At 51.2% G+C, this 276,683-nt stretch overlaps 12 protein-coding genes, 1 long non-coding RNA gene and 2 other non-coding genes across 63 annotated transcripts in view; 8 read left to right on the top strand and 7 right to left on the bottom strand.

Moving 5' to 3' along the window:
• Positions 1-4,331, bottom strand: part of YIF1B (Yip1 interacting factor homolog B, membrane trafficking protein) — a 9,531-nt gene extending 5,200 nt beyond the window's left edge. The window contains exon 1 of one of the 3 annotated variants that reach the window (XM_043437228.1): positions 4,178-4,331. In XM_043437228.1, coding sequence (XP_043293163.1) covers positions 4,178-4,220 — 43 coding nt within the window. In that variant the 5' untranslated portion in view covers positions 4,221-4,331. Of the gene's footprint in view, positions 1-4,039; positions 4,092-4,168 lie in introns of those variants that run through there. The other 2 variants (XM_043437227.1, XM_043437229.1) reach the window with 2 other exon arrangements.
• A 2,123-nt stretch (positions 4,332-6,454) lies between these two features.
• Positions 6,455-18,987, top strand: KCNK6 (potassium two pore domain channel subfamily K member 6). Its single transcript, XM_043436476.1, has 3 exons — positions 6,455-6,881; positions 14,326-14,721; positions 14,892-18,987. The coding sequence occupies exons 1-3, from the start codon at positions 6,560-6,562 to the stop codon at positions 15,110-15,112; spliced, it is 939 nt and encodes a 312-aa protein (XP_043292411.1). The 5' UTR covers positions 6,455-6,559; the 3' UTR covers positions 15,113-18,987.
• A 978-nt stretch (positions 18,988-19,965) lies between these two features.
• CATSPERG (cation channel sperm associated auxiliary subunit gamma) lies at positions 19,966-51,733 on the top strand. Of its 20 annotated transcripts, none has more exons than XM_043436830.1 (28): positions 19,966-21,295; positions 22,710-23,137; positions 27,943-28,087; positions 28,433-28,562; positions 28,742-28,814; positions 29,839-29,994; positions 36,005-36,176; positions 37,206-37,343; positions 38,332-38,391; positions 38,622-38,741; positions 39,564-39,614; positions 39,719-39,848; positions 40,718-40,829; positions 42,000-42,158; positions 42,250-42,362; positions 43,093-43,306; positions 43,628-43,690; positions 43,795-43,981; positions 44,070-44,188; positions 44,331-44,411; positions 44,502-44,558; positions 48,579-48,735; positions 48,893-48,956; positions 49,093-49,188; positions 49,436-49,525; positions 50,848-50,940; positions 51,034-51,133; positions 51,233-51,733. In XM_043436830.1, exons 2-28 carry the CDS (start codon positions 22,739-22,741, stop codon positions 51,515-51,517), a joined length of 3,564 nt encoding a protein of 1,187 aa, XP_043292765.1. In that variant the 5' UTR covers positions 19,966-21,295; positions 22,710-22,738; the 3' UTR covers positions 51,518-51,733. The 20 variants fall into 20 exon arrangements, 19 of the variants coding, with proteins under 19 accessions (XP_043292765.1, XP_043292766.1, XP_043292762.1 ...); XM_043436831.1 differs by lacking the exon at positions 19,966-21,295 and adding an exon at positions 21,558-21,604; XM_043436827.1 differs by lacking the exon at positions 19,966-21,295 and adding an exon at positions 21,611-21,740.
• Positions 51,734-62,140: 10,407 nt separating this feature from the next.
• On the top strand, positions 62,141-71,495 carry LOC122420753 (calmodulin-1-like). The gene is made up of 3 exons (XM_043436194.1): positions 62,141-62,742; positions 64,526-64,527; positions 71,484-71,495. The coding sequence occupies exon 1, from the start codon at positions 62,275-62,277 to the stop codon at positions 62,722-62,724; it is 450 nt and encodes a 149-aa protein (XP_043292129.1). The 5' UTR covers positions 62,141-62,274; the 3' UTR covers positions 62,725-62,742; positions 64,526-64,527; positions 71,484-71,495.
• PSMD8 (proteasome 26S subunit, non-ATPase 8) lies at positions 63,662-69,998 on the top strand. Its single transcript, XM_043436193.1, has 7 exons — positions 63,662-64,060; positions 65,079-65,151; positions 65,270-65,372; positions 66,781-66,946; positions 67,405-67,505; positions 68,628-68,739; positions 69,436-69,998. Exons 1-7 carry the CDS (start codon positions 63,890-63,892, stop codon positions 69,571-69,573), a joined length of 864 nt encoding a protein of 287 aa, XP_043292128.1. The 5' UTR covers positions 63,662-63,889; the 3' UTR covers positions 69,574-69,998.
• GGN (gametogenetin) lies at positions 70,472-74,534 on the bottom strand. 4 transcript variants are annotated; one of them, XM_043436179.1, is made up of 3 exons: positions 74,444-74,534; positions 71,527-73,457; positions 70,472-70,648 (listed from the first exon to the last, which is right to left on the bottom strand). In XM_043436179.1, the coding sequence occupies exons 2-3, from the start codon at positions 73,437-73,439 to the stop codon at positions 70,531-70,533; spliced, it is 2,031 nt and encodes a 676-aa protein (XP_043292114.1). In that variant the 5' UTR covers positions 73,440-73,457; positions 74,444-74,534; the 3' UTR covers positions 70,472-70,530. The 4 variants fall into 4 exon arrangements, with proteins under 4 accessions (XP_043292114.1, XP_043292113.1, XP_043292115.1 ...); XM_043436178.1 differs by having other exon boundaries at positions 74,231-74,512; XM_043436180.1 differs by having other exon boundaries at positions 71,527-73,441; positions 74,231-74,512.
• On the top strand, positions 74,518-85,291 carry SPRED3 (sprouty related EVH1 domain containing 3). Of its 10 annotated transcripts, none has more exons than XM_043436187.1 (6): positions 74,518-75,305; positions 76,864-76,951; positions 78,162-78,330; positions 78,436-78,512; positions 80,916-81,059; positions 81,755-85,291. In XM_043436187.1, the coding sequence occupies exons 2-6, from the start codon at positions 76,868-76,870 to the stop codon at positions 82,418-82,420; spliced, it is 1,140 nt and encodes a 379-aa protein (XP_043292122.1). In that variant the 5' UTR covers positions 74,518-75,305; positions 76,864-76,867; the 3' UTR covers positions 82,421-85,291. The 10 variants fall into 10 exon arrangements, with proteins under 10 accessions (XP_043292122.1, XP_043292118.1, XP_043292123.1 ...); XM_043436183.1 differs by having other exon boundaries at positions 76,864-77,044; XM_043436188.1 differs by having other exon boundaries at positions 74,518-75,309.
• A 3,080-nt stretch (positions 85,292-88,371) lies between these two features.
• FAM98C (family with sequence similarity 98 member C) lies at positions 88,372-92,473 on the top strand. 3 transcript variants are annotated; one of them, XM_043436935.1, is made up of 8 exons: positions 88,372-88,498; positions 88,605-88,753; positions 88,832-88,966; positions 89,424-89,629; positions 89,867-89,944; positions 90,037-90,153; positions 90,695-90,862; positions 92,138-92,473. In XM_043436935.1, exons 1-8 carry the CDS (start codon positions 88,434-88,436, stop codon positions 92,279-92,281), a joined length of 1,062 nt encoding a protein of 353 aa, XP_043292870.1. In that variant the 5' UTR covers positions 88,372-88,433; the 3' UTR covers positions 92,282-92,473. The 3 variants fall into 3 exon arrangements, with proteins under 3 accessions (XP_043292870.1, XP_043292869.1, XP_043292871.1); XM_043436934.1 differs by having other exon boundaries at positions 88,829-88,966; XM_043436936.1 differs by lacking the exon at positions 90,037-90,153 and having other exon boundaries at positions 88,829-88,966.
• Positions 92,474-93,720: 1,247 nt separating this feature from the next.
• Positions 93,721-107,513, bottom strand: RASGRP4 (RAS guanyl releasing protein 4). Of its 2 annotated transcripts, none has more exons than XM_043436932.1 (17): positions 107,366-107,513; positions 104,166-104,350; positions 103,659-103,764; positions 103,474-103,536; positions 102,724-102,855; positions 102,483-102,636; positions 100,914-101,087; positions 99,607-99,723; positions 98,519-98,794; positions 96,699-96,779; positions 96,515-96,619; positions 96,161-96,279; positions 95,906-96,050; positions 94,772-94,808; positions 94,536-94,670; positions 94,300-94,412; positions 93,721-93,923 (listed from the first exon to the last, which is right to left on the bottom strand). In XM_043436932.1, exons 1-17 carry the CDS (start codon positions 107,386-107,388, stop codon positions 93,867-93,869), a joined length of 2,022 nt encoding a protein of 673 aa, XP_043292867.1. In that variant the 5' UTR covers positions 107,389-107,513; the 3' UTR covers positions 93,721-93,866. The 2 variants fall into 2 exon arrangements, with proteins under 2 accessions (XP_043292867.1, XP_043292868.1); XM_043436933.1 differs by lacking the exon at positions 107,366-107,513 and adding an exon at positions 103,871-103,940 and having other exon boundaries at positions 104,166-104,342.
• A 3,628-nt stretch (positions 107,514-111,141) lies between these two features.
• Positions 111,142-111,214, bottom strand: TRNAE-UUC. Its single transcript has one exon. It is a non-coding gene; the product is annotated as a tRNA-Glu (tRNA).
• Positions 111,215-114,657: 3,443 nt separating this feature from the next.
• Positions 114,658-240,034, top strand: RYR1 (ryanodine receptor 1). Of its 5 annotated transcripts, none has more exons than XM_043435391.1 (106): positions 114,658-114,851; positions 120,391-120,510; positions 121,376-121,480; positions 122,543-122,617; positions 122,710-122,788; positions 123,179-123,291; positions 123,616-123,709; positions 124,876-124,969; positions 125,070-125,144; positions 125,625-125,781; positions 125,929-126,093; positions 128,511-128,632; positions 129,431-129,626; positions 133,454-133,589; positions 133,672-133,767; positions 133,852-133,970; positions 134,845-134,978; positions 135,468-135,709; positions 136,236-136,428; positions 137,381-137,597; positions 140,110-140,214; positions 140,423-140,526; positions 141,418-141,501; positions 142,471-142,778; positions 143,544-143,746; positions 144,650-144,824; positions 144,998-145,206; positions 150,350-150,744; positions 151,960-152,092; positions 152,903-153,063; positions 153,662-153,827; positions 154,464-154,550; positions 154,715-154,941; positions 156,445-157,057; positions 158,587-158,862; positions 159,204-159,404; positions 159,955-160,066; positions 163,511-163,657; positions 166,244-166,517; positions 167,520-167,634; positions 167,720-167,852; positions 168,455-168,549; positions 170,127-170,262; positions 170,513-170,699; positions 170,792-170,900; positions 171,274-171,394; positions 171,488-171,657; positions 171,951-172,171; positions 172,254-172,344; positions 173,284-173,424; positions 173,832-173,995; positions 174,092-174,170; positions 174,424-174,513; positions 175,199-175,339; positions 175,691-175,765; positions 175,866-175,941; positions 176,999-177,122; positions 177,420-177,535; positions 179,271-179,338; positions 179,434-179,555; positions 180,018-180,067; positions 180,475-180,535; positions 180,663-180,901; positions 182,111-182,192; positions 182,700-182,830; positions 183,072-183,404; positions 184,327-184,567; positions 186,006-186,093; positions 186,199-186,291; positions 186,854-186,868; positions 188,044-188,214; positions 189,756-189,815; positions 190,067-190,204; positions 190,757-190,869; positions 191,049-191,145; positions 191,377-191,483; positions 193,553-193,604; positions 193,743-193,811; positions 195,380-195,479; positions 195,826-195,905; positions 195,991-196,067; positions 197,010-197,083; positions 197,715-197,732; positions 198,834-198,914; positions 202,986-203,074; positions 203,169-203,297; positions 203,383-203,487; positions 206,310-206,391; positions 208,750-208,937; positions 222,785-223,126; positions 226,320-227,126; positions 227,848-227,918; positions 228,513-228,666; positions 229,692-229,778; positions 231,358-231,609; positions 232,483-232,613; positions 233,692-233,734; positions 235,195-235,325; positions 235,433-235,493; positions 236,091-236,237; positions 236,501-236,635; positions 238,577-238,733; positions 239,164-239,228; positions 239,318-239,418; positions 239,597-239,648; positions 239,796-240,034. In XM_043435391.1, the coding sequence occupies exons 1-106, from the start codon at positions 114,804-114,806 to the stop codon at positions 239,889-239,891; spliced, it is 15,129 nt and encodes a 5,042-aa protein (XP_043291326.1). In that variant the 5' UTR covers positions 114,658-114,803; the 3' UTR covers positions 239,892-240,034. The 5 variants fall into 5 exon arrangements, with proteins under 5 accessions (XP_043291326.1, XP_043291327.1, XP_043291325.1 ...); XM_043435390.1 differs by having other exon boundaries at positions 114,683-114,851; positions 186,851-186,868; XM_043435392.1 differs by lacking the exon at positions 186,854-186,868.
• On the bottom strand, positions 131,629-131,701 carry TRNAR-CCU. The gene has a single exon. It is a non-coding gene; the product is annotated as a tRNA-Arg (tRNA).
• LOC122420336 lies at positions 204,991-206,295 on the bottom strand. Its single transcript, XR_006263262.1, has 2 exons — positions 205,323-206,295; positions 204,991-205,290 (listed from the first exon to the last, which is right to left on the bottom strand). It is a non-coding gene; the product is annotated as an uncharacterized LOC122420336 (long non-coding RNA).
• A 91-nt stretch (positions 240,035-240,125) lies between the features above and the next one.
• On the bottom strand, positions 240,126-257,574 carry MAP4K1 (mitogen-activated protein kinase kinase kinase kinase 1). Of its 9 annotated transcripts, none has more exons than XM_043435398.1 (32): positions 257,423-257,574; positions 256,456-256,522; positions 256,228-256,285; positions 256,026-256,116; positions 255,244-255,308; positions 253,692-253,747; positions 253,554-253,601; positions 253,364-253,406; positions 253,186-253,258; positions 252,456-252,587; positions 252,003-252,065; positions 251,811-251,892; positions 250,993-251,109; positions 250,699-250,777; positions 249,923-249,981; positions 249,806-249,849; positions 249,684-249,728; positions 248,892-248,934; positions 248,312-248,474; positions 248,135-248,217; positions 247,515-247,599; positions 246,254-246,330; positions 246,093-246,153; positions 245,051-245,159; positions 244,904-244,962; positions 244,620-244,723; positions 244,060-244,234; positions 243,732-243,797; positions 243,466-243,555; positions 243,305-243,375; positions 242,608-242,663; positions 240,126-240,304 (listed from the first exon to the last, which is right to left on the bottom strand). In XM_043435398.1, the coding sequence occupies exons 1-32, from the start codon at positions 257,557-257,559 to the stop codon at positions 240,235-240,237; spliced, it is 2,571 nt and encodes an 856-aa protein (XP_043291333.1). In that variant the 5' UTR covers positions 257,560-257,574; the 3' UTR covers positions 240,126-240,234. The 9 variants fall into 9 exon arrangements, with proteins under 9 accessions (XP_043291333.1, XP_043291334.1, XP_043291330.1 ...); XM_043435399.1 differs by having other exon boundaries at positions 243,732-243,794; XM_043435395.1 differs by lacking the exon at positions 257,423-257,574 and adding an exon at positions 257,017-257,144.
• A 154-nt stretch (positions 257,575-257,728) lies between these two features.
• EIF3K (eukaryotic translation initiation factor 3 subunit K) lies at positions 257,729-270,707 on the top strand. The gene is made up of 8 exons (XM_043436726.1): positions 257,729-257,971; positions 258,871-258,969; positions 262,682-262,802; positions 263,891-263,965; positions 266,863-266,929; positions 267,022-267,099; positions 268,780-268,905; positions 270,639-270,707. Exons 1-8 carry the CDS (start codon positions 257,913-257,915, stop codon positions 270,668-270,670), a joined length of 657 nt encoding a protein of 218 aa, XP_043292661.1. The 5' UTR covers positions 257,729-257,912; the 3' UTR covers positions 270,671-270,707.
• The last annotated feature ends 5,976 nt before the right edge of the window (positions 270,708-276,683 follow it).

Here is a 276,683-nt window from a genome sequence, read left to right as displayed (position 1 = left end):
CGCAGGGGCCTTGTTGCTCACTGAACACGCCAGGCACCTTCCATCTCAGGGCCTCTTCACTGGCAGTTCCTCTGCCTGAATGCTCTTGATTCAGACACCCTCAGGACTCCCTCTTCTCCTCGAAGTCCTGGCTCCATGGGACCTTCCCCAACCATCCTGTCTGTAACTGCATCTGCCTTGGTAACACCCCCCATTCCCTTTCTGCGCTTAATTTATATCTATAGAACTCAGCACCAGCTGACATACTAGCTGTTTAATTTCTCTTGTTCACTGTCTCCTCCACTCCAGTGTGAGCTCCCCAAGGTAAGGAGCTCTGTCTTGTTTGTGGCTGAAGCCCTAGCCTCTAGAACAAGGTTTGGAATAGATGCTTGATTAAAAAAAAACAAAACAAAACCTGATGAATAAATGGCCATTCCCAGTTTACAGATGTGGAAACTCAGGCTTAGAGAGGCTAAATGGGGACTTCCCTGGTGGTCCAATGGCTGAGATTCTGTGCTCCCAGCACAGGGGGCCTGGGTTTGATCCCTGGTCGGGGAACTAGATCTCACATGCAGCAACTAAGACCTGACGCAGCCAAGTAAGTAGATAGATAAATAAATAGAGACACTAAATGACTTGTGCAAAGGGAGAGACAGAGCAGGATTCCATCCCAGGTCGGCCTGTAAAATATTATAATAATTAAGCCCCAACTGACCACTGAAATCACATCAGGCCATGTTCTAAACACTGTGGATGAACTCATTTAATCCTCGCAACAACCCATTCTGTGCTGGTAATACTATCATCCCATTTTACAGATGCTGCTGCTGCTGCTGCTAAGTCGCTTCAGTCGTGTCCGACTCTGCGACCCCACAGACGGCAGCCCACCAGGCTCCCCCGTCCCTGGGATTCTCCAGGCAAGAATACTGGAGTGGGTTGCCATTTCTTTCTCCAATGCATGAAAGTGAAAAGTGAAAGTGAAGTTGCTTAGTCATGTCCACTCTCAGTGACCCCATGGACTGCAGCCCACCAGGCTCCTCCGTCCATGGGATTTTCCAGGCAAGAGTACTGGAGTGGGGTGCCATTGCCTTCTCCTTTACAGATGGGATGCCGCCAAAGAGGTTCAGGTCCTTGCCCAAAATCATACAGATAGCATGAAGCAGAACTGGGTCTCAAGTTTTCGAAAGGTCCCTCTGCTTCATATGGGGAACAGGCTGGGGAGGCCAGGACAGGGAGAGGAGAGGAAGGAGGCTGAGGAGATGGTCCAGGTAGAAGAGATGGTTGAGGTGGGCATGGGAGGGGGGGCAGGGGGGTGCTGCTTCTGGATGAATCTGGAGGTAGGGCAGGATTTCGGGAAGTGTGCTTGGCTGGGGTAGTGTAAGGAAGAGGCAGGAATCCACGTTGTCTTCCCAGATTCTGGTCTGAGTGGGTAGGGTGCTGTCTACAGACATGGGGAATATAAAGAGGGCAGATCTGAACCCAGCACTCTGGCTCCAGCACCCTGACCCAAAGCAATGCCTCCATAGCAAATTTACTGAGAGCCTCCTCTGTGCCAAGCGCCATGGTGGGAAAAGGGCAGTAAGATTACAATGGGATGGGGGAGAGGGGTCAAATAATCCACATCATGGCTTTCTCCACACCTTCATTTTCTTCTCAGTGGAAAGGTCACTTCTCCGGGGCAAAGTGACACTCCGGAGAGTGTCACTTCTCCGGGGCAAAGTGACACTCATAAACTGCTCAGTGGAAAGGTCACTTCTCTGGGGCAAAGTGACACTCATAAACTGCTCAGCCCCTGGCCTGGCCCATAGAAGAGTGATCCATCTCATTACCTGTCATCAGTCATTAGCCCCTCAACTCTTCCTCTTCATCATGTGTAGCCTGAAAACAGACCCAGGGAAGTCCTCGATCTCAAAGCCAATAGCGCCGGCACTGGCCCACTTGTCCCTGAGCACCACTTCTCTTTCCTTCTCCCACTTCTGGCCAAAGGGCTGGTTTCCTGAAAGCTTTGGTATAAGCCCTTCCTTCCTCTTTGTCCTCACCTCTGACCTTGGCAGCTGGGGTTCTGTTCTCACTGGTCCCTTAAATGCCCCTGCACCACCAGGCCGGGGCTGTTATTCCTCTCTGCTCGGACTCAAGGCCCTTGGCAGCACTAAGGCCCTTGCCACAAATGCCAACCTCTGACTCAGTATCTGCTTTCCTGGCTTCCGAGACACCGTACTACCTTTTTCTCTCTCCTGTCGGAGTCCCACAAACATCAACTGAGCCCCTCTATGTGTTACGCTCTGCTGGCAGGCAAAGTGGATACAGCAGGGAGCAAAAGGGAATAGCTCATGCTTTTATGGAACTGATGGTCTGATCAGTCCCTCAGTCACTGGTTTCTCTCCAGCTCCCTGAACTGTGTGACCCAATTTTTCACCCTTATCCTTGTCTTCTGCCTCTCACCTAGGGCAATCTCACCACACTCCTGGCTTTCAAAGCCACCCACCTGATGCCCTAGGCCGTCTCTAGCCACCATATCCTGCCACGGCCCTCTGACTGCCCCTGGGCCTTTACCTCTGACACTGGTGCTCACCCACCATGTCTCAATGTTACCCTCCTTTCTCAGATTCTGTCATCTTGCGCCTGAATTAAATGTCCTTCTACCAAGTACCCCTGTTCATCCTTGGGCAGAGAGTATTTCATGCCCTCTGCCTAAGATCATTGCCCACTGCACTGAGAATAAAACCCAAATGCCTACGAGGCCCTGCATGACCCAGCCCTGCCAACCACCCTGGTTTGTTACCTCTCTTGGGACTCATTCCACCAGGCCACAAGGGCCTCCACCTCTCGGGCCCTGACCCTGCCAAGCTCCTCGCCTCCTCAAGCTTTAGAACAGACAGCGCTATCACCCTGGAACACATTCCCACAATTTGTTCCCACAATTAACACTGGCCAATAGAGCACCTGGCCTCAGCTCAAAAGACTCCTCAAGAGATCTTCCGTATCCTCCATATGAAGCCCTAGCCCTACCTTGCTCTTTCTTATAATATCCAGTGGTTCTTTTTTCTCTTTTAAGGAGTTACCACAATTTCTAAATCTATCTTCATTTGATTACTTGTTTACTCAGCACAAGCCTCCCAGGCTTTTCCCTCTCATCACAAATCCCCTTCTCATTCCTCATCATCAGCTGTATCTCTTCCAGGAAGCTTCACTGACACGGCAGGGCTGGGTCAAGTTTCCTAATCTGGCTAACACATACCTCCATCCCAGTCACAAGCTCTCTGACTGTGCTTCCCCCACCCCAGCCCTGAGCCCTATGCCTGCCCATAGCTCCATCACACTAGACTGTTGCTGTCTTCCGCTCTGTACTGGTAGCTCCATGAAGACAGGAAGCAGGACTGATGGGCACATCTGTGTCCCCAAGATCCCCTACCGCAGGGCCAGCCAGGTTTCTTTCTTTTTTTTTTTTTCTTTCCAGCCAGGTATCTTAAGAAAGGTTGAAGGGAGGAATGCAGGCATCATGTCTTGAGGCCTCCTCAACTGCCCCCCCAATCAATTTCCAATTTACTCCCTTTACAGTTCTAATTACTTCCCAAATTATCTTGCTGACTAGTTTACTCCCGAGTTTAGTGTCTGTCTTCCCACTAAATTCTCCGTTGTAAGTTGTCAAGTTGTAGGTTACCACTGGGTATTCATTTCCACCAGCACAGGGCCTGGCACAAGGGAGGTGAAGCAAGATACGCTGAATGAATAAATAAGATGCACGGTCACTCCTGGGGATGAAGAGGAACTTAGAGATAGAAATTCACAGACACGGGAAAACAGCACAGTAAATCCAGGTTCAAATCTTAAATGAGGAGTAAACACGGTCCTCTGAGATCGCATAGGGCTATAAACGCCGTCCTATGCTACGTGGGCAACCGCGCAAGGCCACGGAAGGGTGGAGAGCGGCCAGAGGGCTAACTACAAATGAATGGAAGTCGCGTTTTTCTGCACATCACACAATATCTTGCCCAAACTTGTTCTAAAGGAATTTCCTAAAGAAAAGAAGAATCGACCCCAACGCGCCCCCTACCCGGACCTGGCATCCCTGCGCGGTGCACACCTCGTAGCTCCTGACCTCGTGACCTCTGACCTGTGGCGACCTCGCCAACCGCCGAGGCGGCCCCGCCACGCCCCGCCCCCCCAATCTCTTCGGTCGGCCACGTACGCCACTTACGCTGCCGGGGCGTCCCCGCCGCCGCCAAGCCTGCCGGGTTCATCTTTCGCCGCCGCAGCCACCGCCGCCGCAGCCGCCGCCCCAGCCACGGTTCGAAATGTGCCCGCCCGGCTCCCGTAGCCACGCCCTACCGGCAACACGGCAGCCAATGGGCGCCTCGATCGCGCAAGGCCACCACGCCCTCTCACGGAGGCCTAGAGAAGTTGGCGGTAAGAGGAGAGTTTGGAGACTGGTGACGTAAGGCAAGAGTCAGGCCTTCAGGGCTAGTAGGGCGGAGCCGGGAAGAATCCGTGGAGCAGGAGGTGTCGTGCATGCTGGGAAATGTAGGTGTCGAGCGAAGAGGCCGATGGGAAATGGAGTTCTCTGTAAAAAGAGCTCAATTTAGCTCCCGGGAGCCCTGGGGAGCCAGAGAAGGGTATGGAGCAGGAGGAGACCCATTTGTATTCCCCAGCGGCTAAGCGGAGTTGTGTGGGCTCTAGGGCTTATACGATTTTGTCAGACTTTCGGTATTAAAGTGATTAATATTTAGAGTGAGAAAAGGACATCCAACAAGTTAGATGGGAAGAACCAGGTGTCTTTTTTTGAGGTGTTATTGTTAAAAAACAAAATTAAACCGAGAAAATATGAAGACCTAATGGGCTTTATTCAGCAACTTATGAATTAGGCAGCGTCACATCTAGTAAATAGGAGGGAGTTTGTAGGAGTTGTACAAAACGGAGCTTTTTATGTGAAAGGAGGCAAGGAAGTTATTAACAAAAGAAAAGAAAGAATTATTTCAGGCCAGGTCACCTTCTTTTGGGGGGAAGGTAAGAATCTATCTTGTAGAATACTTTTACCTTTGTAGGTGGGAGTTGGGGGTGGGAGTGGGGAGTGTAGAAATGGAGAGGTCCCACATGACAGATTACCTCACTGGTGCTGACCAGGAAATTCCAAACGGGCGGATTAAGATTACCTTCCTGCGGAAGGACAAAATTGCAACTAGGTCAGATATTAAAATCTAGGTTTGGTATCATGGGGCTTCCTTGGTGGCTCAGCTGGTAAAGAATCCACCTGCAATGCAGGAGACCTGGGTTCGATCCCTGGGTTGGGAAGATCCCCTGGAGAAGGAAAAGGCTACCCACTCCAGTATTCTGGCTTGAAGAATTCCACCGACTGTATAGTTCATGGGGTTGCAAAGAGTTGGACATGACTGAGCGACTTTCAATGATGTGTTGGTATCATGGGCTTTAGCACAAGTGACACATTTGGGGTCTCTGGTTTTCTCTTTAACAATAGCTTTAGACGTTTCTCCCAAAATTCATAAAAATGCTCCTGTGTTGAAACCTGGTTTCCCTGGTTTGCCAAAAACACTATGACCCTCGGCAACTGAGCGCACACCTGCTAGTGAGAAGCCCTGAAAATTAAGTTACCTTAGTCTCTCCTGTGTCTGCCCTCTGTCTCTCCCTGTCTAACTCTGTCTCCTCCTCTTTCACCCCCTCAGCCTCCCCTTTTCTGTCCCTCAGTTCCTCCAGTTATCTCAGGCAAAGATAATGGTAGAAATGACTTCTGAGGAGTGATAGTATTCCGGAAGGATGTCAGTAAGTGACCCTGTCACTGTGGCTTTCCCTTTCCTCCTGTGAGACATTGTCTTTTCTGGGGAACTTGAACAGTTCTGGTCTCTCAGTTATGAGTCCTGGCTCCACAGTCCTGTAGGCATCGTCCTCCCAGCCCCTGTCACTCTGCTTCCCTCGTCACAGCCCCTGACCCTCTGGTCTGTCAGTCTGTTGAAGTGCTGGGAGCCCCCTGAGGGTAGGACCCAGGACAGCCTTGGTCGCTGCTGTTTCCCTGGCATCAGCCAGCAAAGGGCCGGGCACAAAGTGGGCGCTGAGCAAAGATTTAGTGAATAGCTAAGGATCCCCAGTCTGTGAGGGCACAGGTGACACCTGGCCCTGTGGAGTCCCCTTTTGTGGCGTCCCCTCCAGGTGGATGCATTCCCGCTCCAGAACGCACGACTTGACGAATGGATTGAGGGCTGGATTTCAGTTTGTCCCTCTGGCCCCTCAGCCAAGAGCTCGGGTGCGGCGCAGTCGGGCAGCGACTCCTCGGTCCGCGGGCGTAAAAGAGTTCGGATTCTTTCTGGCAGAGGGAGCCGCCCGCTCGGGGGAGGAAGCACCCTGCCGGTCTCCTAGGTCAAGAGCGCTGGGCTCCTCCCCCTCGGTGCCCACACCTGGCGGTGGGGCGTGCCTCAGTTTCCTCCACCCCCGCCCCTCCCCTTTTTCTCTTCTTCCTCTTTGGGTAGCTGGTGGCCGCGCGTCGAGCACTCCCGGAACTGAAGCTGGGCGCCGGACGATCGGGAGGCGGGGGCCACGTCAACGGGGCGGCGGGGGGCTGGCCGGCTGAGCCATGCGGCGGGGCGCGCTCCTGGCGGGTGCCCTGGCAGCATACATCGCGTACCTGGTGCTGGGCGCGCTGCTGGTGGCCCGGCTGGAGGGGCCGCACGAAGCCCGCCTCCGAGCCGAGCTGCGGATGCTCCGCCAGCAGCTGCTGCGGCGCAGCCCGTGTGTGGCCGCCCCCGCCCTGGACGCCTTCGTGGAGCGGGTGTTGGCGGCCGGACGGCTGGGGCGCGCCGCGCTCGCTAATGCCTCCGGGTCTGCCAACGCCTCGGACCCCGCCTGGGACTTCGCCTCGGCTCTCTTCTTCGCCAGCACGCTGGTCACCACCGTGGGTACGTGAGCGCCGCCCCGAGCCCCCGGCCCACGAGAACCCGGGGCCCCCTGCTCCCCCTCGCCTCCCTAGGGACCCCAGAGCCGCTACGAAATATCCCGATCCCAGCAGATCATTCTCAATTAACTCTGAGCCCAGGATCCCCTCAAAACCCCTCAATGAGAACCTGGGACCCACACTTGTGGGATCCTCCACCTTGAGGAGTCCCTATCCAGACCTTTCCTCCCAGTAGGAAGTCCCGCAGTTCGCTTGGGGTCCAGGGCCATTTTCAAAGTACCTTCTGGCAAGCATCTAGGGCTCCCTTCCTCTGCCTTGGAGACCTGCGTCTAGCCCCGTCTAGGCCTAGAACAATCCTCAGAGACCTCCTTTGAGAACTCAGTGCCCGCTGCCGGAGACCCTCTTCCCATTAGCCACCCAGGACCTGCGCCCTTCTCTCTGGCTCAGACCTCCATCCCCTCCAACACCATCTCCTGACTGCAAATACATCCTTCTGGGATGTGTCCTTCGGAAGCCTTACCCCAATGTCCTCCCGACCCTGGTGCCCTAGTGAGGACCCTGAATCTCCAGACCCTCTCCAGGCACCATCACTAAAGACCTTACTGCCAGCAGAGATCCCTCAGCAAAGACCCAGGGCCCGCATCTCAGACTTCCACCCCTCTGGACCTAGACCACTCCCCAGCAAGGGCCCCTGCCCTCCTCCTGACCATTGTCATACTTCCCTGCAGGTAGCCCTGACTCTAGACACAGGACCCCTCTTCACATATCCCACTCCTTCTTGGCATCTCCTTTGTATTGGGGGAGCCCTCAATGTAGGGCTTTCCTTCCAATAGGGACACCCCCGTTCCCTCTAAACCTGGGACTTCCAATTCTGCAGCCCTCAGCTGTGGAAGTATGGGAGAGAACTTGATCGCCTTCCAGGAAGAACTGCTGACTTTCTAACTGGAAGGTCCCCACCCAGGACTCCCACCCCTCCAGTTCCAAAACAGCTCCAGCAAAACCCCCTAGTGTTTTTCAGACCAGGGACTCTGATGGGGTCCTCTGTTTATTTATTTTGACCTCTCCAACCGGCATGTGGGATTTAACCTGTGCCCTCTGCAGTGAAAGCTCAGAGTCCTAACCACTGGACAACCAAGGAATTCTATAGGGGCCTCTTTGAACATGACAACCCTAGCTGAGACTGTCACCAATCTCTGGCCCCTGATACTCCTTGTAAGAGCCCCAGAATACCTGGGATCCCAACGCTGGTCACACATGCTATCCTTGACACAAGAATCCACCCCCCCCACCCCCCCCAGCCAGGGTACCAGCCCAGGGACTCTACTCTCCGAACCTGCTACCCCTGCTCCTAGACTCCCCCTGTCCACCCTGAATTTCCCAAGAAAGGGAACCTCCTTGGGACCTGAGACCCCTTCAGTCTCTTCTAGACCCACAGCTGGGACCTTTTGCCCCAACTCTGTCCCAGCCTGGTTTGGACTCTCCCTCCATCAAGGATGCTCCAGGCACTTTGTACCCCAGAACCCTCCCCACTATTCACTCAAGACCATTACTGCTTCCACCCTGGACACTCTCAGCCAGGACATGAGACGCACACCCCCTCCCATCATCCCCTTAGCATTGTCTCCCCCCATCATGTTGCCTCAGGCATCCTTGGGCTCAGAAGCCCCCTCTACCTGAGAACCCCCCCTCCTAATCCCATTTGTAATCCCACTGGTGCCTGTCCCCCTTCTTCCTCTGGACCCAGGACCCCAGCCCCAAACCAGGATCTGTTTCAAACCAGGACACTGGTCTCTGATTTCAGATTACTAACTGGACCCCACAGATCCCCTTCTCTGGACCTCTACAGCCTCAAGTAGGACCAACACACACCCCACCCCTCAGCCCTACCTGGGAAACCCCTCACCTCAACGCTCTGCAGACCTGGAAAATCCCTTTGTTTGTCAGGCTCTTCTGGTCCTCCCACAACCCCTCCCCAGCCCCCAAACTTCCTCTTTGCCTCTTTGCTAGGATTTGGCTTCCCAGGAGACTCAAGTGGTAAAGCATCTGCTTACCAATCCAGGAGACTGAGGAGATGCAGGTTCGATCCCAGGGTTGGGAAGATTCCCCTGGAGAAGGAAATAGCAGCCCACTCCAGTATTCTTGCCTAGAAAATTCCATGGACAGAGGTGCCTGGTGGGCAACAACTGTCCATGGGGTCGTAAAGAGTTGGACATGGCTAAGCAATTGAGCATGCTAGGATTTGGATTAGGGGAGTGGTCTGGGGCTTGGCTAGCCCAGACTCCTAACTCCCTATCCCTGCTGACAATAGCCTTTGCCGTTTGTCACTGTGACAGCCTTTGTCACTGTCAAGTGGACCAGCAAACCAGGCCACAGCAGCCGGGCTGGATCTCACAAACGCTGCCCACTTGCTGGCTGGGCCTGCCCAACCTGCTTCGGGGCTTCTCTCTCCCTCTGTCTCCTCCCAGATCCTGCCTTCTGAGAAGTCATCCCAGGCAGGACAGGTGAAGAAGCCAAACTCAAGGCAGGCACAGGTTCAGATTTCTGTTCACACACTGCTGATCTCTAGTCCTCTGTGTCCTCCGTCATCTGTAAAATGGGGATAATCACACTCCCTACTTCACAGTAAGACCTGGTAGAAGACTTAACCACACCACATACAGACTTTAACTCACTCATCACAATAAGGCTTGTGAGCCAGGTGCTGTTTGTGGTCCTATTTCTTAGCAATAGAATCTGAGGCCCAGAGAGGTTGACCAACTTGTCCAAGCCCACACAGCTAGGAAGTGTAGAGTGCAGATTTGAGCCGAGGCTGTCAGGCCTCAGAGTTCCATGCTCTTTTTTTTAATTAAAAAAAAAATATTTTTTTAAAATTTTGGATGCACTGGGTCTTTGTTGTGGCATGTGGTCTTTCTCTAGTTGCAGCATGCAGGCTTCTCTTGTTGTGGCACTGGAGCTTCTCTAGTTGTGAAGCACAGGCTCTAGAGCACACAGGCTCAGTAGTTGGGGCACATGAGGTTTGTTGCCCTGTGGCATGTGGGATCTTAGTTCCCCAACCAGGGATTGAACCCACGTCCCCTGCATTGGAAGATGGAGTCTTAATCAGTGGACCACTAAGGAATTCCCCAGAGCCCTATGCTCCTAACCAATGCACCACACTACTTCTTCAGCTTCCATGAATGATGAAGGGTGATACATGTATATTGTAAAAACATTTCTGACAGTCCTTAAAAAATGGTAAGTTATTGCAATAGGGGAGAGAGATTGACCTCAATTCAGAGTACAGCAAAGATAGCTGGAGATTTAGAGCTGAGAGCAGGAGGGGACTAGTGGATGGAAATGGAGAAGGCAATGGCACCCCACTCCAGTACTCTTGCCTGGAAAATTCCACGGACGGAGGAGCCTGGTAGGCTGCAGTCCATGGGGTCTCGAAGACTCGGACATGACTGAGCAACTTCACTTTCACTTTTCACTTTTATGCATCGGAGAAGGAAATGGCAACCCACTCCAGTATCCTTGCCTGGAGAATCCCAGGGATGGGGTCGCACAGAGTTGGACACGACTGAAGTGACTTAGCAGCAGCTGCAGCAGTGGATGGAAAAGTACTAAGAGGGGACATGGACGGTAGGGGGATTCTTGCTAAACTGGCTTAATAGGATTCTTGTTAAAGACTGCCAAGAGCTTCAGTACAAGTGGTGGATAATGAGAAATTTGATCAGATGTCAAGTGTGGGGGATTCTCCCTAAATAAACTTAGTGCTAGTGGCATTATTGCATCTAACTCTTGGCGATCCCACGGACTGTAGCCCGTCAGGCTCCTCTGTCCATGGAATTCTCCAGGCACAAATACTGCAGTGGGTAGCCATTCCCTTCTCCAGGGGATTTTCCTGACCCAGGAACTGAACCTACATCTCCCGAATTGCAGGCAGATTCTTAACTTAGGATTCCTGCTAAAACCGGGCTTGGTCATGAAGAGAACTCAGAGGGGCCTGACTCAAGCTTGGTCAAGCAGGAAGGCTGTGTCCATGAGACATGCCAGTGATAATAACCGAGATTGACAGAGCCTCATTTATCATTAGTGCTGTTGGTGAAGCCGGGAGCCCTGAATATATCTGGAGAAATGGAAGACCCGACAACATTCAGAGAGGCCTCTCCCACAGCGTTCCTGGGCTTGTTGCAGGCCCTAGTCTGAGGAAGATCTGAGGCCTGGAGCTAGTCCAGGCAGCCTTGCTGCGATTGAGGTCAGGGCTGGAGGAGTCGGCCTGCTTGGAACTGGGAATGCGGAGAGGGAGCGAGCATCACAGTCTTTCTGACTCTCTTCATGCCTGTGCTAGGTGCCCTGTCCCAACCTGTACTCAAGGAAGGGATCATTTATGAGGCCATTTCAAGTACTCTGAGGAAACTGAGGCTCAGAGAGAAGTCACTTGGCCAGTATCACTCAGGGACCAAATACCAAAGCACTGTTTTGGACTCAACTCTTGGAAGTAGCAAGTTGAGGCTCATAGCCCACATTCTATTCCTCTTTCTTTCTTTTTAAAATGTTCACTAGTTTTTCAAAAGTATTTGTTTAAATTTTTGGCTGCCCTGGGTCAAAGCTGGGGCACAAGGGACCTTCGATCTTCTTTGCAGCATGAGAACTCCTAGTTGTGACATGTGGAATCTAGTTCCCTGACGAAGCATCGAACCCCAGCCCTCTGCATTTGGAGTCCAGAGTCTTAGCCCCTGGACCACCAGGGAAGGCCCCCTCCCCACTCTATTCTAACTCTGATTTTTTCTGTTTATAAGAAATTTCATGTCATTTGCAAACCTGTCCTTTCAGCCAGGTTGCTGGAGTTTCTCCATCAAAATCCTTTTATTAATGAAGCTTGGAGCCATAAGTGATAAACCTCAAATAATAGTTGCTTAAATATAATGGGAATTTATTTCTTGCTCATATTCAAGTGAGTCAGTCCAAGACCAGAAGGGTGCTGCATGGTCAGAGACTCTCAGGTTCCAATATAACTCTCAGGCCAGGCGCGGTTTCTATTCCCAAGCTCATCTCATGGTCCCAGATGGCTGCTCAGCTCCAGCCTTCCTATCTGTGATCTAGTCAGCAGGAGGAGGGAGTAAAGAAGGGAGATAGGCATCTCCCTATCTTTAAGGACACTTCCTGAAGTTGCTTGCTTCTTTTGTCTGTATCTCCTTGGCCATAAATTATTCCAGACCACACCTAGCTGCACTGGAAGAGGGAACATCTTTTCCTGTTAGCCACGTGTCCAGCAAGATCTAGAGGATCCTTTATTTTTCCCTAGTTTTTTTTTTTTTTTAAACTGGGGCAAAGTACACATCAGATTTACTATCTTAACCATTTTTGAGTGTACAGTTCAGTGGTATTAGGTATATTCATATTGCTGTGTAACCATTGCCAGCACCCATTTCCAGAACTCTTTTTACTTTTATTTTTTTAATATTTATTTATGTATTTAGGCCGCATCAGGTCTTTGTTGCGGTGTCGGGGCTTCTCTTTAGTTGTGATACACAGACTTAGTTGCCCCGAGGTATGTGGGATCTTAGTTCCTCAGCGGGACCAGGGGTCGAACCCACATCCCCTGCATTGGAAGGTGGATTCTTAACCACTGGACCCCCAGGGAAGTCGCCAGAACTCCTTGGATCTTGCAAAACTGAATCTATACCCTTGTATATACTAACTCCCCACTTACCCCTCTCCTCGACTCCTGGCAACCATTGTTCTACTTTCTGTGTCTGTGATTTTTTTAATGTTTATTGTTTTTAAAAATTAATTCACTTATTTGGCTGTAACCAGATCGTAATTGTGGCACACGTGATCTTCAGTCTTCATTGCTGCCTGCAGAATCTTTAGTTGTGACATGTGGGATCTAGTTCCCTTACCGGGGATCAAATCCAGGTCCCCTGGATTGGGAGCACACTGAGTTTTAGACAGTGGATCGCCAGGGAAGTCCCCTGTCTCGATGATTTTGACTGCACTAAGTGCCACATATAAATGGAATTGCAGAGGCTTTGTCTTTTGGCAACTGGCTTATTTCACTTAGCATAATATCCTCAAGATTCACCCATGTTGTAGCATGTGTCAGAATTTCCTTCCTTCAAAAGGCTGAATAATATTGCATTGTTTGTATTTACATTTTGTTGATTCATTCACCCATCGGTGGACACAAGGGCTGTTTCCACCTTCTGACTATTGTGAAGAATGCTGCTATGAACATGGCTGTGTACGTATCTCTTGAGCTCCTGCTTTCAATTCCTTTGACTATATAAAGGCCAGGGGGAGACTTCCCTGTGGTCCAGTGGCTAAGACTCCACGCTGTCAATGCAGGGGGCCGAGGTTCGATTCCTGGTCAGGGAATTAGATCCCCCATGCTTCAGCTAAGAAGACCTGGCTCAGTCAAATAAATAAATACTTTTTTGTTGTTGTTTTTTAAAAAAGTCAGAACCAGGGGATCCTTTTGCATGGAAGACAGACTCGGGGGAAAGCCTGCTCATATGGGCAATGTTTTCACACTTTCTTATGAACCACAAGGCTGGATCTGTAGTATTCTGGGCAAGACATTTTACTGTCAACATAAATCAGGCCCCTTACCACCCCAGTCATATCTCTGACCCTTTGGTTTGATTCATTTGGGAAATTACACATTGCCAAAGTGAGCCAGTTTCACCAACACCTGAATTCCCCTTAGTCATATTTCTGTTTGCAGAACTCACACCCACACTGACCCTCCAAGAGCACAGTGGGGCTTGTCACACCCATTTAAAAATTTATTTATTTCTGGCTGCCCTGGGTCTTCGTTGCCTCACGTGGGTTTCCTTTAGTTGGGGAGAGTGGGGGCTACTCTCTAGTTGCGAGTGGGCTTCTCATTGGGGAACATGGGCTCTGGGGCATGTGGGCTCCCGTAGGCGTGCACAGGCTTAGTTGCCTTGCAGCATGTGGGATCTTCCCGAGCCCCTGGTAGAACCTGCATCCCCTGCAGGGCGCGTGCTGCCCTGTTGGATTGTGTGGTGTCCCGTGGGCCACCAGACAAAGTGCTTTGACCTGAGATGGAGCCACAGGAGGGCCCTGAGCAGGGGAGGGACATGACCTGACTCCCGTGTTCACAGGGTCCCTCTGGCTGCATGGCGGGGAGAAGGGAGACCAGGGAGGAGGCTGCTGGTAGACAGGACCAGGATGAAGCCTTGTTGTGGAGTGAGGGGGAAAGCTGGTGGGTTTGGGCTCTGTGCAAAGGTTGAGACAACAGAGTGGATGTGAGTTGAGAAGGGAGTCAAGGATGACACCAGGCTCTCAGCCTGAGCCATGGGGAGGGTGGAGGTGCTATCGCCAGAGATAAGACAGTCTGGGAGGGGTGGCTTTCAGGCTGAAATTAGTCCTCAGTTTAGGGCAATCACAGACCCCAGAGTGGATGCTGAGTGGGCCGAAGGATTTCCCCCTGACTCCCGCAGGCTACGGGTACACGACGCCTCTGACCGACGGGGGCAAGGCCTTCTCCATCGCCTTTGCGCTCCTGGGCGTCCCAGCCACCATGCTGCTGCTGACCGCCTCGGCCCAGCGTCTGTCGCTGCTGCTCACCCACGCGCCCCTGTCTTGGGTGAGCCAGCGCTGGGGCTGCGCCCCCCGGAAGGCAGCCCGCTGGCACCTGGCCATCCTGCTGGGGGTCATGGTGACCCTCTGCTTCCTGGTGCCAGCCGCCGTCTTTGCCCACCTTGAGGAGGCCTGGAGCTTCCTGGACGCCTTCTACTTCTGCTTCATCTCTCTGTCCACCATCGGCCTGGGAGATTATGTGCCGGGAGAGGCCCCCGGCCAGCCCTACCGGGCCGTCTACAAGTTGTTAGTCACAGGTGAGTAGGGTGGCTGCCTGGGGACTGAGGGCTGGTGTGAGGGGGCCCTGGCCCCGTCCCGGAGGGATGGGGCATTCAGAGTCGCAGCCCCATCCTGGGGTATCCCGTAGCCCCATGGCCATGACCTGGGTGGTCTGGGTCCACTCATCGCCTCTCTGCCATCTCTGCAGTCTACCTCTTCCTGGGCCTGGTCGCCATGGTGCTCTTGGTGCAGACTTTCCGCCGTGTGTCTGACCTCCACGGCCTCACAGAGCTCATCCTGCTGCCCACCCCGTGCCCCGCCAGCTTCGAGGAGGAAGATGACCGGGCGGACATCCTGAGCCCCGAGCCCGAGCCACACCAGCAGCTCACCGCCGGCTCGCACGTGGACTACGCCTCCATCCCCAGGTAGCTGGGGCAAGTGTCGGGGCAGCTGCAGACCAGGCCTGCGGCTGAGGGGCCCTCGGGACTGGAACCGATGGACTAGCCTGTCTACAAGCACACGCTGGTGTTCCTGAGGCCCTGCCTCCACTGTCTGCCCTTGTCTGACCGGCCTGAGCACTGCCCGGATCCAGGAAGCAGCACTGCCTTCTTTCTTCCACCCCTCCTATCACCTCCCCGCACACTCTGTGCTTCCCTGACTTTCTCACCGTCTCTGTATTTCTCAGGCTTTTCCTCGCGCCATCTGCCTCTCTCACTTGAGTAGCCACTCATCATCTGCCGATTCTCCCAGGCTCTGGGCTCAGACCTCATTTCAGGTGCTAGATTGATCACTTCACCTCGGGCCAGTGACTGGCCCCCTCTGAGCCTTGATTCACCTCTTGGGTCAAGTAGAAAGAATATATTCCATCATTCAAAACTCCCTCCTCTGTGCCAATCCGTGCCAGGCAGCGCTGGGGCCACCACAGTGTTCCAGATGCTCTGGGCCCTGCTCTCATGGGGCTCGCTGTCCTGTCTCCCGTACAGTGACAGTTCATAACAGGCAGGACTTCATTAGTGGGGGCGGGGGAAGGTGGGCAGAGTGGTCAGGGCTGGGGTAGAGGAAGCACAGGGAATGTACCCAATCCAGCCGGGGAGGTCAGGGAGGGCTTCCTGGAGGAAGGGGCAACTGCACTCAGACCTGAAATCTGAAGAGTAGTCAGTCTGGGGAAGAAGGTGTACCTGACTCATTTTCCTCCAGTGTGTCCAGGGAGCTAGACATATTTGGATATGCCTGGGGTCAGCCTGCATAATAGAGTCTTCCAGGAAGCTGAGACGGGATCCTAGCCCAGTATGGAAGGTATTGCTTTTAGTGAGACACTATCATAACAGCTGTTCCTGTTTACCAAGAACTAATTACATTACGTTCCCTGGGCTCTGGAACCAGCCTGTATGTGTGTTAGTCACTCAGTCGTGTCTGACTCTTTGTGACCCCATGGACTGTAGCCTGCCAGGCTCTTCTGTCTGTGGGATTCTCCAGGCAAGGATATTGGAGTGGGTTGCCATGCCCTTCTCCAGCCGGAGCCAGCCTGCCTGGGCTCAAATCCCAACTCAGCAGTGTCCTGCCTGTGTCTTTGGGTGGTCATTTTGCCCCTATTTCCTCGGTTTCCTCATCAGTAAAATGGCAATAATAATAGTTCAAAAGATGGTTTCACAGTGCCTGCCATGTTATTCTGGGATGATTTCTTTGGCTAGGCCCTGTTCTGGGTACTTTACACATGAGGAAGATAATGCAGTATTATCATTGGATGTGGGCATATTGTAAGTGTCCTTAAATGACCATCTTGGGAACTTGGCTTCTTTCTTGAGGGCACTAGAGAGCCATGGAAGGGATTTGAGCAGGAGAGGGCCATGGTTAGGTTTGGGCTTTTGCTGCTGTGTGTTTATGGGGTGGGGGGGAGGAAGCTCCAGTGGCGCAGTCGGTTAGCGCGTGGTACTTATATGGAGTGGGGGGGAGACTGAGGCTGGGTGCCCAGGGGAGGCTGGGGCAGGAATGAAGCAGGAGACAATGGGACTGGGTGAGGCTGAGGGAAGGGGAGGAGGGGGCAAGTCAAGGGATGCTCAGAAGGCCAGGTGGACGGGCCATAAGCCTTACAGACTTGGGAGGGACAAGGCCAGGAAAAGGTCCAACCATGCTCAGCTGCCCCCGAGGTGGGGGACCTGTGAGAAAACAAATTTGTAGGGAGATGTTGAGGCTTGTTTGGAATATGGTGGCTGTGAAGGGCTAAAGGGACACGCAGGAGAAGGCAGCAGGAAGTCACAGGACCCTTGGAGCAACGACTTAGGGGGTGGTTGAGGCTGCAGACAGATGAGGAAACGAAGACTATGAAGGTGGGTATTGACTGCCCTGGGTGGGAATAAAGAGAGAAGACCGACCTTGAGAAATCAGCCATAGGGTGTGTGTATATACACACACACATATATATATACATATATATATGTATATACATATGTATATGTGTGTGTGTGTGTATATATATGTGTGTGTGTGTGTATATATATATATATATATAAAATATCAGTAAGGAAAGATTTGGGTTGCAAGTAACACAATCCTGACTGGCACTGACTGAAACAGTGAGATGATTGTATACTGTATATCACCCGAGTTAGAGAGACCTCTGGGTTTGATACAGTTCACAACTCCAAGAGGGTCTTGTGGCCCCTGGTTCCCTCTCTCTCTGCTCTGTTACCCTCAGCTGAAGGCTTGGCCCCCACATGGGCTGTCCTCATGGCCACAAAGTGGCTGCCACAGGTCCAGGCATGTTAATTTTTAGTGCAAGAAGAGGGAAAGGGGTGTGTCTTCCCATGGTGCCTCTTTGGAAAGAAGGAAACCTTTTCCCAGTGTCTCCCAGCAGACTTCCTCTTCCATATCATTGACCAAAATTGGCTTCTGAATCAGTCATCGGCCAGTGATCATGGCATCGCTATGATTAGCTTGAATTCCTCAGGACTCCCCCTGCCACCAGGGACTGAGGCTGGGGCTGAGGTTTTAGTTTGCAGGCTGGTAAATACTTGAACAAAACTGGGCTTCTATTAGAAAGGCAGAAAGTTGGGAGAATGGGAGCTGTCAATGAACTAGTCAGCCAGGATGATGATGTATATAATTATGCAGGTTGGGACCTGCATAAGGGTTACCTAGCGGGCAGGGTGGTAACAAATTGGGGCTGAAGTTCAAGGCTGAATATACCCAAAGGGGACTTCTTTTTCTTTTTTTTCAGGGGGGACTTCTTTTTCTAATTATCGTAGTCCCATATGATGAGCAAATGACCCCTCAACCAAAGAGAAGAACTTACAAAACAGACAGAAAGGAAGTTTGAGAGAGGAGTAGGAAAACTAGGAGAGTGGGAAATATTGGTGAGAGATGAGAGACTTTTAAAAAGGGAAAAGTCAACATTGTCAAATGAGTCACACAAAATCATTTTAATAACACGAGAGAGAACACTTATATAGGATTTACTACCTGCCAGGCACTCTTCCAAGCTCTTGATACACCAGAATTTATCTTATGCTCTCAGCAACTCTGTGAGTTAGTTACATTCTCCATATTGCAGATGAGGACAGGAGGCCCAGAGAGGTTAAATAACTTATCCAAGATCACACAGGAAGTGCAAGACTGGGATTTAGATGAGGATTTTTGTTTTTTTGGTCACCTTGTCACATGGAGGCTCAGAAATATCCACTGTCTAGTTCTTTCTTAGTCTCTCACCCTTCCTGGCTCCTCAGCACATTTGTTGACCCTGCTGCTAAAGTCAGCAGTTGGGTGAGGGGCAGTTGCTCGAGGGAAGAAGGTGCCTGTGTGATCTGGCTTCTGCTCCCCACCACTTCTCCTTTCAAATTCCTTCCTCCAAAAGAAACCAGGCCCTGCTCATTTCAGATACTTAAAAAAAAAAAAGTGCACACTTAAAAATGGAAAAAGTAGAAGAATGTTCAATAGAAATAAGTCTTTCTCCTGTATGTGGGCTGTGATGACAGATTTTCTCAGGTCTCCTAGGCATGTACCAGCAATATACCTGTGTGTATATGTGTGTCATTAATTTTTCTTCTTTCACTCTGCCGAAGTGGTACTATATGGTGAGGTAATTACAATCACAGACTCTGGAGGCAAAGTCCCTGGGTATAAATCTGAACTCTGTCATTCCCAAGTCTGTGGTTTTGGGCCACTCATTTCACCTTCCTGTGCTGTTTGCCAATCTGTGACATGGTATAACAGCACCTACCTCATGGACTTGTTGGAGAATTAAGCAATATCTGTAAAGATCTTAGAACAGTGTCTGGTGCTCAATAAAATATCGGCTCATTTCTGCACCTTTTTCATATTATATGTCTCATATATACATACATAATTTTTATATGCTTTTCTAATATTCTCTTTCTATACCTTGCTTTTTTTTTTTTTTTTTACCAACCCAGTGTCATTCAGAGATCATTTCAGAGGCACAAGAGCAAGTCTCATATCCTTTTTAATTTATTTTTATTTGGGGTTGCACTAGGTCTTCATTGCTGTGTGTGGGCTTTCTCTAGTTGCAGTGAGCAAGGGCTACCCTTTGTTTCAGTACACGGGCTTCTCATTGCAGAGCACAGGCTTCAGTAGTTGTAGGACAGGGGCTCATTAGTTGTGGCTCACAGGCCCTAAAGCTTGTAGGCTTCAGTAGTTGCAGCACATCAGCTCAGAAGTTGTGGTGCATGGGCTTCGTTGCTCCTCAGCATGTGGAATCTTCCCAGACCAGGGGGATCAAACCCGTGTCCCCTGCATTGCAGGTGGAGTCTTATCCACTGCGCCATCAGGGAGGTCCCTTATATCCTTCTTTATGTCTGCTGTGCCTCCTTTAGGACAGACATCCCACAGAATACTGGAGTGGGTTGCCATCTCCTACTCCAGGGACTCTTCCTGACCCAGGGATCGAACCCATGTCTCCTGCATCTCCTGCGGCTCTCACACTGGCAAGCGAATTCTTTACCACTGAGCCACTGGGGAAGTCCAAGTTATTTCCATGTTTCATTAATGGACATGTGGGTGGCTGCTAGTCTTTTGCTAGCATAAATGAGGCTGTAGGGTGTACCTTGGGCATGTAAGTAACAGGGGGACTTTCTCCTGGTGCGGTTATATTCCAGAGGGACTTTCTCCTGGTGCGGTTATATTCCAGAGTCGGGAATACCATGAGGACACCCCAGTCTCTCTGCTTCTGTGAGTCTACAAGGGCTCAGGTACACAGCTGCTGGGTTTCTTTCCTCAGATGAAGTCACCCTTCCTGGTCTGTGGGGATGGGCTAGGGGATTGGGGGGCACAGACTTTCATCAGCTCTTTATTTACAGGGAACACTTATTCTGCACTGTGTTGCACATAATTGGAAACAACAGTGATAGACAAAGCCCCAGGCCCTGCCCTCACAGAGCCTGCCATGCAGTGGGAAACAGAGACCCACTCCTGGGCAGCCATAGCCTAGCGTGGTGAGGGGAGGGGTGAGGGCTGCTTCTGTATCACAGACAAGACATGAAGGCAGGAAAGCGGTCAGGTGGTGACAAAGTAGGGAGTAGTATTCCAGAAGGGGTTTATAGTGTGTGCACAGTCTGGAGGAGAGCCAGCATACTGGGTCAAGGATATTCAAGACTCTGCTTTGGACCACAGAGAGAGCAACAGATGAGTGGATAGGAGGGACAACAGGCATCAGTTTATGCAGAGCTCTGGAAAACAATTTAGTTTGGATGTTTCCCTGGGGTTCTGGGGAGGTATGGAAGGTTCCCAGGGTGTTGTCCCCAGACCATTAGTATCAGCATCACCTGGAATATAATCACCAGCCCCATCTAAAGACTTAAGGGAATCTAAACCCCTGGGGGTGGAGCCTAACAACCTGTTTTAACAAGTCCTTCTGATTGAGTCTAATGCACTCTGAAGTTTGAAAACCACTGGAGTTTAAAGTCAGCTTTGCAGTCCATCAAAAAGTCATGGTCTGGGGAATTCCCTGGCGGTTCAGTGGCAAGGACTCCAGGCTTCCACTGCAGGGGACCCGGGTTCAGTCACTGGTGGGGTAACTATGATCCCAGCGGCAAAATAAAATAAAGACGGTCTGAGTCCTTAACTGTTGGGCGTCAGAGTACCAATGAAAACTGTTAACTTATTGAATATTTATTTGTGCCAGGTACTCTTCACGTGTTATCTTACTGACTTCTCAAGACAACGCTATGAGATCACTGCCTTTGTCTTTGTTCTGCAGATGAGGGTGTTAAGCCGCAGTCAGATTAATTTCCCACACGGCCCTAATTTTTTTTTTTTTTCTCACTAGAATTGTGATAGTAAAGTCTGATTGGGTAGAAGGATAAGCAGGCCAGAACCACCAATAGGAACTCCTGAAGGCCTTTCTAACACAAACTTCGTCCGCAGTTCCCTCTGCAGTCCAGGGCCCGCGCGAGTGTTGAGTTTCTCCCTCCCTCTGTCCCTTAAGCCGTCGGCGCTAGTCGGGAAGCGCGTTGCCACGGAGACAGGCGGGTGAAGCAGGCGTGCCTCGCGAAAGGCAGAAGTCGGTTGCGGAAGTGTAGGCGGCCATTTTGAGACCGGGCAAGAGGGGCGGGACTGGAGCGGCAGAGTGACGGTTGACCGGTTTTAACTTAGTGACTGGTACCACCGGGCAGGGAGAAGAGGGAGGTCTGGGGCCTCCCTGGGAGGGATGCGGGGGGTGGGGGCGGGGTTAAGAAGGGGCGGAGAGGGGCGGGGGAGGAGAGGCGGGGAAAGGCTGAGGAAAAGGAGGAGAGTCCAGGGACTGGGCACAGGAGGGGCGGGGCGGAGAGAGGGCGGGGCGAGGAGCCTGGAGAGGCCGAGAGAAGGAGCCGGGCCATGCAGAGGGGCGGGGCTAGAAGAGGCGGAGCTTAGAGCTGGGCTGTCCCGGGCATGGAAAGAGGTGGTGAGAAGACGAGGGGAGGAGACAAGGTACCGCGGTTCAGGGGGAAAGTGAGGACCGAGAAAGCGCTGACAGACAAGGCAGCGCCGGCAAGGAACGAGGAGGTGCAGGGCGCAGAGAGGGCGCGGAGCGAGCGGAAGGCCAGCGGCGAGGAGAGTTCCCGAGGCAAAGAAACGGTCTCCACCGAGAAGGGGCGGGGTCATAGGAGGGGGCGGGGCAAGGAACGGGCTTGGGAAGACCACCTCCCCCAGGATGAGGGGGGAGGGCGGGTCGATAAGGGGAGGGACAAGGCGCAGAAGCTGAGCGAGGGGCAAGCTACAGGCGAGAAATCGAAGCGAGGACAGGGGAAGAGGTGGGGCGTGGGGAAGGCGCAGGTTCGGGAGAGGGACGGGTCTAGAGGCAGGATCTGGTACCTGGGCAGGGCCCGAGCACGGAGAAAGGGGCGGTGCGGAGAAATGTGGGGGGGCGGGGCAAGAAGTGGGGGCGGAGCCAGGCTCAGGTATGCGAGGAGAGGAACTGGGGGCAATAGGTGGGGCATAGCTAAACCGAGAAACAGAAATAGAGACCGACTGAAGAGTAGGAGTCGGAGGCAGAGCAGAGGCAGAGCAAAGAAGGATAGGGCAAGGTTAAGGGGTGAGGCTGGTAGGCGGGGCGAAACCAGGGGTAGGGGCATGGCCAGGAGCAACAGTAGGGGAGAGCCCTGGAGTAGCAGCAGAGGTGGGGTCCGGAAGAGCAGTAATTGCCGGCCCGAGGTCTGGAGCAGAGGTGGAGCCAGGAGCAAGAGCACAGGCGGAGCCGGGAGCAAGAGCAGGCGAGAAGCCAGGAGCGAGAGCAGGAGAGGGACGTGGAGCAAGAACAGGCGAGAAGCCAGGAGCGAGAGTAGGAGAGGGACGTGGAGCAAGAACAGGCGAGAAGCCAGGAGCGAGAGCAGGAGAGGAACCTGGAGCAAGAACAGGACCGGAGCCAGGAGCAAAAGTAGGAGTGGAGCGAGGAGCAAGAATAGGGGTGGGGCCAGACGTTTGAGCACAGGTGGGGCCAGGAGCAGGGACTGGGCGGGGCGCAGGAATAAGGCGGGATCTAAGACGGCGCCTACCAAGAACAGTCTAGCCGGCTGGTGACCTCCGCCTTCTCCAGGTTGAAGCCACGTTACCCACTTGCCCGAGATGTTCCCTGCTGGCCCTGCTCCGTGGCCGAGGCTCCGAGTCCAGCGGGCGCTGTGGGCACTGCTGGTGGTGCTGTTGGCACCGTGGAGGTTGTGGGCGATACAGGAAACCCAGGAGTGCACCTGGCAGGTTGTCTTGAACAACTTAGAGTCAGTAGGCAAGAACGACGCGATCGATCATTTCGTCGATCAAGAGCTGTACACAGTGGACAAAGTGTTCGACCTGCTAGTGGATGCACCCATCGACCGGGACGAGGTGAGGAGACTGGGGGCAGCCGAATGGGAGAGGTCCTGGAGCTGCACCCTTCTGGGCTCTGGACGTTTGCTCACCATCTCCTTGCAGACATACCTGGGCTTTCCTTACTACCTGAAGATCAACTACTCCTGCACAGGAGATGTGGTGAGTGGGTGCAGGGGTGGGGGACGCTTATTCTGTTGGGGCCTCAGTTTTCCCCCTTTCTAACATTTAAATAGGCATGGCACCATTGAACCCTAGGGACCTTAAAGATTCAAGAAGATTCCTGGTATCTCACCAGGCACATAGTTGGTGCTTGTTAGCTTTTGATTTCCATAAAAAAAAAAAAAAAAACAACGGAGATATATAAAGACTTCCCTGGTGGTCCTGTGATTAAGACTGAAAGGTTCCACTGCAGGAGGCACAGGTTAGGCTCCTGGTCAGGGAACTAGGATCCCACATGCCAGATATTGGGGTCAAAAGAAAAAGAAACATAGATATTTTTCTCATAAAGTGAAGAAAATATTTTTTAAAATTGAGATAGAATTCACATGTCCTAAAATTCACCATTTTAAAATATACAATTCAAGAGTTCCCTGGCAGTCCAGTGGCTAGGACTCCCGGCTTGGTGTGCAGGGAGTGTAGGTTTGATCCCTGGTTGGGGAACTAAAATTCTACAAGCTGCCCAGCACAGCCGAAAATACAAACAAAAAACAGTTCAATAGTTTTTCATATATTCACAAAGTTGTGCAACCATCACCACTATCTTGTTCCAGCACATTTTCATCACCTCAAAAGGAAACCCTGTACCCCCACCCTCCCGAGCCCCTGGAGACCACTGTTCTCTACTTCTGTGAAATTGCTTATTCTGGACATTTCATATAAAGAATGGAATCAAGTAATATGTGGCCTTTTGTATCTGACTTCTTCCACTTAACATGTTTTCAAGACCCATCCATGTTATAACATGGATCAGTATTTCCTTTTTATGGATGAGTCACCGATGCAATGGACTTGAACTTGGCCAAACTTTGGGAGATGGTGAGGGACAGGAAGGCCTGGCATGCTGCAGTCCATGGAGTCACAAAGAGTCAGACATGATTGGGCAACTGAACAAGGACAATATTCAGTTGTACAGATGTGCTACATTTTGCTTAGCTATTCATTAAGTGCTGGCGATTTGAGTTATTTCCACTTTGGGGGTGGTTATTATGAATGATGCTGCTATGAACATGTGTATACATGTTTGTGTAAGCATCTGTTTTCAGTTCTCTTCAGTATATACCTAGAAAAGGAATTTCTGGGTCACATGATAACTCTGTTTCACTTTTGAGGACCTGCTGGGCTGTTTTCCAAAGCAAATCCATGTCTTTTTTCATTCTCATAAACAGTGTATGAGGGGTCCAGTTTTTCTATATTGTCATTTGTTGTCAATTTTCTATATTGTCCATTTCTTTGATTCTTGCCCTCTAGTATGTGTGAAATGGCATCTCAGTGTGGTTTTGATTTGCATTTGCCTCGTAACTAATGATGTTGAACATCTTTTCATATGCCCATTAGCCATTTATCTATCTTCTTTGGAGAAATGTCTGTTCAGATCCTTTGCCCATTTAAAAACTGGGTTATTTGTCTTTTTATTGTCACATTATAAAATTTCTTTTTATATACTGGAAAGTAGTTCCTTCTCAGATGTATAATTTGTAAATATTTTTCACATTCCATGTCTTTTCACTTTCTTAATGATGTCCTTTAAAGCACTAAAGCTTTACATTTATTGAGATATAATTCACATATCATACAATGGCACCATAGTTTTAATTTTTGATAAAGCCCAATTATCATTTTTTTTCATTTGTTGCTGGTGCTTTTGGTGTTGTCTAAGGCTTTACCTAACCACAAATCATGAAAATTTACTCCCATGTTTTCTTCTAAGAGTTTGTTTGTTTGTTTTAGCTCTTATGTGGGCCTTTGATTCATTTTGAGTTAGTTTTTGTATATGGTGTGAGGTAGGGGTCTAATTTTTGCCTGGGAACATCCAGTTATGCCAGGACTGAAAAGATTATTCTTTCCTCATTGAATTGTCTTCACATCCTTGTCAAAAATCAATTGATTATAAGTATAAGGGTATATTTCTGGATATAATTCTATTCCATTGTTCTATATGTCTGTTCATATGCCAGTACGACACTGTTTTGATCACTGTAGCTTTGTATTAATTTTCAAATTGGGAAGTTTGAGTCCTCCAAGTTTGTTCTTTAAGATTGTTTTGACTGAAATAAGCAGAATGTTGTGGTTGAGAATTGAAGTTCTGAAGGCTACAGACCTGGGTTTGATTCTACCATGGACTCATATTTATCTGGAGGAAGTATAGCATGATAGTGAATCCTTTGAGCTCTGGAGCCAGGCTGCCTGGCTTCCAACCCCAGTCCTGCTCATAACAGCTGAGTGATCTCAGGCAAGTCACTTAACTTCTCTGTACCAAAGTCTCCTCATCCTTAACAAGGCTACAATAATGATCATACCCACTTCATAAAATGATTAAATATGTATGAAGCACTGAGCACAGTGGCTGGTTCATAGAAAGTGAATGCTAGCAACAAGTTTCTAGAGAGTGACCTGGGCCGAGAGTTGACTCCATCAACTTTCTCTCCTTATCTGTGAAAGCCTGATAGTCATTCCTTTATCTGTTCATGCAACACATACTCTGAGTCAGACCCTCTTTTTTTTTTTTTTCCACAATGGGTTGGGGAGGCAGTACAGTGATAAACAGTGTGGCCTGATGTTTCTTCTGGATTCAGCCCACCAGGGAAGCAGACAATCGACAAGTAAATACAGAAAACAACTTATTGGTGTAATCAGTGCAAAGATGAAAATAAAATGAGGTGAAGGTGTTAGCTGGAGTGTTTGGGGAAGGTCTCTGAAGAGCTTGAGAAGAGGCCTGAATGATGAAAAGGGAGAGAACTGGGGAAAACACTGGAGCCGAGGGAACAGCAGGTGCAGCTGTCCTGAAATAGGACCGAGGCCGGAGTATATGAGGAACCGCCCAGAGGCCCGTGTGTGGCTGGAGCAGGCTCAGCAAGGGGGACAGTGGGAGGGGAGAGTGAGACCTGGCTTTCTCTCTAGTGAGATGAAGCCATGAGGTTTTGAACAGAGGAGGGATGTGATGGGATTCAAGTGTTAACAGGCTGAATGGGGGGCAGAGCAGGAGCAAGGAGACAGGGAGGAGGCTGATGCTTGGTCCAGGCAAGAGTTAAGGGTGGACAGCATCAGGGTAGTTGTGGCCACTATAGCCCTGATAGGGAAGAGCTCCCCAACCCACCAGCACCTGCTCCCCTGTGATTGGAAGCCAGAGGCAGGGCTGGGACAGGTGTAGGGGGCAGGATTGAAAGGGCCCTGGCCGAGGCATTCCTCAGGATGAAGGCCTGTGCCAAAGGAATCAGACTCATTAAATCTCCCACCCGTGTCTCATAGCTCCCCCCACACCCCTGCCCACAGCGACTTGAGCACAGCTGTCTCTTGGGGATGCCTCCAAGCCTTTGCTAATGCTCTTCTAGAGACTTCCCTGGTGGTCCAGTGGTTAAGACTCCATACTCCCAGTGCCAGGAGCATGGGTTTGATCACTTATCAGGGATCTGCATACCACATGATCCAGCCAAAAAAAAAATGAAATATTAATGCTGTTCTATACCCAAGAATGGGCTTTCCCTGGTAGCTCAGCTGATAAAGAATCCGCCTGCAATGCAGAAGACCCAAGTTTGATTCCTGGGTCGGGAAGATCCTCTGGAGGAGGGATAGGCTATCCACTCCAGTATGCATGGGCTTCCCTGGTGGCTCAGATGGTAAAGAATCCTTCTGCAGTGTGGGAGACCTGGGTTCCATTCCTGGGTTGGGAAGATCCCCTGGAGGAGGGCATGGCAACCCACTCCAGTATTCTTGTCTGGAGAATCCCTATGGACAGAGGACACTGGCAGGCTACAGTTCATGGGGTAGCAGAGTTGGACACAACTGAATGACTAAGCACAGCACAGCACATACCCTAGAATACATGTCTTCCTCCTTCCATCTCCACTGTAAGTCAGGGGTCCCCAAACTCTGGGATCTAATGCCTGATGTTCCGAGGTGGAGCTGATGTAATAATAATAGAAATAAAGTGCACAATAAATGTAATGCACTTGAATCATACTGAAACCTTCCCCTCACCCCCCAGTCCTGCTCAGTGGAAAAATTGTCCCCATTAAACTGGTCCCTGGTGCCAAAAAAGGTTGGGGACTGCTGCTCTAAGCCCTGCCCTCCCTTCTTAGCCCAGCCAGGATCCTGGCACTTCTGGGAGGTTGTCCCTGGCCACCCAGTCACCCTCGTCCCTAGTTCCTTTCTGTATAACTGCCCCTGCCTGCCTGCTTGCTAAGTCACCTCAGTCATGATTGACTCTTTGTGACCCTATGGACTGTAGCCCCTCCAGGCTCCTCTGTCCGTGGGATTCTCCAGGCAAGAATACTGGAGCAGGTTGCCATGCCTTCTCCAGGGGCTAACTGCCCCATCATACCCCAGATCCCAGTTCCTAAACCAGAAGCCCCAGGAGTGAGAATGGAATCCCTGAAGTGAGGGAAGAGGCTGCTAGTAGTTGTGGGTGCCAGGTGCTCCCACCTTTATATTTTTGTTTGTCCTATGCTTTCTTGCCCTATGCATTCCCTATGTCTAATTTCTGTCTGAGGACCTTGCTCTGGACTCACCTCCTCCGGGAAGACCTCCTGACTCCCTCCCAGCCAGAAGCACCTCCGCCCCCTTTCCTAGACTGGTTCCGTCCCCCTCCCGTGCCCCAAACCTAGACCATGTTCTCTGACCTTCCCACGGTGGAGATTCTGTTCTCCTGACCCAGCCTAGGAAGAAGGCAGGCTAGTAAAGGTGGGGTCAAGGTAGGGGGACCCACAGGCTCTCTTAAGGACACCCCTGTGGGGCCATCTCGCCCTCAGTCCTCCGAGGCCTTGGTCCGCAAGGGCCATCTGACAGGGCTGAAGCCGGTGGTGCTGGTCACCTTCCAGTCCCCAGTCAACTTCCATCGCTGGAAGATAGAGCAGCTGCAGATCCAGATGGAGGCAGCTCCCTTCCGCAGCCCAGGTGGGCCTGGAGGGTCACAGCCTGCCTGGTGGGTGGGGGCGTGGCCGTGTGGGGCATGGCCGTGTGGGGCGTGGCCAGGGAAGCTCAACCGGGTTCCTGGTCTCAAGGGGCCTATGACCTGGTGGGGGTGTGGGGGTGGTTGCGGGCCTCACAGGGATCTTTGACCTGGGAGGGTGGTAGCCAAGGATGCCTCAGCAGGTTCCGGGGCCCAGATGGGGCCACACAGAGGCCCCAGGGGGATCCATGGCTGAGAATGGAGTTGCGGGGGGATCCCAGTGGTTTGTGGCCGGCGTGGGGGGAGGCTACTGGAAGGCCCCAGCAGCTTCAGTACCCACCGCCTGCCAGCAGAGAGATGTGACGCAGAGGAGGTGTGTCTCATGAGCTGGTACACGCCCATGCCCATCAAGAACGGCAGCGTGGTCATGCGCGTGGACGTTAGCAGCAATGGCCTGGGGCCCTTCATTCCCAATAAAAGGTGCCCTTTCCCAATCCCCGGCTGGGTGAGGCGCGGAGACTCTGGGAGGGGCTTCCTAATTTCCAGATTCCGACAGAAGAGAAGAGGGGTCCTCAGGGCAGGAAAGGGGCAGGGAAGTGGCTGTGAGCTCTGGCAGCAGCCAGAGCCCACACCGGTGCTTGCCCCACACCCACCTCCAGGTTTCGTGTGAACATTAACGGCTTCCTGGAGAGACAGCGAGACCACGAACTCCAATTCACTGTGGGAAATGAGGTGAGGGGGCCCTGGTGATGGGAAGGGCCCCTGGTGCCGTAATCTGCTAAGTACACTTTAAGTCTTGACAGTGACCTGTGCGAGAAGGTCCTCTAGCATACCCATTTTAAAGAGGAGCAAACTGACGCCCCAAAACGATGGAGCCATTTGCCCACAGACTTGAAACTGTGTCTTCCTGACTCCTGCACCCATATTCTTAATCATAGTGCATTCATTCATTCAGTAGGCACTTCCTGAGCACAGATTGTTGGAACATAGCAGCGAACCCACAGACCCAAATCCGTGCCCTCTCTTTGAGCTGACAGTCTAGTGGGAGAGACAGACACCAGACCAGCACACATGAGATCAAGTCAATTCCACAGCAGGTTAAAATGTGGTCAGTGCACTGGAGAGAATTCAGAGTGAGGGGAATTAGATCTCTGTAAGAGGGGGTGGCGGGGGCTTCCCGGGTGCTTAAGGCTCAAGAATCCATCTGCCAGTGCAGAAGACGCAGGAGACATGGGTTTGATTCCTGGGTTAGGAAGATTCGCTGGAGTAAGAAATGGCAAAAAAAAAAAAAAGAAATGGCAACCCACTCTGGTATTCTTGCCTGGGAAATCCCATGGACAGAGGAGCCTGGTGGGCTACAGTTCATGGGGTCACAAAGAGTCAGACACAACTGAGCACACACACAGGAGGGGGTGGCAGTGTTTAAATGGATGCTCAAGAAAGGTGTAATTGAGAAGATCGACATTTGAGTACAGTCTTGGTGGAGGAGAGGCAGGAATTACGTGGTTACTAGAAGAGCATTTCGAGCAGAGGGAGCAGTCGGTATAAAGGCTCTGAGAAGCAGTGAGAAAGCCCACATGGCCAGGAGAAAGTGAGCAAGGGGGAGAGTGGTGGAGGATGAGGTCAGAGAGGTGATGGAGGCAAATTGCACATGGCCTTGTGAGTCAGGGTAAGGTCTTTAGGTTTTACCTTAAATGAGACAGAACCGTGGGAAGAGAGGGGGTTGTCGAGCAGCCCTCTGGCCCCTGCCCCGCAGCTCTTCCATCTGATACCCCGGTACTTTGTGAATGTCCCGTCGAGGCCGCTGTGGTACACTGTGGACCAGACACCTGTACTCATCCTGGGTGGCATCCCTGAGGAGAAGACCGTCCTACTGACTGACACAAACTTCAAGGACTTCTTTCTCGTGGAGGTGAGTCACTGCAGGGCAGAAGGTGGGCTGGGTTCCAGCTCCTAAAGTGGAAAGGGGCCCAGGGCCATGGAAGGGGTTCCCAAAGTCACACCAATGCCCAGGAGAGGCAGATAACATCAACAAAAGATAGACCTTGCAGCCAGGCAGCCTGGGTTCAAATCCTCCTTCTGCCGTCTCCTAGCTGTGTGATGTTGGGCAAGTTGCTTCACCTACCCTGGCCTCGGATTCCCCATTTGTAAAATGGGAACGACATTTATATTTACCTTATAGAATCATTCTGAGAATGACACAAATGCATAGTAGTCAGACCCAGAATGAGTAATATGGGAGTTGAAGCTATTATTATTTATAGGTCCACCATTTGTAGTTCTGAAATCCCAAATCTTTGAAATGGCATTTTCACAATTCAAGGCTAAAATGCATTTGTTGAGAAACTCTGACTTGAGCTAACAAAGACTTCTTTTTTTTTAATCTTTATGCATTCCATTTAATAATATTCTGATGCTGCCCTGCAGAAATGTTAAGGAATTTGATTATGGGGTGCTGCCCCAGACGCCACTGGGTGTTTGGGTGGTATATATGCCATGGTGCATACTCAGTCATTCAGTCATATCCAATTCTTTTGTAGCCTGCCAGGCTCCTCTGTCCATGGGATTTTCCAGGCAAGAATAGTAGAATGGGTTGCCATTTCCTAATCCAGGGGATCTTCCCGATCCAGGGGGCTCTAGCATCTCCTGCATTATAGGTGGATTCTGTACTCCTGAGCCACTGAGGAAGCCTCATATATGTGTTATCTTACCTTCTAAACACTGGAAAATTCTGAATTTCAATGTGCACCTGGCCCCTAGGGTTTCAAATTTGGCGTTGTGAGCCTATATTACTTCCAAAACATGGAAACAGTGTCTGAAGCGAGGTCCTTTCAGTGTGAAACACAGACACGTTTGGGTTAATCTCAGTTGTAGGCAGAACTCCAAACCAGTTTGGTTTCAGCAGAGAAATAAGATTGAATAGGTGCACCCAACTGCAAAGCCTGGACCCAGAGCAGCCTGCAGGCCTGGCTTGATTCAGAGTTCGAATGAGGACTCCCAACTTTTGGCTTCACTTCTTCTGGATTAACTCCATCCTCAAAATGATTCATATCATCCCAGCTCATAGGCAGAGAAAGGGAGCACCTCTTTCCCAAATAGATTTAAAAAAAAATTCCTGAAACTTATTTGCTTGATTCTGATGGGCTCAGCTTGGGTCATGTGTCCCAAAAGAATGGAGCGTGCCAGCTAGCTTAGCATGAGTCATGAGATCTGTCCTAATGAGGAGGGTAGCCAAGACAAGAGACAGTGAGAGGATGACTCCCCCGGAGTGAAATCAGGGTAGCTTTGCCACAAGAGGGGAGGACAAGATGCTGGTTGTTAATTGTGTCTAAGATAACAATGTGCACCACAGCAACCCCGAAAGACTGCTTGAACCTCCTCCCATCAAAGTTGAAAGTGCCATCATGATTTTTTTTTTAAATATTTGTTTACTTACGTATTTTTGGCTGCATCAGGTCTTAGTTGCAGCATGTGGGATCTTCATTGCATCACATGGCATCTTTTGTACTGTGGTCCATGGGATTAGTTGCTCCGAGGCATATAGGATCTTAGTTCCTCCATTAGGGATAGAACCCGAGTCCCTTGCGTTGAATGGCAGATTTTTAACCACTGGACCACCAGCGAAGTCCTCCCACACATGGATTTCTGACAACCCCAGGTGGATTAATGTTCTCTCAGTTCCCTCTGGCTCTGAATTCCTGCTTCTGTTGAACTCTTTCTGTTTATAGAACATCTCTGGTCTATAGAGCTGTCCTGTCAGCTCTCTCTCTGGTTCTGACCCAGGTCTTTGCAGACCTTGGTCAGTTTTCATGCTTCTGACCCAAACACACCCACAGGAGAGATGTAGCCAATGAATTCTGCTGAAGAGATTTGGAGGACAAAGGAGGGGGGTTACGTCACGTGAATTAAAAGTGCAATTTGAACTTCAGGCATCCTTTTTTTTTTTAATTTATCAAGATGAAAATCATAAAATTCACTATTTTAAAGTGAACAGTGTAGGGCCATTGAATATATTGGTATTGTGTAATCACCAACTCTATTTCCAAAGAATTTCCATCACTCCAAAATCAAAGTCTATTTATTCTCATTTTTTAACCAGGACTTTTCCCACATTGCAGTCTCTGCTCTATTTTCCTTCCTTCTTCCTGTTTCACACCTCAGCACTCCTATCGACTGCCCCTAGGATCTCATAACAACCCCTGCCCCCTCACCCCCTGCATACACACACACACACACACACACACACACACACTATGCAGCTATCTTCAGCCCTGTGTTGGTCAGGTTTAGTTGCTGTAACAGGAATTCCCCAGCAGCCTAGTGATTAGGATTCCAGGCTTTCACAGCTGTGGCCCAGGTTCAATCCCTGGTCAGAGAATATCCCAGAAGCTGAATGGTGCATCCAAAAAAAAAAGATTCTGTAACAAAGAGACCCTGAGAGAGAACAGCTTAAATGGATGCTATTGCTCATTTGCCAAACAGTCCAGATGTGAGAAAGCCCAATCTCTTTTACTTTCCTGCTTCACCATCCTCTAGGCCCCAGGTGTTGATCTTACCCGTGTGACTTGAGCTGCATCATGCCCATGTCCATACTGCAGCCAGCTTGGAAGGAGAAAGAGCATAAGTGAAGGGCGAGCTATTTTCTCTTACGCAAGTTTCACTTGCAGTCACATTCCATTGCTGAGGAATTAGTCAATTGGCAACATCCACTGCAAGGGAGGCTGGGAAGTCTAATTTCCACCTGGCTGGCACATACCCTGCTAAAACTCCATTACCAAAGAAAATGGGAGAAATGGAGTTGAGCCCAACTTGCCACCTGCCAAAAGTGGAAGAGGGAATTTGTTAGTTCATGTAACCAAAAAAATTTAGGACTTCAGGTCCAGTTTGATCCAGGATTTCAAACAGTGTCACCAAATCTGAGTCTCTCTTTCTCTCTCCAGTTCTCAGACCTGGTTCCTCTGTATTGACTTTCAATTCAGTCCAGTTCAGTTCTGTCACTCAGTCATGTCCAACTCTTTGCAACTGCAGCACTCCAGGCTTCCATGTCCATCACCAACTCCCAGAGCTTGTCCAAATGATTGACTTTATGCTCAAACATCTCTGGACTGCAAAGGTTGCATCTTCTCAGGCCCACATCCAGTGGGAATTATCTTTCCCATTATCTTCTAATCCTCAAATCCCAAGATTCCTTCCACTTGGTGTGGCTCACCATTCGCCCACCTTGACTCAGTCATTGTGATCAGAGAACCCCAACAGGCTGCTTGTTGGGGGAAATGAGTCAGAACTCTCAAACACTGCCCAAATAAGAAATCCAGCTGACTCACAGCTTTTCTTTTTCTCAGGCATGTGGAGGAAGATGGGAGGTGTGATGATCTTCTAGTTTAACGAAGAAAATTTCCAAGTGTTTCTTCCAGAAAACAGAGGCAGCACTTTAAATATTAACAGGGCAATACATTGTGATATCCAGTCAAAATGACAGATTGAGAGGGTGCAGGTTAGTTTGCCCAGGCATAGCAACAAAGTCTGTAGTCTGCAGAAATCTCTTATGTACTGAATAGGTAGGGAAGTGAGAATGTTCATGTTCTTCTTAACTTGGTGAAATTTCCCTTAGCAGCAGAGCCTAGAGTTTTATTTTGATTTATACTTTTTAAAAGTAAAAAATAATTTTTTCTTGTCTTCATTGCACAGCATGTGGGATCTTAGTTCCCCAACCAGGAATCAAACCCATGCCCTGGACATTGAAAGCTCAGAGTCTTAACCACTGGACCACTGGGAAATCTCTGATTTATACTTTTTGTTGGAAAAGTTAGTAGAAAATTACACTTTCTAGTGGAAAATTACAGTCAAACACAAAAGTAGAGAGAATTGTATAATGAACCCAGTTTCAGTAATTAACATTTTGCTTTTTTTTTTGTCCTACTTTTTTTTTTCCTAGAATGTTTGAAAGAAAATTCTAGCCATTATACCATTTCACTTGTAAATTCTGAGAATACTTGAGGAAATATCTCTAACACATTAGGACTTTGAAGAAATAAAATCACAATGCCATTATGATGCCCAGCAAAATTAACAGTAAGCCCCTAATATTGGGTTGGCCAAAAAAAATCATTTGAATTTTTTGTAAGGTGTTACAGAAAAATCCAAATGATTTTTTTGGGCCAATCCAATATCATCTGACCTGGTCATAGTTAAATTTCCCCCATTATCTAAAAATGTGTTTTACAGTTGGTTTGCTTGAATCAAGATGTGCACGTTGCATTTGGTTGTGAACTCTTAATTCTCTTCTCACCTGTAAGTCTGCTCTCCCTTGACCCACAACCATCAATCACCTTTTTTTTTTTTTTCCCAGGTAATTTGAGAAGCCAGGCTTTTTGTCCTATAGAATTCGACAGTTTACTGCTTTTTTTTTTTTTTTGCTGCACTGGGTCTTCATTGCTGCACGTGGGCTTTCTCTAGTTGTGGTGAATAGGAGCTGCTCTTCACTGCAGTGCATGGGCTTCTCATTGCAGTGGCTTCTGTTATTGCAGAGCACAGGCTTGAGGCACATGAGGTTTAGTAGTTGCAGCTCAAGGACTTAGTTGCTCCATAGCATGTGGGATCTTCCTGGACCAGGGATCTAACCCATGTCTCCTGCATTGGCAGGTGGATTCTTTACCCCTGAGCGACCAGGGAAGTCCTGGCTGTTTTATTCTTCATAGAATCAATTAATTTATTCCTCTGACCTTATGTATTGAATATTAGTCTCAGGGTGCCATAATAAAATACCTCTGACTGGGTGGCTTAGGCACAGAAATTTATATTCTTGTAGTTCTGGAGTCTGGAAATCCAAGATCAAGGTGTCATCAGGGTTGGTTTCTAGTGAGGCCTCTTTCCGTGGCTTGCAGATAGCTGCCTTCTCACTATTGCCGTCATGTGGCCTTTTCTCCGTGTGCATGAGTGGAGAGAGAGAGAGATCTCTGGTGTCTTTTCCTCTTCTGATAAGGACACCAGTCCAATAGGATTAGGGCCCCACCCTTATAACCTCACTTATAACCTTGCTTATAACCTTAATTATCTCCTTTAAGGCCCCAACAGACTCATGTTGGGGGATAGAGCTTCAACATGTAAATTCTATCTGCAACACCCTATATTGCCTATAAACTGGTAGTAAGTTCTAGAAGCTTGGTTAAAGTTATACTCAATCTTTTAGGCAAGAGCCCTTCATTGGATGCTTTCCCACTGTTAATGATATTGCCAGTGTTAGTGATTAGTCGGTGAGTTCAGATGTCCAGTTGTTCAAATAGAATAGGATAGGGACTTCCCTGGTGGTCTAGTGGTTAAGAATCCAACTGCCAGTGCAGGGGACATGGGTTTGATCCCTGGTCTGGGAAGATCCCACATGTCGTGGGGCAACCAAACCCATGAGCCGCAACTACTGAAGCCCGTGCTCTAGAGCCCGTGCTCTGCAACAAGAGAAGCCACTGCAGTGAGAAGCCCTCACACCACAACTAGAGAAAGCCCACGGGCAGCAACAAAGACCCAGCGCAGTCAAAAATAAATAAATATAAAAAGTACAGAATAGGATTATTAAAATGTGCCTTAGGCCAAGCATGGAATCTTGTGGATCCACATGAGGACAATCCTGACTATGGCCTGGGGAACCGGGTATGCTGAGCCCCGATGAGTACATGGAGCACTGCCCAACTCCAGGGAGCACAGCAAGCCCCCACTGGCTCTGGCCTGGGTCGCCTCCTTCCAGGGGAAGTTTGTTGGGGGAAGTTTGGCCACCAAGATGCTGCTGCAGGGTGAGCAGGAAGGGGGCCCTGGGGGCAGCCACATGTGTCCATCCCAAGCAGTGGTCAGAGCAGGTGCCTCCCTCCAAGGCGGGACACGGGAGTGGAGATCAAGGCCACCTGCTCACCACTGGCTCCACTCCCCTGCAGTTGAGCATTGACAGTTGCTGGGTAGGCTCCTTCTACTGCCCCCAAGCCAGCTTCACCGCCACCATCTACGATGCCATTGCCACTGAGAGCACCCTCTTCATCCGGCAGAACCAGCTCATCTACTATTTCACAGGCGCCTACACCACACTCTACGAGAGCAATCATGGCAGCGGTGAGGGGTCGCATACCCGGGCGTCCTGGGCATCTTAGGCCATGGGACCTGCCTGTTGGAGCCCCAGGGAGGGCGCTTCAGTGAGTCCATCACTGGAGGCACCTGGGAATGGAATTACCATGGGTGGGGAGAGGGGGATGTAGGAGGGACTTCCCAAGCTCCTGAAGCATCACTTCCCACCCTGCAGGCACCTCCTCCTACCCTCTGTATATTGGGGCAAGGCTTTCATCCAGACCTTCCCAGGAGTCTTGAACCCACTAAGGGCAGAGAGAGACCTGAGAGTGAAGGGAGGGAGCAGAGAGAAAGAGAGACACGTGCATGCTCACTCATATGCAAAGGCGCATAGAGGGTCAAAGACTTACCAGAGAGAGATGCACACCAAGCGAGAAGTGTGGGGCGCTGGGGAGGGGCAGGAAGTCAGGCAAAGAGAGAATCAGGGACGGGCTGTTGGAAAGGCAGAGCCATGAAGGAGATTGATCAGGGAGGAAAAGAGAGACTTAATTTTTAATTTATTTATTTGGCTGCGTCAGGTCCTAGTTTCAGCACATGGGATCTTTAGTTGAGACATGTGAACTCTTAGTTGTGGCATGTGGGGTTTAGTTCCCTGACCGGGGGTCAAACCCAGCCCCTCTGCTTTGGAACTGCAGAACCTTAGCCACTGGACCACCAGGGAAATCCTAAGAGAGACTTTGGATTTGGCCTCATCTTTTAAATGATATCAAAGCCCTAGTTCTTCTTACCCCCCTGCCCCTCCCCATGTAAATGAGCGATGTGAACTTACAGGATCACAGAAACTTACACTATAACCCCTATTTCATTAGTGAGTGTTCCCAAAGGCTTTATTTTTCTCACTTTCTTTCTTAGGGAACTTTGACAGTGGGAAGAACCAGGTTAGAATAGACGTAAGTCAAAGAAAGGGGTGTTTATTGGCTTAGACAGCTAGAAAACTAAGGAGCATGTTGGTTTCAGGCACAGTTGGATCTGGGGACTCAAGGTCCCAGGCTCAAGTGTCTATGCTGGCCCCCACAGAGAGATGGGTTCGAGTCCTGGCTAACGAGTGCATCAAGAGGTTGTGCCCCGTGCATTTCCATAGCAATGGCTCCGAGTACGTGATGGCCCTCACCACTGGCAAGAACGAAGGTTACGTCCACTTTGGGACCATCACAGGTAAGGTTGGGAGTCTCCAGCAGCCCAAGAGACCCCTCAGGACCCTCTCACTCCCTAAGAGTTCTGACCCCAGGCCCTCACCCCTCACCATATTCCTTCAGGAGGGGTCCCAGGCTATGAGTCGAGATGGGTTTATGCCTTTGTAGTGGTGGGGCTTGGTGGGAGGGGGGAGTGGTTAGGTATCTTTCACAATGTGTTTGGTTTCAAAGGGCAGAAGCCCAATTCAAAAATCATTTAAGCGTAGAAAATGTGTAGACTTATATAGATGAAAAGACCCAGATGCAGCATCAGGCATAGCTGGATCCAGGGCTTGCAGGGTGAATCGTCAGGACTATCCCTTGGCAAGGGAGTATAGCCTAGGGATTATAGTGTGGGTTCAGGGGAGAGACTGCTCTAACACACCCAACTCAAGTCACCTGTGGCTTTGGACAGGTAACTCAACCTCTCTTTTCGGGCACTTATCCTCATTTGCAAAATGGGGCTGAGAATACTAATACCCACATCATCGTGTTGATATCAAGGTTAAATAAGTTGACATATGTGAAGGTCTTAAGAGCACTAGGGACATGGTGAGTCCTATTCAAGGGTTTATCATTATTAGCCCTATAATTTGGCCTCATTTTCAGATAGATACTCCCTTCACAGGGGTTAGAGATGGCATCCAGGAACTTGGGGCTCACATCTCCCACTGGTTTGAGTCACCCCTGACAGCACTCTTTCCCCACTGGCCTTAGCACAAATCCCAGGGTTCACTCTGATTGGCCCATTTCTGGGTCATGTGCTCAGATCTGAGCCAAGTACTGTGACCAGCAGGCAGACATATTCTGATAGGCCAGTTGTGAATGGACAGAAAGGCCAGTTGGGGGAGAGCTGCCCCAGGGCTAAGAAGGAGGCACAGGTATTCAACCCTGGATAACTGAAGAGCTGATGTGGTGGGGTGCCAGATGGGCTGGGAAGGGCCTGAGCATTGACCTGCTCTGCTCCTCAGATGGCCTCGTGTCCTTCAAGTTGCTGCCCAGGAATCGGTCCGTGTGCAGTGCAATTCTAGGTATCCCACTCCCACATGGGTCTGCGGGGGTGGGGAATAGGGTGGGCTTGGGAGGGTTGGGGGGCAACTGGGGATGTGGGAGAGCAGGGAAGGGTGGGAGAGGCCACGGGAAAAGATGGGCAGTTTCTGGGGATGGGTGGAGAGTCACCAGGATCAGCCTGGCAGTCACAGAGACCATGGAGGGGGACGGGGCTGGGGGTCTTTTCTGGACTTCTGCCTTCCCTCCCCAGTTGTCAACTGCTCCATCACCTGGGCTGTATTCGTTGCTGGTGACTACAATCTACTGATGCTGGTGGAGATTGTAGGCCCTACCTCCTCGAAGTATTTCCAGGTGGTCAGCTATGACCTGGGTAATTGGGGCACCACTGGGGGCTGCTAAGCGGGAAGGGGCAGGAGATGGGGTTATGAACTGCTGCTCCATCTTGTGGCATCTGTGCTCAACAGATAGCAGAAAGGAAATGTGGCTCCTGCCACTGCTAGGTCGGGGCGGCGGTGAACAGGCCGAGTGGCCTGGGAAAACTGAGAGGAAGTCGATGAGACTGGAGCCGAGGGGGAAGGGGAAGGAGGGAGATTGGAAGCATGAGCAATGCGAGACCTGGGAGGGCCTTGTGGCTCACAATAAGATTTGATGTGAGCTGATGGAGTGAGAATAGGGCTGCCGTGTACAGTTGTTTAGGGCTTCCCAGGTGGTACTGGTGGTAAAGAACCCACCTGCCAATGCAGGAGACAGTAAGAGACATGGGTTTGGAAAGATCCCCCGGAGGAGGGCATGGCAGCCCAGACAGAGAAGCCCCTAGGGCTACAGTCCATAGGTTTGGATACTCCTGAAGCAACTTAGCAGGTGTGCATGTACAGTTGTTTAGGCTGTGTCTGGAGCTCCCCAGCCAAGGAATCAAGTCCTCTGCCCTCACAGGACTGTATCCTCTTAGAGGAAGTGCCTTTTTATAATTCACATGGAGAAATTATAAGGACTAAGGAGCCTGGCGGGCTACAGCCCATGGGGTCGCAGAGCTGGACACGCCTTAGCAACTAAACAACAGCAACAACAGTGGGCCGAAATGGGAAGCTGTTGGGATGGGGTTGGAGGCGTTGGGGAGCTGGGGACCTGCTCAGTTGCAGGTCTTGAAAGCTCAGGGTCTCAGGAGATTTTGCTGTGTCTTCCCCACCTGTAGTCAATGATCACCTGGTTGTCCTCTACACCATCCCAGAATTCATCCCTGACGGTAGGAGGGGAAGGCAGAGGGGGCTGAAAAAGTGGGTGGGTGCCAGGAGAGGCCCAAGCAACCCCACCTCACTGCTCTGTCCACTTTGCCTGTGCCCCTGCCAGCTCGAGGCCTGGAGTTCCTGATGATTCTAGGGACAGAGTCCTATACCAAATTTCCGATGGTCCCCAAGGGCATGTCCTACAACCCGTATAACAACCTGCTGCTCATCTGGGGCAACTTCCTCCTCCAGAGGTATGGAGCTGGCCTCCCCAGCCCCACGTAGGGTGGGGCTCCTTTCTGAAGTCACCAAGTTTTCAGGGTGTGTATGCCCAAGGCCAGAAGTGATCAGAACCATCATGGGGGAAAACATGGGCTGGGGTGGGCAGAGATAGAATAGGGGAAGCTGATATTTTAAAGCTGGGAGTCCTTTTTTTAAAAAAACAAGAACAACAACAACGGTTTATCCTTATTTGTTTTTGGCTCCACTGGGTCTCGCTTGCTGTGCACGGACTTTTCTCTATTTGCAGAGAGCAGGGGCTATTCTTCGTCATGGTGCACGGGCTTCTCATTGCAGTGGCTTCTCTTGTTGCAGAGCTCAGGCTTTAGGCATGAGGGTTTCAATAGCTGAGGCACTGGCCTCATTAGCTGTGGTGCACAGGCTTAGTTGCTCTGCAGCATATGGGACTGAACTCACAGCCTCTGTATTGGCAGGCGGATTCTTAACCACTGGACCACCAGGAAAGTCCCAGTGGTGGGAATCCTTTCTTAAATGAAACCTGCTATGAGGACCCAACCTGTGTGAGCAATAGAGGGACATGGCCCGGGGAGAGGGTAGGATGCTTTTCACCCTTCAGGAAGCTGAAGGACCCAGAGCCAACTCTGTGGGGTGTTGGCAAACTGCCAGTTTGGTCGAAAGCTCCTGTTTACAGATGGGCAGGTCAGCCAGAGGGTTTGGAGGTGGGGGCAGAAACTAGAGTCCCAGGCTTCCTTTGTGTGTTCTCACCAGGCTGGTGGAGAAGTGAGTAGATGGTTCCCGCAGTGGCATGTCAGGACTAGTCAGGGAAGCAGATATTCTCTGGGCCTCACCTGGGTGTGCTGACCTCCCACCTCTGCCCATTCAGTTTTAACAGTGAAAACTTCATTTACCTGGCGGACTTCCCCAAGGAGCTGTCCATCAAGTACCTGGTGAACTCGTTCCAAGGGGACATGGCCATTGTCACCGAGAACGAGGAGGTGGACTGCCCTGCCCCTCTCCCCACTTCCTTTCTGCCCAGCCCCGAAGCCCAGGGGTCTCCCTTCTCCCCCCACCCCCGTCAGGGTAAAAGGGCCCAGGAGAGGGAACATTCTCAGGGACCCTGGGGAATGGAAGGGCAGCAGAAGCTCCATTTATAGCTGAGAACCCTCAAACTCAAAAAGGATGTGTCTTTTCCAAAGTTACTCAGCAGGGTAAAGGGCCTGTGCTCAGAGTCATGAAGGGATGTCCATAGGGGGCCCTCTTTCATTCCGCCATGCAGCTCAGCACACCCGATCCAGTGCTGGAGACACAGTGGCCAATGAGGCAGCTGTGGGCCCTGCCCTCACAGGGTCCCAGCCCAGTTGGGAGGATGGATTCATTCCCAGACAGTGACAGTTCAGGGCAGCCAAGGCTGCAGTGGGGAAAACAGCACCTATGGAAGTTCAGACCCTGTCTGGGGGTATATGCGTCAGGGAGGGCTTCATAGAGAAGGCCACATGGAGGGGGGCTGTGCTGGAGGCTGGAGAGAATCTTCCAAGCTGAGGCTAAGGAGGAGGTTTGGTCTACAGCCAAATGTGTTAGCGGGTGGGAGGGTGGGCATCAGTACAGAGGTGGGAAACTGAGGCCAAGGGGATGCTGAGACCCTGAAGGGTGCAAAGAGCGAGAAGGGAGACTTCCCTGGCGATCCAGTGGTTAGGACTTCACCTTTCATTGCAGCAGGTGTGGGTTCGATCCCTGGTCGGGGAGCTGAGATCCCACATGTCTCAGGGCGAAAAAACCAAAACAGAAAACAAAAGCAGTATTGTAACAAACTCAATAACAAATGGTCCACATTACAAAAGAATCTTAAAAAGAGTGAGAAGGGAAAAAAAGGGCTTAGCCCTCAGATCCCCAGCCTTCAGGCAGTGTGTATATTAGGAATGGTTACATTGCAAGTAATAAAAGCTCAAGCAGACTGAAACATTGAAGAAATTTATCATGTGGAGTGAGGGCTGGAAGCAGAGGTGGTTGGGTCTGAGAAGTAGAAAGATGGCTCACCTGGTCCCAGCTGGAGGTGAGCACCCAAGACTCACCCCTCAGGGAATGGGGTCTTTACCCCTCAGAGGGAGGGGTGGGGGTCACAGTGCCCATGGGCCTCACACACACACACCCGGCTGTCATACCCCCAGATCTGGTACCTCCTGGAGGGCAGCTACCAGGTGTACCAGCTATTCCCGTCCAAGGCCTGGGAGGTGTACATCAACCTCCAGGTTCTTCAGCAGTCCTCTCTCTACGCCACCAATGAGACCATGGTCACCCTCTTCTACGAAGACAAAAAACTGTACCAGGTACCAAGGTGGGGGGATGGCACTGGGAAGACATGGGGGAGCTGCAGGGTGGCTGACACCAGCTCATGTGGCCCATGCCTTCCCACTGCAGCTGGTGTACCTGATAGACAACCAGCAGGGCAGGCTTGTTAAGAGGCTTATGCCCGTGGAGCAGCTACTGATGTACCAGCAGATCAGTGACGGCTATGTCTTGGAGCGGCAAGGGTGAGAAGATACTGAACCATAGAGACAGACAGCCTTAGGCACTGCCATCTGAAGCTCCCATTCTGGGGTGGGGGGGAGGGGAGACCAAGCCATCCCCAGTGACAACCTTTGGGCTCAAAGCAGGAGGGGTCTAACGCAGCCTGGGGGCAAGGTGCATCAGGGAGGGCTTCCACAAGGAGAGGTGCATGAAGGGTGAGGAGAACTGATGAGGTGGTAGATGGAGAAGGGTGTTCCAGACAGGGGGAACCACTTGTGCCCAGTGAAAAGGAGACTGGGTGATCAAGAACTGAGAGGAAGTGTAGTATGGATAGAATGCGTTGCCAATGAAGTGCCCTGGAGACCAGGCGGAAAAGGTGACCCTGGTGGTCAAAGGGAGGAACTTGAACTTCATGGTCAGATTTTACATCCTTCTGCTCACCTGCAGAGGAGCCCAGGGAGGCAGCTGGGAGTGGTGGAGGAGTGAGGTGGAAGAACCCTTAGAAGGTTGACTAAGGGTGGGGGGGCCGGGGAGAGTATAGGATGAGGTCCAGGACTCTGTTCTGAGGGGTCGAGGGACAAGCAGATGAATATGTCCAGGGGCTGAACCTGAGGAGGAAGGTCAGGGATTGCGGCGTAGGTCAGGATCAGCCTTGCGTAGCCAGCAGCGTAGGGGTGGGAAGCAGGCCCGCGGAGGTTCCTGGTGCGCGGATCCCGGGAAAGTCAGCTTCCGTCATCCACTACCGCCGCTCAGGAGCCACCTGACGCTGTCCTTCTCCAACTTCTGCCCCTTCACGGTGATGCGTCTGCGGGAGCTGCCCAGCCCACAGATCTACACGCGCCAGGAGCGCTACCGCGCCCAGCCGCCGCGCGTCTGGGAGCCCTGGGGCTTCCACAGCGAGAACTCGCTGGCTGTCTATCAGGGCCTCGTCTACTACCTGCTCAAGCTGCACTCGAAGTACGACAAGGTGGGCGCCGTCCGGGCCGGGTCCTGCCTGAGGCGGTATCGCAGGGGCTTCTACGCGGGAGGGAGAACCGCGGCGGAGGGCGGAGCAGAGCAGAGCCGCCTCGGTGCTTGCGAGGCTGAAGGGGGGCCGAGGAGGGGATCAAGCTCGGCTCAGAAGAGATGGCTTTGGGCTGAGGGCAGGGGTGGGCGGTCAGGCCGAAAGCCGGGCTTGGGTGTGTCTTTCAGTTTGGGTCAGGGGCTGGGACTGAGGCTGGGGACACTGCCTGCCTGGGCACACCCCTTGACATACCCACCCGTCCCCTCGGTGCCTCGATTCCTGCAGCCATACGCGGACCCAGTTCACGACTCCACCTGGCGCTGGTGGAAGAACAAGAAGCAGGACCAGGTGCGTGAAGAGGGTGGCGAGTCGGGGGAAGGGGCCGAGCCCGGTTCTCCCCCTCACCGTCCCCCTGTCCGGGCACTGACTTTGCGCCGCACCCCGTCGCCTAGGATTACTACTTCTACCTGGCCAGCAACTGGCGGAATGCAGGCAGTGTGCACGTTGACATGACCAGCTACGAAAAAATCTACGACCTCAAGGCCGAGAACGAGCTGCCCGAGCGCATCTTCCTGGACAAGGGTACCAGCTACAACTTCTCAGTCTTCCTGACCGCCCGGAAGCCGGGAATCCAGCACGGTCTGTGGGCGGGGCCTGGGTGGTACCGAGGGGCGGGGATTCGACTGGGTCACGCCCCAGCCTTAACCCCGCCCTCTGCTCCAAGCAGGCCCCTCCTTCCAGGTGCTGAACCCGTTGGATCTGGCTGTGGTGCTGGCGGACCCCGACTGCATTGAGGCGGTGGTGAAGGAGAAGGTCCTTGTTAATCGCAACTCGGTGCTTTTCTGGGTGAGACCAGGTGGAGAAGAGGCATTGAGGTGATGGCGGAGCTACTGGTGCAGTGGACCTGTTAGAAGCCCGCGGTTATTTGAACAGTGCCTGTGTCGTCCCGCTGGCCTACTGACCCCTTCATTTCTGCCTCCACCCCCAGGTCACGCTCAGTGATAAAAGGTCTTGCTTTGACCAGGGCATTAGTGGACATCACCTCATGAAGACCTCCATGCTCGTCAAGGTGTGTGGTCCAAGCCTGGAGGGCAGGGACGCCGATGAGGGGAAGGACTAAGCCATGGGGTCCCATCTCATCTTCTGCTCCTACTCGCAGGTGTTGGGCTCGTCTGGGCACTGCTTCCAGAACACGAACCAGGGGCTTCGTATGCAAGTATTGGACTTGGGGTCCTGGGCCTTGTGCTGGGAGGGAAGGGTTTGGGTCATTCTCAACAGGGTGGAATCTGAGGGCTCTAGCTGGGAATCCCAAGAATGCCTTCCTAATTTTTTCTTTCTCATTCATTTTTATCATTTACCTCACCCAGCCACCCCCTCCCTCCTTTAATCCATTCATGTTTTCAGAAAGTGCTGCATTGCATAGATTGTACACAAATTTGTGTGTTCCTTCTGATGCTTTTCTTCTAGGGGAAGTTAAGTATCTGTGACACAGGGCTTGTTTTTCCAACTGGTCCAAAGGTGACACATGAACAAGCTTGGCTCTCCTTTCATGCCTTGCTCTTCCTTTGCCTGCTCACACGTTCTTTGTTCAAGCCTTTGGGTCCTTGGTTCTTCACCTGCTATGGAGGCAGACAGTGAGGCTCTGAGAGATGCAGACATCTGCTCTGAGTAACCCCCGGAGCTGACAAGTGGTAGAGGAGGCCTTGTTCTCACCCACTTCCCTGCCCACTCTCCAGGAGACAGACCCTGGTGCTTCTCTTTCCTGGGTTAGTATGCATGCATGCTAAGTCGCTCCAGTCATGTCCGACCCTTTGCGACCCCATGGACTGTAGACTGCCAGACTCCTCTGTTCATGATATTCTCCAGGCAAGAATACTGGAGTGGGTTGCCATGCCCTCCTCCAGGGGATCTTCCCAGCCAGCCCAGGGAGAAAACCCTTGTCTCTCATGTCACCTGCATTGGCATGTGGGTTCTTTACTAGTGCCACCTGGGAAGCCCGAGTTGCTATGACCCAGGGCAATTTAAAAAAGGGACTTGTAACAGCTCCCAACTCCTTGGATTACATGGGATATTCAGGGTCAAATGCAGGGAAGAGTGACCACAGCCCAATAACTGTTTCCTGCTAAACTTAGTAGTGCACACTATTTTCCTCTTCATCATAACCCCAGAAAGTCAGTTAATATCTATTTGGGCCCAGGAGATCCCTTCCAGGAATCTGATCTGCAGCACACAGTTACTGCAAAAGACTTGGAGACATTCTAAATGTTCATTACTAGGAAAGTGGTTAAATAAAGGGTGGTACATCCATGCAGTGGAAAACTATGCAGCTATTTAAAAAGAACAGGGTGTGGGTGTGTGTGGGGGGGTGTGAATTCCCTGGTTGTCCAGTGGTTAGGAGTCAGTGCTTTCACTCTTGTGGCCCAGGTTCAATCCCTGGTTGGGGAACTAAAGCCCACAAGCATCATGGTGTGGCCAAAAAAAAGAGAGAGAGAGAGAAAAGAGAAAAACAAGAGCAAGGGGGCAGAGATCTCCACATACTGCAACAGTGTATACGAAATGATAGCATGAAAGAGGTTACTTGATAACATATATTCACGTTTGCTTTTATTTTCATGAAGAAACTATGGGGAAAAGGGCAAGAAAGTATTCATAATGGTTCCCTACTGGTTGAATGAGCCCTTCCCTGGTGGCTTAGATGGTAAAGAGTCTGCCTGCAGTTCAGGAGATCCGGGTTCGATCCCTGGGTCAGGAAGAACCCCTGAAGAAGGAAATGGCAACCCACTCCAGTATTCTTGCCTGGAAAATCCCATGGACTGTAGATCCCATGGACAGAGGAGCCTGGCAGGCTACAGTCCTTGGGGTCGCAAAGAGTCGGACACGACTGAGTAACTTCACTTTCTTTCTTTACTGGTTGATTAGGGAAGAGTCAGGACAGTTGGAGGACAGGAATGGAAGTGAAATTTTCACTGTGTATATGTGTGTGTGTCTGTGTGTGTATCCCAATATATATCCACTTATCTATCTATCTATCTGACCATGATACCTGCCTAAAGATTGTTTTTAAAAAGTCAATGATTTTTTAAAAAGCATCTACTCTTTTTTTATTGTAGCTTTTTGCAAAAATAATTTTTTTTTTTCTCTTTGGTTGCACTGAGTGTTCCTTGCTATGTGCAGGCTTTCTCTAGTTGCAGCGAGTGGGGGCTACTCTTCACTGTGGTGCATGGGCTTCTCATTGCAGTGGCTTCTCTTGTTGCAAGACACATGTTCTAGGCATGTGCGCTTCAGTAGTTGCAGCACTTGGGCTCAGTAGTTGTGACTCCTGGGCTCCAGAGCACAGGTTCAATAGTTGTGGCACTTGGGCTTAGTTGCTCCGAGGCTTGTGGGATCTTCCCGGATCGGGGATCGAACCCATGTATCCTGCATTGGCAGGTGGATTCTTAACCACTGAGCCACCAGGGAAGCCCCAAGATACTGTATGTTAAGAGGTGATGTGCACTAGGAGAAAAAGAAGCAGGCAAGAGGCATAGATAGGGAAGCCTTTTCCATAGGATGGCTCGGGGAAGACCTGGCTGAGGAGGAAACATTTGAGCAAAGACTTGAAGGAGGGGAAGAAGTGAGCATGTGGTTGTTTATCAGAAGGCATGCCAGTGAGAGGGGACAGATAACAGAGGCCTGGAGATGGGAGTATGTTTCCTGTCTTAGACAAAAGGAATAGCAAGGAGCAAGCGTGGCTGGAGCAGGGTGTACAAGGAGGACGGTGGAGAGAGATGAGGTTGCAGAAGTGTTGGGCAGGTCACATAGGAGGCATCTGAGCAGAAGAGTGACTCAAGTTTCAGAGTCCCTCTGGTTGCAAGTGTGGGACAGCCTGGAGGGGAGACACAGGAGCAGGGAGACCATGGGGAAAAGAAGGTTGGGCCAGCCCGAGTAGGGCAGAAGAGTTGGGGGAAGAAAGTGGCTCCATCATGAACTCTAGAGACAACAGGATTTCTGAATGTGGGGTTGAGAGAAAGAGAGGTTTCCAGGATGAAACCAAGGCTTTTTAGCTTGAACATTGAGGGATGGAATGCCATGAACAGAGGTGGATTGTGGATAGATTGAATCTGAGAAATCTTCCCAGTGATTCAGTGGCTGATAGGTGTAAAGTCTTTGGCTTATGCTCTGTGGCCAAAACTCCTCTCCACAGAAGCCAGCAAGCCCAGATTGCAGTCTCTAGATGCCCATGTCCTTCTGACAATGGGGTGAAATCCTTGGGCCCTAACCCCAGAATGGGCCAGGAACCTTTCATTCCCAAGATACTGAACTCCCATCCTGGGCCCTACCTCCCTCACGTATCCCATGCTTCCCCCAAGCCTACTGTTTAGGAAATCAGGCTCCACCTCAGCTCTTCATTGTCTTATTTTTTGGCTATGCAGGCTTGTAGGATCTTAGTTCCCCAACCAGGAATTGAACCCGGATCCTTGGCAGTGAAATCAGAGTCCTAACCACTGGACCACCAGGGAATTCCCTCAGCTTCAGCCAATTAAAGTCCAATTAGGAGCCGGGACTTCCCTGTTGGCTCAGACTATAAAGAATCTGCCTGCAATGCAGAAGACCTAAGTTTGATCCCCAAGTTGGGAAGATCCCCTGGAGGAGGAAATGGCAACCCACTCCAGTATTCTTGCCTGGGAAATCCCATGGACAGAAGAGCCTGGCTGGCTACAGTCCATGCGGTCGCAAAGAGTCTGACACGACTGAATGACTAACACACACAGCAGCTGGCTGCTTCATAGGCGTAGGTGTTAGTGGTTTTGTATGTCTTATTCTTTTTTTTTTTTTCCCCTCCCCCACCTTGTATGTCTTATTCTGAAGGCAGTTGGTAGCCACCTGACTCAGTTTGAATTCCGACTCTACCACATTCCCAGCCGTGTGACTTTGGCTAATTAATAAGTGACTTGACTTCTCTGTGCCTCACTTTTGCCATCTCGTTAAATGGAGCTGTTAATGGTCTATATTACGCAAGGTTGTTTTGAGGAGTAAAGGAACTCGAATATGTAAAACTCTGTGCAGAATCCCTCCGTGCCTCATGCACAGTAAGAGCTATGCAAGCGCTTGCTGTTTCTATTGTTTTAACCGTAATAATAATAACCAGCTTGGCCCTCTAGTGAGGGTGAGCCTGGCAGGTAGTGGTGGTGTGTGGGGGAGGAGGGGTGTCCCTCCTGCCGGACCCCCAGAACCAGGCTTTTCTCCTCTCCCTCAGAGCAACCTGATGGTGCCAGTGCTTATCGGCTGCCCGCCAGGCAAGCGCCTGGCCTTGGACATCACCTACACGCTGCAATACAACCGCGTGCAGAACAAACACTACTTCGACTGCGTCAAAGTGGACCCGGAGATGCCCTGCTTTCTCTTCCGGGACAGTGGGTGTCCAGCGCCCTCTCCTTTGCCCTCCCCGGCCCTTCCTGCCTGCCCGCTCACTGCCCCCACCCATTCTCTGCTCTTCCTTTGGGTCCTTTCATCTCTCCTCCTTCCCCTCTCTCATTTCTCCTCCCGGTCTCCACCCCTCCGACCCCACAGTCTTCTACCCATTCTTCTTGATCCAAGATTTGGTGACGGGCGATTCTGGCAGTTTTCAGGGCAGGTAAAGTGGGGGCCAAGCCAGCGGCTGACGGGAGTGGGCTGGGGGCAAGGGACTGGGGGTGGGGGCGCGGAGAAAAGGGGATGGTAGAGGTGAGGCAGGACTCCAGACAGCCCCTTCGAACCTCTGCTCCCCACAGCTACGTGCTGAAGGTGGTGGGCGGCGGGCCCACCCTTGACACCATCAAGGAATACAGCGAGGAGGAAATCTACCGCTTCAACAGCCCTCTGGACAAGTAATCCCTGTGGGACCAGGCCCATAATTGGCCCTTCTTCCCCTGCAGGCCCCCTCCAGCTGCCCAGCCACAGACCAAACTTGGGCTGCAAGCCCCACCCACCAGGCCCCGCCCACGGCGCAGCTCCCAGGCTTCTGCAAACTCTAGCCCTCCTGTGGCATGAGGCTCCACCCACCCAATCCCCGTCCCCTTCCCCGCCTCCTTTTGGGGCCTCGGTCCACTACTGAGGTTACCCCTGCCTGCGCAGGACTGGCAGCCTCATCTGGACTACGGAGAACACAACGACCACCGAGGACCTGGCCTTCAACATCATGTCCCACAACAGTTTAGGCATCGAGTGAGTGCCTGGGTCGAATGCAGGCCCCCTTTGCCCCCACCTGCCCGCATCTATCCGGCCTTTCCATCCATTCTGCCTCTGGGAGACTCCTTGGTCCTCAAGCTACACTGACTGTTTTTGTGTTCCTCGAATGAGACTGACTTTGACCTTTATGCAAACTGGACCCTCTGTCTGCAGGACTGGTCCCCCTTAATTCTTCTTCAGACCTTAGTTCAGATGCCACTTCCTCCAGGAGGACTTTTCTGACTGTTCTAGGTGGGACAGTTGGCTCTCGCATCCTCCTGTACCTTCTCTGTTCTCACCCTGACCACTCTGAGCTGTCACTGTCTCCTGTGGAGTCTGTCTGTCTTATAAATCCAGGTCCAGAATAGATAGTATTTGTTGAATGAGACAATGAACAAATTCATTCATTCTTTGTAGGCACTTATTGACCTTTGAATGGAGATATCAATGAATGAATAAAACAATGAAGTAATAAGTTAGCATACAGCAGGAATTCCCTGGCGGTCCAGTGGTTAGGACTTTATGCTTCCACTGCTGGGAGCCTGGGCTTGATTCCTGGTTGGGGAACTAAGATCCTGCAAGCTGTGTGGCGCAGCCAGGAGAAGAAAAAAAAATTAGCATATAGGGCCTCAGTAGCTATTTATTTTTTAGTTCTCAAAATTTTTATTACACAGTGAACAGTGACAGAATATAAGCTTATATTTGTTGTTGTTTAGCCTATGGGGTCGCACAGAGTCGGACACAACTGAAGTGACTTAGCAGCAGCAGTCCATAAGTTGTGTCTGACTCTCTGCCACCCCGTGGACTGTAGCCTGCCAGGCTCCTCTGTCCATGGAATTTCCCAAGCATAAATAATTATTTTTGATTCAATGAATGAAAGAAAATGATGCCATAAGCAAATAAAGGAAACGAATGAGTAAACAAAGTAACCGACTGGCACCTAGTCAGTATTCAACTTGCATTTATTGACTATGTGAAAAAAGAAGATGTGACTTTGTGCCATGACGGAATAAAGGCAGCAAAGAATAAATGAGGAATTGGCACATCATAGGTATACAATCCGTAATCTAGATGAATACATAGTAACGGAGGAATTGACAACTCCCCTAAAGAAGGGAGGAAAAGGATGGAGAAACGAACAGCTTGTCTCCCGGTAGGGGGTCAGTCAGCCTTACCAGCTGAATGAGTGAAGGCGTGAATCAGGGAGGGAGGGAGGAGGTTGCACCGAGTTAGTGCTCATCCAGAACTTGTGGGGCAGAGGGGAAGATCAGGGGTTGTCACACGCTAGGCGCCACAAGCGCCTGAACTTGCTCCCCCAGGTGGCTATGTCTGGAGAACTCACCGTGCCATGACACCATTCCCCACAGCATCTTTGCCCCTGAATTCTTCTTCAAGGTGTTGGTGAGCAATAGGTGAGGCACACACACAGCTGAGGTGGGATCGGGGGCTTCCTGGGGGAGGTGCCCACCTCCTCCCCACCCCATCCTGACCCCCTTCCCCACCAGAGGTGTGGATGAGAGCACCTATTGCGACTACCAGCTCACCTTTCTGCTGCACATCCATGGGCTCCCGCTCAGCGCCAGGCGCGCCTTCCTCATCCTCCTGGTAAGTGGCTGCCCTGCCCTGCCCGGTGGAGGGGTACCCCCCCACCCCACCTCCCCCACAGAGACCGCCTACCATTGCCTGTTGACCCATTTGCTGCAGGTGTCAGCCAGCCTGTTTGTCGGCCTGGTGATTCTCTACATCATCTGCTGCCTTCTGTCGCCCTACATGGTGAAGTTTTGCAATTTCCTCCGCTGGAAGATCAACAGCATCATTGGCTTAGAATCTTACTACACCTACAGCACCCCCTCCGACAGCAGGGCCTTCAGCCACTCTGGGACCGTGTCTTGGAGGAGCTCCAGGTTAAACTCCAGGGTTGTCTACAAGGGGGCAGAGGAGAACAAGGCTGAAACTAAGGACGCCTTGAAGAGGAAGTCCACCACCTAAGCCTCTGGCCTGCCCCAGCCACCACCCACCCTTGTCTCTTATGCCCTGGGTTGCCTTGGACATCGCTTGCTCATCCTAGGCCTTTCTCCCTGTTTTGCTTGAATTTTCACTTCACATTTCAGCATCAGCCATGGGACCTTGTAAGGACCTGTGTTCAGTTAGTTTGTACCACCCAGCTGCACTGGTTATTAAAATATCAAAATCCTCCTGTGCCAAGCTGGTACATAGTGGCTTCTCTATGTGCCTCCTGGCTCAACCCCTTCGCAGAGTGCCCCAGACCTCCCTACAGTCCAGCAGGGTCCTCCATGACCCAGGCCCATTGCCATGGCCTGCAGTCTGTTCTGACTGTTCAGTGCCTAGGTCTAAAGCTAATTGTGACAGATTTTGAATGGCAACACAGCTATCTAGTGTCTAGTTTAAGGAGGGGTCTCTGGGAGGTTTAGATTTTTGTTTCAGTTGCAAGTAGCAAAATGTTCTGTGGTCCACATGGAAATGGTAATTTATGGACTTTGTTAAGACGGGCTTCAAGTACAGCTTGATCCAGAAGCTTCAATGTCCATAGAATTCTGGCTCCATTTCTCTAGCTTTCCCTGCCCTGCCCTCATCTGAGGGTGGTCTCTGACCTCAGGCCAGTGCATCTCACAGTCACAGCGCATCCATATGTTTTATTATCCAGAGAAAAAAAGGGGCTGGAGTCCAACATTCCCAGGCAAAAGTCCTGTTGGTCACTCTGATTGGATGGGGTTGAATCATAAACTCAGTACTTTGCCACTCACTCTGCCAGACGGATGAGACCTTGCTGGGCTTAAGCCCTTCAGAACCCACCCCTGGAGCTGAGGGTTGTCAATCCCACCCTAACCTCTTGCTTATGTGTGGGGAAGGGACGTTCTTGTAAGGAACATGTGTCAAGAAGGGAAAAAGGAGGACTTCCCTGGTGGTCCAGTGGTTAAGAATCCATCTGCCAGTGCAGGGGACATGGTTCCATCCCTGGTCCAGGAAGATCCCACATACCTTGGGGCAACTAAGCCCATGCACTCCAGCTATTGAGCCCCCTCACTCTGGAACCCAGGAGCCGCAACTTCTGAGCCCAGGCACCACAACTACCGAAGCCTGCATGCCCTAGAGCCCGTGCCCTGCAGCAAGAGAAGCCACTGCAAAGAAAAGCCTGCATGCCACAAAGAGAGCGTATCCTCCACTTGCCACAACTAGAGAAAACCCACACCCAGCAACGAAAACCCAGCACAGCCAATAAATAACAATTTAAAAAGAAAAAAGAAGGGAAAACGGAGACCAAAAGTCAAAAAGCAAACGTGCCCGTGTCCTCCACTTCCTGTCCACCCAGTAGGCTCCACTGTAGCCCCTCCCCAGAGGTCTTAGGTGGACTGACTATGCAAGTCCTCTGACCAGCACCTCCTGGGGCTTCAGAAGCAGAGCCCCAGGGGACATACCCTGTGAGGGGTCACTAGGGCAGACAGCTGAACCAGCTTGTCCATGTTGAGGCAGCATAGCTCCAGAGCGGGCACGGCCGCTGAGATCACGTTATAGAGTTTGGGAATCATCAGAGGAGCATTCAGAGTGGAGAAATGGAAGGACATGGTCAGATGTAGAATGATGCTCTGGCTGCCCTGTGGAAGACAGCTCAGCTCTCAAGGCAGCAGGCCAGGGACTGGTGCAGGAGGGGATGGTGCTGGACCAAAGCCTGGTGTAGGAAGGAGGAGAAGGGGCAGGCAGGAGGGATGCTCAGGAGGTCTAGTGAACAGGCTGTGATGCTGGCAGGCCATGGAAGGGGAGTGGGTGCTTTTAGGAAAAGGTCCAGGCCTCTACCCTGGGGACTGGGGGACAAAGAGGCTCTTCCTGAGATGAGAACTGAAGAAAAGGAACAGGTTAGGGGGAGACACTAAGACCATCTGGGGGTCACAGTAGGTGTGGGAGGTCCCAGAAACTTCTAGAGGAGTCTATTCAGGAGGCTGCGGGAACCTCAGGTCTGGGGTTCAGCAGGGAGGTCAGCAATGGCCAGACAATACGCACAATAATCAACGGTACAGATTTATCAACAAAATTCATTGCACTAATGCAAATTAAGGAAAATGTGACAAGATTACATCCTTTTTTGACCTAAGTCCATTTGAACTGCTGTAACAGAAGACCATAGACTAGGTGGCTTACAAATAACAGAAATTTATTTCTCATACTGCTGGAGGCTGGGAAGTCCCAGATCAAGGTGCCGGCAGATTTGGCGTCTGGTGAGAACCTGCTTCCTGGTTCATGGATGACCATCTTTTTACTGTGTCCTCACATGGTAGCCACCTCCCCTGAAAAGAACATGCCTACCAATGCAGGAGAGGTGGGTTCAATCTCTGGGTCGAGAAGATCCCCTGGAGAAGGAAATGGCAACCCACTCCAATATGCTTGCTTGCAGAACCCCCATGGACAGAGGAGCCTGGATGGCTACAGTCCATGGGTTGCAAAGAGTCAGACATGATTGAGCAACTAAACAACAGTGACCACACATGGCAGAAAGGATGGGGAAGGTCACTGGGGTCTCTTTTATAAGGGCATTAATCTCAATTACGAGGGTCCTGCCCTCAAAATCTAATCCTCTCCTGATACAGTTACGCTGGGGGTTAGGTTTCAACACAGAAATTTGTGTGGAACTCAAACTTTCAGCCTATAGCAGATCCCTTTTCTTAGATTCTCAAGTAATCTTCACGATGTTCTATTAGGAAAATTCTATCATTATCCCCATTTCATAGATGAAGAAATAAAGGCTCAGGTATGCCACCCGTATGATGACATGAATAGTTATCTGAAAAAGCTTATTCTAAAATTCAACACCCATTTCTTGTATTAATCCTAACTCAAATAGAAATAGAAGGAAGCTGAGCAAGATTATCAAATTACCTGATTACTAAAGACAGATGGCATATGGCAGATGGCAGTTAAATGCCAAAGCCATTTCAATAAAATTTTATAGGTAGAGTCCACATACATGAAAAACAGCTAATAAACATGTTCGGTAAAGTTGAAGTACACAAAATCAACACAAAAATTGGTTGCATTTCTATATACAAGCAATGAATAATCTGAAAAAAATTTTTTAAAAACAATCCTACTTACAACAAAAAGAATAAAATGTTTAAGAATAAATTTATACGAGGAAAAAGACTTGTGTACTGAAAACTACAAAATATTGCTGAAAGGAAATAAAGACTTAAATAAATGGAGAGACATCCCATGTTCTTGAATTAACATTGTTGGCAATACCATCCGTATTAGTTTGCTAGGGCTGCCATAACAACATACCTAACAACACACCTTTTAAGATCAAGGTGCTTCTGATTGGTTTCCAAGGCCTCTCTTCTTGGCTTGCTGATGACTGCCCTCTCGGGGTGTCCTCACAGTCTTTCCTCTGTGTTGTCATGTCACTGGTCTCTCTTCATGTGTCCAAATGTACTCCTCTTATGAAGACACCTTTCAGATTGGATTGGGGTCCACTGGGCCTTGTTTTACAATGTGTATTTCGGGTCTTCATTGCAGCATGGGGTCTCTCTAGTTGTGGCACCAGGCTTAGCTGCCACCCAGCCTGTGGAATCTTAGTTCCCTGTGTGTTGGTCGTTCAGTCATGCCCAACTCTTTGCAACCACATGGACTGTAGCCCACCAGGTTACTCTGTCCATGGAATTTCCCAGTCAAGAATACTGGAGTGTGTTTCTATTTCCTCCTCCAGGGGATCTTCCTGACCCAGGGATCGAACCTGGGTTTAGCCACGTTGCAGGTAGATTCTTCACCATTTGAGCCACCAGGAAAGCCCCTAACCAGGAATCAAACCCATGTCCCAATGCATTGCAAGGCAGATTCTTAACCACTGGATCACCAGGGAAGTCCTGAAAATAATCCCCTTTTAAAAGGCCCTATCTCCAAATACAGTCTTGTTCTGAGGTCCTGGGGGTTAGGGCTTCAACATATACATTTTAGGGGAATACGATTTAGTCCATAACATGATCCATAGTGCTATACAGATTCAGTGCAATCTCTATCAAAATCCCAATGGCAATTTTGAACATCTCAAAACTCATATGGAATTGCAAGGGACTCCAAATAGCCAACACTACCTTGAAACAGAAGAACAACATTGGAGGACTCATACTTTCTGTTTCAAAATGGCAAAGCTACAGTAATCAAAACAGTGTCTGACTGGCATAAAGACAGACATACAGACCAGTGTAATGGAACACAGAGCTCAAAATATACCCTCACATATAGTCAATTGATATTTGATCGGGTGCCAAGACCCATCCAAGGAGAAAGGATGCTCTTAATTACAAATGGTACTGGGAAAACTGGATGTCCACATGCAAAGGGAAAAAGTAGGCCCTTATCTTATGCCAGGTACAAAAATTGACCAAAATCAGACCAGATTTCTAAATTTAAGGGACTTCCCTCATGGTCCAGTGGTTAGGATCCCCACTCTGAATGAAGGGAGCCTAGGTTTGATCCCTGGTCAAGGAACTAGATCCCACATACTGCAACTAAGACCCGGTAGAGCCAAATAGATAATTTTTTTTTTAAGAGAAAAAGACAATAATTTTAAAACAGAAGATTTCTCAATTTAAGAATTAAAACTACTGGGAATTCCCTGGTGATCCAGTGGCTAAGACTCAGCACTTTCACTGCCATCGGCCTGGGTTCAATCCCTGATCAAGAAACTAAGATCCCACAAGGAATGCCGGGTGGAAGAAAAGGTTAAAACTATTTAAAAAAATGGGGGGAAATCTTTGACAAGTCAGTGTTTTTTTAAGTATGATGCCAAAAGTACAGGCAACATAAATTGAACCTCATCAAAATTTAAAACTTTTGTGAATCAAAGGATACCATCAAGACTGAAAAACCCAACCCATAGAATAGGAGAAAATATTTGTAAATCATATATCTGATCAAGACTACAATACAGAAAATGAAAAATTTCTGTAACCATAAGCAATTCAATTAAAAATGGCAAAAAACTTGAATAGAGATTTTTTCCAAAAAGATATGTAAAATAATCAATAAACATGAAAAGATCATTAATTTTTTAATGAAAAGATCATTAAAAGCACATTCAACATCATTATCAGGGAAAGTCAAGTCAAAACCACAGTGAGATATCCCTTCACACCTATTAGGATGGTTATAATAATTAAAAAATGACAACAGATACAGCTATTGGCAAGGATATGGAGAAACTGGAACCCTTGTATGTTGCTGGTGGGAATGTAAAATTGCTTAGATACTGTGGAAAACAGTTTGGTGGTTCCTCAAAATGATTACCCTAGACTTACCGAGTCATTCAGCAGATCCATTTCTGGATATACAACCCAAAAGAATTGAAAATATGTTCTCAAACAAGTACATGTACATACATGTTCATATCAGCATTAGTCACAAAGTCAAAAAGTGAAAACAGCCCAAATGTTCATCAACGGATGAATTGATAAGCAAATGTATATCCATACAATGGAGTGTGACTCAACCATAAAAAGGAATGAAGTATTGATATATTCTGCAACATTTATTAAGGTCGAAACCATAACGGTTTTTGTGAGAGAAGCCAGACATCTAAGGTCTTGTATTTTAAGATACCGTTTATATGAAATACCTAGAATAGGTAAATACACGGACAGAATGCAGACTGATCATTACCAGGGGTGAGGAAAAAGTAGGGAATGGAAAACAACAGCTTAAGGGGAATGGGGTTTCTTTCTGTGATGATGAAAATGTTTTGGAGGTAGATAGAGGTGGTATTTTTTTTTAGAGGTGGTATTTGCATGACAGTGTGGATCTAATTAAGTGACACTGAATTGTTCACTTTAAGATGATTAATTTTATGTCAGTTTCACCTCAACGTGAAATATATATGTGTGTATATATATATATATAATGTATACAAAAAACAGTACGATATTTACCAAGAATAAATATTTAAAAAGCAGTATGGGGCTTCCCTGGTGGTCTCGTGGTTAAGAATCCACTTGACAATGCAGGGGACACCTGCCAAAGCGGGGGATCCAGAAATATCCCACATGCCACAGAGCAACTAAGCCCACGTACCACAACTACTCAGCCAGCACCCTAGAGCTCTCGAGTCACAGCTACTGAGGCCACGCGACGCAACTCCTGAAGCCCGAGTATCCTGGATCCTGCGCTCTGCAACAACAGAAGCCATTGCAATGAGAAGCCTGTGCATTTCAACAAAGAGAAGCCCCTGCTCGCCACAACTACAGAAAACCCGCACAGAGAAATGAAGAAAAACAAACAAAAAGACAATATGGTATTTATGAAGAATAACTATAGACCAATAGAATATAATAAACGACTTAACATGTCTGTTTACTGAAGAGATTTAATATAAGATATAAATGCTTTTCATATTGGTGAGAAAGGGATAGCTTATTTAATAAATGGTTCTGAAAAAAATTGCCTGTGAGGATGATATCAAATTTAGATTTCATGACATATGCAAAAATTAATTCAAGTGTCATAAAAATTACATGTGGAAAACACAAATACTTGACCAAAAAGTTTTGGAGAATATTTGTTTTACTCTGACATGGCAAAAACTTCTTAAGCAAAATAGAAAATACGGAAATCACAAAGGGGGAAAACAAATCATAAAGGGAAAGTTTCATAAATTTGACTATGTAAAAATGAAAACTCTGCATGGCAAAAGATGGATAAATAAATTATATATATATATATATATTCAGAAAATAAACAATAGGCCAAAGGAAATAGTTGCAACATATATGATAAAATGTTTTATCTCCAATAAGCAGAAGGGACAATAAATTTTTAGAAAAATGCAATAATCCTGCAGAAAATTTTAGAGAAGAGAAAATTAAAATGTTTAATAAATGAAGGAAAGGGTCTCAACCTTATTAGCACAGAAATCCAAACTAAAGCAACAACAACAGCAATAAAAAAAAACTAGTGCCTGTCCTGTAACAGACTGGTAAAAGGAAAAAAAATAAGTTCTAAAGCCTAGTAGCAGTGATACCATCAGCACTTTCATTGCTAGTGGAACTGTGAATTGCTACAACTTTGAAAAGCAACCTTATGATATCTATTAAAATGAAAAATACACTTATCTCAACTCAGTAATCTTAATTCCTAGGATCTGTCCCTTAGCACTAAAACAAATGTATTCAAGCAAATGCATGTAAGAATCTTCAAAAAAACAAAAACCTGCCCACCCATTTTAATGAGAAATAATTCATATACATCCCTGTACGTTTACGGCATACAGCATGATGGTTTGATATGCATATAATGTGAAACGATTACCACAATAGGTCCAGCTAACACCCATCTTCTCATACAGGCATGAGGTAGGAGACAGTGGGCCTCTGGGCTGGACTCCTGGTATTTGTCAAGTGGACTAAAATTCAAGCTTTGTTCTCACCCAGACACTCCAAGGACAAAGCTAGCGGCAAAAGCTGAGCTTTGCTAAAGCAAAGAGACAAGATGCCCACTCCTGAGGTCAAAAAAGACTTCCCTGTCCACACATGCGCAGGAAGACTTCTTGGGGGTCAAAAAGCAAGGGGGCTCCATCCCATAATAAGTAAGGACATGTACCCACAGGCCTCTGTGGTGGGATCCATCTTAAAAAAGTTGTGCAGGCATCTTGGGGAGGGTCCAAGGACTAGTGAGATGTGAAGAAAGAAATAAGATAATTGGCCAAAGGTAAACAAAGTCATAAGACTGAGCGACTCAACCGAACTGAAACAAAGCTTGGGAAGGACTATCTTATGTAAATGATTTACATTACCTCTTTATTGTGCTCCTCCTCATTCAGGACACCCACACTCCCTCTCCCTAGCTTCTGACTTCAGACTTACTGCGCTCCTCTCATTAGAGAGGATGCCCATACTATTTCTCCCCAGGTACATATCTCTGCCTTGTTGTTGTTTAGTCACTAAGTCGTATCTGACTCTTTGTGATCCCATGGACTGCAGCACGCCAGACTTCCTGTCCTCACTATCTCCCTGAGTTTGCTCAAACTCATGTCCATTGTGTCAGTGATGCCATCCAACCAACTCATCCTCTGTTAGCCCCTTCTCCTCCTGCCTTCAATCTTTCCCAGCATCAGGGTTTTTTCCAATGATTCAGCTCTTTGAATCAGGTGGCCAAAGTATTGGAGCTTCAGCTTCAGCATCAGTTCTTCCAATGAATATTCAGCATTGATTTCCTTTAGGATTGAATGGTTTGATCCTGCAGTCTAAGGGATTCTCCAGAGTCTTCTCCCATGCCACAATTCAAAACCATCAATTCTTCAATGCTCAAACATTTTTTTTTCCAACCATTTTTATGGTACAACTCTCTCATCAGTGCATGACTACTGGAAAAACCATAACTTTGACTACACAGACCTTTGTCGGCAAAGTGATGTCTCTGCTGTTTAATACACTGCCTAGGTTTGTCACAAATTTTCTTCCAAGGAGCAAGCGTCTTTTAATTTTATGGCTGCAGTTATCATCCACAGTGATTTTGGAGCCCAAGAAAATAAAATCTGTTCATGTTTCCACTTTTCCCCCTTCTATTTGCCATGAAGTGATGGGACTGGATGTCATGATCTTAGACATCATGGACTGAAGCCCACCAGGCTTCTCTGTCCACGGAGTTCTCCAGGCAAGAATACTAGAGTGGGTTGCCATGCCCTCCTCCATGGGATCTTTCCCACCCAGAGATTGAAACCACACTCTTTATGTCTCCTGGCTGGCGAGTTCTTTACTATTAGTGCCACCTGGTTTTTGACTTACTGCACTCCTCGCTCTGGATGTCCAAACTCCTCTTTGGGTACGCATTTTTGCTTTGCTTCTGTCTTAAACAACTTGTTTGTCTGTGTGCTCACCTATACATGTTTCTGGGAGGCAAAAATTGTAAAAATAAGTACAAAGTCTCAGTACCTGTTTTTACAGTTCTTGCCTCCTGGAAACATTCTTGCTTTCAAGTGGGAGAAAAAGCCAGGGCCACTTTGCTTCTACCCTCTAGACCCCAGGTGGTCTAAGGGCTAGGACCAGGTTACCCAGGTCTAATCCCCTAGCAGAGAACTAAGATTTTTCTTCAAGACTGCTCACTGCTCTCCCTCTGAGATTAGATATAGTAAAAAGAAAGAAAAAAAGGCAAAACATTTCTCTGTGTGATGAGAACTTGTAAGATGTAGTCTCTTACCAACTTTCCTTTATATCATACAGCAGTGTTAACTGCAGTCATATGTTGTACATTACATCCTAATTATTTATAACTAGAAATCTGTACCCTTTGACCACCTTTCTCCAATTCCTCCTCACCTCAAGAATTTTTATTGCAACATTATTAAAAATGGCAAACAAAAATAACCAAAATGTCAATGGGAACCATTAAATGAATTGTGTAGTTACATTGTGGGATATTATGTAGCATTTTTTTAAAGTGTCAGAAATATGTCCATTGTTCTCCAGAGATGTCTTTCAGTTCAGTTCAGTCGCTCAATTGTGTCTGACTCTTTGTGACCCCATGAACCACAGCATGCCAGGCCTCCCTGTCCATCACCAACTCCTGGAGTCCACCCAAACCCATGTCCATCGAGTCAGTGATGCCATCCAACCATCTCATCCTCTGTCGTCCCCTTCTCCTCCTGCCCTCAATCTTTCCCAGCATCAGGGTCTTTTCAAACGAGTCAGTTCTTCGCATCAGGTGGCCAAAGTATTGGAGTTTCAGCTTCAACATCAGACCTTCCAATGAACACCCAGGACTGATCTCCTTTAGGATGGACTGGTTGGATCTCCTTGCAATCTAAGGGACTCTCAAGAGTCTTCTCCAACACCTAGTTCGAAAGCATCAATTCTTCAGCACTCAGCTTTCTTTATAGTCCAACTCTTACATCCAAACATGACCACTGGAAAAACCATAGCCTTGACTAGATGGACCTTTGTTGGCAAAGTAATGTGTCTGCTTTTTAATATGCTGTCTAGGTTGGTCATAACTTTCCTCCCAAGGAGTAAGCGTCTTTTAATTTCATGGCTGCAATCACCATCTGTAGTGATTTTGGAGCCCAGAAAAATAAAGTCAGCCACTGTTTCCACTGTTTCCCCACCTATTTGTCATGAAGTGATGGGACCGGATGCCATCAGCTTAGTTTTCTAAATGCTGAGCTTTAAGCCAAATTTTTCACTCTCCTCTTTCAATTTCATCAAGAGGTTCTTTAGTTCTTCACTTTCTGCCATAAGGGTGGTGTCATCTGCATATCTGAGGTTATTGATATTTCTCCCAGCAATCTTGATTCCAGATTGTGTTTCTTCCAGCCCAGAGTTTCTCATGATGTACTCTGCATATAAGTTAAATAAGCAGGGTGACAATATACAGCCTTGACGTACTCCTTTTCCTATTTGGAACCAGTCTGTTGTTCCATGTTCACTTCTAACTGTTGCTTCCTGACCTGTACACAGGTTTCTCAAGAGGCAGGTTAGGTAGTCTGGTATTCCCATCTCTTAGAGATGTCTTTAGTGTATTGCTAAAAAGCATGGTGTTTTTTAGAAAATATGTATAGCATTAATATGATGCAGTTTTTCCTTAAAGAGTTTTTTAAAAAGACACAACTTGGGGCGGCGGCGGCATAGCGTTCAGCGCACACGGACACCCCCCCCCACCCCCCCACCCCGGCAGCAGCTGTACCGGAGGCGCCCTGCGGTCCCGCGGCGCGGCCACCCTCGCTCTATCTGCCTCCCTGCCTCTCTCGCACCATGGCTGATCAGCTGACGGAAGAGCAGATTGCTGAATTCAAGGAAGCTTTCTCCCTATTTGACAAAGATGGTGATGGCACCATCACAACCAAGGAACTTGGAACCGTCATGAGGTCGTTGGGTCAGAACCCAACAGAAGCCGAATTGCAGAACATGATCAACGAGGTGGACGCTGATGGTAATGGCACCATTGACTTCCCAGAATTTTTGGCTATGATGGCTAGAAAAATGAAAGACACCGACAGTGAAGAAGAAATCCGCGAGGCGTTCCGAGTCTTTGACAAGGATGGCAATGGATACATCAGCGCCGCAGAACTGCGCCATGTCATGACAAACCTGGGAGAGAAGCTGACAGACGAGGAAGTAGACGAGGTGATCAGAGAAGCAGACATCGATGGAGACGGGCAAGTCAACTACGAAGAATTCGTACAGATGATGACTGCAAAATGAAGACCTACTTTCAACTCCGTCCCCCCCGCCCCAGAAGAATCAAATTGAATCTTTTACTTACCTCTTGCAAAACAAACAAACAAACAAACAAACACACTAAAAAAAAAAAAGTATAGTTTATACTAAAAAAAGTATAGTTTATACCAAAAAAAAAAAAAAAAAAAGACACAACTTGGGAATTCCGTGACGGTCCAGTGGTTAGAAATGGGTGCTTTCACTTGGATGTCCCAGGTTCAATCCCTGATTGGGGAGCTTAGATCCTTGGCAAATGGGCTGGGCGGGGTGAACCGTTGGCGCGGGTGGGGGCGGGGGCGGGACGAGCCCAGCGGAGCGTGGTTGAAAGACACAATTTATTTACACACTCGTTCATTCATTCAACAACTATTGTCTTCCTCGCGGTGGGAATACAGCAATAAAGAGAACTGATAAACATCCTTACCTCTTATGACATTTTAAATGATGGAAGACATGAGAATTGAGAAAAAGTAGATGTTAAATAGGTGTAATATAGATGGAGGAATCAGGGGTAGGGATAAAAAACAAACAAACTAGGCATTCCCTGCATATATGGTGGAATTTAAGCCATTAATATTGGATGATTTTTGTAAAGTTTATGAGTATTCGTACAAGCTTGGAGAAAATGTGGAAGGATGCACTGGGAAACTAGTGAGAAAGACCTAGAGTCAAATCTCAGACGTTAGTCTCTTCGAAGTTTACCCAGTCTCTCAAGCCTGCCTGTAACATGGGAAGAATAACAGTTATTCAAATGGCTCCACCGCCGCCACCTCTTGGTGTAGAAAAGAGGTGCCGCGCAGGTGAAATCTCCAAGACACAGAGCCCAGGGTGACGCCAGTGAGGCCATATTGGCTACGGGAAGTACGGAGGCGTTGCGACCGCTGTCATTTTCAGTTAGGGCATGGGGCGACTTCCGGTTACCATTTTGAGTGACAGTAGAGGCGGAGCTCCGGCTGACGCATTCATTAGGGGCCGGGCTCCGAGGGCACCTCCCTGACAGCGACTGAACACTAAGCCCGGAGCGCGGAGGCAAGCCATCGTAGCCCCGCCCCCGACTTTGGGCTCCACCTCCCGGCCCCACTTCCGCCGGGTGAGCGTCGGTAGGCGTCGGTGCCGTAAATCGGGCTGTCGGTTTGCCGCATCACGGAAGATGGCGGCCACGGCGGTGAACGGGGTGGCAGGCACCTCGAGCTCGGGGCCTGCGGCGGCCTCGGGCGCAATCCTGCAAGCCGCGGCCGGCATGTACGAGCAGCTCAAGGGAGAGTGGAACCGGAAAAGCCCTAATCTTAGCAAGTGCGGGGAAGAGCTGGGCCGTCTCAAGGTAAGGATCGGCCGGGGGTGCTTCGAGGGGTCCAGATCCAACCGAGTTTCAGGCTCAGGGGGAAACCGCGGCGCCGACGGGACTAAGGCGGACTGGGCTATCTAATAGGGTGAGGGATTCAGAGGAGCCGAAGTGCGGTTTGGAGGCATGAAGATGTGAGAGGGACCTCGAACGGACTAAATGCGGCCCCACGGTGGGGGGTGATGGAGAGGGTGTTTCTGGCACACCCGAGTGAGAGGTTAAAATTTTGGTGCTTGGAGGCCTAGCTGGTTGGAGTGGTATGATGGGGCTGTCAGCTTTTGTGATGTAGGATTCTGGCCGCCACCAAGTGGAAAATGAGGACTGGACAGGGACATGGAAGAAGGAGGCTGAGATGATGGGGTTCGTGGTTAAGACCAGGCTAAGTTGGGGTCCGAGAAGTCTGGGGCTTAGGGATAGATCTGTGGAGAGGGGGGCCCAGCTAAGTTGTGAGGGCAGGACTGAAGCTGGGAAAAATACTCTTATAGCACAGGACCTTAATGGGGCTCGGATTGCTTCAGGCCAGGTGGAGGGGGTACAGGTGGGCTGGACCACGTTGCTGAGGCGGGTGTATCTGATAAGGGATGATGTGTGAGCTGGACTATAGGAAGAGATTAGCCCCCTTTCCTCCTTGGTGTAGGTTGAGGGGGGTAGCTTGTCCCAACCCAACAAGTGTGGGAAAGTGTTGCCAAAGAACCAAAGGTGCTAGTGTCTCCCTACCCCCTTGATTCCACTGGGTCAGGCATGGAGTGGGTCTCCCCAGTGGGTCTATTAATACTTGTGACATGAAGTCATCCTAAATGAGCCCACATCACGTGTCCAGGCCCTGATCTGATGGCTTTATGAGGACTGACTCCTTTAATATTCATAACAGCCTTATGAGTCAGGGATGATGGCTAGCTCCATTTTCTAGGTGGGAAAATGAAGGCCTAGATAAAAATAAATAACTCATATTTAAAGTCCCATCTTCTTTCCTTCCTTCCCCTGCCCTCCTCTTCAGCTGGTTTTGTTGGAGCTCAACTTCCTGCCAACCACAGGGACCAAACTGACCAAGCAGCAGCTCATTCTGGCCCGTGAGTGTCACTGGAGTTGATGGGGGTTTATGGACTTGGGTCATGGCAGGAATGGTAGCAGTGGTGGTCAAGGTCGGGACGCTGGTCACCTCTTGAGAACTTCCTCTGTTGCCTACAGGTGACATACTGGAGATCGGGGCTCAGTGGAGTATCCTACGCAAGGACATCCCCTCCTTCGAGCGGTACATGGCCCAGCTCAAATGCTACTACTTCGATTACAAGTGAGGATGGACCTGGCCCCTAATTTGGGGTGTGTGTGTGTAGCGGCTTCCCTGGTGGCTCAGTGGTAAAGAATCTGCCTGCCAATACAGGAGGTGGGCAGATCCCTGGGTTGGGAAGGTTCCCCTGGAGAAGGGAATGACAACTCACTCCAGTATTTTTGCTTGGAAAATCCCATGGACAGAGGAGCCTGGCGGCCTACAGTCCATGGGATCACAGAGTTGGATGCAGCTGAGCACACAGTAGAGTGTGTGTTGGAGGGGGTGGGTGGTTTACATGGCAGCTTTATATCCTTGTTGCTCTAGCCACTTGGGACATCTGCCTTCACCTGGGAATTTCCCCTTTGCATAGCTGTGTGCCCAGAAACCTCAGGGTTCGTGGTTGGCCTGGAGGTCCTGAGTCTGGGATTACACCGTCCAGTCTCAGTTAACCTCTGGTCTATCTCCTCCTTCACATTCCCATCCTAAATTTCCACTCCCCAGTGTAGCCACCGTCCCGTTTTACCTGCCTTGATCCCCGCCTTGCCCTCTTCCATTCATCCCTCCATGGCAGCTGGTAGGATCTTCGTGACACTAAAATTTGACCATGTTGATTGTCTGCTTAGAACCTGTCATGACTCTCTGTAGCACTCAGGTTTCAGACCAAGCTCTTTCCTGTGGTCTTCAGTGGGGTATCAGCGCTGACTCCTCTGTCTGTCTGTCTCCCATCCTGGCCTTGTCTCTCCTACTGGACTGTGAGTCTTCTAGAAACAGAAGGGTCTTGGTCACTGTTGTGTCCCAGCACAGCCTAGTATGGAGCCTGGCCCAGAGCAGAGATTCACTGACTGCACGTTGAATATGAAACTGAATGGTTTCATAACCGAATGGGGTTTCCATGGAGACTGATGGTTAAGAATTTGACAGGAGAAGCTAGAAAAACCGAATTTGAAGCTATTTTTCCCCCTTCCTGATTATATGATCTTGGGCAACTGGTTTCACCTCTCTAATTCTCAATTTCCCCCCAGAAGTGAAGGTAATGCTTATTAATATAATCATAGTTAGCACTTCTGTAGAATTTGTTGGGGCCAGATACCGTTGTGATCACTGTACCTGGATTAAATAACTTAATCAGTTAACCCTATTCGTTTAACCCACCTCTGTGAGATGGGTACTGTGATGATAACCTGTTTTACAGTTAGGGGAACTGAGGCTTAGTCACTTTACTGGAGTGAGGTCACTTTCTAGGGCCCATATGATTGTGACTTCTTTATGTCTCTTTGAGCCTCAGTTATATGTGAAAACCCAGGGACTAGTGCTCCTCCAAGGAGAGAGCATCGGGCAGTCATCAGGGTGGATCCCTGGAGCCTGTGGTGTGGGGAGCTTGGTTGGTACCTAAGCCCTGCTTACCTTGGATTCCCACTCTGGTCCATAGGGAGCAGCTCCCAGAGTCAGCCTACATGCACCAGCTCCTGGGCCTCAACCTCCTCTTCCTGCTGTCCCAGAACCGGGTGGCTGAGTTCCACACAGAGTTGGAACGGCTGCCTGCCAAGGACATCCAGACCAACGTGTACATCAAGCATCCGGTGTCCCTCGAGCAAGTGAGGCTGAGGAAGTGGGAGGGGAGGGCCTGGCTAAAGGGAGCGGTGCAGGGAGAGACACTCGGAAGGGTTTCCTGGAAGACTAGGCAGGGCTCAGCCTGTGGACTCATTTGCTCATTTGTCCAACAAATATTGAGCCCTAGCCATGTACGCAGGCACTTTGGTTGGTTTTCCGACTGTACAGTGAACAGAACAGATCAAATCTCAGATCTTATGAGGTTGACATTCATGTGAGGAAGCAGATAGTAAACAAATGACTCTGTGTGTGTGTGTGTACTTACCAGGGAGGGCTTCCTAGAAGAGGAGGACCCATCTGCATGGGGAATGGTGACTCTATGGCAGAGAGTGTTCTGGCAGAGTGTAGATCATGGAGGTGCTGGGATTACAGTGAGACCTCAGTGGGGATGCCTCTGCTGTCTCTTCCTCATCGTCTCTTCTTCCCCACCCGTCCTCTACAGTACCTGATGGAGGGCAGCTACAACAAGGTATTCCTGGCCAAAGGCAACATTCCTGCCGAGAGCTACACTTTCTTCATCGACATCCTGCTTGACACTATCAGGTGTGGGGGGGCGGGGCGGGGCAGGGCCCTGCAGAGTGTAGAAAGAGCTTGGACTCCAGAGTCAGACAGCTCTGTGTTTGAATCCCATTCGGGCCACTTGTGATCTGGGGAGGCTGGGCACATCAGTTTCCTCTTCTGTGAACTGGAACTGGTCATGAGATGGTAGTAAGAGCCCTCATCTCACTCTGGGCCCATGGAATTCGACCCTGAGCATGGGCCTGGTGCCCAGACATTGCTCAGCTCAGCGCTCAGACAGAGACCCTGCTGCCTTTCTCATGGAAGTACTCCTTGAGTCATCTAGCTTCACCTCAGGTCACCTAAACTCTGCAACCTCAGTTTTCTGTTCTTTAGAATAGGGCTACCAAATCCTGCTAGCTCCTTGGGGGTTGCTGTGTACACAGGTGGCACTGCATGGGCGGATGGGCATGACGTGTACAAGTCCAAGTGTTCAGGTGGTGTCAGAGTTGGTTCACCTGGGCAAAGCGCCAGATTGAGTTGTTTTCTCATTCCTCCAGTGACAAAGCTGGGCCCAGAGAGGTGCAGGGAGTGAGGAGAGGCAGTTTAGTGGGTTTAGGTTATTTTTAACCCTGAAATATTTCTACTCTTCGCAGTGCACAGGGAATATTATAATGAGTGCCCACATACCTACCACCTGGCCTAAGAGATATTAATGAAATACCTCACAAACGGCCATGCTCCTCCTTGTCACTAGTTTTTGCCCAGAGCTACCCCTTCTCCCATTTCAGTGGCTTGATGTCATGCTGTTTTTTACTTCAGTGTTGACCTCTTAAAATGGGTACAAAGAACCCCCTTGGGATTGGGGGAGAACCTTCCCTGTGGGGAGGGTGTTAGGTGAAGAGATCCCCTTCTGTGAATCTGAGGCTCAGTTTCAGCCAAGCCTGAAGTCCTCGTGGCTAGAAGTGAGAATCTGAGCCTGGGTCCAGGAGTCCCGGAGACCTGAGTGTGTGCCCTGCTCTGGGCCTGGCTTTGCAGCTCTAGTCAAGCTACTCTCCCCTGAGCCCCGAGGGGATAAATGGGGCAGGTAACATATTTCAGCCATAAGTGCTGAACTGAAGGGCCAGGCCTTCTCTGTGCACAGTAATGAGACTCATCTTCCCCCAGGGATGAGATTGCTGGTTGTATCGAGAAGGCCTATGAGAAAATCCTCTTCACCGAGGCCACCCGGATCCTCTTCTTCAACACACCCAAAAAGATGACAGACTACGCCAAGAAGGTGGCTGGGGTGGAGGTCAAGGGACCATGGGGTGCATTCACTGACAGCAGGGTGGGATGGCCCGGAGGGACACTGGAGCCAGACTCCAGTTGTGCGACCTCAGGCAGGTGGCCAGGTTTCTCTGAACTTCAGTTTCCCTGTCTGTAGAAAGGGCTCGGGTTTCTTATGTGGGATGGTGCCAGCACCCGGCACCAGCCGAAGGCGGAAGCTTCGCACTTGGTGGTGCTTGTCCTTATGAGAGTTCCTTGGAGAGCGCAGCTTTTCCCCGCAAGACTCTGGTTCATTGGCTCTGGGGTGTTTATGTGGGAGCAGGGTCCCTGGAGGTGCTGGTGCTTGTGATGGAGCAGCCCTGGTGACTGACGAGGGTCATGGTCAGACTGGAATAGGTGAAACTGAACTTGGGTGTTGGGGACAGATATCTAATGATCGTTTACTCTGGGCCAAACATTGTTCTCAGTATTTTTGATTCATTTGAATCCCCACAACAGACCCAGAGAGGTGTGTAATTAGGGTCCCATCTCAAACATGGAGAAATGGGGGCACAGAAAAGTGAAATTACTTGCCCAGGGTTGTGCACGTTAGAGCAGGGTTGGTGAGGAAAGTGAGCCAGAGCCTACATGGGTAAGTGCTGGCTTGGGGGGCTAGGGAGGGTGTGTGTGATCACCCCACCCATCTCCCATCTCTTCTTTCTTGCAGCGAGGGTGGGTCCTGGGCCTCAACAACTACTACAGCTTTGCCAGCCAGCAGCAGAAGCCGGAAGATACCACCATCCCTTCCACTGAGCTGGCCAAACAGGTCATCGAGTATGCCCGGCAGCTGGAGATGATCGTCTGAGCCCACCAGGCACTGGGGTGGGGCAGGGCTTGCATTATTTAAGGCAGTTGCAGTGCAGAGTTCCCCCTAATAAAGATGGATTGACATTTTCTTTCTTAGGCCCTTGTCACCCCAGGTGGATTGGTAGGGACATAAGTTCTTATCTCTGAAGAACTTGGAAGTTTGGGGGCCTGAGGAAGTCTGAGGTAGCCCTGGGTCAGCCTTTTTCCAGTGGCCATTGCTCAGAGTCTCCAACACAGATGCCCACTGCAGGGCCCAGTGGCACTGTGGGCTGGGGGAGGGACAGGCCCCAATAGAGGGACTATTGCAGCTAGCTGTGGACACTCGGGAAGGCCAGGCCAAGGTACCAGTGTTTCAGTGAAGGGGGTGAAATGTCCTGATATTGAAAAATACTTGGAATGAATTAAACCAGTTTTTAAAAATGACATGCTAAATCGACCTCTGTGGAACAAAAGGCACAAGGCCCTGGCCTGGGTGGGCCTTCATTCCCACTCTTCTGAGCCAGTGCTGTGACATAGGACCTCTGTACCTCCCAGCCTATGTTTCCTGCCCTTGAAGTTCTCAAGGTGTTGAAGGCAGAGTCCAAATTTGACTGGGCCATTTGTGGGATGTGGGATTTTCAAGATTTTCTTTGAGTCAGTTTCCCCAGCTGCATAATGGGAATGATCATTCCTGCTTTTCCGAGTGATTTGCGCTAAACCCTGAGCTTGGCACCAGATCAGTTGGTTGGAAATGGGGTTGATTCTGTTAAGGGGAATGAGAACGTCTCACCTGTGGGCTCATCAGTCCACATGCTGGATGAACAGCTTCCTGTTCCCAGGGTGTGGTGTTTCCAGGGAGACCTCTGCCCCACCTCACCCCTCCAACCCTTAGCTGGTGACTGACAGGCATCTCGGCATCTGGATGGTTATTTTATTGTCAAGGAGGGGGAGGCAGAGGGCATTGAGCAGACTGCACTCAGTTGGAATGGGTAGCCTGCAGGTCATAGTGCTCCAGCCCGGCTACCAGGGAGCCGGCCAACTTGATGGTGGCAACCCAGGGTGGCTCACTCAGGTGGTTGGTGGGCGTGCTCAGCCTACAGGGAGGGTAGAATCATCAGAACCTGTGTGGCCAGGCCTTTACCCATTCTAGGCTCCACTTTCTCCATCTGTGTAAGAGACCATGACTGAATTTCCCAAAGGGAGTTTAGATCAGGGCTGTATCCATGTAATAAATTTAGTAGGAAAGAGGGCTGAGAGCTGGTGATAATGGTTTCCCCAACTCCCCCTCCAGGCCCCAGCTGAGCCCCAGAGGTCCCAGGGCAGAGTGTCTCACTGTGACTCAGGACCCAGGGTCCAACAGACCCGGATGATGACCACATTCTGAGATGAAGGGGTGAAGGAGAGGCAACCAGAGGATGCAGTGTCTCCCCTGAATCTGCAGAACCAAGGGTAATCTCTGCAGGACAAGGACTGGGGACATCAGCGCCCTCTGGTGGTCAAAGACTGGAGCGGTCAGGAGTCGAGGGGACTAGGATTGGGGCTTCCTTTGGAAGCCTGCATTTATAACCATTTGGTTCCAGAAGACCATCATCTCTTCTGTCTCTGAAGAGCTTGGGACATGGTCCTTCTTAATGTCATCGGGGACAGGGTCAAGGCAGTGAATAGGATCAGGCCAGCTGGGACCAGTATCCCTGGTGGCTACAGAGAGTAACAAGGGAGGTTATCCATCAGAGGTCTGGATACTAAGGGGCTGGGCCAAGGTGTTCTCTGTCTGGGAGCAGCGTGCTATCAAGGCTCCTATTGGTTCTGAAAGATTGGGGTTCAGTTGGGTTTGAGATGCAGCCAAGGGGAGGGTCTAGGGGCAGCTGGGGTCAGGAGGCCAAAAGGTTGAATGGGGCCCTCCAGGAAAGTGAATTTCAGGACTTGGAGTATCCCCCCCCACCCCCACCCCCACTCCCTGACCTCCCCTCACCAGGCAGACACGTTTCTTGGCAGGCGGCGGTGGCGTGGCTGGTGGCGGCAGTAACACTTGCAGGGACAGGAGTTAAGCACCTGGAAGGGTGGCCAGTGGCGCGCGGTGCCCGAATTAGCTGTCCCCGCCGGAAGAGCCCCGCTGCCGCCACCCCCTGCACCACGGCTGTCAGTCACAGTAGTGGCTGTACGTTCGCGGGGACCATCTCCGGGCGCGCCATCCTCACGCGGAACCGCGCGGGCTGCACGGGGACCCTTGTTCCTGCGCGTGCGGGTCTTAACGGGCGCGGGCGCAGGTGGTAATGGCTCGTCCACAGTGGGAGCTGGAGCCGGGGATGGGGCCGGGGCCGGGGCCGGGGCCGGGGCCGGGGCCTGGTCGGCAGCCAAGGCGGAGGACAGAGCGGGAGCCGGGACGGGAGCCGGGGCGGGAGTCACGGCCGACTCCGAGTGGCCCGGGCCCGGGGCGGGCGGGAGCGTCACGGGCAGCGGTGTTGGCTGGAGCACGGGCGGCTGCGGTGTGGGAGGCGGCGCTGGAGGCGGCGTGGGTGGTGGTGTGGGCGGCGGCGGCGGCGGCGGCGGCAGCTCGGGGGGGCCGGGAGGCCCGGGGCGCACAGGCTCGCCATTGGTGGGCGCCGGGAAGATGAACATAGGCGGCGCCAGTAAGGCGGGTGCGGACCTCCGGGTCCCGGGAGCAGGATGCATCTGCCCTGGAGCAGGCGGTGCGGAGCCCCAGGGTCCTGAGAAAGCGGCTGCGCGCCGTCTGGGCGCCCCGACGCCTCCGCCAGCCCCATTGAAGCGAAAGTGGCGTTCAGGGCCTTCAGGAGGGCTCACCCAGTCAAATTTGGGCTTCGAGCCAGGGAAGGTGGTGTAAGGTGGTGGCGGAAGGGTCCGGGCGTGGGACGCAGGCGCCGAGGGGGGTCCAGAACACCCCTCGCCGTCTCCATCACCGCCCTCTGCTTCCTGAGTTCCCCGAGGGACCTCTCCCGAGGGGCGAGAGGCCCCGGGAGCCAGGGGTCCCTGCTTCAGGACCTCAGCGTAGGAGATGACGCCCGAGGCGGCGAAGAGGCCGCCGCCGCCCCCGCCCCCGCCCCCGCCCCCGAAAGAGGCTTTAGCGGCTAAAGAACTCGACGCTGCCGCAGGGGGCAGAGGGGGCCCCGACTTGAAGGTGACTTTACACAACAGACTCAGGCCGGGCTCGGAGGCCGCAGGCCTGGCCATTTCGCCCTCGCCTGCTTGGGGAGGTGCCCCCCTGCGGGCCCCGCTGGCCGTCTGGCCCTCGCTGCCGAGTCTGGCCTGGCTTTCTGTAGGGGTTGCGGCGGGTGTGGCCAGAGTAGGAGTGATTCTGCGGTCCGGGGGCTGCCGGTCGGAAGGTGGCGGTAGTGGCGGCTTCCGCGGCTCCAAGGGCGGCGGAGTCGGAGATGGGGCCCTCGGGACAGGGTCGGGGTCCTCTTCGGTTAGTTGCCGGGACGGCGGCGGCAGCGGGCGGAGGCTCGGAGGGTCGCCCTGGCCGCGATGACTCGCCTCCAGCAGACCGCGGATCCGGGGCACCGGAGTGCCCGTGGGTTTTCGCCACTTAGACGGCGCGGGCAGCAGGGTCCCCACGGGGGGCGGGGGTGGAGTGGAGACCGCGGCCGCAGCCGCCTCCTCTGAAGGGGGCGTCACTGGCGAGGGCAGTTCTAAGGTCAGGGGCAGGGGTGAGGGTGAGGCCTGGGGCTCCGGGGGTACCAGGAGTCCCGGGGGCGCGGAGCTGCCAGGGAACCAGACGCCCAGCCCGCGAGCCAGGCGCATGGCCGGGGAGGAGGGGGTCACCTCGGGCTCCACCAGGGATGTCCGGCGGGAGTCGGAGGACCGGTCCGAGGCCTGCTCTTTTCGGGAGCCCCCGCCCGCGGACGGCTCCGACTGCACGTTTCCCATTTCTGACGGAGGTCGGGACTGTGGTCAGAAAAACTTCCTCCAGTCAATCAGCCAGGGCTGTGGGGACCCCCCCGAAGCTGGCTGAACTTGGTCCTGTCCGCCAGCACCGACTCCACCCTTGTTCCTCAAGACCTACTCAGGCACTGGTTTCTCCCCGCATTCCTGTTCCCTGACTCTTGACGTTCACGCCTTCTTCCTCATGGCCCCATACAACTAGCTGCTGCTCAGATACTTAGTCTCTCATCCTCTTAGTGTATTAAGGCCCGGTTCCTGTCTCTCTGGCTGGTCCCTCATATCACATCCCTAACACTGTGGCCACGTTTCAGGTCTCTAAGCTCCAAGACATAGGTCTTGCCCGCTTCCCTGGCAATCACGCAGGCCGCGACACTCATGACGTCGGCCTCTGTAGCCTATAAGGCCTACAAAGAGTTCAAGCTTCTTTCCCAGGACTTTAACTGGGCTCCTGAGGCCCAAGCCCCGCCCCCACCCCCTTAAACCGCCTCCGATTGTCAAAGAACCTGGCCTTCTCAAGTCCCCTCCCACTCCTGCCCAGGTCTGGCCCCGCCTCCGCTTAACAATTCCTGGTATTCTTGTCAGTCTAACCCCTCAGTCATCATCTCTAACCCTCAGATACCTCTCTGTGTGTTGATCATTTGGTCCTGTCCTCTTCCCGGCTTTAATCCTAAATTTCTTTTCCCGCTCCTGGTCTAGAGGCAGGCCTCACACTCAGGCCCCACCCTTTTCCCCAAGCTCCTCCTTGGCTCCTCCTTCGCTCGGAGGATGCCACTCACCAACTCCTCCAGCTGACCAAAGTTCAGACCGCGGCCCCCTGGGCCCAGGGCAGGGCGGGGAACGGCCGTAGCAGAAAATAACCGAAAAGAACGGGGGTGCGGGTGAAGGCAAGTGGGCGAGACAGCGAGGGCGGACCCCGAGATCTAGGCCCCGCCCCCGAGCTCGAGGCTCCGCCCTCTTGTGAGCCAGCCTAAGCACAGCCCCTTACGAACCTGGATCTCCCTTTGAAATACTCCGGTGTCTTCTTCCCCGCCCCCCAGACCTCGTAGTCCTAGGCCTCATCTCTTTAGAACGTTCTTTTAGCCCCGCCCCTTTACAATGCCCCGCCCCCTCCGTTATTACTTCTCCCGAAGCCCCGCCCATTACGAACTCTGCTACGTAGCTCCTCCCTTTTGGAACTCTCCGTCGTCCGGCCCCTAAAGACAATTTACTTATAAGCTCCGTCCTTCTAAGACCTGGCAACCTCTCTTCCCAAGACCCTCTCCTTCCTCTGGCCGGCCTAGAAGGCCCTTCCTCCGTGGGCCCGCCCCTTCCCTGACGCACGCGCTCGTCCGCGCCTTCGGCGTCCGCACCCTCTCCTCCTCTAGGCCCTCCGACCCCGCCCCCTTGCGAAGGCTCCCTTCTCGCCCCACCCCTTTTCGAACCCAGTCAGGCACCCAGCCCCTCCCATTTAGAACCGCAAACGTAGACCCTCGCCTCTTTAGAATCTTGAGACCAGGCTCCGTCCTGGACCCCTTCTCCATATCCTCAGGGGCCAATGGCGCGGATGGGTGGGAAAGTAGGGGATCCTCTCCGGATCCTGAGAAAATGCGGGCTGGGGGGCTGTTCGCTAGAGCCAGGGCAGGGCTCTAGGACCCAGCGGGCAAGTGCGCCTGCCTCGCGCTTACCCCTCCCCCAAGCCGCCCCCTCCCCCCCACCCATCTTCCAGGTTCCCCCTCCCTCCCCCTGCGCCCCGGCTCCCGGTGCCCGTCTCTAGCGCCGCCGGAGTCAGCGAGGGAGCCGGAGCTAACAGGAGGAAGAGGAGGAGGAGGAGGCCACGTCGCCACCGCTCGGAGCCCGGCCGGAGCCTCCCAGGCAGGTGCCGAGTGGGGCGAGGGGGCGGGGGCTGACAGACCGCCTGTCACGATGAGGGGGCGGCCAGGACCGCGCTGCGCCTCCTGCCCACCGGGGCGCCCCCCAGACCCTAGCTGGAAGGAAAAGGAGGTGGGGCCCCCTGAACTGCGCGGCAGCCATTTGGGGTATCGGTCACCATTTAGGGGGCCTGGACTTCCTCCGAGGACTCCCCATTCATAAAATTCCGTACTGGACCCTCACCATTGAGGAACTCAGGGGACCACTCCCCCCCCGGGGAACAGCTGTGTGAGGAGCGTAGGGCATCCAGAAATCCCGGCGTCCCATCCCAGTAGGCCCTGGAGAGGACCCCTGCCCTCTTTCTCTGCTTCACCTGTTGTCGGGGGAGGCGGGCGGACAAAGGAAGCAGCGTCACGTGACTGCTCATTCACAAAATCCCATCCCATTGAGAAAAGGGGGCTGGGGGCGCTGCAGCCTCCCCCTCCCCTCCCGAAGGACTGGGGAAACCCGGCAGCCTGCTGGTGGGGGAAGGGGCTAGAGCTCGTTGCTGGGGTCCCTAAGGCCGGTGCTCCAAGGTCCCTGCGCTAGGTGGTAGTGAGGGGTTGGACGCTGATCCCGATTATGGGCGGAGGGCTACGTCCCCTGAGCTGGGGGGCGGGGTAAGATGGTTCTGAAGGATGCTAGGGCGGGGAGGGAAAGGAGGAGGGATCAGTTCCTCTCCCAACCCCTCACCCGGCAATCTCTTCCCCTTGCCTTTCCTCGGCAGGGGCCTGAGGGAGCAGGCTTGATTTTTGTGAATGAAATGCTCTCTGGATGTCTCTCGATCGCCCGTTTCTGGCTTCCTCTGCCTCCATCTCCCTTTCGGCCTGTCTCTGGCCATTTCTGGTTCTCTCCCTGCTCCCTGCCCATCTCTCGTTGCTGGGTGACTCAGTGAGCTTTGCATCCGGTCTCATTCATAAATCCGGGAAGGGGTGGGGGGGGGCGGGTAGGAAGACAGCCTGGGTTTCTCACCCAGCCAGTGGCCTGGGTGGCAGGGTGCGGAGGCAGTGTAGGGGGAACTGGAGCTGAGTTGATGGGCTATAAGAAAATACATATGCGCAGGCACCCAGCTGTGAGGGGGACGTTGGGTGGGGCTGTGGGTACGTGATGAGGGAGGAGAAGGAGACAGGGTTGATAGGGGATGAGCAGGAGGAGGAAGGGAAGTGGAAGAGCGAAGCTTTGGGGGTGAGGATGGGGAAGATGGGGAAAGGGAGGCAAGGTGAGTATGGAGAGAAAAGGTAGATATGGAGAAGGAGGTAGGCATGGGAGAAAAGAGATGGCAAGAGGAAGAAAGAAGCCATGCTGGAAGAAGGTGGGCATAAGAGAGGTGACGGGTATGGGCAGAAGGTGGGCATGGGGAAAGAGGTGGGTGTAGAAGGTAAGGGGAGTATGGGTGACTAAGGAGACAGTAGATCGGGCTGTGAGGGATGAAGAGGGGAGGTGAGGGTTGGGGAAACGCTGACTAGGAGAGCAGGAATGACGCTCACTGACCATGTTGTCCCTGTCCCCCTACCTCCTCCAGGTACATGGTTCGGGTCCGAGCCGTGGTGATGGCCCGAGATGACTCCAGTGGGGGCTGGCTGCCTGTGGGGGGCGGGGGCCTCAGCCAGGTGAGCGTATGTCGGGTCCGAGGGGCCAGGCCCGAGGGGGGGGCCCGCCAGGGGCACTACGTCATCCACGGGGAGCGCCTCCGGGACCAGAAAGTGAGCCACCCTGGGGCGTGGGGGTGGGGTGGGGGTGTGGGGAAGTAGGGGGATGGGGCTGGGAATGCAGAGGTGAGGTCAGGTCATCTCCCAGCTGAAATCAAGTCCGGGTGTGGGATGGAGCTGGAAGTGACTCTGTCCTCTGGATGAGAGTGGGGAGTTTGGGGACTATTGGGGGTGTCAAACAGGTCCCGTCCCCTGCCACTGCCCACTGGATGGCCACAGCAGCCTGCTCACTGGTCTCCTTGTCCTGCTCCTGCTCCCTCCCCCAACCTCAGCCTGTTCCACTGGGGCTGGGCTAACACCTGACTCAGATCACATCCCTCCTCGTCTCAGAACCCTCCCCGTGGCTCCATCTTGCTCAGAGATCCTCACCACGGGAATTTTACACCACCTGCCCCTCTGCCCTAAGTATTTGGAGGCCTTTGGTGGGGGGACCATCTGGAAGTGTCACATAGGGTTTACCATCCTGTTGTGGGTTCAGCAGGAATATTCTGGGCTGTCTGGCATGAAATGGAAAGAGACTGTTGACGTTTCAGCTGGGGATGTAGTAGAAAGGTTTGGATTGTTTGAAAAGGCTTGGGGTAAGGGTTGCAGTTCAGAGCAGGGGTTGGAAGGAACAGTGTAGGGGGATTTGAAATAGTGTGGAAAAAATACAGTGATGTTGGGCAAGAAGATGGGATAACATCTAGGGTGTTGACCAGCATCTGAGGGGAAATCTGTGGGATTTTGATAAAAAAAAATTTGGGGGGTAGTATTTGGGGAGATTCCTGGGGCATCAGAAGGGGATTAACAATAACATTTTGAGATGTTCAGTAAAGCTTGGGGAGTACAATTGAGCCAAATGGGCGATATTGCCTATCAGAAGGAGCTTAACATTTTTTGAGGCATCCAATAAAATTTGGGATGCCTACTGAGATATCAGAGGGAAGGAGGTGTTAGGAAAATGTAGAGATCAAGGGTTTGGGGGGAAATATTGGAGTATCAGAGGTGTGCTCAATATTGGGGTGTGATCAGGGTTCAAGGGTGCACCTAGGATGGGGAAATGAGATTTGTGAGGTGCTCTGGCAGGAAGGGAATGTCTGACCTGGACCCTTCCTGCCTGCCCCCACTTCAGATCACCTTGGAGTGTACCCTGAGGCCAGGCTTGGTTTACAACAAGGTGAACCCCATCTTCCATCACTGGAGCCTGGGTGACTGCAAGTTTGGGCTGACGTTTCAGAGCCCGGCCGAGGCAGATGAGTTTCAGAAGAGCCTGCTGGCAGCGCTGGCTGCTTTGGGTCGAGGTGAGTGGTGCATGTGGTAGGGGCTGGAGCCTGGGCTGGGGTGAGTGGGGGGTGGGAGAAGCTTGGTCCTGAGAACTCACTGCTCTGCCTCTCTCCCTACCCCAGGCTCGCTCACCCCCTCTTCCTCCTCCTCTTCCTCCTCCCCTTCCCAGGACACTGCAGAGACCCCCTGCCCTCTGACGGTGAGTCTCCTGGGTGCAACGCTGCCGGGAGGGCAGGGGGCTATTTCTATTCTGCAAACATTCTTGAGCACCTACTGTGTATCTGGAACCAAGCCACGTGCTGGGGACACAAATTCGGGCCGAAAACGATTAATGTCAATTTCAATCCCAGTGATTTTAGTTTTTCTGTTCTATCATGATTTACCCATTCATCCAAGGGTATTTATTGAACACCTTCCATAAGAAGTGTTTTAAGCACTGGGGATACATCAGTGAACAGAATAAAGTCCCTTTCCTCATGGAGCTCCTATTCTAGTGTGGAAAGGCAGAAAATTTTTTTAAGGTATACTATAAAAATGAATAAATATTAAAAGTAAATAGATGAATAAATCAATGGGAAATCCAACCTTCTAGTTACTTGAGATACAAATCTTGGAGTCATCCTTGACTCCTTTCCTTTTTTAATGCCTCCTCATCTAGTCTGTCAGCACATATTGGCTCCACTTTCTTTTTTAAAAAATTTGGCCTCACCTCACAGCACACAGGATCTTAGTTCCCCAACCAGGGATGGAACTTGGGCCCGTCAGTGAAAGCACTAAGTCCTAACCACTGGGACCTCCAGGGAATTCCCTGGCTGTACTTTCAAAATGATCAGACTGTGCCTCCAACCTGGTGACTATTCAACCTCATCTCCCAACTGGACCATCTCATCAGCTGCTCACCATCAACTGCCCCCCTCCTCCATCTCCTTTCCCCCACACAGCCAGAGGGACCCTATTGACATCTAAGTCTGATCACGGATATTCTCCACTTAGAGCCCTACCAGGGCTCCATCTCACTCCTGGTAAAGAACAAAGTCCTCACAGAGGCACATAAGACCCCACACCAGCTGGCCCCCTATTACTCTCCCTCATGGTCACTAGGCTTCAGCCACATTGGCCTTCTCACTGTTATGCCAAAAGGGAAGACAGATTCCTGTCTCAGGGCTTTTGCACTGGCTGGTCCTCTTGTCTTGGAACATTCCCAAATTTCCACATGGCTTATTCTCTTATTTCCTTCAGGGCTTTACACACGTAGTCTCCTCCTCAATGAGGCCCTCCCTGTTGTTATTCAGTTGCTAAGTTGCATCTGACTCTTTGCAAACCCATGGACTGTAGCCCGCCAGGTTCTTCTGTCCATGGGATTTCCAGGCAAGAATACTGGAGTGGGTTGCTATTTCCTCCTCCAGGGGATCTTCCCAACCCAGGGATCAAACCCAGTCTCCTACATTGGCAGGTGCATTCTTTACCACTGAGCCATCAGGGAAGCCCTGAGGCCCTCCCTGAGTAACCTGTTTAACCTGCAGTCTCCTCATGCTCCTTATCTTGTTCTTTCCCCCATCTTCTAAGACAGTTTTATTTCCTCTTCCAATAGACCATTTTCTTATCTATGACTTTACTATCCATCTCCCATGCTAGAATGTCTGCTCCAGGAGGGCAACGATCTTTTGTTGCTTTCTTGCTGCATCTTCAATGCTTAAAACAGTGCCTGGTAGACAGTTAAGTGTTCAGTAAATATGTGTTGAATAAATTGATTGACTGAATAAATGCACATAATGTCGGATTCGATTTGGCCCTTGCTGGGAACAGTGGGAATGTCTCAAGAACACGTGGAGGAACAAACCTGGTTCCCTGGGCAGAAAGGGGGGCTTCCCAGTATAATGGGAGATGAAGAGGGGTCTACAAAAGTCACACAGACAGATCCCATTTATTGAGTGCTTTCTCAGGAAAGATGCTGTGCTCTCTGTGCTCCATCTCATATCCTCCCAATGGCCTTTGCGAGCCTGGCAAGTCATGGGTGCTCAATGAATGTTTATTGAGGATAGTAATCTGTTGAGGTAGGAATGATTCTCAAGTCACAGAAAGGAATGGAGGGTCTGAGAAGTGATGTTTCAGCCTGTAAAGGACAGAGCTTGGTTTGGACGGGAAGGCAGACATTCTAGGTGGGTGGAACTACCCCACTAAAGGTGTGGTGGTAGGCAGGAGGCAGGAAGGCAGCTGATGACCAAGGGACAGGGGTTCTGAGAAGGGAGAATGATTTGATGTTCTGTAGGTTGGTGAGCTGAGCAGATAAGAAGAGGAAGTCCAATAACCATAACCATTTCCAGCTCTTCCTGTACTTCAGGCATGTTTATGCCCTTTACAGTGGGTCCTAACCACATCCTTATGAATAGACAATATTATGATCCCCATTTTACAGAGGAGGAAACTGAGGCTCAAAGAGCTGAGCTCACTTGCCGGAGGTCACACAAGCAGTCAGTGGCATTGCCGGGCTTGAACCCAGGCCTGTCTGGCCACAGAGCCCTCGCTCGCAATGGGAGGGGGTCTATATAAGGGCATCGGCTGTGCCAGAGGTCCCGGCTCTGAGGCCGCCAATCTCCCCCAGTCCCACGTGGACAGCGACTCCTCCTCCAGTCACAGCCACCAGGAGACGCCTCCCAGCGCAGCAGCGGCCCCCATCGTCACGGTGGAGTCAGCTTCCGGCTTCGGGCCGGCCACGCCCCCCCAGCGCCGCCACTCGTCAGCTCAGGTGCGGCTCCCGGGGAAAGGGGGCCGGGGCGCCGGGGTCCCGAAGTGGGCGGGAGCTGAGGCCGCAAAGGGGCAAGAAACCACAGATTCTAAGGGATGGCTGACCTGTCTTGTGGCGAGGGAGCTTAGGCCTGGGTTTCTGGGAAGGTTGAGTGAGGGCTTCCTGCGCGTCTCCTGCGCTCTTGGAGATTGGAATGCTCTGAATTCCAGAGGGGTTTAGGGGACGACTTGGACAAGGAATATATATTAGGGGGTTGGTGGTACTCATGGAAGGAGTTCTTCAGTACTTAACTGACGAGGAGTGAGATTCAATATCCGAGGGGTAAAAGGGACCTGGTGACCAGACTCCTGCAGAAGGAGAAGATGGACGGGGTCCAGGACTCTTGAATCTGAGAAGGGCTGGGTACAGGAATCCTGGATCTTGAGAGAGGACAGGTCTGAGAGCCTGGCCCACTGGGTCCTTAAAGTTTGGGCTTGTGCCTGAAGTCTTCTGTCTGTCCCTGGGAGTGGAGTGGGCTGAGGACTTAGAAGTTCGGGACCCCAGGCAATCAGGATCCCAGTACAGGATGCTAAGATAAATGAGGCCTGTGGCTGGGTCTTTGGATTCTCGGGTCTTCTAAGGCCGGGATGGATTGTGGAGGCATGTGGGGGATCACAGAGCCCGTTAACCTGTTCTCCTGTATCTTGGTCCCGCAGAGCTACCCTCCGCTCCTACCGTTCACGGGGATTCCGGAGCCTTCAGAGCCCCTGGCTGGGGCCGGGGGCCCGGGCTGGGGCGGCCGCGGCTATGAGGATTACCGGCGCGCGGGGCCCCCCGCGCCCCTCGCCCTGTCCACCTGCGTCGTGCGCTTCGCCAAGAGCGGCACTTTGAGGGGCGCAGCCCTAGGGCCCCCCGCAGTCCTACCCGCCCCTCTCACCGAGGCTGCGCCTCCAGCACCCCCGGCTCGCCCACCCCCAGGCCCCGGCCCGGCCCCTGCGCCAGCCAAGGCCTCCCCGGAGGCGGAGGAGGCGGCGCGCTGCGTGCATTGCCGTGCGCTCTTCCGCCGTCGCGCTGATGGTCGTGGCGGCCGCTGCGCCGAGGCCCCGGACCCGGGTCGCCTGCTTGTGCGCCGTCTCAGCTGCCTGTGGTGCGCCGAGAGTTTGCTCTACCACTGCCTGTCGGATGCCGAGGGCGACTTCTCGGACCCGTGCGCCTGCGAGCCGGGCCACCCGCGCCCCGCCGCGCGCTGGGCCGCGCTGGCCGCGCTCTCGCTCGCGGTACCCTGCCTCTGCTGCTACGCACCCCTGCGTGCGTGCCACTGGGTCGCGGCGCGGTGCGGCTGCGCGGGCTGCGGAGGTCGCCACGAAGAGGCTGCGCGGTGAGGACGGCCTGATGGGTCCGGTAGCCAGACCGAGGACCCAAAACTGAGGGTCCAGGACCCCGGACTCCGTTCGGACCCCAGTCCCAAACCTAGGCACACCCGGAACTTGGAGCTTGAGTTTGGATTGAGAGACCCCAGACCTGGAACCTGGACCCCAAATGTAGGACGGAGAGACCCCAGAACCAGCTTCATTGGGATGTCTGTCCAAGAGGTTCCAGGGACCCTGAGTTCTGGCTTTCCCATTCTCCACCCCCACCCCGACCTAGACTAAGGAGATTCCAGGGATCCCCAGACCTTTCACCCCAGGCAGGCAGGGAGCACACGGATCCCTGAGAGCAGGGCTCATCCTGACTCCCTGTTCAAATTACCAACCTAGAACCCCCTCATGCCTGGCACCATGAACCATCAGATTACATCCTCATAATTAGGAGTGGCCAGAACCTGACCCTACCTGTATACAGTTACTCCCAGATCTTAAATCATAGTACCTGGAATCACCCCCCAATGATTCTTGAATGCACCTAAAACCTGGGGCACCTGTATCTAAGATGTTCTTGTAGCCCCAGGACTTCTTAGACACCAAATCCTCTTAAGATGCCCTGAGTCCTTGGATGTGCTCAAACGGCTGTTCTCTCACCCAAATGACTTGGGAGATCCACCTCAGAGCCCTCCTTCCCATGTGCACATGGCCCAAGATTCAGAATTCAGACTCCGAGATGCTGTGAGCCAAGGATCAAAGACCTCTGTAGACCCACCCATCCCAAGCTGGTGTTCCCAGGAATTTTCAATTCCATATATAGAACTCTGAAGTCCTATATATGTAGGACTGATGTAGGATTGAAGGCCACCAGTACCTCAGGGTCTAAGACATGGGTCCCAACCCCTCAGATACCCTTCTTCCAAACCTCCTTGGACTCGGATTTCAAGCCCCAGATCATCCTGGAATCTTCAGCTTCTTTGTACCCACATATTCCCAGTCCCCAAAAGGCTAGGAGCCCAGTTCCCAGAAGATGGGACATTCATAGCAACTCAGACCTCTGACCCTTTGCCCCTGAGTGGCTCCAGAGTGCTTTAGGAACACTCAATCCAAGACCCTAAGGTGCCACTGACCCTCCAAATTCAGAACTCAAGCCTACACAGTATTGGGATTGTCCCTGACCCAAGACCTTGGTCCCTCCATGCCAGAGACAAATCTGAGGTGCCCTGGGACTTTCACACCTTCAGATCCCAGATTTTTTTGGATTCCAACCTCTCTAGCCTGATATTTCCCAGGCCCAGCTTGTGCATCTCCTGAGACCTGCTGCCTATTGAATCTTGCCGTTCACAGACCCCTGAAACCCCAAGGTCCCAGACTCTCAGAATTCTAGTCCCAAGGGCCCCGGCCCAAGCTCTCAGTATCATACAGAACTAACTATCCCTTTAACCCTAAAGGGGGAAAAAAAAAACATTTTGAGCTAATGTTCCTGGATTCCAGGACCAACCAAGATCTCCCCTGCTCCCATATCTAGGACCTAGCTTTGCCATAGATGAGTGTGCAGGCTGTTCACTAAACAAGGCCTCACAGCCAAGGCTGTGAGCAGGGCTGGCCATGCTGTGCCCTCAGAGGAAGGTGTGCATTTGTGTAAGTTGCACAAAGACAACTAGATATGGCTCTATTGGCACAAATGCCCATGGGTGCACACTCACACCTACACACACCCACACCCACACACTTCCCAGCCTTGCAAACTCTCTCCCAAGCCCAACCTTGAGTCCTAGCCTTAGTCCAAGCCTTTCATGTGCTGCCCCTCTGTTAACCCCTTCACTTCCATCTCAGAGTTGGGGGTTGTTTGGGAAAGTTTGAAAGCCTGGTTCATGGCCTTCTGAGACTCCTCTTCTGGGGAAAGGGGATTCCAAGATCTCTTTCTCTTCAGTGGAATGGGACTTCTAGTGTACCATGGATCTGACAGCCTGCATGGGGGAGATCACGGTCTTGGAGCAACACAATCTCAATGTTGTATGGGCTTGGGACCTACATCTGGTCCTAGGCATCTTGAAGTGTGCACTTACCTTTCCTCATTACCCAGACCTGGATGGCCTTGTGGGGGTTCAAGGGATAGGTCAAGGGGGCCAGAGGGATGGATCCTCCTGTCACTTCCTTTAAATTATTAACTATTTATTACATCCGGAACCTGTGAGATTCAGCTCTCTCAACCAGACCCTGGGATGGGTGAGAGAAAAGAGGGGTGTCCCTCCCACCCCCACTCTGCCCAGCTCTCATCAGTGTCAGACCCACCAGAGCTGAGGGCGGAGGGACGGGGGGCTGGGGCAGCCTGGGTCCCCATCCCCCTCTCTGTGCCTCGGTCTCCTCCCTTCCGTGGTGGGCGGGGGGAAGCTCCATTCTTAACCTACCTCGTTTTGGGGAGGGGTGGGACGGGGGACCAGAGTGCTGTAAGGTGCTGTGGGATCTGTGGACGAAGTGGTGGGGGCTGGGGGAAGGTTCCCTGGCTCCCACCTCCCAGCACCGCCTCTCCCAGGTCTCCCAGTCCTGCTCCCTGCTAATACCCACCTCTGATCCATGATTACTCTTCATCACCCCTAAATCAGGGGTGCATGGAGGGATGACCCTGGGAGCCAGGAAGACCTCAAACCCTGGAGCCCCCAGGCCCAGTTTCCCAGCTGCTTGCCCCTCAGATTGGATGCTTGGCCCCCAGGCTTGGGGGAGGCACCTCGACATTTATCTTCCTGATCTTGATTCTAAGCCAGTCTGTGACCTCAATATTGTTATCAGTGCAGGCTGAAGTAGTGGGGGAGGATGGGGGCCGAAGACCAGCCTTGTCATCGGGGGAGGGGGCATGAGATATCGGCTCCAAGAAATGTCTGTGACAAAGTCTCAGCCTGTGTTCTTTATTTGCATTGATGCACCCCATCCGCTCATCTTCCTGAGCCACCAGACCAGACAAATCCTCTTTTCCCCTTCTCATCCTTTAGTCCCAAGCAGACCCTCGGGCTGAATTTTATACATCCAATCATTCCACAAGTACATTTACTGAACACTTGTTATATACCAAGCCCTGTTCTAGGTGCTGGGGATAAAACAGTGAACAGAAAAATTCATTCCCACAAGGAACTTATGAACTTTATAGTGAAGGAGACAACATGTGAAGGAGATAACATGTTAGTGGAGGAGATAACATATAGTGAAGGAGGTAACATGTTAGAAATGATATATGCATGCATGCTGAGTTGCTTCAGTCACGTCCAACTCTTTGACTCTTTGTGACCCTATGGACTGTAGACCATCAGGCTCCTCTGTCCATGGAATTCTCCAGGCAAGAATACTGGAGTGGGTTACCATGATCTTCTCCAGGGGATCTTCCCAACCCAGGGATCGAACCCATGTTTCTTATGTCTCCTGCATAGGCAGGTGGGTTCTTTACCACTAAGAAATGATATATCCTATGTAGAAAAAGTGAAGATGGGGGATACAGACAGTTATTGCCATGGTGGTCAGGGAGGCCCCATGGAGGAGGATGGCATTTAAATATAGCCCTGAAGGTGAGGGAGTCCTGGGGCTGTCTGTAGGAAGAGCATTTCAGGTAAAAAGGACAGTTGTGCAAGGCCATGAGTGAGGAGCATGTCTGGTAAGTCTGAGGGACGTCAAGGGAGCTGGAGAGGGGAGGAGCAAGAACAGGAGGGTGCTTAGGAGATAGAAAGGTGAAAGAAGGGGAAAAGGTGACAGGGAAGATCTCTGGGACCTTGCAAGCCATTGCATGGACTTTGCTGTTCACCCTGAGTGACATGAAGCTATAGGAGTCTCCAAGCATGGGAGCTTGGAGCTTCTATGTCACAGCAGATGTGACCTGACTCAGTTATTCACAAGTTCCCTTTGGCTGCCTGTGGGGACAGATCCTGGTGGGCTGGTGGGTGGGGGGAGGCTTGAAGACAGGGAGGAGGCTGCTAGGATGGTCCAGGGGGAGACAGTGGTGCACAGGACGAGGGTGAGAGGAGTGGAGGCCAGGAGAAGTGGGGAAGATAGTGGATCTGTTTTGAAGTCAAGTTCAATTTAGATATGAAAGTGAAAGTCTTAGCTGCTTAGTTGTAAAGTCATTATCCTGCCTTCTTTATCCTAAGAGGTGGTGGTTGTTTAGTCACTGAGTTGTGTCTAATTCTTTGTGACCCAATAGATCGTAGCCCACCAGGCTCCTCTGTCCATGGGATTTCCCAGGCAAGAATACTGGAGTGGGTTGCCATTCCCTTCTCCAGGGGATCTTCCCGACCCAGGGATCAAGCCCAGGTCTCCCAAATTGCAGGCAGATTCTTTACCATCTAAAGCACCAGGGAAGCTCAATTTAGATAAGGAGTACACCATAAAAAGAAGAGTCAAGGTTATGACTCCATGGCTTTGGTCTGAACAATTTTTAATATTTTATTAAGGTCAACAACTGCTGCCCCCTGACCCAGTACTCAGCCATGGAGTAGACAGGACTATGGAGGAACCAAATTAAGGGCAGACTCTCCCCCTAAGCGGAGAAGGCGATGGCACTCCACTCCAGTACTCTTGCCTGGAAAATCCCATGGACAGAGGAGCCTGGTAGGCTGCGGTCCATGGGGTCCCTAGGAGTTGGACACGACTGAGCGACTTCACTTTCACTTTTCACTTTCACACATTGGAGAAGGAAGTGGCAACCCACTCCAGTGTTCTTGCCTGGAGAATCCCAGGGACAGGGGAGCCTGGTGGGCTGATGTCTATGGGGTTGCATAGAGTCGGACATGACTGAAGTGACTTAGCAGCTCCCCAAATCAGGTTCTGGCTCTTTTTGTCCTCAGAGTCTCTACTTCCAGTCTATTCTCACTCCCAGTAGAACTATCTAGAAACTACTGGAAATCAGGACAGAGTTGGGAAGAGAGTAAACCTGGAAAAATAATATGAACAACAGCTACAAAAGCAAGAGCAGTAATAACAATAGAAATAGGTTAAGTGGTTAAAAGCATGGACTTTGGAATCAGATCTGAATCTGAGTCATGGCACCTCCATGCAACTCAGTGATTCATCCTTTCTGCACCTCAGTTTTCTCTTCCATAAAATGGAGATAAAATAGCCTAGTACCACACACGAAATGCACTAGGTGGCATACGATATCTTAGTTCCCAAATCAGATTGGACAAGTGTTCCCTCCAGTAGAAGGGCGGAGGCTTAACCACTGGACAGCCAGGGAAGTCTCTCTGTTAGTCATTTTTAATTGAGTACCCCTTAGATGTCTGCTAAGCACTTACATACAGGACTAATCCTCACAAACAACTGTAAGAGATAAGCGTTATTACACTTATTACACAGATGTCAAGCAACTTAGCAGGAACACAACGACGGTGAATGGTGGAATCAAATACCTAACCTTTGCCTGCGGACCAAATTGCACTGGTAGAGTGCAGTCTCTTAATCACCATGGTATATTGCCCTTGCTCCCTCTCTGAAAGGCTTAGTGAGGCAGAGGGGTGAAGGTGCATACTGTGATCGATGGGCGCACTGTGATTGATGAAGACTAACTCGGCTGTGTGTGTGAGTAACTGGGATTCCTGGTCCCTGAGAGAATTCCAGCTCTAAATAGGAAAGGAGGAAACGGGTTTCTGGACTTAGAGCGGAGTTGGGAGAACAATATTTGGTATGGGATGCTTTAAGAGCAGAGGGCATTTGAGGGAGTCGGAGGAAAAGCTGCTTCTATGTCGCAGCAGGAGCGACACCGCTGGTCTGTCGCGACAGCCGGGATCCAAAACGCCTGCTGTGGATTTTTACAAAGCCAGGTGGGTTTTCCAGCGCCCTGACTGGTTACCCGAAGGGACGAGCTCTAGTATTAGGCTAAGGCGGTGAGCCTGGGGGCGTGTTCTACCTCCTTCTACACCAATTGGAATGACGAAAGCCCTTAGCGAGAAGAGGCTGATTGGTCAGTTATAGGGGCCGCGCGCACGCCGCTCCTGGGGCGGAGCCTCCCACCGACCGGCAGGGGGCGCGCGCCTGACGAAGAGGCGACACTCGCATGGAGGGGGCGGAGGCCGAGGAGCAGGAGTGGGCCGCAGTGGCCCGGGACCTGCTGGCCCTGGGGTAAGGGGAACCGGGTGTGGCTGGGGGTGCAGGAAGGGGCAGGTCTTCCCTCAGAAATTCCTACTAACCTCTCCCATACCCTCCCGCTCTTTCGGCGGCGCCGCAGGTATGAGGGTTGCCCGGGGTCGGCGTCGCCGGGCACATCGTGCCCAGAATTCAGGGCGCTGTGCGCGCGGCTGGCGGCGGAGCTGGCGACTCTGGGTGCCCTGGAGCGGGAGCGAGAGGAGGGCACGGAGGCGTTGAGCGCCGGCGACGGTACGCATGGAGGGAGGTCGGGAGGTTTGGAGCCTTGGGTGCCGCCGCCACGCCCTGACCATCTCCCGCCTCCAGTAGGTCCCGGCGCTGAGGAGGAATTCCTGCGGCAGTTGGCCGGCCTGTTGCGGGAGTTGCACTGCCCGGACCGCGAGCTCTGCGGCGGGGACTGCGCGGCCTCACTGCGGGAACCCAACGCGCGCTTGCGCCTGCTGCGTGAGCTGGGGGGCGGGCCGGGATGCGGAAGTGGGCGAGGCTACAGCCTCTAGCGGGGCGGGCTCCGCACGTTGAGGTGGAACCAGGATTCCCCCAGTCCCCAGGGGGCATGCTCAAAACTTTGAGGCGTTCGAGCGGGTGGGAGGCGGGTGGAGTAGAACACTGGGGCGGGCTAAGGGCTCTGAGGTGGGCGGGGTTAGGATTCTGAAGGAGGTTCTCGAAGCTCAGGTAAATTGGGTAACGGAGTCTGACAGGGTGGTTCCGAAGTGGGCAGGGTTTGAATTCTGCAGAAGGAGCTAGGTCTCGAAGTGGGGAGAGCTTATCCTGGTGGTGGAGTCCGGGCTCTAGATGGGTGCAACTAGGAGGCGGGAAGTTTCGAAGCCGCTTGAACTTTTCGACCCGGGTAGGTGGGGTGGTGGCCCTCCTTGATTGCACTGCTCCTTTCCCCTACTTTTAGGCTTTCTCTGCTCCGAGGTCCAGGCCACCCGCCTCCTCCGCCTGCGCTCCCGTCTGGATCCCAACCCTGAGCCATTCTGTGGGGAGGGGGCAAAGGAGGGACCTGACATGGTCCAGGAACTGATCCTTACTCTCCAAGCCCTGGGGCTGCCCAGACCCACGCGGGGGACCCTAGCCTGTCAGCTGCTTCGGGATTTGCATGCCAAGGTAGCCAGAGTCCCCTCCACACCGGGGTCACCCCACCTTCCTCGCAGGGGGAGAGCCCCCTCTCCAAAAGAGGCTCCAGGAGGAGTGCCACCCCCTCTGATGTTTTCATCAGCAGAATTGTGACTGCCATTCTTGGTTCTATGGCCGGAGTCCTCAGGGTCATAGGGAACTGGGGTTCACAGAGTAGTCTATCCGATTTCTGTGCAGTTAACTCTATCTTCCTCCTTCTCCCATCAGATCTCCGAGCTGCTGCCTTCCCTGCCCCCAGAGTACCTGCAGCCCCTCCTCAACCACCCACTGGACGCACCCAGATGGGTAAGGTTGTGTATGGCTTTAAGTGAAGGGTGTTCTCATCCAGAGGTGAGAGTGAGGGCGACCCCTGGCGTGACTGAGACCTTTCCCCCCAGGAAGCGTTGGCGTCTCTGTCCCAAAGCCTGCGGGATCAGTACGGCTGCCGCCGTTGCCTCCTCCTCAAGCGCCTTGACCTCACCACATCTGCTTTCCACTGGAGTGATCGGGCTGAGGTGTGGGCAGAAGACCTAGGCGGGAGCAGTTGTGGGAGCTGCGACTGCAGCGGGGAGGAAGGGAGGGCCAGGAATATGACCCTCTTGCTGATTCTGAGACCTAGGACAGTTTAGAATCCTGAGGTTGGGGATCTGGAATCTCTGGGTCCCCAGGGCATTCTAGAATTTCCTGGTCTGAGCAGGGAGGGTATTTAGAGCAGTACTCCTTATTAAAAGATGTGAGGGCCTTCCCTGGCAGCTCAGTGGTTAAGACTCTGTGCTTCCCTTGCAGAGGGCAGGGGTTCAATCCCTGGTTGGGGAGCTAGGATCCCTGGTGCTGCATGCTGCGTGGCATGCCTCCTCCCCAAAAAAACATACATAAAAGATGTAGGAAGCATATAACATTCTAAGTCAACTATACTTTGATAAACAAAAATCGTAATGAAATATTAAAAAAAAAAAAAAAAAAAGATGTGGGCCTGAGAAGGGAAGAGAGATACTTTCAAGATTACAGGTCCCATCTGGGGAGGGCTCATGGGTATGTTCTCCCACTAACTCGTAGGCCCAAGGAGAGGCCATGAAGGCAGTACTGATCCCAATTCGAGAGGCTCTGACCTCAGAATCAGATGTCTCCATTGCACACGTCCTGGCTGCCCGAGCTGATCTGTCTCGCCTTGTCCCAGCCACTAGCAAGACTGCCCGCCGGGGGACTTGCTGTGCCATCAACAAGGTGAGCACCTGGGAATGGGGAAGGGCGCCAAACACCCTTGGCCTTCAAACTGGCCTTTCAGCTGCCTCTGCCCTGGACGAGCTTGTCCTCTCCTGCCTGGGCTGCTGCTCTGGCCTTCTCCTTAGGTTCCTGGCCTCTGGACTCACCACTCTATCTCCACATGGCATTTAGAAGGAACTTTCCAACTCAAAAATCTGACCATGTCCTTCCCCAGCTCAAAACCCTTCTATGGCTCCCCAGTGCCTTCAAAACAAAGTCCATCTGTTTACTGAGTCCTTGCCCACCTCTCCTGCTTTGGCTTAAAGTCCTCCCCATCACCTCAGTCTGTCTGTTGTTTTGGGTTTTAACCATTTTTATTTATTTTTTAAAATTTTATTTATTTATTTGGCTGCTCTGGGTCTTAGTTGTAGCATGTGGGATCTAGCTCCCTGACCAGGGATCAAATCTGGGCCCCCTGGACTGGGAGTTCAGAGTCTTAGCCACTAGACCACCAGGGAAGTCTCTTAACCATTTTTAAAAGCAAAACTACCCTCTGTTCAAATGATTAGGCTAAAATTTAGCCTCATATCTCTCTGTTTAAACAGTCTTATATGATCTGGGCTTCCTAGCGGGCGCTAGTGGTAAAGAACCTGCCTGCCAATGCAGGAGACATAAGAGACACAGTTTCAGTTCCTGGGTCAGGACGATCTCCTGGAGGAAGGCATGGCAACCCACTCCAGTATTCTTGCCTGGAGAATCCCATGGACAGAGGAGCCTGGCGGGCTACAGTCCACAGGATCACAGAATCAGACCTGACTGAAACGACTGAGCACACATATGATTCTTAGGGCATAAAATCTAGCATAGCAAAAAGTGAAGCAAAATTTTAAGTTAAGAAAAAAAACCAAAACACTGATTTGCTGGAAATGTTATACAAAGCCCAAATATGAAACAGACAAAAGCTGAAGTGCCCTCATTCATATTGCTGGGGATGTGGACCTCTTATCATCACCCTCCCCTTTATTCCCCTTTTGCTGAGGCCCCTTGACTGAAAGCTCCAGGACTGTATCTCCCACCATGCAGCCCCCACCACTGTACCATGCAGCATGCAGGATCTTGGTTCTCCAACCAGGGGTCAAACCTGTGCCCCCTTCATTGGGAGTGTGGAGTCTTAACTACTGGACTACCAGGGAAGTCCCAAAATCTGCCCTTCCCTTCCTGCTGTTCTCTTGGGTCTCTGGTCCCCTTGTCCAAGATATTTTTCTTCTCTGAAACTCAAATCTAATCATCTCTCAGGTGCTTATGGGCAGTGTTCCAGACCGGGGGGGCCGCCCAAATGAGCTGGAGGCTCCCATGCCCAGCTGGCAGAGCAGAAGAGAGGACGGAGGCGGGCGGAAGGCAGGCCGCCAGTGCTGGGGCCGCAAGAAGAAGAAGAAGTAAAGGGGGACTGATGATTGCGGAGAAGGTTCCTTCATGTGATGCTAATCTCCAAGGAGTCACTCTGAGGGTTTCTCTTGGCACCTGGCATCCCAGCCCCATGTTCCCTGTTCCTGAGGCCCCAAAAGTCCTCCCTGCATCTGCCATTCAACACCAAGGACCGTGTTCTCTGGAAAATAAATCTAATTTATGGCAGCCCTAGGACCTGTCTCTGTGGGGGCCAGGTCAGGGGTGCTCAGGTTTGAGGTGATTGGAGGTCTCTGTCCCCTGGGTCTGAACAGGCCCCTGCTGCTCTGACCCTTCAAGTCCCATTCTCTTCAACAACCTTTGCTCCTGTGGGCATGGGGCAGGAGACAGGCAGGCATTGGACAAATATCTGTCAGTAACCACTGTGTGCCAGCCCTGTTCTAGGCACTGGGGATACAGATAATAAAACTCCCTGGTCTCCTGGAGTTACCTTTCTGGTGAGGAAGGGCAGGCAAGAAAGTTTAGTTTGTCAGAGGAGGAAAGGGCTTTAGAGAGAAATAAAGCAGGAAGGCAGGATTGGGGGACTATGGGGGGATTGCAGCTTTGTGTGATCCGGGGAGGCCTCACTAAGAAGGTGATACTTGACCTAAACCCCAGAGAGGGAGCCACGTGGACCCCCTCCTGGCAGAGGGAGTGTCCTGTGCAAAGGTCCTGAGGTAGGAGTAGTTTTGGGCATGATCAGGGACCACTGGGGCCAGTGTAGCTGAAGCAGGATGAGTGAGGGGTGAGTGCTGGGATGGGAGGCTGGAGAGGTGACAGGGGCAGACCATGTGGGGTGGGGACAGTGAGAACTCTGGTTTTCCTGAGTGAGATGGAGCCACCAGAGGGCTCTAAGCAGAGGAGGGATTTGATCTGACTTAGGTTTCAGAGGCTCCCTCCCTGTTCTACCCTTTCTCTGGCCTTCTCTCCCACCTCAGAGTTTGGAACTCTACCAGCTGTCCCCTCCTGCTCCTGACCCATGCTGACATCAGTGCAGCATATTGGTCAGTAGCTCCCATGTGAGAGGTGGACAAGCTGGGTGTGAGTGCTGACTCTTAACATTCAGGAGTTCTGTCTGCATTGGTGAGCAGTTTGACCTCGCTGAGCCTGTTTCCTCATCTGTAAAATGGGAATTTAAGGACTTGGCAAGATGATGATATTTAGTCACTCAGTCGTGTCCAACTCTTGGCAACCCCATGGACTATAACCTGCCAGGCTCCTCTGTCTGTGGGATTCTCCAGGCAAGAATACTGGAGTGGGCTGCCATTCCCTTCATCCAGGGGATCTTCCCAACCCGGGGATCCAACCCCAGTCTCCTACACTGGCAGGTAGATTCTTGACCACTGAGCCACCTAGGCTAGGTCTAAACGTATCCAACACAGAGCTGCACGGATATCACATGCAAGAAAAGGGAATACAATTAACAGCCACTCTGATGCAAAAGAAAAAAATAACTTTCTTTTGGAGTAAGACAGGACAGAAGCTTCAACAGAGGCTGTGTGGATGGGAAGGAGACGGAATAACAGGACTTGAGACTGACTCTGGAGGAGGAAGTGGGGAAGAGACGAGACCAAGGCAACATCTAGGAGTTCAGCTTGGAGGACTCGGTGGGTGGTGAGGCCTTCGCTGGCAGAGGGACCTGGAAGGAGGATAACATGGGGTGACGTGGGGAGTGTACGATGTTCAGGTTCACTGCGGGGAATTTACTCCACTATTTATTAATAGTGTCTGATCTATTTGGCCTTATTCTTAACATCTTCTGATTTTCTTTCTGTTTTTCTTCCTAAACTCACTTTTTCTTTTGTACTAGGGGTTACCCCTTCCCCTCCCCACCAACATACTGAAATTGCTATCAACATTAAAAATTAACCCATTATCTACACCCTCCTACCCAAGCAGTTGAGGACTTTTGCTTCGTTTCACTTCCCTGTGCTTCCCCAAGTCTTGTCTGGGTCCCCCAGGCAACTTGCTGGTCTCCCCGTATCCAGTTGGGGGTGGGGGCAGTTCCTCCTCACCGTCTCTGGTTCCCAGGAGGGGTGTGGGGCCTCTGTCTGGGTCCAAGCATGGCGGACGTGGCACCCAGGCTCAGGTTCCAGGGACAGTGTGTAGGAGAGATGGTCCTCGGAGCCTGTGTGCAGGGGTGCAGATGGGAGGGACGTAGGTATGATGGGAAAGGCCTCATGACTGCAGAATGAATCCCCATCCGTCCACCAGGCCCCTCTTCCCAGGACTGCCACACCCTGGGTCTTACCACAGCTGGCCTGGGGAACTGGAGTGGGTGGGACAGGGGCTTCTGGGGGACTCGCATCGCCCTTGGCCCCTGGCCTCTTCTTACATTCCACCTTCACCTGGTCTCTGCAGTGTCTGTGGCAACACAGCCCACAGTCTGGGGGAGAGTCAGAGGTTAGTGCCAGAGGCCCAGTCCATGTCCCCCTTCTTCCAGCTTGCAGGTCCTAGATCCCCTTTCTCTACTGATGCTCCACTCACCCCGACAGCGGTAGCCTTGCTTGGTGACACCCCAAAGCTGGGAAGAGAGAGCAGAACAGGTTACCTAGGCTAATACAGGGAGGGCTGTGATTGGGGTAGGGATAGGGGCTGTCTGGAGGAAACCATCCAGGTTTTGGAAGTTCCCAAGGCTAGAGGCCTATGTGGGGTCTGGGAGACTGAAGGAATTTGGAAATTTATCTCAAGTTTGGAGAGTCACCTATGATATGAGAATCGGACAAAATCTGGAGTTAATAAAACATAAATCCTATGGGCAGGGGTTGTGTCTGTTCTGTTTCCGCCTGTTCCCTTCCACCCCCGCCAAGAGTCTATAACTGTGCCTAGCACCGTGGAGGTGCTCAGTGTCTATTCAGTGAATGAAGAAGTGAATTTGGAAAGCAATCCAAGGTTTGCGAATCGGTCTTGGTTTGGGAGTGAGAGATCTGTCCATTTCACAGATTGGAGGACAGACTTCCAAATCCAACTGGTTTTGGAAATCGTAGCGTTTGAATCATCTGAGGCCTAGAGACTTGGGAGCCTGATTCAGTTTGCAGATAATCTACCCACCCAGTCCAGTGCGTGGATGCTCAGTTGTATCTGACTCTTTTTGACCCCATGGACTGTAGCCTGCCAGACTCCTCTGTGGGATTTCCCAGGCAAGAATACTGGAGTGGGTTGCCATTTCCTCCTCCAGGGGATCTTCCCGACCCAGGGATCGAACTTGTGTCTCCAGTGACTCCTGCATTGGCAGGTGGATTCTTTACCATTGTGCCACTTGGAAAGCCCTTATTATCCAGGGTTTGTCAATTATCCAGGATGGAGATTGGGATTTTGGCATTATCTAGACTTCAGAATTATCCAGGGTGTAGGGAATATCCATTATTTAGGATTTCTGTGAAGTGTTTGTTGTTGAGTCGCTCAGTTGTTTCTGACTTTGTGACCCCACGAATTAAAGCACCAGGCTTCCCTGTGAAGTACGGGGACTATTTGAGGCTGGAGGATTTTCCTGAATATGGGGATTATCTGGGGCTTGGGGCTTGTGAGCACAAGGGAGGGTTGGCTTTCCCAGCCCAGGCTGTGAATAGTTAGGGCGCTCCAGGAGGGGTCCCTCAGGGTGACGGTGGGCAGAATGCTCACGAAGCCACTGCAGCTGTCACAGAAGGTGGGCTTGCGGAAGGTGACCTCCTGGAAGGTGTGCAGGAAGGCCAGGCCCAGCTTGGAGCAAATGGCACTGGCCCGGAGCAGGTATCCTGTCAGCTCCTCACGGCTGAAGGAGCCGCTCCTGGGGGAGAGACTGTACTTTAGCAGGCCTGGCCCTGTTCTCCCCGACCCAGGAGCCCTGGCTACCCCAGGTCCTCATCTTACGGGAACCCAGGAGTCGGGAGCACCTACCCCTGGCGGGGGGGTGGGTGAAGCCCGTGGCAGGCGAAGGGGAAGTTGCCTGAGAGTCGCTCAAAGTCCTCCTGAGAGATGGTGCCGCGGCCATCAGGGTCATAGTTCTTGAACACAGACTTGGGAGGAGCGTGGGAGGGGAAGAGTAAGGTCAGATCAGGGTCCCCACCATTATCTTATTTTTTTAATCTTCTGTCCACACCCCACAGCATGTGCAATCTTAGTTCCTTGACCAGGAATCGAACCCGTGCCCCCTGCGTTGGCAGTGTGGAGTCATAACCCCTGGACCACCATGGAAGTCCCCAGGGTCCCCACAGTCTTAGATCCCTCCTCCAGCTCAGGGCTCCTCCTCACCTCCACCAGCTGCTCCACATGCCGACCCAGAGTGACCGTGTCAGGCTTGGGCGTCACACCAGGGGCCCACTCCACCACCAGGGGCGCCTTGAAGGGGGAGGGTGGCTGGGGCAGGGACAAATGGGCACAGTTAGTCAGGGCAGAGGCTTGGGCTGGAGGTCAGAGGTCAGGGCTGGGGTCTCACCAGACTCTTGGGACAGCGGGGCTCCCGGGCATAGGAAAGCTCATAGATCTCGTCCTCCGTGTAGAAGAGATCCAGGGAAAGCTGGGGATGGGCAGGATGTTAATAAGGACCCTCCTTGTCTCCATCCTCCTCCCTGCAAGCTAGGACTGCCCGGACCCCCAATCTCCTCCTCTTTCCAAAACCCCTCTCTCCTGGGACCCCCATGGTCCTTTCTCCCACTGAGGCCCCATTCACTCTCCATACTGCTGGCCTCCTAGTCCAGAAACACCATCTTCTCATTGAGGTTTTTTTGATCCTATTTAGAATTGCCTAAATTCTATCCTCTATCACTTTCCATTGTCTGTTTCTGCTTTAGTTTTCTTTATAGCACCTATTATCTAAAAGACCATATGATTTACTTATTTACTTTTTTCACTGTCTATCTCCCCCACAAGGAAGTCAGCCCCACAAGACAGCAATTTTTTTTTTTTTCCTGATGCACACACTGCTGTGAGCCTAAGTGCCTAAAGCAATGCCTGGCTCACAGCTGGTGCTCAATAAATATTTGGGCTGATGGCCTCAGAGCCAGCAAAGCATAGCAGCTTAGGCATCAATCATCAGAGGACAGGACCAGCTTCAGAGGCAGGCCCCACACGTAGAAGGGCCTTCGGTTCATTTAAGGCCCTGCTGTCACCCTCTTAAAATTCTCAATAATTTCAAAGAAGGAGCCCCAGATTTTCAATTTGCTGGTGGTCCTGACTTAGGATCTGAAAGTCAACTTTTCAGTCTTCGACTACATGGTCCTCCAAATCCCAGTCTCTGTCAATTTATTGCTCTTTAGAAAGAAATCCTCTATCTTCCTATCTATCTATGTAAAATAAAATGTAGCCAGAACTGCACACTCGCAGTCTTGGGACATAGTGTGATGGTTAACATATGTTAACACTCATGTTCTGAAGCTGGCCTGCTGTAGGACAGGAGGTGAATGGCCTTACCTCTGTGGGCCTCAGTTTCCCAGTCTGTAGAATGGGTAAATAAGGATCCCTTCCTTGTAGGGGTGTGAGGATGGAATGAAGTGCTCTCTGGGTACTGTTTAACATGGTGTCTGGCACACAGAAAATGATTAATAACTTATCTTTTTGCTTAGATTCCTGAATATGTTATAGCTTGGAATTTTGATCTGTTGGTGTGAGAAGCCCAGAACCTTGAAGTTTAGGAGTACAAAAGCCCAAAGCAATGCTGGCGCTCAGATCAATGGAAGTTTGAGTTCCTTGGCGAATTGGGGGAAAAACACATTTTAAAAAATTTATTTATTTGGCTGTGCCAGGTCTTAGTTGTGGCATGTGGGATCTTTAGTTGTGGCATGCAAACTCTTAGTTGCAGCATGTGGGATCTAGTTCCCTGACCAGGGATCGAACCTGGGCCCTCCTGCATTGGGAGCTTGTAGTCTTAGCCAGTGGACCATCAGGGAAGTCCCCCAAAATGCATTACTTATATAGAGCTCACTGTGTTCCAGATACTAGTTTAAGTACTTTGTGTGAACTATATGAGTGATATTTACATGAGTTATATTATTGATTCTTTTCACTCACTCTCTGAAGTAGGTCCTATTAGTATTCCCATTGTGCAGTTAAGGAAACTGAGGCTGAGGAATTAAGTGACTTGCCTGAGATCACACAGGAGAAAACAAAAACAAAACTTACAAGTTCTGGCTTCAAAGCTCATGCATTCCAGTGCTATTCTACTATTCTGTCCTGACCCTCATCCACCAGGACCCTAAATCTCAGGGCCCTACAGGTGCAGTCTTGGGAGCTCAGCCGCGGCAGCTCAGGGCAGCTCACCGTGAGCAGGTGCAGAAGGTCCTCACTGGCACTGCCCGGGGGTTCCTGTCGCTGCAGGGCTGCCAACTCCTGCAGCCGCAGGTAGAGACTGTTGAGTTTGGGCAGGTGCAGGCGGCCGTCAGGCAACCTGTCAGGCTGCGCCTCGTTCAGGGCCACCAGATCCTTGAGGTGCACTCCCAGAACAGGCAGCCGGAAAGCTGTGCAGCCAGCCCAGGTGCGGCGGTAACGGGCGTAGTTGTTGTGGGCCGCCAGGAGCTCTGTCAGCTCCAGCAGGGCCTGTGTGGGAGGGGCATGGAATGGGGGAGGCTGGCTCTGTTCCCCCAGCTCCCTGAAGGGGAGTACCCATCAGCCTCTGGACCCCCAGGGGCGCAGTGGCATCCTGGAACTCTCCCCAAGCCCCTCCATGTCCCACACTGGCTTCAGCACTATCAGACTGCTCTTTTTCTTGGGTCCCCATCTCAGAAAGGCCCCACTATCTCCCATTCCCCAGGCCAGAGTGATTTTTCAAAAACCCAACTCTGATCATGGGTGCTGTCATCTTTCCTAACTCCCCACTGCCCTCTAGATAAAGGCCAGACACCTTAGCTGAACTTGCAAAAGACAACAGGATCCTCCCTGCCCCCCACCCTGGGGCATCTCTAGCCTAATATCCTGCCATGTCCTGACCTCAGCCACACACCAGACTCATGGATGACGCACTCTCCTTAAGACACTTTCAAAAAAAAAAAAAAAAGACACTTTCAGGACACCCCCAACCCATGCTCCTCCCATGGGTGGCCCAAATGTTGGTATCCCTAGGGGCATCATTTCACTCTCCCCCTAGACTGCAAGTTCTCTGCTAGCATCTCTTATCTGTCTCCCTCCAGTGCCGCTCAGGACCAGACACTCAGTAGAGAGAGGTCAGCACCATGGGTGAAGAGGGAGGAAGAGTGACAGAGGAGGACAAAGCCTGGGGTCTGTCGGATTTGGAGAAGCAAGGTCTCTAGGTGGCTCCAGGGCTCCTGGGAAGGGGTGGAGGGGGTTGGGAAAAGTGTGGGGGTTCAGGGTAATTGATCACTGGAACTTTGGGGAGGGCAGCAGGGGTTCACCTTGGTGCTGTCAGGGCTCAGGTGGGCATGGGAGTCCTTGAGTCTGGAGATGGCACTATGACAGAGGCCGCCTGTGACTGCCATCAGCGTGTTGAAATTGTGCAGCTGGAGGAGCCTCTAGGGAGAGAAGGTGATGCAGAAGTGGTGGGTACCACACGGAGGACAGATAAATTGGGGGTTCAAGTGACAGCATCCCCCCAGCTGAGATGAAGTCTTAAGCATGTGGGGAGGGGTGCCATGTAGGCATCAGACAGGTGAGATGTGTCAGGCAGGGGTGGGCCGCAAGCAGGTATGTGGGCATTACCCAGGAGTCATGCAGATGACTAATGTGAAGTCAGATAAGTGGGGGGAGTCAGGCGAGTATGGGGAATTGGACCGGTTTGGGGACTCAACAGGTCTGTGTCAGGCTTGGAGGATTCAGAGAGATGTGAGGGTGTCAGGCAAGTAGGCGGTCTCTGCCCTGGGAGTCAGGTGAAGAAGGGCAAGAAGGCCTGTGCTCTGGGCGGGAGTTAGGGGCCGGGCAGAGGTGAATGGGGCTAGAGTGATACGGAGGGATCAGGTAGATGAGAGACAGGTGCGGGGTCAGCCAGTCATCAGGAGCAATAGCCTCATCCTCCCCTTTTTCAAGTTTAAGAGTGGAGGTCGCTGGGGGGAGAAGGTGGGGCCAGGGAGAAATAAGATTCTCAGACTGAGGAGACCCCAGGTAGAGGCCAGAACCTCTAAGCCAAGGAGGGGAAGCAAGACGAGGAAAGACGCCAGAGGAAGGGCGTGGTCTGCGAGGAAGTACGCAAGGGGGCGCGGCCAGCTGGGGGAAGGAGGGCTTCCCTTTTCTCCAGCAGGGAGGGAACCTAGGAGGAGGGGGGAGGGGAGAAAAGGGGCGGGGGGAGGAGGGCGCGGCGGGGCCTAGGGAGACCTGCAGTGATGGGGCCGGATGATGTCACTGTCCTGAAGGGGCAGCTGGGGCCTAGGGACCCAGGCAGGGGATGAGGCAAAGGTGGAGGCAAGAAAGAGCCTCCTCTTCCGTTGTCCTGGCGACAGAATATTTGGGCATAGGGCTTGGGTGACGGAGTCAGGACGAACGTCGTCACCTGCCACGTCTGGGACCAAGGAGTGGGGCCCTTGCGGGTTTGCGTGGTGAAATCAAGGCCAGGGAAGAAGTGCCATCACAGTCCTGAGTTGGAACGATGGGACTGAGGCCTCTTGGGGCATGGCCAGGGTGGGACGAGAGGCGGCAGGGCGGGGCCCGGAGATGGTGACGTCACAGCCCGAGAGCCCCGCGGGGCAGGTGTGCAGAAGGCGGGCCTCACCTGTGCCACGTGGATGAACTTGTCCAGCACCTGCGCTCGCTGTGCGGGCCCCGGACGGCTCAGCACCATGACCTGCACCCAGCGGGACACGCTGTTGCTGAGACCTACGGAGCCCTCCAGGGTCGGGCAGCCCCGCACAGAGCCCTGCAAAACGTAGTCGCGCAGGTCCTGGGGCTGGGGGAGAGGTGGGCGTCAGGGTGGGCCCTGGCGCTCAGGCCCTACCCCTCACACGCCCATACAGCAAACAGTCACGACCTCTGATGTCCTAGCCAGGCCATCACATGTCAACATGGTCCCCTCTCATCTGAGGAGAAACGTTTAAGGAAAGCTGGGCACTATTCTGAGCCCTCTGTCATAGCCTTACAAATTGATGAATTGAATACTATATGAATGAATACTATATATACTATTCCCATTTTACAGATGAGGTCATTGAGGCACAGAGAGGCTTAGTAATTTGCCCAGGTCACACAGTATATTGCCCTCAACAGTATACCTGACTTGTGTACAGAAGAGGATACAGAACTAACTGCTATTTGTTCTGCACAAGGGGTCAACATTACATACCCACATCCACTGCAGTGTACAGTCAGGAGATTTTCACATTAAGGAACCAGATCCCCACCTGCCCTCAAAATGATGTCAAGATGGCAATAACTAAATACATATATAGTTTGAAGCATTTTAAATGATCATTTGAGTAGGTAAAATATGTCAAACGATGCCAATTTCAAATGTTCAACTGGATGGCATTTACTCTGGATCAGGCACTGATTCTATGAAAATGAGTGTTAGTTGCTCAGTTGTGTCCAACTCTTTGCAACTCCATGGACTGTAGCCCGCCAGGCTCCTCTGCCCATGGGATTCTCCAGGCAAGGATACTGGAGTGGGTTGTGGTTCCCTTCACCAGGGGAAATTCCCTACCCACGGATCGAACCCAGGTCTCCTGCTCTGCAGGTGGATTCTTTACCATCTGAGCCACCAGGTACCTATGAGGCAGGAACTAAGTCCCCCTTTTTCAGAAAACAGGTCGAAGCACAGCGTATTTAAATTCTTCTCAAATAAATGAACAATTAATAAAAATATTTTGAGCATTTACTATGTGCCAGGCACTGTGACAAGCCTTTTAAAAATATTTATTTGGCTGCACTGGTTCTTAGTTGCGGCATGTGAGATCTAGTTTCCTGACCAAGGATCGAACCTGAGCCTCCTGAATTGAAAGCAGAGTCTTAGCCACTGGACCACCAGAGAAGTCCCCTGTGATGAGCATTTTTAAATGGACATATTAATTTAATTTCCCCAACGAGCCAATGAAATATTATGACCTCCTTTTCACACATGAGAAAACTGAGTCCCAGAGAGGCTGAGAAACTAATTCAAAGTCACACAGGTAGGAAGGCGCTGATGGGATGTGAACCCTGGGGGCTCTGTACTCAGCCAGCTTAACTCATTTTCCTGTACCCTCTAGCACCCAAGTTTGACAGTTTGGGTCCTCTCAGTCCTGCCTGGCTCCAGCCCAGCCCCGCCCCACCCTAAGCCATCTCCAGTTGGGAGGGGAGGGGTCCTTACTGTGATAGCCTGGAAGGACCGGAACTCCAGGTAAGTGAGGTGCTCTGCCAGCTCCTCAGTCTCCAGGTGGTCGAAAAGCAAGGACACTTTGCGCTTCTTGCCCAGGCCTGGGCTGCTCATGGGGTGTGGGGGGCCTGGGCCACCCGGGCTCAGCCTGGGGGGCAAAAAGAGGCAGGGTATTAGAGGGACTCAGGGTGGGAGGTGTCGGGGTGTCGGTGGGGAGGGGAAGGGCCTGACTCACCGACTGGAGAAGTCTCCTAGGCTCTGCTGGGCTGAGTTACCCTCCTGCTCCACAGTGGCCCAGAAGCGGCCTATAACCTCTTCTAACTGGGGGTCCTGGTGCATCATCTCAGGGTGTTGGGTCAGCCAGTACCTGGGGGGTGGTTTAGAGGTGGTGGGATGGGGCTGGGGGGAGGGACGCAGGTCTCTGTAAGGGGTCTCGCGCTGAGGGATCTCTAGGTGCTGGGCTTGGGGGTGGTGACTCTGAATATGTACAGGTGGGTCTCTGGAAGGCCAGGGTTCAGAGAGGCACCAGGCTGGGAGGAGCTCTGGGAGTAGGCCTGGGGGCCTCTTAGTACAGGCTGAGGGATCTATGGAGGATAGACTGGGCAATCTCTGGGAAGTGGTTTGAAAGCACAATAGTGGAGGTGGGTCTCAGGGACTAGGTTGGGGGCCTATGGGGTGAGATTTTGGGGTAACAGGGTGAGCGGAATCTTAGAAGCTAGGTGGGTACATGGGAGGTTTCAGGAATTTCAGGAATCTGAGCTGGAGGTCTTGGGGGTAGGGTCCATAAGATCTTGTCAGGGGTCTCTAAGAGGTGAGGGTTCTAAGGAGGAGAACTGGGAGGTTTTAGGAAACAAGCTAGGGTGTTCTCAGAAGTGGGATGTAGGGGAGTAGAACTGCATAGTCTCTGGAAAGTGCTTTTTTGGGGGGTGGCAGCAGGGTGAAGCTCCTGGGTCATCATGGGCGTGGAGTCTTGGCCCAGGCCTACCTGACCAGGTGACAGATCTGCAGCCGTCTCCGCTCCTGCGTGCTCCCTGTGGCCTCTTGGTACTTGAGTTCCGGTCAAGGCTCGGTCATCCAGCATCTCAGGGCTAACTGCTCACCCCGTCCCCACAGGCTCTCACGTCTCTGTCCTCCGCCCTCCACCCACTGCTTATGGCCCTGGGAGGATATAAGGTCAGCAGACGGGCAGCAAAGTGGGCAGAAGGCAGCACCCAGCTGTGCATGGCAAGTGCCATGTTGAGAACGTGGTCCCCGCGGCGCAGGCTGCCAGCCGAGTCTGCAGGCAGGAGAAGGGGACTCTGGGTCAGAATGGCCCCTGGTGGACATCCTGGTTCAAACCCCAGTTCTACCAGTGACTCCGTCTGTGAGCTCGGGCACACAACCTGGCCTCCTTGTGCTCCAGTTTCCTCGTCTGGACTGTGCATGGACCAACATCGTGCCTGGCAAGTCATGCTGAAGATGGAAATAAGAGTCAGATCCCCCCACCCCCACCCTGCCGCCCCGTCCATGCAGGTCAGGAAAATGAAACACAGGTATCTCTTGTGTTCCTACTATTGAGATTCATTCCACATACTCCTGCTCCTGTTTTTGTACCCCTCAAATTGAGCCCGGAGAGAGGTGGGTGCTTGGCTCAAGCTCAGACTTGGGGGAGGCTGGCCAGGGACGGGGGAGACTCACCAAAGGACTGAATGCATTTCTCCAGCAGCTCATCTTCGCTGCAGCCGCCCTCGTTCAGCATGCCCAGAGCCATGGAAGCCATGACCTTGCTGATTTCCCGGGGGCTGGGGCATGTCTTGTGGCGGCGGGCCTGTCGGGGCCGGCCCCGCCCCCCTGTCTTGCCTGGGCATTCCTGGTGGGATTTCCTGTGGGAACATCCCCTGGGGATTCATGGGAGTCCCTTCCTTCAGGCAGACCCCCAACATTCTTCTCGACCCCAAAGCCCCAAGGCATCCTGGGAGAAGCTTCCTAAAGGCAAGGGGCTGGCATTAGTCCTGACCTGCACTGGATCCATAGGAGAAAACCCCAGTACTCCAGATCATGGGAGCCATCTCCTACAGGCAAACTCCAAGGGAACCAGGGGGAAAACCCCTAAGGGTACCCTGATTGCCCCCCCCCAGGGAATCATGGGAGAAGACCCCCCCAGGACTAGTAAGGACCCATCAGGAATCATAAGAACTCTTCTCCACCAGCCACTGCCCCCAAATTCCCCTTGACTGTGTGGTCCCAAGACCTCATGAAAGAGACTTCCTGCTGGCAGATGGGTTACTCCAGACCTCCCAGGGAATCATGGAGAGAAGACCCCCAGAACTATTCTTGTTCTACCTAGGGGGAATCATGGAAGGCTCCTGCCTTCAGGGCTGCTCCTCAGAATTCCTCTTTGCAGGGCTTCCCTGTTGGCTCAATGGATAAGAATCCACCTGCCAATGCAGGGGACATGAGTTTGATCCCTAGACCAGGAAGATTCCACATGCCATGGAGCAACTAAGCCTGTGTACCACAACCACTGAAGCCTATGCGCCTACAGCCTGGGTTCTGCAACGAGAGAAGCCACTACAATGAGAAGCCCGAGCACCCCAATGAAGGGTAGCCCCCCTGCTCGCCACAACTAGAGAAAGCTGAAGCAAAAAAGCAATGAAGACCCAGTGCAGCTGAAAATAAATAAATTAATTAAAATTATTGAATTTTAAAAATTGGGAAAAAAAAAAACCAGAAAAAAGAATTCCCCTTTGCCTTCCAACACCCACCCCTTGTCCCCTGAGCCCTCAGGAGGGAAGCAGACCCCTGAGATTTCATTTCTCTCTTCTCCCCCTCTCCGTGATCCCCACTAAGGTGACAGACCCCCTTCCCCAAGTCAGCCTTTCAGCAGGACTGGAGTCTCAGCTATGAGCCTGGGTCTCTAGATTTGGAGCCTGGAGAGAAGATACGGGTGCAATGTGGCCTCACCAGGGCTCTTCAGAGCTGGGCGTGGTCCCTCGGGCTGAGGCAGCTTCAAGAAGTTTAAAAATAGCCCTCACTCTGCCCTTCGCCTCCCTGAGGCTCCTGTTCTAGTTGGGGAACGAGGGTAATGGGGAGACAGGGGTGGTGAAGGAAGGAGGGAGCAGAATCCAGGCAGAAAGCCTTGGCTTCCACAGGAGTCAGATAAAACTGGGTTGGGGGACTTCCCTGGTGGTCCAGTGGTTAAGACTCTAGTCTTACAATGCAGGGGACACAGGTTCGATCCCTGGCCGGGGAACTAAGATCCCACATGCCGCCCGATGTGGCCAAAACACACACACAAAAATTAAAAAAAAAAAAAAAAAAAAACTGGGTTGGAAGGACTTCCCTAGTGGTCCAGCAGTTGTCTCTGTGCTTACACTGCCAGGAGCACAAGTTCAATCCCTGGTTAGGAAACTAACCTCCCACATGCCTTGAGGCCAAAACAAAACAAAACAAAACCCAAAAAACTGGGTTGGAGGAATTTGTGCTGGCTGTGTAACTTTATGTTAATGACATCATTTCTTCAGACCTCAGTTTCCTCATGTGAAAAATGAAAGTCATCTTGGGACCTTTCCCAGGAATTTATTATGAACATTCAATGCCCTGCTCTTCAAAAGTGCTAAATAAGGGATTAAGTTTGCTGAGGCTGTTAAGTGGCCAGGGGTGGGAAAGTTAGATTTGAGACACAGAGAGAGAATGTGATGGAGCAGACTGAAAGCCAGGCTGGGGGGATGGGGGTGAACAGAAATTGGGAGACCCCCTTAACAAGGGCACTGCTATGTCCCTGGAGCATCCTGAGGGCTCAGGAAATCAGTACTGAATGTTGTCAAGTAACAGCTGGCATTACTGAGCACCCACTGTGTACCGGGCAGGGAGGTAAACACCTATCTTCAGACCAGAGATTTTCAAAGGAGGTCCAATCCCAACAGCATTACCTGGGAACTTGACATAAATAGAAATTCTCAGGCCCCACCTCAGACCTACGATGACGTCAGAAACCTTGGAGGTGAGCCCAGAAGCCTGTGTTTTAGAAGTCCTCCAGGTGGCTCTGACGTGTGCCCATGCTTGAGAACCAAAGGTCTAGGCTGTACCACTGAGGGCTTATGAGTCCGTCTGAAGAGGGGCTACGATTGCTCTACTGACTGAAGAAGAAACTGAGGCACAGAGTGGGCAAGTGACTGACCTAGGGTCACACAGCTAGAGAATGAGGCAGCCAGGTCTCCACCACTAAACTCCTGGATATTATAGGGGAGGGGACCTTTTGCCATCAGAGACAAGCCGGGGGAGAAAGGGGAAGCTGCCCCAGCTAGGGATGCAGCCACCATTGCCCCTGTGAGGACAGGAGGGCAAGTTTGTCCAGGTTATAGGAAGCCTATTCTAGAACCTGCGGGCATAACCAGCTGCTAGGCCCTTACCTTCGGACTGTTGCCCCCCACCTCCCCCGCCGTTGCATCAGGGGACAGCCAGGAGTCGCTTAAGAGGCAGGGAAGCCGCCTTGCCCCTTGGCACACTCCCCTCCCCTAGGGTAGGGCCCTGCAGGAGTCTGGAGTTTCCAGTCCAGCGGGCAGCCAAGAAAACCCCCGGGGAGGACAGAGACACCCAGCCTAGGGAGCCAGGATGATTGAGGGGCGTGAAGGGTGCGGGGGAGAACGGGCTCCGAGCAGCTCGAATTCCAGCAGAGCAAGGATAAGACACAGCCGCCCGAGCCAACAGCCCCAGCCTGAACTTTCTCTGGACACCCCGAAGCATCTTTCCACCTGGCGCCCCCTGCTTCTGCAGCGGCTGCGAGAGGAGCTCGACCGTGCCCGCCCTCGTCAGAACCTCCCCGACCCTCCCCTGCAGCCCGAGAGAGACCCAGGCGCTTAGGGAGCTCCCGGTCTCCTTGGGGAGGGTCCTCTCACCTCTTGCTGTCTTTCCTGTTCATGCTTCCTGGGGGGGGGAGGGGGTCTTATAAGAGTGAGGCTCAGCTCCTCCCCCCTCACCACTGCTCCAGCTTCTTAGCCCCTTGGGAGCTGGGGCCTCCTCGGCGCTTGGGAAGGAAAGAGGAACTGCCCCTCCCCACCCAGCCCCAGGCCAGGGGGAAGGAAGAGGCTGGGGAGAGACCAAAGGTCCCCCCTCCCCCCACTTGGGGATCCCTTCAGGCTGAGGTTTCCGGTGCTGCCGGCCCCCACCCCCAATCACCCGGCGGGCTCTATCTCCCCCATCTTTCGATCTCCAGACCCGTGATTCTCTGTTCGGTCACTGTCATGCTTCAATAAAAGTCCTTTTCAAAGAAAATATGCCTAATATGACACATTTATGTACACGCACTGGAAAGAAAAGTCTGTATTTCTGTAAGGACATAGTTACGTCTAACAACGCACAGAAGTTTGGAAAGTCACAAGACATGGTATTTTGTATATTTCTTCTTCTGTTTCTTTTATTTCTAGCTTAGTTTTAATGCCATTTATGCCCCCAGAAAACATTTTCACTCTATTCCTTTTATTGTAAGAGAACCTCATGTAGCACCTACTGTATGCCTCACACTGTTGTAAGGGCTTGTATTAACTCATTTAATTCTCACACAATCTTAAAGACTGTTATTATCAAAACATTGCAAATGGAAGCTAACCCCCTGGGAGCCCTCACCCCATCCCACTGTCCCTCTTAGGCAGGGCTGACACATGGTTGGCTTTCATCTGACCTGTTGGCCTCAAGTTTGTTTAAATACATAGAAACATGCTCATAGAAACAGACTTTTCTTTTGAGTATGTGTGCTTTTTTTTTCGTTTACCTAAATGTGTCATGCTTGACATATTTTTAAATGGAAGTACGAAAAAGAGTCAAATCATAAGTGTTTAGGTTGCTGAATGGTGACAAACTGGACATGTCCATGTGACACAAATCAAGAGAAGGAATGTTTCTGTTTCCCATAAGCCCCCTTGTGTTACCAGCAGCCTAATTTCTAGCAAAGAGGTTTTGCCTGGTTTTGAGCTATATATATAAACTGAATCAACTATTGTGTCTGGCTTCCTTCGTTTAACCCGGTGTCTTTGCGATTCTTCTGTATTATATTTAGTTGTAGCTCATTATTTTGGTTGCTGTATAGTCTTCCATCATGTGATTAGTTCATGATCTATTGACCGGTTTTTCTGTCATGGACATTTTAGTTGTTTCCAGTTTGGGGCTGCTGTGAATAATGTTTCTGTGACCATTCCATCCCCTGTCTTTTGGTGAACGAAGCAGTGCATAGTTCTGTAGTGTAGATACCCGGGAGTGGAGTAGTAGTTGCAGTATGATTCTGCCAAACCTAGTAAGTGAGTCCATTCAACCAAAGCTCTCATATAAGTCTACTTTTAAAAATATTTATTTATTTGGCTGCACCAGGTCCTAGGTTGAGGCATATGGAATCTAGTCCCCTGACTGGGGATTGAACCCAGGCCCCTGCGTAGGGAGTGCAGAGTTCTAGCTATTGGACCACCAAGGAAGTTCCTAGAAGTCTATTTTTGTTCCTTTCTTTTTTCCACTGAGAGAAGTCACCATGGATTTTTTTTTTTTTTTCCCCAGACTGGAACATTTAGACAAGTACAGAGAGCATTCTCTTCAACTTTTCCATTCCATGCCGTGTGATACGGTTTCAGACCCTCTCCACCTTTTTCCTCCTCCTGCGTTTTCTCTTCTCTCTCCTCTAATCTCAAGGATGCTCTCTGTGATGCTCCGTTTGTGACTCTCAGCCAATATACTCGGCACCTGCTTCACACAAGGTGATGTAATGGCCCTGACTGAACTGAGCTCGTCGTGAGAAAGTGTCTCCAGGCCTCCTGGACTCGAACGAGGTTCAAGGAGTGAGATCGGAAAGCTCTGGGCACTGGTATATATGTGTGCCACCCCCATGGCCCTCGGGGATGGTTAATACCAGCAATAACACCAGCAACCACAAAGGAAAAGACTTCTCAAGCAAACCACAAAAAACTTATGAGACAGAAAAAGGGTGCATTTAATAACATCCAAATAAAGATTTCTTTTAATTGAGGACACTGTGGGACAAATATCAAATGACAGAGAGGAAAAACTATATTTAAAATGTCTAAAATCAATGAGAGGAGCTTCCCTGGTGGTCTGGTAGTTAAGAATCCACCTTCTAATGTAGGGGACACCGGTTTGATCCCTGGTTAGGGGACTAAGATCTCTCATTCTGCGGAGCAACTAAACCTGCATACTGCAACCACTGAGCCTGTGTGCTCTAGGGCCCATGCACCACAACTAGAAAAAGCCTGCACTCTGCAACAAAGACCCAGCAAAACCAAAAATAAAAAAGTAAAATCAATGAGAAGAATATCCAGAATGTATATTAAAAAGGAACAGCTGCAAGTCAGCAAGAGAAAAAGACAGCCACTCTGATAGAAAACAGGGCAAAGAGGATGAGCAGGTGAGGAGGAGACCCAAAACTCTGACAGGCACCTGAGCAGATGCTGGAAATTATTGGTAAGGGATCAGGGAAGGGCACATTGAAAGAACAGTGAATCATCCTGTCCGTCTGGCAAAAATTAAGACTTGGAAAAATGCCAAGTAGAGGTTGAGACTGTGGGGACCTGGGGACCCTCGTGTACTGACAAGCAGCCAGCCATTCCTGAGGGCCACTTGGCGCTGAAAGTGAAAGTGTTAGTCATTCGGTTTTGTCTGACTCTTTTCAACCCCATGAACTTCAGCCCGCCAGGCTCCTCTGTTCATAGGATTCTCCGGGCAAGAATACTGGAGTGGGTTGCCATTCCCTTTTCCAGGGGATCTTCCCGACCCAGGGATTGAACCCGGATCTCCTGCATTGCAGGCAGCTTCTTTACCACCTGAGCCACCAGGGAAGCCCCAACTTGGCAATACAGTCAAATCAAATGTGTGCATGGAGCTGTGACCCCTCAATTAGCTCCTGGATGTGCATCCCTCGGTTCCACCTGGGGACATATGCTAGGATGTTCACCGCAATGTTATTTGGGGAGAGCTGGGGGCAACCTGACCCACTCCAGTGTTCTTGCCTGGAGAATCCCAGGGACGGGGGAGCCTGGTGGGCTGCCGTCTATGGGGTTGCACAGAGTCGGACACGACTGAAGCGACACAGCAGCAGCAGGGGGCAACCTGGGTGTTACCTCCCCAGATGAGAGGGTGAATAAACAGAGGCAGACAGTCACCAGAAGGGCCTGCAAAACTCCCACAGGCATAGACAAGGTGTCCATGGAACAACATGGGTGGGTCCTAAAACAAGTAGTGATGACTAACAGGAGGAAGAAATGCTATTAATATCTTATGATATAATGCCCAATGACACAGAATGATTTCTGTTATATACACAATTCTAAGGAAAAACTTAGACACTTAATATACAAGTGTGCATTATATAGTGTATAATAGATAAATGTATGATTGGATAGCATAATTATATTAGCCTAAATATCTAATTATATAATTATGCATTATATCATTCAACGATGTGGTACAAGCTTGTACGACATATAGTATAGTTGTATCAATAAATCTGTATTTAACTATGTAACATGTAGCAGTCCATTATACACAACTCTCTAGGTATCAATATAATTTTACTGAACTGCAAGATATTGTTTTGTATAGCTTAATATATACCATTTCATTGTAATAATGATAATAATTTGTTTTTGGCTGCACCATATGGCATGCGGGATTTTAATTCCCTGACCGGGCATTGAACTCGTGCCCCCTGCAGTGAAAGTGCAGAGTCCTAACCACTGGACCACCAGGGAAGTCCCAATAATAATTTTCTAAAAATATTTATTTATTTGGCTGCAATGGGTCTTAGTTCCAGCACGCAGAACCTTTTAGTTGTGGCATGCAAACTCTTGGATGTGGCATGTGGGATCTAGTTCCCCAACCAGGGATCAAACCCTGGGCGCCCTGTATTGGGAGCACAAAGCTTTAGCTACTGGACCATCAGGGAAATCCCCCAATAATAGTTTTAATAGCTCCCTATGTCAATCAGTTACCATGTGGTAGGCTCTAATTGGTTTCCTCATGGAGTCTTCACAATCCTAGAAGGAGGGGACTATCCCAGATTAATCTAGTGAACAGAGGAAGAAACTGAGGCCCAGAGGCAAGAAGTTAACTGCCCAGCAGGAGGCCCAGGTGTGTGTGGCATCCTGCTTTGGGACTTTAATCCCCACAGGAGCAGGAAGAAGCTGGTTGCCCCTCTCAGGTTCCCCAATTTACAAAGCCCAGGGCACTCATCTGTATAAAGGGTGGCCCAACTAGTGGCCATAGGTGGCTCTGGCAGCTCCTGGGGAGATGAGGATTAGTATTCTGGGGGATGTAGCCTGGCCCTGCTAAAGCGATTTTTTGTTATAACTAAGAGATTTTATGCAAATATAGAGACAGTATAGTAGAGTGGTTAAGAACCCTGCCTCTGGGTTCAAATCCCTGGCTCAGCCTCTGTGTGACCTTGGGCAGGTTGCTCTACCTGTCTGTACTCAGGCTTATCTGGAAAATGAGCACCATAAAAGTACTGACTTCCCAAGATTATTGTGAGAACTACAGTCATCGCTCAGCAACTGCAGGGGCTTGGTTCCCAGACCCCCTTGGATACCAAAATCTGTCCCATTTCATTTAAATGGTGTAATATTTGCATGTAACCTACACACATCCTCTGGCAACATTTAAATAATCTTTGTGCGTGTGTGCTAAGTTGTTTCAGTCATGTCTGACTCTTTGCAACCCTATGAACTGTAGCTCGCTAGGCTCCTCTGTCTATGGGATTCTCTAGGCAAGAATACTAGAGTGGGTTGCCATGCCCTCCTCCAAGGGATTTTCCCGACCCAGGGATCGAACCCAAGTCTCATGTCTCCTGCATTGGCAGGCAAATTCTTTTCCACTAGCACCACCTGGGAAGCCCAAATCATCTTTAGATTACTTATAATACCTAATACAGTATAAATGCTATGTAAATAGTTGCACATACAATGTAAATGCTATGGAAAATGTTGCGGGCCTGTACCAAATTCAAGTTTTGCTTTTTAGAAACTTCTCGAATTTAAATGCATGCTCAGTCTCTTCAGTCATGTCCAACTCTGTACAACCCTATGGACTGTAGCCTACCAGGTTCTTCTGTCCATGGGATTCTCCAAGGCAAGAATACTGGAGTGAGTTGCCATGCCCTCCTCCAGATCTTCCCAACGCAGGAATTGAACCCACTGAGCCTCCTGCATCTTCTGCATCACAGGTGGATTCTTTACCACTGAGCCACCCAGGAAGCCCTGAATTTAAATATATACATGTATATAAAATTTAAATATATGTATATAATTTATATATGGTTGGTTGAATCTTCAAATAGGAAACTCACAGGTATGGGAGGCAACTGTACCTCATTTATTTAGGTCGTGTCCTTAAAACCATACATGGCAAGGACCACACATGTTTGATTTCCCCTCTAAACAATGTAAATAATGACAGGATTGTTGTGAGAACTAAAAAATGACATGCAGTGAAAAGGTCCTAGCTCAGGGCCAGCAATGCAACAGGTGCAGGAAAGACATCTGCTATGGCTAGTACTCCTTCCTCATCAGTTTTTATAATAGTGATGATGAAGCTAATTTTCCCTGTATAGGTAATTTTTAAATACAATTTTAAAGATTATTTCCATTTACAGTTATTACAAAATATTAGCTATATTCCCCATGTTGTATACTGTCCTTGAGCCTGTCTTGCACCCAACAGTTAGTACCTCCTCCTTCCCGCCCCTTTATTCCCCCTCCCCCCACTAGTAGCCACTAGTTTGCTCTCTGTACTTGTGAACCTTCTTTTTTGTTATATTCACTAGCTTGTCATATTTTTTAGGTTCCACATATAAGTGATATCATGCAATATTTGTCTTTGACTTATTTTGCTTAGCATGCTGCTGCTAAGTCGCTTCAGTCGTGTCCAACTCTGTGCGACCCCATAGACGACAGCCCATCAGGCCCCTCCATCCCTGGGATTCTCCAGGCAAGAACACTGGAGTGGGTTGCTGTTTCATTCGCTTAGCATAATACCATCCAAATCCATCCATGTTGCTTCAAATGGCAAAATTTCATTCTTTTTTATGACTGAATAGTATTCCATTGTGTATATGTACCGCATCTTCTTTATACATTCATCTGATGATGGATACTTAGGTTGCTTCCATCTCTTGGCAACTGTAAATAATGCTATGAATACTAGGTGCATGTATTTTTTTTAATTAGCGTTTTTTGCTTTTTTTGGATACAAACTCAGGAGTGGAATTGCTTCATATGGTAGTTCTATTTTTATTTTTTCAAAGAAACTTCCATACTATTTTCCATAGCAGCTTCACATGTATTGGTACAGTTTTAAGTGCTGGAAATAATCTAATTTAATACTTGCAGCAGCCCTGTAAGGTAGGTGCTATTAATATCCTCTTTACCAATTGAGAAAACTACCCACAGAAAGGTGAAGTGACTTATCCAAGGTCATGCAAAGGAGTGGCAAGGCAGGAATTTGGATCCAGTCTGGCTTATTCTTAATCATAGTGTGTGATGTTTTCTTTTTAAAAAATTAAAAATTTCATTATTTATTTATTGGCTGTGCTGGGTCTTTTTTGCTGCGCGGACTTCTCTAGTTGCGGCCAGCGGTGGCTATACTCTAGTTGTAATTTGCGGGCTTCTCATTGCAGTGGCTTCTTTTGTTGCAGAGCATGGGCTCTAAGGAGCAGGTTTCAATAGTTGGAGCTCCCGGGCTCTAAAGTACAGCCTCAGTTGCTGTGAGGCATGGACTGAGTCGCTCCGCAGCAGGTGGAATCTTCTTGGACCAGGAATCGAACCCGTGTCTCCTGCATTGGCAGGCAGATTCTTTACCAGAGCCACCAGGGAAGCCCTGTATGATGTTTTTTAAAGCCAGGAGAACCGGGTGCTCATTCCGATTCTGCTGCGTGACATCAAGCAGGGCCTTCACCACTCAGAGCCTCAGTTTGCTCTCTGTGAAATAAGAGAACTATGGCACTATGGCGTAGGAGGACAGAGGGTAGCTACCTTATAGACACTCCCCCTGAGCTTTTCCACCCCAAGCACACCTTCGGCAGAGGTTTGGAGTCTGTGGGCGGGGCACCGTCTGAGGGCGGGGCCTTGGTCGCCCGGGTCCAATGGGAGCCCGGGGGCGGGGACCTCCTCCCAGCCCTGTCCAGCACACGAGTCCTCCACGCAGTTCCATCTACCCCGCGGGTGCCTCTGGCGTCCCCAGAGGTCTCCGACCCCAACCCGCCCCCAGCCCACCCGCCCGGCCTTCAGCCCCTTCCTCTTAGTCCCCGACTTCAGTCCGACTTCAGACGCCTCGGGCTTCGACATCATGGGTGACGGAGGAGAGGGCGAGGATGAGGTCCAGTTTCTGCGGACCGTGCGTATCTCTGTGTTGGGGTCTCTGGGACTGTCTCTCGGGTCCCTCTGAGTGTCTCTTTGTCTCTGAAGTCTCTGTCCTGATTGCTTGTGGTCACTGAGACTCACGGTCTCTTCCTCTGTCCCTTTGGGTGACTGTCACTCTTATGTTTCTCTGTTTTTCTCTCTCAGTCTTCCCCTGCCTTCCTTGCCAGAGAACCAGCAGAATTTGGGACTGCAAAATGGGGAGTGGGGGTGTCTTCCGCCACCTTCTCTGACACTAGCAATTTGTCCCAGAGAATGGGGCCGCTGAGAGAGCACTCCCCTCCCACCTCTCTGGAAGCAGGCACTTGGGGAAGGTGGTTCTAATTCCTGAGCTTAATTTAGCTGCCCCCCTCCCCCACCCCCCACCTAGCCCTAATTCTCTTCTTGCTCCAGACTCTGACCTATTTAAATTCTTGGGAAGGGGGCTGGTGTGGGTTGAAGGACCGAACTCCCCTGAACTCCCAGCCCTTGAGGGTCTCCTGAGGGTCCCTCTGGTTCTGGGTCTTCTTTCTTCCCCCACTTGGTCTTGGGGAGAAGGGTCAAATATGGATGCTAATGGTCTCTGGGTGGTGTCTCTCCGGATCTGTCTCTTTGAGTTGTTTGCACCTCTGTCTCTCTCCATCTCTGTCTCCCTGTCTCTGGCTTTGTTCTTCAGCTTCAGGCCATCTGCGTTTCACACCGCGTCTTCAGTGTCAAAGACTGTGTCTCTCCCCGCATCTCTGATCCTTGACTGGGGGGGTGGGGCAGGGCAGGGAATTGGAACAACAGGTGTCCCTCCCAGAATAGACCGTTTTTCTGGGGCCTGGTCAGGGGACAGGAGAGAGGATGGAGGAGGGGTTGCCCATCTCAGTGTCCTTCCCATTTTTCCTCCCAGTGGTTCTGCTGGGTGTGGGGGTGTGAGGAGGGGAGACGACGTTCTCACTACTGGGCCAGGTCTGCTGATCCTGCACTAGCCCTTCCCCACCCGCTCCGGGCCCTGGGAAATGCTGACACAGCATTCCGGCCCCAGAATAGGACCCTGGTGAGCCAGCTCTGGTTTCCTGGGAGGGAGGAACGAACAGCTGGGGCTGGTAGTGAAGGATGGGGACAGCTGGACATTCGGCCATGGGAGGAGGCCTAGCTTCACCCTAGATGCTTGCCCCAGCTCCAGCCCCTTAGCAGACATCATGGGTTGGGCTCTGCCCTGCTCCCCAGCCCTAATAAGACCATGGCCATGGCCATGAGCCCTTGAGCAGCCACTCTGCATCAGGCGCCATGCCCAGGGCCTCAGCCTCCGGAGGCATCTAATTATATCCTTGCCGCTCTATCTTCTGAGGTAGGGCCCTATCTTTATCTCCCTGGGAGTTTTGAGGGAAACCGAGGCCTGAGTGGCAGAGTCACTGACCAAGGTCAAGGCCAGGAAGTGTCATCTCTGGATGCCCCTGGGTACAGCCCTCTTGCTTTCACAAGAGGAAGACTGGGCTCCGACTTGCCTGGGTAGCCAGCGTTGGGTTCTAGAGGCCTGGCTTTGGCATCTCTTGGCCCCAGACTGGGTCCATTTTCCTGAACTTTATTGAGGTTATCGGGTGATTTTCTCAAACTCTCATCCCACCAGTAAGAAATATATTTTATATTGCAACCCAGTACATGCATCTATACACATATATTATAAAAAGTCAACTTTATCGAGTTATAATTGACAGGCAATAAGTTGTACCCATTTTAGGTGTTACAGTTGACAAGCTGTCCACACCCATGTAACCACTATCATAATCAAGACACAAGACATTTCCTTTACCCCAGAAAGTTCCCTTGGGCTCTTTTCAGTAATCATCCTGCTCATCTGCTTTATGTTACCATAGATTCCATTAGTCACTAACCAGTGTTTCATGTAAAGTATATGCTCATTTGTCTTGCTTCTTTTGCATACTGTAATATTTTTGACATTAATCTATGTAGCATGTATTAAGAATTCATTCCTTTTTTGTTGCTAAGTATTCCTTTGTGAATATGCTGCAATTTGTTTATCGGTTCACCTGCTGATGGACATTTGGGTTGCCTCCAGTTCATAGTATTATGCTCGAATTAGGTGCATTCACACATGCCTATTTTTAACTGAAACAAGTTTCATAAAATGTAGGTAGCCTTTAGAACATGAGGGGCATGCTGCTATTTTCTGTTCTTGCTCTACTTTTATTTCACTTTTTAAGCATGATGCCCATGGTCCCCAAATTCCTTTCATTTCCTTCTGATGGGTGGCAACATCCAGCCTTGCCCAGGCTGGGGTTTCTCAAAGCTCGGCCCAGGTCAGAACCTCCTTGGGTCTGGTTAATGGTCCAGATTCCCCACTGACCCCAGAGCTACTGAATCAGGCTCTTGGTATTGAGGGGGAGAGTAGGGCAGCTAGGAAGTTACCTTTTTAACCAGCCTCCTCCCACTTCATTCTGATGTAGGAGAAAGTTAGAGATTCATTGGCATAGGGATTAGGCTCCCTGTCTCTGGTTTACATCTTGGTTTCGCCTGTTTCCTAACTTTGGGCAAGTGATTTTTATTTTTCTCTCTGAGCCTCCATTTCCCAGTCTGGAAAATGAGTACAAAAATATGTACCCTGAGGGTTCAAGGGGTACATGCAAATATCTCTCTGAGCTCATCTCCCACTTTCTCCCCTACTCTTGAAGACAGCACCACCAGGCTGTCTCCCTTGCTTTTTCTGTTTTTTAAATTAATTATTCATTTATTTGGCTGCACCGGGTCTTAGTTGCAGCTTGTGGGATCTAGCTCCTGGACCAGGGATCAAACCTTGGGCCCCTGGCATTGGAAGCACAGAGTTTTAGCCACTGGACCACCAAGGAAGTCCCTCCCTTGCTTTTTCTGAACACCCTCAGCCTCAGGCCTTTGCACAGGCTGCCTCCTCTTCCTGGAACATTCTTCCTCCAGAGATGATCAGGCCTGATTCTTTCTTGTTATTCAGACAAGGTTCAGCTCAAATGTCACCTCCTTGCAGAGGCGGTCACTTCACCCCCCTCACTGATGTCATCTCTACCCCCAAGAGCCACTCACTTACATCACCCTGAGTTATTTTTTTCCAGAGCACTTACACTAAAATTAAAATTATAAATTGATTCACCTTTTTTTTTTTTTTCCCCCTCACTGAGCAGCATGCAGGATCTTAGGTTCCCTGACCAGGGATTGAACCCATGCCCCCTGCAGTGGAAGCACAGAGCCTTAACCACTGGACAACCAGGGAAGTCCCTGATTCACCTGTTCATTACATCTCCCATAAGGATGTCAGCTCCACAGCCAGGGATTTTGCCTGCTTTATTTGCTGTTTTATATCCACACGTAGTCAGTGTCTAGCACAGAGCAGATGCTCAGTGTTTATTAGATGCATGTAAAGCCCTGAGCATGAAGTCTAGCAGACAGTAGGTGCTTGATAAATGCAAACCATACAATCCCTTTGAATAGATAGCATATACCCGGATGTCGGGGTTGGGGGTTATAGAACAGAATAGTCCTGGGTCCCCTCCTCCCAGGCTGGATAGAAAGAAAGAGGGCTGTCTATGGGGAGTGGAGCCCAAGGTTTGCTGGAAGGACTAGGGGCTGTGTGACTTCCGGCAGGACGCCTAACCTCCTTGAACCTATTTCCTTGGCTGTAAAATGGAATAATCACTGCCTTACTTGGTGGTTAAACACCGAAGTCTCCATCAGTATTTTTCCCCCCATCAGTTTTGGTTGAAACCTCTGTCAGTAAAAGTGTTGAGCATGCCCCTAAGTACATTTATATTAATTATAAATGTAATACAGGCTACTCAACTAACATATCAAGAAGTAGTCTAGTGTTCTAAGAGTGAGGCATATTGGGAATTCCCTAGAAGTCCAGCGCTTTCATTGCCAAGGGCCTGGGTTTGAATGAAAACAACAACAACAACAACAAAAAGGCGGTGTGTGGCATATAGAGCTGCAGCATTGGGATCAAATCTCAGCTATGCCATATTCCAGCTGTGTGACCTCAGGCAAGTCACTTCACCTCTCTGGGCCCGTGTTTCCACAGGTTCAAATACCAGGACTTATCTCAGAAGTTTGTTCATTTTACCTACATTTTAAATTTACTTCAAGCTTAGAGAAAAGTTGTGAGGTTAGCTCAAAGGACTCCCACGTAGCCTTCAGTCATTTCCCCCAGATGTTAAGATGCTTTCCCTTCCCTTCTCCCTCTCCCTCTCTCCAAATGTCTTTTCTTAAACTGTTTGAGAGTAAGTTGTGGACATGATAACCTTAACTCCTAAATCCTTCAGTGTCTGATTCTTAAAAAACAAGGGCTTTCTCTTCTTACAAAGGGGAAGATGATGGCTCAGATGGTAAAGAATCCATCCGCAATGCTGGAGGCCTGGATTTGATCCTTGGGTTGGGAAGATCCCCTGGAGAAGGGAACGACAACCCACTCCACTATTCTTGCCTGGACAATCCCATGGACAGAGGAGCCTGGCGGACTAGAGTCCATGGGGCCTCAAAGAATCAGATACAACTTAGTGATTAACACTTGGCTGTTGTTGGTGGTCTCTCACAAAACCACAGCACAGTTATCAAAATCAGGAGATTTCATGGGAACTTCGCTGGTGGTCCAGTGGTTAAAACTTCACAATTTCAATGCAGGTGACATGGGTTCGATCCCTGGTTGGGGAACTAAGATTCCACATGCTGTTTGGCATGGCCCCCCAAAAAATCAGGAGATTTCTGATGGCTGTGATACCATCATCTAATTCACAGGCTATATTCACCTGTCACCAGCTGTCTCTATACCGTCTTTGCAGCATCTCCCCTTCATCCAGGATCCAGTCCAGGCTCTGGCACTGCATTCAAGAGTCACTAGACAGCACTCCTTAAATGATAACTACTATTAAAACAACACACAAAAGAGAAGTTGAGATCACTGCGCTTAAAAGCCATTTAACTCCAGAGGCCAATATTTTCCATCCTTTTGGACCCCCACCTGGGAGTCCCTGGAGCCACTTGGCATGGGTGCGTGCTAAGTCGCTTCAGTCGTGTCCAACTCTTTGCAACCCCATGGACTGTAGCCCGCCAGGCTCCTCTGCCCATGAGATTGCCCCGTGATTCCAGGCAAGAATACTGGAGTAGGTTGTCATGCCCTCCTCCAGGTGATCTTCCGGACCCAGGGATGGAACCCGCTTCTCTTAAGTCTCCTGTCTTGGCAGGCAGGTTCTTTTACCAGGGCGCCCCCTGGGAAGCCCGGAGACCGTTGGACTGGAGTTCAAATACCAGTTCCTCCTCTTATCAACCATCTGGGCTTGGACAAGCCATGTCCCCTCATTGAGCTTCTGTTTCCATATTTTAACACTGGGATGACACTGGCTCGGATCTCATGGGGATTTTAGAGGCATGTAGAGCCCTCAACTCGAGCCCCTGCTGGATAGATGGCGAGGGTGGGGGTTACTAGCAGTATCTTTTCCACGAGGGGAAGGGGTAGACCGGGGGGCGGAGTCTCGGGGCGGCGCCTCCCCTGACGCTCGGCCCGCCCCCAGGACGACGAGGTGGTCCTGCAGTGCAGCGCCACGGTGCTCAAGGAGCAGCTCAAGCTCTGCCTGGCCGCCGAGGGCTTCGGCAACCGCCTCTGCTTCCTGGAGCCCACCAGCAACGCCCAGGTCTGTGCGGGACAAAGCAGAGGGTCTGACGGCAGAGAGGCCGGGACCTGAAGAAGGGGGTCTGGGGGGGTCTGGAGAGGGGGTGCTCTTCCCACGAGGGAAAGGGGCGAGGTCTGGGGTGGGCGGAGGTCTGAAGAGGGAGGGGCGGGGGGCGGAGGGTCTTCAACCCAAGGCAGAAGGGCCGGGAGGGTCAGGGGGTGCTAGCAGGGGGCTGACTAGGGAGGGGCTGGAGGCTGAGAAGTGGAGGGAGTTTGGGGTCCGAGCCTGAGGTGTACTCAGGATCTGAGGGAGGAGGTGGCCTGGGGGGATGGGGTGGGGGCTGGGAGAGGGAGGGGATCTGGAGACTGACGGAGGAGGCGGCCGGGGGCCTGAGGTGCCTGGGGTGGGAGGCTCAGGGGGGCGGTGTGAGGCCGGACTCGCCCTGGTGCATTTGAATCCGTGACCGCCGCTGTCTGAGGGAGGGGCAAGAGCTAGGACTGTCTGCTGGTGATGGCGGGAGGTGGGGATTCTCTGCGGGGAAGGCCAGGAGGAGGCTCCAGAGTTGGAATGGGCGCAGTGTGTCTTGCTGGGGGAGGGCGAGGGCTGAGGCCTCTTGAGATTAGGTGGGGTGTGGACACTTCTGTGAGGTTCGGGCGGGATAAAGGGGTGTTCAGGAGGAGGAGAATAGAGGTATTTCCTGGGATGTTGGCGCGGATGTGGGGGTGTCTGAAGTGGGCGGCAGAGGGTAGGGCTTCTTGGAGGGTTGGGGTCAGGTCTGGGTCTCTAAGGGGTGTAGGTATTTAGATTAGGGGCAGGGGTGCACCAGCACTTTGGAGCTTTCAGGGCCATGTTCACCTCTCCCTACCCCTACCCACCCCCTCCCCAGAATGTACCCCCCGATCTGGCCATCTGTTGCTTCGTCCTGGAGCAGTCTCTGTCCGTCCGAGCCCTACAGGAGATGCTGGCCAACACCGTGGAGGCCGGTGTGGAGGTGAGGCTCCCCCCAGGTGGGATGGGTGGCAGGGACGGGTGGGAGGACCTGGGGGTCATTTACCGTCCTCTCTTCTTCCTCTCTCTGCCCTGCCCCCCGCAGGCCCTCAATTTGGATAAGTGGGTAGGTCTGGCCTTGGGTGTCATCTGTTCTTGCTACCTCTCCTGACCCCAGGCCTGCCTCTTGGGCCCAAACCCTGCACACAGGGGTTGGGGGTCTCCCCCACCCCGGTTGTCAAGGTCTGTGGAGCCCAGAAAAGGCCAGGCAGGAAGGAAGGAAGGAAGGGGGTGGGGGCTTTTGAGCCCCCTGTTCCGCCACCCACTCCTTCCTCCTCTTTTCCATCCTTTCCTCCAACTCCGCTCCCAGCTCTTCTCTGCATGGGACCTCTCCCCTCATCACCTTCTGCCGCCCCAAGTGTGGATCCCCTCTGGTCCAGGAGTGGGTCTGCCATGTGATCACGTGGCCCCATCACATGGCCCCCTCAGAGCATGGGCATGTGATGGGCATGTGATGGGGCATGATGCCTTTGAGCATCCGGGTGTACCCACCCCTCCAAGAGGGGCTGAGTCTCCTTGTGCCTGGGGGTGAGGGGGTGGTGGCAGCACAGGGCAGGTCTCTATGGACGATGCTCCAAGGCAACAACTGGCAGGACAGTACCGGTGCCCAGACGTGTTATGACGGGTGACAGCAGAGGGGGCCAAGGTCCATGGAACATGAGATACGGGGGCTTCCCGGAGTGACCCTAGGTATCTGAACCTCTGGAAGAGGGGTTCAGCCCCCTGGGTGACTTTGGGGCCTGGCTAACAAGTTGAAGGAGGCGAGGAGGACAGAGTGGGCTTTGGGGAATATAAAACACCCCATCCACAGCTTTCTCAGAGACCAGACCCTGCTTCCCCGTGGAAGCAGGGAAGCTGAGGCAGAAAATCTGTTTCTGGTCTGAGCTGAGTTTTCTTCGAATTCAGGCCTGAGCATGGTGTTTTCCGGGGAGCATAATCCCTCCTGGTAGGCCAGATGTTTCAGGGGGGCGCCTATTCTCACTCTGTGCCCTCCGTGCTCCCACAGTCGTCCCAGGGTGGGGGACACAGGACACTCCTGTATGGCCATGCTATCCTGCTCCGGCACGCGCACAGCGGCATGGTGAGTGCATCCAGGATGGGGTGGGGCAGGGTGGGGGCGAGGGGGCAAGGGGACAATGCCCACAGGAGGCTCACTCCCCACTCCAACCCTAGTACCTGAGCTGCCTCACCACCTCCCGCTCCATGACTGACAAGCTGGCCTTCGATGTGGGACTTCAGGAGGATGCAATAGGTACAGGGGCTGGAGGAAGGAGGTGTGATGGGGACACCGCAGCAGGGAATTGGGGTGCAGAAGGTCTGCAGGAATCTGGGAGTGGGCAGACATGGGGGACTTTGGATAGTCTGGGGGTGTGGATGGACATATTCTGGACAGAGAGGTTTGGGTGGACATGGGGGAACTCTAGGCAGAGAGTCTGAGGGCGAGAATGGGAAATTGAGGCAGGAGTAACAGGAGAGTCTGGGGAGGAGGGTTTGGAAGGCTCCGTGGCTGGGAATGCCTTGAGGAAGAGCACTGTTACCTGGAAAATTCCATGCGTCCAGGGGGTCGCAGAGTCAGACATGACTGAGTGACTGACCACACACGCACACACATCCAGAGAGCCCTCTCCTCCCCCACCCATAGGAGAGGCCTGTTGGTGGACGACGCACCCGGCCTCCAAGCAGAGGTCGGAAGGAGAGAAGGTCCGAGTTGGCGATGACCTCATTCTTGTCAGTGTCTCCTCCGAGCGCTACCTGGTGAGCAGCCCCTCCCCCACCACAGCTCCTGCTGCCCCCCGGGGCTGGGGGTTCATGGGACCCACCCTATCGCCTCATCATGGGTTTGCCTGGTCTTTGGCCCCAGTGTCCTGACTCCCAGTTTCCGGTTTCCATCCAATTTCTGGTTTCCATCCAGTTTCTGGTTTCTGATGCCCCATTTCCTGACTTGATCTCGGTTTCCTGATCTGTGACCTCTGATTTTCTGTCTGCCCATTTTTTGGCTTCCACCTTGGTTTCTGACTGACTCTGGAACTATTGTTCACACCCTATCATCTCTGACCCCCGTATCCTGGTGGCCCCCAGCACCTGTCGACAGCCAGTGGGGAGCTCCAGGTTGATGCCTCCTTCATGCAGACACTGTGGAACATGAACCCCATCTGCTCTGGCGGTGAAGAGGGTGAGGACCCCAGGCTTCTAGCCCCTAAGCAGATACCCCCAAAGCAGACCTCCAACATCACTCCTCAGACCCCAAATCTAGATCTCCCAATTATAACCCTTGCTCTTAGATCTCCAACTGATGCCAAATCTGAGACTCTAGAGCTCAAATCTCCAAACTGAAAACTCAACGTCAGATTCTAAATTCAGACCCCAAAACTTATATGCCAAACTCAAGTCCTAGAGGTCAGACCCATAAACTCAGATCCAAAGCTTGAAACATTAAATTTGGAGCTTATCTGTCAGATTCAAAACCTCTAAAGGCAAGCACAAGCTTATCCCTCAACCCCCAAAACCAGCCCCCACAAATTCAAACTCAGATCTCCAATCTAAGACCCCTAATTCAGACCTCAAACTCAGTCAATCAACCTCAGTCCTCCAACTTTAACCTCAAATCTCCAATATCATCTCTTAGTTCAGACTGCCATACTAAGACCCTAAATAAACCATGGCCCCAAAACTTTGACCCCAAATCTCATACCTCAAACCTCAGAGCCCTAAGCCAGACCCAAGCTGAGACTCAAGTCACAGATAACAAAATTCAGGCCTTAATCTCAGACCCTGATACTCAAATCCACCAGTTTGTAACTACAAAGCTCCTATCTCCCCAGACTCAGACCCAAAAGTTAAAACTTTCAAATCTCAGACCTCAAACCTCAGATACTAGCCTCAGACTTCCAAAGTAACACTTAAAATTCAGACCCCAACTTCAGATCCAACCACTGTACTTCTAAACCCAGGCCTCGAAGCAAGCCCTGGAACTCTGACCCCAGTGTCAGGGAATATTAAACCCAAATCTTTGATGATGTTCCCTGACCCAACCTCAAAAATCCAAACTCAGACCTTTAAAGCCCAGACCTGCAAACCTCCCAACCTCAGCCCCACACACCCAGACCCCCAAAATTAGATCCCCACCTCAGACTCCAAATCTCATGCCTCTAGCTCAGGCCTCAAACTGAGCCCAAATCTCAGACTACCACTTTGTACCTTCAAACTCAGATGTCCTATTGCAGACCCCCAAACCCAGCCCCCAGCTTCCCACAGGGCAGAAGGAGGGCCCTCAGTTTTGGTTCCAGACCTTTTGGGGGCTCCAGCTCCCCGTGACCACCTGCCCTTGCTTCTGTCCAGGCTATGTGACCGGTGGCCACGTCCTCCGCCTCTTTCATGGACACATGGATGAATGTCTGACCATTTCTCCTGCTGACAGTGATGACCAGCGCAGGTCTGGGCTTGGGACAAGAGGGTCTGGGGTCTTGGGGCTGAGGGGTGGGTGGCAAAGTTTGGCTGGGGAGACTGGACCTTACTATCTTCCACGTGCCCAGACTTGTCTACTATGAGGGAGGATCTGTGTGCACCCACGCCCGCTCCCTCTGGAGACTGGAACCGCTGAGAATCAGGTAGGGGTCGGGTTGGGGGAGGCAGGATTCAGGGGTTGTGAGGGGTTCCTGGGGGCCTGGGAAGAGAAGAGGGTTTTGAAGGAAGAGCTGAGGAAGAGACTGGAGGGTTCTGAGGGAAAATCTGGGGTCCCTAAGGGAGCAATGAAGGTCCTTAGGGGTCTTGGGGGTGGTGAGGGTTCCTCAGGCAGAGATCGGGGATCCTGACTGAAACTGTGGGGAGTGGAGGGGAGAAAATGACAAATCTGGGAAACCTGGGTGCACCAAAATTATCTGGGGAAGCTCTGAGAAAGAGGGCCTGAGAGAAGTTTGGGGTTCCCGAGGGAGACCTGGGGGTCCTAAGAAAAATCTCAGGGCTCCAAGGAAGGCTTGGGGCCCTCTGGAACAGGGCAGAGGGCTTGAGAAGGTTTCAAAGAAGACTGTGGTGTCCATTGAGAGAACTGGGGGACCCTCTGACCCCCACCTCGTCCTTACCCTTTGCAGCTGGAGCGGGAGCCACCTGCGCTGGGGCCAGCCGCTCCGCATCCGGCATGTCACCACCGGGCGGTACCTGGCGCTCGTTGAGGACCAGGGCCTCGTGGTGGTTGACGCCAGCAAGGCCCACACCAAGGCCACCTCCTTCTGCTTCCGCATCTCCAAGGTCGGTGCAATCAGGATGCCTGCTCTCACCTGGAGCTCTAAATTCCACTCCAGCCCCACCTCACACTTTGGAATCTCTTGTTGGGGGGGGGGTTCCCCATTAAACTCCCAAGCAGAGGAGGCTGACCTCTGACCCCTGCCCCTGTAGGAGAAACTGGATACAGCCCCCAAGCGTGATGTGGAGGGCATGGGCCCCCCGGAAATCAAGTATGGGGAGTCACTGTGCTTCGTGCAGCACGTGGCCTCAGGCCTGTGGCTCACCTATGCTGCCCCGGACCCCAAGGCCCTGCGACTGGGCGTGCTCAAGAAAAAGGTGGGTGCCTGGAGAGGGGAGGCCTGGGCTGCAGGCTGGGGCAGGAAGGGGGCTGGGGGTGGTCACGCTTGAACCTTCAGGGTTTGAGCATGGGATTGAGAGAAAGACAAAGACTGAGAGAGAAACTGAGATTGACAGACATAGGAAAAAAGTATATATATATAAATTATATATATAATATATACATTATATATATACACACACACACATATATATATACAGTGGGAGGGAGGTTCAAGAGGGAGGGGAAATATGTATGCTTATGGCTGAGTTTCATTGTTGTACGGCAGAAACCAATGCAACACTGTAAAGCAGTTATCCTCCAATTAAAAATAAATTAAAACAAGAATGAAAATAAAGTGGAACATTTTGGAGGATTTTGTCAAATTACACTAAAAGCTAAAAAGATATGTCCTTTGGCATAAGCGATTCTGATGTTAGAGATTTATCTGTAAGGGAATCAATTGGATAATTGTACAAAGATTTGAGTATATTTATCAATGTAAATGTCCAGTTAAAAAAGAATATATAAATGAAGAGAGAGATATATATAGACAGACATGAAGACAGAAAAATAGAGAAAGATAGACAGAAATATGAAAAGACAGAGATGGAAAGAAAAAGATGGACAGTAACAAACTGAGAACAATATTCAACCAAGTATTGAGTACCCCAGTTGTTCTGGATGTATGTGTGGAAAAATAGGCGAATTAGACTGACCTATTCCCTGCCTTCCCCATCTCAGACACTGACTAAGCTGTCTCTAATGAAGTACAGTTTTACAACCGAACAGTAGGAAAGCTATTAATACTTTTGGTAGAGGGAACAGCATGTGCAAAGGCCCTGAGATTGGGATGAAGTTGGTCTGTTGCAATCACAGAAAGGAGATCTAGTTTGGCTGGCAGAGAGTGAGCAAGGGGTGGATTATAGAGATGAGGGCAGAGAGGGGATGAGAACAGATTGTGTAGGGCCTTGTGGGCTGTGGTGATGGGGGGAGGGGGGGAATCTTGACTTTTACCCTGTATGAGATGGAGCCAGAAGAGAGTTTTGAGCAGGCCTGGGGATGACCTGATTAAGGTTCACAGGGTTCCTGAGCTGCTTGTGGGAACAGACTATGGGAGTGAGCAGAGTTGGAGGAGGGAGTTGGGGTGGGAAGGGGCAGGTGGGGGGTGACCGTGGACAGCACAGGGGTTTCTGTGGAATGAGGATAGGGAAAGAGTCTGGTTGTATTTTGAGGGCAGAGCCAACTGGATTTTCTGACAGATTGGATATCAGGGTGAAAGGGACAGCGAATAAGGATGAGGCCATTATTTTTGCCCTTTATGTCCTGAGCAGCTGGAGGGAGGGAAGTGCCATTAAGTGATTCAGGGACAGCCAAGTGTCAGCTCAGGAGAACAGGCCCCAGGGCTGAGAACAGAGACATGCTGAGTGAATAGACTTGCTAAGTGAATAAGTGGGAAGACTAGAGTGGCACCTGTTTGTAAAAAAAAAGTGAGGCCTGAATTTGGATACAAGAGCAGAGGATTTAGAGACAGGCCTGGACCAGAGAAGGGAATGTGGGAGTTGTTGGCAAGTGGATGATATTTAAAATTGCTGGACTGGGTGGGGTCCTGGGGAAGTCAGCTCAAGGGAAAGTCAGTTGCTGTGATGGGCTCACCTCCCAGAAAGGTGTGCAGGCATTCTGTCTGGGACATGTTAGGTTTGGGGTGCACTGGGGCTTTCTGATGGAGGGGGGATATTAAATAAATAGGAGATACGAATGGAGAGGATCTGGCCTGGACAAGTAGAGACAGAGAGGGAGACAGTGAAAATCAAAGAGGGACAGAAAGAGAGAGAGAAAAACAGATGCTTGGACTTACTTGGTGGTCCAGTGGTTAGGAATCTACCTGCCGACGCAGGGGACGTGAGTTGGATCCCTGGTCTGGGAAGATCCCATGCGCCTTGGGGCAACAAAACCCGCGCACCACAACTACTGAAGCCTGCACTCCTTGACTTTGTTCTCCACAACAAGAGAAGCCACTGCATTGAGAAGCCCATATACCACAGTGAAAATAATAAATAAATAAATAAAATTAAAAAGAGAAAGAGGCAGAGAGAGATGGAGATAGACAGAGAGGGAGGCAGGGAGAAAGAGACAGTGTGGGATAGACATGAGAAAGAGAGAGAGAGACAAAGGTGGACAGACACAAAGAGGACAGACAGAGGGATAGAGAAAGAAGAGAAAGCTAGAGGGGAAAAAAGAGAGCGGGATTGAGGATGAAAGACACAGAGACAGATGGAGAGGGATGGTGGGGGACTGGTAGAGATCTGGTGAAAGATGGGGGCACTCAGGGGGCTAGAGTCTGGGTGGAGGTCTGGGGAGCATGGCCCTGAGTGACTGGGTCCCCCTCCTGACTTCTCTGTTCCACCACTGCCAGGCCATTCTGCACCAGGAAGGCCACATGGACGATGCACTGTCACTGACCCGCTGTCAGCATGAGGAGTCTCAGGCTGCCCGCATGATCTACAGTACTGCTGGCCTCTACAACCACTTCATTAAGTGAGCCTCCAGCCTGCCCTGCCCTAGGGGGCCAGGTCACACCTTGACCCCCATGCTTCTGCAGTTCTTACACCTGACCATTACAGCTCTACCTCTGACATTCACATGTCTAACATAGATAAACTCCTGATCTCTATACACTTGGGGCTTCCTTGGTAGCTCAGCTGGTAAAGAATCTGCCTGCAATGAAGGAGACCCCGGTTCAGTTCCTGAGTTGGGAAGATCCCCTGGAAAAGGGATAAGCTACCTACTCCAGTATTCTTGGGCTTCCCTGGTGGCTCAGATGGTAAAGAATCCACCTGCGATGCGGGAGACCTGGGTTTGATCCCTGGGTCAGGAAGATCCCCTGGAGACGGAAATGGCAACCCACTCCAGTATTCTTGCCTGGAGAACTCCATGGACAGAGGAACCTGGTGGGCTACAGTCCATGGGGTGGCAGAGTCAGACACGACTGACAACTAACCACAGCTATACACTTGACCCCTAATCTGTCCTCTACCAGCCATGACTTTGACATCACATCGCTGATCATTATCTAGTTTCACACCCCTGACACCCAGACCCTCGACCCTAGGCATCCCTTAGCCGTGACCTATGCTTGCATGGCGTGTCCTACACAGACGCTTTGCCCTTGGCGACTGTGTGAGCTCAGGCCGATGCCCCTCTATCCCTGCGCCTCCGTCTCCCCCTCTGTTAAACAGGTGTGTCTGTGGGAGTCCTGCGGAGACTCGGGGTGGGAGGGGGCGGGACTTGCACAGTGTTCCGGGTCCCTTGCTGACCAGTGCGCGGTCCCCGTAGGGGTCTGGACAGCTTCAGCGGAAAGCCGAGGGGCTCGGGGTCCCCGGCGGGCACAGCGCTGCCTCTCGAGGGCGTCATCTTGAGCCTGCAGGACCTCATCGGCTACTTTGAGCCGCCCTCCGAGGAGCTACAGCACGAAGAGAAGCAGAGCAAACTGCGCAGCCTGCGCAACCGCCAGAGCCTCTTCCAGGAGGAGGTGAGGCCGCAGCCCGGGAGGGCGGGGTCTGTGGGAGCTGGGGGCGTGGCCTGTGAGAGGGGCGGAGCCTACCGGGCCTGAAGAAGCGGTGGTCTGAGAGGAGCGAGGCAGGAGGAAGGACCTGTCCGGTGTGAACAGGGCGGGGCAGCAGGGTCATCAGGGACACGCGAGAAGGCGGAGTCTTGAGTGTCCGGACTGAGCGGTGGGCGTGGTTTTGGTGAGGGGCGGAGCGTGTGGCAGAGCAGGGGCGGGGCCTGTGAAAGCGACTTGGGACCGGAGCCTGGAGGCCCGGGGCAGGACTTGTTTCCTTTCGTGCGAGGACGCGGCGCGGTGAGGGTAAGCTCTGAGCCAAGGCAAGCCTGTGGAGGCAAGGCCTGAGAAGTCAGAGGCTGAGCTGCCGGCCTCAGGGGGCGGTGTCTGTAGGGGCGGAGCCTCCGGGGTGGGAGGACAGAACCTGAGTGGGGCATGGTAGGGGGCAGGGCCAGAGAGGTTTTCGGGTATCAGGTAGGTGGTGTAAGGAGGGACTTCAGCTTGAGTCACAGGCTGGGAGTTTGTGTTTTACGAGAGAGACTTGGTGGTCTCCACTCGGCGAGAGGTCTGAGTGGGAGGGGCCGAGAGAGGTGGGAGGGGCCGAGAGAGGTGGGAGGCTGGGGCTGGACAGAGGCCCAGGGTCTGATATTTCCACACGGTGCTTGCGGAGCATTTTCATTTAAAGTCTTCCAGCTTGGGCCCCCTTCCTCTTCAGGGGCTCCCATTCTGATGGGGGCGGCAGACTTAGAAATGATAATACTAACAATAACAACATTTATGGCGTGGGATTAGTATACGCAAAGCGTTTGGAATAGTACCAGCACATAGAAGATGCTATATTGACCATGGTTATTGTTACCGAATTTAGCCCTTACTGTATGTTATGGGTGTTGTATACCTGATATCCTCCCCATAACCCCATGGGGGATTGTAATTCCCCTATTGCAATGGGAATTACAATATGTCACTGAGTCTCAGAGAGATTAAATAACAACCATTTACTGAACAGATGCACCAGAGGGATTATAGTTGTCAACAGAACAAAAATCCGTGTCCTTGTGGAGCTGACATGGGGGAGAGGATATATGATCAATAAAATCGGAGGATTATAGGGTATATTATACAATGATAATAAATGCTAAGGAGAAAAACAAAGCAGGGCAACCATAGAGAGTGCTGGGATTGTTGCACTTTAAGGTAGAATGGGCAGGGACTTCCCTGGCAGTTCAGTGGTACTCCCAACGCAGGGGATGCAGGTTCGATCCCTGGTCAGGGAACTAGATCCCATTTGCCACAACTTAAGATTCCATTCCTGCAACTAAGACCTGGCACAGCCAAAGAAATAAATATTAAATATAAATAAAGTAGAATGGTCAGGGAGGATGACTTGAATGAAGATAGGCAGCTACACCTACACCTGAGGGAAGGGAGATAGAACAAGTACAGGGGCCATGAAGTGGGAGTGTGCTTGAGAGTTTCCAGAATAATGAGGAGGCTGAATTGACCGAAGCTGGGTGAGCTAGAGGAAGAGTGGGAGGGGATGAGCCCAGAGAAGCGACAGGACCAGGCCATGGTGAGGACTTTTGCTTTGGGAGTCACAGAAGAGTTAGGTCTTTGAAAGTCACAACTGGCTAGGGCCAGAGCCACTCTGTGTGACTCCAGCTGGTTGTGTTCTCTACCACAAGGCACTGCATCTCTTACCATGAGCCTAGGGTGTAGATACAATAGTTGTCATAGCAGTCTTATTGTCTATTACTGTTGGAATGAATCCACAAATGTGGCTTATCCATATGATGGCTATGGATGCCTCTCAGCTATGAAAATGAACAAATGACAACTGCATGAGACAATGCTGTTCATCTTTTTTAAACAAAATATTTTTTTATTTGGCTGAGCTGGGTCTTTTTAGTTGTGACATGCAGGATCTATAGTTTTGGCATATGAACTCTTAGTTGCAGCATGTGGGATCTAGTTCCCTGACCAGGGATTGAACCTGGGTCCCCAGCATCAGGAGTACAGAATCTTAGCCACTAGACTACCAGGGAAGTCCCACAGTGCTCTTAATGTTAAAACCTAGTACTGAGCAAAAGAACCCATGTACAAAAGAATACTTACAGTATATGTCAAGTTCAAAAACAGGCAAAATGCCACTAGACTGTTTACCAATGTACACATAGGTAGTAAACATAGAGAAGCAAGGAAAGAATTTCCATACAAGTCAGGATGACAGTAATCCCTGACTGAGAGGGTTGTGTAATCAGGAGGGGCATTGAGCTGACTTCTGGGTGGCTGGCAATGCTCTCTTTCGAGGTTACACAAGTGTTCTTTATATTTGTGTGTTAAACTATAATCACTTAATCTTTATTATTTGCAGATGCTGTCTTTGCAAATATGCCTACTTGCTCAGATTTATTTGTAACCCTCCCCCCGCCCCAAATCAATATTTGCAGTGTATTTGTGGTCATCTGTGGACATGCGCAGAGAGGAAAAAGTTTAAGTCAGCTGATGCCTTGTTTCCAGTTGAGGTTGAACAAGGTGACAGTCTGCCTTTTTATTTCAACTCTCACCTGTAAACAAGCGTCCTTTTCATATTGGCATATTGAGAGCCATACTTCATATTTTTGTGCTTTTTGTTAATTTTGTTGATTAAAATGGCCCCTCAGCACAGTGGCAAAGTGCTGTCTAGTGCTTCCAAGTACAAGACAGCTGTGATGTACCTTACTGAGAAAATATATGAAATACAGTGTCGTTGGTTGTGATTTTAATGTTAATGAATCAACAGCATCTATTATGGTGTCTTTAAACAGAAACACACATAAAACAAGAGTGTGTATTGGTTGCTGGAAATGTGCTCAGAGACTCAGAGATGCTCCCTGTGTTTCCTCTTCGAGCCATGATTCTCAGGATTCACTAATTCAGTGCTCACGTCCACTATACAGAACTTAGCTACTGTGAAAATCAAGAATTGATTGTGCATTTTTATATGCTTTTCTGTGTATCTGTTATAATTCAAAATAAAAGAAGACAAAAGGTTAAAATGTTTTAAAAGGAGAGAGAGAAGGCAAACATCTCTTTGACGGTTAGTAGGGAGAGTGAGCTGGGCCAAATGGGACCAGGAGTAGGGTGCTTGGAAGTGGAAAGGAAGGAAAGAAAATGCTGGAAGGAGAAGCACAGATTCAGTCCTGATGTTAATAGGGATGTGTTATGTTGGGGACAGAGGCAGAGCAGGACAGAGTCAGGCCTGGAGGGCCGTGGAGGAGAAGAGGGAGATAAGAGTGAAGGTGGACATGGAGCCAGAGGCTCTGATTTAACATTATTTATGTATTTATTTGGGCTTCCCTGATAGCTCAGCTGGTAATGAATCCACCTGCAATGCAGGAGACTCTGGTTCGATTCCTGGCTTGGGAAGATCACCTGGAGGAGGGCATGGCAACACACTCCAGTATTCTTGCCTGGAGAATCCCCATGGACAGAGGAGCTTATTGGCTACAGTTCATGGGGTCACAAAGAGTTGGACACAATTGAGTGACTAAGCACAGCACGCATGTATTTATTTATTTTTTTGGCTGTACCTTGTGGCATCTTAGTTCCCTGACCAGGGATTGAACCCGTACCCTCTGCAGTGGAAATGTGGAGTCTTAACCACTGAACCACCAGAGAAGTCCCTGTGACTCTGGTTTAGATCTGAGAACACACAGTCACTAGCTACCGAAGGAATATGAATTAGCAAATTCAAGAAAGGTAAAGAAGGGAGGGCATGGGGTTCCTGTGACGATCTCCTATTTTCTCTATTCCAGGGGATGCTCTCCTTGGTCCTGAATTGCATTGACCGCTTGAATGTCTACACCACTGCTGCCCACTTTGCTGAATTTGCGGGGGAGGAGGCAGCCGAGTCCTGGAAAGAGATTGTGAACCTGCTCTATGAAATCCTGGGTAAGGGGCCCCAGTCTCGACTCCCCCTTGAACACCCCGGGTTCCCAGTCCTATAGGATCTGACCCCTCTTTCCACCTTCAGCCTCTCTGATCCGTGGCAATCGTGCCAACTGTGCCCTCTTCTCCAACAACCTGGATTGGCTGGTCAGCAAGCTGGATCGGCTAGAGGCCTCCTCAGGTAGGAGAACCCATGGGGAGGGGATGGGGACCTGGGGGAGGGGGGGCTGCAGCCGTGTCACCTCTCATGCTGGTCCCTGTGCAGGGATCCTGGAGGTGCTGTACTGTGTCCTGATTGAGAGTCCAGAAGTCCTGAACATCATCCAAGAGAACCACATCAAGTCCATCATCTCCCTCCTGGACAAGCATGGGAGGAACCACAAGGTTGGCCCCCCATCCCCTGAAGTCTGAACCCTGACCTTTCTCTGTGGCCCTCAAATTGCCTCTCCTTTCCCCAATTTGTCTCTGAGCTGGACTCCCCTGCTACAAGCTTCCATCTCAATACTGAGTCTCTGACAACTCATGGTTCTTAAAGGAACTCTGGGCCATATTAGATGCTTCATTAGCTCTTGGAAGCAGTTTATTCAATTTCTAATTTTGTAGCTTTTAGTGGGAGCTGCACGAACACCCTCCAGTTTGCCACAAGTGCTACTGGTCCCCACAGAATTATTTCTAACCACCTCAGATATTCACCTGTGGTGTAGATGTGGGTTTGATCCCAGGGTTGGGATCCCCTGGAGGAGGAAATGGCAACCCACTTCAGTATTGTTTCCTGGGAAATTCCATGGATAGAGGAGCCTGGCAGGCTACAATCCTTGGGGTCACAAGAGTCGAAAACGACTGAGTGCCTAAACCACTAAACTACCACCACCACCTCACATGTTTACATTATCCACCTGGGCCCTGAAGACTCTCCACTAATCTAAAAACCTCATCTGGATCCCTGTGCTCCTTACCTCACTGACCCTTTCACTCTTCCCCTGACCTCTCACCTCTTACCCCAGTCTCCCCTTCCTTACACTGCTGATGTCTTATCCCAACTCATTTGGCCCCTCGCTTCTCGCCTGACCTTTCCCTTTGACCCCGATCTCTCTCAGTGATTCCTGACCTCCCACTTACATCACCTCTTCTCAGTCCAAATCTCTATCTCCCATCCTGGCACATCGTCCTTCTGGTATCCCATCCTGGGTCTCCCATAGACCCACCTCCCCCACTTCCCTGGTGCCCCCACACCCTGACCTCTGACCTTGACCTCCAGGTGCTGGATGTGCTATGTTCCCTGTGTGTGTGCAATGGCGTGGCCGTGCGCTCCAACCAAGATCTCATCACTGAGAACTTGCTCCCTGGCCGCGAGCTTCTGCTGCAGACAAACCTCATCAACTATGTCACCAGGTCTGGCCCCTAACCCCTGACTCCAGGACTCAGAACCTCTCAAGCCCCTCCCTGACTCCCAGGTGGGTGGGCCTTCCTCCACCTCCCACCCTGGGACTTAACACTGGTCCCCACAGCTGTCCCCAGGCCATCCCTGGCTTCTCATGTCTCTTGTCTTCTCTCCCTGCTCCATTTCTGCCTCTGTCTCTTCCCCTCTTTCTGTGTTTGCTCTTTGTCTTCCTCTGTCTGTCTCTTTTTCCCTCCACCTCTTTTTCCTGGGCTGTCTTCCACCTCGCTCTTCTCTGTCCTTTGATGCTTCTCTCTGTCTCTCTCTGCTTTCTCTGTGTGTCTCTCTCTGTCTATCACTCTCTGTCTCCATGTCTCTGCTTTTCTGTTTTTCTCGTGTATGCATCTCTTGGTCTTTCTCCCTTCCCTTCGCGCCCCCCACCAGCCTGGGTCCTCCTCTCCATCTCTCCTTCACCCTCCTCTCCTATTCTGTCTCTCCTGCAGCATCCGCCCCAACATCTTTGTGGGCCGAGCAGAGGGCACCACGCAGTACCTCAAATGGTACTTTGAGGTGATGGTGGACGAGGTGGTTCCATTCCTGACGGCTCAGGCCACCCACCTGAGGGTGGGCTGGGCCCTCACTGAGGGCTACAGCCCCTACCCCGGGGGCGGCGAGGGCTGGGGCGGCAACGGGGTCGGCGATGACCTCTATTCCTACGGCTTTGACGGGCTGCACCTCTGGACAGGTACCTGGACCCTTCTAGGGGACCCTCAGCCCTGACCATTGACCCCAGGGTTTCTAAGGCTCTCACTGCACACCTTGGTGTTCTTGGGATCTTGACCCCCAAACAGGCTAACTTTGACCCCTTTACTCCTCATTTCCCAAAACCCTAACCCTAGCGCTTCCAGAATCTTGGCCCTCACCTGTTTCTTCATAACCCCCAGAACTCTGATCCCAGAGGAAGTCTGATCTCTGTACTGAGAGATCCTAGAAAACTACCCTGATTATTATGACCTCTGATCTTTGACTTCCGACCCCAGAGATTCCAGAATCCTAAATCCAGGACAGCTTTAATCTCTGGCTCCTACACCTCTCAGGAACCTAACCTCAGGGGAAACTTGACCTCTGCCCCTAATCTCTAAGAGCACTTGATCTTGAAGATCCTAAAATGCAGACCCCTTTGGATCCTGTAATATCTACCCTTGTCTCCTGAGCCCACTGGTTCCCCTGGACCTCTGACTCCTGACTTCTTCCCGGTGATCCCGGTGCAGGACACGTGCCACGCCTGGTCACTTCCCCCGGGCAGCACCTCCTGGCCCCCGAGGACGTGGTTAGCTGCTGCCTGGACCTCAGCGTGCCGTCCATCTCTTTCCGCATCAATGGCTGTCCCGTGCAGGGGGTCTTTGAGGCCTTCAACCTTGATGGGCTCTTCTTCCCTGTTGTCAGCTTCTCGGCTGGTGTCAAGTAAGGACTCGTCCCTGCCCCCTTGCCAGTCTCCAGACGAGGGCCTGTCCTAAGACAGCTTCTGCAGGCACGCCATAGCCTTCTATGGGGCCAGGACCCAGCGGCCTACCCTCAGGGCTGACGGGCCAGACCCTTGTGTGAGGGTCACTGTGACACTCTCCATGTCCTCCCAATGACCTCTGCTTTGCCCCAGTCTCCGTGTCCCCAGATTTCACAGTGACCTTCTAATGATTAATAAGTTTCTCCCAGTGACCTCCCAGATGAACCTCTGAACCTCCTAATTATTCTATGCCATTCCAATGACCTCCAAATGATTTCAAAATCTGAACAATGATCTTCCAATGACCACAAAGCCTCCCAATGATCTTGGACTCTCCCATTGACTCCATGCTCTTAACAACTCCTCAATGACCCCAGCTTCTCCCAGCGATATTCTAAGAGCTCCATAATCCCCCAGCTACCCCTCAATGACCACAGTTATTTCAAAGACTTCTCAATAGCCTAGCGTTTTCCCAATGACCCCAAGCTCTGTGTGTGTCTTCTCACCATTTCAGTGGTAATTATGTTTTCTCAAGGTTACACCTTGAGAGTCTCAATGACTTCTGGATGACCTTTTTCTTAGTCTCCCCCAAACCTTCTCGTATCTCTAAATGCTCTGTTGACCCAGGACCTCCTCCAAAGAACCTTCCTGTGACCATGGATTAACTCCTTAGTGACCTGACCCCCACTTTACCCTTTTTGGTTTTCTAATGATTCCTATTGCCTTCTGACAGTTTCTTTGACCCTAGACTTTCCTGATTCCTAAAATCACCTCCATGACACTATGACTGTCCACAGACCTCAAGTCAACCCAGCACCTTCCACCAATTCCAGGATTGTTCCCTTCCCCTCCCTGAGTACAGACTCTGCTCGGTAAACTGCCCTCACTAGTGACCCCACTCTTCCTATCTAGGGTGCGGTTCCTCCTTGGTGGCCGCCATGGCGAATTCAAGTTCCTCCCTCCGCCTGGCTACGCCCCTTGCCACGAGGCTGTGCTCCCTCGAGAGCGACTCCACCTGGAGCCCATCAAGGAGTATCGGCGGGAAGGGCCGCGGGGGCCCCACCTCGTGGGCCCCAGTCGCTGCCTCTCACACACCGACTTCGTGCCCTGCCCCGTGGACACTGTCCAGGTACTGCCTGCTCTGTAAGGGTTTCCTAGAGTGGCAGACTCCCTTAGGAGTCGGCGGGGTGGGCAGCTGAGCTGGGAGCTGGGGACCTTGTTGTTTGACAGATGGGGAAGCTGAGTCAGGGGGGCGGCAAAGGAATCTCTCCAGACAGAATCTGTTTCAGGGGGTCCTCACGACAGCCCCCTAAAGAAAGGACTATGACTGGGACTTCCCTGGTGGCTAAGGCTCTGTGCCCCCAACCCAGGGGGTCCGGGTTCGATCCCTGGTCCGGGAACTAGATCCCACATGCTGCAACTAAAGATCCCGCATGCCGTAATGAAGATAGAAGATCCTGCATGCTGCAACTAAGACCTGGTGCAGCCAAATAAATCCCTAAAAATAAATATGTAATAAAAGAAAGGAATATTACTGCCCCCATATACAGTTGAGGAAAGTGAGGCCCAGAGAGGTCAAGCAGGTCGTGCAAGTCACACAGCTGATTTGAACCCAGGCGGTCCAATCCCAAAGCCTATGATCACATCCACCACAATTTGTGGAGCATCTTTTCTATTCCAGGCCTCCCTCCATTCCTCTTATCCCAACCTGAGCTCCCCATCCTTCCCTCCAAGTGTGTTCCTCTAGGAGGGGATATAAGTCATGTTTAAGAGCCTGATCACGAGGGTTTAACTTTCAGCATGTCACTGTGGGCATGTGATTTCACTTCTCTGTGCCTTGGTTCCCTCACCTGTGAAGAAAGGGGGAGAATGAGAGAACGTACCTGTAGCATGGTTGTGAAGTTTAGATGAATTAATGCATGTGAAGTGCTTAGCACGGTCCTAAGAAAATACTAAGTCCTCAATTGAGTTATTGTCATTATGAGTAAAGTGAGTGGGCAAAAGTCACTCAGCCATGTCTGACTTTTTGCAACCCCATGGACTATACAGTCCATGGAATTCTCCAGGCCAGTATGGAGTTGGGTAGCCTTTCCCTTCTCCAGGGGATCTTCCCAACCCAGGGATTGAACCCAGGTCTCCCACATTACAGACGAATTCTTTACCAGCTGAGCCACAAGGGAAGCCCAAGAATACTGGAGTGGCTTGCAACCCCATGGACTATACAGTCCATGGAATTCTCCAGGCCAGTATGGAGTTGGGTAGCCTATCCCTTCTCCAGCAGATCTTCCCAACCCAGGAATTGAACCAGGGTCTCCTGCATTGCAGGTGGATTCTTTACCAACTGAGCTATCAGGGAAGCCCTGTCATTATGGGTAGTAGTAATGTTATTGCAGATCAACCTGTCATCCCCCTGTAGCCAGGCCTGGATGTCTCCCTTCCCCTCCCTCACAGGTCAGCCTCAAGAGCTGTCCACTTAGTCTCCTGGACATCCCCTTCCCACTCCTCCCCTCACAACCCAACCTGGTCCAACTATGTGCCAGGTATTTATACAAACTACAGTTGATTCTTGGACAATGCAAGGGGTTTAGGGGCCCAACCCCAGCACAGTCGAAAGCACCAGTACTACTATTTCTATCTTAGATATGAAAGAAGTGGTAAATGACACATGCAAGAGCAGGAAGCTGAAACAGTTTGGATAGGATGACTCAAACTCTTCTTCTTTTGATTCCACATATTGTGATCTCAATCAAACACAAACTTTCCCCTATCTTGAGTTAATTAGAGATCTGTAGAATGAAAACATGCGGCTTCCCAGATGGTGCAGTGATAAAGAATCCTTCTGCCAATGCAGGAGACTCAAGGCACGGGTTTGATCCCTGGGTTGGGAAGATCCACTGAGTAGGAAATGGCAACCCACTCCAGTATTCTTGCCTGGAAAATTCCATGAACAGAGGAACCTGGCAGGCTACAGTTCATGGGGTTGCAAAGAGTCAGACATGACTGAGCGCACACACACACACACACACACACACACAATGAAAATACAGGTACTATATTTACTGAAAAAAATCCATGCAGTTCAAACCTGCATTGTTCGAGGGGCTACTGTATATAACATTTAGTAATTTACATAGATGATTTCACTGAGCCCATATAAAGTAAGTATTGTGTTGGCCAAGAAGTTTGTTTGAGTTTTTTCATATGATCCTATGGAAAAATTTAAACAAACTTTCTGGCCAACCCAATGTTATGAGTTAACATTGTTCCAGTTCTCATTGTACAGAGAAGGAAAGAGGCCCATCTGTTCATTCAGCAAACATCTCCAGAGCATCTCCTCTGGGCTGGGCAGGGCTGGGGAAATGCTGGAGACAGACACAGTCCCAGCCCTGCCCTCTCGGAGCTCCCAGTCCACAGGGGGAGACAGATCCATCGCCAGATAATTCTTTGATTCTGAGGATGTCAAGTCCTGAGCATCCATCCTGGAGGCAGGGCGAGGTGATGGGGAGCAGGGCTTGGATGGCAGGAAAGGTCAAAAGAGCTCCCTGGTGAACTGTCCAGAGCTGGTGCATGTTCTTGGGAAGACTGTTTATGGCGCAGGCTGGAGGGAACTCAGGGACCTCACAGATGTCCCCTGCCCCCAGATTGTCCTGCCTCCCCATCTGGAGCGTATTCGGGAGAAGCTGGCCGAGAACATCCATGAACTCTGGGCACTGACTCGCATTGAGCAGGGCTGGACCTACGGCCCGGTAAGTGGACAGAGGAGAGAGGCTAGACTGGCTATGGAGGAGTGAGAACCGCTTGCTATTGAGGAGGGGCCGGGGGTTGGAGGAGGAGACTTTGGGAGGGCTCCTTAGGTTTCAAGTGGCAGAATGAGGAGTAAGAGGTCAGAGGTCACAGTCTGGGAGTGTTGGGGGAGGGAAGAGGAGCCAAGGAGTGACTCTGGGGTTTCTCCAGGTTCGGGATGACAATAAGAGACTGCACCCCTGCCTCGTGGATTTTCACAGCCTACCGGAGCCCGAGAGGAATTACAACCTGCAGATGTCGGGGGAGACGCTCAAGTGAGGAGGGAACCGGGGAACAGGGGCCTGGGCCTGGCCGCTGGGCAGAAGGGCATGGGGAGACAGGGGGAGCGAGACAGAGACTGAGAGAAAGAGAAAGAGATAAAAGAGCAACACAGGGCGTGGGAGATGGGGATTGTGAAACGGACAGAAGGTGAGTAAGAGACAGAGGCACAAAGAGATGCTCAGGACTTCCCTGGTAGTCCGGTGGTTAAGAATCGCCTGCCAAGGTGGAGGACACGGGTTCAATCCCTGATCCGGGAGGATTCCACAGGCTGCAGGGCAAATAAGCCTGTGTGCCACAACTACTGAGCTCACGCACTGTGACTACTAAATGCCGAGCGCGTAGAGCCTGTGTTCTGCAACAAGAGAAGCCTCTGCGATGAGAAGCCTGAGCACTGCAACTAGAGAGTAGGCCCCACTCGCTGCAACTAGAGAAGAGCCTGTGCAGCAATGGAGACCCAATGCTGTCCAAAATAAATAATAAATAATAAAGTAAATAATTTAAAAACAAACATTCCTATATGCTACCCATGTATACACTGGAAAACAAAATTTTTAAAATATTATTATGTAAAATGGTTCCCCTTGCTAAATAAAGATGCACAGTAACTGGAAGAAAGAGAAAGAGACAAGGAGAGAAGAGAGAGGAAAAGAACACAATCAAAGAAATACAGAGACAGAGACACAGGGAGAGACAGGAGTCAGAGAGGCAGAGAGATGGGACAAACACCCATAAAACCAGAACAAGAGACAGGGAGAGAGCTGGTGACCCAGAGACAGAGCTGACAGGGGCCGGGGGAGGAGGGGAGCCGGGCTGGGGGAGGGGAGGCCAGGGACAGGGTGGCCATGTGGGGTGACCTGCTCCCCTGCCCCCACCCCCTGCCCCAGGACTCTACTGGCGCTGGGCTGCCACGTGGGCATGGCCGACGAGAAGGCGGAGGACAACCTGAAGAAGACGAAACTCCCCAAGACGTGAGTGTGGGTGACCTGGGCCCCACCTGGGGAATAGAGTAGGGGGCTGGGGATGTCATGGTGAGGGCTGGAGTGATTGAAAGCTGGAGTGGGGAGGTTGAGGTCAGAGACAGAGGGGCCGTGGGTTGGGGTGGAGGTCATAGGACCAGGGGTCAGGGCTGTAGAGACAGTGGTGAGTGTCCTAGGCAGTTGAGAACGCAGAGTTGGGAGTTCCTGAGAGAGTGGGAGTGAGTCAGACTCAGGGTCAGGGTCTCCATGGAGTCAGGAAAATGAGAGAGCGGAAGTCGTGTCTCTGAGTTAGAGGTGCGGGGCCAATGGAAAGAGATGAGAAATTGCTGGGGTTGTCAGTAAGGGATCCTGAAATGATAGATGAGAGGTCAAAGGTCCTGGGGATAGATGCCAAGGTTCAAAAGTCAAGGACTCCAGAGCGAGCAGTTTGAAATGATAGGGTCCTGGGATCAGAGGTAAGAAGCCTCCAAGTTAGAGGTGAGAGGTCAGAGCACCCCAGGACCAGAGACGAGGCTCCCAAGATCAAGATGAAAGGGTCACAGAGGCCAGAGGTCAGTGAAGTCAAAGCCCTTGCTAGGGTCATAGGATCCTGGGGTCTGAGGTCAGGTAAGCTTACTTAAGAACCCTGATGTCAGATGGGAGTTCCCTGGTGGTCCAGTGGCTACGACTTCATGCCTCCAATGTAGGGGGCCTGGCTTTGACCCCTGGTCAGGGAACTAGATCCCACATGCCACAACTGAGAGTTTGCCCACCACAACTAAAGATCCTGCATGCTACCCCATGCAGCCAAATAAATAAATAAATATATTGAAAAAGAACCCTGCTGTCAGAGATCAAAGGTCAAAAGTTTCAAAGATCGCGGGATCCTAAGGACCAGGGTCAGAAGTCAGGGATCCCGTGGCACAGAGCCCAGAAGTGGAGGCGAGGGTCTCGCCCCACTGGCTCCCCAACCACCCGCAGGTACATGATGAGCAACGGGTACAAGCCGGCACCGCTGGACTTGAGCCATGTGAGACTGACGCCCGCGCAGACCACGCTGGTGGACCGGCTGGCGGAGAACGGGCACAACGTGTGGGCCCGAGACCGAGTGGCCCAGGGCTGGAGCTACAGCGCTGTGCAGGACATCCCTGCCCGCCGGAACCCTCGCCTCGTGCCCTACCGCCTGCTGGACGAGGCCACCAAGCGCAGCAACCGCGACAGCCTCTGCCAGGCCGTGCGCACCCTGCTGGGCTACGGCTACAACATCGAGCCGCCCGACCAGGAGCCCAGTGAGTGCTGACCGCAGGCCCCCTGACCCCGCCCCGGACTCCAATCTCTGACACAATTCAGCCTCTCAATGGGCTACATCTGTAACACTGACACTTCCCCCAATCCTGACACTCACTCTGTCCCTGAGCCTGAACCTGATCTTGACCACTGACCTTGACTCAAGCGCTGCCTGGGCTACGGCTGCAACACTGAGCAGCCAGACCAGGAACCTAGTGAACTCTGACCCTGACCCCTGGCTCCAGTTCCTGACCCCCAGCTCTGACCTCTGACCCCTAACCTCTGGACTATGTCTACAACGTGGAGCCACCCAACCAAGCACTCAGAGAGCCTCTAAGCCCTACTCCTAACTTGACCGCTGACCTATCACTGACCCCTGACCCCAGCCTCAACCCCTGCCCCACCCCAATTTCTATCCCCTCCTGATCCTGATTCTGACTCCCTCTCCCCGATCCTGCTTTCAGCCCTTGATTCTTAACATCGACCTCAATCTTGACCCTTCACCACAGACCATGACCGTGACCGACCCAACTTTCTCCCTCCATGTCTCTATTGCTAGTTCCTCCATGAAACTCTTGACTGCTAGAGGGACGGAGGAGAAGTCTCAGTAGGTCCCTCCTACTTCCCTGTGACTGCCCTGAGAGTCCCTGGTTCTTCTTCTCTAACACCAAAAGCTGTCCCTTTCCCAACACCCCCCCCCACGCCCTTACCTCTCCCGATCCCCCCACCAACCCAGCCTCTCTTACTCTGCCTGGCCCCATGTGCAGGTCAGGTGGAGAGCCAGTCTCGCTGGGACCGGGTGCGCATCTTCCGGGCAGAGAAATCCTATGTGGTGCAGAGTGGCCGCTGGTACTTCGAGTTCGAGGCAGTCACCACTGGCGAGATGCGAGTGGGCTGGGCGCGGCCAGAGCTGCGGCCAGACGTTGAGCTGGGAGCGGATGACCTGTCCTATGTCTTCAATGGGCACCGCGTGAGTAGCTCCCTCGCTCCATTCTGCCAGGTTCTGTGATCCTTCCCACACTCTTGCAGTCCAGCCCTGCCTCTCTATTTGTGTCTCACTCTGTCCGCCCATCCTTGAATCTACCTTCCCATTCATCCCTCCATCCTCCCCCCTCTCTCTGTGCATACATCCATCCGCATCCATCTCTCTATCCAACCATCCATCTGCCCATTCATCCATCCATCTTCTCGTCTGTCCAAAGAATCACTTAGGCATCCACGTTTCCATCTATTCAGGTAGTTGTCAGTTCATCCATTCACCTTTTTAAATCAATTTGTGATTTCATTTATCCATTCATCTACCCAATAATTTAATGCATACAGACGTCATCTATTTATCCACCCACCCACACAGACCTATGTGTCTGTCTGTACTTTCTTCCTTCAACCCAACACCTCCGTCAACCCAGGTGAATTCTCAGCTTTCATTTCATTCTTCCATCCAGCCACACACCTGCTTCCCATCCATCTATCCATCTCATTATTCATGTATCTGTTCTGGGGTATATGGGTATAGATGGGTACATATGGGAGACATTGATAGGTTAGTTTTTCCTTTCCATTCCTCTACTTTCTGCTTCCCCCAGCCCTCCAAGACCACTTGGGTGGTCTTTACAGTCCCAGCCATGAAAACAACAGAGAACCCAGGCAAAAGGGATGAGATAGAGAGATGAACGGGAAGGGAAAGCATGAACGCCTAGCCCTTATCTTCCAAGGACCATGGATGCAAACATGGGGTGCCCCTTCTTCTGTCCCCCATGCAGTGGACCTGATGCCTTGTGTGTGTGTCTTGACATGTCTCCCCTCACTTCTGTATCTCCCCATTTCTCTGTGTGTCTCTCACACACCACGTCTTCCCATCACCTCTTCACAGGGTCAGCGCTGGCACCTGGGCAGTGAACCGTTTGGGCGTCCCTGGCAGTCAGGAGACGTCGTGGGCTGCATGATCGACCTCACAGAGAACACCATCATCTTCACCCTCAATGGCGAGGTCCTCATGTCTGATTCCGGCTCAGAAACAGCCTTCCGCGACATCGAGATTGGGGATGGTGAGGGCCGGCCTCGGGGCCCCTCTCTGGTTTTCTTCCATCTCACCTGACCCTACACTGCCCCCTCTAGCCCCCCGCTCTTCCATCCCCTCTTTCCACGGCACTTCCTCCCCATGGCTGCCCCAGCCTCACCCACCTGTCCTCACCCCTGCCCATCTATCTCCTCCCACCAGGCTTCCTGCCCGTGTGCAGCTTGGGACCTGGCCAGGTGGGTCACCTGAACCTGGGCCAGGACGTGAGCTCCCTGAGGTTCTTTGCCATCTGCGGCCTCCAGGAAGGTTTTGAGCCGTTTGCCATCAACATGCAGCGCCCAGTCACTACCTGGTTCAGTAAAGGCCTTCCTCAATTTGAGGCCATGCCTCCTGAGCACCCCCACTATGAGGTGAGGACCAACCCCACTCAACACCCTCAGATCTGCTTCCACACCTCATTCTCGCCACAGGTCTCTTCCCCAACCTTCACTTTGTCTTCTGTTAATATGTTAGACCACAACCTTGTAGAAGTGAGTGTCAGGATAGTGGACTCCCAGGGCTGCCTTGTAGGGTATCAGTTCAGTCACTCAGACATGCCCAACTCTTGACGACCCCATGGACTGCAGCACGCCAGGTTTCCTTGTCCATCACCAACTCCCAGAGTTTGCTCAAACTCATGTCCATCGAGTTGGTGATGCCATCCAGCCATCTCATCCTCTGTCGCCCCCTTCTCCTCCTTCCTTCAACCTTTCCCAGTATCAGGGTCTTTTCCAATGAGTCAGTTCTTCACATCAGATGGCCAAAATATTGGAGTTTCAGCTTCAGCATAAGTCCTTCCAATGAATATTCAGGACTGATTTCCTTTAGGATGGACTGATTGGATTTCCTTGCAGTCCAAGGGACTCTCAAGAGTCTTCTCCAACACCACAGTTCAAAAGCATCAATTCTTCAGCACTCAGCTTTCTTTATAGTTCAACTCTCACATTCATACATGACTACTGGAAAAACCATAGCTTTGACTAGATGGACCTTTGTCGGCAAAGTAATGTCTCTGCTTTTCAATATGCTGTCTGGGTTGGTCATAGCTTTTCTTCCAAGGAGCAAGCGTCTTTTAATTTAGGTAATTTTAATTGTAGGGTATAACCTTGGCAAAAACACACCTTTGTGAGCTGGGTAGCTTGCCTACAAAATGGGGGAAGGGAGGAAAGAGAAGCTGGATTAAGTGACCACACTGGAAATTTTCAGCCCTTGTAACTATTTGATCCTACCAAGGGTTTCTGCTTGTGTGCTTAAGTCGCTTCAGTCATGTCCAACTCTTTGTGACCCTATGGACTGTAGCCCGCCAGGCTCCTCTGTCCATGGGATTCTCTAGGCAAGAATGCTGGAGTGGGTTGCCATGCCCTCTTCCAGGGGATCTTCCCAACCCAGGAATAGAACCCACGTCTCCTGTGGCTCCTGCATTGCAGGAGGATTCTTTTACTGCTGAGCCAACAACAAGGCTTAAAGAAATATAAATCCCTGGGCACATTTCGGCACCTTCCTTACTAATTGTTATCTAGGGTGGTTTTTTGGGGGTGGTTACTTTTTGGGGGGGGAGCTGTGCTTGGTCTTTGTCGCAGCATATAAGCTTCTCTGGTTGTAGCACTCGGGCCTAGTTGCCCTGTGGCATGTGGAATCTTAATTCCCTGACCAGGGATTGAATCCACGTCCCCTGCATTGGAAGGTGGATTCCTTACCACTGGACCACCAGGGAAGTCCCGGGGGTTACTTATTTTTTAGTAACTCTTCATTAATCTGAGTATCCTAAATTTTAGACCCTAGTGCCTTTCTTTCTCGAGGTTAAACTCCAAGGTTAAACTCTCTCTCAAGGTTAAATATGGTCATATTCTGACCATAAAAACTCCATATAGACCAAAGTGATGGTCCTTTTCTCAACCTGGGAAGAACTTGAATTCCACATGGCTGAGCTTCAGCTGGTACTTTACAATCAGACAGGCCTTGAGTTGGCCTTTTCCCTGTTTTGTGACCTGGGGCATATGACTGTCCTTCTGATCATCAGTTTTCTCTTCCTAGGCATAGCCCAAATCTCCCTCTCATACATTCTCTCTCTTTTCTGAATTACTTGGATAAGTTGGAGACATCTTGCCTCTTTATCCCTAAATATTTCAATATGCATTTCTTCAGAACAAGCTATACTCTTGTAGAGCTGCAGTTATGAAGATCGGGAAATTTAACATCGATACATACTATTACCTAATTTACAATCCATATTCAAACTGTGTTGTGGTAATAATGTCTCTTTTTATTTTTCTGGTCCAAAATCCAAGCCAGGGTTACATGTTACAGTTAGTTGTTATGTCTCTTTAATATATATAAAATGTTTTGGAGTCTTTCATTGTCTTTTACGATACTGGTGTTTTCGAAGGGTACAGACCAGTTATTTTACAGAATATACCTCAATTTGGGTAGGTCTTCTGTCTCCTCGGGCTTCCCAGGTGGTAAAGAACCTGCCTGCCAATGCAAGGAGACATAAGAGACCTGGGTTCGATTCCTGGGTTGGGAAAATCTCCTGGAGGAGGGCATGGCAACCCACTCCAGTGTTCTTGCCTGGAGAATCCCATGGACAGAGGAGCCTGGCGGGCTACAGTCCAATGCATGGGGTCGCAAAGAGTCAGACATGACTGAAGCTACTTAGGTTCAGGTTACACAGATTTGGCAGGAACATCATAGCAGTGAGGTTGTATTCTGCTTGATGCAGGGTCTCAGAGAGGCACACCATGGCACTATGTCTTATGGCTGATTATATTAACTTTGACTGTATGTTTATCGTTACCACCATCAAGTTACTGTGTTTCTCTTTGTAATTAATAAATAATTTGTGGGGAAGCATTTTAGGCTAGGTAAAAACAGAAGGGTGTTTTCTTTTATTTTTTGGCTGAGCTTCAAAAAAGCTAAGTCGCTAGAGCTGTCGCTCCAGTCGTGTCCAACCTTAGTTTCCCAACCAGGGATCAAACCCGGGCCCTGGTAGTGAAAGCACCAAGTCCTAACCACTAGACCACCAGGGAATCCCCCCTCCCTGACTTTTATTCTATTTTTTTTTTTTTTTAAGAGAAGTAAGCCTTTATTTTCTTTCTTTTTTTTTTTTTTTTCGACCCCATGGACTGTAGCCTACCACGTTCCCCCGGCCATGGGATTTTCCAGGCAAGAATACTGGAGTAGGTTGCCATTTCTTTCTCCAGATATTTTCTTATTCTATTTTTTAAAATCTTAATTATTAAACAGGGGACTATCCAGTCTAGATTTGAGTTTTGGAAAGATTCCTTTTGACAGTGAGTTGTAGGAGGAGAAAATGGGGCCACAAAGACCAGAGAGATCCCTGGGGTGGGAGAGGATGGTGGAGTAGACATGCATGCTAAGTCGCTCCAGTCGTGTCCCTTTGTGACCCTAAGGACTGTAGTCCTCCAGGCTCCTCAGTCCAGGGGATTCTCCAGGCAAGAATACTAGAGTGGGTTGCCATGCCCTCCTCCAGGAGATCTTCCCGATCCAGGAATCGAACCCAAGTCTCTTAGGTCTCCTGCACTGGTAGGCAGGTTCTTTACCACTAGCGCCACCTGGGAAGCCCAACCGGAACCTCCCAAAACTTGCCACCGCCAGATGGTGTTCCCAACCCCAAGAACAGAATGTTAGACAGCAGTGAGACTGAATCAACTAACCTACCCACAACCACATGGATGAACCTCACAGACATAATGTTGGCTGAAAGAAGCCAGACACAAAGGAACATGTACTGTAGGATCCCATTCATAGACACTTCAAGGACGATGGATGCTGCTCTGTGGTATGCTAAGTCAGGAGGGCACTACTGTGGATGAATAATCAGACATTTAGTTACTTAGCGTACAAATCACAGGAGGAAGATGGTCAGTAGACTTGTCAAGGAGCAGAGGCAAAACAGGGTTTATTTAAATTAATTAATGTATTTATTGGCTGTGTCGTGTGGCACGTGGGATCTTCATTGAGGTGCATGGGCTCCAGAGCGTGTGGGTTCTGTAGTTGCGCATGTGGGCTTAGTTGCCTCCAGGGCATGTGGGATTTTACTGAACTGGCGGCTCAAAGTGTAAAGAATCCACCTGCAGTGCAGGAGACGAGGGTTCGATCCTTGTATTGGGAAGATCCCCTGGCGAAGGGACTGGCTACCCACTCTAGGAATCTTGCCTGAAGAATCCCATGAACAAGAGGAGTCTGGTGGGCTACAGTCCATGGGGTTGCAGAGTCAGACATGACTAAGCGCGTGCGCGCACACACACACACACACACACACACACACACACACACGGGATTTTAGTTCCCTAACCAGGGATCGAAACTGTGTCCCCTGCATTGCAAAAAGAATTAACCACTGGACTGCCAGGGAAGTCTCCAGACAGAAGTTATAAGAGAGAAAGGAGAGAGAGGAGAGGAAAAGATTCTGCAGACAGTTTTGGTTGCACAGTTTTGGGGTGAACTCATTGGCTGACATGGAGCACAGAGGTCTGTCTTGGCAATTGGTCCTTGATGAGATCAACTTGAGGTGGGACATCAAAGAAAGGGCACTGCTCTAGTTGCTTATGGAGCCTCCAGAAAATCTGAGTCTGTCTTTTGGGTTCACAGGCCAGGCACCTGTCCCTCTCAGCTCCTGCCCCTTATTTAGGTTGTTGCATTTTCCTCATCAGAATCCCTCACTATCTTTAGAGGGTAGTGACTAAACAGACGCTGAGGAGGCTTCCAGGGGGACTGGTTGTATGGTCCATTTCTCGATCTGAGTGCTGGAGACATAGGCGTGTCTCTCCAGAACCACATAGTGTTGTGCACTTATGATGTGTGCATTCTTCTGAGTATTGTATTTCCACAAACAACAAATTTAACAAAAATTCTTCTGGGGAATCTTTAAAAAAACTCTGACCCTTCTGGGCTGCTCTCCCCAAGAGGTCTCCATAAGAAAGCAGGAGGGCAAGGCCCATGTTCTGTTCACTGATGTGTTCCTGGCACTTGGAAAAGTGCCTGGCACACAGTAGGTGCTCAGTAAATATTTGTGGAGTGGATAGATGGATGGGGGGGTGGAAGCATTCTTGGATGGGTGGGTGAAACAGTGGATAGATGGTTGGATGGATGGAAGAATGAAAGAATGGATGGATGAATGGATAGATGGGTAGATAGAAGGGTGGGTGGATGGAATGAAGGATGAAAGAATGAATGGATGGATGGATGGATGGATGGATGACCTAATCTGGAGTGAAGCCTGTGCTTGGGTAGGTTTTGAAAGCTCCCTGAGTGATTCCAGTTTCTGACCAGGGTTGCTCATGTACAAAGGTGTCCAGACAAAGGTAGACAGAAGGTGAATGCACCCATGGCCAGGTTGCGTGTCCCATGGGAGTTCCTCCACCCAGAGGAGTGAGTCTCTGGCTAATTCTCACACGGTGCTCTAAGGCCGAATGGTGACTCTGTGTGTAATAAGGTTTAGGACCAATGGCCCAGCCCAACCTCCTGGCTCAGTGCTTCCTGCTCCCCGCACAGGTGACCCGTGTGGATGGCACTGTGGATACGCCCCCCTGCCTGCGCCTGACCCACCGCACCTGGGGCTCCCAGAACAGTCTGGTGGAGATGCTGTTTCTCCGGCTGAGCCTTCCGGTCCAGTTCCACCAGCACTTCCGGTGCACCGCAGGGGCCACCCCGCTGGCACCCCCTGGCCTGCAGCCTCCCGCGGAGGATGAGGCCCGGGCAGCGGAACCTGATCCTGACTATGAAAACCTGCGCCGCTCAGCTGGGCACTGGGCCGAGGCTGAGGGGAACAAAGAAGGAAGTGCCAAGGAGGGGGCACCCGGGAGTCCTGCCCAGGCTGGGGTGGAGGCCCAGCCTGCCAGGGCAGAGAATGAGAAGGATGCTACCACAGAGAAGAACAAGAAGAGAGGGTGAGTCAAGGGAGGGGCAGGGTGGGGTTTGGGGGTCTGTCCTGGGACCCCTCAATTAGGCAACTTCAGTAACTTGAGAAAACCCACTGTACCCCAAAGTGGTCCCATATGTGCTAGGTGGACCCAGATACTGAGGGATCCTATTATGTCTCAAGTGAAGGCTATTCTTTCTCTGGGATCTCTAATTTCCTTGAGAATGTAAAATTGGGATGCCCCACTATGTCTATGGAGAACTCCACTGTCCTTGGGCTACCTGTTGGGTCCCAAAGCTTTTCATCCAATGGACTTCATTATCTGTGAACACTAAAGGGGACCTCAGATTCTTGGTCAAGTTATCTTTACCCCCAAGGCATTCCAATGAACACCATTGGTCTTCTACATTGGGGTCATTTCTGTGTCTCAAATGTATCCCCCACAAAAAAACTAACTTTAAGGGAGACCCTCAAAGGGCATTAAACTTGGATTTAAACCAAATCTGCTTTCCCCCTATGGTGGCAGTGGTTTTCAGTGGGATGTAATTCTGTGTCTCTTGAGGGGATGTGTGGAAATGATGGGAGATTTTGGGTTGTCACAGTTTTGAGGAGACGTACTGCCTGCTGGGGGCTCTGGGGATTCCATATGCCTTCAGTGTACAAGATGGTGCCACAATGAAGAGCTGTTCTTTCCCAAATGCCTTTAGCACCCACATGAGACTTGCTGACTTGGGAGGACCACTGTACGCTCCCCAAGGCAACCTCCATGTTCCCAGAGGCACCTTTAAATCTGGGTAACCCAACATCCAAAAACACAGAGATCCTCCAAGGTGGACACTCCTGATGCAATTGGGATTTCATCCCTCTAGAAGCGAGGCCTTGGGTGTTAGAAATGGGGTGTAGTTAGGATGGATGTGGGGCTTCCCTGGTGGCTCAGCGGTAAAGAATCCGCCTGCCAATGCCTGCCAATGCAGGAGGCGCGGGTTTGATCCCTGGGTGGGGAAGATCCCCTGGAGAAGGAAATGGCAGCCCACTCCAGTATTCTTGCCTGGGAAATCCCATGGACAGAGGAGCTAGGTGGGCTACAGTCCATGCGGCTGCAGAGTTGGACACGACTGAGCACACATGCATGCACACCCGTACGTACGTGGGATGAATGTGGAGGCCTGAACATCGCGATGGGAGGGCTGGGGGGCTGGGCTGGAGAGTGAGCCTCATGACAGCCTCCCCTCTTCACCACCAGGTTCTTGTTCAAGGCCAAGAAGGCCGCCATGATGACCCAGCCACCAGCCACGCCCACTCTGCCCCGACTCCCTCACGAGGTGGTGCCTGCTGACGACCGTGATGACCCTGAGATCATCCTCAATACCACCACGGTGCGAACCAAGGACCCTCGGCAGACTTCCAAATTCCATGCCGTAGTCCCCAGTAATTGCCCTTATCTGGGGATACCCCAGTATCTACTGGAAACCACAAAATATAGTACACATTGACTTAAACCCTTTGAACCCCTAAATCCATATAGCTAAGGGTCTAAAAATTGCAGGGAACACAAGTCATGAGGCATGCTGACCTAACTCCCAGGAATCCCCAAATCCCAAGGATAAACCAACATAGACTCAGGACCCCCATATCTGGGTTCACCCTTGTAAACTCACCACCCCCAAATTTAACTATTCTAGTGGCTCAGACGGTAAAGCGTCTGCCTACGATGCAGGAGACCCGGGTTCAATCCCTGGGTTGGAAAGATCTCCTGGAGAAGGAAATGGCAACCCACTCCAGTATTCTTGCCTGGAAAATCCCACGGACGGAGGAAACTGGTAGGCTACAGTCCATGGGGTGGCAAAGAGTCAGACTCAACTGAGGGACTTCACTTTCACTTTCACTAGTATATTCCTGGGAGCCAGAATTCACAATATCCCAGTGTAGTTTTGGGATTCCCCAAATCTGGAATATTTTCTGAGACAAATAGCCTAGTGGTGGGAGGGACCCAAATTTGAGGGTGTCACAAAACTGTCCCAAAAGATTCCCAGATCTAGACATACATCAGTAAATACAGAAAGAGAGGGTCTCAAATGCAGCAACTTCTTGTCAAACCCCCAGGGACACTGAGAATCCAGGGAAACCAACTAAGAGCCCCAGGGAGGCCCTGGGACTGACCGCTGGTCTCCCCTTCGCCTCTCCAGTACTATTACTCCGTGAGGGTCTTTGCCGGCCAGGAGCCCAGCTGCGTGTGGGTGGGCTGGGTCACCCCTGACTACCACCAGCACGACATGAACTTCGACCTCAGCAAGGTCCGGGCGGTGACAGTGACCATGGGAGACGAGCAAGGCAATATCCACAGCAGGTGTGGGCAGGGGTGGGGCACAGCCTGTTGGGGGCAGGCACGCTGGGCACCTCCCTTTCCTTCCCTCCTGTCTTCCTGCTTACTTCCCTCTCCATGGCTCCTACTCTGAGTTTTCCCTCCTCCTTTTTTTTTTTTTGGTAAATGTTGGCTGCGCTGGGTCTTCAGTGCAGCGTGCAAAGCTTTCTCGAGTTGCAGTGTGTGGCTCAGTTTGCCCCACGGTATGTGGGATTTTAGTTCCCTGACCAGAGGTCGAACCCACAACCCCTGCATTGGAAGGTGGATTCTTAACCACTGGACTGCCAGGGAAGTCGCCTCCTTTCCCATCTTGTCATCTGCTTTCTAGGTTACCTCCTTTCTCTGTTCTCTCCTTCTGCTCCCCTTCCTTCTTCTCCTTCCAGAATCCACCACCAGCTCCTAAGAATTCTAGCTTCCAGGGGCTCAGGGTCTGGGGTGAGGGGTTTCAGTGCTCAGGTCTACAGGTGGTGGGTGTTTGGGGGTGGGACTCTGAGTCCTGGTATTCTGGGAGCTTGGGGAAGGGGGTGTCCAGGGGTTCAGAACGCCTGGGGATCAGTGTGCTGACCACTCCTGTGTCCTCCAGCCTCAAGTGCAGTAACTGCTACATGGTGTGGGGCGGAGACTTCGTGAGCCCCGGGCAGCAGGGCCGGATCAGCCACACGGACCTTGTCATTGGCTGCCTGGTGGACTTGGCCACTGGCCTAATGACCTTTACCGCCAATGGCAAAGAGAGCAACACCTTTTTCCAGGTGAGCCCAGCCCCTCAGCAACTTAGCAATAGCATCCTCGTGACCTAGCATCCCAGGACAGTCCACCAAGAGGACAGGCCCCAGGGAGACAGAACAAAAACAACCTCACAACAGGCCAGAGCTGTACTGTGGCTATGGGAGGTGCCTGGGAGACCATCTGCTGACATCTAGAAAGATGGAGACAGAGCAGAGCCTTGACCTTGGAGAGAGGTTCATATTCCATCTTGGGCTGGGTGGTACCAGTCACCACCTTTTCACCAATCAAGGAAAACCCTAGGATGGACCAGAATTCTAAAGTGGTATTTTCCTTTTCAACATTTGACTATGGACGGTTTCAAGCACACAACAAAATTAAAGGAATTGTACAGTGAGGGCCTATATACCTCCATCATGAATCTGCAAAGTCCCAGATGGCAGCTTCCCCTGAGGAGGTGGAGGAGGTTGGCCTTGCTGGATCAGAGGTGGTACAGTCCATGCGCAACCTCAGGGCCACTGTGGAGCCTCCCATGCCCGAGTTTGGATCTGTAGACACCAGCAGGATCAGCCTGGGGCAACTGGCTCTAGAGTTTGGGATCTGGAGTCAACACCACCTCCAGTTCATCCTCTTCCTCACCCTGCCCTCTTTTCCCTTGCCAGGTGGAACCCAACACAAAGCTGTTCCCTGCCGTCTTTGTCCTGCCCACGCACCAGAACGTGATCCAGTTTGAGTTGGGGAAACAGAAGGTCCGTGATGGGGCGCGAATGGGGGCAGGCTGAGGAGGGAGGTGCGGGAGGTCAGGCTGAAGCGTGTGCGGCGGGGGTGTAGTCTGGGAGGTCTTCCTGGAAGCGGAGCGGTGGGATCCAGCGCACTGGGAATCCTGACCCGTGCACGCCTCTGCGCCCCCCAGAACATCATGCCGCTGTCGGCCGCCATGTTTCTGAGCGAGCGCAGGAACCCCACGCCTCAGTGCCCGCCGCGGCTGGAGGTGCAGATGCTGATGCCCGTGTCCTGGAGCCGCATGCCCAACCACTTCCTGCAGGTGGAGACGCGGCGGGCGGGCGAGCGGCTCGGCTGGGCGGTGCAGTGCCAGGAGCCGCTCACCATGATGGCGCTGCACGTCCCCGAGGAGAACCGGTCAGGGCCCGCCCCGGCGCCCAGGGGTGGGGCGGGTACCTCAAGCCCTCTGGGGTCTGGATCCCACTGGGTGCCCCCTCCCCGTTACCCCTGGGCCTCCAGATAACACCCCAAGAGGCCCCCAGACCACCCTATTATCTGCAGATAGCACACCAGGGGGCTTTCAATCCATTTCAGCAGGCTCAGACTCACCTCCGGAGATGCAGACTCAACCCAAGCATGTCCAGATAACACCCCAGGGGACTCCAGACCCATCTCAGGGAGCCAGATCCACATCAAGAAGCTCACACAACACCCCAGGGGCCTCAAGTATACCTCAGAGTGTCTTGAACATTATTCAGAGAGGCTTAGATACACCCTAGGGTCTCTCGGGAGACCCTACACAGGGAGACTTTAGATGTGTCCCATGGAAATCTCTAACTCACTCCAGGGGACTCAGACACACCCAGCTAGACAGTATTCTCATGGATGACAGCAAAGCTTTTTACCAACTCTAAATGTGGCCAGGATCCCAGAGTGACCCCAGGAGGCTCCCAACATGCTTCATCTTTCCTTTATTCACTCATTCGACAAATAGCTCTGAGCCCCTCCTGTGTGACAACAGTGTTCCAGGTTGGAGACACCAAGCTCTTGTAAACGGCCATTCTAGTAATGCTCAGACCTACCCAGAGGGATTCAGACCCATCCCCAGAGTCCCCAGACACACCCATTTATTCATTTGTTCCTACAGCAAATATTTGTTGATCACATTTGTTGTGCAGTCACTCAGTCGTGTCCGACTCTTTGTGACCCCATGGACTGCAGCACACCAGGCTTCTCTGTCCTTCACCATCTCCTGCAGTTTGCTCAAACTTATGTCCATTGAGTCGGTGATGTCATCCAACCATCTCATCCTCTGTCATCCCCTTCTCCTCCTGCCCTCAATCTTTCCCAACATCAGGGTCTTTTCCAATGAGTCGGCTCTTTGCATCAGGTGGCCAAAGTATTGGAGCTTCAGCTTCAGCATCAGTCCTTCCAATGAGTATTCAGGGTTGATTTCCTTTGTGCTTAGTCCTTTTTAGGTGCTGGGAATATAGCAAACAAACAAAACAGGCAGGAATGTCCTGTCCTGATGAACTTTACATTCTGGTGGTGTTCAAATATATCCAGGGTACTCAGACCTGCCAGAGTGGGGTTTAGACCCAACCTGGAATCCCACATACATCTCACAGTCACCAGATCTTTTCCCTGGACTCTTAGGTCCCCAGGGTACCAGACCATCCTATAAACCCCAGATGTATCCCAGGGAGCCCCCCAGATCAGTGAGGGACTTCTAGAACCATTAAAAACTCTCCTAGACTCAGCACCACAGACCTCACAGAATCTTGATCCAGCAGAACACTGGGATTCCCTGCTAGGACCACCATCACTCGCCTGAGCGCCTCTTTGCCTCTCGGGTCTGTGTCTCTGCCTCCCACCTCCCCCGCTCGCTCTGTCTCTGATTGTGGCCCATCTCCACCACAGATGCATGGACATCCTGGAGTTGTCTGAGCGCTTGGACCTGCAGCGGTTCCATTCGCACACCCTTCGCCTCTACCGCGCGGTGTGCGCCTTGGGCAACAACCGCGTGGCGCATGCTCTGTGCAGCCATGTGGACCAGGCGCAGCTGCTGCACGCCCTGGAGGACGCGCACCTGCCCGGCCCTCTGCGAGCAGGCTACTACGACCTCCTCATCAGCATCCACCTGGAAAGCGCCTGCCGCAGCCGCCGCTCCATGCTCTCTGAGTACATCGTGCCCCTCACGTCTGAGACCCGCGCCATCACTCTCTTCCCACCCGGAAAGAGAGCGGACAACGGTCCCCGCCGCCACGGGCTTCCTGGCGTCGGCGTCACCACCTCGCTGCGGCCTCCGCACCATTTCTCAGCCCCGTGTTTCGTGGCTGCCCTGCCAGCTGCTGGGGCGGCAGAAGCCCCGGCCCGCCTCAGCCCCAGCATCCCTCTGGAAGCTCTTCGGGACAAAGCACTCAGAATGCTGGGAGAGGCGGTGCGAGATGGTGGGCAGCACGCTCGTGACCCAGTCGGGGGCTCCGTGGAGTTCCAGTTTGTGCCGGTGCTCAAGCTGGTGTCCACCCTGCTGGTAAGGACTTCCTCCTGCTTCCCTCTGTCCCGGTCTCTTCCGCAACCAAATCATCCATACGTCCATTCATCCACCCATACCTGCATACATTCCCCCTCCCATTTATGCATCCAACCACCCATTCATCTCTCCATCTATACACCCTTCACCTTCCAACTTATCCTTATATCACCTACTCATTCACTTTTCCTTCCATCCATTCATCTGTCACCTATTCATCTTCCTTCTTTTTGTTCAATCATTTAACCAACCATTATTTGTCTTCCACCCACCTTTCCATCCATCCATCTGTCCATTCAAACATACCCCCATCTACCCATCCAAAAGTTCATCATCTATTTATCCTTCCAGTCTCCACCCATTATCTATCCATCCATCTCTCCATCCATCCCTGCCTCCATCTATTCAACTTTCAATCTAGTTGTCCGTTCAACCTTCCATTCATCCATACATCATTTCATCCACTATTTCATCTATCCACCTACCCATTTATTTATTTATCTATTTTCCCTTCATACATCCAACCATCATTCTCCTTCCACTGTGTATCCATTCACCCACATATCCATTCATCCACCCATCCACGGATTCATCCATTCTTCCATCTTCCACCTACCTGTCCATCAATCCATGCATCTCTCTATCCATATGTATTAAGTACCCACAAATCCACCCAACCATCTACACCTGTTCATTTACCCGCTCATTCACTCATTCTCCATCCTTCTATCCATTCTTTATTTCATGTACTCTTTCATTCACTACCCATCTAATGATTCTTACATATAAACATCCATCCAGTTTTCACACACAAATCTATCCACCCATCCATCTATCCATCCCACCCCAGTACATAGTTATTTATGTATTTATCTATTTACTTATCCACTCATGTACTTGCTTATGCGTCTATCAAACCCCATGTTTCCACCCACCTCTCTAAACATCATTTATCCTGTCATCCATCTACCCACCATCTCTTCTTCCCCCTTTACCTTCACCTTTCAACCCATTATCCACCTATCCATAGACTTCTTCACACCTCTGCTATTTCATCTATTCATCCACCCAGTCACCCAGTTCTCCCCCATTCATTCATCTCTCTCTTTCCCCACTATTTTCCCTTTCATTTACCCCCTCTCCTTCCATCTCTTAGCATCTCCATTATGTTCACTGAGAGCTGGCATATACTGGGAGCTCTGAGGGCCTCTATCAGATGTAGGATGTGTCCTGTCAGAGATGCTCAGGTTTGGGAGAAAGGACATTCACTTGTGAAGGGAGAAGTGCTCATGTTTGGCTATGTGGTCTGGGCCGTGTAGATGGGACACAGGGTATGGATCTGGGGGGATCTTAAGGAAGGTGGATGGTGGGACAGGGGGATGCCATTCCTGTTTGTAGGAGGAATTGTATCCAGTCAATGCGGCAATGAATCTGGCTTGTGCTGGAGAATCAGGTCTGGGGAGTGAGGCTGGGACTTGATTATGGGAGCTATACAGGCTGCAGTGACAGAGCCAGCCTTTGTCCCCTAGGTGATGGGCATCTTTGGCGATGAGGATGTGAAACAGATCTTGAAGATGATTGAGCCTGAAGTATTCACTGAGGAAGAAGAGGAAGAGGAGGAGGAGGAGGAGGAGGAAGGGGAGGAGGAAGAGGAGGACGAGGAGGAGAAGGAAGAGGACGAGGAGGAGGAGGCACGGGAGAAGGAAGATGAGGAAAAAGAGGAGGAGGAGACAGCAGAGGGGGAAAAAGAGGACTTGGAGGAGGGGCTGCTCCAGATGAAGTTGCCCGAGTCTGTGAAGTTACAGGTGAGCTGGTTCTTCCTGTTTTTCCAGCCTCCATCCCTCTGGGCTGGGAGATGCAGGGCCTGGTGGGGCTGGAGTCTGGACTTTGACCCAAGGTAGTGGGGTGCTGTGGAGGGGCACAAAGCAGGGGAGTGCTGCTGGCTTTGAATGAGCTCTCTGGTTTCCTTGTGGGAGGTGAATTAGAAGGATGAGACCATGGAGATGGCCGCCTTGAGGATCCAGGCAGGAGACAGTGGTGGCTCAACCTGAACAGGGCCGTGGAGTCGGGAGGGAAGGCAAGAAGAGTTTCAAGGAAGTCATGGTCTCACCACCATCCCGCCTACCACATGGCTATCATCCCACAGATGTGTAACCTGCTGGAGTATTTCTGTGACCAAGAGCTACAGCACCGTGTGGAATCTCTGGCAGCCTTTGCAGAGCGCTATGTGGACAAGCTCCAGGCCAACCAGAGGGACCGCTATGCCATCCTCATGAAAGCCTTCACCATGACTGCAGCTGAGACAGCCCGACGCACTCGCGAGTTCCGCTCCCCACCCCAGGAGCAGGTCCTCTGACTCCTGACTCCAGCTGGCTTACTGTTTACCCCTCAATCTGAGCCACTTCTCTTGCCCTTGAGTATCACGGGTGATACTCAACCTCTAAATCTGACTCTGACCTCTGACCCTATTGATACACTTAACTGTTACTCTCTTGTGTGTGTGAGTCGCTCAGTTGTGTCTGACTCTGCAACCCCATGGACTGTAGCCCACCAGGCTCCTCTGTCCATGAAATTCTCTAGGCAAGAATACTGGAGTGGGTTGCTGTGCCCTTCTCCAGGGGATCTTCCCAACTCAGGGATTGAACTCAGGTCTCCCTCATTGCAGACAGATTCTTTACTGTCTGAGCCACCAGGAAAGTTCCGTTACTCTCTTACCTCTCTCTGAACCAGACTTCTGAGCCACTGCAGACTGACCCTGACTCCTTTCGAACCTTTAGCCACCCAGATATTCTTCACTGATTCGTGAGCTTAGACAGGAACTCACAGTTGGATATTTGATGCTCAACCTCAGAGTTCCTGCTCTGGGGTCCCTCACTCTAATCTCTGACCTTCCCTAGATCAACATGCTATTGCACTTCAAAGCTGCTGAGGATGAGGAAGAATGTCCTCTCCCTGAAGAGGTCCGACAGGATTTGCTCGAATTTCATCAAGACCTGCTGACACACTGTGGTAAGAGAGGAGATCAGAGAATCCACCTCCCAAACTTTCTTTTGAGACCTGTCTTGAAGTTTTCCTAAGATTTTCTGATCTTAAATATCTACAGGTCTTGTGAAGTAACTGTTGGTAAAATGAATGACTGAATGAATGAACATATTAGTGAACAGGTGGATGATGTGGAAGGATATGTTTATGTGGGTGTTTGGATGGATGTACATATGGGCTTCCCAGATGGCGCTATGCTGTGCTTAGTCACTCAGTTGTGTCCAGCTTTTTGTGACCCCATGGGCTGCAGCCTGCCAGGCTCCTCTGTCCTTGGGGATTCTCCAGGCAAGAATACTGGGTTGGGTTGCCATGCCCTCCTCCAGGGGATCTTACTAACCCAGGTATCGAACCCAGGTCTCCTGCATTGTAGGCGGATTCTTTACTGACTGAGCCAGCAGGAAAGCCCAAGAATACTGGAGTTACCCCTTATCCCTTCTTCTAGGGGATCTTCCTGACCCAGGAATCAAACCAGAGTCTACTGCCTTGCAGGTCGATTCTTTACCAGCTGAGCTACCTGGGAAGCCCCAGCCACCAGGTGGCGCTAGTGGTAAATAATACGCCTGTCAGTGCAGGAGACCAGATTTAATTCTTGGGGTGGGAAGATCCCCTGGAGGAGGAAATGGCAACCCACTCCAGTATTCTTGCCTGGGAAATTCCATGGACAGAGGAGCCTGGCGGGCTACAGTCCATGGGGTTGCAAAGATTCAGACATGACTGAGCGCGCGCGTGTGCGCGCACGCACACACGGATGAATGGCTATCAGTTCAGTTCAGTCTCTCAGTCGTGTCCAACTCTTTGTGATCCCATGGACTACAACACATCAGGCCTCCCTGTCCATCACCAACTCCCAGAGTTTACTCAAACTCATGTCCATTGAGTCAGTGGTGCCATCCAACCATCTCATCCTCTGTCATTCCCTTCTCCTCTTGCCTCAATCTTTTCCAGCATCAGGGTCTTTTCAGATGAGTCAGTTCTTCGCATCAGGTGGCCAAAGTTTTGGAGTTTCAGCGTCAGCATCAGTCCTTCTAGTGAATATTCACGACTGATTTTCTTTAGGATGAACTGGTTGGATCTCCTTGTAGTCCAAGGGGCTCTCAAGAGTCTTCTTCAACACCACAGTTCAAAAGCATCACTTTTTTGGTGCTCAGCTTCCTTTATAGTCCAACTCTCACGTCCATACATGACTACTGGAAAAACCATTGCTTTGACTAGACAGACCTTTGTTGGTAAAGTAATGTCTCTGCTTTTTAATATGCCGTCTAGGTTGGTCATAACTTTTCTTCCAAGCAGCAAGCGTCTTTTAATTTCATGGCTGCAGTTACCATCTGCAGTGATTTTGGAGCCCAAAAAATAAAATCTGTCACTGTTTCCCTATCTATTTGCCATGAAGTGATGGGACCAGATGCCATGACCTTAGTTTTCTGAATGTTGAGTTTTAAGCCAACTTTTTCACTTTCCTCTTTCACTTTCAAGAGGCTTTTTAGTTCCTCTTCACTTTCTGCCATAAGGATGTTGTCTTCTGCATATCTGAGGTTATTGATATTTCTCCCAGAAATCTTGATTCCAGCTTGTGCTTCATCCAGCCCAGTGTTTCTCATGATGTACTCTGCATATAAGTTAAATAAGCAGGGTGACAATATACAGCCTTGACATACTCCTTTCCCTATTTGGAACCAGTCTGTTGTTCCATGTCCAGTTCTAACTGTTGCTTCTTGACCTGCATACAGATTTCTCAAGAGGCAGGTCAGGTGGTCTGGTATTCCCATCTCTTTCAGAATTTTCCAGAGTTTGTTGTAATCCACACAGTCAAAGGCTCTGGCATAGTCAATAAAGCAGAAGTAGATATTTTTATGGAACTCTCTTGCTTTTTCTATGATCCAGTGGATGTTGGCAATTTAATCTTTGGTTCCTCTGCGTTTTCTAAATCCAGCTTGAATATCTGGAAGTTCACGGTTCACATACTGCTGAAGCCTGGCTTGGAGAATTTTGAGCATTACTTTACTAGTGTGTGAGATGAGTGCAATTGTGCAGTAGTTTGAGCATTCTTTGGCATTGCCTTTCTTTGGGATTGAAATGAAAACTGACCCTTTCCAGTCCTGTGGCCACTGCTGAGTTTTCCAAATTTGCTGGCATATAAGTGAATGGACAAGTGTGTGAACTGATGGAGAGAAGCATAGCTGAATAAAGAAGTGAGTAAAGAGATGGCTGGCTGGTTGGGTGAATAAAAAGAAAGATGGCTTGCGGGGTGGTTGACTGATCTCTATTGTTTCTCTAAGAAGTCAGCTGATCATCTTACTGCGATTGTTTTTTTATGTGATGACTCATTTTTCTCTGGCTGGCTTTCAATATTTCTCTTTGCTTTTGCCTCTAAGCAGTTTGAGTATGATGTATGTAGGTGTGGAACTCATTGAATTTATCCCACTTGAGTTTGCTGAGTTTCTTAAATGTGTAGATTAATATTTTTCATCAAATTTTGGACTTTGGGGCCATTATTTTTCTTTTTTTTTCATTATTTTTCTAAATAGTTTTCTGCCCCATTCTCATTGCTTCTTCTAGGACTCCCATTATGCATATGTTGTTATACTTGATGGTATACTATGGGTCTCTGTGGCTCTGTTAATTTTTATTCATTCTTTTATTAAGGCTGGATAACCTTTGTTGTTCTATGAATCAAGTTCATTGATTCTTTCTCCTTCTATCTCAAATATGCTGTTGTGCCTCTCTAATTTTTAAATTTCAGTTATTGTACTTTCAGTTATTGTACCGGCTTCTATATAGTTATTTTTGTATCTAGTTCTTTTTATTATTGGGTTTTGTTTTGTTTTTTTTTTTTGCTGTGTTGGGTCTTCATTGCAGCGAGTAGGGGCTACTCTCTAGTTGCAGTGTGGAGGCTTCTCATTGTGGTGGCTTCTCTTATTTCACAGGCTCTAGGGCTTGTGGGCTCAGCAGTTGCAGCTCGTGGGCTCTACAGTGTGGCTCAGTAGTTGTGGCCCTTGGCCTTAGCTGCCTTGAAAAATATGGGATCTTCCTGGACTAGGGATCAAACCCAAGACACTTGCATTGGCAGGTGAATTCTTAACCACTGGACCACCAGGGAAGTCCTACCTCTTTATCAGTAGTCTCTATTTGATGAGTCACTGTCATCATACTTCTCTTTAATACTTCAGACATGGTTTCCTTTAGTTCTGTGAAGATACTTGCAATAGTTGGTGTAAAAGACAAACAATTCAAAGAATGAATAAGTGAACAAATAGATGAACATATAAAGAAATAAATGAAAAACCCCATGAACACACACACATGAATGAGAAATAAATGCGTGAATACGTGAATGAATAAAGAAGTAAATGATCCAGCAGATTAATAAGCAAACAGATGAATGACATGCCTTCCCTTCTTGACCACCTCCAGGAATTCAGCTGGAGGGGGAAGAGGAGGAACCAGAGGAAGAAGCCACCCTGGGCAGTCGCCTGATGAGCCTGTTGGAGAAGGTGCGGCTGGTGAAGAAGAAGGAGGAGAAATCGGAGGAGGAACCACCTGCCGAGGAGCACAAACCCCGTGAGGACTGGGCCACCAGGGGAGAGACGGGGGTGGGCCAGGCAGCCCTGTGCTTAGGGAGCTTCTGGAGAGACGGGGGTGGGCCAGGCAGCCCTGTGCTTAGGGAGCTTCTGGCTACAAGACAGGCCCCAGGAGTGGCATGAGGGATGGGCAGGTGGTATTAATGAGAGAGGAGGAACGGAGGGTGGGGTGAGAGAGGAGGCCTGGAGGTGTGGCCCAAACACGGGGGCTGCACAGTGTGTGTGTTGAAATAGCGTGGCACATGACTACCAGAGGGGAACCGCACCTCCAACCTAGGACTGGGGGCAACTCCTGCACCACCGTGGTTTCCAAGGCTTTTCATTGTTTTTCTTTTATTTCTTGGTGAAACAATTACTGTGCTGAGGGATAGGAAAACAGTCATGGTAAATGTTGGGCCAGTAGGTCATTATACAAACTATGTATTAGCACCATATAACAAGGACAGAGTCCCTGACAATGCTACAGAGTTTATTCTATAACATTTAATAAATTATTGGACCAACTCTGGGCCAGGCACTATTGTTAGAGCTGGGGAATATATTGCTTCATGGCAAATATAAGGGGAAAAAGTGGAAGCAGTGATAGATTTTATTTTCTTGGGCCCCAGATCACTGTGGATGGTGACTGCAACCATGAAATTAAAAGACGCTTGTTCCTTGGAAGGAAAGCTATAACAAACCTAGGCAGCATATTAAAAAGCAGAGACGTCACTTTGCCAACAAAAGTCTATATAGTCAAAGCTATGATTTTTCCAGCAGTCATATATGGTTGATTCACAGAGTTGATTCGCAAAGAAGGCTGAGCACCAAAGAATTGATGATTTTGAACTGTGGTGCTGGAGAAGACTCTTGAGAGTCTCTTGGACTGCAAAAAAAATCAAACCAGTTAATCCTGAAGGAAGTCAACCCTGAATATTCATTGGAAGGACTGTTGCTGAAGCTGAAGCTCCAATACTTTGGCCACCTGATATGAAGAGCCGACTCATTGGAAAAGACTCTGATGCTGGGAAAGATTGAGAACAGGAGGAAAAAAGGGCAGCAGAGGACGAGGTGGTCAGATAGCATCACTTGACTGAATAGGCATGAATTTGAGCAGAGTCTGGAGGGCTACAGTCCATGGGGTCACAGAGAGGTGGACACGACTGAGCGACTAAACACAGCACACTCCCTGGAAGACAGTGGAGGACAGAGGAACCTGGCATGCTACAGTCCATGGGGTCACAAAAAGTCAGACACGACTTAGTGACAAACAACAACAAACTTTCAAAGTCTCTACCCTGAAGGCGTTTAGAATATTACAAAAGATATATATATATATATATATATATATTCCATAATGTCAAATGACCATAGATGCTAATAAGAAAAATGAAGTTGAGTAGAAGAGAAAGAGGGACAAAGATGGAAAGGTTAGAATGGGGGGAGAGGATGCAAAGATTTGGGAGAAGATGATTGGTACAGAAAGAACAGCCTGTGCAAAGGCCCTGAGGCAGGAACATCCTTGGTGCATTTAGAGGCCAGCGTGGCTGGAGCCAAGTGAGCAGGAGAGGTACTGAATATGAAGTGTGATGTGATGGGTCCAAAGTGTATAGAGCAGATGGACAGGGTAGGACATGTCACAGGTCATCATTCAGTGCCAGTGCAAGAAGGTTTCTCCTAACCCTGAGACATGGGAAACATCTATCTTCTTTCCCAGAAATCCTGGGAAGAAAAAGTGCCAGGAGAGAAAGAGAGATAGAAAGAGAAATGGATGCTGGATATAGGGGAGGAGAGTCCCAGGGAAATCACCAGGGAAAGAAAACAGTTCATTTTTTACATTATTTTCAAATGCCACCAATGTCCTCACAGTTTCTCTTTGTGTCTGTTGTCGCCCATGATGAAAAATTGGCTGGTTTTTTTTTTTTTTTTTTTGGCCACATCTTGTGGCACATGGGAGTTTAGTTCTCTGCCCAGGGATCAAACCCATACTTCTTGCATTAGAAGTGCAGAATATTAACCGCTGGACCACCAGGGAAGTCCCCAAAATTGTCTGCATTTTTACAGAGCAAGGGCTTCCCTGATAGCTCATCTGGTAAAGAATCTGCCTGCAATTTGGGAGACCTGGGTTCAATCCCTGGGTTGGGAAGATCCCCTGGAGGAGGGAAAGGCTACCCACTCCAGAATTGTGGCCTGGAGAATTTAATGGACTGTATAGTCCATGGGGTCACAGAGTTGGACACGACTGGGCGACTTTCACCTCACTTTGCTTTATAGAATTAATGGAATTAACATTTGTGCTTTCAAAGATGCTCCTAACAGCGCTCTAGTACTTTGCATCTGGTGGTACACATTCTTTTTCCTCTTGAAAAGGGGGCTCTTGTGGTCTGGGTATAGGGTGAAGATGACAAAGAGACTCTTAGGGCCATAGAACAGAGTCTGCCAGCATCTGCCCAGTCCTGGAAGGGGTAGGGTGGGGTTTAACAAGTACCAACTGAGAAGCCCTTTGGCAAGAAGGACCCCTCTTGCATTGTTCTGGCTCGTAGCCCTGTTCTGGGAAGACCGTTCAGACCCTGTGTCCCCTTCCCAGAGTCGCTGCAAGAGCTGGTGTCCCACACGGTGGTGCGTTGGGCCCAAGAGGACTACGTGCAGAGCCCGGAGTTGGTCCGCGCCATGTTCAGCCTCCTGCACCGGCAGTACGATGGGCTCGGGGAGCTGCTGCGCGCCCTGCCCCGGGCCTACACCATCTCCCCCTCCTCCGTGGAGGACACCATGAGCCTGCTGGAGTGCCTCGGCCAGATCCGCTCACTGCTCATCGTGCAGATGGGCCCCCAGGAGGAGAACCTCATGATCCAGAGCATCGGGTGAGGCCCCGCCCTTCCCCTATTGAGGCCCCTCCCCTTCCCCGCTGAGCCCCGCCCCTCCCCTGACTCAGCTCGTCTTCGCGGGAAGGGACCGGAGCCCTTTGGGCTCCCTCTTGTCGCCACCTCACGTCCTCTGGATGCAGTAAACGTGCCCCTCCCCACTTCTGCCCCATCCTCGGGGTGGTGTGCTCCTCCCAGCTGCTAGACTGTCTCCCCTTACCTCTCCACTCACTCCTGGGGAGCCTCTCCTACTTGCCCGTGACTCTTGGCACAAGATTTGCACCTTTTGAGCTTCCATTTCTTCATCTGTTAACTGAGAAAGAGCCACACCTACCTCTCGGAGTCGTGGTGTGGCTTCAGTGAGCTAGTGTGTTGTTTAGTCGCTAAGTTGTATACAACTCTTTTGCAACCCCATGGACTGTATCCGACTCTTTTGCAACCCCATGGACTGTAGCCCAATCCCATGGACTGGGATTGCCTCGTTGTCCCAGGCAAGAGTCCTGGAGCGGGTTGCCATTTCCTTCTCCAAGGGATCTTCCCAACCCAGGGATCAAACCCACATCTCCTGCTTGGTGGGCAGATTCTTTACCACTGAGCCACCTGGGAAGCCCAATAGCAACAATACTAGGTTTGAGCAGTCACTCAGTGTCAAGTATACCATGTTCATTCACCCAGCAAACATCTGTTGAGCATCTACTATATGCCAGGCCCTTTCTAGGCACTTGGCAATACAACATGCAACATGCTGAAGATGTCTGCCCCAGGGGAGCCCACCTTGGATCTTTGCCTGGTTTTCTTGTTTGTGAAACAGGGATAATTATAGTTCCTGCCTTCCAGAATGGACATGAGGCTTGGATGAGTTCAGATCAGTAAAGGGGGCGGTGCCGGGCACAAACTAGGAGTTCAGTAAATGTGAACTCTTACCACAGTCGAGGTGATGGCTCCCCCAGAGGTCTGGGGGCTCGCCATGGACTTGACCCCATGCACTCGGCCTGTCCACAGGAACATCATGAACAACAAGGTCTTCTACCAACACCCGAACCTGATGAGGGCACTGGGCATGCACGAGACAGTCATGGAGGTCATGGTGAACGTCCTTGGGGGCGGTGAATCCAAGGTAAGGGGGCTGTGTGGCCCAGGGAGCTCAGGGGAGGGGGCCAAGGGGGGCAGGCACTGACCACCGGCCCACCCTGCCCACCCAGGAGATCCGCTTCCCCAAGATGGTGACGAGCTGCTGCCGCTTCCTCTGCTACTTCTGCCGCATCAGCCGGCAGAACCAGCGCTCCATGTTCGACCACCTGAGCTACCTGCTGGAGAACAGCGGCATTGGCCTGGGTAAGAAGCCCTGAGCCCACTCCTGGCAGTCCATCCAGGCCGGGCCCCACTCTCCACTGGCTCACTCAGTCATTCAACAAATGTGCATGTGTGCATGCTAAGTCACATCAGTCATGTCCGACTCTTTGTGACCCCATGGACTGTAGCCTGTCAGGCCCCTCTGTCCATGGGATTCTCCAGGCAAGAATACTAGAGTGGGTTGCTATGCCCTCCTCCAGGGGATCTTCCTAACCCAGGGATCGAACCCTCATATCTTATGTCTCCTGCATTGGCAGACAGGTTCTTTACCACTAATGCCACCTGGGGAACTCAACCCACCCCAAATCTGGCCCTGTAATGAGTAGTGTTGGGGATACCCAGATAGCCCTGGGCCTGGCCCTCATGGGGCTCATAGTGGAGTGGGGAAGACAAACGCATCCTGGACTGAGACAGCTTGGACTTCTCAGGCCTGGGATGCGGAAGCATGGGTCAGAGGAGGCACTTGACCCAGGCTGGGAAAGAGGTGGTCAAGGAAGTCTTCCTGGAGGAGATGAGATAAACAAAAGTAAGACAGTCAGCCAGGCACCTCTAATGAACATTCTTATTGCCTCTCTCCCCCACAGGCATGCAGGGCTCCACTCCCCTGGACGTGGCAGCTGCCTCTGTCATCGACAACAATGAGCTGGCCTTGGCATTGCAGGAGCAGGATCTGGAGAAGGTATGGAGGGAAGAGGCCTGGCCCGCACCTGACCTCCTGGGGCACCTGCAGATTTGGGATACACTCTAGGGGTGCTGTTGTGCAGGATCCAGAACTGAATCACAAGGGGAATAATCTCAGGAAAGGAACAGGACCTAGTCACTCAGTCACGGTGTGTGTGTGCGCTTAGTCATTCAGTTGTATCTGCTTCTTTGTGACCCCAGGGCTGGGTGAAAATCCACGCCCCACCTCCCCAGCCATGTGGCCTTTGCATGTTTCTTGGCCATCTGCGCTCCCTGCTTCTGTGTATAGCGGTAAAGAGCAGCAGCTATGAAGTTCAGCAACTTAGGTTCAACTCTCCACACTGCCCCCCTTTGCTGTGTGGCTTTGGACTAGTGACTTAATTCTCCAGGCTTCCATCTCCTCATCTGTAGAATGAATATAATAGAAATAGTTTCATGTAGTTGTTCTGAGGATTAAATGAGTTAACCCACAAAAGCATTTACAAAACAGTACACACTCTCTGACAGTTAAATAATTTATTTAACAAACGTTTATTGAGCTCCTATTATGTGTCAGGACCTGTCCAAGGCAATAGGGGTATGACAGTGATTGAGATGGTAAAAAATCCTTGTCTTTGTGAAGCTGACATTCTAGTTGGGAAGATGTAAAATAAACATGATGAATAAGAAAATATATAAGTAAATATATATATATATATATATATATAAGTAAATATATAAGTAAAATATATAAAATAAGGGCTTCCCAGGTGGCTCAGTGGTAAAGAATCTGCCTGCCAAGTAGGAGCTGCAGGAAATGCGTGTTCGATCCCTGGGTCGGGAAGATCCCCTGGAGGAGGAAATGGCAACTCACTTCTAGTAATCTTGCTAGGATAATTCCATGGACAGAGAAGCCTGGTGAGCTACAATCCATGGGGTCGCAAAGAGTCTGACACAACTGAAGTGACGGAGCATGCACACATGCATGGTGTATTAGCAAGTGGCAAGTGTTAAGGAGGAAAAAACAAGGGAGGAATATCAAGTGTTGGAAGGGTGTGCCCAAATTTAGACAAGAGTGGTCACAGAAAGCCTCACTGAGAAAGTGATAGGTAAAGTTCTGAAGGAGACAGGGGCCATACGGACATGGAGGGGGAAGGAGAGCATTCCAAGCTGGGAAACAGCCAGTGCAAGGGCCCTGGGGCAGGAGTGAACTCAACAAGTTTGATAAACAGCAAAGAGACCAGTGTGGTTGTAGCAGAGGGAGACAGGGTGAGTGCTAGAAGGTGAGGGCAGGGAGGTGACAAAGGCAGGCTATATGGAGGGTCTTTGGGCATAGCCCTAAGTGAGATGGCATCACGGTATTTGCAGGGTCCCTCTGACTGTGTGGGGGACAGACGGGGTTTAAGGGAACAGTGAGCCCAGGGAGAAGGTGGCTGCGATGGTCCAGGGGGGAGATGATGGTGGAAGATGAGGGTTATTGGCTGAGGGATCCAGAGACAATCGGATGGCAGAAGTCCTGGGGAAGACAGGGACTTGAGCCTTGGGGAAGAAGGTAGTGTGGGTCGAGCCCCTGGCTGAGCCTCCCTCTACGCCCAGGTGGTGTCCTACCTGGCTGGCTGTGGCCTCCAAAGCTGCCCCATGCTCCTGGCCAAAGGATACCCAGACATCGGCTGGAACCCCTGTGGTGGCGAGCGTTACCTGGACTTCCTGCGCTTCGCTGTCTTTGTCAATGGTGAGGCGGGAGATGGAAGTAACAGGGCGGTAGGCTGGGGGCGGGGTCACAGGTCAAACCTCCCTTGGGTGTGGTCCATATTCTAGGCCAGAGGCCTGGCCTGGGCAGGGGTGCCTCCTAGTGGGCACAGGGCAGGGTCTGGAGGTCAACGGGGGCCTGGAGTTCACCCCCGAGGTGCCAGGTTGAGGGCCGCCCAGGGAGGAACCCTGGGCAGTGGCTCAAGAGGCCTCGTGACCCTGTGAGCCACCAGGTGAGAGCGTGGAGGAGAATGCCAACGTGGTGGTGCGGCTGCTGATCCGCAAGCCCGAGTGCTTTGGGCCTGCCCTGCGGGGCGAGGGCGGCTCGGGGCTGCTGGCCACCATCGAAGAGGCCATCCGCATCTCCGAGGACCCTGCGCGGGATGGCCCAGGCGTCCGTAGGGACCGGCGGCGCGAGCAGTGAGTCTCCCGACCTCTCCTCGACAGAACAAACCACCCTCCCCAATCCCCTTGATGCGGCCCCCTCCTCACATCACCGCCTTCTCCTGCAGCTTCGGGGAGGAGCCCCCCGAAGAAAACCGGGTGCACCTGGGACATGCCATCATGTCCTTCTACGCAGCCTTGATTGACCTGCTGGGACGCTGTGCGCCAGAGATGCATGTGAGACCTGAAGCCCCGGCTGGGGCTCGGGGCATGGCCAACCTTGAACCTCTTCATTCAGACATTCAGTGATGTTGATTTAGCTCTTGCTGTGTGGCTGGTCCTGGGCCAGGCAACGCAGGGGACACACCAATAACTAAGAGCCTGTGGCCCCACTCTCATGGACCTCCCAGTCCAGTGGAGGAGACCAGGCAGTGAAAGCGGGCTTGTCAGGGCTACAGGCAAACAGCGCAGGCAGAGGGATCAGGGCTGGAAATTCTAGCATTCACTCCAGCAGACAGGGTCCTGCTTTATGTGCCAGTGGGTCAGGAAGGGATGGAATGAGCAAATGTGGTGTGGGATGCCCGATGACATGCCCACCTCCCCTCTCCAGCTAATTCAAGCCGGTAAGGGTGAGGCCCTGCGGATCCGTGCCATCCTGCGCTCCCTTGTGCCCCTGGACGACCTCGTGGGCATCATCAGCCTCCCGCTGCAGATCCCCACCCTGGGCAAAGGTGCGGAGGAGCGGGACTCAGCAAGGGACTGACGCTGGGGAGGAAGCAGAGGGGCCCCAAGGGCAGCACTGATCCCAGTCTCCTTGCCCACAGACGGGGCCCTGGTGCAACCAAAGATGTCAGCATCCTTTGTGCCCGACCACAAGGCTTCGATGGTGCTCTTCCTGGACCGGGTATATGGCATTGAGAACCAGGACTTCCTGTTGCACGTGCTGGATGTGGGATTCCTGCCCGACATGCGGGCAGCTGCCTCGCTGGACACGGTGAGTATCCTGGCCACCCTCCCGGCCTCCACAGTTGAGATGGGTCATCGGAACGCCTGCAGAACAGTCTAATCTGGGTAATGAGGTAATCTGGATAATCTGGTAATGAGGGTTCATTAATTGACTCCTGGACTTTTGTATTTGTTTGAAATTTTTTTAGTCCAAAGTAATAAGGGTAATAGAGACTGGGAGGAGCAGGTTTGGGGCGAAGATCAGAGGCCTGGCTGGTTGAGTTGCCAGGGCAACCCCAGGAGCAGGCACGGGGGACCTGATGTCCCCACCCTGCGCCCCAGGCCACTTTCAGCACGACGGAGATGGCGCTGGCCCTGAACCGCTACCTGTGCCTGGCGGTGCTGCCGCTCATCACCAAATGTGCGCCGCTGTTTGCGGGAACGGAGCATCGCGCCATCATGGTGGACTCCATGCTTCACACGGTGTACCGCCTGTCCCGCGGCCGCTCGCTCACCAAGGCGCAACGCGACGTCATCGAGGAATGCCTGATGGCGCTCTGCAGGTGGGGCGGGGCCAGGTGGGCGGGGCCACGAGTGGGGCGGGCCCTGGGGAGAGATAACCCCGCCCTGTGCGTGTCCCCGCAGGTACATCCGCCCGTCCATGCTGCAGCACTTGCTGCGGCGCCTGGTGTTCGACGTGCCCATCCTTAACGAGTTCGCCAAGATGCCGCTCAAGGTGAGGGCAAGCCCGCTTCAGCTTGCGTATTTCCATGCTCCACCCACCGCCTTGCTCTGCAGCTTTTCAGTATCACATCGCCTGGGCCGGTTAACCTGCAAATGTTCGGGCAGCAGGCCGCATAGAAACTTCTTTTTTTTTTTTTTTAGAAACTTCTGTAATATTCTTATTTTCATACTAGGATTCCCAGGTCATTCACTTTGCGTCATTTGTGCCTCTAGCACTCCCTAATTAGAGTTTAATTCGCCCAGCAGTGAGCCAGCCCCCCTTAATTAGCATATATTTGTGTGGGACGCACCGCTTTTTCTAATCAGTAAGCTTATTCACATGCTTAGACCACCAGCCTTCCGCTATTCAAATGAGAGCATTTACTTGAATCAACAGTACCACAGCTATCCTACATATTTTCACTGTCTCGCCTATTATTTTTTCATTTGCATGCTTGTTTGCCTAAGGAGATACCCCCAACTCACATATCTTAACTATTTTGCACAATACGTCTAAATCAGCCCATTTCAAATTTGCATATTGGATAGTAGAGGCTCTCTCCCCAATTACCATATGTTTGCATGGAGTACTGAGTATGTTTCTACTTGCCATGTTAATTCACATAAAGACAGATCACTTCATCTTTATGCCCATTTGCACACGACCCTTCCCATGGACTAATATCCGCATGCTTATTTGTGTAAAGCAAATCCAGCTTTGATTTAATGCCCATCCCAATTCTGAATAAGAGTGCCAAATTTAAACTGTCCAGGATCACTTCCCAATATGCATATAATTCTCTTATTAGCATGTCATTTGCATGATCCACACCTCCTTCATTTAAATTTAAAATTTAAAATCAGTGGCACCCTGGGCCTCCCTAGGCCTTCATTTGCCTACCACCTGTTTATGTCTCCCTCATTTGTGTGTCCCCCTCTTGCTCCCACCCAGCTCCTCACCAACCACTATGAGCGCTGTTGGAAGTACTACTGCCTCCCCACAGGTTGGGCCAACTTTGGGGTCACCTCGGAGGAAGAGCTGCACCTCACTCGTAAACTCTTCTGGGGCATCTTTGACTCGCTGGCCCATAAGGTCTGAGCACCCAGGGCTCCTGAAAGAAACCTGTTTGGAGGGCTTGGGATCTGAAGTCAGGGATCCAAAATGAAATTCCCAGTTTGGAGGTTCAGGGAGGGATGCGTCCCCAGTTCTGCAGGTCTGGATCTAGGAGGATCTATGATGAGTTGGGTCTCTGGTTTGAATGTCATGGAAGAGGGAATGGGGGACTCTAGTTTGGGGGCTTGGAGAGGATTAATTAGGGGTGCTTTGAGAGTCCGGGTGGGTCTGAGGTTTGAGTTTCAGAGTGAGACCATACTTCAGGTCTGAGGACTTGAGAAAGAGGGTTGATTATTGGAGGGGTGAATTTGAAGTCCTGGGGCTCCAGAATTGGAAGGCTCAGCCAGGCCTGCAGTGACCCACCCTGCCCCCCTCACATTCCCCAGAAATATGATCAAGAGTTGTACCGCATGGCTATGCCCTGCCTGTGTGCCATCGCAGGGGCCCTGCCCCCGGACTACGTGGATGCCTCATACTCATCCAAGGCTGAGAAAAAGGCCACGGTGGATGCTGAAGGCAACTTTGATCCTCGGCCTGTGGAGACCCTCAAGTGAGGCCTGCGGGCAGTGGGGGGCTGGGGAAAGGAGGTTTCAGAGATGGAAGGACGGGCCAGATCCAACATCTGGTGACCCCATCCCCCCAATAGTGTGATCATCCCAGAGAAGCTGGACTCCTTCATTAACAAGTTCGCGGAGTACACACACGAGAAGTGGGCCTTTGACAAGGTCAGCATTAGGATCCTCCCATCCCCAGGAACTCCCCACCCTTGCCCACCTTCCTCAAGACCTCAGCTTTCCCCCAGACCCAGATCCTCCTCGAGGGCCCCAGATTTCCCTGAGACCCATAACTCCTTTTGGAGCCCTCAACCCCTCCAGGGCTCCCCTTCAGTGTTCCCCAGGCTGGTGTCCACCCCTCATCCTGCTCCCACCCTCAACTCCATAGTGACACTGTCCCCACCTGTCCCATCTCATCCTTCAGATCCAGAACAACTGGTCCTATGGGGAGAACATAGATGAGGAACTCAAGACCCATCCCATGCTGAGGCCCTACAAGACCTTTTCAGAGAAGGTGACCAAACCTTGGGACAGAAAGTTGGGGGTCCAAAGTTGGGGGCTTCAGAGAGGAGGAGGCAGCTTCATAGGCTTGGATCTAGCTGGATCTGTGGATTGGAGTTCCTCACCCATGGACTTTTGTTGTTGTTCAGCCGCTCATTTGTGTCCAACTCTTTGGGACCCTGTGAACTGCAGCATGCCAGGCTCCCCTGTCCTTCACTATCTCAAACTTGCTCAAACTCATGTCCATTGAATCAGTGATGCCATCCAACCATCTCATCCTCTGTAGCCCCCTTCTCCTCCTATCCTCAGTCTTTCCCAGCATCAGGGTCTTTTCTAATGAGTCAGCTCTATGGACTTTGCCTTCTGGCAAACCTGACTGCCTCCCATAGATCACGGACTCCTGGTGTGTCTTCTTTTAGAAACAGTCAGAGGGATTAGGTTTGATTCCTTGACCATACAACTTAACTTCTCTGAGTCTCATGTGTAGCATGGGATGATAAGAACTTGTTTGGGAGGCTGTGTTACAGGGCAGGTAAGAGACTTGGTTTTGAATTCGGACTGGACCGCTTCCTAGACATGCTGTCAAGGGTTTTCCCCTTCTTGGGACCCTGGTGGCCAATGAGGCTGAGCCAGGAGGTCCTACCTCCCCCTCCCTCTCACCCCGTTCCACTAACTCCGCTCCCTCCTGTGCACCCCAGGACAAAGAGATTTACCGCTGGCCCATAAAGGAGTCCTTGAAGGCCATGATTGCCTGGGAATGGACGATAGAGAAAGCCAGGGAGGGTGAGGAGGAGAAGACGGAGAAGAAGAAAACCCGGAAGATATCACAAAGCGCCCAGGTGGAGGCGGGCGGGCGGGCGGGCGGGGCGGGGGCGGGGGCGGGGGGTGGGGTCACGACGCGGTGGAGAGCGGCTAGAAGGGGCGGGGCCAGGAGGGGTGGGGCCAGGTAGGATGTGGGGTCGAGAGAGGGAAAAGGGCCCAAGGGAAGGAAGTGGGGTCAGCGGTAGCGGGGAGGCCAGGAGAGGGGTGCAGGCTAAGAGATCTGGAGCCTGAAAAACTGCAGAGGGCAGAAGAGCAGAGGGTGGCTTAGAGGCAGGCCTTTAAGGAAAGGTGGCAAGGAGGGGATAAATTGGGTTGGGGCCTGGGCTTCCTGCGAACCAATCATGCCCCCCTCTCCCCTGTCACCCCAGACCTATGATGCAAGGGAAGGCTACAACCCGCAACCCCCTGATCTCAGTGGAGTTACCCTGTCTCGGGAGCTGCAAGTGAGTCTTCTGGCCCTTTATTTGGGAACATGGAGGTGTCTGTGGCAGGAGGAGAACATCCTCTGAATGTGGGCCTTGACCCCTTTGCATCCACTCCTAGGCCATGGCGGAACAACTGGCGGAAAATTACCACAACACATGGGGGCGCAAAAAGAAGCAGGAGCTGGAAGCCAAGGGTGAGGGCGCCCACCCCACCCCCGCACAGACTCCCCTTCTCCGCAGTTCTCCTAGTCACAGGCTCTGGAGTCCTAAGGGCCTGGGTTAGAGTTGCGTGACTTTGAACGATTGCTTTCACCCCCATTAAACCTTCCTTTCTGTGTCTCTCAGTTCAGTTCTGTCGCTCAGTCATGCCCAACTCTTGGCGACTCCATGGACTGCAGCACCACAGGTTTTCTTGTCCATCACCAACTCCCAGAGCTTGTTCAAACTCATGTCCACTGAGTTGGTGATGCCATCCAGCCATCTCATCCTCTGTCGTCCCCTTCTCCTGCCTTCAATCTTGCCCAACATCAGGGTCTTTTCTAATGAGTCAGTTTTTCCCATCAGGTGGCCAAAGTATTGGAGTTTCAGCTTCAGCATGAGTCCTTCTAGTGAATATTCAGGACCTATTTCCTTTAGGATAGAAGGGTTGGATCTCCTTGCAGTCCAAGGGACTCTCAAGAGTCTCCAACACCACAGTTCAAAAGCATCAATTTTCAGCACCAGGCCTTCTTTATGGTCCAACTTTCACATCCATACATGACTAATGGAAAAACCATAGCTTTGACTAGATGGACCTTTGTTGGCAAAGTAATGTCTCTGCTTTTTAATATGCTGTCTAGGTTTGTCATAGCTTTTCTTCCAAGGAGCAAGCATATTTTAACTTCATGGCTGCAGTCACCATCTGCAGTGATTTTGGAGCCCAAGAAAATAAAGTCTGTCACTGTTTCCATTGTTTCCCCACCTATTTGCCATGGAAGTGATGGGACCAGATACCATGATCTTAGTTTTTTGAATGTTGAGTTTTAAGCCAGCTTTTTCTGCATCTCTGCAGTGAGGATAATCACAGCGTTTACTCCTGTAGGCCTGTGGGGAGGATGTGGGGAGCATCTGAAAGCAATGGTTGGTTATTCTTATCTTATCTGCCTATATGACTATAATTATGCACACTTTCAACTTCAGGAACCACGTCAGTGAGATATCTGGGTTCCCCCTCCCACCAATGCCCCTAATTTCTGATCTTTGCTGCCCCAGGTGGTGGGACCCACCCCCTGCTGGTTCCCTACGACACGCTCACCGCCAAGGAGAAGGCACGAGATCGGGAGAAGGCCCAGGAGCTGTTGAAATTCCTGCAGATGAACGGCTACGCGGTCACCAGGCAAGAGGGCTGGAAGCTGGGCGGGGGAGCGGTAGGAATCACGCGCGGAACCCCAGCAAAAGCTGGGAGAGGCGGATCCTAAATTGCGGAGGCGGAGCCAGAGAGAGAAGGCTGATAGGGCGGGGGTCAGAGAGGGTGTGGCCTGTGGGCGGAGGCGGGGCCGGAGGGGAGGAGTCTAAGAAGGGTGGGGCCTGGAAAACGAAGGTGGGTCCCGTAGGAGTCCAGGGGAAACTGGAAAGAGGCAGGAAACACCGCGGGTCTGGGTCTGAGCTGACCTCTCGCTCCGCCTGCACGCAGAGGTCTTAAGGACATGGAACTGGACACGTCTTCCATTGAGAAACGGTTCGCCTTCGGCTTCCTGCAGCAGTTGCTGCGCTGGATGGACATTTCTCAGGAGTTTATCGCCCACCTGGGTACGAAGAATTCCCTCCCTGTGCCCGCCTTAGCTGCAGTTTCATCTAGGGACCCAGTTCATGCATTTCTGTTCCCGCCCCCGCGCCCTCCCCATTTAGTCATTGAGCCAGACATTGTCCTATGGATTGAGAATAGGACATGAACAAGATAAAGATCCCTGTCCTTCGGCAACTTACATTCCCGCGGCGGATACATTCCCACGGTGGATTCAGACAATTAACGTTGGAAATGACGGGATCACTTCGTGTGTTAGAAAGTGATTAGTGTTATGGGGAGAGGAATACACTAGAGCCAGCTAAAGAGGGCTGGGAGTGTGGGCCGGATGTAATTGTAAATAGAATATTCCAGGAAGCTAGGGAGAGAGCTACTTGGTCATCTGGGGAGAGTATTTCAGGCAGAGGATCAGCCCGTGCAGAGGTTTCGGATGTATTAGGAGGTCCCTGTGGCTGAAGCAGAGTGGGATGGGTGGGGTGGTGGGGAGACTGAGAGGAAATGGGGTCAGAAAGGTGACAGAAAGATCACGCCAGGCTTTGCAGGCCATGGTGAGCACTGTGGCTTGTTACTCTGAGTGAGATGCTGCCCTGCGAGCAGTCTAAGCAGCAGAGTACCCTGGTCTGCCTTGGGTGTTCACAGGCTCCCTCTGACTGCCTGTGGGGGGTCAGGGGCAGAAGGGAATGAGAACTGGGAGATTCTGGGTCTAATTTGAAGGCTGAGGTTGTGGAGATGTCCTGCAGATGCCTCTTACATGTCACTAAGAGTCACAAGTGGGACCCCTGTAATCCCAGCTTCTCCCAGAGAGCCACCCCAGAACCCCAAATTTCCTTCAGCTAAGTGAAAGGCCCAGCAGGATTCATTCACACATCTCACCCCAAATCCCATGTGAGTGGGACCCCTGTGCTGCACACCCTCCTGGAAATTCCCTTTCCTCCTGAACCTTAGCTTCCTCATCTGTGAAATGGGGATTCTGTTCACTATAACCAGCAGTCATTCTGTCCCTTATTTGCTGAGTGACCTGAAATAAGCTGTTGCACCTCAATTTCCTCATCTGTAAAATGGGGACAAAGGACCAGTCAGGCCTCCCATGTTAGGAGGAGATTTTACAAGGACGTTTCTCACAGTGCCAGGGACATAGCAAGTGTTTAGTAATTAAGCCTTATTTTATTATTATTTTAGTAATATTATTTTAATAATATGAATTATTATTATCACTATGATGATGATGATTGAAATGGATTTCTACTTTAAAGTTCAACCTAGGGGTCTTCTCTGGCAGTCTAGTGGTTAAGACTCCACGCTTCCAGTGCAGGGCCACGAGTTTAATCCTGGTCAGGGAACTAAGATGCCACATGCCGTGCGCTGCAGCCAAAAAAAGGTTAAATTTAACTTTTTAAATTTCCCCTCCTCACCTATCACAAATTCTTTTCTTCCTGCTACACTGGCTTCTTTTTGCATTTGTTCATTCCACATTTACTCAGTGCCAGGTGAGGAGGGGGAATGTTTCATGGCCTTACCCCATTCCAGTTTGTCCTCCTCTCCATTTTCAGCATCAGGAAGGGATTGATCAAGGAGTTGGGATCAGATGAAAACAGGGGAGAGAGGTTTACCTCAAAGCTGACAACAGCAACTTCATGCCAGGAGGTGATCTCCTGTCATACCCTCAGTCTGCCCCATCAGAAAACCCTGAGCTCCCTAGAACTGAAGCCACCATGACCCCTATTTGCCTTCCCCCACCAGAGGCCGTGGTCAGCAGTGGACGAGTGGAAAAGTCCCCTCACGAGCAGGAGATTAAATTCTTTGCCAAGGTGAGAGGTGGCCACAGAAGCCGAAGGAGGCTGGGGACGGGTGGGCTTTCCTCGCCCTCCACCCAATCCCCTTTATCTCTTCCCCACGCCCCCAGATCCTGCTCCCTTTGATCAACCAGTACTTCACCAACCACTGCCTCTATTTCCTGTCCACCCCAGCCAAAGTGCTGGGCAGCGGTGGCCACGCCTCCAACAAGGAGAAGGAGATGATCACCAGGTGAGCCCTCCAGGACTTCTTACTCAGACCTCTGACCTCATGGCGTTGTAATCCTGGGTCCTTTCCTTCCAACCTTGGACTTGAAAGGCTCTGTTACTGGGTGCTGGGCACTGATCAGTCTACCTGCAGAGGTGATTGAAGGGCTAGGGTGACAAACTGTCCTGGTGTGCCCCCCCAGGATACGGAACTTTCAGGCAGACCGGGGTGAATCGGGCATCCTATCAGAAAGGCAGATCAGCCTCCCCATCCCCAGCATCCCAGTTACTGCTTGCAACTCTAGCTGGTTCATCTCTCTACTCCCCCCTCCCATCCCTCTGTCTCCTTCATTTTCTCCCCCATCGTCCTTTCTCCTCCTGGCTCTGTCCCTCCCTCCCTGTCTTCCCTGTCTCTCCTCCTCTAATTGTGTCCCCTCGCTGTCCTCGCTCCCCATTTCCCTTGTCCTGTTCCTTTCTCTTTCTTCAGCCTCTTCTGCAAGCTTGCGGCTCTTGTCCGTCACCGAGTCTCTCTCTTTGGTGAGTAGGTCTGCTCCTCAAGCCCTTCTCCCCAGTCTTCCCTCTCTTCACCTCTTCACAACCTCACCCTGAAGAGATATGGCCCAGGTTCATGCCTTAATCTGAACAACCTTCACTGTTCTTCCTCTGGACTTGGACATGGAGTGGGGTAGTCCTGGGGATGGGACAATGACTGGGAGAGTCCTGGGCCCTGCCACCTTGGAGTTCCCAGACTCCTCACCAGACAGTGATGGCCCAGAGGTCAGGGCTGGGGTGCGGGAGGGACCGGCAGAGGGGTCCAGGATGAGGAAAGGACAGGGACCTATGCAGTGGGGGAGGGGTGGTGGAGAGAGATGAGTTGAAGTGGGTGTAGAGGGAGGTGCTGTCGTCACAACCCTTCCTTCACCCAGGCCCCCTTCCTCCCCCAGGCACAGATGCCCCAGCTGTGGTCAACTGTCTTCACATCCTGGCACGCTCCCTGGATGCCAGGTGGGGCCATGGGTCACCGTGCCCACTCCCATTCTACCCCTGCCCTCCGCCGCCCCCAGCCCCTATTCTCCTGGACTCTCTGCAATCTCAAATCTCAGATTGCAGAGTGCCCCCACTTCCCTCCTAGGACCGTGATGAAGTCTGGCCCCGAGATCGTGAAGGCTGGCCTCCGTTCCTTCTTTGAGAGTGCCTCGGAGGACATTGAGAAGATGGTGGAGAACCTGCGGCTTGGCAAGGTGTCACAGGCACGCACGCAGGTGAAGGGTGTGGGCCAGAACCTCACCTACACCACCGTGGCCCTGCTGCCGGTCCTCACCACCCTCTTCCAGCACATCGCCCAGCATCAGTTCGGAGACGATGTTATCCGTAAGGGCTACTGATCCCAAGGGCCAGGGTGGGGTTGGGGGCGTCAGTTCCACCAACACCAGCCATCCCAGCGTGCCTGGTAGAGTCTGCGGGTGTTTCAGTGTAATGTTTATTGAGAGGTTTCATTGCCATAAGCAAAGTGTGCGTTCAGTTCAGTAAATTGGTAGGGAACAGAATGAGCTAATCAGAATATTCATTCCACAGATTTAACAAAAGACCCTCCTTCACTGTTGCTTAAGCAAGTTACATGTATATTTCTTTTTAAAAAATATTTACTTATTTATTTACTTTTGGCTGTGTTGGCTTCCCAGGTGGTGCTAGTGGTATAGAACCCGCCTGCCAATGCAGGAGACATAAGACACACGTGTTCGATCCCTGGGTCGGGAAGATCCCCTGGAGAAGGAAATGGCAACCCACTCCAGTATTCTTGCCTGGAGAATCCCATGGGCAGAGAAGCCTGGTGGGCTACAGTCCATGGGGTTGCAAAAGAATCGCACACCACTTATGATGAAGGTATCTTCAAACTTTTTGTTGAACTCTTGAATATGAGCTGCACACAGTGACACCTCATCCCTAAATGTTCAGCCTTCAACACCTAGATGTTGCAGAACTTTTTCTCCTGTAACCACAATTTCAGTATCACACTTAGCCTGACTATGGTTAGATTTCCCTATTACCCTCAAAATGTCTTTAATTTTTTTTTAATTCAGAATTCGATGAGGTTTCTCTTACTGCATTTGGTTGTCATGCCTCTATCACCTCTTTTCAATTTAGAACAGTCCCCCTGCCCCCTCATGACATTTAGGAACTTGATGAGATTCTTAACCTGGCCTCCTGGGGAGTGTGTGGATAACCGAGATTGAAGTCAGGATTGGATGTCTGTTTGCATATTCTGGAGACAGTCTCCAGCATTATCATAAAAGAGATCCATGACCCTTCTCCAAGGAAAGAACAGCTAGCATTTATTGAACGCCTGCTGTGTACCCTGTCCCAATTGCTTTCTGGGTATTAACTCGTTTAATCTTCACAGCAACTCCGTAAGGAAAATACTATATTTATCCACATTTTACAGAGAAGGAAACTGAGGCCAAAACTAGTAAATGGCAGGCTGGCTCTACAGCCCCTGCTCTGACTGTGTCATTTGGAGACAAGAGCTGGGGTTAGGGAGGACCGGACTAACCCTAACCCCACCCTTCCTCCCCCACTCAGTGGATGACGTCCAGGTCTCTTGCTACCGAACACTGTGCAGTATCTACTCTCTGGGGACCACCAGGAACCCTTACGTGGAAAAGTAAGGAGAAAGAGAGTTTGGGGCTAGGGTGGGGACTGTGGGGGGTCAGGGACGTGAGGGCTCAGAAAACGGGAGTGAAAAGCTGGGAGATGGTTTGTCTTCAGAAGACAAGAGGACTGTGGCAACTGTAGTTCCTCAGGGTGGCCACGTGAGGGCGCTCAGAGGAAGGCCCGTGAAGGCGGCCACAGGCCCTTGGCAACCAGGATGCTAGGTTGTTCTCCGCTGGCAGGGGGCACGCAGAAACTCTGGTGGCCCACGGGAGCCAGTCATGCTGGGGGGAACTGGGGAGGGCGGCCGGCAGTGCCCAAGTGGGCGCTCCTGAGCCCAGATCATTGATGGAGCAAGAGGACATTCAGGAAACCCAGGGAAATGGCTACATCAGTGGCCACCGGTGAATGGCTGCTCTGCTCCAAAGGGTCCTGGGAGAGGCACTTCTGTGGAGGACGGGACTGGGATCCAGGACTGGGCAGAGGGGGCTTGGGAGCTGAGCACAGCCGTCTCTCCCAGATTGCGGCCAGCCTTGGGCGAGTGCCTGGCCCGCCTGGCAGCGGCCATGCCGGTGGCATTCCTGGAGCCACAGCTGAATGAGTACAACGCCTGCTCAGTGTACACCACCAAGTCTCCCCGGGAGCGGGCCAGTAAGTGGGGGTGGGGCTGGGGAGACTGGCAGGGGTTGTCTTCCACCCACATGGGGCCCAAGGAGACCCACTGTGAAGGTAGTGGGGTCCAGTCTGGGCCCGGAGGTGTTGAGGATTCCCCAGCTTGCGGGTGCTTCAGATTGGGGAACCCCAGAGTTTATGGGGACAGCAGTTTGTGGTATGGACACTGAGGTCGGGGCATGAGGAGTTGGCATGCCCTGACCCCCTCCCCGCACCCCAGTCCTGGGGCTCCCCAACAGCGTGGAGGAGATGTGTCCCGACATCCCAGTGCTGGAGCGGCTCATGGCTGACATTGGGGGGCTGGCTGAGTCGGGGGCCCGCTACACGGAGATGCCGCACGTCATCGAGATCACGCTGCCCATGCTGTGCAGTTACCTGCCCCGCTGGTGGGAGCGCGGGCCCGAGGCACCCCCACCTGCCCTGCCTGCTGGGGCCCCCCCACCCTGCACAGCCGTCACCTCCGACCACCTCAACTCGCTGCTGGGGAACATCCTGCGGATCATCGTCAACAACCTGGGCATTGACGAGGCCACCTGGATGAAGCGGCTGGCTGGTGGGTCTGGCGAGCGTGCAGGTCCAGAGACTGGGGCCAGTGTCCTAGGACTCGGGTCCCTGGATCTCAGAGGGAGATTTCAGGGTCTGTGGTTTTCTGTGAATGGGGAGGAGTCAGATCTCGGTTTTCTCAGGAGCACAAGGCCAGAGATCATCCCCAGGAGCCAGAATCTCAGGGTCATAGAGTCTGAGAGGGATGCATGGATCCTGGGAATCTTCCAGGCTGGATTTGGAATTTCTGGAGCCTTGGAAAGGATCAGGAGCTGAGTCATAAGGCTGAGTTCCTCATACAAAGGGTCAGAGAACCAGGTCAAACATCGGGGTCCCTGATATGGACAGTTAGGGTTCTGGGTCCAAGGTCAAGAAATGAGTCTTTAAAAGGTTGGGATTCCTGGTTCATAAGTTCCATGTCAGGGGTTGAGTTTTGGATCAGAGCCAAGCTACAGATCAGAACTGGGGTCAGAGGCCAGAGTCAGAGGCCAGAGAAGGTAAGAATCCAGAGGCATTGGTCAGAAATCATGTGGTGAGCTTCATCTGGGTATAGACCAGGTCAGAGGTTAAAGACTGGAGTGAGATGTCATGGGCTAGGGTAGGGTATCAGGTTAGGATTCACTTGTTGGGGTCAGAGGTCAAGAACCTGTGTCAGGCTAGAGGGTCACAGTTTCAGGTCAAAGGTTATGGTGGGTGGGATGAAAATTCAGGAGTTGTGTCGGAGGTCACAGTCTGAGGTCAGGTGTGGAATCGTAAGTCGATGCTGGGGTCAGACATGAGGGTCAGGCTGGGATCAATGTTAGCTTCTAGGTCAGAGGCACAGGTTGGAAGTCATGGATGGGAACGGAGGTCAGGGGTGGGATCAGACGTCATAGATGAGGTGCTGGAGTCAGCGGCCGGCCAGCAGCCATGCGCCCCGTCTGCTCCTGCAGTGTTCGCCCAGCCCATCGTGAGCCGGGCCCGGCCGGAGCTGCTGCATTCTCACTTCATCCCCACCATCGGGCGGCTGCGCAAGCGGGCAGGGAAGGTCGTGGCCGAGGAGGAGCAGCTGCGTCTGGAGGCCAAGGCGGAGGCCCAGGAGGGCGAGCTCCTGGTGCGGGATGAGTTCTCCGTGCTCTGCCGGGACCTGTACGCCCTCTACCCGCTGCTCATCCGCTACGTGGACAATAACAGGTCAGCAAGCCCCCAGCTGTCCCCCCACACCCCCCAGCCTGGCCTCTGGCTTCCCTGGACCCCTTCTGACCTCTCGCTTCTGACTTGCTGTAAACTTGTAATTCCCACTTCATCCCACCCCACCTCCTGACCCCTAGCCCCTGTTGCTTCTGGACCAATAGAAGCCAGCCTATGTTTGCTCCCATTCTGCTCCTTGAAAGCTCCTGAATCTGAGGCCCAGTGAGGGTTGCAGTGTTAGCCAGAAGGAGCCGTATTTCCCTCCTCCAGTGCTGTGTCTCCCTGCTTGGATGGACAGGATGCCCGATTTGTATAGTGGAGTCCAACAGACAGGACTTCCTCCATCACTGGTCCCCATCCTGACCTCGCCAGCCTAATTTGCCCCAGAAACATGAGTCTTTGTAAAGGGCAAGCTCAGATGTCAATCAATTGCTAAAAACATCTCCCTGAAATCAGAGGCACCATTTAAAGTATTATGAAGTCTTAGGTGCAGCCAGATCCAAGGCTTGAACAGGTTTCAACTCCAAGTTCCATCTTGGTTGGAAAAGATTTTAAGGTTGTACCAGGGCTTTGTAAGAAAGGGTTCATGGATTGATTAGCTATGTCTGTCCTGGGAGCAGAAGCACATAGTAGTATGCATGCTGTATATATCCTTGCACACTCATCTTTGTGCACATGAGTGAGTATTGCTGTAGGGTAGCTTCCTAGGAGTAGGAGTGCTGGGTTGAAAAGTTTGGACAAGTAAAGCGAAATACTTATGGCAAAAATATGGCAATGAAATTGAACAGATTGTTGTATCATGAATGAATCTCACAAACATCAGGTTGAATGAAAGAAACCAGAAAATTTTAAATAGAGTACATGTCATACCATCTTTTTATGTAATGTTCAAGAACAGACAAAGATAATTCATGGTTTAGAAGCCAGGATAAGGATATCTTTCAAGAAGAGGATGGGGGTACTTCTGGGGATTGGAAATGTTCTTTTTTAAAAAAACTTTTATTTATTTATTTGGGTGTGCTGGGTCATAGCTGTGACATGCAGGATCTTTAGTTGTGGCATATGGGATCTAGTTCCCTGACCAGGAATTGAACCCAGGCCCTCTGCATTGGGAGCATGGAGTCTTAGCCACTGGACCACCAGGCAAGTCCTTAGAAATGTTCTATTTCTTGACTTGGGTGGTGGTTACCCAAATCAAGTGTGTTCACTGGACACTTTATATATAAGTTATACTTCAATAAAAAGGTTAGAGACAGAAAAAAATGTTCAGGAATTGTCATTTTATAATTTTTAAATCATTTGAATGGCCAGATTACCCTAGAAAGCTCTCCCTCTCCCATTTAAGTTTCTGGATGCCCTCCCCTGAGATCTCTTCCTGCTGCCCCCTTCCCTGGGGGTCCCTGCCCTCACCCCTCACCAGCCCCTTCCCCTGCCTGCCCAGGGCACACTGGCTGACTGAGCCCAACCCCAGCGCAGAGGAGCTGTTCAGGATGGTGGGCGAGATCTTCATCTACTGGTCCAAGTCCCACGTGAGTCCCCACCCACCCGCCCCTCCTCTCTAGAACCCAAGCAGCTGCTGCCCAAAGAGGCCCTCCCGCACCCTGTCTGATCCCCAACACCGCCTTCCCCACCAGAACTTCAAGCGCGAGGAGCAGAACTTTGTGGTCCAGAATGAGATCAACAACATGTCATTTCTGACAGCCGACAACAAGAGCAAAATGGCCAAGGTGGGTACTTTGCTCTGGGAGGAGGATTTAGCCATGAGGGAAGGGGGAACAACCTCGGGCTTCCTAGCTGACCCCTCCTTATCCCACCAGCCCTCCTCGTCCTGGTCGCATTCCTGAAGCCCTCACAGCAGCCCCTTCCCCATCAGCTCCATCCCCTCCCTCCTGTTTTTTTCTTCCTCCCCCATTTCCCTCTTCTTTCTCCATCTCCTCCCTCCTCCTGTTTCTCCTCCCCATCACCCAGTACCTCATCTTACTCCATCCTCCCCACCTCCCTCTTCCACCCCCTTTCCTCCTCTCACCTCTCCCACTTCTTTCCTCCTATTCCTTTATTCCACATCCCCACTTTCTTCCCTCTCCCCTTAGCCTTCCCTGAACTACCCTCTAAAGGGCAAGGTCAAAATGTCAAGCCCACCACCCTCAGCAAGGTCTGGAACTCCCCAGCTGGGGGATATGCATCAGGGTGGGGCAGAGGAGTGGGGTAGGGCAGACTTGGAGGGGCCCTGGGGTTCTCGGAGGGACTGGGGTAACACTTCTTGTCTGTGTCTGCACCCTGATGCAGCAGACGGGAGATGTACAGGTCAGCCCCACGTCTGGGACCTTCTGCATGGCTCTTGGCTAATGCCCTCTACCCACCCGCCCCCAACCCCAGCCTCTGCTCTGCCTCCAGGAAAACCCTTCCCCTGTGCCCTGCCTCTCAGCCTTGGCTTCCAGCCCCATCCTCTTTCTCTTGCTCCACCCCTCCTCCCACTAACCGTTCCCTTCCGGCCCTCAACTTTTGGTAGTTTTTTTTTTTTTTTTAAACTTTCTCAGCTTTCCCCAAAGCTTCAGAGCATCGTGGACTGAGGTTCCAGGGAACGGGAATGGGGGTGCAAAAGGCACGTGCATGGTTGGGTTTAAGGCCTGGACTTGGCAATTAGACCGACTCGGGTTAGAACCCTGATTCTTGGCAGTTAGCTGTGTGATGTTGGTTAAGTGTCTTACCCTTCTGAGCCTTGGAAGGCATCTGGTCTGTGGCCCCCAGCCCCAGGGCTATGTGAGGACCCAGTGAGATGCCGCATGTGCTGGCACAAGGGTCACGCTCCGTATCACGAACCGGCGTGGATGTGGCTCTGGCTGAAGCTTGCCACTGGGGCTTTTCATTGGCATGACTAGGGTGGCCCTGGCCGTGGGTCTGCACCCGAGGCTCCAGAACACGGCTGTGGGACTCTGTGCCCCGTGTTTCTGCTTCCAGATCTTTCTGGACCTTCTCTCTTGTATCTTCTGTCTTCCTGTCTCCTTGTTCATCTCAGTCTCTCTCAATCTCTTTCTTCCCACTTCTCTTGTCTCTTGGGACTCTTCACTGTTCTACATCTTCATTTCATTCTTGGGAACTCTGTCTGGGGCTCTGAGGTGGGGGTGGTAGGTGTATTGTGGGGGCAGGAGGGGTGTCCTAGTGAAAGTTCTGAGGGGATTCTGGGAGAAGAATCCAGAGGTTGTGGAAGCCTGGAATTGGGGGAAATCTGGAAGGATTTGGGATAGAAGCTGGGAATTTGGGATAGAAGCTTTGGTCTGTGAGACTCTGGGGTCAGGGCTCAGGGTATGAAATGAAAGATCAGCAAGGTCTGGGGTGGAAACTGAGGTGGGCTCTGGGATCAGGGGGGGTCTGCCTCACATTCAGGCGAGGGGCTGGAGTGTGGACAGTGGGGGCAGGGTGGGGCTGGGGCAGAGGCCAGGCTGGGACTCAAACTGGCACTGAGCCTGGTGTTCCCACAGTCGGGGGGCTCGGACCAGGAACGCACCAAGAAGAAGCGCCGGGGGGACCGGTACTCCGTGCAGACGTCACTGATCGTGGCCACGCTCAAGAAGATGCTGCCCATCGGCCTGAACATGTGTGCCCCCACCGACCAGGAGCTCATCACACTGGCCAAGACCCGCTATGCCCTGGTGCCTGCTCAGCCCCTTTCTGGGAACTCAGCACCCTACTGAGCCACACTCAGCACCCCACTCAGCAGCCCTGCTGAACCCCTGGGATCCCCCAGGGGCCCTCCCTAAGGACCCTCCTGAATCCTTCTCCAGGACCCTGAGGGCTCACTGGGCCCCCTAGGATGCCCTGAGCCTTCCCACGGCATGCTGAGGGTCCCACTTGCGATGCTGTCAGGACCCTAACTGGGGCCCCACTGGAACCCAGGAAGGCCACTAAGACCCCCCTCAGACCCAAAGACCACATTGAACCTTCAGGAACCCCACTGAACATCAACCCCACCTCTGCCAAACTTGCTAGAATCCTGAGGATTCCACCTGAGACACCTTGAGCTCCCTTGAGACTCCTCCAAGTCCTCTGCAAGGACCTGCCCCAGCCCCTTGGGACCCACAGAGCCCCTCGTGATCCCACTGGCCCTCCTCTGAACCTCTGGACTCCTACTGGGATCTCCAGATCACTCTCTCTTTTCCTCAGGACCCTGTGGATCTCTCTCCTTGGACTCTGTTAACACCCAACTGAGCCCCAAAGACTCTTAGGGGCTCAGTGAGCACCCTGTAACCCTAAGTAGCCCCCAGGATCCTAATGACTTCTTCCCTAGGCTCAGAGAGAGACTGAGACCCCAGCCTCTGAAGTCTCAAAGCTGCTTGGAATCAATTGACCTTGCTCCTGAACCCTTCTAAGCCCTCTGGGACCCAAAAGAGGTTCCTGGGGCCCCTTTTATCCATTATATGGGAACTCCCCCCTCCCAGATCCTTTTCAGCCTCAGGGACCCAAGAAGTCCTCCCAGGATCCTGCCCCAAGACCCTTAGAACCTCCCCCAGGACCCTGCTAAGCACCCTGAGGATTTACTAATCCCCAGGACCCTGAAGACCGCTGACTCTCCTCTGATATCACAAGCATTCCCTTTCCCAGAACCCTAAAGCCTCCTTCCCTCAGGACCTCAAGCTCCTTCTAAGACCTGTTGAGGCCTGCTGAAATCCCAAAGAGCCCTCCTGGGCCCTTCTGACCCCTTAACTTGGTTCTTGAGCACCCCCTCTACTGGGATCCTAAAGAACCCCCACCCTGCTGATCCCTCCTTTAATCTGTGTGACCCCCCCCCAGTGATGGGTAATTTGCCTGACCCCCTTGACCTCTGATGACCTTGCTGTCTCTTTTATAATCCCCCTCACGTACCTCTGATTTTCAAAAACTCCCTGCCCATTTCCCACTTACTCCCAGCCCCACTCTGGCCCTCTTCTGACCTCCTTTTCTGACCTTTGAGGATATCCTCATGTCAACCCCTACCTCCTCTCATATCCCAACGAGGCCCCTCTAATCCTGATTCTTCAAGGTGCCTTCAGTGGCCACTTGGACTCCTCTCTGACCACTCCTGACCCCTGGATCTTTTTCATTTCTCTTGAATCCTCTCTTGAATCTTGGGGTGGTGGGGTTAGAGGGAAGAGGGTTGTAGGTCAAGGAGGATGCTGGGCCCTCCAGAGTGACCCAGCCTGGTTTGTCTCTCCAGAAAGACACAGACGAGGAGGTCCGGGAATATCTGCAAAACAACCTTCATCTTCAGGGAAAGGTACGCCTCTGCCTCCTCAATCTGCAACTGAAAGGGGCGCGTCAGGATAATAGAAACAGCCACAGCCAGTTTTTGAGCCCTTACTTTGTGCCAGGCATCGAAAGAAGGACCTTAACTCGTACTCAGTCCCTCAGTGAATCATCAAGGCATTGAATCGTGCGGCGGGGGCGGGGCCCGCCGAGAAGCCCGGCTGAGGGAGGAGGGAGCGGGCAGGGGAGAGGCCTCATGCCAGACGATCTTCCTCCTCTCAGGTCGAAGGCTCCCCTTCTCTGCGCTGGCAGATGGCCCTGTACCGGGGGCTCCCGGGCCGCGAGGAGGACGCTGACGACCCGGAGAAAATCGTGCGCAGAGTCCAGGAAGTGTCCGCCGTGCTCTACCATTTGGAGCAGGTGTCTTACTCCTGAGTGGTCAAAGCTTCATCTCTGGCGGGGGCCGGGGGCGGGGCTTGAGCCTGTGGGCGGGGCCTGCGGGCGAACCGCGGGCCTCTGGGCGGGGCAAGGGGCAGGTCTTGAATCTTTTGTAGGGGGTGGACATTAATTTTACAACGAGACTTAGAATGGAAGCTTTGATATGGGAGTCAGACCTGGCGCGCAATCTCGGGCCTAGGGAAGGCGCCGGGGCAGAACTTTGGGTCTGAGAGTCAGGCCCGGTGGAGACGCCTTGACTCTGTGGGCAGGACCTTGGGCGGGTCTTGAGTTTAGGGCGGGGCCTAAGGGGGCGGTCCTGGGTCTGTGGGTGGGGCCTATGAGGGAACTAATTGGTCTGCAAGTCGAGAATAGGTCAGAACTTTGACTCTATTGGCGGAGCCAGGGTGTCCCTTAGGCCCTGTAAATCGGGCCTGAAATTGGACTGGGCACAGATGGACATTTTCACTCGGGGCTGGAAGTGGGAATCAGACCAGGGGCAGAATCTGGAGCCATGACACATAATCCCGCCATCAGATCGAGCACCCTTACAAGTCCAAGAAGGCCGTGTGGCACAAGCTCTTGTCGAAGCAGCGCCGGAGGGCAGTCGTCGCCTGTTTCCGCATGACCCCCCTGTACAACCTGCCCACGTAAGACACCCCGCCTCCAATGGAGCAAGGGAGCCTAAGCCGCCTTGGAGAATGGGTGGGTGAGGAGGCGAGAGGATGGGGTACGCACCCAGTGGGGTCTTGCGGAATGGTTAGGGGAGGCGGTGCGAGGGACGTGCATGGGGAAATCTTGCTAACGCCTCACATCTTCCCCTGTGAAGGCACCGGGCCTGTAATATGTTTCTGGAGAGCTACAAGGCGGCGTGGATCCTGACGGAAGACCACAGTTTTGAGGACCGCATGATTGATGACCTTTCAGTGAGCTGAGGCCTGCCTGGGAGTGTGGGGGCAGATGGGTAGGGCTGGGGCCCACCTCCAGGGATCACCCTTCACACAGAACGGTGTGGGAACGGGGGCCCCTGGCTTGGGCAGAACCAGGGGAGGGTGCAGGATGTGGGGGAAGAGAAAATAAACAGGCTAGCAGGGCTTATATGGGAGACAAGTGGGGACTCTCGAAGCCCCTACCCAAAGCCCCACTCCTCCCTCCAGAAAGCTGGGGAGCAAGAGGAAGAGGAGGAAGAAGTGGAGGAGAAGAAGCCAGACCCCCTGCACCAGCTGGTCCTGCACTTCAGCCGCACTGCCCTGACTGAAAAGAGGTGAGACCCTTCCTGGGCTTCCAAGAGGGACCCACTACCTCTCCCCATCCCAGTCCTTGCTCCTCAAGAGAGAACCTCTGTGTCCTGGGAAGGGGGGACACCCACAGCTGATCCTTTAATGTCATTTAACTGGGACAGGCAGAGTCATCTTGTACCACTGTGCAGACTGGGCACTTTACAGGGGCATCTCTTCTGAAGGGTTCACATCACAGGCAATATCAATTTAGGCTTATTCTAGAAGAAAATGTCTTGTTCACATAAAATCAGTATATTATGCTATATTATAGGGGCGAGGTCAGTATATTGTGATGCATTTCCAACAGATGGCAGTGAGGAGCAGGGCACTTCTAATTCAGACAAAAGCTTCATATGGGCTAATGGCAGTCTTGGGAATAAATAGCAGTAATAAGGGCGCTGCTCTTAACAACAGGCAGTATTTATCAAATGCTTTTTATGTGTCAGGTATCATGTTAAACACTTGACAGTGAGATCCTCTCACTTCATCTTCACACTATGAGATAGATATTGTTATCAGCTTTGTGTGTGTGGATGAGGAACTGGAGGCACAGAGCTTTGTGTTTTCTCATGGAACACCAAGTCTGGAGATAGAGAGTCCTGGGCTGGGCAGTGGCGTAGTGACACCGACAGAGACCCAGGCTCAATCAGGATTTCTGCCCTGCCATTCTAAGCTGTTGCCTCATAGCTACAAAATGGATGCTGAACCTCCAGACATCATGACCACATGTCAGACAGAAAGAAGGAGAAAGGCTTTCCTCTAAGGAAAACCCAAATCTTTTTAGCCAAGGAAAGCTCTCCATGGTGGGCTTATGCACATGGCCCATTGGCTAGAATTCTGACATCAGGCCACCAACAGCTGTGAGGGAGACTGAGAAGCCAAGTGCTCTGTTTTCTATTCTCTGGGAAAGCAGTGACTCTGGAGTTAGACTATTCAGGTTTGAATTCCAGTATAGACTTTGTGACATTGGCCAAGAAAATTATTTGTGCCTCAGTTTCCTCATCTGTATAATGGGACTAGTCATATAGTTGACCCTTGAATAATGCAGGGGTTAGGGGCACTGATGCTGAAGCTGAAGCTCCAATACTCTGACCACTTGATGTGAAGAGCCGACTCATTGGAAAAGACCACGATATGGGAAAGATCGAAGACAAAAGGAGAAGGGGGCAGCAAAGGATGAGATGGCTAGGTAGCGTCACCAACTCAATGGACGTGAATTTGAGCAAACTCCAGGAGATAGTGAAGGACAGGGAAGCCTGGTGTGCTTAAGAGATCCATGGGGTCTCTTAAGAATCGGACACAACTTAGTGGCTGAAAAACAACAAAGGGGAACTAACCCTTCACTCATATAAAAATTCATGTATAACCTTATAGTTGGCCCTCCATATCCATGGTTCTCCATCCATGGATTCAAACAACCATGGATCATGTAGTACTGTAATAGTATTTATTGAGGGGAAAAGACCCCACATTTAAGTGGACTCATGCAGTTCAAACCTATATTTTTCAAGGGTCAACTCTATATCTACCTAGTTGGATTACTATGAGAATTAATGGTATTATATACAAACACTTAGAATAGAGACCAACCTAGAGTAAACTCAATGGGTATTGGCCATTACTTCTGCTATCATTAGTATTATTATAGAGGAGATGCAAGGAAGTGGTTGATCATAGTTGTCAGGTGAGCCAACCAGTTTTCAGGTGGCAAGATAGCCCCAGGAGCTCCAGGGTTCCATCACACCATTGCAACAATCCCAGTGGAAAAGGAGCACTTCTATCAATAGCTTCAGCAAAACTCCCAGAATGAATTCCACTGGACCAGCGTGGATCACATGACCATCCCTTACTTATTATTGTAGTCAAGCAGATAGAAGGTACCAATTGGCTCAGCCTTGATCACATGCCCAGTCTGGTCGTGGAGAGCCTACCCCATTGGCACCACACAGCCTGAGCATGGGGATGACTGACTTTCCAAAGGAAATCTGGAGGCACTTATAAGATGGTGTTCCTCCATACTGGGTCCTGACTGTCTCCCCACTTACTTCCTCAGCAAACTGGATGAAGATTACTTGTATATAGCGTATGCTGATATCATGGCAAAGGTGAGGCCCTGCCCCCATCTAGGGCAGGTTCCCTTCCCTTCCCCCTCCAGCTGCAATGCCTGCCCACTGAAAGGGCTGGGACTGGACTGGGGTATCTTTTCTGTTCACCATCATCTCTAACTGATGCCCCATCCCCAGAGCTGCCACCTGGAGGAGGGAGGGGAGAATGGCGAAGCTGAAGAAGAGGAGGTTGAGGTTTCCTTCGAGGTAGGTGGGATCAAGTAGTCCCGGAAGAAAGGGGTGGGGGACCCTGACTCCATCATCCCCCATTCATTCAAGTGTGTGTTCACAGAGCAATGCTGTGGGCCCAGCCCTGGGCTGGGTGATGTTGGGTACATAGCCGTGACTAAGCCAGTCCACTGGGGAGACAGCTACATCAGGCAGACAATAAAAGCATCGAGTATCCATGGTGGTGATGAGGGGAGCTAGGCAAAATGGTCCCAGCAGGAAGAAGGAGGCACAAGCAGTGGGGTCAGGGTGAGGGAAGCCAGGGAAGTTCAGGGGGTCATGGGGACCCTGGTGAGACTCCTGATCCAGCCTGGGGGGAAGGACTTCAGGGAGGGCTTCTCAAAGGAAGGGATGTCTGCAGAGAAGGATAAAAGAAATGTGCCAGTTGAAGTAAAAGAGGAAGGTGTTCCAGATAGGGGCACAGCATAAGCAAAGGCCAGACAGTGAGAAAGTAGTAAATGCAATGAGCCCATCCTTTCATTCATTAAAGTGATCAGCAAGCATTTCCCCGAGTTTCTCAGTCTTTTTTGTTTCAGGGTCCCCTTTGGCATCTGGCGAATCTTTTCTTATGATCATATGTTTATGTTTAGAAAATATTTATTTGGCTGCATTGTGTGTTAGTTGTGGCTCGAGGGATCTTTGTCGGGTCATGTGGGGGTCTTTCATTGCAACTCATGGACTTTCTAGTTGTGGCTCAGTAGTTGAAGCACTTGGGCCCCAGAGCACATGGGCCTCAGTAGTTGCGACATCCAGGCTCTCTACTTGTGGCTCAGGCTCAGCTGTGGCCTTTGCGCTTAGTCACTGCACAGCATGTGGGATCTTGGTTCCCTGACCAGGGACTGAACCCATGGCCCCTGCATTGCAAGGAGGATTCTGAACCACTGGACCACCAGCGAAGTCCCTCAGAATAATGTATCTAAATGTACAAAATGAATTCATAGCAGAAGAAATAAGCATATTAAAATAGTTACTAAAATATTATTTTAAAATTTTGTGATACAGTAATATCTGTACCTCTTTATTAATATACCAAATAACAAGAACTAACAGTGGATCCAGTAGCTACTGTAATTGATAAGTGGTGATGAATGTAAGTGACATTTTAAGATGTCTTCAAAAATAATGTGGTATGCAAACATCTGTGATTCTGATGGTTGACACACCCACAGATTCTGCTAACATTGCTATGATTTATGACCTCATCTATAATGGAAGGAAATGCTACATTTCAGTCAGAGGCTGGGAAACATAAACATAGACCTTCCCCCCCGCCATCCGTGTTCACAGATCCCTGGGATTTTATCCATTGACTCCTTGAAGGTGTGTGGGGCCACGTTAGAACCACTCCAGGCCCAGCCCTGTGCTTGGTGCAGGAGACAAATCACAGATCTAAATCCCAGGGGACAGAAGGAGCTTACAGTTGAAGGAATGAGCCAGGGGATGTGGCTGGATCAGGAAGAGCAAGGGTGAGGGCAAGGCTGTGAGGGGGAAAGGCTGGGCTGGTGGGCCTGGATTCACTCAGCAACATGGGCCGGGCTCTGCTGCAGGAGAAAGAGATGGAGAAGCAGCGTCTCCTGTACCAGCAGGCACGGCTGCACACCCGGGGGGCCGCGGAGATGGTGCTGCAGATGATCAGCGCCTGCAAAGGTGCCCTCCATGTGCATTTGGCTCCCCCCGAGTACACCCGTCCTGTCCCCAGCCCGCCCCGCCCTCTGGACCCAGCAGGCACACCCTCCCACCTCTCCTGCATGTGGTTTGCCCTCTTGCTTTGCAATTTCTCACTAATTCCTTCAATCCTGATCACCCCTGCCCACACACCCTTGCACACTCCTCTGATCAACCTTGCACACACACCCTTGCATACTCCTCTGCCCAATTCTCTGACATTTCCCTCCGGGTGGCTGTTTTCTGGTGGGCGGAGAACACTGATTCCAAACTGAGCGGACCACTGTTTGCCCCCCCGCCGTGCCCCCCTGCAATCCGTTCCCCCCAGGAGAGACAGGCGCCATGGTGTCCTCCACCCTGAAGCTGGGCATCTCCATCCTAAATGGAGGCAATGCTGACGTGCAGCAGGTAACGAGTGAAGGGACTTGGGAGGAGGGCTAAGAGGGTTGGGAGGTTCCTGTGTGACTCCCCCACTCCTCCCACCCTTCTGCAGAAAATGCTGGATTACCTGAAGGACAAGAAGGAAGTTGGCTTCTTCCAGAGTATCCAGGCACTGATGCAAACCTGCAGGTGGGCTCTAGGGCACATCTTATTTTAAAAAATAATTGTATCTCTTTATCTGTGGCTGTGTTGGGTCTTTGTTGCTGCACAAGCGTTTCTCTAGTTGTGACAAGCAGGGGCTACTCTATAGTGGCGATGCGCGGACGTCTTACTGTGGCGGCTTCTCATGTTGCAGAGCACGGGGCTCTAGGGCTTGTGGGCTCCAGTAGTTGGAGCACGTGGGTTCAATAGTTGTGGCACACAGACTTAGTTGCCCCAAGGCATGTGGGACCTTCCTGGATCAGGAATCCAACCCGTGTCTCCTGCATTGGCAGGCAGATTAGTAACCACTGGATCACCCCCACTGAGCCACCAGGGAAGCCCCCCTAGTGCACATTTTTCATTAAGCTGAGTCCCCAGTCCTGGTACCACCTCCAGTTCTAGTTCTGTTCTCTTGGTTTCAGGAACAGAGACCCACTCAGGCCAGCTCAGATAACAGGGAGTTTATTATAAGGAGTCACATGGTACAATAAAGGAGGCAAAATGCCTCAGATTTTAAAAATGAGTTATGTTAAGGATCCAGATAGCTGGAAGGTAGTTGAGACTTCAAGGGGCACTTGGGCAGCAGGGACTTGGGGCTCTTTCTGATGACCCCTGTTCCTGTGGCTCCACTGCTGTCTGCTTTCACTCTCCTCTTGTGGTTGACTGCCTTTCGCTGCCTCTCTGAAGCTTTTGCTAATTGATGGTTTCTGTTTCCTTCTGATTTCAGCTTTTATATATTTCATCCTCGCCCCACCTTACCCCACAGCCGCTACTGCATAGCTTCTATCAACTCTTAGTTTCTGCTTCCTCTCGATTTCAGCTTACTCTCTCTACCACCTCCCCCCATCATGGGGAGGGCTGGCAGGCTCTGGAATAAAGGAGGGCAGAGACCTCAGCGCATCTTCACTGTCTTTCCTTTCTTTCCCTCAGTGTCCTGGATCTCAATGCCTTCGAGAGACAGAACAAGGCAGAGGGGCTGGGCATGGTGAATGAGGATGGAACTGGTGAGGCCCTTTTGGGCTTCCCTCTCCCTGGGGCATCCCCTTTCTTTAGGATCTACCCCCTCCCTCAACATTGCCCAGAGCTTCCTTCCTCCCAAAACACCCTCCCTCCCCAAGAGCATCCTCGGGTTCCCCCTCCTGCAGTGGTCCCAGTCCTGCCCCGCTCCCATTCCTCCAGAGTCTCCCTCCCCATGGTCCCACCCCTGGGTGTGTCCTGTGTTCTCTCACCCGTCCCCACATGGACCCCACCCTCCACATGCCCCAAGTCTCCAGCCCGGGTTGCTGTTCTCTCATTAATGTCCCTAATCCGAGTTAATTGAGTCTCCTCTTTGCTGTGTTGTGACGTGTCTAACCTTTCTGCCCTGATCCTTGCCTCCCGCCTCTCCATCTCCACCTGTCCATCTCTCTTTCTCTCCCCTCTTCTTTCTTCCATTCTGCTTTCACCCTCTTCTTGTTCTCTTCTTTACCTCCTTGCTCCTTCCTGCTCTTTCTCTCTATGGGTTGTTTCTCTCTCTACGTCTTCAATCCTGACCATATCACTGTGTGTTTTTTTTTCCTGTCTCTCTGTCTCCTTCTGTCTTTCTTTCTCCTTCTTTTTCTTCTGCTTCTTCCTCCCATCCTGTGGCTGCCTCAGTCATCAACCGCCAGAACGGTAATTCCCGGAGCCCATTCCTTGCTATGCTGCTGCCACCCCGCCCTTCTAACCCCCAACCGCCCCCCTCCACCCTGGTGGCTGAGGATCTGGGACATCCAGGGGAGGGAGGTACCATGCCGGCCGGAAATCTTGAGATCAGGGCTCCAGAGACCAAGAGTTGGGTCCCAGATTAGCCACTAACAACACATGGGACTATGACCAAATCGCTTACTTTACGTAAGCTTGTTTCCCCATGTATAAAATAGAAGCAAGAGAAGATGGCAAAGATCCTTTTCCAGCTGGATGTTGTTGGACTTCCAGACCCAGATTCACAGTCCCGAGGTGGGGTGAACCCCACTCCCACATACCCGGCTCTCTGCGCCCGCGACCCCAGATTGATCAAGTCTGCTGTTCCCATCCACCAACTGGATTGGTTGCCCCCAAGCATCCACTCTGATTGGTGTGCGTGCCTCCTCTGCGCCTGCTCTGATTGGCCCGAACATTCACTATCTAGCCTTCCCCTCGCTCATCCCGCCCCTATAGTCCACAGTGATTGGCTCCTTTTAGGTGCCCATTCTGATTGGTCCATGTTTACACGCCTCCCCCTCTGCTTCTCCTGGATTGGCTGTTTTTTAAGACATCTGAGCCAACTGGCTTTCGACCGCATCTCCCGCTCATTTCTCCCTTGCACAGAGCCTTTGCGTGAAAGTGACTTCAACCCCCATAACCCATTAACCGCTCCCCACCCCGCAGTCCTGGAGGGGGGCTGAAGGAGGTATCAGCAGCCCAAACCTCTTCTAGGTCGACAGACACTCTTGGATGTCACACAAGTGGTGACATCAAGGAGACACTGATACTGTAGAGAGACACTTGAGGCCGCAGCTTCATGACTCAGGGCCCCTCAGTCTCCTTCTGCTGATGTCCTGGACTCTGAGGTTGGGACCGCTGGCGTCATGGATTCCCATGGCCCTCATAGTGTCTTTAAATGGTGGCTGCTGCTCCCTGCACACCGGCGCCCTGTGCATGTGTGTGCAGTGTGCATGGGCCGTGTGCACACTTTCTGGTGGCCTGGCGCATCTGACTTCTTCTGCACCATGCCCCGCCAACCCTCCCACCCAGGAGAGAAGGTCATGGCAGATGATGAATTCACCCAGGACCTGTTCCGATTCCTGCAGCTGCTCTGCGAGGGTCACAATAATGGTGAGGAGAGGAGGGTGAGATGGAGAGGCGGCCAAGGTCTGGGGTGGGTCTGGAAGGGTTGCCCGAATTAACCCCCAGCCCCATTCTCCCCTGATCAGTGATGACCTCACCACCCTTCCAGGCCGTGACCTCGACTCATTCTTTACTTTCAGCCATTGTGAAGCCCTGTCTGCCCACCTTCCTAAATCTCCCTTGAATTTCAGGAATACAGCGGCTTTGTTTCACTTTCACCTCCTCTAACCCAGTCCAATTCCCCCAAAGCAATCTGCCAAAACCCAATTTGGCCAAAAATCAATTTTCACACATGAGCAGTTCGCCACATGCCATTTTCCCACAGGCATTTTGCCGCAGCTGCCAAAGTTCAGTAAATGCGGTGGATTTCCTTTACTCTGGGTCTGCAAAGGGAAAAATTGCCTGGCATTTCTAAATGAATCTCTTATAGAGATAGAACCACCTATTAATTTTGCTTATAAAATACTTTGCCAGGAGGAAGTCCCGCATTCTCTTGCCTAACTTAAACAAGTTTGAGTTTCCACAACTTTTGTTCTGGTTCAGACAATATAACCAGATGAAGGATGACACAGCAAGTTAATGAAATACATCACTGGTGAGAAAGTGACACCTCATGTGGTACACAGTGTACAACATTAAAGGAACAGTTGAAATTTTGAACAGCAAACATCCCACCCAATGCAGTTTCCTATGACAAACGTGTACAGTCTGGAGGCTGTGGTTATGACACTTAGCAGGTGATAAGAAACCACAGACTGCCCAGAAATTAACCTTCATGACAAGAATGGGAGTGATTCTAAACCTAACTTCCACAGAACCTGCACCCCACTTGGCTAGTATTCTTTAAGGTAACTAGTAAACATCTTTTTCACTCTTTTCAACAAAAGATAAAGCATGATCCATTGCTTGCATTATCATAAGCTCTTTTGTCCACAGCTAGTTTTCCTCCAAGTGCTATTACATACCTTAGTGCCAGTTTACTAAGGTTTTCTTTCTTTAATGAGGGTGGAATCAGTCTTTGGGATTTAAAATGAATTTTCGTCCCTGGGTCTGTGACTTTTTGGAAATAAGTATGTTCTTTTGGGGAAATTTCTTTCTCCCACCAAATCTGCAATCCAGCCTTCTGCCCAAATTTGTGGATTCATAAACCAGTCTAGTCGAATAAATATTTGAAATATCTTTCAAATCTTAGAGGCTTTGCATGTCTTGAGTGTTCAGTGCCATTCAGAGCAGACAAAAGCCAGGGAGTTGTAGCTAACCATTTAGGCTTATGGTCTGATTTAAATGAACACAGAGAAAGGAATTAGGAAACAGGTTGATGGGAAAGCCTATCAATTTGCTTATAAAATCTTGAATGTCTGAGTATACTTTTCATCTATCACATGAAACCAGGCAAAAGGACATTCAGAACTGAAATAATGATTGTGAAGTGTTTAGAGGGAAGTCAGGTAGAAGCAAAACTTCAGGAGAAAAAAATTCCAAGGGGCTATTGAAGCCATCCTGGGCAACACATTGCTATAACATCAAAAGGGTTTAACTGAAGTTTGTGTTCATTATCTTGATAATCTGATGAACTGGTCATTTGGCAAATGGATCTATAGAAGTTGTTCTCAGACTCAAGTGTGCCTAGGAATCAGCTGGAGGCCTTGTTAAAATAGACTTTTGGACCCCATCCCAAGTTTTTTGATTTAGTAGTTCTGGGATGGAGCCCAGGAATTTGCATTTCTGACAGGTTTCTGGGAGATGCTGACCCTGCTAGTCTGGACTGGTGCTTTGAGAACCACTGCTCCAAAGCACAACTATTAACCTCAGCACTCTCCTTAAGGCCCTTTAAGAACCGCTGTTGTTGGGACTTCTCTGGTGATTCAGTGGTTAAGACTCCATCCTTCCAATGCAGGGGGTGCAGGTTCCATCCCTGGTCTGGGAACTAAGATTCCACAAGCTGTTGTTTATTGAGCACTTACATACCTGTTCTAAATTTAAAACAGAGCAGTGTTCCAAATTCATGATATATACTAACATATTAAAATCTCAGGACAGCTCGATAAAGTAGGTCTATTGTGACTACCACGTTACATATGGGAAAACCAAGGCACAGTCTGCCGCACAGAGAGGTCACACAGTGAGGAATTTGAGCAGCCAATTCCTACTCATCTTTCAGGTCATAGCTCAGAGGTCCTCTCCTCCACGAAGCCCTCCCTGACCACCCAGTCTGGGTCAGGCAGCTCCTCTGGGTTCCTCCAACCCCCTGAGCTTCCTCCATCACAACCCTGATCATCATAATTATTATTCCAGAACTTCTCAACCACACACTGAAGAAGGGAGAGTGGTTTAATAAGCCCCCAAGTAGCCATCACTCAGCTCAAATTATAAGCTCTGCCATAGAACGTTTTTCAAATAGTGGGAACCCACTCACTAGATGGTCGTGAATCAAGTTTATCACCGAGGTTCTCATTTCTAATTGCAGGTTGGTATGCCTGGGGAGCTTTGCAAGACACTAATGCCAAGTTTTCACCCCAGATATTCTAATTTAATTGGTCTGGGATGAGGTATGAGCACTGGGAGTTTTAAAATTCTCCAGGTGGCTCTAATATGCAATCAAGGTTGGGAGGTTAGGAATATACATTTAGTGCATTGAGATCAGAATTCTTTCTAGTTAACTAGTACAGGACACAAAATAGCATAATGCAGGGCACATACTGGGGTTCCAAGGTGGTGCTAGTGGTAAAGAACCCATTTGCAATGCAGGAAACACAGGAGACTCGAGTTTGATCCCTGGGTTGGGAAGATCCCCTGAAGGAGGGCACGGCAACCCACTCCACTATTCTTGCCTGGAGAATTCCATGGACAGAGGAGCCTGGTGGGCTTCAGTCCATTGGGTCACAAGGAATCAGACATGACTGAAGTGACAGCATGCATACACACATGGCACATAGTAAGGGTATGTGAAACTACTGGTTCAGGTATATGTGGATGTAATGTCAGATTAGACACCCCTCCTGGGCCTCAATATAAATGTGTACTGTATTTCCTACTGTGGGTTGCAGTTAGAAAAGACTGAAAAATTACTACATGACAATAGAAACTTCACAAGGGCAGAGACTTTGTTTTCTTTTACTCCTGTATCCCCAGGGCCTTGAACAGGGCCTGCATATGCACTAAGTCACTCCTATCATGCCTAACTCTTTGCAACCCTATGGACTGTAACCTGCCAGGCTCCTCTGTCCAGGGGATTCTCCATGCAAGGATACTGGAGTAGGTTGCCCTGCCCTCCTCCAGGGGATCTTCCCAACTCAGGGATCAAACTTGAGTCTCCTGTGTTTCCTGCATTGCAAACGGGTTCTTTGCCACTAGCGCCACCCGGGAAGCCCTGAACAGTGCCTGGCACAGAGTAAATGCTCAGTAAATTTATAGTACTAAAGTATAAGTGACCAATCATCATCTATCATAGCATATAATATGTGCTCAATAAATAGATATTGACTGAATGAACAAATAAATGACAGATGCTTATCTCCTCTGGTTCTCAGTAGGTGTGCAATAAAACTTTTTTGAGAAATGAATGAATAACCAATCTTCCATCTCTCCAGCACATAGTAGGCATTCAGTGAAAAAAACTTGTGAATGACTAAAGGTTGAATCCCCATTTCCCCCTGCTGTATTGTAGATGCTCAGTAAATATTTGGGGGGGGGGGGAATGAATAAATGATTGATCTTCCACTACATCTGGCACATAGTAGGCCCACAATAAATACTGATTACACAAAATGGATAAATGATCCTCCATCTTCCTCTAACACATAGTAGTTACTGATAAAGAGTTATTAAAGAAATGAATGATTATATGCCTTCTGACATACAACAGGCACTCAATAAATATTTATTGCATATATATATATATTTATATATATATAATATATATTTATTGCATATATAAACATTTATTGCATATATATTTACTCAATAAATATTTATTGCAATAAAGGACCCACTGTCCATATCCTCTAGCACGTGTCCATCTCCTCGAGCTCAGTGAATGAATGCTTTTCATCTCCCTAGATTTCCAAAATTACCTACGGACACAGACAGGGAATACAACCACTATTAACATCATCATCTGTACTGTGGACTACCTCCTGCGGCTGCAGGTGAGGCTGTGAGGCCGTCCAGGTGTGACCTGGGCCGGGGACTGTTGGGCCATAGCTGGCCCCAGCAGCCGCTCACACTGCGTCTATCCGCCAGGAGTCCATCAGCGACTTCTACTGGTACTACTCCGGCAAGGATGTCATTGAGGAGCAAGGCAAGAGGAACTTTTCCAAGGCAATGTCGGTGGCTAAACAGGTGTTCAACAGCCTCACCGAGTACATCCAGGTAGGGTTCGCTCTCTGGGGCGAGGCGGGGTCAGTCTCGCCTCACTCGCCCTACCTGGTGCTCACGTAGAACCTTTGCCCCCCAGGGCCCCTGCACCGGGAACCAGCAGAGTCTAGCGCACAGCCGCCTCTGGGACGCCGTGGTGGGATTCCTGCACGTGTTTGCCCACATGATGATGAAGCTCGCTCAGGTTCGGGCCCCTCTGTTCTTCACCCTACTGCCTCCGGACATCCCCTAACTGGCACGTTTACAACTTTTGCTCCCTCAGTCAGTTTCCCACCCCAGGGGTCCCAGCGGGTTCCCTACGGGTCCCGGGCGAGTCCCATCTTCCTTCTGGATTGGCTTCCTGCATGACCCCGCCTCCTCCCCTCCACCGCCAATCGGCTGGTTATCCATCTATAGTTTCATTGGTCTGCGTTTGGGTCCCGCCCCCTCTGGCCCAGAACTCCTCTATGGTTGGCTGGTGTTCACACCAATCGGATGGATAATCAGCCGATAGAAGGTGGAGGGGAGGAGGCGGGGTCATGCAGAAAGCCGGTCCAGAAGAAAGATGCAGCCAGTCTGGAACCCGCCGGGAACCCTGGGGTGCGAAATTGATTGATGGGGGATAGGAAAAGGGTTGGCTTCTAGATCTGGGCCTGAGGCTGAAGGAGTGTTTTGCTTCTTTATTCTGCTTGCGGCAGATGACTCCTATCCAGGGCATCCATGATGTAAGGCCCCTGTCGAGCCGCATCTCTAGCATCTTCGTGCTCCCTTTGCCCCACCACCCCCACCCCTTTGCAGTCTTGTCAACGTCTCACAAACACCTTGTCCGTTTGCTCTACTTCTGTCTGATAAACATATTTCAAGGCTGCCAAATGCGCTGCAGGAGGGCCCAGCATCTGAAAGGGCACCATCCAGAACCTAGATATCCTACGTAAATACATCGATGTGTTTATTCCAGTAGTTTTCCAGCAGGTGGCAATATTCTGTATAATTTCCCAACAGGAAGAGTCTTGAGGAAGGGAAGCTTTTTTCTAATTTACTCAAAGGCGCCACAGGGGCTGGCAGAAACCCTGTCTGGTGTCATCTGACCTTTTGAAAGGAGTTGAATTTAACTACGCAGTTTCTCGGTGTGAGTGAGTTGAAGTCAAGCTGTTGTAATCTTAAAATTCTGGAGAATACTGGTATCTTTGTGGAGATTTCCAAATCTTACAGAATTAATTCATTAGCCATAGCCTAAGTTAAATTGCAAAAGTTAGAAATCCAATGCAAAGTGGTGGCTTACCAAAAAAAAAAAAATTTATCAGCTCACATCACAGATCCGATCATATCCAGGGTCTAGCTGAGACGGTAAAGCGTCTGCCTACAATGCAGGAGACCCGGGTTCGATCCCTGGGTTGGGAAGATCCTCTGGAGAAGGAAATGGCAACCTACTCCAGTATTCTTGCCTGGAAAGTCCCATGGACTGAGGATCCTGGTAGGCTACAGTCCATGGGGTCGCAAAGAGTCAGACACGACTGAGCTACTTCACAGAATGCTGTTAGTAGAAATGTCTGTCTCCTCTCTGGCTTCATTATCAAGCAGGCACTTCCCAGGGACTGGAAAGAGTGGTGTCCCGGGCTTCCTGAGCCCCTCTAACAGCTTCAGAGAGAAAAGAACCCCTCTTTAGCTCCAAGAAGACTTGCCCGTACTCTCTTATTGGACTATAGGGTCACATGCCCATTCCTGAACCAATCACCCTGGTCAGGGAAAAGAAAGCTCTGATTGGCCAGACCTGGTCCAATACCCACCCCTAGAACCAGGAAGGTGGGTTTAGTCCTATATTCTCTGAGAGCAGGATTGTTGAATCAATTAAGTAGCTGTGCCTTGAGCAGGCACACACCACAGGCACTCACCAGGATCTGAGATCCTGGAATGTTGGAATCTTTGAGTCAGAATGCAGAGCTTTGGAATCATGGGAAAGTGTTAAGATTAGAGGGCTTTTTCCCAGGTGGCACTAGTGGTAAAGAACCTGCCTGCCAAAAAAAAAAAAAAAAAAAGAACCTGCCTGCCAATGAAAGTAGACATAAGAGATGTGGGTTTGATCCCTGGGTCAGCAAGATCGCCTGGAGAAGGAAATGGCAACACACTCCAGTATTCTTGCCTGGAGAATCCCATGGACAGAGGAGCCTGGCGGCTACGGTCCAAAGGGTTGCACAGAGTCAGACACAACTTAAGCAATTTAGCATGCATGCACGCACTTTAGGATTAGAATTAGCAACTCAAGAACTAGCATGAGGTGACCTTACATCAAGCCTTACAACTAACAAGGAGGAGCCTTACATCCCATGTACCTGGTACCCTTACCCTTCTTCCATTTTATTCGGTAGAACCATATGAAATTGCCACTTTGTTGGCGAGACATGCCTGAATATTGGCAATTTTATGTAGTTCAGCCTCATACAAATAGGGAACATGAGGCAGAACTTCGATCATGTTGGAGACTTCTGTGGGCCCTCCATGAGACGCCATGACAGGAGAAGCAAAGTGTCCCCACATTCTTCCCAAAAGGCTTACCAGAGAGCCCGTAGCTGTGTCCTGCAGCCTTCTTCCTGAACCCAGAGTCTCACTTTTTTCATCACACATTGATTCAACAAACATGGGTCAACCTCCCCCCAGAGGCCAGGTGCAGGGCTGAACGCTCATCCCTTCCCCGGTCTGTGTCCGTGTCCCCAGTATTTGCTCCTGTCCGTCTCTGTCTCTCTTGGTCCCAAGCATCTGCTCTCAGCCCCATACTCCTCCAAGCCCTCTTTGTCAATCAGCCCTTGCCACTACACATCCCCCCAAAGTGTCGACCCCACCCCCACAATCTTGTCTCTCTGCCCTTTGCCCTGCTTCTGAGGAACATGTCTGGACTCGGGTCCCCTCGGAGGTAAGATGGGGGAAGAAAAGTGGTCTTAGGCCCTGCTGGGTGGATGGAAGCAGCTGGAGGTTGGGGGAAGCATCTCTGCCAAAAAGAACCCTCACATAGCTGGGATGTGGGGTCCCTAGGACTCAAGCCAGATCGAGCTGTTGAAGGAGCTGCTGGATCTGCAGAAGGACATGGTGGTGATGTTGCTGTCATTACTAGAAGGTAAATGCCCAGTGGCTGGGGGTGAGTGCAGGGTACCAAGGTGCAGACAAGCTCAAGAATGGCCCTCGGAGACCCAGGAGAGCCTAAGCTTCAACCCCATCTGACATCATGTCAGGGTCAGTGCATTTAAGCTGCTGGAATAAGCTCTCCAAACACTTACTGAGCAACTTATTATGTGCCAGGTCCTATGTACATATGATAATTTATTGATTCCCCAGAGAAATCTTAATCAGGTGGGTGGCCAGGACACTTTTTAAAATGTCTGCCCTGAATCGTTATTTATTTGCTGAATGTGTCAGTTAGTTCTTGCTGCCTAACAAATATTCCTAAAATGTAGTGACTTAAAACAACCATAATTTATTATTAATTAATAAAATAACTTAACCTGTAGACAAAGACTTTTTCTATAGAGGTTCATAACGGCATCCTCATTCTTTTATATGGCTGCATACTACCCGTTGTGTTGTGATACGGTGATTCATTTAACCACATGCCTATCAATGGACATTCAGGGTTCGGTTGTTTTTTTTAATGTGTGTTTGTTTATTATTAATTTATTTTTGGTTGCACTGAGTCTTCACTGCTGCACACAGCTTTCTCTAATTGCAGCGAGCAGGGGCTACTCTTCGTTGCAGTGCATGGGCTTCTCATTGTGGTGGCTTCTCTTGTTGCGGAGCAGAAGCTCTAGGCACACGGGCTTCAGTAGTTGCGGCTCGTGGGCTCAGTAATTGTGCTGTGTGGCTCTGGTGCGTGTGGGTCAGTGGTTGGAGCACACAGGCTCAGTAGTTGAGGCTCCCAGACTCTAGAGTGCAGGCTCAGTAGTTGTGATGCACGGGCTTGGTTGCTCCCCAGCACGCGGAGTCCTCCCAGAGCAGGGATCAAACCTGTGTCCCCTGCACGGGCAGGCGGACTCCCACCCACTGTGCCACCAGGGAAGTTCCACATTCAAGGTTTTTAAAAAACATTTCGCTATGACAAACCATTTGGCAATGAATAATCCTCCTACGATGTCTTAAATTTTTGGTAACTAGTCATTAGCTTTTAAAAACCAGATTTAGGGACTTCCCTGGTGGTTCAATGGTTAAGACTCTGTGCTTCCAGCACAGGGGGCACAGGTTTGATCCCTGGTCAGGGAACTAGGGTCCCACATGCAGCGCATGGTACAGCAAAAGTAACTAAATAAATCATAAATATAAATTTAAATTAAAAAATCAAATTTAAAAATCAGAAATCCCTTTAAACATTTTGTTTCTGAAAAATTGTAAGACTCAGTGACCAGGGTCTACATTCTCACATGGCAAAAGTCAGCTGAATTGGATTAAATAACAAAATCATATCAGTATTCAATCTGATGTTGATGACAGCGCTATGATTAGATAAGAGAATGTCCTCATCGTTTAGAACATATATGTGGAAATGTTTGGGGTAAAATGCCTCATGTCTGCAGCTTACTCCTTAATGATTCAGTGAAAAAAATAAAGGGAGGGGTATTATAAAGCAAACATGGCAAAATGTAAGCCATTGGTGAATCTGGAATACATGAAGTTCCCTTGTACTCTTGGAAACTTCATGCATTAATACATTTGAAATTATATGAAAATCGAAAGGTCCAAAAGGAAACTGGAGCCAGTTTGGGGAAATTCCTGGTAGTCCAGTGGTTAGGACTTGGCAGTTTTACAGGCATGACCCGAGTTCAATGCCTGGTCTTGGATCCTGCAAGCCATGTGGTGTGGCCAATAAATAAATAAAAGTAAAATTCTGCTTAAAAAGAAGCTGGAGCCAGTTGCTTTGGGGGAGAGCATGGTGTCCCAGTTTACCACACTCTCTACCTCTCCCTCTGGTCTGCCTTTCAGCCTACCTCAGTCTTCTATGGACCTCCCTGGGGCCTATGGGCTTGGGAAAGACTTAGGTGTGTGAGCTCTGAGGTCTCGCCTCTCTGGATTCAAGTCCACCCCAACGCCTCACTGGCTATGGAACCCTGAGTGTGGACTGTCTCTGAGTCTTTTTTCTCATCTGTACAAGTGAACAGGGACACATGTTCCTTACAAAGATGAGGTCACGTCAATGTAGCAGTTGCCATGGCATCTGGGACCTGCTGTTAGCTGATGCCGTTGTTGTCTTTATTGATGACTCCCCCAGCTATAGGAGGGAGGAGGACGAAGACAGGATCAGCCAGGTTCACACCTGGTGCTGTTGCAGAGCAGGAAGTGACCCTTTGGGGGAGGTGTCAGAGCTGGACGGGGAAGTTCCACCAGCACAGGGCATCCTGGCAGCTCCTGAGCTGAAGAGGGAGGCAGGCCACATGGGGATCCAGAGAGGAGGTGCTTTGGGGTCACACTGACCGGGGGCTGCCCGCAGGGAACGTGGTGAACGGCATGATTGCCCGGCAGATGGTGGACATGCTTGTGGAATCCTCATCCAACGTGGAGATGATCCTCAAGTTCTTTGACATGTTCCTGAAACTCAAGGACATCGTGGGCTCTGAGGCCTTCCAGGACTATGTCACTGATCCCCGTGGTCTCATCTCCAAGAAGGACTTCCAGAAGGTGGGTACTTGGAGGTGGATGGGTGGGGGTGCCAACAGCCACTTGTGCACCTGCCTGGCTGCCTGCTTTGGTCAAGAGATTCCTCTGGGCACCTCCATTTCTTTATCTGTAAAATGGGAATAAAACCATTCTTGGAGGTTTTTTTTTTGGTGTTTTTTAAAATATATTTCATTTATTTAAGAATATTTTTTAGCGGTGCTGGGTCTTCGTTGCTGCGCCAGCTTTTCTCTAGTTCAGGCGAGCAGGAACTGCTCTCTAAGTTGAGGTGTGTGGGCTTCTCATTGCGGTGCCTTCTCTCGTGGAGCACAGGCTCTAGGGTGTGTGGGCTTCAGTAGTTGTGGCTCCCCGGCTCTAGAGCACAGGTTCAATAGTTGTGGTGCACAGACTTAGTTGCTCTGTGGCATGTGGGGTCTTCCCAGACCAGGGATTAAACCCATGTCTCCTGCATTAGCAGGCAGATTCTTTACCACTGAGCCACCAGGGAAGCCCTTGGATTTTTGTTTTTGTTTTGGCTGAGCGGCATGTGGGCTCTCAGCCCCCTAACTGGGATTGAACCTTCCCCGCTACATCGGAAGCAGGGAATTTTAACCACTGAACTGCCAGGGAAGTCCTCCTTGGAGTTGTTTTAAAGATGAAATGCATTAATACAAATAAGAACCAGTATTTCTATTATCATTATTAATAGTCATAATTTTATCATTATTATAAGTAGAGATGGTTATTCATTTGATAAACATCCATTGGGTTTCTTCTGCGTTGGGCCCTGTGCTGGCAGCATGACCATGGACAGAGCAACAGCTGAGACAGACACAGCCCTGCCTTCATGGGGCTTATAGACTAATGGGAGAGGCAGTCACTAAAGACCACTGCAGGTCTAAATAATGAGACTGTTAGGAGGGAGATGCAGGAACCAGCTTTATCCAGGAGTCCACTCACCTGGCTTTGCCATCCTTTCTACCCCAGGTAAGTCACTCATCTGCTCTGAGCCTCAGGCTCCTCATCTGTGAAATGGGGCTAAGATAATAACATTAACTGTTTCAAAGGACAGCTGTGAGAGTGGGCAGTGGGTGAACAGTGGATAGTGCCTGGAACACAGAATACAGGAGATATTACCGGTTATTATTTCTGTTATTACTGCCAGATCTTTTCCATCACTATTTTATCTTTTTTGTTTCAAATAACTTCAGGCTTATGGAGAGGTTGCCAAGAACATTACATAAAATTTCTGCACACCGTTTCACCCAGATTGCCAATATGTTAACTTTTTACCTCATTTGCTCTGTCAGGATTCTCCTTTACCTCTAAATACTTCAGGTAATGAGAATGAGTTCATTCCCTTACATAACCGCAAAACATTTATGCAAATCAGGAAATTAACTTTGACACAATGCTGCTATCTACAGATTTTATTCAATTTTCACTCTTGAAGGAATTTTTTTCCCTTGTCAAGGATCCAGTCTAGGATCAGGGATTGAATTTAGGCATCCTTTCTCTTTGCTGTTCAGTCACTCAGTCATGTCTGACTCTGCGACCCCGTGGACTACAGCATGCCAGGCCTCCCTGTCCCTCACCATCTCCTGGAATTTGCCCAAGTTCATGTTCATTGCATTGGTGATGCCTGTCTCTTTAGCCCTCTTCAATCCAGAACCCTTCCTTGGTTTGTCTTTGTCTCTTATGAACTTGACATTTTTGAAAAATAGAGGCCACTTGTTTTAGAGGATGGCCCTTAGTGTGGGCTTGTCTGAGTTTTCCTTGTGATTCAACTGAGGCTATAGACTTTGACAGGAATATCAGAGAAGCACTATTCATTCTTGGTGAATCATATCAGGAGGTACGTGCTATGAGTTCTTCACATTTCAGTTTGTGTTAGCTCGGCTCACTTGGTGAAGGTGTTTACCAGGGTTTCCACTGTAATGATCTATTGTTCCCCTTGGTATCTTGTGAGGATGTGCTTTGAGACTATGTAAATATCCTGTACTCAGGTTGGCATCCATCAGAAATGCTTATGTCAAATGGTTGTTACTCTGACAGTTGATAAATGGTGGTTTTCTTTTACCTTTACTGTGTGTGTGTGCTCAATCATGTCTGACTCTTTGCGACCCCAGGGGCTGTAGCCTGCCAGGCTCCTCTGTCCATGGAATTTTACAGGCAAGAATACTGGAGTGGGTTGCCATTTCCTACTCCAGGGGATCTTCCTGACCCAGGGATCAAACCCACATCTCTTGTGTCTCTTGCATTGGCAAGGAGATTCTTAACCACTAGTGCCATCTGGGAATTAGATACCTTTCAGAAACTTTTTATTGCAATATAGTTGATTTACAATGTTCTGTTAATTTCCACTGTACTGCAAAGTGATTCAGTTTTACATATACATATATATATTCTTTCTAATTATGGAGTATCACAGGATGTTGAATGTAGCTCCCTATGCTATACAATAGGACCTTGTTGTTTATCCATTCTATATGTAATAGTTTGTATCTGCTAATCTCAAGCTCCCAATCCTTCCCTCCCCCGCACCCTCTCTTGGCAACCATGAGTCTATTCTCTATGTCTGCGAGTCTGTTTATGTTTCGTAGATATGTTCGTTTGTGTCATATTTTAGATTCCACATAGAAGTGATATCGTGTGGTATTTGTCTTTCTCTTTATGACTTACTTTGCATAGCATGATAGTCTCTAGGTCCATCCATGTAGCTGCAAAGTCATTATTTCATTAATTTGTATGGCTGAGTAGTATTCCATTGTATACATGTGCCACATCTTCTTTTTATGTCTTTATTTATGGCTGCGCTGGGTCTTCACTGCTGCATATGGGCTTTCTCTGTTTGCGAGCAGGGGCTACTCTTTGTTGCCCTGTGTGGGACAACACATTCTATTGTGGTGCCTTCTCTTGTTGTGGAGCATGGGTTCCAGAGCATGCGGGCTCAGCAGTTGTGGTGCGCAAGCTCAGTTGCTCCGAGGCGCGTGGAATCTCCCCAGATCAGGGATTGAATCCATGTCTCCTGCAATGGCGGGCAGGTTTGTAACCGCTAGACCACCAGGGAAGTCCCCATACCACTGGGATGACCCATTCATTGGCTGATGGACATTTAGGTTGCTTCCATGTCTTGGCTATTGTAGACAGGGCTGCTATGAACATTGGGGTGCAGGTATCTTTTTTAATTAGTGTTTCGTCTGGGTATATGCCCAGGAATGGGATTGCTGGATTATATAGTGATTCTATTTTTAGTTTTTTTAGGGAACCTCCATACGGTCCATACCAAACATTCCCATCAATAGTGTAAGAAGTTTCCCTTTTCTGCACAGGTTAGGTACCGTTTTACTAAAAGGAAGAGTTTTTCCTTTCTCCTCCATTTACTTGTTTGTTTATGCATTTGTTCATTCATTTATATTGGTATAGACCTATGGCTTCTTATTTTATTCTAGGGGTTGCAATTGCTGCTGTCCGTCAGCATTTAAATAAGCCCAGGGTCACCCCAGTTAAGTAGAAAGTGTCCCATGCCTCCCAGTTGTCCTCCCTGCCTCGCTGTCTCCCCGCTTCTCAGCCACGCCTCCCAAGAGCTGTCTACACTTGCTCACTCCTTTCTCACCTCCCACTCCTTCCCTCATTCGGGGTTTGCTGGCTTCTGTCCCTGTCACTGTCCTGAAACTACACCAACTAAGATCATCAGGGATCTCACCACCCTACATCTCTCCTCTGACTTGTCATCTTGACAGCATTTGCCACAGTTGGCCATTTCCTCCCCCACCCCTAGCAATGCCTGCTTCCCTGGGCATCTGTGCCACCCATCCCTGGGACCCCTACCTTCCCTGGCAATCCCTCACAGATTTTTTTTTTAAGATTTTTAAAATGTGTACCATTTTAAAAGTCTTTATTGAATTTGTTACAATATTGCTTCTTTTTTTCTATGTTTTGGATTTGTGGTCCCAAGACATGTGGCATCTTAGCTCCTTGAACAGGGATCAAACCTGCTCTCCCCGCAAAGGAAGATGAAGTCATAACTACATTGCTATCCCTAAGCTTTAGGAAGAAGAGCTAATATGTATCATGTTCTCACTCTCTGCCAGGTCATGTGTGTAAATGAATGGTAATTTACAGCAACCATGACGTAGTAAGGACTAGTTTTTATTCCCATTTTACAGAAGTGGAAACTGAGGCACAGAGAGGTGGAAGTGCTCTGTTTAAGGTCACACAACTAATTAACAAGTCTGGGATTAGAATTTAGGCAGTCTGACTCCAAAGTACACTGCCTCCAGGGTCATCCATTTACTAGCGCAATAAAAAGTCAATGAGCATCTCTTGAGTGCCAGACATGCTCTGAGGAGTTCCAGCCCTACTCTCTTGACCAGCAGATTTTCAGCGAGAGTCTGAGGAGGGAGGGCTGCAAAAGAACCAGAAAACATTATGCAGGCGCTAAAGTTGTGTCATATATATGCCACGCTGTGTGTCATGTGGGATGTTAGTTCCCCAACCAGGGATCGAACCTGTGCTCCCTGCAGTGGAAGCATGGAGTCTAACCACTGGACTGCCAGGGAAGTCCCCTGCATCATTTATCATTTTTAAATGACTCTACTCAGCAAAGGAAACCGTCAACAAAATAAAAAGGCACCTTACAGAATGGGAGGAATATTTGCCAACCACATATGTAACAAGGGGTTGATATCCAGTGCACACAAAATTTTCATGATAACTCCAAAGCAATAAAATCAATAAATCTATTTAAAAGTGAGCAAAGGACCTGAATAGACATTTTTTAAAGAAGGCATACAAATGGCCAACAGGTACATGAAAATGTGCTCAATATCACTTATCATTGGGAAAATGCAAATCAAAAAAACCACAATAAGATATCACCTCACACCTGTTAGGATGGCTGTTATAAAAAGAGAGAGAGAGAGATAACAAGTGTGGCAAGGATGTAGAGAAAAGGGACCTTTGACCATTGGTGGTGGGAATGTAAACTGGTGCACTATGGAAAACAGAAGAGAGGATTCCTCAGGAAATTAAAACTAGAACTACCATACGACCTTGCAATCCCACTTCTGGATATCTGTCCAAAGGAAATGAAACTGTTATTTCAAAGAGATATTTGCACTCTCATGTTCACTGCGGTATTATTCACAATAGCCAAGGTGTGGAAACAGGCTAAGTATCTGTCAGTGGGTGAATAGATAAAGAAGGTGGTGTGCGAGGGGACATATGTATACCTATGGCTGATTCATGTTGATGTTTGGCAGAAACCAACACAATTCTGTAAAGCAATTATCCTTCAATTAAAAAATAAATAAATTTAAAATTAAAAAAACAAAAGTAGAAGTACTACCAAAAAAAGAAGGTGGTGTACGTATACACACAATGAAATATTATTCAGCCGTCCATTATTTTTTATAATTTTATTTATTTTATTATTTGTATTTATTTTGGCTGTTCTGGGTCTTCGTTGTTGCACGGTCTTTTTGCCAGTTGTGGGGGCTACTCTCTAGTTGTGGTACGTGGGCTTCTCCTTGCTATGGCTTCTCTTGTTGTGGAGCATGGGCTCTAGGGCATGTGGGCTCAGTAGCTGTGGCCACGGGCTTAGTTGCTCTGTGGTATGTGGAATCCTCTGGGCCCAGGGATTGAACCCATGTCCCTTACATTGGCAGGCGGATTCTTATCCACTGGACCATCAAGGAAGTCCTGCCATATATTCTAGAGATACAGGGAGTGCCCTGATTATTTTTAATAGGTGTCCAGTATTCCACTTTGCATATATATTATGGTTTATTTGATAATTTCCTATTTTTCTTCAAAAATAATTTTTTATTCTTATTGGTATTTTTACTTACCTATTTATTTTTTTGACCATGCTTTGAGGCATGTGGAATCTTAGTTCCCTAACCAGGGGTCCAACCCATGCCCCCTGCATTGGAAGCACAGAGTCTTAACCACTGGACTACCAGGGAAGTCTCTGATTATTCCCTGTTGATGGACACTTGCTTTGTGCCCAGTCTTTGGCCATTACAACGCGTGCTTTCATTAGGGTTGCCATGCATGGTTGTACAAGCCGTGCACTGTACAAAGGTGCCAATTTATAGCACAGATATTGTAAATTTGTACCACAGGCTTCCAGCAGATGGAAGTAAGTGTATTGAAGAAGGCTCCTTATGGGCCACTAGCAATGCTGACTAGGACAGTTTGTACGTACATCATTTTGTATGTGCAGTTGTGTCTGAAGACAGACTTCCAAAAGTGGGATTGCTGGGTTAAACGGTAACTGCATTTGTCGTTTGGACAGATTTTGCCCTCTGTTTTTCCTTCTCATAAGCAACATGTGAGGCTGCCTTTTCCCCACAGCCTCACCACCAGACCGCATTTGTCAAACATTTGGATTTTTGCCAATCTGATAGGTGAAAAAGGGTAGTGCCGTGCAGTTTTAACTCACATTTATCCTGTTATGAGTGCAGTGAAACCTCTTTACACATTACTTTGGGCTTCCCAGGTAGCACTAGTGGTAAAGAACCTGCCTGCCAGTGCAGGAGATGTAAGAGACGCAGGTTCAATCCCTGGCTCAGGAGGATATCCTGGAGGAAGGCATGGCAACCTACTCCAGTATTCTTGTCTGGAGAATCCCATGGACAGAGGGTCCTGGTGGGCTGTGGCCCATAGGGTCACAGAGCCAGACACGACTGAAGTGAGTTATCATGCACACGTTACTTCTTTTGTATCACGTGTTCAATGAACTGACTACGCCCTTGGCTTTCTCTTCTACTGGGATGTTGGCAGTTTTCTTCTTGATTTCTAGGAGCTCTTTATATATGGGACTGCTTATAACTTTGCTAGGTGTACTTCTTTTTCCTACTTCATCATTTGTCTTTTGCCTTTGCTTATGATGACTTGTTTGTTTATTTGTTTTTTGGGGGGGAGGAGTTTGGGCATGCATAAAGCTTATTTTTTAAATTAAATTTAGTTTTTTGGCTGCACTGAGTCTTCATTGCTGTGCTTTCTCTAGTTGCAGTGAGCGGGGGTTACTCTCTAGTTTCCATCCAAGGGCTTCTCATTGCAGTGGCTTCTCTTGTTGAAGAGCACAGGCTCTAGGCACACAGGCTTCAGTAGTTGCAACACAGTAGTTGTGGCTCATGGGTCCTAGAGCATGCAGGATTCAGTAATTGCAGCACTCAGGCTCAGTAGTTGTGGCACATGGGCTTAGGTGCCCCGTGGCAAGTGATATCTTCCTGGACCAGGGTTTGAACTCATGTTTCCTGCATCGGCAGGCAGATTCTCAACCACTAGACCACCAGGGAAGTCCAAGACATAATTTTTATGTAGAAAATCATTTAAAATATTTTTATTAATTTTAAAGAAAATAGGTAATACAGGGGTACATTCCTTCTGTAAAAAAATTCAGAACATATAGCTATGGTTGAGGTTACCTTTGATCCCTATCTCCAACCCATTTCTCATCACACCTCTTCAAAGGCTGCCACGGTTATCCTCTTGGTGTTCAAATCTCCAGGCATTTATTTCTGCATTTCCTTCCATATGTAAATCTGCATTGAAAAACATACAGAATTATTTTAGGGTTTCCCAAGCTCTTCATGGTTGACAGAGTTCTTGACAGTTTGCAAAACACATCTCCAATGATAAGTACTTGGCAGATTCCAAAACATCTACCACAGTTTGGAAAGCCCTTCCTGGTGGGTGAAAACATATCTCAGGCTACTAATTTATTCTGAGCACTATTTTGTAGTTTTCTTTGTTTTTTTTTTTATTAGCAAATGTTTTTGTACATCTTTCTGAATTCAAGACTTCCTTTTAAAAACATCTTTATTGAGATATAATTCATATACTATCAAATTCACCCATATAAAAGGTATAATTTAATGGGAGGGGTTTTTTGGTATATTCACAGAATTGTGCAGCCATTGCTACAATCTAATATTAGAACATTTTAATCACCCCCAAAAAAGAAACACCATGCCCTTTAGCAGTCACTTCCCATTTCCCCCACTCAGGCCCCTGCCAACTGCTAACTTGCTTTCTGTCTCTATAGATTTGCCTATTCTGGACACTTCATATCAATGGAACTGTCCAATATATGGTCTTAAAAGGGTTTCCTTTTATTTACCAAGCCACAGTGTCATTATCATCCCTAACTGAAAACAAAGCAATGAAGACAAATGAAAAAGATCCATAGCTCATTAAATCATCAGATGTCTGGTCTGTGTTTTAATTTCCAGATCTTCAAAATATCACATATAACTTTTTGTAATTTCTTTGAAGCAGCATCCAAACAAGGTCACCTAGTGCTATTGATTGCTAATTCTTCTCTTAAAAAAAAAAAAAAAGCTTTATTTCTTTCTTTATTTTTTGACCTTGCGGGGTCTTCGTTGCCGTACAGGCTTTTCTCTGGTAGCAGCGAGTGTGGACTACTCTCTAGTTGTGGTGTGCGGGCTTCTCTTGTTGCGGAGCACAGGCTCTAGAGCGCATGGGCTTCAGTAGTCGTGGTCTCCGGGCTCTAGAGCACAGGCTCGATAGCTGTGGTGTACGGGCTTCATCGCTCCATGGCATTTGGGATCTTCCTGGACCAGGGGTTGAGCCTGTGTCTCCTGCATTGCAGGTGGATTCTTTTCCACTGAGCCACTGCCACCAGGGAAGCCTAGTTGCTATTTCGTTAAACCTCCTTCGATCAACTGCAATCCCTCCTTCACTTTTTCCTTACCTGGCAGTTGATCTGCTGGAGACCCAGGTTGCTGATCCAGTAGAGCAGCACTGCCTGATAGAAATACAGGGACTTCCCTAGTGGTCCAGTGGCTAAGACTCTGTGCTTCCCATGCTGGGGGCCCAGCTTCAATCTCTGGTCAGGGAAGTAGATCCTGCATGCTGCAACTAAGACCCAGCACAGCCAAATAAGTAAATAAATATTTTTTAGCAAGAGATACAATGGGAGCAACACATACATACAGTTAAGGAATTTCTAGTACCTACACTTTTTAAAAAAGTGAAAAGAAACCCATAAAATTATTTTAAACAATATATTTTATTTAACCTACTGCACCAAAATAGTATTTTGACATATAATCAATATAAAAATTATTAGATATTTTAAATTCTTTTGTTTACACTGTCATCAAAACCCATAAGTATTTTATACTGTTGCCACATCACACTTTGCACCAGCCACGATTCTATGGCTCAGTAGCCACATGTAGCTCATGGCTCTCCATAGATAGTTCTTTATTAATTGTAGAGTTTCCTGCCTTTGGATCTGGCTGATGCAACCTTATGGTAGCATTTAATCTGTTCCTCTGTCCCCTGCATTTCCTGCAGACTGGGACTTAGGTCATGAAGCTTGATCAGACTCAGGTTTGGAGTATTTGTTTTTATTTATTTTTTTGCCAGCACCTTCCTTTGTGGTGCTTCATACATCCATTAAGAAGCACAGCCTGACCCCTCATCACTCCTTTTGTGATGTCAGCAACCATCAGTGCTTGATGCCCAGACACATTAGTTCATTAGAAATTGCAAAATGGCGATATTCTCATTTCTAAATGTTTGACTGTTACCCAGCTTCACGTGGTTTCCCAAACCCAAAGCATCATATGATTTCCCAAACTTTACAAATCTTTATATTTTACAACATGCTTTTCAGTTATTTTTATGATTTAAAAGATAAGGTCAGCTTTTTTTTTAAAAAAAAAAAAGGACTTCTTGATTTTCCAAAATTGTAACAGAGTTAAAAAGTCTTCTCAGTTTTCAAAATGCTTAATTCATTTGACAAATATGCGCTGAGCGCCTACTGTGTGTAGCAGTGAACAAAACAGAGACCCCCACCCTCAGAGCTGATCGCCCAGTGGGGAGAGACAGATGAAAATAAGTAAACAAGATAATTTCAGGTTATAACCTGTGGTATGAAGTAAATGAGCAAGGTGGTGTGCAACAAAGCGTGATGTAGTCAGCTCTGTAAATTGGGTGGTCAGGTAGGGCCTTCCAAGAGGGGGACATTGAAGCCGAGATCTGAAAGCTACCCTGTAAAGGTAGGAGAGCTTGTGGCTTCCCCAGCAAAGGGAACAGCAAGTGTAAAGGCTGAAAAATGGAAACAAGAGGGATGCAGAGGAGGCCAGCGTGGCTGTTGAGAGGGAGAGAAGAAAAAGTCTGAGAGGTGATGGGGGAGGATGTGCTGAGCCTGGTTGGCTGTGGGGAGGGCTCTGACTTTTAACCTGAATGAAATGGAGCTAAGGGAGGATTCTGAGCAAGGGAGGGATGTGATCTGACTCAGAGGTTTACAGGGTCCCTCCAGCTGTGTGTGTGGGGTCGGGGGAGAGACTCTGGGGACAGAAGAGGAGGAGAGAAACCAGGGAGGAGTTACTGTGACCCTCTAGTGGGGGATAGAACCATGGAGGGGGAAGAAGTGTCCTAGATCTTTTGAAAGTAGAGCTGACAGATTTGCTGATGGATTAGGTGTGGGTAGTGAGATAAAAGGGAGGAATCAAGGATGACTCAAAGATTTTAACTTAAGCACCTGGGTGGGTGGTGATGCTATTCCTGAGATGGGTAAGACTGTGGGAGGAGAGGTTTTGAAATCAAGAGTTCAGTTCTGGCCTTTTCCACACAGAGATGTCAGATAAGGCTTCATCTGTCAAGTGTATGGATTCTGGGGAGCAGTCAGGGCTGGGATGTAGACTTCACAATCATTGGCATGGGATGGCTTTCCGAGGCTTGAGCCTCAAGGCTATCTCCATGGAGCGTGTATATCTCAAGAAAAGAGTGAAGATTTCAGACCTGGGGCCCCTTTAACCTTTAGAGGTCTGAAAGAGAAGGAGACTCCAGCAGAGGAAACTGACAGCAGTCAGAGAGGAAGGTATTTCGAAAGAAGGGGACAGGCAAATGGATAATGACAAAGAGAGAGCAGCAAATCACAAGAGCATGCATAGTCCAGGACTGATTGGAGGGGATGGAGTCCCAGGCCCCATGCCGAGCCAGGTGGGGGAGTCAGATTTTAAGAGGGGAAGTGTCACACTGTATCATAAGGAGTCAGGTTGATGGAGCGACAGTAGAAGGTGAAGAGTTCCTGTGTGATTATGTCTCCACGCTCTGTGGTTTTTAGAGCCCTTCATGATTTGCAAAGCATGTTACTCATTTAGAAAGCATTTTTGCAAAGTTCTTGGCTACAAAGCACTTTTTAGAGCCAGAAAATTTCGCTTCTGTTCATACCCAGAGCAACGTTTCGCAAACTGCATGTGGCAACCCATCTGTTGGTCATGAAATTAATTTAGTTAAGTCATGACCAGCATTTTTAAAAATAAAATAGAACATTGCGGAGTGTGTTACATAGCGAAAGTCAGAGTTGTGTCCTGAAATCTTTTTTTTTTTTTTTGTCACATTATAAAATGCATTCTTACTGTGGGTGCTGTGAAAACATTTAAAAGATTGCCCCAGAGAACCTTTTGCAAAAAGTGCCCAGAGAGCAGTAGGAGAATATTCAATGAAAGTGTCTGTAAAGTAAAAAACTGGAAATAATCTCAATGTCTGTCATTAAACCTTCTCCTATGAAGGCTGTCAATTTTCTTTCCTGGAGTCTCCTTCTCTTCCAGATAGAATGCTGTATTTGTAAAACAAGAATACTACACAGCAGTGAAAATGCATTCATCTGACCTATACATCAACATGGATAGGTCTTGAAAACACACAGTTGAGTGAAAAAGATACATGATTATAATAGCAATTCTTTATATCAAAATAAGGTACAGGATACCAAATATTTTTGTGAGAAAATGACAGAATATAGATAGTAGAAGTACTGACACATACTTCTTTTTTTATTGAAGTGGAGTTGACTTACAATATTACATTAATTTCAGGTATACAGCATAGCGATTCAATGTTTTTATAGATTATACTCCATTTAAAGTTATTATAAAATATTGGTTATGTTCTCCTTGCTGTACCATATATGCTTGTAGCTTATTTATTTTATATGTATTTTGTACCTCTTCATCCCCTTCCCCTATCTTGTCTCTCCCCCTTGTCCTCTCCTCAGTGGTTTGTTCTAGTTTGTTCTCTATGTCTGTGAGTCTGTTTCTGTTTATTCTGTTTTCTGCTACGTTAATTTCTTTTTTAGATTCCACATAGAAGTGAACACATCACTATTTGTCTTTGTCTGATCTGTTTCACTAAGCATAATACCCTCTAGGTCCATCCATGTGACACACAGTTCTTTCTTAAAAATTAACTAATTAATTTTCTTTTTGGTTGTACTGGGTCTTCATTGCTTTTCCCAAGGCTTTCTCTAGTTGGGGTGAGCGGGGCCTCCTCTTCATTGTGGTTTGCAGGCTTCTCAATGCAGTGGCTTCTCTTGTTGCAGAGACAGCCTCAAGGCTTTCGGGCTTCAGTAGCTGTGGTGCACAAGCTTAGTTGCTCCAAGGCATGTGGAATCTTCCCGGACCAGGGATTGAACCGGCGTCCCCTGCATCGGCAGGCAGATTCTTAACCACTACACCACCAGGAATGCCCTGACATATAGTTCTTGGGAAGGATAGCCCAACCCCAGGATAGTGGTTACCTTGGGGGAGGGTGGGGAAATGGAGTAAGAGACGGGTACACAGAGGACTCCAATCACTGCTGGTATGTTTCAGTTCTTAAAAATATAGTAGTTGAAAATATGTTCATCGTGAGCATTTGTTAATTCTGGGGTGATGAGTATATGACTTTATTCCCGGTTGAGATTTGGAGGCCTCCGTTGTATTAGGTGCCAATTATGTAGTTGCTGAAAATGGGAGGATGGGGGACCAAAGGGCCTTGGGGAAGGGGTAGAGGTGGTGGCATGTACTGCTATCAGTCAGGGCCCTGGCCTTGAGGGGGCTGGCCTGGAGGAAAGAGTAAGGATCTAACTGGGTGATAGAGGGTGCTGTGTGGACAGGATAGCAGGACTGACCTTTGAGGGAGAGATACAACCAGCACAGGGAGGGAACCAAGGAGAGAAATGCCACAACTCCATTCTCCTCCTGTTCCCTGACCCCAACTGGGTGGCTCCCAACTGCAGCCAGAGGCTCAAGAGAGTCTGTGGTACAGACCACAGGTGCCAGTCTAAGGGGAGAGGGCGGGACGATGGGTGGAGAGCAGGATGGCCGGCAGGAAGCTTGGGACAGCATCCCTTTACCAGCTGCTACCTGAGTGCTGGGGGGCTTCCCAGGTGGCTCAGTGGTAAAGAACCCTCCTGCCAATGCAGGAGACATGAGATGCAAGGTCAGTCCCTGGGTTGAGAAGATGCCCTGTAGGAGGACATGACAATCCACTCCAGTATTCTTGCCTGGAGAATCCCATGGGCGGAGAAGCCTGGTGGGCGACAGTCCATATGGTCACAAAGAGTTGGATATGACTGAGCGACCAAGCGTGCACACGAGTGCTGAGTTTCATCAATTCACATCTTACCACCAATGAAAAATGGACTCACTCTGACAGTGGATGTGTGGCTCAGCTTTGTGGAAATGCAACATTCAGTAATTTTTAAAATATGTATTTATTTATCGACTCTGTGGGATCTTCACTGTGGTGCACAGACTTAGTTTCCCCATGGCATATGGGATCTTAGTTCTCCCACCAGGGATGGAACCACTGTCCCCTTGCATTGGAAGGCGATTCTTAACCAGTGGACCACCAGGGGAGTCCTAGCATTCAGTATTTTAATAACTGGTACAGTCTCACCCATGTCAACCTCTGGGTGTCAGCCGTGGGTGGTGATTATATGATCTTGGACTTTTCTGTCTTTATGAAAAGTCCATAGTGGTTTCAGGAAGAGCATCGGGGCTCCCCAGGCCACACTTCTGACCTCCCCTCCTTTCCCCACCCCAACCCCTGCCCCCTGCCAGGCCATGGACAGTCAGAAGCAGTTCACCGGTCCGGAAATCCAGTTCCTGCTTTCCTGTTCCGAAGCGGATGAGAACGAGATGATCAACTGCGAGGAGTTCGCCAACCGCTTCCAGGAGCCAGCCCGCGACATCGGCTTCAACGTGGCGGTGCTGCTGACCAACCTGTCTGAGCACGTGCCACACGACCCGCGCCTGCGCAACTTCCTCGAACTCGCGGAGAGCATCCTCGAGTACTTCCGGCCCTACCTGGGCCGCATCGAGATCATGGGGGCCTCCCGCCGCATCGAGCGTATCTACTTCGAGATCTCGGAGACCAACCGCGCCCAGTGGGAGATGCCCCAGGTCAGCGGACCCATGCACGTGCCTGCTCGCTTCCCAGGGCTTCTGGGACATGCCCCTCGCATGCTTGGACCCCACATGGGGCAGTGCATGCTTTGCAAATCTCCTTTGCAGACTCCACTGGGCCCCTGCTCCATTCATGCAAGCCCATGCCCACCCTTTTGCACACGTTGTATGGGTACTGCTCTGCCCCTGCAGACCTCTAGCTCTCCCATGCCCACCTTGTGCAGACTCAGCCTGTGCATGAACATACCCTGATATGGGGCTTCCCAGGTGGCTCAAAGATAAATAATCTGCCTGCAATGCAGGAGACGAGGGCTCGATGCCTGGGTTGGGAAGATCCCTTAGAGGAGGGCATGGCAATCCACTCCAGTATTCCTGCCTGAAGACTCTGCATGGATAGAGGAGTCTGTGGGCAGCTACAGTCCATGGGGTCACAAAGCGTTGGACATGACTGAAATGACTGAACACAGAGTATACATACCTTGATGCAACACGAGCAGCATTGGCATGCCCTCAGTGTGGCTGCTCACACCACGCCTGCCTCTTGCACACACACCCTGGGAGCTCTTAACAGTCCGGATGCAACTGTACCCACACTGTGTACTTGATCCCACGTGGTTACACCCACCTCACCTTACCAGCAGCTCCTGGTATGCTCTCTCTCGACACTGGCCTGCCGTGCCCACTCTTTTGCACACTCACTCTGAGGGCTCCGGGATGCCCTAATGCTGGCCCATCCCTCACCAGTCACCACGTGCGTGCATGCCAAGTCGCTTCAGTCGTGTCTGACTCTGCAACCCTATGCACTGTAGCCCACCAGGCTCCTCTGCCCATGGGATTCTCCAGGTAAGAACACTGGAGTGGGCTGCCATTTCCTTCTCCACACCAGCCACCACGTGTGCCCGCAAATGACCTCTGAGTTCCTAACACACAATTCCCATCTCACTTGTGGGTGCACACTTCTGGGCCCACCTGTGGGTGCACCTGTCTTGCACACTCACTCAGAGGATGCCAGTGTGCCTTCCTGAAGCCTTGGCATGCCATATGGTTGCCTGCCCCTCACTCATTCACCCGCATGCCCTGGCACACCCATGCTCACCCATAAGCACTTGGACCGCCCTCTACAACATGTTCACAAGGCGTGGCCAAGCCTACCCCTTGACCTGATGTGCCCCTAATATGCCCAGCCCACGGTGTTTGCCCCTTACATACTGACTTGCTCCAAGAGTACACTCACACGGCCCTGGCGTGCCCCCAGTCCACCTCACACTCTTAGCCAGCACGTGGTTCCCATCCCCCATTCTCTCACATGCCCACGTGCCCCTCAGGCAGGTTCAGCCCCTGTTGTCCAAGTGGCCCTCCTGCTCACAATCACCATGCATATGAAGGCTGTGTGCCCCTTGCACTCACACTTCCTTTTTCTTATTTTTTTCATATTTTGGCCATGCTATGCAGCATGCAAGATGGTTCCCCAATCAGGGATGGAACCCAGGCCTCCGCAGTGAAAGCACAGAATCCTAACCCAAGGCCACCAGGGAACTCCCCCCCACTTCCCTTTGGTTTCTCAGAAGCCCCCCAGGCACCCACACACTCCTCCTACTTGCTCTGCACACCCTTCCCACATCACACAGTCCATGAGGCTTGCACTCCCATCACCTCCTCAGCCCTGGGCCCCTCGACGCTCCTCCTTGGTGAGACCTGGCTCCTGTACTCCCAGGCTTGTACCCCACTCTGAACCCTGCCCTCATCTTCCAGGCCCTCTTACACTTATTCCTGGGTCCCCCTGCATACGCATCCTGGTGCATACACACAGCCTGTATGAACCATAGGCCCCTCCCACATTTTCAGGACTTCCCAGGTGGCTCAGCGGTAAAGAATCCACTGCCAATGCAGGAGACATGGGTTCAAGCCCTGGGTCAGGAAGATCCCCGGAGAAGGAAATGGCAACCCACACTAGTATTCTTGCCTGGGAAATCTCATGAACAGAGGAGCCTGGTGGGCTACAGTCCATGGGGTCGCAAAAGAGTTGGACATGATTTAGTGACTAAACAGCAGCAAGAGCTCACATTTACAGCCTCCATCCCCGGTTTTGCCCAGGTCCACGCATGCCTCCCCATATGTCCATGTCCGCTGAGCTCACTGAGTCCGGCATGGCCGCCTGCTCCCCCACACCCTCCCATGCCACCTTGGCCCCCTCCACCGATACCTCCCTGAGCCCCTTGCACCCCCTCACAAGGCTTCTGCACATCGGCTCCCATCACATACTCCTCCGGAACCCCCAAGATTTTGCTCACTCTTCTGTATCCCTTGAGGCATCACTGTACATTCATCCTGCTCTCCAATCTGCCTTAAAAGCCATCGCATCATCCTCGCACGCAGGATGGCCACAGGTCCCTTCATATGCAGGAAACCATGGCGCTTCACTGGCCCTTCACACTCTGGTGCCTGCTGTGGGAGCTCCAGCCCCCACCTCTGCCCCTCAAATGCACTCCACGGGCACCCTCTGTTAGCGTTATTCCTCTAAACACTCACTTCTTCCTGCTCACTCCTTCCCATTCCCACCTTCTAGTGATCCCAGGAGTCCATGTCTGCCTGCGCGGCCCTCCAGCGCTCAAACAGCAGTACCGAGATAGCAGGCACTGTGGGGCATTTCCTAGGCGCCAGGCCCTGTTCTAAGCACTCAGCATCTATTAACTCATAAGGGGAAACTGAGGCCCAGAGAGTTCCATCTAACAGTGGTAGAATCGGGATTGGAACCCAGACAGGCTGGCTGCAGAACCTTTGCCCTCAATCACCATGCCCTCTTTCTCAAAGAAGCCAAAAACATCGATTCTGGAGCCAGCTTGTTGGGAATTCAAATTCCACGCCTATCACCTTTCGGCTGCATCACCCTGAGCACGTGACTTTCTGGGCCTCCACTTCCTCATCTGTAAAATGGGGATAACAGCCCATACATCTGCGATGGTTTGTAAGGATTAAATGTGATTACGATACGCAAAATGCCAGGATACTGGCCCTGGCCCTGTTGAAATTCTTCCAAGTGCACCTACAGCGAGCGCAATACAGGTGCGCTCCTCGAAAATAAAAACCACGATGATGCTTATAACAGCGGCGAGCGCCCGGCCGCCTTCGCTCTGGTCCCAACTGCCCGCCGACGGCGCCCCCATCATGTCCCCTCCGCCCCGCGCTGCAGGTGAAGGAGTCGAAGCGTCAGTTCATCTTCGACGTGGTGAACGAGGGCGGCGAGTCGGAGAAGATGGAGCTCTTCGTGAGCTTCTGCGAGGACACCATTTTCGAAATGCAGATCGCCGCGCAGATCTCGGAGCCCGAGGGCGAGCCGGAGGAGGACGACGACGAGGGCGCGGGCGCGGCGGAGGCGGGCGCCGAGAGCGCGGAGGAGGGTGCCGCGGGGCCCGAGGGCACGGCGGCCACGGCGGCGGCGGGCGCCACGGCACGGCTGGTGGCGGCCGCGAACCGGGCCATGCGGGGCCTCAGCTACCGCAGCCTGCGGCGGCGCGTGCGGCGGCTGCGGCGGCTCACGGCGCGCGAGGCAGCGACCGCGGTGGCCGCACTCCTCTGGGCGGCGCTGGCGCGCGCGGGCGCGGCGGGCGCCGGGGCCGCGGCGGGCGCGCTGCGCCTGCTCTGGGGCTCGCTCTTCGGCGGCGGCCTGGTGGAGGGCGCCAAGAAGGTGACGGTGACCGAGCTCCTGGCGGGCATGCCCGACCCCACGAGCGACGAGGTGCACGGCGAGCAGCCGGCCGGGTCCGGGGGCGACGCGGACGGCGAGGGCGCGGGCGAGGGCGCGGGTGATGCCGCCGAGGGTGCGGGCGACGAGGAGGTGGCGGACCAGGAGGACCCGGGAGTCGCCGACGGGACGGTGGCCGTGGCCGATGGGGGGCCCTTCCGACCCGAAGGGGCCGGCCTCGGGGACATGGGTGACACGACGCCGGCGGAGCCTCCCACGCCCGAGGGCTCGCCCATCCTCAAGAGGAAGCTGGGGGTGAGAGTGTGGGCGGGGGCTTGAGGGCTTTGGAATGACTGAGGTAGGAAGGAGGGTGAGAAAGGGGAAGAGAGACTCTAATAGAGGGTGGGTGGCAGTGCACAGAGAGAAGGAAAACAAAAAATAACAATGACAGGGCCTGAGAGATGTAGAGACACACACAAAGATGGACACAGAGATGGAGACCTGGAGAAAGGTTCTCCGTAATACTCGCAGTGTTTCTGGGAACCACGGAGGAAAAAGATATCTGGAAACAAATAGAGCCAGCGATCCAGAGACCGAATTAGAGGAGAAGGGGGATCAAGATCTAAAAAGATCCAAGATGGGGTCAGAGACACTGGGAAAGACCCTCAGAGATACAGGCGATTGTGGGGAATTAAGTAGCCCACTTGATGGAAGCCCCTAAAGCATTATCAGGCCCTCAGTGCAGAGAGTGCCCTAGGGGTGCGGTTGTCAAGGTGATGAGAGGCCACACCCGGAGAAGCACTCCACTGGGGGTCTGCCTGACTCTGCACAGTGCTTTGGTCAAGGCTGCTCCATCTTTCTGAGCCTGTTTCCCCTCTGTAAAATGAGAGTTATAATCCCTTTTCTGGTGGGGGTGGAAGGAGAGTACAACTCAGATTGCCTAGGAGAAAAGTGCAGAAGGGACATGGAGAGGAATAGGCAGGTCTGGGAGGCCCTGAGGGTGCAGGCTCCGCCCTGATACTTGCCCTGCCGCCAGGTGGACGGAGAGGAAGAAGAGCTGCCTCCAGAGCCGGAGCCAGAGCCGGAACCCGAGCCCGAGAAAGCTGAGTGAGTGGCCTCAGGTGCAAGGGGCCCAGACCCCATCACTGCCTCCCTCATGGACTGGGAGCCTCCCGAGGTCAGGGCCTGAGGCTGTCCTGGTTACCCTGTGACCTTAGCATCACTCAGCCCAGGCCCAGACCCAGAGGAGGGCCTCTGTGAAAGGCGGTAGAGGAAGAAATGCTCCTCTCTTCCCCATAAGCCTTTCTACCAGACGTTCCCTTTGCCTGCAGCACCCTCCCCCATGCTTGGTCTCAGCCTTCCTCCTCCTCCCCATGATGGCTCACCCATCTCCTTCTCCTGGAAGCCTACCTTGACTCCCCTGCTAAGATGAAGGGGTGTCTCCTTCTCATGAGCCTCTCCTTCCCATGAGCCTCTGAGCTTCCCCCATCCCAGCCCTGACCACTCTGGGCTGCCCCTGTCTGGTGATGGGTCTGTACCCCATTGGACCCATACCCCATGAAGAGGTTGGTCTCACCACGATGTCTGCAGCACCATCTAGACCTGGGCCAGGCAGGGGAGGGGCCCCACACTTGGCTTTAAATGAATGAATGCATGCTTTCCCCAGGCACCTTCTCACTCTTTCTGTGTCCTGCCCTGCAGTACTGAGAATGGGGAGAAGGAAGAAGTCCCTGAGATCCCACCAGAACCCCCTAAGAAGGCAGCTCCTCCTCCACCCCCTCCAAAGAAGGAGGGAGCTGGTGGAGCAGGCCTGGAATTCTGGGGAGAACTGGAAGTACAGCGGGTGAAATTCTTGGTGAGGACCCAGCAAGGGCATCCGAAGCCCCCTCTCCCAGGGACACCCACTCAGCATTCACACGACCTCTGCCCCCACCCTGTTCTTAAGCCCACCTGTGCCCGGCTCACCTCTAAAGGGAAGCCAGGCTGGGCAGAGGGCAGATGTGCCCAGACAGAGCAGAACCTGGGCACAGGGCAGCGTTTTCAGGTGGTCCTCCCTTGGCTGCTCAGCCTCTCCCTGCTCACAGTCCTTATTCCAGCCTCCATGCCTGTGCGCACCTGGGGCCACCTGCTTCGACTTCCCTCCCCCATCCTCTATCCAGAGCTAAATCCAACTGAAGCCATGGCCTATTTCTTGGCTCTCAGCCTTCAGATGGGAGCAGCCACACAAGCCCCAGCTCCTCCTGTGTGGTGGGGGGGCGGTGTGAGGGGGACTCACCTCCTCATCCAGGCCTGGAAGAAGGGAGGGTGAAATTTGGGAGGGCAGGGCCCAGGGCTCCACCTGTTCTGTCTCCTCTCCAGGCCAGCCTGACATGAGGGGATGAGGGAAACCTACTGGACAAAAGGGGGGTTCCGTAAGGATTTGGGGGAAGAATAGGGAATGGAGAGAGCAATGGAGAGGAAAGAAGGAAAGGAGAGGTAGGAATAGATGTCCTCTGCCCGGGATAAAGCAGAGCGGGCCACCCTGCCCAGGAAGCAACATGGCAGAGGGGTTGGGAGGGTGGACTCTGGAGCTGTACTGCCTGGCTTCAAAGCCTAGGCCTGCCACTTCTTAGCGACATGACCTTGAACAAGACAACTCACTCCCTCAGCCTCCATTTCCTCATCCAGGAAGTGGGCACATAAGTGCAGAACTAAACAGGTTCATGTAGATAAAGCACTTAGCCCAGGTCTTGGTATATAGTAAGCACTCAATACATGGGAAGTTGTGGGACCAGTTATTCAGGACCCTGGTGCTTGGGTTGTGGGTGAATGTTGGGATAAATTCTCCAAGGGAGAGGATGCACTGTAAGCTCTGTCTTTCTCTTTCTCTCTGCATCTTAGAACTACCTCTCAAGGAATTTTTACACCCTGCGATTCCTTGCCCTCTTCTTGGCATTTGCTATCAACTTCATCCTGCTCTTTTATAAGGTGCTGGTCAAGAGGGGCTGGGGGGATCAAGTGCTGATCTGGGCTGTGGGATGGGAGGTTCAGTCCCAACACGTCCCCGGGGCCCTTGAAATTCACCAGGGACAAGGGATTGGGCTCAGGGTCCCGGGGAAGAGTCAGGCTGGACACCTGGATCTTGAGACCCTGTAGGGGTGAGTGTAGGTGTCTGGGTCCATCTGGAACAGATGCCTGAGGGCCCAGGGGAGTTAGAGCAGCGAACAGGTTGTGGGTTCCACGTTCAGCTCTGCCACTGGCCAACCCTGAGCCCCTGGGTGCAGGCCTTCCCCCTCTCTGCAGCACCCACCAATTCAGTTACTTCTCTTTGCTTTTACATAAGCTGAAGAGAAATCCGTGGGGAGGAAGCAATGGGAAGCTCATGGACTAGAAGGAGAGGCCTAAGAAGCAGCCCTCCTAAAGGACAAAGGGACCTTAAGGATATTGTCCAGGACCTGGATAACACGGCCGAGAGGCAGTCTAGCAGAGTGTTGAGAGCACAGCTTCTGTAGCATCAGAGTCTAGCTCAACTACTCACTGGTGGCATGAAGTCAGGCAAAGTGTTTAAACCCCCTCCCTTTTTCTTTTGGCCATGTCACTCCTCATATGGGATCTTAGTTTCCCAACCAGGGATCGAACCCACAGCCTCTGCACTGGAAACATGAAATTCCAACCACTGGACCACCAGGGAGTCCCATCCCCCCCCCCCTTTTTAAAACACATGTCAACTCTCTTAATTCTCACAGCTCCGGGACTAAGATCCTGCATGCCGTACAGTGCGGCCAAAACAACAACAACAACAAAACCCACATGTAAAGCTCTTAGAATAGTACCTGGTATATAAAGATGCTGTATGAATAAATGATAGTGACCACTAATTTTAGTATTAGTAATAATATTAGTGTTAAGGGAATTCCCTGTCAGTCCCTGGTTAGGCCTCCTCTTTTGCTGCCAAGAGCCTGGGTTCAATCCCTGTTTGAGGAACTAAGATCTCACAAGCTGATATATATATATGTGTGTGTGCTAAGTCACTTCAGTCGTGTCCAACTCTTTGCGACCCCATGGACTGTAGCCTGTCAGGCTCCTCTGTCCATGGGATTCTCCAGGCAAGTATACTGGAGTGGGTTGCCATTTCCTCCTCCAGGGAATCTTCCTGACCCAGGGATTGAACGTGTGTTTCTTATGTCTCCTGCATCGACAGGCGGGTTCTTTACTACTAGTGCCACCTGGGAAGACCTTGATATGTGTGTGTGTGTGTGTGTGTGTGTGTGTTAAAATTAGTCTCTCTTTAGGGCTCTGCTATCAAGACAGATCAACTCTGTTTTCAGTTCTCCTGTCACTCAGTTCAATAGTCAAGATTCCCAGAACAGAGTCTGATTTGCTAGCTCGGGTCCCGGACCTGCCCCTTGATCTTGATTGACAGTCCCGCTGAGACGGCCTCTGACAGGGGCCCAGACCAGTCTCAGGCATGGAGACTGTTCATTTTCTTCGCGGGTTCAGGGTGTGGCAGACCAGGTACCAGGACACCGGGTCCCCACCCTGACTGACCCGTGCCCCCCTCCTTTAGGTCTCTGATTCTCCGCCGGGGGAGGATGACATGGAAGGGTCAGCAGCTGGGGGCCTGTCAGGAGCAGGGTCTGGTGGCGGTTCCGGCTGGGGCCCGGGGGCTGGAGAGGAAGCGGAGGGAGACGAGGATGAGAACATGGTGTACTACTTCCTGGAGGAGAGCACGGGCTACATGGAGCCAGCCTTGCGCTGCTTGAGCCTTCTGCACACGCTGGTGGCCTTTCTCTGTATCATTGGCTACAACTGCCTCAAGGTGGGTCATGACCACAGCCTTGGGGCCGGGACGTGCGAGTGTGTGTGTGTGTGTGTGTGTGTGTGTGTGTGTGTGTGTTTGGTGGAGAGGGGAGAACATGAGCTGGGGCCCTGGCTGAGAGGACCTGGGACAGGGGCTGGGGTGTGGTGCAGTGTTGGGACAAAGGGGACCTAGGGCTGGGGTAAGGCCAGGGGCTGAATACTGGATTGGGCTCTTTAGCAAGTGTGATATTCAAACTGGGAACTGATGCAGCTCACACTGAGGAGCTGGGTCCTGTGATGATGTTAATTTCTGGGTCAAGAAGCACAGTTTGTCATTTGGGACTATTTTCTACATGTTGGTCAGCTGGTGAATCTGTGAGGGTGTGTGGGCCTCAGACACAGCCTGGGTGCCAACAGGGGGGTGTGGATTCTGACATTAACTGTGCCCGAAGCTTTGTGATGCCCCATAAGTTGTGCTACAAAAACTTCCATTTGAGTTCCATGATAGCTGACTGTCCAGCTAATCTTGATACTTTACAACTGGACGAACGGCGTTCTTTGGGCTTCGAACATCTGCATGTGCGGTTCCCTCTGCCTGGAAAGCTCTGCCCTGCTTTGATCTCCTCTCACCTGCCTGTTTCATTCTTCCTCCTTCCCTTGGGAGGCCACTGGCTGCAGCAGGCACCAGTTCTGGGTCCTCCTGGGTTTTCTCCGAATCCCAGCCCTGACCAATGATCGCGTTTCCCCACCACTACTACCCTGATCACTCTGGGACCGTGCCTCCCAGATGTGGGGTCTCATGAAGGCTCCAGCAAGACGTCCCGGCTCCTGTTGAGGCTGTGGTCTCCTGACCTAACCCCCCCGACTCCATTTACCTCCCTGCACCCTGTAGGTGCCCCTGGTGATCTTTAAGCGGGAGAAGGAACTGGCCCGGAAGCTGGAGTTTGATGGCCTCTATATCACGGAGCAGCCTGAGGACGATGACGTGAAAGGACAGTGGGACCGGCTGGTGCTCAACACTCCGTAAGGGCTCAGCACCCCCTGCAGTGGGTGGGGGAAGCAGAGCTGGGGTGCCACTCCATCCCCAGCCCAGGCCTTGAAAGCCCGGGGTTCCAGGCGCTACCGCTCCTGACTCATTCTCCCCAAGCCTCCACCTTCCTCTTTGTAATACATACTGATTGCCTGTGCATTGAAGTACCTGTGGGCGTGCTGGTAACACATGGAGATTCTGAGGACCCCAGCCCAGGAGATTCTGGTTCAGTGAGTCTCCAGAAGCACCCAGGAACCTGCATTTTAAACTCAGTCCTCACGCAGGATTCTCACCAGGTGTCATGAATGGGAAATTGATGAAATCATTTGGGTTTTGAACTGAGCCCAGAGAGGAAATGAGGGTTATGAGGATGATATGGCGGGACATTGGACCCCCAAAGAGCACTCCCAGCCTATCCCATCCTCCCCAGGTGAAGTCCCATCTTCTGTGTTCATACAGCCAGGCTGCATCCTGAGAGGGAGGCATATCTAGGATAAGAACACCAGGTCAGGACTTCCCTGGCAGTCCAGTGGTTAAGATTCTGTGCTTCCAGTGCAGGCGGCATGGGTTCAATCCCAGGTCAGGGAACTAAGATGCCGCATGCTGCGGGAGCCAAAACAAAAAACAAAACCTGGTAAATAAAGGACCAGAAGCATCAAATAAAATTAAATAAAACAGCATGAGAAAGCCCTCCGTTCCCTGGATGCCAGAGCGGGGCCAGGGTGGTGGCCCCAACTCCCCCCAACCCCCACCACACACTCTGGCCTCCCCATCTCCCATCTGAGTGCAGTTCAGGTCTTTATACATCCCTGATCACCTGGGCTCCACCGATGACAGCAGCGGGGGCCTGGGGGTGGGCACAGGATGTTAAGGTTGACCTTGGACAAGCGTCACCTGGCCTGGGGTCTTTAGAGCCTGATCCTGAGTGAGAGGTCAACTGTCTGGGATCCCCTGTGAGAAAAGCATTGGAATTCCAACCCCACCCCACCCGCACCCCTCTCCCATCCCAATCTGGCTGGTGGCTCCCGTTCCCTCCTCCCCTAACATCTTGTGGCTTCTTTCTCTTGGCAGGTCTTTCCCCAGCAACTACTGGGACAAGTTTGTTAAGCGGAAGGTGAGACGCTGTGAAAGGGGAGGTCCTCCCCAGCTGGGTGTCCCTTGATGCTACCAGCCCATCAGAGCCCAGTCAAGCACTTGCTTTGTGTGCAGCCTTGGGCAAGGGGCTTTGCCTCTCTGAAAGCACCTCAGCTTGCCCGTCTGGAAATGGGCATGATAATCACCCCCCCTCTTTAATGACATGATGCATATGACAACCTCAGCAGTGCCTGGCACAGAGTAAATACTTCATGAATATTGGTTTTGAGAGAGGAGCTAAGGCATCCTGTTTTCAGCACATAGACTCTGGTGCTGGATTGCCTGATTTTCTCTTTTTTGTTAATATTTCATTCCATTAATTAATTTGGCTGCGCTGGGTCGTAGTTGCAGCACCTGGGATCTTCGCTGCTATACTCCGGCTTCTGTAGTTGTGGTGTCCAGGCTTAGCTGCTCTGCGGCCTGTGGGAACTGAGTTCCTCTACTCGAGATAGAACCCATGTCCCCTGCATTGGAAGGCAGATTCTTAACCACTGGGTCATGAGGGAAGTCCGTTGTCTGCTTTTCCATTCCTAGATGTGTCACCCTTTCTGTGCCTCAATTTCCATCATATTGAGTGAGGTACTAAGAGGGCTGACCCCACTGGGTTGTTGTAAAGATCGTTTGACCTGCTTCATGAACAATATCTGGCACAAAAGAAAACATTAGACAAGGGTTGGCTGTTAGAATCATTCATTCACTCAACAAAAGTTTATTGAGTACCTACTAGGCACCTACCTAGTACCTACTAGTAGGTACTACCTACTAGGAACTGTACTAGGGTTCCTAGCAGTAAACACATCTTGACCCTCAAGTTGGAAAGACAGATGAGGAACACATTTATAATGTTCAGATGGTGATAAGTGTTGTCGGAGAGAAAAAGACGGGTGGGGAGTGTGCGGGGGTTGGCCCAGAGAGATTACTCTTTCGTGGAGGGTGGTTAGGAGGTGAGGGAGTGAGGCGGGTGAAAATCTGGGGGAAGTGTGTCCTGGGCGGGGAGAGAATGGCAGTTGTAAAGGTCCTGGGGCAGGAATGTGCCTGGTGTATTTGAGGAGCTGTGGGGAAGCCAGTGTGGCTGGAGCAGAGTGAGTGAGAGGGTGAGCAGGAGGAGATAAATTCATCAGTGATGGGATGGGGGGGAGTTATATAGGATTATATAGGCTTATATGGGTTATATAGTTATATAGGATTCCTTGCCTACCTGCCTAATTATAATAAATTATCCCAATTAATTTGGCTAATGAGCTAACTGGGGGGGCCTTTATCACTTTTGGATCCTCCCCCTGAGGATCTGAAGAAAGCTCTGGCCCTTCTCCCCAGAAAAATGCACCCCCCAATCTCTCACACAAAGTTCAGAATGTCCCCAGACCTCCCCCATACAGAGCAGACCACCACCTTCCCTGCTCCAGTCGTGTCTGCACGGCCCCATGCTCCCCTATGCAGGTCTTGGACAAGCACGGGGACATCTATGGGCGGGAGCGGATCGCTGAGCTGCTGGGCATGGATCTGGCCACGCTGGAGATCACAGCCCACAATGAGCGCAAGCCTGGACCACCGCCGGGGCTGCTCACCTGGTGAGCTGGGGAGGACCACCCCCACCCCCAGGCCTGGGGCAGGCGGGGGAGGTGGCTGTGGTCTGATTCTCCAGCATCTGGCCATCCTTGTTTTCTCTGCCCTACAGGCTTATGTCCATCGATGTGAAGTACCAGATCTGGAAGTTCGGGGTCATCTTCACAGACAATGTGAGGAGGGCCCCGTGGGTGGGGGAGGGGTCTACAGGTGAAAGGTATTAGGAGGGTTGGGGGCTCCACCCCCAGGAATCCCAGACCAGGGACCTACTCCTGAGCTCTGCGCACATCTGATCCGAGGGCACCCTCAGACCTGCCTGAGGCTCCTTACCCTCCAGCACTCTTTTTGCTGTTTTCCTTAATTCATTTTATTTTATATTTAATCATTTATTTGGCTGCACTGGGTCTTTGCTCACTAGTTGTGGTGGACAAGCTTAGCTGCCCCCACGGCATGTGGAATCTTCCCAGACCAGGGATCAAACCTGTGTCCCCTGCATTGGCAGGCAGATTCTTAACCACTAGACCACCATAGAAGGCCCAGAACACTCTTGAATTCCCAGACTACATCCTTCTGCAGAGGGTTCCCCAACTCCCCGAAGAATGGCTTCCCACACCGAGTGCTCCATTGTCCTAGAGTGTTCCTGATCCTTCAAATAATCCCTGGCCAGAGTTGGCACCCTGACCACCAGAGCACGCCCAGTGTTCTTGAATGTTCCTGGGCCTCCTTGACCCTCATGCATGCCCGCTGACCCCGGGTTTGTGTGCCCACAGTCTTTCCTGTACCTGGGCTGGTACATGGTGATGTCCCTCCTCGGGCACTACAACAACTTCTTCTTTGCCGCCCACCTCCTGGACATCGCCATGGGGGTCAAGACGCTGCGCACCATCCTCTCCTCCGTCACCCACAACGGGAAGCAGGTGTGGAGGGACCTGCCCGAGTGGAGTGAGCCTGGCAGGGGCCACCTTAGCTGTCCCCTAGGAGGAATAGAGGGTGAAGGCTGGGCAGCTCGGATGAGGGGGGCGCAAGGTTGGGTGAGGAGGGGCAGGGCTGGGCTGGCTGAGCCAGGGTGGATGTCCGTCATGAGATCCCAGCAGGAGGGCCATCTGGGCTGAACTGGGGCAACGATAAAGAAGGTTGGCAAGCCAAGCGTGGAGCTGATCCACTCCCTGCCCGCCCCCAGCTGGTGATGACTGTGGGCCTCCTGGCGGTGGTGGTCTACCTGTACACTGTGGTGGCCTTCAACTTCTTCCGCAAGTTCTACAACAAGAGCGAGGATGAGGATGAGCCTGACATGAAGTGTGACGACATGATGACGGTGAGCCCCACCCCCCACACTCTTGTACATGTTACCAGCCATCCCTGACCCTTAGTTTTCCCATCTGTAAAGGGGGTCAGTAGTAGAACCTACCTTGGGCTTCCCCTTCTAATGTAGGGAATGTGGGTTCAATTCCTAGTCAGGGAGCTAAGATCCCACATGCCAGAGAGTGCAGCCAAATTAAAAAAAAAAAAAGTAATAGAACCTACCTTGCAGACTTATTTCCAGGGTTAAGTCATCTGACCCTTGTGAGGTACTTGGAACACTATTCAATGAATGGTAGCCACTGTTGTAATATTTGAGCTCTTCAAGGTATTATCATTGGAAAGGGGCTTGAGCACAGTGCCTGACTTACAAGCCATGTGATTTGGGGTTGACAGCTCAACCTCCCCATGCTCTGGTGTCCTCACCTGTGAAATGGTTGTATAATAATAAAGCCTATATCCCAGGGTTGTTTTTAGGACTGAGTGATGCTCCCTGGGGGCTCAGCGGTAAAGAACCCACCTGCCAATGCAGGAGAGACGGGTTCGATCCCTGGGTCAGGAATATCCTCTGGAGAAGGAAATGGCAACCCACTCCAGTATTCTTGCCTGGGAAACCCCAGGGGCAGAGAAGCCTGGTGGGCTACAGTCCATGGGGTTGCAAAGAGTTGGATATGACTGAGCACACATGATGCTCCCTGACCATCAAAGACTTAAAAGTTTAGAATAGTGCTTAACAGGTATTAAGGATTCCAGAGATGTGAGCTACTATCATCATTATCTATCAGGAAAAGTTTTATGCCATGCATGTCTCTATTTTCTCTTCTATTCTAATAAGTGGTGGTCATCACCCAAATTGAGTTTAACCTACTACAGGCATGGGTCACAGTGGAAAGAATCATGCCAAAAAAAAAAAAAAAAGAATCATGCCATTGCTTTATCTCAGAATGGCCTGTAATCTGGCACCGTGCTCACGGGACCCATCTGGTTCCTCAGTCTGATATTTGAGGCCCCACCAGATCTGGTCTTGTCACTCAGCCTTGTTCCCGCCAGTCATTGGTCTTAGCTCTTACCCAAGGCAACTGGGTTCTCTCACTGCCTACAGACATAGAAAAAACAGTGTAAGGTCTTTCCCAAGTCCCAGGCAGACCATGTCCTTCCCTCTGCTCAGAAGCTTCTTGTGGTTCCCCAATGCCTTCACCATGGTGTACAAAGCCAGGGGAACCTAGCCTGGCCTGAATCTAACCACAGTCCTTGCCTTTTGCTCTCTGGCTGCCTGGTCCTCCCTCAGTTCCCCTAAAGTCATGTGTTTCCTCCCAACCCAAGCCCTTTGCATCTGACATTCTCTCTACCCGCCCTCTCCCTAGCCCTACATACACACGCCTATTCACTTGATGCCTCATCGTCAACTTAAATGCTGCCTCTTACAGGAAGCCCTCTGTGACCGTTAGCTGGCCCTCATTTCTCTCCCTGCTCTTGCTCATAGGAACTCTATTTCCAGCCTCACTGAACTCTTTTTCAGTTCCTCACAGGAGCAAGATGTATTCTTTCCTCCCCGGGGGTGACGAAACATATGTGGTTTTCTCTGCCTGGAACTCTCTCTCCCACCTAACATTTTCTTCACGTTTCCAGTTCATACATGTGCTCTCTTCTAGGAAGCCTTACCCTATCACCCAGCCGGGGTCAGGCTTTCAAAGCTTCAACGTTTCCTGTGCTTCCCCCATCTTGCCCATGATTACACTGTGCTTTCCTGGCCCTGGGCCCTCCCTATCACAACCCTGATCATTTCTGGGCTGTCATATCTGATGCCAAGTTTGTGAGCCCTGTGAGAGCAGCATTCAGGGCTGTCTCAGTCATTGCCATGTGTGCCCTGCCCTAGCCAATCCAGAGCCCTGTAGGTTCTCGGTGAATGTTGAAGACCGAATGCGTGACTCATGTGCTCCTCACCCTGCCCCTGCAGTGTTACCTCTTCCACATGTACGTGGGTGTCCGAGCTGGTGGGGGCATTGGGGACGAGATTGAGGACCCAGCAGGCGATGAATACGAGCTGTACAGGGTGGTCTTCGACATCACCTTCTTCTTCTTCGTCATCGTCATCCTGTTGGCCATCATCCAGGGTCAGTGCTCATCAGGGTCTTGGGAGTGGGGGCTGTGTCCAGAGGCAAGCTAGCTCTTTAGGGTACAAATCCAGAATCTGGTCAGCCTGGATTCACATCCTGGCTCTACCTTCCCCTACCGTGAGACTTTGGGCAAGTGACCTTTCTGAGCCTCAGTTTCTCTATCTGTAAGATGAGGATATTAATTATACTAGCCACATAGAGTTGCTGTGAGAATTAAGTTAATTCATAAGTGGTAAATATCTGGCTCATGGTAAGTGCTCAATAAACACTAGGTATTATTATTTTTAGTAAGTGGGGTGAGATTAGGGAGATGGCGGTGCAAGACTCAAAGGCAGATAGCTAGAAGAGGGGGAAGCCTGAACTAGGTCAGAAGTTAGACACTGACGTGCGCCCTGCGATTCCCCCCCGTCCCCCGCGCCCCACCCAGGTCTGATCATTGACGCTTTTGGCGAGCTCCGAGACCAGCAAGAGCAAGTGAAGGAAGATATGGAGGTAGGTCATGTCTCGGGGGCGACCCTGAGGGATTACAGGACCCTGGGGGTTGAACGGACCTTGATTCTTATGTCTCCTGTCACGCACAGACCAAGTGCTTCATCTGCGGTATCGGCAGTGATTACTTTGATACGACACCGCATGGGTTTGAGACCCACACGCTGGAGGAACACAACCTGGCCAATTACATGTGAGTGTGGGCCCGTTGGCCAATCAGGAGGGTGGGGCGTGGCCACCAACAGTGGGGGAGGGGAGGGAGATACTATTGGCCAGTCTGGTGCGGTGTCCATGTGGGTGGATTCCCAGCCAGCTAATCAGGAGAAAGTAAGGGAAATTGTGACCTGTCTACTGCTGCCTCCCATCCCCAGGTTTTTCCTGATGTATCTGATAAACAAGGACGAGACAGAACACACGGGCCAGGTAAGGGTGTGTTATTGGAAGGACAATGGGCAGGGACATGGTGAATTTTAATATAAGGTCCGTCAGCAGGTGGCAGTGAAAAGCTCATGTCTATATGAAGCATTTGAAGATGTGACCAACCAACTCTTCCCCATCCCCCACCCCTAGGAGTCTTACGTCTGGAAGATGTATCAAGAGAGATGTTGGGATTTCTTCCCGGCTGGCGATTGTTTCCGCAAGCAGTATGAGGATCAGCTTAGCTGAGACACCCCCAGCTGGCCCTTCACCCCCCACCTCAAGTGCCTTATTCTCATAGCAAACCCCATAACCCTCAAACCCCTCCCCCCAAGGCAGCTGGGGGAGGGGTGACCATGTACTGACGAATAAAGTCTGTGCTACACCCCTGACATCATTGTGTTGGATTGTTGACATTTGGGGGGGGGTGGGCATCCAGGAATTCTTCTCTCCTCTCCCCCCCCCCCAAAATCAAGATGAAAGCAGAGACTGAAGTCATGTTTATTGGGAGACAGGGGCATGCCAGGATCAGGAGTGTGTGTCCGTTGGGGAGGGAGGTGTACAGACTGGTTCCTAACACCCCCTCGGGGACTCATTCCTGGATGTAGAGGTTGCTGGGGGCAGTGGGATCATCTACTGGGCGTGTCTCCACCACCACAGGCCTGGGGAAGGAAAAGAGAAGTCAGTTCATTCACTCATTTGTTCATTCACTCATTTGCAGAGAAGTCTATAGAGTTTGTTCCAGCATAGTGTTGGGCTAGGGCAGTGGATGAGCAGACATTGCCCCTGCCCTCAGGAGACCAACATGAATCAGTGAATTAGATGAGTACAAAGAAGCATGAGGCACGCAGCAGGGAAACCTAGCTCAAGGGTTCAGCCAAGGTGTTCCTAAAGAATGGATGGTGGAGCCTGAAAGAAGTTCAGGAGGACACTTGGTGAAAGGGCAGGGAAGAGTGTTCTGGGCAGAGAACAGCCTGGACAAAGGACTTACATGGGAGAGAGCTTGACTGCACAAGTCATGGTTTGTGGGCTGTGACCAGGATTGGTATTTATCTTGAGGCCACAGGAAGCTTTTAACCAAGTGGAGAGTGACACAATCAGATCTGGATTTTAAAAGACCCCTCTGACATATTGAAAGATCAAAGAGATCTTTGAAGGGGCTCTCACTGGCTAAATCTGTGAGTATTTGTGCCTCAAAACAGATAATAATAGTAATAGATTATAACCCATAGAATAAAATGAATATCAGCTTTCCTGGTGGTCCAGCAGTTAAGAATCTGCTTTGCAATACAAGGGACACCAGTTTGATCCCTGGCCTAGGAAGATCCCACTTGCCACAGAGCAGCTAAGCTGGCGAGCCACAACTACTGAGCCTGTGTGCCTAGAGCCTGTGCTCCACAACAAGAGAACTCACGACAACGAGAAGCCTATACACTGCAACGAAGAAGAGTGGCCCCTGCTCTCAGCAACTAGAGAAAAGTCTGTGCAACAACGAAGATCTGCCACAGCCAAAAACAAACAAGTAAATAAATCTTTAAAAAAAAATAAAGTGGAGGATCATTTTTTTAAAAATAATAAAATAAAAATCCTTGAGACTATGCTGAAATACACAGTCATATATACACACATACATACAAATATACATACATACATGGTGGAGAAGGGACAGCTCTCTGCTACAGTAGAATGCCGACTTATAAATGTAGAAGAAATGATAGAAATGGGAAAATCACCATTTAATAGACTCAGGCAAAAATCACCAAGTCATGGTAAAGTTAGGTGAAACAGTAGTTTTACATAGTCTCAAGAAATTACCCAAAAGGATACTTATTTATACAAAGGAAAGAAGAGTAGCATTATAGTCAAGAAAACTGGCTGATTCCATTTTAACCAAGTGACTGACCAAAGATAACCTCACCAGTAGCGGGACAAACTGACACGCACTTCCTGATCTGATGCAGTGAGAAGGACACCCCATCACTTCTGCGGTATTCCTGCCCCAAACGTGTAACCTGGAAACCTCAAACCCAACTAAGGGACATTCTGAAAAAACAAATTTCCTGTACTCTTCAAAAGTGTCAAGGTCACAAAAAGCACAGAAAGTCTGAAGAATCATTCCAGGCACAAGCCTAAAGAAACATGACTCCAAAATGCAGCCCACAATCCTGGATGATATCATGGACCAAAAAAAAGTATTATTTTTTGGTTACAAAGAGCATCATTGGAACAACTGATGAGACTTGAGTGGGTGTGTGAAATTAGAAGATAGTGCTATCTCGGTGCTCTTTTCTTGATTTTGACAGCTGTATTGTGGTTTGTAAGAGTTATGTCCTTGCCTTGATTTAGGAAACATACACTGAAGTATTTTGGGGTAAATTGGCATCATGCTTGCAATTCATGTGCCAATAGAAAAAAATTACACATATATGCAAGGCAAGAATAAAGCAAATGTGGTTAAAAATAATAAAAGGGAATCTGAGTGAAGGGGATACAGAATTCTTAAATTTATTTTTGCAACTTCTCTGAGTCTAAATTTATATCAACATATCAATAAGAAGTTAAAAAAGAATGAAAATTCCACCTTCCGGCTTCCCTGGTGGCTCAGTGGTGAAGAATCTGCCTGCCAATGTGGGAGACACAGATCCAATTCCTGATCTGGGAAGATCCCACGTGCCGTGGGGCAACTAAGCTTGTGCATCACAACTACTGAGCCTGTACTCTAGAGCCCAGGAGCCGCAACACAGCCAAAAATAAATAAATAAAATTTTTTTTTTAACAAAAGAAAATTCCATCTTGGCTGCTCTGTGGGGGAATAGACTATAGGAGACAGAGATAGAAGCAGGGAGACCAGGTGAGAGGATGTCCAGGCCAAAGATACAGATGGCTGGGGGACACCTCAAGATACCCTCTTTACATCCAAAGTACCCCCCTCCCTGGTCCTTTGTCCTCTTCCCCAAGTTCATACCTGGGGGAGCCAAGCAGACGGAAGGTGAGGGTGGGGTCTCTGAGCTCCTGCAACAGCTGGGGGAAAAGGTGCTGTATCAGTGTCTAGAAGACTCCTCCCCTCTCCCTTAAAGAGAGTAAGGGGCAAGGTCTCTGAACTCCTCAGGTCCAGAAATAATCATTCCTGCTACCACCACTCATCAACTGTGTGACCTCAGGCAAGTTACTTAACCTCTCTGCACCTCAGAGCACTAACCTTTGAAATCATAATACCTACCTGATAGGCGATCTCAAAGATTAAGGAGAATACAAAAATGTCAGGGCAGAGCCTGACACGTGGTGTTCTGTGAATTAAGCATCATTTTCACTCCATTTTCCGGATGATAAAAGTGAGGCACAGAAAGATTAAGTCATTTGCCTAAAATCATTCAGCTGGATTCCAACCCAGGCGTTCTGGTCCATGCTCTTAACCCACTTGTCTCTATTTCTGACCCCATTTTACAGTTGGGAGCCTGAGGGGGGCTTAGAAAGAAGCAGTCACACAGTGACCCTGGATGAGCTCTGGTCCCAAGAGACACTGGAGCAGAGAAGCGGACCTGTGTGAACTGAGCCTAGAGGAAGCGTCACCTCAAGGGGCGGAGTTTGTTCCCCCAATCGACCAGATGAGTGAGATGATTGACGTGGGAGGGGCTTGCGGGTGCTAGGAGGGAGGAGCTTACCTGGTCCGAGCCTAGAGCCCACACCTGCACTCCATGCTTCCAGAAGGCCTGGAGCCGACCCCCGACCATAGCTGGGAGGAAAGCAGTGCCTGTTACCCTTGGGTTTCACTTAAGCCTCCAACCTGGACCCCGGACCCCGGAATTATCATTCCGGCACATACCCACGGCCTCCACCGCTTCAGTCATGGGGATCTCTGGAGTTCGAAGCCCCCGGACCGGGGCCCCCTCTGGTGTCACCAGCTTCAGGGACCCTAGAAGGAGGTAGAGAAGGGAGTTTAAGAGCAGTAAGCGGGCTTGAGAAGGTTATCGAGGGACCGGACAATACGGACGGGTAAGGACTGGAGGAGCTCAGAGTTTCTGAGAGGTGCGGCGTCTGGGGGTCGGTATCTAGGAACAGTGGAGGCAAGGGAGGGAGGAAAGTTCTTACCGTCCATCAACACCATCACCTTGTCTTCCTCGACCTGAGTCACCTGTACCGGTCCCTTGTGCTCTGCTTAAGAGATCCGGGTTCGGGGACCAATTCTCCCGCATTACGCCTTCCTCCGCTAGGCCCCCCTCTCCATTCCCAAGCAACTGGGCTAAACCCCGCCTATCACAGAATTCCCCATTCCCCATCATCAACCTCACTAATTACATGTATCCAATGTTCTCCCGCCCCGCTCTCGGTTCATCCCCTTTCCCAATTACGCCTCAGGCTAAGCACAGCCCAGCCACTCAGACCCAGCCCAACCCGTCCCAGAGCCTGCCCGCCTCACCCGTGCTCATCTCGCCCAGCCAGCAGGAGAGCGCGCCAAAGCGCACGGTGTGGAACAGCACCGACTTCGCCGGCCTCCCGGGGCTCACGCCGATGCACACGGAGGGCAGCTCGGAGCCTGGCCCGGTCAGCAGTGCAAACACCGGCAGAGGCGTAGGGAGCGGGAACAGCACCTGCTGCGGGCCGCGCAGGGAGGGGCGGGTTCAGAGGAGGCGGGGGCGGGGCCGGGGGCGGGGTCTTGGAGGACACTGGGCTTGGGGCTTCCGAAGTATTTCCCCTCCCCGCCAAGGATTTCTTGAGCCCTCAGTTTTGAGGGGCACCATCTAGAAACTTCAGGGGGGTGAGGCCTCAGAAGGCTTAGAAAGTGACGGGTGGGGTCAGGGCCGGAGCTTAAGGATCAGAAACACTTCAGGGGAGGAGCCTCCAGGTGGGCGGGGCCTTGGGGACACTGGGGGAGGCCTCGGGTGGAAGCCCAGGTTCGCAGGGCTAGCTGCAGAGGCGCACAGTGGATGGCCCCAGCCACCCAAACTGACAAAGCCCCCAGCGTCTCAGGCTCCCTACCCGGACCAGCAGGAACTTGTTCATGGGCTGGTACCACTGAAGCAGGACCACGGATGTCTCCAAAGCCCCACACAGGAACGGACCTCCGGAGCTGGCGCCCTCCGCTGTGGAGGCGGGTAAGTAGGGGTCAAGGGTCTCTCCCGCGACCCCTCGCCCCCAAAGGCCACACATCTCTCCCCAGGCTCTACTCACCCTGCCTTAACTCTGCAACCCTCTCGGGTGGAGAGGAAGTCCAAGTCCCGCCCTTAGTCCTGCCCCGTGTCTGCCCACCCCTGGGTTCTCACCCACACAGCACGCCCGGCAGCCTTTGGTGTCCGGGATCTTAGCGGAGACTATGTTCTTCCTGCGACGGAAGGTAGGCATGAATGGGGGAGAGGGACGTCAGGAATGGGGGCATTAGAGGGGTCAGTGGTACCATTCGGGGCTGGTACCTTGCTAGTAGCCGGTGGGGGCTAATGTGAGCGATGGGGCTTCCTGCTCTGGCCTCTTTCCGTTCCAGCAGGCCCAGGATGCTATGAGAATACAGGTAGGGGGTCTTTCCTGCAGTGTGTGTGTACATAGGGAAAGCAAGCAGTTATAGGCTACTGCACACTCCCACCCTTCCCTCAGCCCATCACTTGGCCCCATCCCTTTTAAATGCCCAAGTCTTCTAGTCTCAAGCACCTTTATTTACTCATTTTTTCATGCAACACATTTTTAAAAAAAATTTTTGTGTGTGCCCCATGGCATGTGGCATCTTAGTTCCCTGACCAGGGATTGAACCCATGCCCACTGCTGTGGAAGTGTGGAGTCTTAAACACTGGGCCACCAGGAAGTCCCAATGCAACATATTTTAAATGTTCATTATAGGCCAGGCACTGTGCTCAGCTCTGGTGAACAATGGTAAGTAAAATAAATATGTTCCCTACCCCTGTAGCACTTGTGGCCACATGAGAAATGACAGACAGTTAACAATCAGATGAAGTTATACATATTACAAAGTTTAAGAAGCAACATGTAGAAATTCTGCAAAAGCTTGTCATCACAGATGTGATATGAATGAGCTCACTCATTCTATTTGGCTCTGGGTCTCCTCATAAATTAGATATTCTTTTACACAAAGTGTTTATAGAACAATGACACAAAATTTTAATACACAACCTGCTCACTCCATTTCAGTAAAGCATGGAACAAGTATTGTCATCTTGTCAACATCAAAGAAAGGTAAAGACTGACTTCTTGTGGAAATTACCTCAAAACTGACTTGAGAGATGGGCACGATTGTGAGCCCCATTTAAAAGATGCGGAAACAGAGGCTTAGGAAGAAGTGTCTTGCCCCAAGTCCCACAGTGAAAAGGTGACTGGAATTTGAACCGTAGGCTCTGAGAAGGGGGAGCCTAATTGTTTTCTCTGTGCCCATCTATTTCCCAACCTCCTAACCTTTGACCCCTTAAGTTCTGACCCCCGCCCCTCCCACCCAAGCCACAGCCAGACCTGAGAGAGACATGAGGACATTGTTGATGGAGTACACCCAGGTAGTCCGGCCAGAAAAAAGCTGCAGGCAAGGGGGAGATGGCTCCTGTAAGACCCCAGCAACCCCAACTCCAGCTCCCACCCTTGGACCACCTTGACCCACTCCAGGGACTGCCCCTCACCATCTCCAGCGTAGCCTCCTGATCATTTCGGTTCAGGATAAAAATGCCTTCCTCGGCCCCCAGGAGCAGGTGCTGGTCTAGGGGGGCAGACATGATGATGCTAGGACCTGCTTCATCACATGGGACCTCCCAGACCCCCGTATGACCCCAAACGCTGATACTCTGTTCCTTCAATTCTCTATTCTCCCCTCACACTGACATTTCCAGCCTTTGTTTTCACAAATCTGAACTCAAATCCTGACCAGTTCCCCTGAGCTGGTCTCATTCTCACCAGCCTCTGACTTCCCCTGTTCTGGTGGTTCTCCCATCTCTGACCTGCAAATCCTGACCATCTGTCCCCTCAATTCTGACCCCAACATCAGACATGTCTTCCCCAGTAGCTCTCTCAATTCTGTCTTTCTCCCCAGTTCTGGTCCCTGAATGCTAATCCTATCTCAACATTGATCCCCAAATTCAAATACCCTTACATATGACTCTTTCTGTCCAGTGTGACCCTACAAGCTCTAATACTGTTTCCTTAACATTTACCCCTCACTGACTTTGTCTCCACATTTTTGATCCCCAAATTCTGTCCCTTTCTGCTACATTCTAATCCCTAAAACTCCTGACCCCAAATTGCCAATCCCAATCTCTCTACCATGAACCTCCAACTGAGGCTGTGTGTATGTGTATGTGTGTGTGTGTGTGCACTCAGTCATGTCTGACTCTTTGAGACCTCATGGACTGTAGCTCACCAGGCTCCTCTGACCATGGGATTTTCCAGGCAAGCATACTGCAACGGGTTGCCATTTCCTTCTCTGGGGCAACTGAGGTTAATGGGGTCCAACTGTCCCAGATCTTATACACCGAACTCTGACCTTTCTGGTTTATCTGACACTCTTTTTTAAAATTCCTATTTTATTTATTTTTTTGTGGCCACACTGTGCAGCATGTGGGATCTTAGTTCCCTGGCCAGGGATCAAACCCATGCCCCCCCCGCTGCAGTGGAAGCATAGAGTCTTAACCACTAGACCCTCAGGGAAGTTCTATATCTGACACTCTTGACCTCCAAACTAATTTCCCTAATCTTCATTCTCAAACTCAGCTTCACTCTACCCAACTTTGATCCCTAAACCCCAGCTGTAACTCCTGGCTCTGCCCCTGCCTCCACTCTGCCACTCCCTACCATATTAAGACCCTTGCCCTCTCCCTGACTTTCTACCTTCCACTAAGGGTGCTCCCCAACCCCACCACATTCTCTGTGACCCTCCTGAATACTCACCCTTGGTGGAGGGGTGCGTCCAGGCCGCCGTGCTGTGGATCCGGAGGGGGCAGCCATTGAACAACTTGACAAGAAGGGCACATCCCTGGGTGGGCCATGGGGGGTGGGGCAGCAGCAGATCCAGCAAAAGGGAGGAGGGGACAGGAAGGCACAGTGGTTAGGACTCAGAAGCAAGAGTAGCAAGGTTCAAATCCTGCCTCCACCTGCTCAAAGGTTTCTGACCTTGGAAACTGTTTAATCCCTCTGTGCCTCAGTTTCCCCATTTTGAAATGGCAGATAGATCTATCTCTGCAGTATCTGCAGGATGGCATCCCCGACTCACTGGACGTGAGTTTGAGCAAACTCCAGCAGAGAGCGAAGGACAGGGCAGCCTGGCATGCTGTAGTCCACGGGGTCACAAAGCGTCAGACACGACTTAGTGACTGAACAACAACTGCAGTATCTACCTCTATCTGTGCAGGTACACACCACGTAAAGACACGAGATCAGTCTGGCACAGAGGCTCTGCTCAACAAATGTCACCTGTCATTATCATTAGTCTTCCCTGCCTCACCCCCCACTCCCACCAGGCATCCCCAGCTGCATCCAGAGATATCAATCCTCAGCATCACCAGCCTCACCTTTCTCTTCATCTTTTCCTTCTTGGGGGGCAACAGCGGGGGCTGGTCAGGCTCTCGGGGGGCTGGGTTCCAGAGTGAGGGTTCTGAGAAGGGGAGAGGAAAATCAGCCCCCAAAGCCCCCTGATTCCTGTCCAACCCCCACCTTCACCCACCTCCCACCCCAGCCTGCCTTGTTACCTGAGTGGGCAGTGAGGTGGGGGCTTCGGGTGGCTGGGGGAGGCACGAGATTGGGGGTGCGTGGGGGAGGCCCACTGGCACACCGGACCAGCACCCCCGGGCTCAGCTGGCCATCATCCCCAGTCCCCCCAGGACCCTCATCTGACGGAGAACGGAACTTGGGCTTTGGAGAGAGAGAAGGAGGGTGAGGAATACATTAGATCAACTCAGAGAGAGGGCACCTTGCGAACCACCTCTGCCAGAACCGACATTAGGTCATGGCCCTGTGATATCTAACCACCCCTCCAACCTTCCCCTCTGAACCATGCCCCAAAATCAACACACTCCAGCTACTAAAGGGGAAGGGTTGGGTGCGGTGGGGTTTCCAAAGACCAGCTACTGACCAGCATCCATTGGGCTAAATATTCTGAGTCCCACCCCTAGGGTCAGGGATGCCATTTCCAGATCCCAGTCATCCCAGTCTCTCAGATCTCAAAGGACCTGGTGTCCTAGACTCCAGCCCAAGAAAGCTTAGTATCCCAGTGTCTATGGGCCCTGGCCTCCTGGCCCCCAGCCCCCCAGCCCTGTCCTAGGGCCTTACCTTGGGGGGCAGTGGAGGAGGTGTGTCTTCTGCAGGGGCGGGGCTGGAACACAAAGATGGGATCAGTAGGCAGGGGGTGTGGGCAACAAGGCCTGGGGAGCGTTGGGGCTGGAGGTCTGAGCTCAGGAGGGTCAGAGGGTGAGTCGATCTGGGGCTAAAGCTGAGGGCTAATGGACTGATTACCATGATGATAATGGTACCAGTAACTCTTAGATATCAAGTGCTGACAGTGCATCAAGTCTCTGCAACTTCACACCCGCCTAGGAACACAGACTGTACGGTGCTCCGGGGGTCAGGTCCTCACCTGGTGCACGTGAGTCTATTACAGACGAGAGGTGTGCAACGGACAGGTGGGCCCTGAGGCTGACACAGGCCTGGGGCTGGGGGAGATGGGGGCCTGGGCCAACTGCTGGGGTTGAGGTTGGGTCTGGGGCTGAGGGCCTGACATGGGGGAAGGTTCAGTCTGAGGGTGGGTGAGAAGATGAAGAAAGATGAGGGGGCCCGGGGGTTAAAGGTTAGGGCAGCAGTTGAGGTCTGGGAGTGAGAGGAACATCTGGCAGGAGTTGGGGACTAGAAGGTAGCAGGGCACCCAGGGTTGAGTTGGCTGGGATTGGAGAGGAAGGAAAGGGGAGTCGGAGTTAGAGGTGAAGGAAGGTGGGGTCAGGGCATGCTGTAGGGGTCAAGGGTCAGCAGTGAGTAGTAGAAGGGAAGCAGGGCTGAGGCTGGGGTCAGGGGGTAGGAAGATGGGTTACAGGAAGGCGGGGGCTGGGTGGGGGCCTGCAGAGCTCTTACATGTCCACGTCGTCATAGTCATCATCGGACTCTGATAGGTTCTTCCTGAGAAGGAACAGGTATGAGCCTCGGGTGGTCCCCACACACATCCCTGCCCCACTCCCACCCTGAGGGTCCCTGACCTAGGACTGCTGCTCTTGAAGTCTCCAGGGGGCTGTAGGCGAGCCTGCAGGATAGTAAAAGGTCAGCAGTGGCCCAGGGGGAGAGGAGGGCATCTGGGCAGTCAGGGAGGATCTCACCGTGTCCACAGGGGGCCTGGACTCCATGCCTTTGAGCTTCCTGAACTCCATGTGCCGCCCTGGGGAATGGGGGGGGGGGCGGTCACACAGTGAGCTGCATATGCGGATTTGGGAACAGAAAGAATAGAAGTGGGGGTGGGCTCTGGGGTCAGGATCTTAGCAGTGGAGTTGTCCCTATAGGGAAGGGATCTTGGTTTACAGGGGTTTCATCTGGGGGCCTCGCAGGTAGCACCAGTGATAAAGAATCCACCTGCTATCGCAGGAGATGTGGGTTGAATCCCTGGGTCGGGAAGATCCCCTGGAGGAGGACATGGCAACCCGCTCCAGTATTCTTGCCTGGAGAATCCCCAAAGACAGAGGAGCCTGGCGGGCTACAGTCCATGGGGTCACAGAGAGTTGGACACAACTGAGCATATACAGCATTTGGGGGTCAGGAATGGAGATCAGGGAGGTGGGGGTTCAAAATGGTTATAGAGCGGTTGCTTTTAGGTTTCATTTGGGGATCAGGGAGCAAAGATTCCTGAGGTCTCTGGGAGTCCTGGTGGTTATGGGAAGCCTCATGAGGTCTATTTGCAGGACAGAGAGGTGGGGGTCTCCAGAGGCATTTTGTAGATCAGGTGGTGGTGAGGTTCTCTGGGGTCTCCTGCGGAGTCAGATGGTGATGGGGGTCTCTGAGGGCCTATTTGGAAGTGATGAGGGTCTCTAGGGCAATCTGATGAAGGGGCATCTCCTGGATTATAGAGTCAGGTATCCAGAAACGTAGGTTCTCTACTCACGACAGCAATCCGCGTCTGGGATCCCCAGAGAGCTGGCCCGATGGGTGGATCGGATCCGCCGAGGGATGACCGGGGGGAGCTGGGTAGAGCGGCGGCTGCATCAGACCCGAGGTCCGCCAGCAGTAGCCACCCTGTGGGTCCTGCCCGGAGTCCTGGGCCCTCCCATAACCCATGTGCCCCCAGGCCCTGTGTCAAGCCACCACCCCATCCTCCCTGGCCCTTTTCTAAGAGAGGCAGCAAGGGGGCGCTCCAGGCAGGGAAACAGGCTTGAGCAAAGGCAAGCTGGGCCCTCACCTCAGGCTCCTCGTCTTCGATCTCGCCCACAGGGGCCCCCTTCCCGGGGTTCCTCAGTTTGTCCAGAAGATCTAGGATCAGGCCCCTGCTGAGCCCGGGCTGGGATACCAGTTGATGCTGGGGGAGGGGGGGAAGGGGGGTGTCAGCAGACAGGGGGCGGGACGGGAAGGAGGGGGCTGGGATGGAGCTGGAGAATGCATCTAAGAGGAAACTTGGGGGGAAGTTGCCAACAGAGGAAGAAGGCAGGGAATCCTGGGGAGCTGCAACCTGGGGGGATTCTGAGGTGTCTGAAGGGATTAGAAGAATGTGAGGTATTTTGGAGAACTCTACAAGTGTCTCAGAGGGGACTGGAGTTCCCCTGGAATTCCAGAGCACACCCAGGAATGGGTCCTGAGGCCCTTAGGAATTTGTGAGATTTAAGAACTCAGTGTAGGGAACTTTGCTGGCGGTCCAGAGGTTGAGAATCTGCCTGCCAATGCAGGGGACACGGGTTCAATCCCTGGTATGGAAGACCCCACAAGCCACGGAGCCACAACGACTAAGCCCTTGTGCCCTGGAGCCCGTGCTCCACAGTCAGAGAAGCCCGCGCACTGCAGTGAAGACCCAGCACAGCCAAGAAAAAACAAAAAGGGGGCCTGGGACGCACTTGGGAGAGTCTTGAGGGTCCTGGGAAATTCAGAGGGATTAGCGACTTTGAAAGGGCCATGGGGGTTCTGTGAAATGAAATGATCCACCTTGTAGAGAGCTGTGGGAGGCCCTGGGGAATTCCTCACCCTAGGGGTGCGTTTGGGAAGGCTTCTCAGGGGAGGGAGGCTTACAGTGAGCATCTTGGTGGCACTGGGTCGCTTCTTGGGGCTCTTAGTGAGGGTGACTTTGACAAAGTTGTGGAAAGCAGCCGACCTTGGGAGGAAGAAGGCAAATTCCAGGGTGAGGGGACCAGAGACCCTCCCATCAGACCATCGCCCTTGGCCCCACCCTCCCTCTCCCTCCTCCAGGTGCCCCTATCCTACCATTTGCCTTTATCCTTTAGCCTTGGCGGCTGGTAGCCACTCTTGGTCATGAGGAAGAGAACCCTAGAAGAGTAAGGACAGAACATGGGGGTTCAGACTTCCAGTGGCGGCCAGACCTCATGGCTCCAGGGGCCCCTAATAGCACTGAGGTCAGCAGGGACAGAATGAGGATGAGGGGTACATTTCATAAGGCATGGGGTGCCCCTTTGGGGGACACCAGCAGGCTCAGGGGGAGCCTCAAGATGGGGCTCCCTAAGTTGGGGTCCCTCCTGTGGAGGGATGGAGAAAAGGCTTTCTGGGTTGAGGGGATCCTGAGGGTCTCAGATTGGGCTTAGAGTAAGGGGTGTCTCCTCCAGGTGGTCTTGAGGTAGAGAAACAGGCTGGGGGGGTGGTGTTCAGGGTCAGAGTTGAGTGGGGTCTCCGGGACCAGGGGGACTTGCCACATCTGCCTACCTGAGAGGGTGTACGTCAAACAGTGGTGGCTGTAGCTCGGCTAATTCGATGGCTGTGATGCCCAGGGACCAGATATCACACAGTTCATTGTAACCCCCCTTCAGGGCCACAGCTGCCACTTCCGGAGCCATCCTAGGGGCGGAGACCCTCAGAGAACCAAAGGGTGACAACAAGAAGGGGAAGGGGAGACAGAGGAGACTGGGGCAGGCATACAGAGAGCTAGATGCAGAGAGAAACATACAGATGGAGAGAGACAGAAATAAAGACTTCCCTGGTGGACCAGTGGCTAAGATGCCACGCTCCCAGTGCAGGGGGGCTGGGTTTGATCCCTGGTCAGGGAACTAGATCCCACATGCTGCAACTAAGACCCAGCATAACCAAATAAATATTAAAAAAAAAAAAAAAAAGATGGAGAGAGATAAAGGCAGAGAGATAGAGACAGGCTGGAAGATGGAAACTAAGAGAGAGATAGTGAGACAAACATGGACAGATATGGAAAGACAGACAGACCGGGATAAAAATCAACACAAGCACTGGGAGGAGTGGGTGGAGGATGCACAGAGACCTAGGTAAGTAGAAAACTCCAAAAAGACCCCAAGAGCAGATAGACTGTTTACCAGAGAAAGGTAGAGGTGGGCAAAAAAGCCAGGGCGGAGATTCCCAGAGATCTGAGCTGGTTAAAGCCACGCTAGCCCACACCACGCCTGGGTGCCCGCCAGGCGTCCCTCACCAGTAGGGCGTCCCGATGAAAGAGAGGCGTCGAGCCAGCGTTGCCCCGATCTGGGCCGAGATACCAAAGTCAGCTGGAGACAGAAGGAGAGACATGGTGACCTGGGGTCCCCTGTCCCCTCGGCCCCCCCTCAGGCCCTCAGCCAGCCCCTCTCCCCATTCCCACCAGCCACACTCACCCAGTCTGACCTCCCCAGCATCGTTGATGAGGATGTTGGCTCCCTGGGGAGAAAGGAGGGATTAGAGGCTGTCAGAGATACCCCTAAGTCCAAAGCTGCTGACACTCCCTGGCCCCACGACACCCTGACCCTCCTGACTCCTGTCTCCCAGGTGCCCCACCCACCAAGGCCACCTCTGCCCCTAGATCACCTTGATGTCCCGGTGGATCTTCTTCTGTGAGTGCAGATAGGCCAGTCCCTGGGGAGGAAGGCCGAAGTGCGGGCTGTGAGCGTCCAGAGGCAGGAGCAGGGCCCTGCCCCAGCCCAAGTCCAGAGAGCATCCCCTTACCTGGAGCACTTCTCGGCAAACGTAGCTGATCTGGAGCTCCGACAGGGAGCCTGTCACTGCAGAGGTCACCCAGGCACTGTGTGGGGTGCAGGCCAGACCCCTGGCCACCACCCACACCAGCTGAGAGGGTACCACGCAGGGACGGGAGAACTGGGATGGGACAGGTGGGAGGAGGAGGCAGAAAGGCAGTCAGCAACAGAGAAAGGCAGCGGTGCAGGGAACCAGAGAGATTCATTCAGCGTGATTATTTGCTGCATGTCTACTGTGTGCCAGCCACTGTGGCAGGCAGCAGGGATACAGCTGTGGACAAAAGAGGCAGAGAGCCCTGCCCGCGTGGAGAGAACGTTCTAGAGCAGGAGATGGATGGCAGATAAGATAAACAGGTAAGATACACAAGACACCAATAAATAGTAAGAAGAAAAATTAAACAAGAAAAGATAACAGGAAATATGTGTGGGAAATATGTGTGGGAAGGAGCATGACATTTTACACAGGTTGATCAGCGAAGGCGACCCCAAGAAGGCGGCGGGGGTGGAGATGGGGAGCAGTCCCACTCGGAAAGGGAAAGGCAAGTGCAAAGGCCCAGAGGCAGGGGAGTGCCCGGTGGGGCTGGAAAGCAGTGAAGTGGGTGGAGAAGAGGTGAGGCACATCAGACTGGGATTGCCAGTGGGGGTCAGACTCGTGGGCGGTGTTGAGAAATTTGGGCTTCGCTTTGGGGGGAGATGGAAGGCATGGGACAGCTCTGAGTGATGTCACTCTGTAGAACGAGGAAAGGCAGACAGAGACGGGAAGAGACATAGAGAATCAGGAACAGACCCGAGCTGAGGCAGAGAAAGACAGACATGGTCAGAGATACCCAAAACTGGGAAAACAGACACATTGAGAAAGAGACACAGAGGGGTGAGGAGAATACCACCAGAGAGAGACAGCAGACTGAAGGGGTCAGAGGCTAGGTCTGACGGGCTGGTGGGGTGAGTCACTTCCTCTCTGTGGGCCTCAGTTTCCCCCACCCGCCCTGAGGACTTCTTCATGAAGTCCTTCCTTTCCTGACATTTGAGGTCTAGGGCTGGACGGAGACTGGGAGATGGTCACAGATAGAGGTGCACATCAGAAATCCGATCAAGGCCCATCCCGCCCCCACCCTGCAATGCTCCAAGACAGTGAAAAGCAGGCTGAGTGAATCAGAAATGCATTCACTCATTAAATGAACAGATGGGCACTGAGGATGAGCTAGAAATGCAGAAATACTCAAAGGCATGAATAGACCTTGGTGAGAAAATGCAGGCACAGGGGGAAGACGGGGCAGGGAAAGTAGAGGGGAGCATTGCAGAAAAACCAGAGCTGGACTCTCAGATCCTGAAGGATATAGGGTTCAGGGCCCGCTTGGGTACCACAGTCTCCCCAGCATCTTCCAGGCCAGGCCTGGTCCAGAGGAAGGGTTCTGTGTGAAATATAGACCAGAGAGACAGTCCCCAGAGACGCAAGGGTAGAGGGACAGGACAGGTGGATTGGAGGGCCAAGGGCTGCCTGATCTCCTCGCCCTGCCACTCACCTTGGTAGATGTCCTGGAGAGAACCAGCGCCACAGAATTCCATGCAGATCCAGAGTTTCTGCAGCCTACAACAGTTCAAGAGCAATAATGATAACAGCAGTAATAAATCATTATTTATAGGACAGTTCCTGGCTCACTGTCCATCCTATCCTAGTTTAACAAGAACTTGAATGTAAGAGCTGTCATCTCTCTATTGCCTACCAGAGTGAAATCATCCCATTTTACAGATGGGGAGGTTGAGGCTCAGAGAAGAAAATATATGTTTAGGGTCAACTGGACCAAACTCAGGTCCCCGGGCTCCTACCATGACGTTCTCTGTCGTCCCATGCTAACCTAGGAAACAGGGCAGAGACTTCACAGGTTGTGGAAGTTCAGAGGGGACAGAGGAGCCCAGGATGCCGGGTCTGGGGGGCAGAGATCATTCCTGGGGCACCTGGGATACTCAAGGGTCAGGGAGATTAGGGGTTCATATTAAAGGAACAGAAAGTGAAACTGGGGGACCTGCAAGTCAGGACGATGATCAGTTTTAGGGGGACTTGGTTTCACATTTGGTTACCACGAAGGGATCAATTTGGTGAGAAATGGTAGTTATTCATTGGAGATGAGATTTGGAGGTGCTCTGATCAAACAAGTGGGACTTCGGGCTGGAGATCAAGTTAGGAGGCCCCAGTTAAAAATGGAGGTCCAGGATTAGAGGTTAGGTTGGGGGGGGGGGCTGGTCAGGCATGGGAGTTGGGGGCAGGGGCTGGGCTGGGTGGCAGGGCAGGTCTGCAGCTCATCACCAGAGATAACTCCCATGGTAGGCCACGATGTTGGCGTGCCGACAAGTTTTCAAGATGAGGATTTCCTTCTGAAGGGTGGAAACATCATCGTCTGCGAGGAGGGGCAGAAGAGAAAAGGCTACTGCAGGGAGGGAGTATGGGGGAGATCCCAGGGTCCCAGGAGGTGGGGGTAGGGGAAGGAGTGCCTGGGTCCTGTCCTCACCAGGCTCCATCTTCACCATCTTCAATGCCACCAGGTCCCCTGTCACCTTCTCTCGAGCCTTGTAAAGGGGAAGTTGGTAGTCAGACAGGCTCCATTTGCCCGAGTTCTTCCTCAGCATCCCTGAACCCAAGCAGAGGACTGGGACCCTCTCGCATCCCCATCCCTTCTTGGGGCTCACCCCCAAGGTCACGGGTTTGAGGGTGTTGGAGAAGGAGGGGGGTTCCTCACCTTGAAGACTTCCCCATAGGTGCCGCCACCCAGCCGCTGCAGCAGGTCATAATGGTCCCGGGGGTCCCTGTTAAAGATGTCAGGGTCTACGAGGTCCATTCCTGGGGGCCGGAGCTGGGCCTGCGCCCAGGGGCCAGCAGGGCCTCAGGGCTCAGAATGCTGGCACCTCCCTCCCTGCCCACACGCCCTGCACCCGCCTTGCCTCCACCGGCTGTGGCCTCCCCTCTCCCCACTCTCGCTTCCTGCCCCGGCACAGCGCTGTGCAGCCGGCGGCTCCACCCCCTGTCCCCTGGGCCCTGACAGCCTGTGAGGGGCAGCTTGCCTTGGGACCCAGGGGACCACCCTCCTCCACCTCCGGGGCCCTGGGCTGCATGTAAACCAGATGCAAACTATCTTCATTGTGACCAGGAGGGTGCCCTCACCCTCCCCCGTTATGGGCAGCCACTAAAAACTACACTTGAACCTCTGCTGAATGCCGAGTGTTGGGCCACAACCTGGAGATGGCAGGTCTACACCGGGATGACCATGCAGTGTACATTATTGTTCACCCGGGACACATACAGGCACTTAGTGGTAACTCCCTGTGGGGCGCGCCGGCCAGTCGACGTGCACACACCTGGATACCCATGTGCACGTATGTGGATGTACCCGGAGCATATACATGTATGACACATGCATGTGCATTCATGCCTGCAGTGGACAGTATCTGAACACATAACTCAGGATGGCACATGCGGGGCGCTCGCCTTCACCGGCAAAACTGGAGCCTATGGGGACTGGGCGTGATTTGGCGGGGTCCACGAGCCCCTCCCTCCGCCCCTGCCGGGCTGAGCCCAACAGCTTTGCGGGCCACTGCCCTCGGCGTTAGGGTGCAGTGTGGGGGACCAGGTTCACGACTTAAAACTGCGAAGCTCAGGATCCTGCCTCAGGGGCCAAGGCCTAGGGCCAAGGGGACCTCAGACAGCACCTTCTTCGGCACATGCCCATGGACCAAAAGGACTGTACTGATGGAACCCCAGCAGTTTTAAGTTCACAGCCGCGCGCAATACGACGTGCGTGCACGCCGTCACGGATCAGTCTACTTCCCGGTGAGTCCGCGCTCATGCGCCAGGGACTATAACTGGATACGCGAGGCCCGGGAAAAGTTTAGTCCCGCCCCCTCTCCGCGAGAAGGCGCCTGCGCACTTGGTTATACTAGGTCTTTTATCGCGCCGTAGTTTCTGCTCGAGTAGAGAGTTTGCGCACGCGCTAACTGCGCTGGCTGGGAAGAAGTCACGCGGCAGCCGGAAAGCGTGGCAGCTGCCGCAAGACCCAAAGCACGATTCACCACCCGCGGGGCTGGAGAGAAAACAATTACGTAGTTTCCGTTTCCACCGACTCTTCCTCTTCCGGTCCTCGAGGACGCTTTGCCGGCAGGGTCTTCGGCTGTAGCCCTGGTGTGGGAGGCTGCAGCCGTCATGGCGATGTTTGAGCAGATGAGAGCGAACGTGGGCAAATTGCTCAAGGGGATTGACAGGTCTGAGCCCGGTCGGAGGGAGCGTTTCTGGCCAAGACGGGTGGAGGAGAGGGTTTTCTGGAGTCAGCAAGAGGTGGTCAGCATTCTGGGCTTGCCCAGGGGTGGGATTTTTTCAGTCATTCTGGAGCAGTTGTTTAAGAGAACAGCATTGTATAGGCCTAAAGGTAGGAAGTGGCCTTGCCTGCCGCTCAGTCCGTTTTAATTGCCTTAAGGCCGCCCTCTCTGCTTAACTTACCCTCTCTCAGCTCCCCCGGTTTTCTCTCTCTGCTCAGTCTCACTGAGCCTCTCAGCGCCTCTTTGTGGCTCCCCTTGCCCCCTTCATTTCATTCATCGAACACATGTTTACTAAAATCTGCACTGAATTCAGGGCAATGGTGCGGACCAGAGATAACCAAAGACAGCCACTGGCCATGCTTTCATGGAGTTTCTAGTTCAGACAAACCGGACGGTAGACAGTGATAACCAGGAGTGGTCAAGGCGGTGATGGGGGAAGCACAGGTAGTTTGGTGGGGGCTGGGATGGGGAAAATTAGGCAGGAGAGAATGGACTGGACCGGAGTGGAGTTTGGGGATGGGAAGAAGGGGTGGATATCAAAGATGTCCAGGCGGCCAGATGTACAGGCTGCAAGGGCTGGTCGGCTGAGACATGGAGGAGGCATTTTTCAGAAAAGACCCAGGGCTCTTATGGGGTTTAGAGCTGGGGCTTAGGTCTGGGATATGGATAAGTTTCATCAGAGGTTATAGAGCTGATTCAATATTTGAGTACAGCAAGTGGCCAGTGACAGAGGGAGGGAGGAAAGGAAGAGGAGGAGGAGCAGGCTACATTTCCCCCAACTCCCACCTCAAGAAGTGACTGGTCTCAGCTCTTGTCTCTGCTCACTCATCTTGTTTCTCCTCTAGGTACAACCCTGAGAACCTGGCCACCCTGGAGCGCTATGTGGAGACACAGGCCAAGGAGAATGCCTATGATCTGGAAGCCAACCTGGCTGTCCTGAAACTGTGAGTATCTGCCTCCATTCCCATCCCCTTCCCATAGTCAGCAGCCTGCCACTCCCAGCACTGGGTGGGGTGGGAGTGAGGGGTAACCTGCAGGATGTGACTTCTCTCTATTTTTTTAAAATTGGAGTATAGTTGATTTACAATGTTATATTAATTTTAGATGTACAACATAGTGTTTGGGTATTTTTATAGATTATACTCCATTTAGAGTTTATATAATGGGAGTTATAGCCTCTGTGCTGTTCATTGTGATTTTGTATCTTATTTTATATGTATTTTGTACCTCTTAATCCCCTTCCATTATCTTGCCTCTCCCCCACCCCATTCCCATCTATAACCACCACTTTGGTCTCTGTTTCTGTTCTGTTGCTTTCGTTTTATTCTTTAGATTCTGCATATAAGTGAAAACATGTGGTATCTGCCTTTCCCTGTCTGACTTAACTTCACTAAGTGTAATATTCTCCAGGTGCATCCGTGTTGTTGCCAAAGGCAAATTTTCATTCTTTTCCCTTTTTTTTTTTTAATGGCTGAATAATAATCCATTGTGTGTGTGTGTTTATATGTACCACATCTTTATCCATTCATTTGTCAATGGACACTTAAGTTGCTTCCAGATCTTGGCTACTGAAAATAATGCTGCTGTGAACATTGGGGTGCATGTATCATTTCAAATTAGTGTTTATTTTCCTTATTTATGTGTACACACACACAGACACACAGACACACACACACGGGGTGCATGTATCATTTCAAATTAGTGTTTATTTTCCTTATTTATGTGTACACACACACACACACACACACACACACACACACACACACACACGGGGTGCATGTATCATTTCAAATTAGTGTTTATTTTCCTTATTTATGTGTACACACACACACACACACACACACACACACACACACACACACACACACACACACACACACACACACACACACACACACACACACCCACACACACACACACACACACACACACACACACACACACACACACACACACACACACACACACACACACACACACACACACCCCCATACACCCATACACCCAGGAGTGGAATTGCTGGATCACATGATAGTGCTAGTTTTAATTTTACGGGGAACCTCCCTATTGTTTTCCATGGTAGCTGCACCAGTTGATATCACACTATCAAGCATTCTCTCTTCCACATCCTTGCTGGTGTTTTGTTATTTGTTGTCTTCTTGTTGCTAGCCAGTTTGTCACGTGTGTGATTCTGATTTGCATTTTCCTGATGCTTAGTGATGTTGAGCAGCTTCTCATGTGCCTCTTGGCCATCTCTGTGTCTTTGGGAAAAAGAAAAACGTCTATTCAGAAGTTTCTGACAGGGTTTTGGGGGATTTTTGGTATTGAATTGTATGAGCTCTTTATCCATTTTGGATAGGATGTGGATAGAATGTGCAAGTCTAGGGAGCCAGGAAGTAGGGCAGGAGGAGGGATGGTTTCTGAAAGCTTAGTTACAGGGGCTGCAGTCCAGCAGTTAAAACTCTGGCCTTCCACTGCAGGGGACACGAGTTAGATCCCTGGTTGGGGAACTAAGATCCTTGTGGTGCAACCAAAAAGTAAAAAAGAAAATAAAAATCGTAGCAAAGCGTACATACCGGCTGCTCCAGAAAGCGAATGTGTGGTTTAACGTGGAATTACAAATGAACACCTATGTAATCACCATCCCAGTTGCAAAATGAGTGTTGCTGGCACCCCTGTCCTTTGTCCCATGTGTTTTGTGCCAACCACCCTGACCCTGGTGACCACTCCTATGCGCTCATGGCCTGGCTGTGTGTGAATTTACCACATGCTTGCAGACATATGTACACACATACCCATTCTGATTCGCTTAGCTCAGATTTGCATGCTTTGAACTGAACGTAAGAGTAGCCGTACCACTGGAGCTCTCCTGCATCTGGCAGCTTGCACTCAGCCCTGGATTTGTGGGCTCCACGCTTTTCCTGTGTGGCTGCAGTTTGTTGTTATTGCTGTGTAGTGTTCCATGTGGAACCAGGTCCTAATTATCTGTTACCCTGTCGATGGATATTTGGTTTCTTCTTTCTAGATGCTTTATTGACAGTTATTGTTCCTTGTTTTAGTCACTAAGTCATGTCCACCTCTTTTTCGACCCCATGAGCTGTAGCCTGCCAGGCTCCTCTTGTCCATGGGATTCTCCAGGCAAGAATACTGGAGTGGGTTGCTCTTTCCTTCTTCAGGGGATCTTCCTGACCCAGGGATTGAACCTGTGTCTCCTGCATTGGCAGGAAGGTTCTTTACCACTGAGCCACCAGGGAAGCCCAACTACCAGCTTTGTAATGTTTAGAGCTCTCATGACCTCGATTTTGCCACCTGTAAGATGGAGACATCGTGTGTGTTGGTGAGGTCGTTCAGTTTGTTAGTGGTGAGAACCACTGCATAGTGAGCGCTCCCCATGTGGTACCTAGTGTGTTATAACCTTTGTATTAACTCACTTCGGTGCTGTGTTTTGTTTGTGAGGTAGATACAGCTGGGTTTTTTATTTGTTTTGGTTATTTTGTGGCAGCACCACACCAGCATGCAGGATCTTAGTTTCCTGAACCTCTTGCAGTGGAAGCACAGAGTCTTAACCATTGGACCACCAGGGAAGTCCCGATACAGTGGTTTATTCTCACCTCTTGCAAGAGAGGAAACTGATGCACGGAGCATTTATTATTTTTTAGAATGTTACTTCATTATTTATATTTTTGGCTGTGCTGGGTCTTTGATGCTGTGCAACGACTTTCTCTGGTTGGGGGGGACTACTCTCTAGCTGAGCTGCACGGGCTTCTCTTACTGTGGAGCACAGGCTCTAGGGCACATGGGCTTCAGTAGCTGTGGTGCACAGGCTTAGCTGCCTTGTGGCATGTGGGATCTTTCCAGACCAGGGAAGTCTACTTATTTTAAATGCTCCATGCCGGGGCTTCCCTGGTGGTCCCGTGGTTAAGAATCCGCCTTGCAGTGCAGGGAGACAGGTTTGATCCCAGGTACAGAAAGATCCCACATACCACAGGGCAGCTAAGGCTGTGTGCCACATCTACTGAGCCTGAGAGCTTTAGAGCCTGTGCTCTGCAACAAGAGAAGCCTGTTCCTGGGGATTCTCCTGGCAAGAACACTGGAGTGGGTTGTCATGCCCTGCTCCGGGGATCTTCCCAACCCAGGGATCAAACCCAGGTCTCCCGCGTTGCAGGTGGATTCTTTACCATCTGAGCCACCAGGGAAGCCCAACAAGAGAAGCCAGCATACCACAAGTAGATAGTAGCCCCTACTTGCTGCAACTCGCAAAAGTCCACGCACAGCCACAAAGACCCAGCACAGCCAAAAATAAGTTATTTTTTAAAAAAGTAGTCCAGGGTCACTCAGCAGTGAAGTTTAAATCCAGGCAGTTGGCTCCAGAGGCTTGACCACTGCTACTTATGTACTCATTTGTGAACCACTTAACACTGTCTGCCTTACTGAGTGGTTGTAAGGATTAACTGTCTCCGTCTATAGACTACAGAGCAGGAAAGTAGGGTCAGGGAGATTAAGGTCCGAGCCAGACAGTGGGGTGGTTGGTATCAGAGCCCAGACATGTCCAGCTCCCAGACTCCAGGCGGAAGCAGTGAGCATACTTCCTGGCACCTGGTGAGGCCCAGGGACATGGAGATGGCACTGCTACCACATCTCCGTTTCCCTCCTCAGGTACCAGTTCAACCCAGCCTTCTTCCAGACCACGGTCACCGCCCAGATCCTGCTGAAGGCCCTCACCAACCTGCCCCACACCGACTTCACGCTGTGCAAGTGCATGATCGACCAGGCCCATGTATCCTTCCGGGCTGGGATGGGGGGAAGGGGGTGCAGGGGAGACGGATTCATAGGGACGTGGTCTTGAGTTCGGTCACAGACACCGATTGCCTGCTCTGGTCTTGGCCCGGGGCTGGCCGCGGCTGGGACAGAACCGTCACGGAGCTCACATTCTAGCGGGGGAGACCCGTCCTCTCTGGAGTAGTCAGGACTTGGGGTGTGGGGGGCCAGAGGAGGCACCTGGACCTGCCTGGAAGCCAGGAAAACTTCCTGGAGGAGGGAACAGATGAAAGATGAGGAATTAGGTGATGTGTAGGGAAGGGTGATCCAGGCAGAGGGGAGAGTGTGTAGGGAAAGAGGAAAAAAAGAGGAAGAAAAGAGCTCAGCGCCTTGTTAGAGTCAGTAGGGGACGTTCAGCTTAGCCACAGAGTTGGTCAGACTCAGCCCTGGGGAGCTGAAGAAGGCTTTAAAGCTGCAGAGTGATAGGGGGAGAAACATGCTTTAGAAAGATTCCCGTGAGGCTTCCTAGCCGAGGAAAGACCACCAGGCAAAAGGTCGGAACCATGAAGAGCTGGCTTGTCAGCTTCCCTTCTTTCTACATATCCCCAGGGACTGGCCAGTGTCTGTCCGGTACAGCGCTGGCCTCCAGTGAAGAGATGTTGAGTGAAGTACCACTGAACTGGCCTGCTCCCTGGCGGCCGGGCTGAGAAATGTCTTCCTCATTGAACCTGCCCTGCCAGGTGTGTCCACAGGGGCACTCGCCTCTGACAGACAGCCCACCTTCCCCAGAGGTCTGTTCTGGTGCCTTAAAAAGCGCATATGATCCACTGTTCAAAGTACAACAAAGTGTACCATGAGAAAACCAAGGCTTCCTCCCTCCTCACCTGACGGCCACTCATCCGACGGCCACCTGCTCCCCTCTATCTCAGTGTGTGAGGCAGCGCCTGTTGTCCCCACCTCTGGATCCTTAGGTTCTTGCTCATTTTTGCCATGACAAACACTGTGGTGAGCAGGAGGTGGGCGGGGCGGTTGTGGGTGGGGCAGTCTGCGGCAAGGCGGCCACCTCCTCTGTCTGAAAGGCCTTTTGCCCTTAATGCCTCCCCCCAGCAAGAAGAACGGCCCATCCGGCAGATTTTGTACCTCGGAGACCTGCTGGAGACCTGCCACTTCCAGGCCTTCTGGGTAACTTGCCTGGGGCCCCAGGGCAGGGTGGTGACTGGGCCCTGCGGAAAAAGCTGCTGGAAGTCAAGACCACGCACTTTTATTGGCTTCTTCCATGGCAGTGGGCGCTGTGTTCAGAACTCTGCATGTGGGATGGCACGGAATGGTCATCCCCACCTGGAGCCGGGACACCCCGGTCCCCTCCTCTGCTGACAAAGTTCAGGCTTTCTCTCTCACTCTCTCACACACATACAGGCACCTGTTCTTCCAGCAAAAGTCCTCTGTCTTCTAAATACTCTACCCCCACGGGGCTTCCCTGGTGTCCATTGTTTAAGATTCTGTGCTTTCACTGCAGTGGAACCCGAACCAGGCATGGGTTCAAACCCTGGTTGGGGAACTAAGATCTTGCATGCCATGGGACATGGCCAAATAATAACAGTTGAATAAAGAGTAAATACTGTTCCCCTTTTCTTGTCCTAACTGGACTTGGCATCCCAAGTGGGAGTCCACATGGCCTTCTAGCTCTCACCTCCACTCCCAGACCCATCTCCTCCTCCCCCAGCCCCCCACCCCTGAAGCTCCTATCTTATCATACCCCACCCCACTTTGTTGGTATTGCCCCACCCTGCTCCATGACTGCTCATTTTCGTGAAGAATGTAACTCGTAGCCACTCTTTATTCTTAGATGCTTGAAAGGGCAGGTCTGTGATCCTTCCATCACCCTGACTTCTCAGTTTCCAGATTTCTTGTTCTCCCTGGGCCCTGAGCCCCTCACTCCCTCCCCTCACATCCGAGATGAGACCAGTTCTCAGCACATCGAATCCCTAAGAAGTTAAAAAACAACAACAACAAATATGATACTAATACTTGAATTGTGCCTTCATGAAATCTGACATCATTGGTCTGGGTGTGGTCTCGGCTTAGTGACTTTAAGCAATCATCCCTGGTGATTTTGCTCCCCAGCTAAGTCCGGGAGTTACTGACCTGTACTTGTCTTCATCAGCAATTGCCTCCTCTGCCCGTGAAGGTCAAACATTTCTACCCTCTGACCACTTCCTCCTCGCCCCTCGCTTCCCAGCTTGCCCCCATGAGGCCTCTGACCCGACATTCTTGGGCCTGACCGGCAGCCCCAGTCCTCTGTTCTGCTTCCTCCTTCGCAAACCGTGCTCTCTTCACCCGTATCTGTGGGGCTGCGGGAGGCTGGAGGGGAGCTGTCAGTGCCTACCCGCAGCCGGTCCTCGCTTCCCGCCCCATGTTCCTGGATGGCTCTCCGCAGCTCCTCACCACTGCCACTTTCTCCTCGCCTCAGCCTCCGACCTGGCTTCTCATTTCACGGGAAGATAGAAGTGGCCCAAGCAGAACTTGCCACCCCTGACCTGACGTCTCCTGGCAGCTGACCAAGCCCTGTTCTGCTCCAGTGGGCGCCCCATCCCTCCTCCTCCAGGGCCCCGACCCCCTGCCCTATCGCCCACTCAGTGACGTCACACCAGCCATTCAACCCCCTTGTGCAAACTTGACCTTCCTATACTGTTTCCGTCCCCACGCAACACATCCACGCTGCAGTGGGTCCTAACATAAAAAAACTCCGCCTGCACCTCCACACTCCCCACCAGCTCTGCCCCCACCCCCTCCCTCTGCTCCCCTTCCAGCCTTGCTCCTGTCTGGGACCCCAGCTGTCCCAGTCTGCCTGGGGCTTTCCCAGTTTTAAAGCACAAAGTCACATCCCAGGCGAATCAGGGCTGTGGCTCAGCCCACCCCAGGACAGGTTGCCCGTGTTCAGCCTCGTCTTATCCCTCTGCTCACATTAACCCATGCCATTCAGGCCTTTGTGGCCAGCCCTCTGACCCCTGACTCAGGCACAGGCCACGGAAGTGCTCTTGTTGAGACCCCCAGTGACACCCCCATTGCTCGATCCCGTGGGAAGTTCTCAGGCCCTGGCTCACCTGCCCAGCTAGTGTCTCTTGGCTTCCAGGACAGCTGCTCTTCCACCTCCTGCGCTGGCTGCTCCCTCTCGTTGTCCTAACGGGTTCTTCGTCTCCCTCCCTGATGTTGGGGGAGCCCTTGCTGGGAAGGCGACATTTGAGCAGAGGCCTCAAGGAGGTGGGAGTGCTAGCCAATGGGGGAAGAGAGTTCCAGACCCCGAAACAGCCAGCGCTGAGACCTTGAGGTGGGCGGTTGTCTGGCAAGTCTGAGGGGCAGCAAGGAGCCCCTGTGGTTGTAGTGAGGGGGTGAGTGGGAGGAGGTGACAGGTAGTTCCCAGGGGGTTTTGGGGGGTGGGCTCATGGGCCGTGGTAGGGCTGTTGCCCTTTTCTCTGAATTAGATGAAATCCAAGAAGAGGTGATTGAATGCAGGTTCCTCATCTGTCTCCTCCCTTGTCATTTCATGGGAAAATAGAAGCAGCCAGGGCTGAATTTGCCACCCCCAGCCAGTGCCGAGGCCTTGAGGCAGCTGAATGCCTGCCGTGTCTGAGGGGCAGTGAGGAGCCCCTGTGGTTGGAGTGAGGGGGTGAGTGGGAGGAGGTGATGGGCAGATCCCGGGAAGCCTGCCAGGTGCAAACCCCACCCTGTGATTTTGGGCAAATCTCTTAGCTGCTCTGAGCCTTGGTTTCCCCATCTCTAAAATGGGCAGAAAGCCAGCATTGTTACATCATAAGGTTGCATACAGAAGAAGGGCTGGTCCGTGGGGTGAATGCCAGAGTGTTCGCTTCTCTTATTTTAGTATCAGGGTTAATCTTCTTGGCATTATTTATAACTTTTTTCCTTGGCCACATGGCTTCTGAGATCTTAGTTCCCTGACCAGGGATTGAATCCAGGCCCTTGGCAATGAAAGTGCCAAGTCCTAACCACTGGACTGCCGAGGGGTCCCCTTGACATTACTTATATTAACGTCATTGTGAACGTTGTCCTTCCCCCCACAGCAAGCCCTGGATGAAAACATGGACCTCCTGGAAGGTATAACCGGCTTTGAAGACTCTGTCCGAAAATGTAAGTTCTTCTCTGAGCTTGGGCTCCTTGAGGGGAGGGAGTGGCAGCAGGTTCTGAGAGTGGCCCTTCGTCTTTGTCCTTAATTTCTGCAGTTATTTGCCATGTCGTGGGCATCACGTATCAACACATCGATCGCTGGCTTCTGGCTGAGATGCTCGGGGATCTGACAGGTAAGGCCCTCTCTGGGTCCCTGGTGCCCATCTAAGAGGTCAGGGTGAGCGGGGCAGTGGGCCTCAGCCAGCTCCTCAAGTGGGCCCACTCCTGCCTTACCAGGTTGTTATTAAAGGCCCAGTCCAGAGAGGGAATAAGGACTTAGTATAACACCTTCCTTTCCTTTTCAGAGATCCTACAGCATTCATTCATTATTCTGCATAAATTAGTTGAAGGGCCACTCTGCACTGTTCAAGGCCCTGGGGGCATGGCGGTGAACAGCACAGAATGGCTTAGATTCGTTCTGGTGGAGATAGCAAAACAGATGACAAATGAAGCTGTACGCGTCTAGTGGGGATTCATGCATGACAACCCCTGGAGGGCTGGGAGAGCAGGAGGCATGTGGAGGTGGAGGCACAGTGTCTGAACAGTTACCTCTCACTGGAGTGAGGCGGGCAGCCTGAGGGCAGAGTGAATGTGAGGATGCTCTGCTCAGAGAGCAGCCAGGGAGCCCTTGGCCCCGGGCTGGATGAGCCAGGGGCGGAGCCAGGGCCGAGAGGTGGTGGTGGGAGGGGTTTCAGGCACGGAAGGGCCTCCTGCGTGACTTAGTCCTTTATGCTGAGTGAGATGGAGCCACTGGAGGGTCTGAGCAGAGAAGGACATGATTAGATTTATATTTCTAAAGATCCCTCTAAAAGGAAAAAAAGTATGTGTATTTGCTCATTTTGCAAAAAGAAACACAGGAAGGGAAAAATTTTAAAACAAGGAAAATGGTTACTTCTTGGGAGCTGAGGGTGAGAACAGGGAGGAGAGTGGTGGGTTGGGGGTGAGATTTCTCTGAGCACTTTCTTGGATAGGTTTGTCTTTTAATCCAGGTGGGACATTGTTTGTTTTCAGTGGAAGCTAACTTTTTTTGGACACTTTGTGTCCAGCACTATACTAAGTGTTTTACATTGCCTCCATATTTTATGTGTTTAAGAGTGAAATTAAATCAGAAAGGGATGAAAAACCCTTAGATTTGAACGTAAAGAGAAACAGGTGAATCTATATCAAATTGATAATAGTCACACAGGAAAGAATTATTTCGAGTTGTAGAACACTTCTCTGGCCAGAAAAATACCCTTTTTTTTATGGTGTTCACTCGCTAAGTCCTGTCTGGCTGTTTGCGACCCCGTGGACTGCAGCATGCCAGGCTCCCCTGTTCTTCATTGTCTCCCGGAGTTTGCTCAGACTCACATCCACTGAATCAGTGATGCTAGCTAACCATCTCATCCTCTGCCGCCTCCTTTCTAAAGGCAAGAAAGAGCTGCAAAGAAATTCTTAAACATGGTGCCATAAGGTTACTGTTCTTGGTAATGATGAAATCATCATTTCGAAGCCATTTCGATGTAGATTGGGGGAAAAGCAGAGAAGTAAGCGCTCTGCTGTTTTTAGGAGCTGAGCTTTTACCCTGGGAGACACGAGAGGTAAATAGAAAATGAAAGGAGACTCAGAAGCCCTGTAGTGGGAAGGATGAGAAAGCTAAAAGGCTCCCCCTGGCTGCTGTTTGGAGAATGAATCATAGGAGCCCCAGCCTGGCAGCCCAAGACCAGATCTGCCCAAGGCAGGCCAGGAGGACACCCTGAGCGCGCCCCCCCTGCCCCCTACCCCAGTACTGTGGATCCGTGTGCAAAGCCCCTACACTGCTGTGTCCCCTGCAGACAGCCAGCTAAAGGTGTGGATGAGTAAGTACGGCTGGAGTGCCGATGAGTCAGGCCAGATCTTCATCTGCAGCCAGGAGGAGAGCATTAAGCCCAAGAACATCGTGGAGAAGATTGACTTTGACAGTGAGTAGTGGCTTGAGCCTCAGGCTGTGGGGCTGAGGAGGGGCCTTCTAAGGGAGCAGGGCTGGGTCCCCAAGGACTCGGGTAGATAAGTTCTGACTCAGGGCCAAGAAATGAGTATCCGCCAGATTCCCCTGCCCTTGTCTATCCCAGGCAGGCCACATTTACCTGGGAGAAAGGGCGGAGGGTCCTGGTGTCCTTGCCTGGAATGCTGGGCACCAGATCCTGCCCTAAAGCACTCAGTAAGACTTCCCAGGGCCTGGAGGGATCCGATAGGGTGTCCCCACACCCTCACTGGTCTCAGGGCCTCAGCCCTGGCGTCTGTTAAAACGCAGCAGAGCACCTACCAGCAAGTGCAGGCTCTGCGGCTGGGGCAGCTGGGTGGGATCTGGGTTCTTTATTCACAGCTGTGTAACTTTGGGCAAGCAATTTTACATCTCTGTGCCTCCAGTTTCTCATCTAGAGAGTGGGGGTGACAGCAGCAATAATTCTGACTAACACCGTGTAGTTCTTTACACTTTTTATTATTAGAGTCATTGGTCCTCAGGTCAACCCCATAAGGCAGGTGCCAGGACTGTAAGTAACTGGATAATACCGCAATACCCACCTCCTGTAACTGAATAATACCGCAGTACCTACCCCCTGGAGGTATGAGTGTAAAGTGAGACATTGCATGTGCAACACTTAGCAAAGAACCAGTCCTACAGCTCACTAAACATTACCCTCGTCACCATCACATTAACTAACACAGACTCCACTGGCTGCTCAACTAGAGCGAGCCTGAAGTCTCACCCTCCCACCGCGCAGGTGTCCTGGAATGAGAGAGAACTGGCGGGGGCAGGGACGGGCTGCTTCCTTTAGGCCCTCGGTCTCCTCCCCGCCCTCTCAAGTGTGGTTCTGGTGTGTTAAAAATATGGACTGGTACACTGTGGCCTCTGAGTACAGAATGACTACATTGCTATTTAATTGAGGAACACGATCGAGCAGGCAGTAATCTCCACACTTGTGGGCTGTGGACCCTCAGTCTAAATGAGATGCGCCCACCGACTTGGGGTTCTATGTGAGAACTCCTTGGAGTGAAGGGTTCTGTGGTGATGAGACGCAAGTCCAGCGCTCAGAGCGTCTTGCAAAGTGTTGTTTAGTCACTTCAGTCGTGTCCCGACTTTTGTGACCCCATGGACTGTAGCCTGCCAGGCTCTTCTGTCGGGGGATTTCTCAGACAAGAATATTGGAGTGGGTTGCCATTTCCCTCTCCAGGGGATCTTCCCTACCCAGGAATCGAACCTTCATCTCCTGCATTGGCAGATGGTGGATTCTTTCACCACTGATCCACCAGGGAAGCCCATCTGGCAAATAGTACCATAGTAAATGTTATCAGGATGGTGATGAAGATAGCAAATCCTACTTTTAAAATCCAGGCATTGGGACTTCCCTGGTGGTCCAGTGGTTATGACTTTGCCTTCCCATGCAGGGGTTTGCGGGGTTGATCCCTGATCAAGGAGCTAAGATCCCGCAGGTGTCATGGCCAAAAAACCAAAAAGCATAAAAGAAAAGAGAAGCAATATTATAAGAAAATTCAATAAAGACTTTTAAAAAAGAAAAAAACAGGCATTGTTCTAAGCCTGTTGTTTAAGTCTACAAGGCCCCTAAACAGCTGTGGGCCCTGCTGTGGTGGTTGGAGCTTCATCTCGTGTGTTTCCCACGTTGACCCTGGTCTTCCCTTTTCTTCTCAACAGGTGTGTCCAGCATCATGGCCTCCTCCCAGTAACTTTGCAGCCGTTTAATAAAGGTGTGTTGACTTCTTAGCCTGTTGTCTCCCCTTCAACTTCCTGCCTCTGCCCCTCCCCGACCAGCATCAGGGCCTCCATCACCGGGTGCTGGGGCCACCACTCTTCTGCCTGTCCACCCCACCCCTCAACCCAGCAGCATAGCTTCTGTCTCCCTGGACCTGCTCCTCTGCCCAGACCCAGCGGCTGACCTCCACCACCCCATTCCTGACAGGTCACAGGTGGAGGGCCCGCAGCCATGAGTCAGCAAGGAGGGTATGAATGGGTTGTGGGTGAGTCAGCAAGGTGTGAGTAAGAGGTAGGAGCCCAGCCCTGCACCTTGGGCTAGCCAGGGCTCTCCTGTCCTCCGGAAAACCTATGCGAACAGGTGGGGGCCCCTGGGTTCCTGGAGAGGGAGGAACACCTTTACCCTTGGGCCTCACAAGCAGCCCTAGGGCAGTGGCCGGAAGGGTGAGTGGGGGAGGATTCTGGTTGCTTGCTCAACCTGAGAAAGTATTCGTCGCTCAGTCCTGTCCTTACGCAACCCCATGGACTGTAGCCCGCGAGGCTCCTCTGTCCATGGACTTCTCCAGGCAAGATGCCATTTCCTTCTCCAGGGGATCTTCCCCACCCAGGGATAGAACCTGGGTCTCCTGCATTGCAGGCAGATTCTTTACCATCTGAATCACCAGGGAATCCCTTGTCAGAATCATAAGGATTCCGTGGGCTCTGCCCAGCGAAGTGTTCAGCTAAAGACCTAGCCTGTCGTTGGCACTGAGAAACCAGTCACTTCCTTTCAGAGTCAGAGGAGTTTGTCCACCCCCCCCCCGCCACTGGGAACTAGTCCCCAACATTCTTTTTGGTGAGACTTTTTAAGAAAGTTGGGATCTGCAGCCAGGCTATTCTCCCCCCATCCTCAAGTCTTAGCCTCGGGTTGGTTATTCAAATTTGGTAAGGTGTTCCACACATTCTGATGGAGTGACTGGTTGAGCTTTCACCTCTGAGCCTGTTTGTTGTCTGCAGGAAGAAGGAGTGGGCACAACGGTGACTGCCTCTCAGGGAAAAGGAGAGGAAATCAGATGCCGCAATAGATGCATAGCCCGCCCTAAGGGAGTGCCTCACTCTCATGCCCTTGTGTGTGGACTCTGCCTACAGAAAGGGCAGCGCCAGAGCTGCCAGCCCTCCCTGCTGGCCGGCACTCACACCCATCATTCTCTGAGCCAAGGCAGGACAGGACACCCTTTACACCGAGATCCAGACCTGAGCAGGAGCCAGGAAGTAGGGCGTGCCGGAATCCGGGGACAAAGGGTGCTATTGCAGCTCAGGACTTGGGAGCCAGCTCTATGGGGTGGGGGGAAGGAGGGGACACTGGATGCTGTCCCCCACCCATTTGGTCATGTCCATCAGCAGAAGAGCACCCACTCTGGGTGGGCACGCTCCCACTCCCCAACTTGGCAGGTGCCCCCGTGTAGAATACAAGCCGGCACACCAGGTCACGGCCTTTCTGCAGGGGAAGAGGAAACGACCTTTTAAGTGTTTTGGAAGCCACGGCTTGTCCTGCTTTGACAACCTGCTTCTGCTGTGGGAGGATCACCCTTTGAGCAGCTAAGAGGCCTGGTTCTGCAGAAAGACTGGGTTTAGACACCAGCCCAGTGGCTTTTGGGTGTGTGAGTAAGGAGAGTGTCCCCTTTAGCCGTTGCTTTCAGTGAATGCACTCAGGGATTTGAGGTCATCAGCATGTCACCTGTCATGGTGGCTTGGGCTTAGGTCTGCTGGTACAACTCCTTCCACAGTCCCCTCTAGCATCCCAGGACCTGTTCATGTTCCCACCCTGAAAGGTCACAGCTCGCTCTCCTTTCTTTCATCTAAGTAGGGTTAATAACAGGATACAGTATTTATTATTTTTTAATTCAACACTTATTGGCTAATATACTGTTTCTTGTTGGCCACGTGGCTTGCAGGATAAGACACTTGTGAGGTCTTAGTTCCCTGGCCTGGGACTGAATCTGGGGCCACAGCCGTGAAAGCGCCAAGTCCTAATCACTGGCCTGCCAGGGAATTCCCAATAACGGGATACAGCATTTAATAAGTTCTGACCGAAGTCACAAGTTTTCCACCAAATGGTGATGTGGAAATGGTGACCCTAACCCTAGGGCCCCCTGGCCATACTCCTTCACTCAGGGATCACCCCCTGCCCCCTGAGAGCATCTGCCCACTGTCCCTCAGCCTCCGCAGAGTAGCTATTATCAGTTCACTCCATGGATGGCTTCGGGGAAGTGGCCTCAAAGCTGGCAATTAAAGGGAGCCTTTAAACCTCACTGGCTGGGGATATCCTCTTCATCTCTGAGCCCTGGGTCTGGGAGTTTTCTCAGTGTTGATGGGGAGCAGGCAGGGAGGGGCAGAAGGTCCATTGTTCAAGAGGACTCTCCCTGCCCAGCAGGCCCAGCATGAGAGTCCTGGGCTTGTTCTCCAGGTCAAGCAGGAAGAGATTCCCAGCCCCAACCCAGCCTTGGCCCAGCCCTGCTTTGGAAACGGTCAGTCCTGCTGGGTCTTTGGCCAGGTCATGGCTGTCCGTGCGAAAGCGGGCTGCCTCATCCTCTTCCTTCGCTTGTCCTTGGATCTCTTCCAGTGCCTTTGAGAGAAAATGAGAGCAGCTGGTACCTCCCGTACCTGGAGAAGTGTCGTCTCATCCCCATTCCCCAGCAGGTGACTGTGACACAGTCCTTTTGGCCTGTGTCAGTCCCTGCCTTTAGTCAAACCCTTACCTTCTTTCCCTACCAACAATTCCCCTCAAGGCTGTCCCTGAATTCAATACAGTTCTTCATACTGTTGCTCAGGTCCACAACCTAGGAACCATCTTTTTTTTTTTTTAAGAATTTATTATTTTTAGCTGTGCTGGGTCTTCATTGCTGAGTGCAGGCTTTTGTCTAGTTGCGGCGAGTGGGGGCTGCTCTCTATTCGGGGTGCACAGGCTTCTCACTGTGGCGGTTGCTCATGTCGCGGAGCACGGGCTCTAGGGCTGCCGGGCTTCAGGAGTTGTGGCTTGTGGGCTCTAGAGCGCTGGCTCAGTAGTTGGGTGCCCCACGGCATATGGGATCTCTCTGGACTAAGAATGGAACCAGTGTCCCCTGCATTGCGAGGCAGATTCTTACCCACTGGACGCCCTAGGAGCCATCTTGAGTCTGGATTTTCTTTTTCTCTCTCTTTTTCACCTCTGCCTCCCACCCCCAGCAAATTCATAACTCTTAAGTCTAAGTCATAGAGGCTCCACTTTCCCACATCCTCCCACTGCCCTTCCTCCACAGCACTCTCCTCCTCTACCCTCTGTCTTTCTGTCTGGCTTCATCAGGACCGCTGCAGCAGCCTCCTCACGGGGCTCCCTGAGCGCACCCCACCTTCTGCAGTCTGTTGCCCTAGTGCAGCCAGATGACCCAGTAGACAGTTGAATCTGACCCTAGGCCTGCTTATAGTCTTCCTTAACTTCCCATTGTATTTAGAATGAAATTCACTGTATGTCCCCACTGCACTTAGAATAAAATCAACTTCTTTTCAGGCAAAGATAATAATAATCAAATCATTATATGTCAATTATATATCAATAAAAAAGACTCAAATTCTTCACCATGGTTTTAAGTCTGTTCATTCATCTGGGGTTTATTAAGCTTCTATCTTAGATGTGTGTTCAGTCCCTGGGTCAGGAAGTTCCCCTGGAGAAGGAAATGGCAACCCAGTCTAGTATTCTTGCCTGGGAAAGCCTATGGACAGAAGGTCACAAAAGAGTCTGACACGACTTAGCAACTAAACAACAAACAATCTTGTGCCAGACACTTTCAGAGACTAGGAATATGACAAAACAAAGATCCCCACCATCGTGGGCTGACATTCTCAAACTAAATAAAGCAGTCATATTAGTATATTAGTGGTGATCAGTATTCTGGAAAAAATAAAGCTGGGAAGGTGTGGATGTTATTTATAAAAAGGTGGTCAGGGGAGGTCTCACTGAGGAGGTGATATTTTCTCTGATCTGCGGGAAAGGAAGCTATGAGCTTTGGGGATCCAGTATCTATGGAGAGTGTTCCAGGCACTGGTAACAAGGTATCACTATGTTCAAAGGCCTTGAGACTGGAGCATACCTAGTATTTTGGAGGAATAATTAGGAGGCCTAATGGCAGAAAGTGAAGAGGAACTGAAAAGCTTCTTGATGAAGGTGAAAAAGGAGAGTGAAAAAGCTGGCTTAAAACTCAACAATCAAAAAATGAAGAACATGGCCTCTGGTCCCATCACTTCATGGCAAATAGATGGGGGGAGGGGGGGGTGGTGGAAATGCAAACAGTGGCAGGTTTTATTTTCTTGGGCTCCAATATCACTGTGGACAGTGACTGCAGCCATGAAGTTAAAAGACCCTTCTCCTTGGAAAGAAAGCTATGACAAACCTAGTCAGAGTATTAAAAAACAGAGACATCACTTTGCTGACAAAGGTCCGTATAGTCAAAGCTATGGTTTTTCCAGCAGTCATGTATGGATATGAGAGTTGGACCATAAAGAAGGCTGAGCGCTGAAGAATTAATGCTTTCAAACTGCGGTGCTGGTGAAGACTCTCACTGAGAGTTCCTTCGACAGCAAGGAGATCAAACCAGTCAATCCTCAAGGAAGTCAGTCCTGAATATTCATTGGAAGGACTGATGCTGAAGCTGCAGTTCCAATACTTTGGCCACCTGATGAGAAGAGTCAACTCATTGGAAAAGACCCAGATGCTGGGAAAGATTGAGGGCAGAAGGAGAAGGCAGCGACAGAGGACAGATGGTTGTATAGCATCACCAACTCAATGAACATGAGTTTGAGCAAACTCCAGAAGGTAGTGAAGGACAGGGAAGCCTGGTGTGCTACAGTCCATAGGGTTGCAAAAGAGTTGGGCACAACTTAGCGGCTGAACAACAAAGTGTGGTGAAAGCTCAGAAAGGAGGGGAGAGTGGGAGGTAAGCTGGGAGAGACATGAGGACCAGCATGACCAGGAAGTGGAAGAAAGACCTTGTGGGTTCGGTTGAAACCCCAGGAGTTTCAGTGGTTTCAAAAGCTGAGCTGGAAAAAAAGAGAAAAAAAAAAAAAGCTGGGCCAGGCTTCCTGGCCAAGGCAGGGAAGACTCCAGCAGCTTTTCCTCCTTTCCTTGACTTTGACCTGTGGCACCAAGGGAAGGTTCTGAGCAGGCAAGGGAGGGATTTGACCTGATTCAGGTGTTCGCAGGTTCCTTCTGGCTTCTTGTGAGAGAGTTGGGTGGTGAGTGGAGGAGCAGAGAGATGGTGAGGAGGCTGTGGCAGAGGTCCAAGGGGAGACAAGGCGAGAGTGGACGGGACCAGGGTGTGGCCATAGGGGAGGGAGAAGTGAGTGGATTCCGTACATACTTGGAAGATGGAACTGACAGAATTTCCTGAAGAACTCGGTGTGAGGACAAAGAGGACACGGGATGGAGGCACCATCCAGTGGGACAGGGATGATCATGGGGTGACCAGGTCTGAGAGGAAGATCAGGAGCTCAGCTTTGGATATTTACACTCGAGACACCTCTTACTGTGCCAATATCATTTATCTGTATTTACTTGCTTATTCTTTGCTGCGCCCCACCCCCCGCATTAGCCACTTGAGAACTGATCACACTTAAGCTCAGAACCATATCGTCAGCACCTGAAAACAGTGCCTGGGACACAGTAGGTGCTCAACAAGTGTCTGTTGAATGAATGAAGATAGATAAGTTCCCAAACCTTCTATCGATAACTTTCGAGTCAGCCAGTACCTATTCCAGTCTAACTCCCATGTCCATTTCCTGAATCCCGCCGGTGTTTGTTCAAATGTCCTCCTTCTCCGCAAAGCCTATCTTGACAACTCTATTTACATTCCAGCTTGATTCTTCTCCGTAACGCTAATCCCCTTGGAATATATTAACATATATATTATGTACTGAAAATTTTTTGTTTGTTGTCTCCCTTCACTAAAAGCTTCCGCGAGGGCAGGGAGTTTTATC

The sequence above is a fragment of the Cervus canadensis genome, chromosome 18 (genome assembly GCF_019320065.1).
Source record: "Cervus canadensis isolate Bull #8, Minnesota chromosome 18, ASM1932006v1, whole genome shotgun sequence".
NCBI lineage: Eukaryota > Metazoa > Chordata > Mammalia > Artiodactyla > Cervidae > Cervus > Cervus canadensis.
The sequence above is the reverse complement of the archived record's forward strand: the minus strand, read 5'-3'. Positions and strand labels throughout refer to the sequence as shown.

Excerpts from the sequence above, each read along its gene's own strand:
- FAM98C (XM_043436934.1), top strand. The coding sequence starts at position 88,434 with ATGGAGGGGGCGGAGGCCGAGGAGCAGGAGTGGGCCGCAGTGGCCCGG. Across the intron at positions 88,499-88,604 it reads CGGGACCTGCTGGCCCTGGG|GTATGAGGGTTGCCCGGGGT; the intron begins GTAAGGGGAACC and ends GCGGCGCCGCAG. Across the intron at positions 88,754-88,828 it reads GGCGTTGAGCGCCGGCGACG|TAGGTCCCGGCGCTGAGGAG; the intron begins GTACGCATGGAG and ends TCCCGCCTCCAG.
- RASGRP4 (XM_043436932.1), bottom strand. The coding sequence starts at position 107,388 with ATGAACAGGAAAGACAGCAAGAG. Across the intron at positions 94,809-95,905 it reads GTGACAGCTGCAGTGGCTTC|CTTTGGGGTGTCACCAAGCA; the intron begins GTGAGCATTCTG and ends CTCTCTTCCCAG. Across the intron at positions 93,924-94,299 it reads CCTCCTGGGAACCAGAGACG|GTCCCTCTGCCAGCGAAGGC; the intron begins GTGAGGAGGAAC and ends TCCTCCTTCCAG.
- RYR1 (XM_043435390.1), top strand. The coding sequence starts at position 114,804 with ATGGGTGACGGAGGAGAGGGCGAGGATGAGGTCCAGTTTCTGCGGACC. Across the intron at positions 133,768-133,851 it reads TCGGCTAGAGGCCTCCTCAG|GGATCCTGGAGGTGCTGTAC; the intron begins GTAGGAGAACCC and ends GTCCCTGTGCAG. Across the intron at positions 228,667-229,691 it reads TACAGCGGGTGAAATTCTTG|AACTACCTCTCAAGGAATTT; the intron begins GTGAGGACCCAG and ends TCTGCATCTTAG.
- LOC122420753 (XM_043436194.1), top strand. The coding sequence starts at position 62,275 with ATGGCTGATCAGCTGACGGAAGAGCAGATTGCTGAATTCAAGGAAGCT.
- MAP4K1 (XM_043435398.1), bottom strand. The coding sequence starts at position 257,559 with ATGAGCGCGGACTCACCGGGAAGTAGACTGATCCGTGACGGCGTGCAC. Across the intron at positions 246,154-246,253 it reads AGGAGGCTACGCTGGAGATG|CTTTTTTCTGGCCGGACTAC; the intron begins GTGAGGGGCAGT and ends CCTTGCCTGCAG. Across the intron at positions 244,963-245,050 it reads CCCCACCGGCTACTAGCAAG|GAAGAACATAGTCTCCGCTA; the intron begins GTACCAGCCCCG and ends CTTCCGTCGCAG.
- SPRED3 (XM_043436182.1), top strand. The coding sequence starts at position 76,586 with ATGGAGAAGGAGGTAGGCATGGGAGAAAAGAGATGGCAAGAGGAAGAA. Across the intron at positions 76,654-76,863 it reads AGAAGCCATGCTGGAAGAAG|GTACATGGTTCGGGTCCGAG; the intron begins GTGGGCATAAGA and ends TACCTCCTCCAG. Across the intron at positions 77,045-78,161 it reads AGCGCCTCCGGGACCAGAAA|ATCACCTTGGAGTGTACCCT; the intron begins GTGAGCCACCCT and ends CCCCCACTTCAG.
- CATSPERG (XM_043436830.1), top strand. The coding sequence starts at position 22,739 with ATGTTCCCTGCTGGCCCTGCTCCGTGGCCGAGGCTCCGAGTCCAGCGG. Across the intron at positions 37,344-38,331 it reads CCACTTTGGGACCATCACAG|ATGGCCTCGTGTCCTTCAAG; the intron begins GTAAGGTTGGGA and ends TCTGCTCCTCAG. Across the intron at positions 49,189-49,435 it reads TTCAACAGCCCTCTGGACAA|GACTGGCAGCCTCATCTGGA; the intron begins GTAATCCCTGTG and ends CTGCCTGCGCAG.
- EIF3K (XM_043436726.1), top strand. The coding sequence starts at position 257,913 with ATGGCGATGTTTGAGCAGATGAGAGCGAACGTGGGCAAATTGCTCAAG. Across the intron at positions 257,972-258,870 it reads TTGCTCAAGGGGATTGACAG|GTACAACCCTGAGAACCTGG; the intron begins GTCTGAGCCCGG and ends TTTCTCCTCTAG. Across the intron at positions 267,100-268,779 it reads GATGCTCGGGGATCTGACAG|ACAGCCAGCTAAAGGTGTGG; the intron begins GTAAGGCCCTCT and ends TGTCCCCTGCAG.
- GGN (XM_043436179.1), bottom strand. The coding sequence starts at position 73,439 with ATGGGAAACGTGCAGTCGGAGCCGTCCGCGGGCGGGGGCTCCCGAAAA. Across the intron at positions 70,649-71,526 it reads CCAAGAAACGTGTCTGCCTG|GCTGAGCACGCCCACCAACC; the intron begins GTGAGGGGAGGT and ends CCCTCCCTGTAG.
- KCNK6 (XM_043436476.1), top strand. The coding sequence starts at position 6,560 with ATGCGGCGGGGCGCGCTCCTGGCGGGTGCCCTGGCAGCATACATCGCG. Across the intron at positions 6,882-14,325 it reads CACGCTGGTCACCACCGTGG|GCTACGGGTACACGACGCCT; the intron begins GTACGTGAGCGC and ends TGACTCCCGCAG. Across the intron at positions 14,722-14,891 it reads CTACAAGTTGTTAGTCACAG|TCTACCTCTTCCTGGGCCTG; the intron begins GTGAGTAGGGTG and ends CCATCTCTGCAG.
- PSMD8 (XM_043436193.1), top strand. The coding sequence starts at position 63,890 with ATGGCGGCCACGGCGGTGAACGGGGTGGCAGGCACCTCGAGCTCGGGG. Across the intron at positions 65,152-65,269 it reads GCAGCAGCTCATTCTGGCCC|GTGACATACTGGAGATCGGG; the intron begins GTGAGTGTCACT and ends TGTTGCCTACAG. Across the intron at positions 68,740-69,435 it reads TGACAGACTACGCCAAGAAG|CGAGGGTGGGTCCTGGGCCT; the intron begins GTGGCTGGGGTG and ends TCTTTCTTGCAG.